General features: G+C 40.0%; 9 protein-coding genes and 1 long non-coding RNA gene across 53 annotated transcripts in view; 5 read left to right on the forward strand and 5 right to left on the reverse strand.

Annotated features, from left to right (window-relative positions):
• LOC148398666 (uncharacterized) overlaps positions 1–12,539 on the reverse strand; it is a 27,046-nt gene extending 14,507 nt beyond the window's left edge. The window contains exons 1-16 of the mRNA XM_088374698.1: positions 12,451–12,539; positions 8,673–9,063; positions 8,536–8,583; positions 8,395–8,448; positions 7,626–7,673; positions 7,140–7,526; positions 6,832–6,948; positions 5,798–5,899; positions 5,636–5,722; positions 5,441–5,491; positions 3,006–3,176; positions 2,804–2,884; positions 2,188–2,268; positions 2,047–2,091; positions 423–551; positions 60–335 (exon numbers count right to left, since the gene is read on the reverse strand). Coding sequence (XP_088230824.1) covers positions 60–335; positions 423–551; positions 2,047–2,091; positions 2,188–2,268; positions 2,804–2,884; positions 3,006–3,176; positions 5,441–5,491; positions 5,636–5,722; positions 5,798–5,899; positions 6,832–6,948; positions 7,140–7,526; positions 7,626–7,673; positions 8,395–8,448; positions 8,536–8,583; positions 8,673–8,922 — 1,927 coding nt within the window. The 5' untranslated portion in view covers positions 8,923–9,063; positions 12,451–12,539. The remainder of the gene's footprint in view (positions 1–59; positions 336–422; positions 552–2,046; positions 2,092–2,187; positions 2,269–2,803; positions 2,885–3,005; positions 3,177–5,440; positions 5,492–5,635; positions 5,723–5,797; positions 5,900–6,831; positions 6,949–7,139; positions 7,527–7,625; positions 7,674–8,394; positions 8,449–8,535; positions 8,584–8,672; positions 9,064–12,450) is intronic.
• Positions 12,540–13,838: 1,299 nt separating this feature from the next.
• LOC148398668 (uncharacterized) lies at positions 13,839–17,765 on the reverse strand. Of its 2 annotated transcripts, none has more exons than XM_088374731.1 (6): positions 17,020–17,765; positions 16,803–16,922; positions 16,532–16,668; positions 16,343–16,436; positions 16,092–16,215; positions 13,839–14,843 (listed from the first exon to the last, which is right to left on the reverse strand). In XM_088374731.1, exons 1-5 carry the CDS (start codon positions 17,020–17,022, stop codon positions 16,093–16,095), a joined length of 477 nt encoding a protein of 158 aa, XP_088230857.1. In that variant the 5' UTR covers positions 17,023–17,765; the 3' UTR covers positions 13,839–14,843; position 16,092. The 2 variants fall into 2 exon arrangements, with proteins under 2 accessions (XP_088230857.1, XP_088230859.1); XM_088374733.1 differs by having other exon boundaries at positions 16,748–16,922.
• Positions 17,766–18,883: 1,118 nt separating this feature from the next.
• On the forward strand, positions 18,884–19,837 carry smim26 (small integral membrane protein 26). Its single transcript, XM_088374730.1, has 2 exons — positions 18,884–19,117; positions 19,322–19,837. The coding sequence occupies exons 1-2, from the start codon at positions 18,994–18,996 to the stop codon at positions 19,498–19,500; spliced, it is 303 nt and encodes a 100-aa protein (XP_088230856.1). The 5' UTR covers positions 18,884–18,993; the 3' UTR covers positions 19,501–19,837.
• Positions 19,838–22,805: 2,968 nt separating this feature from the next.
• Positions 22,806–32,920, forward strand: dtd1 (D-aminoacyl-tRNA deacylase 1). Of its 3 annotated transcripts, XM_088374728.1 has the most exons (6): positions 22,806–22,966; positions 23,307–23,397; positions 23,961–24,196; positions 28,253–28,350; positions 29,589–29,753; positions 31,788–32,920. In XM_088374728.1, exons 1-5 carry the CDS (start codon positions 22,888–22,890, stop codon positions 29,742–29,744), a joined length of 660 nt encoding a protein of 219 aa, XP_088230854.1. In that variant the 5' UTR covers positions 22,806–22,887; the 3' UTR covers positions 29,745–29,753; positions 31,788–32,920. The 3 variants fall into 3 exon arrangements, with proteins under 3 accessions (XP_088230854.1, XP_088230853.1, XP_088230855.1); XM_088374727.1 differs by lacking the exon at positions 31,788–32,920 and having other exon boundaries at positions 29,589–30,604; XM_088374729.1 differs by lacking the exon at positions 31,788–32,920 and having other exon boundaries at positions 29,601–30,604.
• Positions 32,921–40,148: 7,228 nt separating this feature from the next.
• On the forward strand, positions 40,149–71,282 carry LOC148398671 (sodium/potassium/calcium exchanger 3-like). The gene is made up of 17 exons (XM_088374718.1): positions 40,149–40,499; positions 46,630–46,743; positions 54,974–55,050; positions 56,394–56,468; positions 56,969–57,053; positions 58,460–58,563; positions 60,968–61,042; positions 62,294–62,319; positions 62,417–62,470; positions 63,079–63,209; positions 65,400–65,560; positions 67,553–67,802; positions 67,902–68,068; positions 68,201–68,315; positions 68,547–68,659; positions 68,917–68,982; positions 69,188–71,282. The coding sequence occupies exons 1-17, from the start codon at positions 40,304–40,306 to the stop codon at positions 69,338–69,340; spliced, it is 1,962 nt and encodes a 653-aa protein (XP_088230844.1). The 5' UTR covers positions 40,149–40,303; the 3' UTR covers positions 69,341–71,282.
• Positions 71,283–71,584: 302 nt separating this feature from the next.
• On the forward strand, positions 71,585–95,428 carry rin2b (Ras and Rab interactor 2b). Of its 2 annotated transcripts, none has more exons than XM_088374713.1 (13): positions 71,585–71,953; positions 76,529–76,711; positions 79,232–79,326; positions 79,444–79,654; positions 79,735–79,849; positions 81,697–81,769; positions 82,866–82,957; positions 84,504–85,877; positions 87,084–87,166; positions 87,631–87,856; positions 87,991–88,122; positions 88,739–88,902; positions 91,867–95,428. In XM_088374713.1, the coding sequence occupies exons 2-13, from the start codon at positions 76,643–76,645 to the stop codon at positions 92,158–92,160; spliced, it is 2,928 nt and encodes a 975-aa protein (XP_088230839.1). In that variant the 5' UTR covers positions 71,585–71,953; positions 76,529–76,642; the 3' UTR covers positions 92,161–95,428. The 2 variants fall into 2 exon arrangements, with proteins under 2 accessions (XP_088230839.1, XP_088230840.1); XM_088374714.1 differs by having other exon boundaries at positions 88,739–88,929; positions 91,867–92,017.
• LOC148398673 (uncharacterized) lies at positions 78,099–100,372 on the reverse strand. 3 transcript variants are annotated; one of them, XR_015858204.1, is made up of 5 exons: positions 100,155–100,372; positions 95,129–95,191; positions 79,698–79,828; positions 79,484–79,597; positions 78,099–79,310 (listed from the first exon to the last, which is right to left on the reverse strand). It is a non-coding gene; the product is annotated as an uncharacterized LOC148398673 (long non-coding RNA). The 3 variants fall into 3 exon arrangements; XR_015858205.1 differs by having other exon boundaries at positions 79,484–79,600; XR_015858206.1 differs by lacking the exon at positions 79,484–79,597.
• Positions 98,837–115,014, forward strand: LOC148398674 (NACHT, LRR and PYD domains-containing protein 14-like). Of its 2 annotated transcripts, none has more exons than XM_088374715.1 (10): positions 98,837–99,092; positions 101,573–103,208; positions 104,939–105,283; positions 108,668–108,835; positions 108,929–109,099; positions 109,219–109,434; positions 109,537–109,710; positions 111,489–111,662; positions 111,831–111,863; positions 114,779–115,014. In XM_088374715.1, the coding sequence occupies exons 2-9, from the start codon at positions 101,587–101,589 to the stop codon at positions 111,844–111,846; spliced, it is 2,886 nt and encodes a 961-aa protein (XP_088230841.1). In that variant the 5' UTR covers positions 98,837–99,092; positions 101,573–101,586; the 3' UTR covers positions 111,847–111,863; positions 114,779–115,014. The 2 variants fall into 2 exon arrangements, with proteins under 2 accessions (XP_088230841.1, XP_088230842.1); XM_088374716.1 differs by having other exon boundaries at positions 98,837–99,038.
• Positions 115,015–115,745: 731 nt separating this feature from the next.
• LOC148398675 (potassium voltage-gated channel subfamily KQT member 5-like) lies at positions 115,746–206,924 on the reverse strand. 5 transcript variants are annotated; one of them, XM_088374705.1, is made up of 15 exons: positions 206,214–206,922; positions 153,612–153,702; positions 151,786–151,912; positions 145,209–145,384; positions 138,370–138,495; positions 138,024–138,134; positions 137,391–137,486; positions 136,452–136,546; positions 133,173–133,199; positions 125,559–125,782; positions 123,624–123,729; positions 122,195–122,326; positions 121,295–121,402; positions 119,551–119,677; positions 115,746–117,870 (listed from the first exon to the last, which is right to left on the reverse strand). In XM_088374705.1, exons 1-15 carry the CDS (start codon positions 206,555–206,557, stop codon positions 116,629–116,631), a joined length of 3,132 nt encoding a protein of 1,043 aa, XP_088230831.1. In that variant the 5' UTR covers positions 206,558–206,922; the 3' UTR covers positions 115,746–116,628. The 5 variants fall into 5 exon arrangements, with proteins under 5 accessions (XP_088230831.1, XP_088230837.1, XP_088230836.1 ...); XM_088374711.1 differs by lacking the exon at positions 206,214–206,922 and adding an exon at positions 177,230–177,492; XM_088374710.1 differs by lacking the exon at positions 206,214–206,922 and adding an exon at positions 166,781–166,885.
• A 4,120-nt stretch (positions 206,925–211,044) lies between these two features.
• LOC148398676 (regulating synaptic membrane exocytosis protein 1-like) overlaps positions 211,045–288,358 on the reverse strand; it is a 78,207-nt gene continuing 893 nt past the window's right edge. The window contains exons 1-36 of one of the 33 annotated variants that reach the window (XM_088374027.1): positions 288,324–288,358; positions 269,305–269,518; positions 262,905–262,916; positions 262,585–262,605; positions 258,337–258,638; positions 255,419–256,242; positions 253,526–253,566; positions 252,581–252,691; positions 249,151–249,250; positions 245,733–245,856; positions 245,581–245,637; positions 243,879–243,925; positions 243,593–243,708; positions 243,370–243,500; positions 239,114–239,285; positions 238,808–238,961; positions 238,607–238,663; positions 234,721–234,874; positions 230,999–231,115; positions 230,237–230,299; positions 229,745–229,825; positions 227,673–227,792; positions 226,935–227,024; positions 224,514–224,591; positions 223,999–224,064; positions 223,569–223,682; positions 222,533–222,639; positions 220,545–220,648; positions 219,664–219,824; positions 219,243–219,395; positions 217,403–217,620; positions 215,893–216,037; positions 215,014–215,123; positions 214,630–214,731; positions 213,691–213,830; positions 211,045–213,566 (exon numbers count right to left, since the gene is read on the reverse strand). The exon at positions 288,324–288,358 is cut by the window's right edge and continues 892 nt beyond it. In XM_088374027.1, the coding sequence (XP_088230153.1) occupies positions 213,348–213,566; positions 213,691–213,830; positions 214,630–214,731; positions 215,014–215,123; positions 215,893–216,037; positions 217,403–217,620; positions 219,243–219,395; positions 219,664–219,824; positions 220,545–220,648; positions 222,533–222,639; positions 223,569–223,682; positions 223,999–224,064; positions 224,514–224,591; positions 226,935–227,024; positions 227,673–227,792; positions 229,745–229,825; positions 230,237–230,299; positions 230,999–231,115; positions 234,721–234,874; positions 238,607–238,663; positions 238,808–238,961; positions 239,114–239,285; positions 243,370–243,500; positions 243,593–243,708; positions 243,879–243,925; positions 245,581–245,637; positions 245,733–245,856; positions 249,151–249,250; positions 252,581–252,691; positions 253,526–253,566; positions 255,419–256,242; positions 258,337–258,638; positions 262,585–262,605; positions 262,905–262,916; positions 269,305–269,518; positions 288,324–288,358 (4,860 nt within the window). In that variant the 3' untranslated portion in view covers positions 211,045–213,347. Of the gene's footprint in view, positions 213,567–213,690; positions 213,831–214,629; positions 214,732–215,013; positions 215,124–215,892; positions 216,038–217,402; positions 217,621–217,880; positions 218,392–219,242; positions 219,396–219,663; positions 219,825–220,544; positions 220,649–222,532; positions 222,640–223,568; positions 223,683–223,998; positions 224,065–224,513; positions 224,592–226,934; positions 227,025–227,672; positions 227,793–229,744; positions 229,826–230,236; positions 230,300–230,998; positions 231,116–234,720; positions 234,875–238,606; positions 238,664–238,807; positions 238,962–239,113; positions 239,286–243,369; positions 243,501–243,592; positions 243,709–243,878; positions 243,926–245,580; positions 245,638–245,732; positions 245,857–249,150; positions 249,251–252,580; positions 252,692–253,525; positions 253,567–255,418; positions 256,243–258,336; positions 258,639–259,095; positions 260,028–262,584; positions 262,606–262,904; positions 262,917–269,304; positions 269,519–278,144; positions 278,220–288,323 lie in introns of those variants that run through there. The other 32 variants (XM_088373996.1, XM_088373995.1, XM_088373994.1 and 29 more) reach the window with 32 other exon arrangements.

Below are 288,358 nucleotides of genomic sequence, written 5' to 3' on the forward strand. Positions count from 1 at the left end.
CAGTCATTGATGACCATCATCTGAACATATCTACTGCATATATATCAAGTATTTCTAACCTCTTAAACCATCAGAGCGTAATTCGGCTCTGACCAACTGCTGGACAGTTCTTTGCAAATCCTCTCCCGATCCACGTGCTGCAGTCCCTAAACCAATTCCGTTATCAGAGTGAGTCAGCGTGGAACCAGAATAACTCCTGTCGGAGTATTTAGAATCCAGCGGATCAGCAATGTTGATGGCAGAGGAGCCGGAGAGACGACTCGTCCTCGCTGACGTAGTGCCGGTGATGGCTTCTACAGCTTCAACTCGCTTCTTGAGACGTTTCACTTCTTCACCTGAGAGGCCAGAGACATTAATGAGACACACCGGCACTTTCTATGAAATCGATGTGGGTGTATAATTAGATGCAAGTCTTTTGTTACTCAAAGCGATGAGCCCGAAGAGGAGACCAAGAAGAAGGAGCAGGCCGAGCAGGATACCCAGCAGCCACTTCCACCAACTGCAGCGACAGCAGCGGCTCAAGCCAAAACATGAGCCGTCATTGCATATGTCTGATGAGTAAAAATCTGGTTAAAAAATTTAAGCACCGCCTTTTAAATGTTACTTTGAAACTTTGTTCTAAAACCGGAGGTCATACATTCTATCATTTGAATTTTTAAACAAAATGTTATAATTATGGTAAAAAATAAGCATAGAATCCAAAACCCTCATTTGAAACCCCGACTGCTTTAAGTCAGTCCAAAACATGAGCCGTCATTGCATACGTCTGATGAGTAAAAATCAGGTTAAGAGTTTTAAGTACCGCCTTTTAAATCTTACTTTAAAACTTTGTTCTAAAACCAGAGGTCATACATTCTATCATTTGAATTTTTTAAACCAAATGTTATAATCATGGTCAAAAATAAGCACAGAATCCAAAACCCTCATTTGAAACCCCGACTGCTTTAAGTCAGTCCAAAGTTGAATTCAGATGAATTTTTCAAATAAATGTATAGAAAATTGTGACTTTTTGAGATGAAACCTCGGAAACTTTAAATGCTTTTTGTAAACTGCGTGATTAAATAAAGCTGTCTCTGGAGCTCAGTGTGTTGCAACCCCAACTTCGGACATTTGGGTTTAGGATCAAGTCCTGTGCTGGGACATTCTCATACATGATGTTTTTGATTATATTTTATAACTGTTGTTAATGATGGCCAATAGTTCTGCCCGTCTCGATTATTTTTTGTTACGACCTCTCCCCCCCCCCCTCCAATTTTGCCGTGACTATAAAAATGTTCATTTATTTCGAAAATTGTTATCAGTACACTTCTGCATAGCATATCGTCCCTCTTAACATTAAAGAAAACAACATAAACGACGAAGTATTTCAGCTGAAGTACAATTTATGAACATTGAGCTTTACTGCCACCTAGTGGATGAGCTATTACACTAAATGAGCCAGCTGTCTACTGCTTCGCAGCCAGTATGTCCAATTTGGTTTTAACTGAAAAGCACTAAAAACCAAAATGAGAACAATCATAAGTACGTTGAGTCAGTGTAAACATAAATAAACAAATAAACAAACAAATAAATAAATAAGTAATTGGAATCAATTTTCTCCAAACATTTGAGCTAAACTAACTCAGCAGGATTTACAAACATCAGCAGGCTTTACTGCAGGGGTCACCACATGGTGCCTGCGAGGATCAAATGAGTAGGTCTGGGGCTGTTTTAAAAATACCTCAACAGTAATAGAATATTGTGATTTTCTAGGACTGTCGTCAAACTGATCATTTAAAAATGCAAACACTGGCATTGATTTATGAAAAAAATGTAGCATATAAAACCTATTTGTTTATACGACATCATTGACGCCACAACTGTTGGAAAATGAATATCATTAATTAAGACATAGTAACATTATTGGAGGAATTTTTTAGCAGATTGGTTATTTTAGATGAGTATCAAATTGGTAGCCCTTCACATTAATCAGTGCTCAAGAAGTAGCTGTCATTTTCAAAAAGTTCAGTGACCTATGTTTTACAGTGTAACTGTGGAACAACTTACCTGCGCAGCCAGTTTTATCTTTTGAGCCGTATTTCAGAAGTGCAGCTGTGGGAAATTAAACAAAGAGTGACTGTAAATAAAAATAAATAAACAAATGGCCTCATGTCTCATAATGCAAATATTTTATGTACAGTGGTATACCTTTGGCATCCCTTTCATCATTCATTGTGCCCATTGAAAACTTGTATTTCTCCCTCATCAATGAATCATCAGAGTAGGTAGCTGGAAAAGAACGCATAGCAAAAGGAGGCTTAAACACACAATCTTTGCAACGAGAGATGAGCGCATCTAATTCAGATTAATAGAAATAATAATAATAATACATTTTAATAAGAAGAAAAATAATTGTCACAAACTTAAATGATAGATATCAGAGTTATTTATAGTCGAATCACATATTCTTTATTACCTACGTTACCTACGTTGAGTTAGTGTAAACATAAATTAATAATTGCAATCAATTTTGAACATTTGAGTTGAACTAACAGCAGGATTTACAGTAGGGTCAACAACATGGTGCCCGCGAGGATCAAATAAGTACCTTGTGATGCTGCTCATAAGAGCACATAATGGAACATTGTGATTTTCTAGGACAGTCATCAAACAGATCATGATAAAAATTTAAACACTGGCACTGATTTATCTTACGAGCCAAATTTCAGAAGTGCAGCTGTGGGAAATCAAACAATGAGTGACTATTAAAAAAAAAAAAAGATCTCATGTCCCATAATGCAAGGTTTTATGTACTGTGGTATACCTTTAGCATTCCTTTCATCATTCATTGTACTCATTGAAAACTTCTGTTTCTCCCTCATCAATGAATCATCAGAGTAGGCAGCTAGAAGAGAACGCAGAGAAATCATCATCCATGATAACAGAATTGCATTGAAAATTTTCAATATAAATATTTGCTTGTTTCATCTAGCTAAAATAAGCTTGCTGTAAGTGTCATTTGGTACCAGTAGACATTGAAGAAGTTGCAGGAGCAGTAGACACGAATTGTTTGCCAGTGTCTTTGGTCGAGACAAGTCGCTCTGTCTCCTTCTTGATAGGTGTTTTGTCCTTTTCTACCATCGCAAATGTAAAATCTTTGTCCAAAGGCTCATCAATAGAAGGACTGCGGGGACGCACTGCATGATACACGCATGAAAATATACAGTAGGTGTAATAGTTTATGAAGAACAAAATATTGCATTACTGAAAAACTAGACTAATGATCTCCTCATAGCTATGGATTCAAATACGTTGTCTGTATTGTTATTACTCGATCTTAGTGCTGCCTTTGACACTGTAGACTTTGATATTTTATTAGGGCGTCTTAAAAGTTGTGTTGGTATCTCAGGGTCAGCACTCAGCTGGTTCAATTCCTATCTATCAGGCAGGACGCACCGAGTGGTCCATGGTAATACGTCCTCTGAGCTTTATAATGTTACGTGTGGTGTTCCACAGGGATCGGTACTCGGACCGATTTTATTTAATATTTATATGATTCCCCTTGGGGACATAATACGTAAATATAATATTAGCTTTCAATGCTACGCGGATGACACCCAATTATATATGCCGTTATCGATGACAGATCCACGGGACTGTTGTAATCTCGAGGCGTGCCTTGCGGAGATCAAGCAATGGATGTCTCTCAACTTCCTTCGTCTTAACCCAGATAAAACTGAGATGTTGATAATTGGTCCTACTCGTTATCAACACTTATTTAAGGAAACCACTATAACTATAGATAACCGGACTATCACTCAGAGTGATACGGTAACTAATCTCGGGGTAATATTTGACCAAACGCTCTCCTTTCAAAAACACATTAAGAATATAACCAGGATTGCGTTTTTTCACCTTCGTAATATTGCTAAGATTCGTCCTATCCTCTCGACCGGGGATGCGGAAACCATTATACATGCGTTCGTTACGTCGCGCCTGGACTACTGTAATGTATTATTCTCTGGTCTTCCTAAGTCCAGTATCAAAAGTCTACAGTTAGTGCAAAATGCCGCTGCGAGGATGCTCTCACGGTCAAGAAAATTTGATCACATTACCCCAATATTAGCCAAATTACATTGGCTCCCGGTCCATTTAAGATGTGACTTCAAGGTTCTTCTACTAACCTATAAATCACTGCATGGCTTAGCGCCTTCATATCTCGTCGACCTAGTCGTTCCTTATATTCCGTCTCGTAACCTTCGTTCGCAAAACGCTAGTCTTTTAGTTATACCGAGGGCCAAGAAAATGTCTGCAGGGTCTAGAGCATTCTCTATTCGGGCTCCAGAGCTTTGGAATGCCCTACCAATGGATATTAGAACTACTACCTCAGTAGAAACATTTAAGACACGTTTAAAGACACATTTCTATGAGATGGCCTTTAACTAACTTGTGATGGCCGATTTGGCCGGAGTTTGTTTTGTTCTCTCTGCCCACCCCCTCCCCGGCTGGGGAGGGGGTTAGGTGGCTCAAAAGCTGATCGCGGCTAGCTGGATTCTCGGGGATCAATTCAAGATGAAGGAACTGCAGCTCAACCCCCTTGAAGACACGGCCAGGACAATCGAGGGCACCTCCGACATCCATTTTTTCATTGATTTTCATATTATGTATTACTTGTGCACTCTCTGCATCCATTACAACCTGGTTATCCTGAAAGGGGGATCCTTCCATCTATGGTCCCTTCTCAAGGTTTCTCATTTTCCCCTGGCAGGGGTTTTTTGAGTTTTTCCTTGCCCTTTTGGGAGCTTATGATCAGGGGATGCTTTGAGAATAATTGTCAATTTTTTGGCTATGTGAAGCCCTTTGAGACTGTTTGTGATTTAGGGCTATACAAATAAACTTGACTTGACTTGACTTGACTAGCTAACATGAACTCGCACAGGTAAAAAGTCAGCTTTGGCACGATCCACTACATCAGTAACCACTGGTACTGTCCAAGTGTTTGTGGCTACAAATTGTGCAACTGTGTATGGAACTGGACCTCTGAGATTCTGAACCACAAGAGGTTCATATACACTTTTATGAGTCAGTGTACTTGCTCAAACTATGCCCTTTGAGTTTCTGACTGTCTTGGTATGTTTCCACATATGGTGTATGCCCATTCTTGATGAGCATGTTCTTTTGTTGTTGTTGTTGTTGTTGTTTTAGGTTCAGAAATTTACACACACATAGATAAAATTTTCTGTTGCAAGAGAATAATGCAATACAGTCTACTTTAATACATGGTTCTTACCACTTGACATACATGTTTTTTTTGCCCAAAACAGACCAGTGGGACCTCTTTAGAGTGTGGGAAAAATGCATTGTATTTTGTTGAAATTAAATACTTTTGAACGGAAACAAAAGTGCTAATTTTCCTGTAAAGTCAAGATTCTATAAGTAACTGCGATAATACATTTCTTACCTTTGGTTGTACTGATTGCAGGGCTAGAGACATTTTTCTGCACACCATAAACTGAAAAAAAGGAAAAGAAAACATCTAAATGTGGATGGGTAGTTAGTAGTAAAGCTATAACTTAAACAATAAAATTCCTCAGATCCTTAATAGGGTTTTGTCATATAGTATTTAAATACTGAAAATATCTCTAAATTACGTTACCTGTGTCAGTGTTTGTTCCAGCTGGAGAGAAGACAGCAGGGCTGGTATTGGTACTGATCAGGTTATTCTGAACACCATACACTGGCACTGATTGAAAGAAAAAACACTTATAGTTTGTGAACTAGGATGAATCATGGCAAAGTTATGACAAGAAAGGCTCACCGGTGCTGCTGACGGATAGGCCACTGTGCACAGGGGGAGAGCTTAGGACCATATTGTTGCGAACACCCCCTCCGACACCTCCTTTTCCACCTCGACTTCCGCCTATATGTAGCAATATCAAACAACAGATCAAATACTGTTAGAGTAAAATACCAAAACAGACATTTGTTTTGGGTGTGTATCATGTCTTAAGAGGGAAGTGAATCCCAACATTTTCTTTATAGTTATATATGTTGTATGTGCCTCACTAGTCTATAACACAGCATTCTGATCAATATTGAATTACTGGAATATAAATTAAGCAGCAAAACATAATTTTTTTTATCCATGTCAGGGGGTGGTCATTATGTGATGTCTTTGTCAGTCAACAACGAGTGGCAAAATAGGTGGATTTTTCCTGTTTAATTCATATTCTACAAACAAAAGATTAATCGGAACACTGTGTTTTGACTAGTTGGGATGCACAGAACATTCTGAAAAAAATTGGGGGGTTAACTTCCCCTTTAAAAACTACAGCAGTAGTATATACTGTCTATACTTAATGCATATATTGTTGTCTAGATAAACCGAAAAAGTTCCATACACTTCAAAATATTTTAGCCGAAAAATGATAGTGGGTACTAAATATACTCAATAGAAAGGCAGGTAAACAAGTTTCCAGAGCTCATTTACCTGATGACTGAGTAGAAGGCAGGGTTTTTACTTTCTGGACTTGGATTTGTACTCTCTACCAAATGTGTATACCCAAAATTGTATAAAGAAAGTATCAACTCTACAGTGATTCGCAATTATAACAGAGCTCAGTATTTAACAAACTATGACAATTTTGGTCATTGTAAAGCTAAACGTAATCGTAGCAAATACGTATAACCTAATAAAGTAGAATGGACATAATTTACGGCACATTTATCAAAGATATTACCTTGGATGACTGTCAACGTGTTAGAGTTTACTTCAAGAGTGGAACAACGATGCTAAGCAGTTCACCACGGTGATGCCCAGTATGATATCAGACTATACATTACTTGACTGACCTGAGTGGTAAACGGTAGATGTGGTGGTTAGGTTGTTGGGGTTTGGATTGAAGCTGTAGCTGCTGTTAACACTTCCAGGCCAAATACCACCAAAGTGATCTGGGCCTGTCAACAGACCTGGTGTGGACATGACAGTTCACAAACATGAGAACTTTTGACGTTTCTTGTTATCAAGGGCAATGATTTTGGAATTAAATGATATGACAAGCTCAAGGAATGGACAGTCTTATTTACTGTCCTGCTGGAATCAGAGAAAAAAAAACAATTCTGAAACGAATGCAGAATTACTTGACGATAGTAAACTCAACCTGATTTTGAGTTCTCCGTCCCCATCCGGGTCTCCACACTAGTGATCTTGGGGATAGTCAGCAAGCTGTTTGGGGAATGAATAGTGCTGATACTCTCAGACACAATCCTTGTGTCCCCACTGGTATTTTTGGGTATGACCAACGAGTGGTTAGGAGACTGAATGGTGCTCGTGCTCTCAGAAATGGTTCTAGTTTCCACACTGGCCTTCTTGGGAATGGGCAATGAGTTGTTTGAAGACTTAATGGTGCTGGTGGTCTCAGATATGGTTCTTGTTTCCACACTGGCCTTCTTTGGAATGGGCAAAGAGTTGTTTGCGGACTGAACGGTGCTGGTGCTCTCAGACTGACTTCCTTTCAGCAGACGTTTCACGTCATCCAGTTCAGTCCCTGCCAAGTGGATGTTAAAAGCAAACAAATACTGTAAGAGCAAAGTGACCATGAGGTACTTGTGGTCATCATCTTTACATGTGAAACAGTGGTACTCACAACTTGCTGAATCAGAAGCGCTCTGAAGCCTGGCTCGGATCGCACTCTCTGAAAGAGAAAATGCACGTAATTGTTTGAATATTTTCATCATTTTGCCCAAAGTTTTTTTAATTGATACAAGGTACAAAGAAATGTTAGGACTGTCAAGGCATAAAGGAACGAAAAGCCCCAAATTCAGGGCTAAAAATACATATTGACTTAAACACTGTAAAATACGGAAGAGCCCTGAAACATATGCAATCTGGAGAAGGCACCTAGTGATATATATGGCTGTTGGTTCTACTGGAGCGAGTTGTGTACAAATCATGCTACTTTTGGTGTTGACCACAGTTGAATAAAGAAGGGCCAACATGGTGGCTAACTTGAACGTGACCAGATGCACGCCATTATCCTACCCCCTCAAAGCACCGACAAGTTGAGTGTGGATAAAGTTTTCAAACATTTTCAGGATTCTGAAAAAAAAGCCCATTCATTGCCATCTACTAACTTATTCCTGCCAGCACACACAATTTATGCACGATTGCTGAAACTGCCTTAATATGGTTTTGTCCTCTGTCTCTTGCCTGTGTGATTTTATATTTTACTTTGTGACATTGTGTATTAAAAGTATACAGTATGAGAGTACTGTGGTTTTGGCCTACAGTCTACCTCAGTAGTTGATGCTCACATTTTTCAATATAAAATTGAATTTCCATATAAGATCTAATATATTTAATTTAATATTTTTTTCCATGGTACCACTTTGCTGCTTTCATAGCCTCACATGTACCTCGACTCTGAGATCTCCCTCGTGGGGTGGAACCTGACATTGCCTTTGAGGAGCCTAAGACAAAAGAGAAAGATTGGCAGTGTGAATACATTAGCACCGACATTAGTGTTTTAATTAAGTGATTCACTGTGACTCACTCACCAAACTCCTTCCTGGAATACTCTGGAGATGAGTCTGTACTTGTACTCCCTGAAACATGTCAGCACATCAAATGTGTTCATTTTCTCAAAAAAAGCTGAGCTGATGAATCTTGGAAGAAAAAACAAAATATGACTAACCATCAAAAACATCTGAATGACTTGCTGCCATTGTGGTCATGATCTTCCTCTCCTTCAAAATAGGAGACGAGGCAACTGCCGATGTTGAACCTCTCGTTGAATTCCCAAATCCATCGGCACTGTAGGTTTTGGACACCTTTGTAAAGGTGACAGTACCAGGACTCCCTTCTCTCTTATCTTCAACCGTCACAAACCCCGAAGACATGCCGGATGACCCGAACCCAGAGCGTAAACCCGCCCCTGAACTCATTATAGCGTTTGGAGCTATTGGACTCCCTTCGCCTGATGAGACTGCCAACAATGGTCCTTGAGCGTTGATGATTTTTGCCTAAGGTGCCTTCGCTGATCCAAACAGTACGGTTTTTGCTTTAGCAGATGGGGAACGGATTACCTAGAGGGAGAGAAGAACATCAAATGTTCCATCATCTTATTATTGAGTCTTATTGAGTCATTGACAAGACATAGCCTCGGGCTTAGGATGACTGATACTGTAGCTATTTGCCAATTTCAAGTTCAAACCAGCACTGACAACGATAATAGACATGTTTTATAATACTGTCATTATCTTTGTTTTACAATATTTGGCACTTTGGATTGGTGTGCCAAAACATGTTGGCTAAATGAAAAGATTTAAAGTCGCCACAAGTATCGGCTTAACAAAGAAGTATCCGTCATGGTTGCTGCCCAGGCGAAGACTTGCTTTGATTCCCAGCCAAAACTAAAAAGATTTCGATATGATTTTGCTGTTCTCTAACAAAGACCTGAACAGCAAAATTCACAGCAGGTGTTCATGCATGATAACACAACACATCTCTTGAGAAAAAAGACAAACTTCAACTTTAGTAATATCCATTTAGTTTTTTAAGCACGAAATAAAAGCTTCACAAATGATGTTACGTGAAAACTTGAATTATTTTTAGCATTTTTTGGATCCACGTCAGTTTTGATTACATTAACATTCTGTCACTATCTGACACTGTTAGTCATGAAAAGGTAGGCACGGGAAATACAGTCATTCCCTTTTTAAGCTGTGAAGAAAGGACACATTGCTGTTGGTGCTGCTTTTGTTACTCTGTTATCACACAAAATAAAAACTTTATTATAATCCATCCAGCCATTATCCGTACCGCTTTTTCCCACGGGGGTCGCGGGCGTGCCGGAGCCTATTCCAGCAGTCATCGGGCAGTAGGAGGGGGACACCTTGAACGGGCAATGCTCAATCAGCCTACCATGCTTGTTTTTGGGATGTAGAAGGAAACGGGGGCACCCGGAGAAAACCCACACAGGCATGAGGAGAACATGCGAACTCCACACAGGGAGGGCCGGAACCTCGAACCCGCACAGCGCCACCGTGCAGCCCTCCATTATAATAGATAATTATGAATGGGGTGGCATGGTGACGCACTGGTTAACCCCGCCTACTGCCCGATGACTGCTGGAATAGGCTCCAGCACGCCCGTGACCACCATGGAGACAAGCAGTACAGAAAATGGATGGATGGATAATTATGAATGTAAATATAATCATGGCGTAATATTTGTTTCCAAACATATAGTATATAATGTTACATTTAGGTTGTTATAATATGATGTCTCATGATGATACGCTCCAGGAAAAGAAAAACCTCTCCCACATGCATTGTTTTGATCTGGGAATTATTCAGTTGACTCCTGTTGTATTGTGCGGTAACACAAACACTCTGAACACGTTTTTGCCACTTCCAATCAATGACAGGGCACATACAAAGACATCACAGTCATGTTGACACTGTTAATGAGTAGGAAATGTACCCACATTGCCTGGTCAGATGAGTGAACTACTGTACATGACTGTTAGGGTTTTCCAGGTTATCTTTATCATAGGATTATGTTGGAATGCAACAGGTAATAAATACCTTACCTTGTCCTCCTTATCACAAGATCGTAAAACATCCCCTGAGATGTTTAGACTAGAGGACAAGGGCTTTCTATTCAGCCCACTCATACCCCCACTCTGTTTCTCTTAATAAATATCCTCTTGCTTGAAGGAGAGTCCAGAGCTCTATTCGAACATCGCTGCACACACAGCGACGAATGGACTCTCCACCTGCAGGTGTCCAAAAGGACTTACTTGTCTCCCGTGTGGTTCTTGCAAAATAAGTTGGAGTGAACAAATCTCTAACAATGACAAACTAATACTAGCAGTCTGAGGGGGAAATAGTTGATGTACTGTTTATATTAAAAATGTATCAAGGAGGTGGCACGGTGGTTGACTGGTTAGCACGTACACCCCACAGTTCAGAGGTGAAGGGTTTGATGCCCACTCTGGCCTTCCTGTGTGGAGTTTGCATGTTCTGCCCGTGCCTGCGTGGGTTTCCTCATGTTCCAAAACATGTACTAGGTATGGTCGACTCCAAATTTCCTGTAAGTGTGCAAGTGCTAATGTTTATTTGTCTATATGTGCTGGTAACCAGTTCGAGGTGTCCCCTGCCTACTGCCTATTGTCAGCTGTGATAAGCTCTGGTGTGCTTGCAACCCTTGTGAGGAAAAGCAGTTCAAAAATTGGACAGGTGGATAAATGTAAAAAAAAAAAACGTTACGTTTAATACCTGAGACAAAGATCTGACTCAGTCTTTTTTAATAAATTCCCCCATGTTGGTGTCACGATACTTCCTTTTGTATTTGTGACTCCAGGGCAAAGGTTTTTCAGAACCTAACATGCAGCTTATTAAAAGTGCTCACCACAAGCTGGCAAAGGGTGTGGCTTTTGGTTTGCTTCAGAAAAGTCTTTTACTTTAAACATGGTCCTACAGTATTTGGTGATGACTGTTGAAACATGTCTGAGGATGAATGTTTCTGTCTGTCTGTCTGTCTGTCTGTCTGTCTGTCTGCCTGTCTGTCTCAAAACATAGTCCATTACATGCAGTTGCTTCACCCTGTTTATGTTGTTTTAAAAAGTGATTGTTTTGTTTCTTTGTTTGATTTTAAAACCAATTCTACATCCATATGCTACAAGAACCTTTTTTTTTATTTTCATAGGATGTTGGTGTTATACGTTGTAACTTGTAAATTAAGTTATTACAGCAAAACTCAAAACTTGGTATATTGCACACTCGCTACATGAACAAACACACTGATATATGGTTATTGTTGTTGAAAAAAAATCCACTCTTCGACTGTACTTGTCGGCATTATTTTATTTAATGATACGCCTTGTTTCAAGCACCAGACCCTTATTTGCCAGAAATAATGAAACTGCGTATTTGAAAGACGATGCAAAAGCTGCAACACTACAGTTTGTTGTAAAACTTTTAGAAATGAAATGATACTGCTGTATTCTTTATATTGTTTGCTATTTAAAACATGATCTGATCAAAAAAAGATGAAAAACTTGGTCCACGACAAAGTCACACACATCAGAACATATGTAATTATTAGCGACTTTGCTTGCATTTTGAACTTCAGTTTTAATTCTTAAAATACATATTTTCGCCATTTTTACCTTGGGAGTGTGACAGGCAAATATCTGAACAGAGACTTTTCCAACACTTATGTAGGCTACAGTGTGATATGCCTCATATGGACACGTAAATTTAAATACAACTGAACAGCATCATTATTGCAAAATGCATTTTGGCGGCAGTTGTATCATTATTTTGATGTAAATCTCAGTTTTTTTTACTTCAGAAACATTCAGACGAAATTCTACATTAACATGTTTCAGACTTAACTTGAAGCAATTTTCATCTCGTGTAAGGAGAAAAAATATAAATAAAAAATATATAAAAACATATACTTACCTCTCAGATCATTTCTCCAATTCTGTTATTTCCTTCAAGCTCTTAAGTGGAAGCACTGAAAAAATGCCGTGCTCTTCCTTGCAAATGTCTGGTGATTTTATGTATAAGTTGCCTGACTCATACCTGACAAGTTCAAACAAAGTAGGCAAGGGGGGGCGTTTACTTCAACAGCAGAAAAATAGCCCTGAGCCTAAATACTGAGGTTAGAATGCCTGTTTCAAGATAGTGAAAGTGAGTGAATATTGTTTCAATTAATGTTGGTCTGTAATGACATTACTGAGATTTGAAAACAAATACAGATGAACATTCTTTATCGGTCATAACGATTCAACGTATGCTACCTTTAAAAGGTGGGAACAATACTCAAAGTGAAAAAGGTATGTGCAATTAAAAAAAAAGTTCTTTCCTGGTGTCAGTTATGAAGATCATTTGATTACACATTCCACACTCTACAGTGCACGCGTTTAAATTTCTGAGTACTTTTATAGTGTGTATATCATACTAACACATTGAAGAGCAGATTCAGAGATCAGTTTCGAAAAGGGAATTTTGCATCACGTCCAAATATTACACCTTTGTAATATTGGGGATTTTTCATTTGTTTATTTTGAACTCATAATGGTAGTGAGGCGTGACTTGTACACCCAGCAGACCGATGACTGCGCTTCTTATTTATCTTTGGCAAAATCGGGATCAGTGCTTTAAACAAAGCATAATAGACTCGTCACTCATCATTGCCAGAACATGTCGTCCGTAAACCATTGCATTTAATCAGATTCTCCAAGGTAAACAGCACATGAGTCAATATGGAAGCAAAGGCAATCATGCGTAAAATTACACGTACGATACTGAGGAACACGTGATCATTCACTGCTGTTCAGTAATATGCTGCTGTCACATAGTATGAATCCTTGCACTCCAGCCATAGATTTATGACTCCTCAGCGTTGTTTTTCAACAGGGAGCAGATTTGTTTTAAATTCTCGAGGGCAAAATGACTAGTTGTCTTTTAAAATGATTTAACTCTTTAGGCTCATCATTACATCTCTGGCATACTCCTTTGGTGACATGTTATTCTGAAGGGGAAAAATAGACCTAAAGGAGTTTTCTAAGAAAACAGTTCTAAAACCGGCACAAGAGACTTGGCCATTGGGAAACTGAATTTCTATGCCTTGAATTAGTTTTGTCATCATTCATATTTACCATGAGGCATTGCTCATTTCAGTTTTACAGCATTCACCTGAATGTGATCAGCAAATACATCCATTCACTCATCTCCAAAAAGTATTAAAACAGTGAGACCAGTTACTTTGTTCTTTGCTTATGATTTAAACCCTTTTGGATTTACAGCCAAAGTCAATTATGAGGCAAGAGATCAACACTGCACATTTTATTTCTTGGTATCTCCATCTGGATCTAATACATATCTGAGAACAGGGATGGGCAACTGGTGGCCTAAAGTTTTGTCCATTTTATTCAGTCCTAATACAAAGTGGCATGGCCTGAAGCTGGCATGAGGATAATCATCACTGGTCGATTCTCCCCAAGAATTCGCCTCACAATTTCCTTTTGGATGCAGATCAATGAGGTCAATATTTGTTTTGTCTTACCGTATAAGACAGTATGGTCGACTTCTGTTAATTGGTTAATAGTACCTTAGATTCGTGATTGTGAACCCTTTTTTTTTTTTTTTTACACTAAGTGCCACATTATAAAAACTACTTGGTGGAACCAAATCTCCTACAAGTGAGGATACCAAACTGTTAGAAATGCCACTACCCTGCAGTTTGGCCATGATGGATGCACACATTTCTTTGGATAAGTCCCTGGCAAGTCCTGAATCACTGCTCTCTGGAACACTGGAAGAACTAGACACTGGAAGAACACTGGAAGAACTCAGAGGAAGATTTGAGTTAAATTGGTCCTCCAAAGCATGTGAAACTGGATCACTAGAGGAACAAGCAACAGCTGAAGTTTGAGCAATTTGTTCAACATTGCTGTGAACAGTATTGAGGTGCTTTCTAAAGCCAGCATAAGTTTGGAACTGAAGTTTGCAGCTCGGCTGACAACAAAACAATTTAAACTTAGGTCCAGGATAATAACCATGTTCACCTCTTAAATGTGAAATCAACTCCTGACTGCTGGGATAAACTTTCTTACACATAAAACATGTTAGCATGTTGATCGCAATGCCACTTAAGACTGTTTTGGGAAGATGGAGAGGATATCAAGACTTTTCATTGATAAACTTCTGATGGTGCTGAAAGGTCTCTCTCATCTTCTGGAAAATTCAGGAAGTGTCTGTAGTATGTTTGAGCAAAGAGATGGCTTCCTGGCATGCATCCCAATCAGGCTGCTGTTCAACAATAATGGACCTTCGGAAATTTGAGCCCCCTGAAGAAAAGTGAACACAACTCACTTTCAAAAAATCAAAAACAAAGCCTAGCCTGTAGGTAATAGAATCGTACATTAAGTCCAAGTACCGTATTTGCCGGTGTACAGGTCGACTCGGTGTATAAGTCGACCCCCTAAAATTCGACGGAAATTTACGATTTTATGATATATCCTTTGTATAAGTCGAGCTCAATTGTTGCATTATATTAAACTTCAAAATTCAATATGCGAAATTTATTGACGAAATGTGCTCAAATTCCGGGAGGCCGTGCGCATGCGGCTGTTTATAAGCACCGCGGAGGAGATCGCGGCCGGCGAGCTCGCGCACGCCGCCCGGCACCAACGGGAGGCCGGAAATAGCTCCAAGCCGAGCGGATCGGCACTTTATAAGCACCGCGGAGGAGATCGCGGCGCCTCATTGGACTTCCAGCGGCCGGCGAGCTCGCGCACCCGCCCGGCACATCCGGGAGGCCGTGCGCACGAGCCAAGTGGCCGAAAATAGCCCCCGCCGAGCGGATCGGCTGTTTATAAGCACCGCGGAGGTGCTCGCGGCGCCTCATTCGACTTCCAGCGGCCGGCGAGCTCGCGCACCCGCCCGGCACATCCGGGAGGCCGTGCGCACGAGCCAAGTGGCCGAAAATAGCCCCCGCCGAGCGGATCGGCTGTTTATAAGCACCGCGGAGGTGCTCGCGGCGCCTCATTCGACTTCCAGCGGCCGGCGAGCTCGCGCACCCGCCCGGCACATCCGGGAGGCCGTACGCACGAGCCAAGTGGCCGAAAATAGCCCCTGCCGAGCGGATCGGCTGTTTATAAGCACCGCGGAGGTGCTCGCGGCGCCTCATTCGACTTCCAGCGGCCGGCGAGCTCGCGCACCCGCCCGGCACATCCGGGAGGCCGTGCGCACGAGCCAAGTGGCCGAAAATAGCCCCCGCCGAGCGGATCGGCTGTTTATAAGCACCGCGGAGGTGGCCGCGGCGCCTCATTCGACTTCCAGCGGGCCGCGCACTCGCGCACGCCGCCCGGTTCAAATTTTCTAAGTGCAACGCACAATGAGATGCAAGAGAAACGGCCTTGGTTACCATCACATTTGAAGCGATGAATACGAAGTTAAATTTTATGACTCGGTGTATAAGTCGAGGACGATTTTTTTCGGTCGGTTTTGGATCGAAAAAGGTCGACCAATACACCGGCAAATACGGTAAGTGTTAATGAGAACATTATCTAGTTTGCGGACAGTTATTTTCTTACCTCATCCTGGTGGAAAGCCAGTGGGGCTACTTGTAGATGCAGTTCCTCTTCGAATCTTTCTCTGGATCGTCTTCAGACGCCAAGAAATGTATCCGGTGCTGCTTGCAGCATCATAGACGTGTTCCTACAATGGAAATACATTCAAGATTAATCTGTTGTCAAACTCATAAGCTCCTGAGAAATCTCAGAATCTAAATGTTACTGTAATGTACACAGAACCCAACAACCCAAAACAATAATAATGACTATACATAGCCTTTCTTGGAGTATGGGTCTTTGAGGGACGGGAACACTGTCACTATCACAAGAGCGTACTCCTCTCGAACAGCTTTGGAGGGGAGTTGCCTGAGAAGAGAGATTAAATTTGCATTTTATATTGATGTAATGGCAAAGCAGTTACTTGTTAAAAAAAGAAAAGAACAGACAAAAAGAACACATACCCGTGTTTATCAATCATGTGTGCCACTATTATATTGACCAATTTTCTTCTGGTAGCATCTGTTAGAGTTTGTGTTGTGTGATATTCTTGGAGGACTGCTTCACCACCTGATTTGGTTCCAAGTACTGCTTCAAGCAACTTTGAAAAAAAAAAAGCAATAAATGTGATTAACAGCATTTCTAGAGCTTAAGAATGATAAATGTTGATTTTAAGAAACCTGTGAGAACTGAGCTTTTTCACAATCTTTTTAGCAGATGCCGCATCAATTGTACCCTCAACTCTTCGTTTCTTCCTAGGCACCTCATCCAGGAGTATAGTTGATGTACTTGCACTTGAACTGAAGCTTGAGTCAGACCACTCGGGTGGAGAGGACAAGGAGCAACCAGAAAATTCTAAAAAAGGGGGGGGGGGGGGGGGAGTTTACTTACGGTGTAGAAAAAGTCATGGCGGAAGATTTTTGATCTAACCAAGCAACAGCACACCACAGACCATCCATTTTCTGTACCGCTTTGTCTCCACGGGGGTAGCGGGCGTGTTGGAGCCTATCCCAGCGGTAATCGGGCATTAGGCGGGGGACACCCTGAACCGGTTGCCAGCCAATCGTAGGGCACACAGAGACGAACAACCAGCCGCACTCGCACTCACACCAATTTTGAGTGCTCAATCGGCCTACCAAGCATGTTTTTGGGATGTGAGAGGTAACCGGAGTGCCCGGAGAAAACCCACGCGGGCACAGGGAGAACATGCAAACTCCACACGGTGAGAGTCGAAGGTGGAATCGAACCGGCACCCTCCTAACTGTGAGGCAGACATGCTAGCCCAGGTATGGGCAAACTACGGCCCGCGGGCCACATCTGGCCCACGGGACCGTTTAATCCGGCCCGCCAACCCTGAGTGAATTGTATTATTAAACATTTTTTTGGGTCGTTTTGCCTGCAATGACTGCGTTTCCCCAGTAGATGGGGAACCGCTCGCCTGCGCATTTACTACCGGAAGCCGTGTCAGAAAGCTCGGTGCACACTCACAAGTGCGTACTCAGTAGTACGGACACGGCGCACTCGCGCTCTATTTGTATCAGTGCCGAATTTAGAGCGTGGGCTGTGACGACAGCATTCTTGTAATTCGCGCGCTGAGCTTTTAGATACAGTTTTACGCTAAAGCCACCCACAAACCTTCCCCTGGAATCCTTCCATTAAAATGAATCGCTCAAGGAAAAGCAAGGTGGACACCGAGTGCCGAGTGTTTAAAAAAGAATGGACAATTTGGCTTGACGTATGCGACGTGACGTTCAGCCACACGAACATCAACATCAACCCGTCACAGATCTCGGTAAACGGACCAACACCTCGGATATCTCCTAAGAATTGCCACAACAAATTTTACTCCAGACTATGACACACTAGCAAAAAAAGGGAAACCAACAATACTGTTCCCACTGAAAATGAAGGGGAGGCTCTCAAGTTTGTTGTAAAAAAATGCATTTTGAATATGATTTGTACAAATAGCAGGGATTGAAACTAGTGACCATTCTCATTTTCAAACAATGCAGGATGCTCAAGGACATTGATGCACCACCTGTTTGCGACTAATCTTAACCTGTAAAGTTCTTAAGGCTTACTTTGAGGAAGTGTTTCCCCACCTCTGTTACCAGGTGTTTGTGAGTTAAAATTCTGCTCTGATTTTCAGATACCCCTCACCATGTTGCCGTTTTGATTACTTTATTTGGATGTATGCTTTCACCGATTCTTCAAGATGATATATTTGGTCGTAATGTTTGCCGTTTGATGTGATCTTATAAGATAAACATCTTTCATTAATCTGACCTTCAGGCACTGAAGTCATGGATGTTATTCATAATAACAGTGTCGTATTTTATGAGAATCACTGATAGCAGTTTTTTGGTAAATTTTCTTTTTTTTAATGCTGTTAATAAATGCATTTGTTTTCAAAAAACCTTTTTTGAATATCCATGCTTTACTACCTACTAAAGGACAAAACGTTTTATGCAATGACCTTTACAGGTCGTTTATATTACTTCACACAAACACTACATCCATCTACTCCTGGTTCGGCCCTCCGGTCCAAATTTAGAACCCACTTCGGCCCGCAAGTCAAAAAGTTTGCCCACCCCTGTGCTAGCCAGTACTCCACCGAGCGTACTGGTTAGCGATATAACAGCAGTAATAATAGCAATAATAAATCTCATTTTAGCCATGGAAATAGCAATTTGGAAATACGTATAATTGCATGTGCGAAGTGCATTTCAGTGCACATTATTGGGTAGGTAGAGAGTTCTCAATGAAAAATATTTTTATTTGTTTAGTTACTCTCCAAGCGTCATGCGACTGCAGTGCAGATGGCTGTGTTTACTTCCGGTTTACACTATCATGGCGGCACCTCACTCTAGGTCAAGCTAGCAGAGCACATTTTCTCTTTCAAAACTCAACTCTTTCGAGTGCAAAAATGATGTTGAAAGATGTTAAAAAGTGGAACCGAATTGTGTCTACAGTTTACGCCTTCGGTGTGTGGACTATGATCGGCTCCGTTGGATATTTGTATTACACGGGTCGATTAAAAAACAGCGCAGGTAAGTCAATGTGTTCAGGATTCGATGAGGCGAGTCGATCAAAATAGCTTTACGTTTTGTTTATGTATTTTCCCCCACGTGTAGCTTAAAATTACAATTTCTGTGAGTTAAAGTGGGAGCCCTCAAAGGTTGCTGGAGTAATTTTCAGTGAAGGCATTCTGTCTATTTCCCACTTAGTAAATTCCTCTCCTTTTGCCCCATCAGACTCGACTCAAAATGAAAAGGACAAAAAAGAACTGCCGAAGAATCTAAACGAAATTGAATTCCAGACTGCTCACAACAAAACTATCATCATCTACAAAAACGATTTTGTACCATACACGACAAGGATCTACAATTTCTTTCAGTCATTCACTGGTGGTCCTGGAACTGGAAACAATTGAATTTCAAATGAACACTGTGGACTTGTGTGCATGAAATACTTGATTCATGATACAGTGTGAATTACTGCAGAACATTTGTGTGACGATGAAACAAACTATGGTATGTCCTATACAACTACAAGAAAGCTAACATCTGCTTTTGGATTGTCATGTCATCTGCTAAATGTTATATCATATTTTTGTCCACAACGTTGTTCACTAAGAATTTGTGAAATTAATTTGATGTCAAATACAGTGCTGTACATTCATTGATTGTTGTCCTAAAAAAAGGACACTTTTCAACCAGTTATTGGTGTGAAATGATTATTTATACTGACAATAAAAGTAAATAAATCAAGTGGTCAATGTTTGTGTAATATTCCCTGCCATAATTTTCTCACACCAGATAGTCATAATCCCATTTCCTCATAATTCCTCATTTTTGTGCCATGCCTGCCATTGTTCCTGTGCCCTACAATGCGGTGAGTGATGTGTGAAACAAGTGTGTAAATACATTAACGGCCACCTGATCAAGCCGCACGTCAAGTTCATAATCAAACAATGCAGCTCAACTTTTGATGAGCAGAAGTCATGGCTATAAGAATAAGTCTTCATGTTTACACAAGCTGTTTTTTTACTGTGTTTTGTTACACTTACATTGTTTTTACTCTTAAACTGATCATGTGAAACTCAATTTGAGTATTTGATAGTAGAACAACTTGAACTACCTACATTTTAATTTACTAATTTTATTTGGTTGCATGTAATAAAATGATCTTGATCCAGATTTTTATGTAGACTATTTGGATCCTGCTTTTATGTATTTTGTACAAATGCTTGAAGAAATAAAATTTTGTGAATCTAACAAAACCCTATTTCCAGTGCAATTAAAACCCCATTATGCCAAAAGTATCAAATATCTCGTTACATATAGAGCTCCATATTTCATGAGTAAACCCCCCTCAACAATTTGGTCAAATACATGTCATTCAATGCACGGATAATCCTATGGGGCAGTGCTTCTCATTTATTTTCTGTGATGCCCCCCCTCGGGAGAAGAAAACATTTCGCGCCCACCCCCCATGTTATTAACATCAAAGGAAAAACAAAAAATTCATAAAACAGAAATATCAACTTACAATAAAGAATAACTTTATTAATAGCAGTGTTTTGTAGTCTGTAACAGAACAGATTCAAAGTGCATCACTTTGCCTGAAATCAAAAAATAGTTTATAATTATTCAAACTATAAACATTCTTGACCAACCGCCATTTTATGCTGAAAAAAAATACAATGAAATAATAAACATACATGATATTAAATTAAATAACGGCAATAAATAATATTAAATTCAAAGTAATCGGCAACATTAACTCAGGAGAACAATACATAAAACATTTTAACCTAAAAAATGAATAAAACAATTTGTGCAGTTTTTTTAATCAAAATGAGGCAACATGACGGAGACCATATCCACGGCTGGAGGTAGTATCAGCTCTTCTGCAATGGTGTGGTTTTTTTTGCACTGAGCAATTTGGTACGCTGCTTTATATGATGCATACAGTGCTTGCTGATTCACTGAAGTAGCATTCACAAAGTTGGATGATTGTTCACAATATTCTGCCTGTTTTCGCTAAAAAACCCTTTGGCATATTATCCGCGTGATTGGGGTGCAATGACTTTATAAGTGCCGCCTTAATTTATTTGGCTTCATACTGTCCGCTGCCAACACTGTAAGGCACAGTAAACACACCGGTCTTTCCTCGTCTCCCATTGTAGTCACTCTGAAGCCGAGCGCTACGTACGCTTCGTGATATTTCCTTGTCTTAGCTTTCGCGTAACTCTCAATTCTCTTATCTCTGTCTCTCACCGCCGTTCTTTTCAACCCTGTTCAATATTTTTTCCATGGTGTCCCACTGCACTTTTTATTACCTGCTCTGTGCTGTGTGTGCATATGATGCGTGTGCTCTACACTGTAGAGCGAATACTCTTCCAGTGATACTGCCACTCCCACCTACTGCAGTGGATGTGTAATTACCCTTTAATCTAGTACAGCCAAAAGAAAAGCATGTTCCCTGGTGTCACACGCGCCCCCCTTGGTATCGCACTACGTCCCCCCAGGGGGGCGTGCCCCACTATTTGAGAAGCACTGCGATAGGGGCAGTCATCTTCCACTAAATGGCTTTCCATTGACCTTGCAAGATGGCTCTGTAACACCTGAGAAGAGACCGACCAGACTTTGAAAGGTTACTTTGTCAAATTTGATGATCGAGGCTATCGTTGGAAAAAGTGGATTTAATTATATTTTATTGAGAAACCATTATGAACAGTCACTGGATAGATACAATGTAAAAAAAAAAAACTACGAAGTCCTTTATAAGTATTTAAATAAAACTGTTATAAAACCTGAATAACATTTAAAACAGCATCAGGTGTATAAGGCCATTACATTAGTCAAATGTTTTTTAAATATAATTTAATTTGGGCAATTAAATATTTCTCAAGTCTTGATATTCTAACTAATAAAATACTTAAGCAAACTGATGGAAACGCATTGTATACAAATGACAAAGAAATGTGCCAATTCTGGGCATGTTCTTACACATAGTTGAAATACAAATGCCCAACAGATGAGAATTTTAGAAGATTACAGGTCTGCCACCATGCAAAATAAAAAGCTGTTAACCACAAAATTCTTATAATAATGAAATGTCTATTGCATCCGCTTTGAGCGGAGTTCTCATTTCAGTTATACACTGTAAAAACTAAAATCTATAATTTCTTAAATTCAACCTAAATTAGCTTATATTGCTGTTATTTTAAGTATACTATTTGTACTTGAAATTAAATTGCCAGTTAAGATTATTCTGCTTGTTTCAAAATATTACTTGATTATCTTATTTGATCCTATAGTCTTGTCACTAAGTATTAACAACGGAAACAGCTAAATAAATAAATAAATAAATAAATAAATAAATAAATAAAACACGCACACACGCACACACGCACACACGCACACACGCACACACGCACACACGCACACACGCACACACGCACACACGCACACACGCACACACGCACACACGCACACACGCACACACGCACACACTTCAATAGAACTTCAGGGAAACTATGCTTCTCAACAATTCTTGAATTGGCACATCATTTACAACGGAAAGCATTTCACGGCAAATCACTAAGCATAATAATTCACACAAAAAAAGTGAATACACAGGTTGACAATATCTGTGATCCAGGAAAAGGCCATTTTCTTGTTTTTCATGTTACTACTGGGTTACAATCACTGCTGTAATGTAACGTGACGTGAGTGAAAGTGAAATTCCGAAAGAAACTGCTAGAGGGCAACAACGTTTCTTTGACTTTCCCCCGTGTGTGTTTATGTACTAGATGTGTCAAGGTGCTAAAAAAAACATCACCGAAACAATGAAAGCGATCATCCAAAGAGTTACCAGGGCGTCTGTGACAGGTGAACAGTTGCCTTGATTTGAAACACTGCTTTCATTTAGTGTTTTGAATGTGTCGGGGTCAGTTCGTCTTGAATACAGGTTAAGCTAGTAATAGCTTGGTTAGCATTGGAACGACTTCGCAATACTGCACTTAAGTACACCACCGATCGTCTTTACATATTCAAGTTAGTGGCGCATGTGACCTTCGGTGGTGTTGGACACCAAATGATAACACCCCTGCCGAAGTAACGCATCATTTGGAAGCTGAAAGCTGAGCTGAATTTCTGCTATCCTTTCATTCTTGCTCTGAGGAACACTTGACCCACTCATCAACTTTTTTTCCCCTCGTTTTTTCTGCAGTGGGAGACGATCAGATCAGCTCAATAGGACGTGGCTTGTGTGTGTTGCTAGGTATATCTGTGGAGGACACCCACACAGATGCTGAGTACATGTAAGTGGAGGAGGGTTCGTGAGTTACAACTCTTCTCACAGTTTTACATACCTGGCATTGATATGAATGTTGTTTTTAAATAAAAGTAATCTTTTATGAAGTGAGTAATTTTAATAGGTTGTAACGAAGAGGAAAAACTCAGTAATATTACATAATATCAAATTGCATAATCATGTTCTCACGTGTCCCCCATTCGATCCCATTGGGTGCCTGGTCTGGCCAAGGTTATATATAAAAACAGATATCCCTTATTTGACAGTTTTCTGCAAAAGTAACCATTTTCAACTATTAAAGGGAAATATGGCATAAAATGTGAAAAATTAATCAAAACAAAATAATTTGTTGGGAAAAACCAAGAGAAAATAAAAAAATGAATGAAAAATGAATTTATTGAATGTTGAAATCAGGAGGTAGTAATATGATTTCCATGGACGGCTTGAGTGGTCGGTCCAGTGGTGTCCTTTTAAATTAGGTCGATATACTGTACTTGTATTGTTTTCTTGGTTCTGTTGTGGCTGGCACCCATTCCATTCATGTTTCTACATTTATGTTCTTGCCTGCAGTACACGTAAAATCCTGAACCTGCGGCTGTTTGAAGATGAGAATGGTCGGGCATGGAGCAAAAGTGTTATGGACTGGGACTATGAGGTGCTGTGCGTGAGCCAGTTTACACTCCAGTGCATATTGAAGGGTAACAAGCCGGACTTCCACTTGGCTATGCCCGCGGAACTGGCCCAACCTTTCTATGCCAGCATCCTGGAGAACTTGAGGAGTGCCTACAAGCCTGAGCTGGTTAAAGGTGGGTCAAATAATGACACCTCCATTTGGTATGCTTTGGTGCATAAGTTTTGCCTTGATAGTGTTAACCACTTGCCAATTACAAACGAGCTGTTTAAAGGTGTCTCACCTTCATACAGTATGTTATGATGTACAGTACTTTTCCATTACATCCTATATGGTAAAAGGTCATTTATGCCTGAAAAGAAAGAACCGCTGCACTCAGAGCACTCAAACCTCTGGAGGACCGAAAGTGCCAAAATTAAATGAATAAATACATCATGAAATGGTTCATCAAATAAAAATACCATTCATTAATTAAATAAAATATTCATGTTTTAAATATGGTAAATGTCATTAATTGAATATTCATTAATTAATTAATTTTGAATTAAATAGATCAAGCAAATAAATAAATGCACAATGAAATAATTAAATAGATGCCTCATTCATTATACTATATTTCATTTATTAATAAAATATGGAACAAAATCAACCAATGTGTTACGAAATGTCTCACTAATTAATTGTTAGATTATAATCATACATATACATACATACATACATACCGTAATTTCCTGACTATAAGCCGCACCGGACTATAAGCCGCACCAGCTAAAATTCAGGGATATTTTAGTTTTTTTCTTACATAAGCCGCACCGGACTATAAGCCGCACGTGCACATGAGTTTTTTACAAAGAAAGACAGTACACAGAAAGCCGTAAAAATCCATAAATACGCCGCACCGCCATTTAAGCCTCAGGGTTCAAAGTAACCTTCTGAATAAAATGCATTAAAAGTTCACATTCATTACAACTTGTTTTTGGTGAGTAAAATGTCAGAAGAATTGAATTTAAATGCTGATTGATTGGGTTTTAATACAATGCAGATGGTCCAAACAGCGCCACTGCTTTGTGTAATCGCTGAGTCACATGGCAGAGTAAGAGAAAGGGTTTAGAGCCCTTTGACGCAGGTCACCTAGTGTGCATTCCTACTAAAGCTCATAATAGTCACAAGCAACACAGCCAGAATAAGCAGGAGCCATAGTAGTGTTTCAAAATAGTATTTTTGTTGTTGTTGTTTTTTTCAAGATACCGCACAACAGTGGTCCACAGCCTTTTTACGAGTGTATAAAAGTGATCAAGTCATCACAAAAATCACGAAAACAATTTTATATAAGCCGCACCTGACTATAAGCCGCAGGGTTCAAAATTTTGGAAAAAAGACGCGGCTTATAGTCCGGAAATTACGGTACATACATACATACATACATACATACATACATACATACATACACACACAGACACATATTTATAATTTCTGTATTTCATTATCATTTTCGTTGTGTGGAGTTGCATTAATTTATATATAAGATATATAAAACATGTCAAAATGTAGTTTTATAGAATCTAAAATCCTTCAGGTTGTTCAGGTTTGATCATTAAATTTGAAATGTTCTCATTTAGTTGAAGTCTTATGTGCACAGGGGGATTTTACTTCATAATGACTTTTATTTCATGTCTGTAGTAAAAAAAATATAAACGAGTTTAATTTCTACAGCTGTGAGTTTCCAAGTGGGAAAGCGTAATACGTTTGATTACTAACCTACAGCCTACGATCCATTTAAGATTGTACGGTGATATCACCTGGATACTAGTGTAAACAGAATGGGTAAAAACAATGTGAAAATGCCAGAGGGTAGCAGCTCGAAGCAACTTTTTTTTTTGATTGGGGCAAGAAAAGAACTATAAACTTTCCATTTTTGGAACCATAAATTTAGTTCATGAAATTTCACTTGTGAACTATGAACTGAACAAGTTCATTTTATAATTTGGGAACTGAACATTGAACTAGTTTGTGTAGAAAATGAACGTTTAAATACTGTTCCAAACATGTTTAATAAATGCTTTTCCAATTTCAAAAATATAATTGTGAAAATAATCAGAATTTCAATATTGAGCAAAAATAATCATGATTATGATTTTTAGCCATAATCAAGCAGCCCTAACGAAAGATGATTTCATCTCATTGCAAAATAAGCAAACTGTCAGTTGCCAGAAATGGACACTTTGGGTTTCAAGTTTCAAGTGGGATTATCGTAATTTCCGGACTATAAACCGCGACCTTTTTCCAAAATTTTGAACCCTGCAGCTTATAGTCAGGTGCGGCTTATATAAGATTTTTTTTGTGATTTTTGTGATGACACGATCACTTTTATACACTCGTAAAAAGGCTGTGGACCACGGTTGTGCGGTACCTTTAAGAAAAAAACAACAACAAAAATACTATTTTGAAACACTACTATGGCTGCTGCTTATTCTAGCTGTGTTGCTTGTGACTATTATGAGCTTTAGTAGGAATGCACGCTAGGTGACCTGCGTCAAAGGGCTCTAAACCCTTTCTCTTACTCTGCCATGTGACTCAGAGATTACACAAAGCAGTGGCGCTGTTTGGACCAATGCTCAATCAGCATTTAAATTCAATTCGTCTGACATTTTGCTCACCAAAAACAAGTTGTAATGAGTGTGAACTTTTAATGCATTTTATTCAGAAGGTTACTTTGAACACTGAGGATTAAATGGCGGCGCGGCGTATTTATGGATTTGTACGGCTTTCTGTGTACTGTCTTTCTATGTAAAAAAACCCATGTGCACGTGCGGTTTATAGTCCGGTGCGGCTTACGTAAGAAAAAAACTAAAATATCCCTGAATTTTAGCTGGTGCGGCTTTTTGTCCGGTGCGGCTTATAGTCCGTAAATTACGGTACATTAAAATCAAATGTAAAATCAACTGTTACTCAAATCAACTTTACGGCGTCACGGACGATGTCAGTAGTCCGAGCATTCTCTTCCAAACCCACGTGGAGCTTTTTGTGACGTCGAGGTCGGATGCGTGCGGATACTGCAGACGCATAGCATTCATATGTGATTCATTATCTGCATACAAAAGAAGCATAGCTAACATGTGAAAATCTGAATTGTAATGTTCACAGTGCATGAAAGAAAGTCATCTATGGGCAAAAAAAATTCTGACTTGAGCTGCTGTGTGAAACTAGCCATAGTTATAAATGTACCAAATTGTACATCTTTATGACATCCAAAAATACTATCTTCTCTTATATCTTGAAGTATGAACATGCTCAAAGCTGTAAAGTTTGGACCCCACTTCTAAAGTGTCATTGAAAAATATAATGTTATGTTTACACAGACCAGGCTCATCATTTGTGACATCACAAAAATAAGAGTTTAAAATGAAAAACATAAAAAATACTTTCAAAATATTCTGATGTGCACAATAAGTGCTTTGTTAGCCATCCTGCTGCTAACAATAGACTTCATATCATCCCATCATACTGTATGGTTGCCTTTTATTTAGATTTTGTGCGTCCGTGCGTGATTTTGTGCATGTGAGTGTTTCCCACACTATTCTGAAAGGATGAGGGTAAAAATGGAGGTGCCTTTTTAAGCCATTCCTTTTTTGTGAATGTAATATTTTCTTAAAATTAATCAAATGATGATTGATAACTGATGGCTTTTAAGATAAAGCCAGAATTTGTAGGACACATCCTCACTACTTTGGTGCTGTGGTATTATTTTTTAATTTAGCTACAGATTTTGAATTGCCTGCAGTTAGGATGGCTACAGTCACAGTATTGAAGGCTCTGCTGAGTGATGCTACTTCTTTTTCCGTTTTGAATTATACCGGTACTATGGTGGAATATGGACCAAATCTGGAGATGCATGGAGTCTACTTGTGTTCTCACACTGCTGCTGTAACATCTGATGGCAGTGGGCATAAAGGAACATTTTTGTTGTTTAACATTCATTCATTCATTCATTCATTCATTCATTCATTCATTCATTCATTCATTCATTCATTCATTCATCTTCTGAACTGCTTATTCTTATGAGGGCTGGAGCCTATCCCATACAAGATAACCAAAATAAATTCTGACTAATATCAAAATAAGTAACATTAAAAATTTGTCAGGATTTTTCTCTTATGAAAATTCCTGTAAACTAAATATTTTCTTAATGTTGGTGTCACCTACACGCTTACATATTTTCCTTGTGTTTTAGATGGAAAATTTGGGGCCTCCATGAAATTACACATTCAAAATGATGGTCCAGTTACGATTGAGCTGACGTCACCTCCTGTTTCTTCAGACCCCCGTCAGGTACTGAATGTTTAAAAATACACATTTATTGTTTTTATAGGTTCAAAAACCTGACTGAGGAGGTGCACTTGCTTGCTTGAAGACAAGAAAAACAATCAGTTGGCATGCTCACCACTTTTTCATATCCCCGTGTAAACCACTAGGTGGCGATGGATACATGATTTTTTATTTTATTTTATTTTTTTTTCCAGCCTTTCTTAATACTCATGTTAATAAGCAACAATCACCCTGTCCTAAATGCCAAGCATCAATTGTAGCTGTGCTGTGAAATTGCACTTCACCGTATTTTGCCCATTGCATGCATCTTTGAATTGCTCCCTTTTTGCATGACGTCCCAGCAGGAATACACTGGAACGGAAAACATCCTGGAGTGGTAATACTATTGCATTATATTTGCAGGTGTTGGTTTTTATAGACATATATCACTCTTATCATCGTACATCCAAGGTTATGCTGTTCTTCATTTATTTCAGTAACTTTGAAAGAATTCCCCGTGTTTACATAACGGACTTTGGCTACCCTCCTTTTAGTGGGCTTGGCTTGCTGGCCTAAAAGAAGGGATGTTAAACAGTCCACAGAATTTTAATCTTGTCTGTTGGAATGTTTAGGTCTGGGCAATGAGGAACTGAAGCCAAAGCTGAACATTAGGGATAAAGGGCCAGCCAATTGGCTAAGTTTGGCACAGAGGGACAAATGACCAACATAGTTTGCGCCTTTCTCTCCTAGAATCTGGGATTTAGTGCACAGCAGGGTTAAGCAGCCATCTGACCAGGGTGCAGATTTGTTTTTTCTTTTAAGCACACTTAGCCCCGGGTCCATAGGAGAGAAATGTTTCTCTCCACTTGAATGTTGTGTGCATGTGCATGCGTGCTGAATGCTGTGCCAAGTTGTAGTGGTCCTGTCAGTATGGGTACTGGCCCCATATATTCATATGATGTGCTCAGTTTCAATATCATATTTTATAATTGTACAAATTAAAACTTAATGCTTCAAGGAATAAATCAATTACACTGAGACACAACAGTGCTCTCTGTCACAACAATGTGCTTCATTATTGTGATCTTTCCACAACCATGAATAGCGCAGGAAAAAAAGCACCTTGCTTTTGAATATTTATTTATTTATTTCGATTAGATTAGATTTTATTTTGATTGCTCATACGTCTTTTGAAAAGCATAGAGGAAACCTTAAAGGTGAATTAACTAAGAACCTTTATTTTTCTTTCTGTTCCCCCACAGTTGTCCAAGCAGGAGAAGCAGCAGCAGAGGAAAGAAAAGACACGCTCAAAGGGACCTTCTGAATCAAGTAGGGAGAAGAGTGCACTTCGTTCCCGACAGGACAATAATGCAAGTAGTGGGGCAGATGGTGACGTGTCTTCGGAAAGAGACCCCTAGATCTCCTGAGTGAGTGTGGTAGGCAAATACACAAAACCATATCAGCGAATAATTTTTGTAAAGCCCAAAGAAGGATTTTTTTTAAATTATTATTATTTTCGTTTTTATCAATCTTGTTATAAACATGGCAGTATAAAACACATTTTCATTGATAGACTGCAAAATCACAGTAAAATGGAATATAGAGTTTCCATCAATCTCATGTATGGAGCCAATATTGTAGCAAAACTATCTACGAATGCGTATCTCAATGCACATATATGTAAAAAGAATCCTCTTTTCTGTCACAAATGTGTAACATAAATCTATTAACATGCAACTAAAGTTACACGTGTAACATGAATTTGCAAATGTGTACATTGATTTGAATGCATAAGTGAGTGGCCTGTAAACACTGACACCCTTGATTTGCTGTACTCTCAAATGTGACTTTTACTACAGTTTTGCCATACACATACAAATGCGTGAGACTATTTGCAAATGCGTACCTGCAGATTTCTGGCGTGGCTCCGTATGTACACATTCAGACCACAAGGAAACGGTAATATTCACACAATTTGTCTGCAGTCTTATTTATCCGGCCATCGACTATTTTCATATTGTGTGTTTTCGGAGACAAGGAACATGGATGTGTGTGTTTTTGGAGACAAGGAACATGGATGACCCATTGTCAAGTACCAAGAATTGCCACGCCTAGTTGCTGTTTGTTAGTGGATTGTCATCCACCTTTATACATCTCCTTTTTGAGGGTGCTCCACATGCTGTCAATAGGGTTGAAGTCATAGGATTATGCTGGCCGGTTATGTTGAGGAAATATTCTGTCAGGTGAATTTGTTCTATTAAAGTCTTTATGAAGTACATTTAATATGTTTAAGTGCTGAGAATGTGTGCAAAGACTAAAAACAATTTAGTTCCAAGTTGCACTCGTGTACAAGTCGCATTTTTGGTGGGACAAAATCCAACACCAAGAACAGACATAAACAGGCAACAACAGGCTAAACGATATGGTATGCTAACGTTACATAAACACAAACGAGGAACTGAGAACGTGTCTGACATAACATTAACAGTTATTCAAATAACTATAACATAAATAACACGTTTATCAAACCATTCGTGTCACTCCAAATCATTAAATCCATCGAAATCTTCGTCCTTTGTGTAAACAACGCCGCTGCTGACCCCGGAAGTGCATGCGGCGCTGACGTAGGACACGTCGTCGGTTGCGGTTCCAGTTATTCCACAGGCCAATATAACTATATATAAACTATATATCAAATAACTATAACAGAAATAACAATTGTATTGAACCATCCGTGTCACTCCAAATCATTAAATCCATTGAAATCTTCGTCCTCTGTGTCAATCTCTGTCCTCTGTGTTATAATGAACTCCGCTGACTCCGTAAATCAGTGAATGAATTCAGACTCATTGTCAGTTGTGGTTCCAATTATTCCACTGGCCTAGTGTGACCTCATGTGGTTTAAAGTGGAAATAACATGTGAAGTGATCAACTATACTAGTAAGTAAGTAATGTGTTGATGATCAAATAATAATGTGTTAATAATTTCACATATTATTGCTCCTGATTATAAGTCACCCCTCCTGGCCAAACTATGAAAAAAAACCTGCTACTTATAGTCCGGAAAATACGGTAATTTGGAACGCTGTCTTGGTGCCCTCTTTGCATTTGATAAAGCACGCAGCAGGCACATCTGAAATGTTTGTGTAATTCCTATCAGCTGGTAATGATCTCTGTCTCGGGCTGGAACTTCAGTCGACAGCTGTACAATTTCTCAGTTTTAAGTTAGGATGCCAAAAGATAACTAAAAGAAGATTTGGATGTGTGCTGGTGCTCTAGCTTATAACTTTAGATATTCACACGTTATTTTGACATGGTAGATTGATTTTTTTTTTTTTTAAACTGCACTGACATGCATTTCTATACATCCTTGCTGGTAGAGGATGCTTGTGCTAGGAAATAAACTGTTTACTTTTGTATTTTTGTTTTTCAATTTCAATCTTTTGGGTTCACTCCTACAGATGATAAAACAACAACAAATTCAGTTTCCTCAGGAAGGACTTGATTTTCCAGTCCAAAACTTATCAGGAGTGTTTGGAAATCAGCAGTCATCCTATCCGCCAGTGTATGCAAGTGTCCTCCATAATCAAACCAACAAAACCTGAAAGACTTTTTGCAAACAATGACCTTGATCCACTTATGTTGGCACAATTTCTTTGGATTTTCCCACTTTATTTATTTTTCATCTTTCTTTGTTTCTGTTTTATAGCATATTCTGTGTCTACAAAAACATGCACTGATTTGAAACAAATTTAGAATGTGACTCTATTGTGAAATTCGTTCATACTTCATAGCTACAGATTAGTAGCAGTGACAAATTTCCTGATAGCATTTCTGCCAGTGTGTCAGTGCACCATTTTTCTGAAAATGGTGGTCAAAATCATTAGCAGCTTGTGGAAACCAGGTCAGTAACAGTTCATCCCTCGAAGGAAAAAGAGGGCATAATGTGTATTTATGCAATAAGACTTTTAATAAAATATTATTGATAGGTAATGTATGGGCTTCGTCATTATGTCAATATGTTTGAATTGGTTTAGATATCATAGCATTAAATCAGGGAATGATCTTGTAGACAGCCTGTAGTTCAATTTAAAGTGCTTGAAACATTGAACATAAATACCATAGTTAATGTACGAGGATTTCCAAATGTCTTATGTCTCATTGTCATGAATAAATGGAAGTGTTTCTTTGAAGTTTTATTTTGCCTGAATAAAGTTACTAAAATTCCCATTGGGATGCAATATCTCACTGTTATTATAAGGAAAGACAATTTAGAGTTTTGGTAGTTTAACAAGAAAAATTGAGTTGATACATGATTTTGCATTTGCGGGCCACACAAAATAATGGCGGGTTGGATCTTCCATCCATCCATTCATTTTCTATACCGCTTGTCCCCATATGTATACACACACAGACACACACGTGTATGCATTAGATCCAGATGGAGCAGGCACGTGCACTCATATGAGGCAGGTGAGGTAGTGCCTCACCTTGCCACCAGGGGCGGTAAAGGGCTTAACATGCTTTCCTCAGCTGTCACCATAAGTTGTTCAAAAATGAATAATATAATAAAACATAATGTGTGTTTCCTATACATTTGGATCATTTTCATAGTCAAAATAGCTGTATTTCTTGTTCAAATAACAACGGGAGACGAGAATCATGGAGGCTGAGGCAGTGACAGGTAGTGCCTCTCAGGGCATGCGCGTGAGCGTGTGAGCGTGTGCACCACTCACACACACACTGTAGTGAGCGCGTGCAAACAGCGCGTGCTTGCAGGCAGCGGGAAAAGGCGCGTGCCTTGAGGCAGCCAATACTTTTGCCTCAAAAATGGGGCGATAGTGAGCCACGACACGAGTAAATGCGAGAGTAAATTAAGAAGAAAAAAAAAAGAAAAGAAAAACAACCAACAACATTCGGTGCTAACGCGTTGCTATTTGTCTTTATTTTCCCTGAAAATGGAGGATATCATCTCGAAGATAAGACATTTTTCAAAACTTGACTGTCAGTCAAAGCAAGAAATCATAAGTAAGGGAAGACCAACGCCAGATTTGCGAGGCTTAATTCAAACTACGTTCCTCCTGGGATGGACAACAACACATTCGTTTCAGAAGGAGTGGTACTCTAAAAAAGAGTTCATTTACAAGTAAAGGTAAGAATACTGCAGTGGTGTGTTTAAAATGTTATTAAATTTAATCAAGAATGGGATAACAACCATGTATGCTTGTAAATCTGACTTGTGAGTCAGTGCCTTAGCGTCATACAGTACGTTTGTGCCTCACCAACCCCAACCCTCACCGCACGTCACTGAGATGGAGATACCAAGAAATAAAATGTGCAGTGTTGATCTCTTTTCTCATAATTGACTGGCTGTACATCCAAAAGGGTTTAAGTCATACGCAAAGAATAAAGTAGCTGGTCTCACTGTTTTAATACTTTTTGAAGGTGAGTGAATGGACGTATTTCTGCATGCCCAACTATACATATATACCCTTCCCCCCGTTTTCACTTCCAAATGATGCTCAGCAGAGCTTCCCTTGTGCTGTTGTCGAGCAGCAGGAGGACAGGAAACAAAGTTGCTCTTGCCCGGCCGGCCAAGAGGACTGTTGGAGAGAGAAGACATGACCCAAATATGTCTGGTTGTGAACAAGGTTTAGTTGTATCACTTTAAATGTATTTGGAATGTGATAATTTCTACTGTGGTGACTACTCTACGATTCTAATAAATAAATGAGGTAAACAACAACAAAATGACTTTGTGTGGCTTTGGATTTATTAAAGCGATATACTGGAAGCATGTTGAAAAAGGTAAATGTACTCCTGTGCGGTACAGGGTAAGAGTGTACAGTATACAGGACAGTGAGTTAAATTCCAGGCCTTTTCCTGCACATGGAGCTACACTCTGGTTTTCCCTCTCTATTACTTATCTTTCATCTTGTGAGAAATAGAGTCCTTTGCCAAGCCCACTGGCTATGGAAAAACAATTTAACTGGAATTAATTTGTTTCCCCTCCCTCCTCCTCCTTCCATCCCCGACATTGTTGTCTTTCTTTGTGCCTCAGAGTTTTCATGTAAGAGTTTATATTTTGTTTCAGTACTGACATGATCAGTCACAGTTCACAGGGTTCATCCTGAGGTTCATGACAGGTTTAAGGCCTCCAGGTATGTTTAGATTCTCAATGGGGTTTTTGTCTGTGTTTCTTTGTTAGTTACCTTTTTTTTTTTAACTCGGTTGATATTTTTTATATATGGAATGTCACATCTTATATTCCAGATGTATCTTCTTTGTCACATAAGTATTTGTCCTGCTCTGCACCATTGTAGTTTAGGAGGTAAATGACAGAAACCAATTGCTTGAGGGACCCCTGATCACTTTTTCCACTCTAGCCGGAATGTTTCCAGTGCTATTTATATGAAACCTCAACCTTAACAATCAAGAAGCCCACTTGGCGATAGAGTCCTATACATTTCCCAAAGATATTTCAACTCTAAACATGACAGAATAACAGTCATGACAGGGCAGAATACCGTATTTTCCGGACTATAAGTCGCTCCGGAGTACAAGCTGCACCAGCCATAAAATGCCCCAAAGAGTGAAAAAAAACATATATAAATCGCATTTTGGGGGGCAATTTATTCGACAAAATCCCACACCAAAAACAGTCATGAACGAGCAACAGGCTAAACGATAGCAACAACAGGCTAAACGATAGGTATGCTAACGTGACAAACACAAACAAAGAGCTGAGAACGGGCCTGATGTAACATATAGAGTGATTAAGGACAACTATTACATGAATACCGTATTTGCCGGTGTATTGGTCGACCTTTTTCGATCCAAAATCGACCGAAAAAAATCGACCTCGACTTATACACCGAGTCATAAAATTTAACTTCGTATTCATCACTTCAAATGTGATGGTAACCAAGGCCGTTTCTCATGCATCTCATTGTGCGTTGCACTTAGAAAATTTGAACCGGGCGGCGTGCGCGAGTGCGCGGCCCGCTGGAAGTCGAATGAGGCGCCGCGACCACCTCCGCGGTGCTTATAAACAGCCGATCCGCTCGGCGGGGGCTATTTTCGGCCACTTGGCTCGTGCGCACGGCCTCCCGGATGTGCCGGGCGGGTGCGCGAGCTCGCCGGCCGCTGGAAGTCCAATGAGGCGCCGCGATCTCCTCCGCGGTGCTTATAAAGTGCCGATCCGCTCGGCTTGGAGCTATTTCCGGCCTCCCGTTGGTGCCGGGCGGCGTGCGCGAGCTCGCCGGCCGCGATCTCCTCCGCGGTGCTTATAAACAGCCCCATGCGCACGGCCTCCCGGAATTTGAACACATTTCGTCAATAAATTTCGCATATTGAATTTTGAAGTTTAATATAATGCAACAATTGAGCTCGACTTATACAAAGGATATATCATAAAATCGTAAATTTCCGTCGAATTTTAGGGGGTCGACTTATACACCGAGTCGACCTGTACACCGGCAAATACGGTAACATGTGTATAAAACCATCGGTGTCACTCCAATTCATTAAATAGCAACAACAGGCTAAACGATAGGTATGCTAACGTGACAAACACAAACAAAGAGCTGAGAACGGGCTTGACGTAACATATAGAGTGATTAAGGACAACTATTACATGAATAACATGTTTATAAAACCATCAGTGACACTCCAATTCATTAGATAGCAACAACAGGCTAAACGATAGGTATGCTAACGTGACAAACACAAACGAAGAGCTGAGAATGGGCCTGACGTAACATATAGAGTTATTAAAGAAAACGATTACATGAATAACACGTTTATAAAATCATCGGTGTCACTCCAATTCATTAAATCCATCGATCGTTCTTTGTCAACAATGGGTGCGCGCGGCTGACGGCGCTTGCACTTCAAAATATCCCACAGGCTCATATAACGATAGATAAACTATATTTCAAATAACTATAATATAAGCAATGAACCATCCGTGCGCTTTAAATCCATCAAATCCATCAATCAAATTCCTCGTCCTTTGTCAACATCGCCGCGCGTGCGCCCTGACGTCAGCCTCGTCTTCATTCCACAGATCTAGTATATAACTATATTGTAGCGTTAACAAAGTACAAGGATAGACGTGGGTTTGGTAAACGACTCTTTATTAAACAAAACAAACTTCCAAGCGTGTGGCGGCGTGGACTTCCAGACACGAGAGCTCCATGGCATAGGACCGGGCGTGCGTAATGGCCATGTCCGAGCCCCTTGCACCGTTCGCGGACAGCCACTCGGCCGAGCGCCGGCCCCCGACTCAGTAGAGTAGGACCGGGCGTGCGTAAAAGCCATAATCGTTTTTCAAACCTTCTATGTCACCCCAAATCCTTAATTCCTTCTAACTCTTTGTCCTCCGTGTCACTTAGAAATGATCACCGCTAATGATGCCGGTAGTCCTTACGTGCATACAAGCAACACAAAAAAAACCAAGAAGGCACAAACAATGAATAAATAAGAGTGTTGAATAAATGATAAATAAACAAATAATAATAAATAATAATAATAAATATAAGAGGAGCAAAAATGGAGCAAGTGTACATACAGCAGACAGTGGACTTGGATATGGTGCTTTAATGTGTTAATTGCTTTATTTGATGTTTTCTCAATTTTTTATGTTTTGAATATGTTCAAGATAAAGATATAAAAGCATGTGAAGTGATCAACTATACTAAAAATAACATGGGAAGTGGTCAACTATACTTGTAAGTAAGTGATGTCTTAATGATCAAGTAAAAATTTGTGAAAAAAAACATATATAAGTCGCTCCTGAGTATAAGTCGCCCCCCCACCCAAACTATGAAAAAAAACGCGATTTATAGTCTGGAAATTACGGTAATCTATGGGCCATTTCTCTTTCGTGTGCAGACCAAAGCAGGAATGTTCAAACCCCGGCTGGGTCATACCAAAGACTATAAAAATGGGACCCATTGCCTCCCTGCTTGGCACTCAGCATTAAGGGTTGGAATTGGGGGGTTAGATCACCAAATGATTCCCGGGCGCGGCACCGCTGCTGCCCACTGCTCCCTTTGGGGATGGGTTAAATGCAGAGACAAATTTCACCGCACCCAGTTGTGTGTGTGACAATCATTGGGACTTTAACTTTAACTTTAACAAACGAAATCAATCCACAAGTCCCAACTATTATTATTGTGTGGAAAATACTAATTTGCCTGCAGTAGCTTGAGTGATTTGTGGCAGTGAGCATTCTATCCTATGTGTCTTAAGGGGGAATATTGACATTGTGTTGTAATCAGAATAAATTATATTCTCTCATTGGTGAAGGTTTGACATCTCATTTCATATAGTATGAAGAACACATGACCAACATTCCAGAATTATTTTCTGGGCATTTACATATAGGCATGATACACGAATAAGAAAATGTTACATTTTGTTTTAAGCTATATATTTTTTATGTGAGTAAAACATGTAAAACATGAAACACGTCACTGCCATGTTTATGTTGTTACCCAGGTGTGGGCTTTTTCATTGACTATTCAAAAATTAAATAGCGTTGAATGTCTATGCTCAGTTTCAAGATTCAAGAAGTTTATTGGCCATGTTTGGGCATGCCAAACAAGGAATTTGACGCTGGTAGATCTCAGCCTCTGTTCAACATTTAGGTGACAACAACACTGAGGACATGTGCAAAAATTGAATATTATTCTCAAACATCCCCTGATCTTAAACTCCCAGGAGTTCAAATTTTTAAATTAGAGTGGAGACTGAGAGTCCGGCCTTCTATTCCAACATCAATGTGTGACCTCACAAACGTGGTTCTGAAAGGTCACTAATATTCATAAACAGTCACTGCTACATTTAGAAGAGCAAATTGTGAAACACCATCATATTAAACCCTGCTGATCAGTGGAATAGAGTGAGATGATGTTTACATTTCTATGCGAGTTAAGGCAGGTGAGCAAATAAGCCATCTGCACATCTCATCTGCGCATGCGTGAGAATAAAGTGTAAAAAAAAAGGCTACCAAACAACACACGGTTTTATATAAGTGGATATTTTTATGTGTCTGCCTCATGGTATTGTTGGATTTCCTCAATAGGGAGTGCGCCAGTCGCAATAATGCTAATACCAACTGTCTTCGCCCAAATTACTCAATGCATGATAGTTTTTCTTCTGATTAAGGAAGCTATTTATACACAATAAAAAACATACACAGCGCTGGACCGCTTTTTCTACCCTGCTGAAGCTCGTGCCCGCGTACTCTACTCCTGGGGTCTTGACACATATAGTAGCCTGCCAATGTTACAACTCTAAAGATACGTATATCGGTTGAGGTCTCATCAGCATCCTTGGATGTCTGTTACTCAGGCGACTGCCTTTCTATCTGGGCTCCACATACTTGTGTGTCTCAGACACAAAGGCGACCCACCTTCGCTGTCACCATGGGGTTGTTCTCCCCTCCCGTCAAGATTTCCCTGCAAGCATTTAACTTATTTAATCTCCAAAATAGTTATGCTGATTATGAACAAACTGTTTACTGATAATATTAAAAAATGTTCAAAATACTTTCAGACCTCATTGTCTATTTGGTATCTCAGAATGCTTTATCAGGTCTTAGCTCATCGTCTGTCATACTGACTTTCTAAAACGTGCAGGCTGCTAATGTTGTCAGAGTATATGTACACAAAATAATTAGGACATGCGTATAAAGGTAAAATATATTAATACATATAAACACATAGACTTTAAACCAATGGATATGTATATGGTTTTTTTTTACAGGAAATTTGACTAATATCCCTTCAGTACACCTTAAAGCTTGATTAAAAGGATTTAAGCCTTAAGTGACAAATGACAAGTGCACTATGTGCCATGTTTAACTGCTCTATAAAGCAAGAGACTGGTTGACGATAAACACCCCCCTCCTCAGCCCCAAATACATCGTGGGCTGAATCTCCCTATTTTTCACAACCTAAAGTTGGCAAGTATGTAATAGAATTTAGAGGCGTAAACGTTGGTGCACAAAAGGAAAAAAAACCCCATAAAGCATCATAAACTTCAGTTCATCTTTTTTCCATGACAACTAAATCATGAACCAACTAACCAACTAAGTCATCAATATTTGTTTTCATCTTGTCTTATTTTGTTTCATGGTGGGTGATCCTAATATGCCCGTCATCGTATCGCACTGTGCGTGAATGAATGGAAAAATTTACTCACGCTGTCTCATATTTTAGGGGCAAAATGCAACAATTTAGGGGCAATCTGGATTCCTGCATACAGAAGGTCCAGAGTTTGCTGCTGTTGTCAAACGTGTAGTTTGGAGTTAGTATTCTGTCCATTCGCCCGCCCATCCATCCATCCATCCATCCATCCATCCATCCATCCATCCATCCATCCATCCATCCATCCATCCATCCATCCATCCATCCATCCATCCATCCATCCATCATCCATCCATCCATCCATCCATCCATCCATCCATCCATCCATCCATCCATCCATCCATCCATCCATCCATCCATCCATCCATCCATCCATCCATCCATCCATCCATCCATCCATTCTCTAAGCTTTTTTAAATACACACAAACCTTTGCTAATGCTAATGTTAAAAGAGATTCCTGGACAGTTCACTAAATGGTCGGGACTTATGAATAAATTGCACGCGTGCGTGCTTGTGTGCGCATATTCCCGCTGGGAACATCCATGGAGGGTGCGCGCATCTGTGCCATCTGACTGCCTGACTAAAACCACCACAGTGGAACATTACGACAAAAAAAAACGAACGACTGCTTGTGTTACTGTTGTTTTTGGCTTTTGTCGTTGTGCAGCACTCGCAAAACAACGTCGCGGTTGACGCCGCCCCTACCCCCCCATCCAGTTTGCTCTTCTGCAATATTAAATCTGCTCACGACACGAGAAAGTCAGGTCCATCCGGACGGGAAGTGAAGGAGGTCGCTGGTTTTCCCCAACTCGTATACACATGGATGTCGCAACTGAGAAAGCGATGTATCTGTCGGGTATCCGTTTCCGGAATTGTCCAGCGCAAGATATGGCCAAGCCAAAGAAATCGAAAGCGAGGCGGAGAAGGCGGAAAGAGTTGATTCTTATACAGTTATGCTTGTTCGGAGGTTTCCTACTCGTCTTCAAGGGGTTGTCCCTCTTAGTTGACGGTCCAGGTGAGGATGGAATGTTTTTGCTTGTTTTGTAGTGAGCGATGAGCAAATTGAGTGATTGTAAAGCAGTGTAGAAAATGCAAGCATGGGTTAATGGATGGATAACTCTCAAATATATCAATTAAAATGCATTATGCCCGTCTCTGATGCGGCTTTAAGTATAAACAGCAATGTGTTTTACAACATGTTTGCATGAAGCAGATATAAATTAACCTCGAGAGACAACTACTCAACTTGGTTAAAAAATAAAATTAATTTAAAACACACTGGCAAATCCCCGACCAATACAGATCGAGATGATCATGACTTAATATATCGGCTCCTGCGTTGCTTCTGTTGGCAGTGGTACAACACAGGATATCTCATCTGATAATCTCCAATATCAACTAATCGTAAATATATTGCTACAGTGAGGATACACATAAACTACCTCTTTAAGTGGAAGAACTTTAACACAAAGCAAAAAAGAATCAAGGGCACATCAAAGAATCAAGAGCACAGTTTTGTGACAAACATGCATGCATACAGTAGTAGCAACACACTAATTGAACGTTAATAGCAGGGGTGGTGCTACATTGTGGTGGGAGGAGAGGCCATGGTCACTCTCTGGCCACTCTGACCCACCAAATCACGGCAATTTGTTCAAATCTGACACTTAAAATAAAATAATCATTTTAAAAAACACATCATAAAATAACTCCTTTTCTACAGGTAGAACCTGCACCATTTTGATACAGTCCCATTTAATCTTACCCATTTTTTTCACCTATTCAACAATATATTATGATGAATTCTATCAAACACTACACTGAGATCCAATAAGATTAGCACCCACATCATTTGTGTTTAATTAAAATAAGACATCTGCTTTTACTTTGGAAAATAACGACCATCAATCCTTCATGTGTGATATTGCTTATTTGGTTTTTGATCACTAAATAATACCAAACAAACAAAAATAATTGTTTGATAAACAGTAATTGGGGAAAATGTTTTTAACGTACTTTAATGCAAATAAAATTGTATCAGATCAGTCCATTAATCGATGGAATAATTGATAGAATAATTGATTCTAAAATAGTCAAGAGTGACAGCCCGAGTCATCACAAAAGAAAAGTGATAATCAAGGTATTTACCTTGACTGTCATGAACTTGGAGCGTGCAAGTTTTACGGTTGATTTTAAGTTTTAAGTTCTAGCATTGATCATGACCCTGAAAGGGGGAGAGAAATTATGAAAATTCTACAGGTCCATTACTGACAGGGGCCTTAGAAAACAGCAATTTTAGTTGGAGGCATTGAAGTTGTAGGATCCAGAATCCCGGGCAGTGCCCCTTCTGCTTATGTACAATGAGGTGTAGCGGGCGCAACGCTTGGGTGTTAAATGCATTTCTCTTGTCCTTGTTGTGTTCTTGTTAACTCTTAATTAGATAGCTGGAAGATCAATTCAAATGAATTATTTATAACTTGCTTAATGAAGTTCTTCCTAATTGAGCTTGATACTGCGGAACAGGAAGCAGGGCACTCAGCAGCTCCTCACAGGGACCCATTAATCATTTCTACAATCCTTTATCCATGTACACGATTGTAAATCAGGGTGGGAGGCAGGGAAGGGGCAAACATTTGAGCACTGGCACACACGCAAGCCTCTTCCATTGTTGTTGTGTGATGCAGTGAAGGTGAGGCCAGGTAAGAAGTTCATTCATGCCCAGAGTACAATATAATAATTTGGATTTTTAATTCAGTGACCCCTGTCCCATAGGCCTGTCTTGTAATTGGCAATTGTGAGGAAGCCCTCCTACTGAGCTCTCCCAAGTACTGCGTGAAGTAAATTCACTGGTGTTGCGTTGGAAGAATGTGCAGATATACTAATCTCAGTGAAAAAGCTCCAGGGAATACTTATCTTTTTTTTATTGTGATATTTTGTTTTTTCGGAAAATCAATGACTTATCGTCTTACTGTTAGGTTTAAATTGAAAGAATGCATGTTTACAGCATCATAATTAATTATTGTTTATTGACAACAATTATGAATGTTTATATTATTATTATTTCGTATGATATTTCATTAGTCTTTCTGGCTATTTTCTCTTGAACAAAATCAACATTTTGGAGCCAATCACCAATCAGAAATAAAATCAATAACTGATCTGATCAGAAGATGGAATTGGCACCAGGCTAGCACAATATTCACGTATAATTGATGCCCATTGAAATGCATTGAGAATAATAATCATAAAATCCTAAAACTTCCTGAAATAATTTTGAGAGGGTGTTGTTGGGGGAGAGAGCTCACTGGATGGCAAAAGAGCTATCTGATTATCCCACTGTTGTCATTCATACAACAGATGAAATCATGGCTTCCTGCAAATATATCATCTTTGTGTTGAACTAAACAAGCCCTAATTTATCCCCATTTGTGACAAAATTGAGACAAGATCAATATGTCAGTATGATTTTTTATGACATTTTCATTGGGTAGTTAACCGTGAGTTAATGGAAAATAGGTACATTAGCTCAACAAATGTTGGAAAACACTGTTCAAGTTATAAATACGGCTCAAGTTATTTAATTCTTATGGAATGCACTGATGACTGATGTGATGTGTCTCCAAGGATACCGACTCAACACGCTAGTCTCGCTGTTAATTCTGGCACCTGAAAAAGGTACCTGAAGCGCACGTTTACTTGTCTTTTTAAGTTCCTGGCGGGCATAGAAAATATTCGCTCTACCAATGGTTCATACACATGCAAAGAAAAAAGAGCACTGAAGCAGATTGCTGTTGCCAATGCAATCATGCGCAGTTCTTGGCTTGCATTAGTGTTACTGTACACTGCTGTGCCTCATTCGTAAATGAGGAAAAAAAAAGAGTTGCACATAATATGAACTGTCGAAACAGGTGAACCAAATTAAAACAGTCAAACCGAGCCATTTAAAATGTTTTTTTTTTAAAAATGCAGCACGACTGAATGTTGATGATGTTAGAAAGGCAAACACACATGTAAATAACATTGTATTGAGCCTTGGAAAAAAAGATTTCCAATTTATTTATCAAGGAATGATTCAATGTCATGTCATATTATTATTATCATTCATAATATGACCTCTTGACAGCCTAACTGGGTTTCTTCTCATCGTTTATCAATTTTGAAGTGATGTAAAGTCATTAGTATAGTTTTATATTTTTTCCACTTGATGATTCCTTACTATCACTGTATTCCTTTGTTTATTTTTCTTCTGAAGCCATGACACAACGCACTGTGAAAAAAATCTGTGAGGCAGCGAGGCTGTGAAAGATGAGTAGTGATATAGCGAGAGATTACTGTACCATTGTTTTTATGCCGGTTATATCATTTTAGTTTATTGTATTTATCCGCCACAACTTAAAGGCCGGTCCATGAAAATATTGTCTGACATTATTCCGGTCCTTGTTACTTGCATGGCAAGGTGAATAACCTCACCAGCTCGTCTGCAAGTTTGTTTTGTTGTGCTTTAAATGAAATCAAAGGGAACTGAGAATCGTGTCACGTGACAGCGATCTCTCTGGGACTACACTATAAGGCCACTTTGACGTTGCTGAAGTGTTCTTGGATGCAGAGGGAAAAACGGTTAAGGTCAATTCTAACAAATTAATTGCTCATGTCACATGTAGCTTGTGTGCTAATCATAGTTTAATGAGTTAGCTAATCTTCAAAGTTCCCCTTGTGACAAGAAAAGTACAGGTGGACGTCTACCAAATGGGTGTGAACAGTTTGGTTAATATTTGAGACCTTGAACGAACCCTGAAAAATTCGTACATGAATTCAACATTCGCTGCTTTTCGAAAACAATCGCAGTTTCTCGCCGCTCAGTGGGGTAGACTGCTTTAGGAGACAGTGTTAGAAAATCCAATGCCACGTGACAGGATTAAAACCCCAAACATTTCAACAACAAAATCATTGCATTGTTAAAAGATTTGTCAGTGATACAGAAAACAAAGAGGTTAATTTAAGATATATGTGTAATAATTAAAGTTTGTTTCAGGTAAAATGCATGGTATAAAGAGAGGGACTGTTAAAAAGGAATTTTTTTTTAAACCTCTTTTCTGAATCTCCAAGAGGCACAATGCAGTATCCTTACAAGGACAAATGTTTGCAAAGGGTTCAGAAATACAGAGACTAATTTTCAAACAGTTATACTCACTTATGATTAAATGCGTCTGTCATCATTTCCTACTGAGTTGCAACCTCAGCAAGGAGGGGGATGACCTGAACTTTCAGCCAGAATAACGTGTTCTGAGATAATAGGTCCCTTTGGGCCAGGATAATTCCAAATTGAGATTCCTGGCCCCTTAAGGCCTCCTTCACACCAAGCAGCAAAACCGATCACTATTGACACTGGCTTTTGACAATGCTTTTGAAAATAAAGAAAACTGAAATAAACTGAAACCATGTTTTACGTTTCCAAAATTAACTAAAACTTACTATAATTACAATGAAAATGTCTATTATCATCTTTAGCAATTAAATGAATACACCAGCCTTTGGGGTTGATTTTAAATGTATTAAACAGCTCTTGGCAGCACTGGTTAGCACATCTGCCTCACAGTGTGGAGGTTGTGGGTTCGATTCTGGCTCTGGCCTTTCTGCGTGGGGTTTGGATGTTCTCTCCGTTCCTGCGTGGGTTTCTTCCGAGTACTCCGGTTTCCTCGCACATCCCAAAAAACATGCATGGTTGTCGGCCTACCATGCATGTTTTGCACTCTAAATTGCTCGTAGTGTCCCCTGCCATTGGCTAGCAACCCTTTCATGGTGTCCCTTGCCCACTGACCAATGTCAGCAGGGAGAGGCTCCAGCACGCCCGTAACCCTCATGAGGAGAAGCAATTGAGAGGATGGATGGATGGATGGATGGATGGATGGATGGATGGATGGATGGATGGATGGATGGATGGATGGATGGATGGATGGATGGATGGATGGATGGGAAAAATAGGTAAAAAAGTGCTTTCATTTTTTGGTTCATATATGAAAAAAATACATAGGCTACAGTACCTTCAGAAAATTGTACACTACACCAGAGTTTAATATTTCTCAACAAAATGTAAAGCCACTAATCCACTTTGGAAGTTGGCAACTTGACAAACAAGGTATCCTAGCCTTATTTAATTCATTTAATTAGGGTGTATCAAACTTTATCATGCATTGCACTTGTTGTAATTCAAGAGACTGTGGATTGTTAAACTGTACCCTGTGTTATCAACATGTTTTAAAGTAATAATTTATTTGTTGATTTGTATTTGTTTTTTTATCCTCAGTGTGAAGCACAAGTAAATCAGCCACACAAATATTTTTTTATTTTTTCACCGTGTGTGGCTGGATGAAATTTACTTGTGCTGTCTCATATTGTAGAGGCAAAACACAACCAATTAGGGGCATTCCGCACCAATATGAAAATTTCATTTATATAGTTTGCTCCAATCGTGAATAACTGGAGCTGGTGAGGATAATCATTATTCGCATCCACCGCCAGGGCATAAGACACATGAGAATGTATCACTAGACTTTTTGCTGCTTCACAGAGTTTTGTAGTCCAGCAATGGCAGTAGATGTCAGCGAGGCCAAAGTCCTCTTAAAATTGTCTTTGACATTAATGCAGATTAGAAAAATTGATATGTTGAATAGTCTGTTCAAACCCGACTTGGTCCAAATTGAAGGGTGGTGATTGTAGACACATCTGATGTGTGCGTGTGTTTTTGTTGTAGGGAAAACAACTCTTAAAACTACGTTTAGAGAGGCTAAATGTGTTTGCAACCATAATTCAAATAAAAAGTTAGATTTTAACCGTGAAAGTTGTTGCGTCATTACTGGCTGAATAGGAAAACACAATTGCTACACACAAACCTTTCATCACCGCCCTGGCCCTTTCTCAATTAAAAGTGAAAAAGTGTCTGTCCCACAGGTCAGCAACTGATTCATGAAAGCCTAAAACTTGTTAAAACTAAACTAAAACTAATTTCATGTATGTAGTAATATACCATTTTATATTGACAATTTTTCACAAGTTATGAATACATTTAATTCAGTCACAATCATTTTGTATTTATTAATACCCTAAAACACCCCTCTCTATATTTTACTGTGATACATTTTGCGTAGGTTCCAACCACAGTTCCAGTCACCAAGAGAGATGGGAGGGAAGAAAGCTATTGCAGGAAATAGACAACAGCAGCACGGTGGAAATGACCATAGAACATAATTGCACTTCTCCAGGTAAGAGAATAAAAAATAGTTTTGTTCGGCCATTAAAAAACAGATATCATGTGGAATAGCCTGCTATTGCTCTCTTAAACATGGATGTATGAACTTGGCACCACTTGTATGTTGCTATTTTTAAAAGAGGATGAAAAGAACTGCAATTGTGTCATAATTAATATGTCCAAGGCGTGATGGAGTGAGTGGTTAAGATTAAACTGAAAATTGTATCTTCACCTTCAACACAGGACTTTTGGGGCCTCAGAGAAAAATGCTGCTGTCATTAAACAAAATGGCCACCATCAATCTTGTCACACTTCTTAGGTCATCTATAAAAGAATCAGTGGTCAAAGTTCAACTTCATTTCTTTCCTTGCTTATTGAAACTGCTCTTTGATCTCTGCTAAATTTAAAGCATCTCTGGTGGCTTCCTGCACTTAACTGCCCTCTGGAGAACTCTAGGACATTTTTATTCCTACTGCGTTCCTTCTGTTCGTTTCGAGTAAAATAGGGCATTGCAGCAAATTGCTGAGTCATGGTTAATGTGAGCACTGAAAAGGGCTTTTCACACTGGCCTTAGCAGACTGTCGACGAACTCATTTATTGTCTATGTTCAAGAATGTTCAATTCGGTGTGACGGCAGAGGGCACATCCAATAAATGGATTGGCGTGGTGATTTCAGACTCCTAATAAGAGAAGATTTTGGAGGCATGGTGGAAGTAATGATAGACACGGTAGGTTTCCCAGTACCCCGAGCTTTGTGACACAGGAAGAATGATGGCCTACTTCAGCGGACAAAAGCTTCCAGAATACTTCCTGGTAGGCTACGAAGCAACCACTTCCATATATGGGCAAGCTTGCACGAAGCTGCTGTCGTCATGGAATTAATTATAGCAATAATAAGACTCACTCCACTAATATCAGAGATCGGTAAAGAAGGTGAAGAGGTGCCTTTTTTCCGCAACACAATTAATGCAAAAAAATGCACATGCTGAGCTGATTCCAAGAGAAGGGTACACCCAGCCGAGATTGGTCATCAGTCAATCACAACCTTCATTAATTTACTTGCATCTTGTTGTAGTGCGGGAGGAAACGGAGAAATTGTATGCATTATTCAAACACTGGCAAAACGTGTAGTGCAGACAGACAGAAGTTAGGTCCTAGGGATTCAAACCAGCAACGTTAGGGCTCATCGAGTAAAATAGATTTAAGAAATGTCACATGGGATGTTTTGATAAATACATTTGACGATTATTCATCACAATTCATCAAATCACTAGCGCTAAAGTTTATGCGCTAGTCTTTTAGCTTTGTACGGTCCTTATGTATCATCCATTTAAAATTCTAAAAATTTATTTATGACCAAAAAAATGGGGTCCATGACCAAACCGCGTTAGACAGAAAGTTGCATAGGATCGAAGCGAGTAAAATCGAGATTTAGGTGTATATAGCATTTTGAAGTACTAAGTGGAGGGTATCCATGACCACGCCCAACATTGTCCATTGATGTCTTCATGCTGAGAAACAAGCTAATTATAGTTGAAATTTCGTACAGATTTTTTTGAATGCAAACTATTGTGTTGCAACAGCATTGGTGTTTATTATTTATTTTTTTATTAAGGGTTAGTCATTGATGCTCGACAGGCTTGCTCTTTCTTCATACTACTAAACTAATTAAACTGTTGCCCAATCTTGCCAGTCATTTTTACAAGGATGGAATTGTCCCCCAAGCTTTGTGTTGTGGCAGGATTCAGCATGGTGGAGAAACTTACTGATGTATAAAATTCCTACTCTCTGGATGCTCACTCGATCAAAAAATAGAAATCAAAGCTGCAACAACATCAAGGGAGGAAAAAAAAGTCATCCTTTGCATTTCACCTTTCAGCAAAACATCAAAACATGGCATTATGCCAGTTATTTCCTCACTTATTTGACTCTTTCCTGGTTATTTTTTTATTCTGATAGTCCCTCGACAGCGCTGTCATTTATTTTTTCAGGTAAAGAAAAAACGGAACAGTTCTTAATAAGTTGGTTTAATTAGCGCAGTACAGAAATTGAACACATCTACACAAAAAAATAACATAAAATCTACAAACCCGTCATTTTAAATGTTTGGCGTATTGAACATTCTTTGTTTCCTACCTCAGTCTGGGACGTAGAGTCATGTTTTTGTTTCGATTCATTGAAGAAAAAGACAATTCAAGCAATTTTCTCTTGTATTTAAGATTGTAAGTCAACTTACTATCAATTGATAGCACCTTGGATACTAGTGTGATATGCCAGAGGGTCGCAGCAACCTCTATTTTTATTAGGGGAAGAAAACAACTGTGAACTTTTCTTTTTTTTTTTAACAAATTTAGTTAAAAAAGTTTCAATTATGAACTATGAACTGAACAAGTTCATTTTTCAAATTTGTGAACTCAACTTTAGAAAATGAACTTTTCCAACATTGCCATCCACACACATGTACGACGACACTTTAATTTCACCTTTCATTAGGATTTTTAAGAGCTATTTATTATGGTTGCACTTTGGCCGTACTACGTCCTTTCTTTTAGTCTTGAACTTAAACACATTTGAAAACAAAAGGTTTATGTAGCCATCTAATGGAACTCTGGGTACTTCCATACAAGTGCTCTCTCCAGGAGTCTTTCACTGGTCACTGTCCTCCACCTTCTTTAAGTTTGTTCTCCTCAGCCCGTCTCAGTTTTGGGTGAGGAGGCTGGGATGACTTAATCAGGGCTTCTCTGTGAGAAATGTGGTGGCTGTGCACCTGGCGGCAAGTTGAACTGTCTGCACGATCTCCTTGTTAAGAATCTTACTGATTGATGGGAGGGTGGTGGCCCCAATATCTGCATCTGCAGTATGTGTGTGCGTGCGTGTTTGTGCGTGCATGTACAAATGTGTGCGCACTCACGTGTATGTGTGTAGGTTTGCGCAATCTTGCTGTCGGCCCATATGTGATAGTTTCACTCCTTGCAGGAAGACTTATCATTCGTGGGAACATAGTAAGGATTTTGAAATGATGTGCTTGACTTTGTCTCGCCTTGACCTGGATTTGACACTTTTCTCAGTTGCTTTCGCACATTTCTCAGATCAGAATTGAATTTCTCAACACTACTTGTTCAATTTTCACATCACATCATCTAAAAGCAGCTTCTCATTTCTTTGTACAAGTTGCAAATTCTTGGATATATCTATATGTATGACAATGGTTCTTTCTTGAATTGTAGCACACACCACAACATTTTGGTGGTAGTTCATCCTATTGGATTGATTGGATGACTGAACGTCATAACGTCAAGCATTTTAATACTTTTCCATTTGACTTTTTTCTGGTTGAATCTTGATATTTTTTCTAATGAAGGGAAATCTGTGAATCATTAGAACAACTGGTGATCTCCTGTACTACTACTCTGAACTAGCTCATGGCAAGTAAAAATAATTGCTGTGATGTGAATGAGAAATTGCGGCCCGAAGGAAGTATGACGATTGCACTGCAATTTCTACATGTACAATTTTCCCTAAGGAGATTGTTACATGTACACAGTTTGAATTTTTTTCATTTATATTTTTTTCCTTTGTGTTATGCAGTGCTCTTTTGTTTCTGTGTTGCAATGAGATGGAATGTCAACGAAGTGAAATATGAATCTTATCCAGTTTGTTGCAATCAATATTCCAAAATGGCTATCAAAACTTCAGTTTATATGATAACATACCTTCAGATTATGCAAGCAATTTGACTGTCTTGTTCAGTGACACAAACATTCAATTTTTCGAGATGTAGGCTACTAAAACGTAAATGTAAATGACTTTTGTAGGGTGTTTTGCTTTTTGTACAAATTGTTTTGAGAAATGCACTTACGTTTTTACAAATTTCAATTATGAGCTAGCACGTGACTGAGAAAAATTAACGAGAAGATGCGCTGTACTAAATTGAGATTTCTATATCATCTAGGTTTCATTTGTATTCCACCCAAAATCACAAACAAAGAATAAAGTATGCACAGAAATACAGTGTAGGTGATTATACTGTAGAGTTGTGAAGATTGAAGGATTTCTGTCTTCAAACTTCTCAGAATGCATGTCTTCTCAGCTGCAAAACAAGACATCATGAATGTGCATGTGAGCAGTTGAGTATTTTTATATACCGTATTTTCCGCACTATAAGGCGCACCTAAAAACCTCACATTTTCTCAAAAGCCGACAATCCGCCTTATAATTCGGTGCGCCTTATATATGAACCAATATTGAGCCACTACACCAGGCGTGTCCAAATATATGGATGTATATATGGACAAAGTTTTAAAATGGGCCATTCATTAGAGGTGCACCTTATAATCCGGTGCACCTTATCTATGGACAACGTTTTAAAATGAGCCATTCATTGAATGTGCGCTTTATAATCCGGTGCGCCTTATAGTGCGGAAAATACGGTACATGTTTGCTGTTTGTTTGGGCATGGTGTGTGTATGAAACAGACTGTGCAAAGACGTGGGAAAAACAAGAGTCCTTAAATGTCACATTACTCAGTACGGTAACTACTCGCGACATGCGATGTGTCAGCCTTCATCATCATCGCCCACTGAGCATGTTGCAGAACAGGCCCCCAGCCCTCCCTCCACATGCACTCAGATTATGTATGAGATGTACACGGGATGCGCTTGTTCAGATTCCCTTGAGTGAACAATGCAACTTTAATCAACTTTTTTGGTATGCTGAGCGGCAGCATCCCTTGAGTTGTTTCTTTTATTGCTCTTATTCTTTGCTATTGTTGGCCTGAAACTATTAAAGCCTACGCAGCTTCATCCAATAGATAACGGATAACCACTACTTCAGGTTGTAACACTGCCATGTTTCATTACTTCCCACCGGTATCTCATTACTGTGCCTTGAGTTAGAATTTTCATCTATTGTGTGTATGTGTATCAGTTCTAACTGTATAGTTTCCAATTGATGCTACTCAATACAACAGTACAGGAAGATGTGTCGTGTTCCCTCACTGTATTGTGGTTCACGTTTTGTGGCCTTGCTGTTCAATGGATTTTTTTGAGGGTGTCTGTATCATGCTATTTATTTATTTTTTGTTTGATTAACAGTGTAAATGGCAAATCGAGTAAACATATACTGTAGTTCTTTTATCTACACCATAGTGCTCAAAGCGTTTTATCCTAGTCTTATCCAGCAATCTAGACAGCTATTCATGCCCGCAATGTGTTTAGCAACAGCTCGTGTTTGATCTGTTCCTTTCTGGACTGCCTGTTGCACTGACGCATCGATCGATAGATGGATCTCGTTCCAGAAGGAGCATCGAGAAGCGAAGCCATCGAAGCAACAGTACATAAAAGCACAAAAAAACAACAAAAATACAGTAATCTTGAAGCACAGACTTACGCGGTCCGTATGCAACGTTTGAAGACAAATAATGAGCTCAAAATAAATCAAAATGACAAAATAACACTATTTACGTAAAGACAAAACGTACTTTTCCATGGTAGAAGAGACAAAGTCGCTGATGTGCTTCGTGTCCTGAAGTCACATTGTCAGTGATCCCTGGCAAGGTTGCTATTTTTGCAATGCTGTGAGGCAGCAGAAGAGCCTTTGAGGAAGTAAGGATAAAGAAGAAGAGCTAAGATGTGAATGTTAGAATACATCGGCTTGCGTGACAAATTCTGAACATGTTCAGCAGAGCATAAAAGCAAAGCAAAGGTGCCACAGAGCACCGGCACTGGGAAAACAAGCCAAAGTTAAGTCATGCTACATTTCCAGACAGAGTCCCTTGGTGCCAAACAGTGGCTTCTTCAAATTCCCTGGCAAATTAGACCGGCATGAGATGATGCAGTCAGGCAGGCAAGTGGGCAGGAGGCGGCTCTCTTGCCATAATGAAGCAAACTGAGGGAGAATTTAAGACCACTTTGTTGATTACTGCATGAACCGACTGTGATGTAGTGAAGAGACTTTAGGTGATTTAGGTGATGGAGAAGGATATACCGTATTTGCCGGTGTATTGGTCGACCTTTTTCGATCCAAAACCGACCGAAAAAAATCGACCTCGACTTATACACCGAGTCATAAAATTTAACTTCGTATTCATCGCTTCAAATGTGATGGTAACCAAGGCCGTTTCTCTTGCATCTCATTGTGCGTTGCACTTAGAAAATTTGAACCGGGCGGCGTGCGCGAGTGCGCGGCCCGCTGGAAGTCGAATGAGGCGCCGCGAGCACCTCCGCGGTGTTTATAAACAGCCGATCCGCTCGGCGGGGGCTATTTTCGGCCACTTGGCTCGTGCGCACGGCCTCCCGGATGTGCCGGGCGGGTGCGCGAGCTCGCCGGCCGCTGGAAGTCGAATGAGGCGCCGCGAGCACCTCCGCGGTGCTTATAAACAGCCGATCCGCTCGGCGGGGGCTATTTTCGGCCACTTGGCTCGTGCGCACGGCCTCCCGGATGTGCCGGGCGGGTGCGCGAGCTCGCCGGCCGCTGGAAGTCCAATGAGGCGCCGCGATCTCCTCCGCGGTGCTTATAAAGTGCCGATCCGCTCGGCTTGGAGCTATTTCCGGCCTCCCGTTGGTGCCGGGCGGCGTGCGCGAGCTCGCCGGCCGCGATCTCCTCCGCGGTGCTTATAAACAGCCGCATGCGCACGGCCTCCCGGAATTTGAACACATTTCGTCAATAAATTTCGCATATTGAATTTTGAAGTTTAATATAATGCAACAATTGAGCTCGACTTATACAAAGGATATATCATAAAATCGTAAATTTCCGTCGAATTTTAGGGGGTCGACTTATACACCGAGTCGACCTGTACACCGGCAAATACGGTATTTGAAATACCACTTTAGATACAGATATCTACAGCATGGTGCGTGTCTTTAGTCATATAGCGCCACCATCCCTCCATCCATCCGTCTTCTGTACAACTCATCATCACCATATGCAAAGATATGCTAGAACCATTCTCAGATTACACGTGTCACTTTTTCATTAGCTCCATATGGCACCACATCCCAAGACCTCTGTTGCTTTTCTATTACAACTACCAAACAGTGCAAGCCTGCGCTGGGTAATACACACTCTCAGCTTATGATGATCTGCCGTAACATTTCATTCGTGGCATTTTTGCGACAATTCAAAATGTGAATTCCTCTTGCATGAATCAGCCACTTCACAAAGTACAGCCCATTAAAATCTATTTCTGGGTTAGGGTTAGCTAGCAAGACACAGCCGCCCGCCTACCCAAAAGTAAAAAATATATGAAGTATATATAGTGTGCACATATACATCACATTTACTACGTCAACATATCTTTTTATTCACCTTGCAAAGCACCTCTTGGAGTTGCAACCAAATTTTGTTATATTGTTAATCATAATTTTACATACTGTAAACTATGATTAGGGTGATAAGCTCGTCCATCCTTGAGGGACTCGGGGTCGAGCCTCTGCTCCTCCATGTCGAGAGGAGCCAGATGAGGTGGCTAGGGCATCTCATTAGGATGCCTCCTGTATGCCTCCCCGGCGAGGTTTTCCGGGCATGTCGCATGTAGCTTTGGATAAAACAGTGCGGTCGTGATTTTGTGAGAGGCATGTAAAGCTTGCTGATAGCGCTCACTCCTAATGGAGAGCTCAGAGTCATTCATTTGGCCTCTCAAAATCAATGAAAAACTGCAAATGATTTGGTAAATTTAAATTAATTTAAATCAAACCTCTTACCACTAGTAAGGTGTAAATAGCCTTTTTTTGTGATTTGGTCTGTGAAGGAACATTTTATCACTGTAACAGTGTGAGTGGGAAAGTTTGTATGACTTCACATGACATGCTTATTACATTAAATGACTTAACACGACTTGCTTGATTTTCACTACAGTAACTTTGGATTGGTTAAAACTTGAAAGTGACTTTCTTATTATTTGGACATAAATGACTTGCATATACTAATTTCTCCTTTTGCAGGCATGTAATATGTGGTGCTACAGTCTCACTCTGAGTGGCATGCGGGATCTGAACATAAAATATTTAAAACATACATATGAAAGGCCGTTATTTAATAGGGTTGAAGTCCCTTATCATTCAGATTTTTGCCAAACCCAAACTCATACACATCTTAACTAGATTTACATCACGTCACTGTTTCCCCCACCAAAAGCACAGAAACTTTTTGTGATGTATAATACCGTTATGAATGCAAATGAAGACTAAATAGAGACACAACACCTTCTCTTTAACTCTTTGGAATGTTTCTTATTTTTGCAGCTCTACACGAGTTCCCCCGAGACCTGTTCACAAACAAAGAGAGAACAGAAGGAGCAGTGGCCTTGCATGTGTTGTGTGTGAGTTAACCATACCTCTGTATAATTCAAGAGTGCGCTTTTATCAATTTATAAGATCAGTATTTTTACATTTTAAACAATAAACCAGCTAATATGCTAGAATGTTGGTGGCAAGGTGGCTTTGACTATCAAAATTAATTTTAATAATGATAATAATAATAATTATTATTATTATTAATGTAACATTGCAATAATACCACAGATTTAGCTTATATTCTATATTATAGATTTGCAGTGTGACCATATCTAGTCTTGTTGTGTGCTGATGTTTGTGTAGCTGACATTAACAGAGGCTCATGAAGGGAGAGCAGTGTTCAGAACACTAAATATCCAACCACATCACTATCATTTTGTTCCCACACACAATAAAATAAATCTATTCTCAATCATTTTAAAATGATTAAACTTAAAAAAAAAAGACTAATATGTGTCTACAATACTTTTTGGAAAAGAAGAACAGACAGTTGAATATTTTAAAGGTTAAAGCAGCTCTCCGAGTGGATTATTTTTTTATCACTCCACTGGTTCTTTTATATCAAACAAATTATTTTAAGTTCATTAGCTGACATGTTTCGGCGGGTTCTTCCGCCTTCATCAGAGTGACGGCGGAAGAACCCGCCGAAACATGTCAGGTAATGCACCTAAAATAATTTGTTTGATATAAAAGAACCAGTGAAGTGATTAAAAAGGGAAAACAAGATGAACTTAGTACGATTATTTTTTATGTTTGAATTTTTGGGAGCAAGACACAATTTTACTTTTTTACAAATTTACTAAGGAAATTGATAAGCACTATGAGTGCATTTCACCCACAACACTGTAAAACATAGCAAACGGATTTTTAAGTAACTCATATAACATTTTTCCATTAATGCCAGTGCTAATCATGAATTCAATCTAATATATTTATTTAGATCAACTTTTACCTTTACTAATGAATAAGGTATTTATTTTTCGTCCATAGTCTCTTACCCTGCTTTTTGAAACGTAATTATTCAGTTAGATTATTCATGATCATGTTAAGTTAATGATCCCTTTATGCACTGTGCTACGTGTGCATGAGCTCCCTGTCTTTACCAGCATCAATTACCTCATTCCCTGATTTATTTTTCATGGTGCATATGAAATTCATTTAGCTGTAGGAGCAAGGCTGCATTCGTTATTGTTATTCAATGGAGAAAACAATGTATGGAGAAAGTCACAGGGCTGAAGCAAAATATCAATGAATGAAGCAAAATATGTTCACGCCAAAGCCTTTGGACTTGGAATGCTTAACACTAAAATCCCGGTTGGCAAAATAGTTATGTTTACTGATAATTAATTTGACCACTTTGTCTTCCCAGACTATTTACATGTTCTGTGCCCTAGCCATGGTCTGTGATGACTACTTTGTCCCCTCCCTGGAGAAGATATGTGAGGTACACCTCTGTGGATAAACAAATCTGTCTGTTGTGTTGATTATGACTTATCTCAATCTTTTATCATCGGGATTCCCACCAAATTTTAGTAGGTGAGAACCATTGCATTAAAAAAAGTTCAGGTTGGTGAAAAACGGTTGAGGGGGTGGTACACATACAAAGACACATACAAAACACTCAGCAGAAGTACATTTTGTACAAAGGTGTGCGCCCGCCCAGTCATCCATATTCTATACAGCTACTGCTCATTAGGATCACAAGTGAACTGTAGCCTATCCCTGCTGACTTTGAATTTGGTCGTGTTAGTATCCTGAGACTAGTCCATGATGAAGGTCATGATCTTGTTTTGGTCTCGAGTTCCAAACGTCATTGAGACCAGCACTCATCTTTCTCTTCAATAATGTAATAAAAAGCAGAAGTGGTTTTACTAGTTACTAGTGCCTAGTAACAGCAAATACCTCCAATTCATAACCACTCTTCTTTATCCCCGGGTTTTGCAGCATCTTGATCTCAGTGAGGATGTGGCAGGTGCAACCTTCATGGCCGCAGGCAGCTCAGCTCCTGAGCTCTTCACCTCCATTATTGGTATGAAGACATAGAATGAGCTGGAACATGACATGTATGACTGTAGCATGTACACTAAATAATTGTATAATTATGTAATTATAGTGATCCCTCGCTATTTGGCGGTTCCCCTTTTGCGGCCTCAGTGCATCGCGTTTTTTTAAGAACATTAAATATTGTGGATATTTTAGTGCATCGTAACTTATTGCGGCTTTTTGCGGCGTCACTTTTTCGCGGGCTTTGTCTGCCCATATGACTGTAGAACACACTATTGGCCGGTAGGGGAGACAGGACCAATAGGAACATGTTGATCTTATTGGCTTAGAGCTGTAAGAGCAGTTCTAGCTCCAGTCCCACAACGTATCCACTTTGTTTGCGGCACCAGAATCGGAAGCATCTCTGATTTGCGTGTTGTTTTGTCACTAACAAGGCAGGACAAACAAATGCAACGCTGGCTCTTCATTTGGGAAGAGGGAAAAGGAGACAAAGAGGGCTGGAATGCCGGCAGAGCAGGACAACGAGGCAAGCTGATGAACCGGACGATGCAAGCTGGCGAGCCGGTCAGCGAGTGCGCGTCGTGCGTCATCCAAGTAGATGGGCATAGCAAGCTCCTGGTCGGGGACAGGCAGAAGGTCGAGCCAAACAGGGTCCAGAGCAAATCATAAAAACAGGCTTTGGATATGCCATTGTGCTGGACCGTGGGGGCGCGTCAGCCGGCCAGCACGGCGAGAGCAGAGCGGAGCCGTGATACATTTACAGTAGTTTTTTTGTGACTTTGTGAGTTTTAGTCAAGACCTAAAGAATGTTTGTAAAAGTCAGTTTAACTTTAAAATGTTTAAAAAAATGTTTAAAACTACAATAAAGTGTTTAAAACTACAATAAAGTGTTTAAAAATACAATTATAAAAGTCTTGTGCGAAATCGTAAAAATATTGACTCCACATCACTGATTTTCACCTATCGTCTTGGAACCAATTGTCAGCAATAAACGAAGGATCACTGTATACGTGTGTCTCCCCACTGTATGTATGTATGTATGTATGTATGTATGTATGTATGTATGTATGTATGTATGTATGTACGTACGTACGTACGTACTTATGTATGCATGTTTGTATGTATGCATGTATGTACGTACGTACGTATGTATGTATTTATGTATGTACTATATATGTATGCGTACATGTGCGTACATACGTACATATGTATGTGCATACATACGTATGTAAATATGTAAAATGCATGCATGCATGTATGTATGAATGTATATGTATGCAGGCATGCATGTAATTGAGGTCTGTATGTATTTTATCTGTCTGGGTATCTGGGTAACTGTATGTATGAGCATGTGTATGCGTGCATGTTTGTGCGTGCACGCGTGTGTGTGTGTTTTGTGTAAGTCTAACTTGGCTCACTTTCTCACTTCAGGAGTGTTTGTTACCAAAGGTGACGTGGGTGTGGGCACAATTGTTGGCTCAGCAGTCTTTAATATACTCTGCATCATTGGCGTCTGTGGCTTCTTTGCAGGACAGGTATGAACTAATAATGGTGCTGATTTGATAGTCAAAACTGTAACTGACCGGGTGGGTGGCTTTGAATTAGGAGCACATTGCATACAATAATTTATTAGTCTGACTTTTTGTGTGTCTTCTCAGAGGTATTTCTTTAGCAAGTGTAGAAAATTAGAACAGGTTCCCCCTCCCCAAGCAAAGTTAGGTGGTCAAGAATAAAGTGACATTCATTTTTTGTTATAAAAGTTTGAAAAAGCAAAAATAAAATTGATGTTCTGTGTGTTTTACACAGAGCAATAGTGCAAAAAGTGTGACTTTTGGGATAGTCCGGCGCGCATTATTTGCTTTTACATTGATTCCTATGGAAAACATTTCTTCTACTTACAAACCCGATTGTGGAACCAATTAAGTTCGTAAGTAGAGGTATTACTGTATGATTTATACGAGAGTAAATTGATTGCAGATTTGCATCAAGACACACATATCATTGAGAGCACCCCCTTACTGACACCATCTGAAGTGCAAGGCTGAGCCCTTGCTTTAAAATGAACAGAGTACAAGGATAAGCTCTTTGGTCCGGAAAATACAAACACTAGACGGTTATGCAATCCCAGATTGTATATTATGTAATCATCATGAGATAAGGAAGTAGGTAGCAAAACATCTGATATAACGGCTTGGAGTGATGTGCAGTAAATTCAGCATCTGGTCTGTTACATGCACATTATAGCACAGTGTTCTTTGACTTTTCTCGCAATGATGATAATAATAGCCTTCATCTTTATTAACATAATAATAATAGACAAGGCAAGAAGGCAGTCTTATTTATTTGGAACGCTTCATACACAAGACAACTAAGTGCTTAGCATGAGCCAACACACAACACTTTCCAAACAAAACAGCTAACGACATTTAGAAACAGAGCAACGAGAACAAAAGCAGCTTAACAAAATTGCTAAAGGAACATACACTGACAACATTTAAACACATTGACAGCGCTTTAAAAAATATTTAGTATAGGTAGGTTTCTAAAATTGCAACAAAACTGTACTGTGAGATTGACTTAAACAGACACCTTAATCGAAAGTATGTTGGGAGGGGGAGTGCACTTCCCATTTCAAACTATTAATTCACTTCAAATAAGCACATTTTAAGTGGAATTGCATCTGTCAAGTCATTGAATGTTTAAGATAGTATGACTCTTTATTCGGAAATAATTAATAAAGGCTCATGAACAAGGGCCTTTTCTCGCTTCCACAAGTCACAGCTCGGCCTCAGTTCAAAACGAACCGTCCAATTGAAGTCGTTTACTTACTTTGAAGTCCATCCTCATTCAAAATGGTATGCGGGATAGATGATAGTTTGTTAACATCATTCGGTGTTCAATCAGTTTTAAACAACCAGAAACACAATTGTTAAAACCTCATCAGCTGACGGCACTGGAAGCCTTCATTTCAAAAGGAGACAGAGATTTTTTATTTCAGCAGTCTGAATGAGCAGCAGCTCTCTGATGTCCATTTGATGGAGTGCATTCAGAAGACCGTTACAGCAGGAGACAAAAGCATGAATAAGTTTCTCCTGTTCTGCTTAGAGCATGCAACCCTTCTGTTTGGAGATGCTTTTCAAAGGATATTTTAGTGATTGATTTGATAAAATTGCTCAAAGTCAGATCTCAGCACGCCAATTTTTTTAACTTGCTCGTTGTTTTCTAAAGACAGTAAATGTCTTTTCTAACAGCAATCCTCTTTTCCTAATTGGGCAAACAATTACCTAGTATCTTAAATTTTGGTTCGTCAAGTTGTTAATATGCTCTAGCCATGATAACCAACATGAAGCATTTGACCAAAAGATATATACTGACAGAAGAAAAGATGTCCAAAGACTGACCCTTGAAGGACATCTCATGGCCATTTGATCAGATATAAACATTTCAATGGTCACAAAATAAATGGCTTTACCCCAAGTAGGACCTGAATCATTTTAGGACTGGTCCATTTAATCCCACCCAAGTTTCCAACCTGTTTAACGGTATATTATAATCAACTGTGCAGCATCACAGATTTAATATGGAGGGAGTTTCTGCGGGGCTGAGACTTTTAAAGGAATAAGATGAAAGACTTGCAAAGCACAAAGTATGCAATTCTTTGACTCTGGCTCCTAGCAGCACTCACACCATAGGTGGCATACAGAGGTAGGAGTGGCACATTCAAGATGTGACTTCTGACCAATCGCAAGATGACGGTTGCTCAGAACACAAAAAGTTCAAACAGTACTAACACTGACACCTCTTTTGAATCTTATTATTAAAAATACAGCACCGTTTATCCGTTATCTGTTTTCTAGTCATGTATATGTGGTTAAAAAATAATAATAAATAAATACAAAACTGTACTGACTATACAAATGTATTTCTCTCTCCCTACAGGCCGTGAAGCTCTCTCACTGGGCTCTCCTTCGAGATTCTATTTACTATACCTTTTCTATAACAGCCCTTATTGCGGTAAGAGACTCATTTTGGGACCCTCATGCTTCAAATTACATGCATTGGATTTCTAGTACTCTACAATTTGATTTTGGTTTAAAGATTATGTTTGATCTTGTTTCCTTCTGTTGGGGGGATCCTGGGTTAAATGTCTGAAAAACATCATGTAAAACAAGCACTATACTCACAAAAAGTTCACAAAAAAATGTTGAAATGTAGTCTTCTAAATTTTGCTGTTCAGATATGTTGTGCAAAAAGTAAGTACCTAGTACGTATATCAGACAAGGCACAAAATGTTGTTTATTTATTTATTTGTTTGTTTGTTTACTTTTTTTAATTTTTATGTACAAAAACACTCGTCGCCCACAAAATGGTTTACAATAACTACATCCCTGAGTAATAGTTTAGGCAAAGGTTCAATCCTGGTGGATGAATGCACCTTTTAAAATCTTGGGGAAACAGAAACCCAGTTGCCATGACTACGGTTCTCTACTAACATACTTCTGACGGAATTTTGTTCATCTTCGACTACTTTAGAAGAAGAAAAAGAGATCAAAGTCATGGCAACTTGATTTCAGTTTTCACTACCAAGATTGTACCTTTAGTAACAATGCAACACAAGATTATAGTTAAGGTTGGACATTTGATGAATAAAACGTAATTAATAATATAAATATATAATTAATATAAATATTTTATAAATAAAAATGTTAACTTAGTTATTAAGTGGATAATCCGTCTTCCTCTTGTGCTGTAAGAGTCAGAGTGCGGCAGTGCGCTTCACTCACATTAATTTCTGAATGCAGCCTATAATTAGCATCTTCAGGTATTCTTCAGTTTGTATTTTAGAAAGTAAATTCATTAAAAGTTTTTTTTTTTAAGAGTAGGAACCTTGTGGGGAATTTGTAATGGAATAATATAAGTGTAAATCATCTTTCCTAAAAAAAGCAAAAATAGTCAACCTCTACTGCACGGGTCCTGCCTTTTGCGAGTAAATTCTGGAACGTAAATGGCAACTGTAATGTCTAAGAAAATGCTGAACAGGTAGATATGTATTTCAAAATGTTGCGAGAAGGTCAAATTATGTTTACCTTAGGTTTGTCTTTAAATTTCACTCATTGAACTCCACTGATGTATTATTGATTTTGTTCATGACAATGTTGGCTTGAGAAAATAAGGCATTTCTGACAATACCTAAAGGATCAGACTTTGCATAGTGTTGTCAATTGTAATGGAATAAAATGTCCCATTTTCTGTGTGCTTCTCTAGTTCATCCATGATGAAAAGGTGTGCTGGTGAGAAAAAGAATACACATTTTTGTCTGTTTATTATTCAGCAAATTACTCATCTGTGATGAAAACTTGACTGGTTGTCGTATATGCTTGTGTCAAGGTGGGAGTCTCTTGTCCTGGTTCTGATGTATGCTATCTACATCCTCATCATGAAGTGAGTCACCTTCGGATGACTTCAATGTCACAAATAAACAGTGGGCTCTTTGCACTAATCTCCAGCATTGCTGAACGAATACAGCTTAGTTTTTTCCGGCTTGGAAAATGTTTGTATTGTATAATACAATATAGTAATATAGTATGTTATTCAGCACGTTTTTCACGACTTGCCCAAACTATACCATCACAGATATAAGTTCCCCTCCAAAGCACTAATCAGCAAATTAGAGAACGGCTTTATGTCTCATATTACTTCCACTGACATGAAGGTATATATTTCAATATAGCGCTTTGCAGTTACGTAAAAGATTAATTGACGCCAGCTTTCCCCCCATCTTACCATGTATAGAATCAATTGTCATCAGATCCAGCTAATCCTAATGCCAAGTTATTTTTATGTCATCTTTTCATAAATGTTTTAGGATGATGTGCACATTGGGAGACAGCAGAGTTCATGGTATCTGTGTTGCTTTGGGGAGAAAGAAAAAGAGCTATGTTAAGTCTCATCGGCTGTTTACTATTGCCTATGATGAATATATGGCTGTTGGCTATCTATTGCACAAGTGGTTTTTTTTTTTTTTTTCGTAATCCATTTGTCACTATCAGGTTTAACAGCAGGGTCCAGAAATGCCTCAACCGTCCAAACAAGAGCTCAGTAAATCTGGTCAGTGAGTTAACAGGAAGCAGTGATCTGGAAGATGTTACTTATGATGCAACTGCAGCCTTGCTCAACAAAGGTAACAAATTTGTATATTTTTCACTCAGGCTTCAGTTCACCACCTCCAAACTGCAACATATGCCATGTTGTCATTTTTACTGGGTTTGCCAAATCTGTTCCTGGTGTCATGTACAAATGTAATTTCCACATTATTTATTCTATATAATTATTTATACTATGCTATGTTTGATTTCAACATTACCCTCAAATGTTCAAGGGAAGCAAATACATTTTTGGAAGTGGTACAGCTCTCCGTGAGTCGTCACCTTACTGTGGTGGAGGGGTTTGCATGTCCCAGTGATCCTCGGAGCTAAATTGTCTGGGGTTTTATGCCCCTGGCAGGGCAACCCATGGCAAACGAGTCCTAGGTGAGGGACCAGACAAAGCATGACTCAAAAGACCCCTGATGATGATGATTACAATTAATGGCTCAAGTTTCCCTACAATTAATGGCTCAAGTTTCCCTTGTCTGGACGTGGGTCACTGGGGCCCCCCTCTGTAGCCAGGCCTGGAAGTGGTGCACAGTTGTTTGTGCCTTTGCACCAAACAGCAGTTCAGAGCATACCTGGCAATTTTTGGAGTTCTTGGAGGGTGTGCTGGAAGAGCGCTCCTCTCGGGGGCTCAGTCATTCTGCTGGATGACTTCAATGCTCACGTGGGGACACGCACACACACACATACATGCACACACCCACACACCCGTACACGCACACACCCACACACCCACACACACACACACACACACACACGCACACACACACACACACACACACGCACACACACGCACACACACACACGATGGCTTTCATTTTTTTGCCATGCGTTGTGGCGTGAATGATAGGTTAACGACAGAGATTTCATAATACACAATAATGAACATTTAAACCTCATTACCTGGCTAATTTACTATTCACGTCCATTTAATTTACAGAAACCCACTACTGGGTTAATATTCACATTAGGTTTCTTTTCTTTTTATGTCGTAAAAACTTTATTGATAATGCGCTCGTAAGACACTACAGCAGGGTTAAAGAATATTTTTAGAATTGATTATTTTACAGATTATTTCATCAATTAATCAATTAATTGGAGACAATTTTATTTGTGTTTAAATGCATGTATTAAAACATCATTTGACTTTGAATTTGACTTTTAGAGCCTGAAATCAGAAGGTTTGAACAATCTTCAGTTAAAAATTGCTCTTAACGATAACTTGACTGTTAAAATATGAGCCGATTAATGATCGATTTGTGGTTGATTAATCGATTCATTTTGACACCTTAACACTGCAGTGACACAAAAAGACTGCCAGGTGGTAATAAAACATTTGGTTGACAGTAACTCTGAAAAGAGTCAATTGTATTATCTTTCTGTCAATGTTATGTCTCATAAATAGTGTTTCTTAAAAATCACTTTTCACTTTAATCTTCTTTTGACACCTCCTGCATGAAGAAACATTTTTTCTTCATTTACATTCACATTCAGTCTGAACGTACCGACAAAGCAGGAACGGCAACCCATGTCTTTGGGGCAGATATGTTTGTGTGTTGAAACTGTCCGCCGGATGAGAGTTTAGTCTGCACTTGACCCAGATAGGGATTACATGGATGGACGAAAACTCACTTCTATCATTCCTCAGTCCATCCTCTTTTTGAACTTTGGTGTCCCTCATCCTTTGCCTGCAACATGGGCAGGACAAAGGAACCTGGGATGGAATGCCTCTTCTGTAGTTTAGTCACCTCCACCTTGTGTTTGACAGTTTTAAATGGTACACATACAACGGATTTTCAAAGTCCTGTTTTTTTTTTCAAATTGACCTTGCTTCAATGTCATACTTGATGGGTAGATGAGTCATTTTCATTGCCTCCACTATGTTTTGAATGTATAGTGGACCCCCACAATTCTCACGGGATAAGGAATGGGAAGGCCTACAAATAGCAAATATATGCATATAATTGGCGCAAATTATAGTTTCATCAAAAACAATGTTTTTGTTTAAAAAAAAACTGAAAATACAGTATAAATCCACCGGTGCTGAACTGCAGGTTTGTGCGGGTCCACCAAAAAAATTCCTTTACTAAATTACTTTGGATATTAAGTCAAATATTTGATCAAATGTCACATTGTATGTTGAAAAATTCACATGTTTGACTGTACTTGAATTTCTGATGAACACAGATGACAAATGGTTTTGTTTCACCTCTCCCCAGCGAATCTCCAATATAAACCATCTGTACTGATGGTAGATGAGCTTCTGTCTGCATACCCACACCAACTGACTTTTTCTGAAGCTGGCATGAGGATCATGATCACCAGTCATTTCTCCCCAAGGACCCGCCTAATAATGGCTTCCCGGATGATTATCAGTGAGGTGATTTTTGTTTGACTTTATTACTAATAATTATTATATAGCACATTATGCTTTATAGGCGGCAATGGTTAACACGTCCGCCTCACAGTTAGGAGGATGCGGGTTCGATTCCACCTCCGACCCTTGCTGTGTGGAGTTTGCATGTTCTCCCCGTGCCCGCGTGGGTCTTCTCCAGGCACTCCAGTTTCCTCCCACATCCCAAAAACATGCTTGGTAGGCCAATTGAGCACTCCAAATTGCCCCAGGTGTGAGTGCGAGTGCGGATGGTTGTTTGTCTCTGTGTGCCCTGCGATTGGCTGGCAATCGGTTCACGGTGTCCCCCGCCTACTGCCCGATGACTGCTGGGAGAGGCTCCAGCATGCCCGCGATCCCCGTGGGGACAAGCGGAATAGAAAATGGATGGATGGATGGATGGATGGATGGATGGATTACCGTATTTTCCGCACTATTAGGCGCTCTTAAAAACTTAAAATTTACTCCAAAAAAACACAGTGCGCCTTATAATGCAAAGCGCCTTATATATGGAGCAATTGATGAATTTGTTGATCCATACTGGTTGTACACAGCGTTCTGCCAAAATGTTTCAGTACGTTTTAGTACGACTAGTAAATTACAAGGTCGCATCGCTTCCCAGCATTACGGCAACCGTGGTCACGGGGCGTCACTGAATAGCTGTTGTACCCGCGAGGCTATTTCATTTCAAAATAGGCTGTTCCGTTAATGTTTTCGAGTACGTTTACGGATCAATATCCAACGGAATCATAAATAAGCAACGCTAATGTGTTAAATCAGTCTTTAGTCGGTTCCGATCACTTTTATGGGGGAGAGTTTGAGAAACGTGATTGTTTACAGGGGGCAGCCACGACACTTTGCTGAATTCATGGGAGTCTGCGAGCTGAGGCTCATGGGAGTTTGCTGGTGGCTAATGCTATAATGATAGCTGCTATACGCACGAGGCTATTTCATATCAAAATAGGCAGCTCCGTTAATGTTTCGAGTAAATTTACGGATCGATATGGAAGGGAAACATAGGTAAGCAGCACCAATGTGTTAGATCGAACTTTAGTCAGTTCCGATCATTTTATAGGAGCTAGTTTGAGAAACGCAATTGTTTACAGAGGGCTCTTTGGTTATTGGCTAGTGGATGCATACTGCAACCCTAGTCAACCTCAGTTTGTTGCAGTATAGCATCTATTTTATGCGCCTTTTAATCCGGTGCGCCCTATATGTTAGATAATTTCTAAAATAAAAAATTGAATGAGGGTGGGCCTTATAATCCAGTGCGCCTTTTGGTGCGAAAAATACGGTATGCTTTATAAAAATATTTTTTTTCTAAATGTTTGTGCACGGGAAAATGCTTGTACAAGTGCTGTAAAGGAACCTTAATGTATCTATTCTCCACCACCTGAGGTGGGCATCATTCGTCTCTCATAAAGTTTTCCACCCCTGACCCACGTTGGCCCAGCCCGTGCTTCGTGGGCGAGAGCCAATCAGTGATGAGAACATGACTTCCACGTCACACACATGCACACAGAAGCAAACACGCAGCCAAATAAAGAGAAAAAAATAAAAACAACAGACACACGCACACAACATTACGGTCATTACGGTCTGTGTGACCAAAACGGGTACAACTCTGTTATAGTTCTAATTTATTTGGCTGCATGTCAGGTGTGCAGCAACTGCGTGTGACGTCGTACCGTTAAAGTCAGTTATCAACGGTGTTTGGCTGACTTGTACCGACTGGGCGAGGCTGATATATGGACGGAAACTCAGGTACGGAGGACGATGCCCACTTGTCCACCACTAAGCAAGCCACGTAATATTGGTTGACCGTGACTATGGTTTTAATTTTTCTTAAGACAAGTGTACGAGTATTTGATAAATTCATGTTTGTACTCGGGCTGCTACCTTTAACATAGCATGTCCAAATATTGCACAAGTCACGGGCTCAGTTCAAGGAGGTTGATTGTAATGTTTTATCACTGCCAGAGACAAAGAGTGATCAACACCACTGAGACTCGGGTCAACTGCTTCACAAAGAACACTGATTCGGCAGCCAGTGCCCAGGGAAGGCGGAGCTTACAGAACAATGGAGCCGAGCAGAGTCTGAATGGGAGATACATGCCTCAGCAACCGGACTACGTGATGGAGAATGAAAATGAGGATAACGAGAATAATGAGAATGATGGAGAGAGAGACGAAGGCAATGAAGGCCCGTTGGTTCCTTTTAAAGCTCCAGGTAATGTTCTGAAACAAAGTTGTAATCATTTAGTTTGACCGGTTATGCGAATATTACTACTGACAGTATATGCTATCTTCTTATCTTCTGCCCTGCCAGTGGGTGTGTGTAACAAGGTGAAGTGGTTAACCATGTGGCCGTTGTCTTTGCTCCTCTTCTTAACCGTGCCCAACTGTGGCAAGCAGCGTTGGGAGAAATGGTTCATGGTCACCTTTTTCACTGCGACCATCTGGATTGCTGGCCTCTCCTACGTGATGGTGTGGATGGTCAGTCCAATGTCACGTACCAACATCAGTAACCTCCAAAAACAGGATGCTTCTTGCCGTTGTATTGGCTGTAATGTGTTCCAGCATTTTCACAGAAGAACGGTGTTCAGTGACTACCGCTAATGTTTTCAGGTAACTGTGATTGGCTTCACGTTCGGCATCCCTGACGTCATTATGGGAATCACCTTTCTGGCAGCAGGAACCAGTGTCCCAGACTGCATGGCCAGTGTTATAGTTGCAAGACAGGGTACGAGTCCAACCGAGATACGGTCTACATGCGGGCTTCCCCATTGCGGACCATTAAAAATGTTTTGTGGAAAGAATACTTTTCTGAGGTCAATTAAAACTGAAAATGAAGGTTATATAGTGTACACAGGCAAAATACGTATGCATTAAATATGAAGAAAGCAATGGAAAGAAGAGATAAAGATAGCGGACTGGCTCACAGACCGTGACAGTGTTCTTCTCCTTGCTGCAGGGCTGGGGGACATGGCCATCTCCAACTCTATAGGCAGTAATGTGTTTGACATCCTGGTGGGCTTGGGCCTGCCGTGGGCACTGCAAACTCTCTGCATAGACTACGGCTCCATTGTGAGTGCTTGTCAGACCACACAGAGAAGATGCTGCCGGACTTTGACCAGAATAGAACACAGCTAAGTCCATAAAGGACGTGACCAATTGTCAGCGGTGACCTCATGCTTTAAAAGAATATTATCAGAGGTTAAATGACTGAAAGGATCGTAAAATCTTAATAAGATTGCTATGACGTGAAGAAACTGCATCTTGTAGTTATTTGAGGAACACAGTAACTGCAGTTTGCTTTGAATTTCTCTCTTTTGTCTCTTCAGGTGCATCTTAACAGCAGGGGACTCATATTCTCGGTTGGACTCTTACTGGCCTCAGTCTTCTTCACTGTGAGTGCGGTATATATTTTTTTACATTAAGCGGCACCGGAAATAGATGTATGGCTGAAACTGCCCGTGACCCTCGTGAGGATATGGAGGTCGAAAAATGAGACGAAGAGACGAATGAATGAACACTGATATTAGCTATGTTTCTTTCAGATTTGATTTCCAAATCAGCTGATTTATTCATTTGCCTTGTCTTTTTCACATGCAGGTCTTGGGGGTCCATTTGAACAAGTGGACTTTGGACTGGAAATTGGGCTTGGTCTGCCTCATAATGTACGCCATCTTCCTCTGTTTCTCTGTCCTCATCGAGTTCAACGTCTTCATCTTCGTCAACCTTCCCATGTGCAGAGACATCCGCTGACATTGCCGTCCTCTGCTACTTTTTTTTTCCTCTGGCAAAGGAAGAGGGGGCCTCACTTTTCTCTTGTCGCAAACAATTGTGCCACCAATGATTTATCTTTGGTGGAGTGCACACCGTAGAGTACAGTGGTTGGTGCATAAAAGTCTCAGCAACAGAGATGGTTGCCATTACTTTTGAATGCATCAAAACTTTGGATGATATGAAAACTATATCACCACCAACAGTTGGCAAAGAGCTGCTATTGCCTGACTGACTGAGATTTCGCGCTTGAAGTTTTAGCTGAATTGTTTGTAAGTAGTCTTGCATAAAACCACATAAACAAGGTTGTCCTTTGTAAAAACAAAACAAAAACATCTTTCTGTATGTATTCAAACTGGCAGTAGCTGGAATTCTCTTTTGCACAAGTGATCCCACGGCAGGGATCATTTTTAACTTTAGCACAGTACACTGCTTACGTATCCCTCTACTGTAATTCACTCCAATGTTTCAACTTTCCTCCCATGTTTTTCTGATGATGGGGCATGGTTTCATCTCCCACTTTGCACTTACACGGGGACTGTAGTTACTTAAAAATCTTGACAAATTTTCAAATTCTAATTCTGTCCAACTTAATGCCCAGTTTAAGTGGCATCTCACACTGACACTATTTACTAGCTATGTGATTCTGTCACTGGCAGGCACTGGACTGAAAAAGGCTCTCTCTGTGGGGAAGCTTTTGGACAATATTATGTAAAAACGTTGCCTGTTAAAAGTCCAATTTTTTATTGTAAGTGTTAGCTTTGTATTTTGGACTGCGTGTGTAAGTGTACGTATATGCGTGTGTGTGTGTGTTTGTATGCACAAAGAGAAGCCAGCGGCATAATTTACTCTTACTGGGGGTACATAATCCTAATTTATTTTCAAACTAATTTATTCAAAGATTGTGTCCACCACTAGTTTCAGCCCTTGGGTCGTATGGTGAAATTGGTTATGATGATTATAGACCTGATGCACTGTACCTAATATAGAATATGGAGAATCACTTGATGTTTATATTCAAGAATAGAGCTTTGTACTGTTCTTGTTTTGTATAACTTGGAAATATTTTCCACATTCTCATGTACTAAGAGAGAACAAAAATGCATTTTTTCTTATTTTTATTTGTTTTTTTAATTAATTCATTTGGAGAGAAATATTGTATGGCAACAGATAGTGAAGCACATTATGTAATATAAGTTTAACCAAAAGTACTGACATTTTATCTTTCCCATATTGTTTCCTCAATTCTGTGTCAGTGATCCAAATTTTTTTCATCCCTTATGATTTAAGATGTCAATAGAGCAATGCTTGTAGCCATTTTCATTTTCCTGCTTGTGTTTGGGCCTAATGACACATATTTTTGTAAACAGTATTTGCCACATTAAGCATGTCTTCAAACAAAATGTGACAGGTGCCATTGATTCTTAGCCCTAAGGATTTTTAGAAAACAATCTTGCTGAAAAGTTTAGGGCATTTGTTAAGTTAGAAGAGCAACCAGGAATGTTAACCCTCCACACGTTAATTTCTCTGGCATACCAGAAATGTTCAGAAGAGTTAGAACCCATGTAAACGCTGCTCAGTTTGCCTGCCTCTTTTTCAATATAGAAAATTGCTGGAGTCATTTTAAAGTATTTTTAGCACTGTTGTTACTGTTCTGTACATTTCAAAGGGATTCTGTACATTTCAAAAGGATGAGCAACTATAAGCAGATGTTGGAATAACGTTTAACAAGCAATTACATTCGCATTATTTAGATGTAAGTTAATTTATAGCTAATGATGTCCTAATTTATAGCTAATGATGTCTCATCAATTCTCATTGTGTACCTTCTTTTTTGGTTGTTGCAGGTCTCAGGGCAGGAACTCTTAGCTAGTAAGAGACTGTGCAAAAAGTCTTGCAATAAACAGATTTACATGCACTTGAACCACTTAAAAATGGGTTTTGGATACAAGTCATTTCTGTCGTTAGGAAGAAACATATTCGCTGAAAACCAGTCGTGGCAATTTTGACATCACAATTATTTGGTAACCACAGTCACAACTTTAAATTGTGTTCATAATACCCTTGCCATAGTTTGTGACACTAACTTGTAATTTCTTTGGTGGAATTGGAGGTCTCTTTATTGTGTCATATTCGTCTATAGATGTATAAAACCCAAATGTATAAATCAAACCGGTGATTAAAATATCTTGGGTTTGTTTATACCGATTTTACACCACTAGAGGGTAGAATAGTACAAAACGTGGTTGGGGGCTAAAAATGTATTCGATGATGAAAAGTGAAAGGTGATGCGCGACAAAAACATCAAATTTTCTTTGTGTGCGAGTAACGCGTGAAACGTCACGGCCGTGAATCATTGCCGCACAGAGACAACTTATTGTTTGCTTTAATCGACAGACAAAAATGAGGACGCCTGCAGGATAATATTCAGGAATGTGACAGCGAACGCGTGTGTAAACAACTCTGGTGAAGTTTGCAGACGTCTGGCGTCTGCTCCGTGAGAAGAGGAGCCACGAAAACATTCTGCACTGGTGGACGGATGAATGTGGGGGGGAAATGGATTTTTGAGGACCCTTTGAAGAGGCCTTTGGAAAGGTGAGCATAACATTTTTGTCACACATCAGAAGACCCGTGGTATCGGTCACATAACAGTCGGATGAAGCTCAAAAAATGTTTATTTTCCGATGGTGGTGTCAAACGGAGACATTGCATCCACTAGATGTTGGCATATTGACAATTTTGCCATTTAATACGGATGCAACGTCGATATGTCATTTTGCATAAATTGACCGCGTTATCAATTATTATCATCACACAATGGTGAACGATTTTAGTGTCTTTTGAGAAGGAATGCATGACTGCTCTCATCGTTCTTCGTTCCACGTTCTTCGTTCCACGATATCGTTATTTTGCATAAATTATAATAAATGAATGTTAATTTATTTTCATCACACTACGATGAACGGTTTTAGCGTCTTTGAGAATGAATGCATTGGCCACGACTGCTCCCGTAATTCCACTCCATGATCTTGTTAAAAAAGTATTTAAGACCTGTCTGAACATGCCTGAACCTTCTGCGAATGCCCCGTCTTTGGAAATCAGTAAGTTGCTTATTCATTTAAGCCTCAATCGAAGGAATTGATCAGGGTTTTTTTTTTTTGTATTAAACTACCTACTTACTACAAAATGACTTGTCCACAATAAGGTACATATATACAGCTCTCCCCCCATTTCACATTAAAGAAGAACTGAACCCCACAATCTTCTTTATACTAATACGTTGTATGTGCCCCCACTTGCCTAAACATGACATTCTGATTAATATTGTGGAATAGGAATCAAGCAGGTAAATTCACTGTTTTTAATCCATCTCAGGGGGCGGCCACTTGATGTCAGATGAAAAGGTCATCATAGTTGCCAGATCTCAGGTCACAAGCAGTCACAGCTCTGCTTCAGAAAACTCGTGACTGGTGCCCTGAGATGGATAAAAACAGCCTGTTTAATCATGAAGATCGCACCATTCACGTGGAGGCAAAGTCAAGTGTGTGTGTGTGTGTGTGTGTGTGTGTGTGTGTGTGTGTGTGTGTGTGTGTGTGTGTGTGATGTGCGCGTGTGTGCGTGCATGTGTGTGTGTGTTTGCGCACATGCGTGCGTGGGCGGGTGGTTTGGGGGGTTTTCTGTGACGATTTGGATAATCGATGCAGTAAGCAAGTCCCTAAAGGTGTCAATGAAGGCATAAATGGCTGCAAATTGATTTTGAAGGCACCAGAAACATTTTATCCCAGTAGTGTTGACATTATTGTGCTACTTGTTGAACGAAAAAAAACTCTTAAATCCCTCTGCATTCCCCCAAAAAGAAAAAGAGAAAATTCCAGTCTAACTAAAACAACATGGGCCAGTCGGCTCAGCTGAAGTCAGGCAGAACCACTGACCCAGATTCTGCTCAGTGGTCTCAGACAGTGACGCTGATGTCAGGATTACTTTACAGAGTGTGCAGATGTGCTTTGGCAAACTTTATGTATGTTACTTTAAAGGCTGTTTTTTTGTTTCTCTCACGTTAGTGTACTAACACAAAAAATACTACAAAAAACATATATTCTTATTTGTTTTGAAATAAAGTTTGTCTTTATGCTACTACTCTGAATGAAAATTATTCAGCGTGGACTTACAATTAACAAACATTAGGTCCTGCTGGCTGTATTTTATGGCAAAGCACAATAAAGTTTGAGTAAAAGGGGAGTGCGGTGTCTCATTTCGCTTTATGCATTCAAGCAAGAATTAACGAGACTTTGCTTTTAAACTACTACACTCTACTGTGGCTATAAGAAGTCTACACACCCTTGTTCAAACTCCATCTTTTTGTGTTACAAGAGAATGAAACCAAAGTAAATCAATACCTTTTCCTCCCTTAATATGACCTACCAATATGTCTGTGTTTCAATACATGTAGCTGTGTTCACCAATTGATCACATCATTTTGCAAATGTAAACAAGTCCCATGCCAAATTGAAGAACAGTCTGTTGAATTCAAAATCCCATTAAGAATTTGGTAGATTGTGTTGAATAGATTGTGGATTAAATATGTCATGAAGCCATTTCTTTCAAGTGGACCATACTACTCAACCGGTTGGATGCTGTTTATTCAGGTTAAGTTAATTTGCTGTCTAAAAAGGTCAACATAATATCAGATGAGCCAGCTGTTACAACACACACACATGCATGCACGCATACACACACGAACACACTCAGAAAATGCATACTATTAGGACATCACTTAAATGTGTGGTTTCTCATGTCTAGTGCAACACCTCAAATATCTGCTTGTTTTTATTGGAACACAGAAAGTGAGACAGTAGGACAGTAAGACAAAAAAGGCTCCACGGGACATTCCTTTGTGGGATTGAATGTTCCCCACTTCCTAGTTGTTGTTTTTATAGCTCAAAACCAAAGGTTTCCAAAGATGAGAATGAGCAAAACAACTGAAAAAACAGTCAGTCCTCATATTTGAGAAGCTGCAGCTTGGTAACAAAATCATTCTTGTTTTGTGATTGCGCCAAGTTGTATGAAAAAACGTGTTGCTGCATCGTCGAGTCTTATGGTCACTTTTGCTGTTTGTCTTGTTAATTATTATAACATTGACATTGTCACAGCACACATTCCTTCCTTCCCTTCAGCCTGGAATGGGTGGGGTGTGCTTTTCCTGTGTGAGTCACGTGCATATCTGGTTCACAGGAGATGTATCTGCCAGGAAGGGAATAACTGACCTAATGATTTCAGCCTGGATAGCGAGAAAGAGGTGGGCCGAGTCAAAGAGGTGAAGGTTTGGCAAAACAGATGGAGGTGGGGGAAGGTAGAAAAGAGGTCAAGGAGGGTAAAACATGCACAGATGAAGAAATAAATGTACCGTTTTTATTAGTTTGACTATTTTACGGCATCCTTTAGGCCAGGGGTGTCAAACTCATTTGTTTTCGCGGGCCGTCTTGTAGTCATAGCTTCTTTCGGAGGGCCATTATGACTGTCAACCCAAATAAATGTATGAGAACCTCATATTATATACAGTAAAAGCTACAAAACAAACTGGCAAATAACTCATTTTCAAATCAGACGAGTAAAAACTGGTCAAATATTTAAAAAAAAATATATTATTAAAATTGAAGACAATTTGCAATTCTAGTAATGACACATGAATTTGATGCACAATTGGTCTTTGCGGGCCACATAAAATGATGTGGCGGGCCGTATCTGGCTCCCGGGCCTTGAGTTTGACACCTGTGCTTTAGGCATTTTCTCAAGACTTAAATCCATGTTGCGCAAAATGTATACATCGAAGCTGGTGTATGGGAATTATGTAGGTAGACCAGGGGTGTCAAACTCATTTGTGTTGGGGGCCACATTGTAGTCATTGTTTCCCTCGGAGGGCTATTCTGACTGTCAACGTGGTCTATATACATACAGTACAGGCTACACAACAAACTGATGAATAACTAGTTTTGAAATCAGACACTAGTAAAATTGTCCAAATAGTTTAAAAAGATGAATGGTAATAAAAATTGCTAGCAATGTCTATTTGTAAAAAGTGAAGACGATTTGTCATTTTAGTAATTACACAAAGTTGATGCAAAATCTGTCTTCGCGGGCCACATAAAATGATGTGGCGGGCCGTATCTGGTCGCCAGGCCTTGAGTTTGACACCTATGAGGTGGACTGTACGACTTCTTTGTAGTTGTCTCCCAAGGGGATATTTAGAGCAGCACACATCACATTTGGAGTGAATTGCATATTTCTACTGCTTCAATGACTATAACCAGATTTTAGATAAAAAATAACTTCAGATTTCATCCAAAGTTCAATAATTCATATTCTATGGTTCTGGGTTTGAATATCAGCCTGACCTTTATGTTTGTATGTTATTCAAATGGATTCTGTCTTCATCATACATTTTCCTCCCACAGTTCAAAAACATCCATGCTAAATTAATTGAAGACGCTTTAATGCCCTATGGTATGAAAAAGAGTTTTGATATGAGCCCTGTTACTGACTGGTGACCATTATTCTAATCGAGAGTGTTCCCTGGAAAGATTTCAGTTATCTAGTGAATGTGTCCAAGAAAATTTAATTCAAATTTGATTCTTCCCATTTGGTAAAATGATCATATTGTTAACCTTATCTGTATTTCAAGTATTTTGAGTCATGAGCAATGTCATAAAAGTGTTAGTTGGAAATGTCTTGTCTAAGCTTGTATTCTGAACACATTAAGGTAGGAAGACTGGCTCAAGAAGCAGCTGTGCAGCAAGTGGTGCTTGCTAAAATGGAAAGTCAATTACCGTATAAATGTGAGGCAATAAAAACAGACTGAAATTTTGAAGAAATATCGGTGAGAAAATAAGTCACCATGACAGTGAACATAATAAAACTTGAAACTGAAGTGACTTCAGAGTGGTAGAAAGGGTGGAGGCGCTAAAGTGAAAGAATGAGTAGAATAATTACAGGGAGTTTAGGAAAAAGGCACACTCAGACTTACTATTCATAACTGGATAGAGTGGAAACCTCTTCCCTTTGTATCACCGTTGAAAAATGTGGACTGATGCGTTTGTGTGCGTGTGTGTTTGTGCGTGTGTGTGTGCGTGCGTGTGTGTGTGTGTGCGTGCATGTGTGTGTGTTGACCCACAGAGCTCTGGCCCACTCTGTGACGCAGATGTAAACAAGAGCTCTGGCCCACTCTGTGATGCAGATGTAAACACACAGCCATAAAGCAGACTTTGTCCACATTAAAAGGAAGACAAAATGGACTCTCACATTTCAAGTAACAATCCACAAGATGCCCCCATGATTCGAAGCGGCAGCTTCTTTAAGGTAAGGACACAGTGGTTGAGAAGGATTTTATTGAGGTGGTTTTCCAAGATCATTTATAACGTTGGAACATGCTACATTCGGAATCAACACTGAAGACTGACCCTACATTTAGTCTCATGAAACTTTGTCGAAATGTGTTTCCTGAATGAATTTTGTGCTGAACTCAATTTTCTGTGTGGGATCACTTTGACAAAACCCAGTTAGCTACATCTTTGCTGACTTTGTGGATTAATCATGCCGTTTATTCCAAGGTGACGCTTTATTAAAATGTATGGGAGAGAGGTGCTAATAGCAATTATTAACCATCACTGCATCGACAACTTCTCTCAGCAGTCAAATGTGTTTGTATCCAACAATACTCACCTCTGTTTACCATTTGGCTTCAAACAATTTGTTTTAGACATTTCACCCAGATGCCAAGTAATGGGCAGAAAAATGTAATGGGAGGTTAATCTTTAACAATCGGCCAAAATTCAGGACAGCACACATTTTCTGGAATAAGCTGCTAAAAAAATATTTACTTGTTAATTTACTATCTAATTTCACTCTTGATGGGTTGGCAGGCATTTGTAGTTTAAAGCTAATTGTTCTAAAAGTTAAATTTCCATTATTCGGAACGTAACAATGATCATTTAGTCATGGAACGATCATACTTTGTGCCCATACCTTACAAACCTGTTTTATGATCTGGCCTTCCTTAATTTGATCAGCAATTTTCTGGCTATGAGCAAGCAACACTGTCACATGCCACAGGTGTATTCCAAGAAAAACATTTCTTGATAGATGCTGCTAAAACAACATAGAACCTGATTCATTATTTTGTTTGTAAGAATTTTCTGTAATTAGTTTGAAGAAAGGTTTGCAAGGGTGTAAATGGGAATTAATATTATAGACATAATTGAGAAGCTTTGAGATATGCTGAAGTCCACTTGATGATGCGATTCTCTGAAAATACAAAAGGTGAAAAGCACGAAATGCTATGATTTTTTTACGGCCTACTATTTTCTGATTGTTAGTGCAAGTTAGTGGTAAGTTAAGTTAAAGTCCCATTGGTCGTCACACACACATCTGGGTGTGGTGAAATTTGTCCTCTGCATTTAACCCATCCCTGTGTGATTTTGATCCATCCCCTGGGGGAGAGGGGAGCAGTGAGCAGCAGCGGTGCCGCGCTCGGGAATCATTTGGTGATCTAACCCCCCAATTCCAACCCTTAATGCTGAGTGCCAAGCAGGGAGGCAATGGGTCCCATATTTATAGTCTTTGGTATGAGCCGGCCGGGGTTTGAACCCACAACCTTCCAGTCTCAGGGCGGACACTCTACCACGAGGCCACTGAGTGAGACTATGATACATTACAATTTCCATACAACAGTCGTGTTCCGGCACCACAGTAAAAATGGTTGTGAACCGAGCAACCACCTCTTGTGCATTGAGTGCTTACTATGCCGTTTAACAAACAATAACATAATTCCCTTTTTACTTGAGTAAGTGCACATCATATTGTGTTTGCATTGCATCACGTTCACTGCACTCCACAGAGACTTATTTGTCTTATTTTAGTTTTTGACATTTGTGACAAATGTTCAGTGAGGGTTGTGAGGCCTGAACAGGAAGGAGTCTCCAAGGTCCAGTGAGGGAGGGTGGGGGAGCCTTTGCTGAGGGACATGGTGCCCACATGGTGGAGAAAGCTATTAGAAAATACAGCACTCTGTTGGTCAACCCAAAAACTTGCGCTAAATAGACAGCAATAAATAATTATTCATACAGCATTTTAAAGTCATAGATGTAAGAGAACATTCTAAATAAAACAATGAAAACATGAGATGCTTTCTGTATGTCATTTGATATTTATGCTGTACTTATTAGTGCTGTAAACTACACACTTTTGAAATATATTCATGATAGTGCTTCGTACTGAGCAACAATATGTTCAAACCATATAATGATTATATGCTTATATTATAATCACACCGCATTACTTCCTATCATTGCCAAAGAGGCTGGTAGACCCCCCAAAATGGTCACCAGAGACATGCTGGATAGTGAAGAATTTAATTTTCAAGGCTATGCAAACATGTTGAAATCGGAAAACATAAAACGACTGATGGAAGTCTGATGCAAACTGAACAAGACAAGACAAGCTAACTGGAAAATATACAAACCACGTGGAACTGATCTGCACTAATATTCCACAAAACAAGAACAAGAATGAACGCTGAACGTGATATAGTGTCAAACACAAAGCCTATATTGGGGGGTTTCGATAATCATGCGAGTGTTCCCAAAACTGACCGCAAAACAAGATATGTTCTCACATTTTGAATATACTAAGTGCGTACAATGCTTTGTGCGTAGCTTCCTGCCTGTCAGAAATTAGACACACACGCGGGAAGGCTGAGCAACCTTTTCCTTTGTTCTAAGCCTGATCTTCATCTTCAGCTATTCTCTAGGATTGGTTGACTGCTATTGACACTCGTCCTCACACTTATCTACCAGAGCCTCTCATTCTTTATTCTTGCAGCTGATTGATGCATTTGCGCTGGAGATTGGGGAGTTAAAGAAGGAGATGGTTCACACCTCTCCCACAGTGGACCAGGAGCCTGCGGACACACAAGGGTATCAATCTTACGATTTTGTTAAAATACTTATTGCTTTCGACTTGGACAATGTGTCACTTTTTTTTATAGTACCAGGTGGATCAAAACTCTGTTTTTTCTCTCGCGTCTTTGTCAGGCTAGAGAGCGAGGTGAGTGGCGAGGTTAATGGCATTTACCTGGAACCCCCTCAATGCAGCAGCGTGAGGTGCGAGAGGGATTATGGATATGACTCATTACGGAGGAGGATGAGCGTCTTGGACAGATTGACTCAAACACACACCGCATGGCTGCTGCTGTCAGTCAGTGAAGAGGAAGCCAAACACATCCTCCTTAAACAGCCGCCAGGGGTGAGAACCATGATCTGGAATATTAACCAGCTATATTTTTTACCTAAGAATCTATAATCTTTGGTTGGTTTGTGATGCAGGTTTTCTTGGTAAGGAAGTCAGTCACTCTCCAGAGGAAGGTCCTCTCTGTGCGTCTGAAAGAGGATGGGGCAGGAAGCACCATCAGCCACTTTCCTGTCAGAGAAAGCCACTATAGTAAGTTTCCTGCTCTTTTTGCTTCAGTAACATACTGTGGTGCCTTTGAGGCACGAGTTTAAATAACTCCTTGACCTGTAACTCAAAAACATTTGTATCACAAATTATCTTTCCTGATTGGAATGAATAAAAAAAAACATCAACCCCCTCCCAAAAATCCCAAATTTTGGAATGTGTTTTTAATGACAGACAAAAAATAGCACTCTATAATATTTTTACTTGCCACACTTTCTCCTTTAATTGTGCTGCAATTCTGGTGTGTGCGTCTTGGCCCCCTGTGGGCAGTCTAAGAAATGAACATACTTGGCTTCACAGTTCAGCATTAATATTTGTTGTTCTTTGCAGAGGACAAATAAATGCATGTTAGTATGTATTCTTATATGGTCTGTTTACATGTGTTAAATTTTAAATATTCATTGCAGTGGCTCTCAACCATTGTCCCTAGGGGACCAACATTTTTTTTTTGTGTGTGTGTGGGGAGGGTGGTAAAAAATAATCTTGAAGATACATGTATTGTATATTATATTTTAAAGCCCTGTCTCAAATGAATCCGACTATACACACTGCTTATCTCAAGTTTGCGCTTGCAAATCAAAACAAAAAATTGGCCATTGGTCTTTTCTTGAAAAAAGTTGGGTCACTTGTACCTCAAGGGACCACTGTATATGACATCAAATGCTGCCCATTATTGACATGAATACACAATGACCTTTAGATTTGCAGAGTATTTGCTTTGAAGGGTAAATTACGTCAATGACATTTACAATCTGCCCTGAGATTGGAAGGTTGTGGGTTCAAACCCCGGCCGGGTCATACCAAAGACTATAAAAATGGGACCCTTTGCCTCCCTGCTTGGCACTCAGCATTAAGGGTTGGAATTGGGGGGTTAGATCACCAAATGATTCCCGAGCGCGGCACCGCTGCTGCTCACTGCTCCCCTCTCCCCCAGGGGATGGATCAAAATCACATGGGATGGGTTAAATGCAGAGGACAAATTTCACCACACCCAGATGTGTGTGTGACGATGATCATTGGGACTTTAACTTTAACTTACAAGGGATAATTTAACAGCGTTTCACCTTGACTATAGTGGTGCCTGCAGTTGTCCTACACTGCCTCCAAATGGCCAAGGCAGGAAAAGCAGCACTTATCTTTTTTATTAATCGTCTCAGTGTTTTGTTGAATCAGAATTTGCAATATGGACCTGAAAGCTGCAAGAATAAAGAAACTAGGAATCTAGTCAGTCCTGGTAGTGGCTCAATTCTTAACTGATTTGACCTTTGGGATTCATTTTTTTTTGTTTTTCAAAATTTATCTCATCAGTGAGACTATACACAAAAGCTTTTGTTTTTCTTCTGGAAAATATGTACTGTTTAGAAGGTCCTATACATATGCTATGTCAAATATTCCTAAGCATTGTTGCTTGCAATGTCATTGAAGTAAAGGAAGTAGCTCCGCGCCAATGGATGCTCTCATAGCAGCTGTCACATTTCCTTGATATGACTGCACATGTTCAACAAGGGGAAGTGACGGTGTGCATGTGTGGGTCATCTGCTCACCATTGCATTGCCCAATCCGGACGAATTTGAAATAGAAACATATTTACTGAACACTTAACATCCTTATGTTTTCTGTACGGCTTAACCTATTGAGGGTTGCACAATGCCAAGATCACTTAAAGCAAAAGGCAGACAAGACCCTCAGCTGTCTGCCTATCAATCACAGCCTACATAACAGAGAAACCATTTATACTCACACTGACATCATTACATACGAAATGGGACTTTCTATTGATTTTATAGTTGTATTGAAAACAATTTATATTTCCATGTTTGATTGCTTTATAGCGTTTTCTCTCGATGGATCTGGAATCAGCTTTGCAGATCTTTTTCGTCTCGTGGCTTTCTACTGTATAAGCAGGTACTTAACAATTTCTCTCCTTTTTTTGATACTATGCTCCTGAGGGATGACGAAATTACCATTTGAACTGTTTATTACACTACATGCAGATTGCAGCCACTTAGATCAAATGAACGATTGTAACAGAAGAACCATGGAATTGCAAAGGCAGTTGCAACATGTCATTTTGCATTCATATTATATACTGTATGCCATATACCTTGATTAAAATGGTAATTCAAAAGTCATGTAACAGGATAATCAGTATCATAATGGGAATAAAGAGCTCAGTGGCCTAGTAGTAGAGTGTCCTCCCTGAGACTGGAAGGTTGTGGATTCAAACCCCAGCCGGGTCATACCAAAGACTATAAAAATGGGACCCATTGCCTCCCTGCTTGGCAGTCAGCGTTAAGGGTTGGAATTGGGGGGTTAGATCACCAAATGATTCCCGAGCGCGGCCCCGCTGCTGCTCACTGCTCCCCTCTCCCCCAGGGGATGGATCAAAATCACATGGGGATGGGTTAAATGCAGAGGACAAATTTCACCACACCCAGATGTGTGTGTGACGATGATCATTGAGACTTTAACTTTGACTTCATTGAGGAAAATGTTGAACAAACTGCGTAGTCATTAATATAAATTAGTTTTTGATACAGTATGTTGGTAATATCTCAATAATTCACAAAAATAATACTATTTTTCATATGTTTTGGACGTGATAATGGGTTTTGCTCAGAGGAGCTCCCATTTGAGTAAGTAAATCCAGAATATTGTGCAGGTCAAACAAGAGAATTTGAGCATTTGAATTTTGATGGCAATTAATCACCATTTCGGACATTAGGTGACAACAGAACATGACAAACTATACCGTGGAAACAATACGCATTACAATGCTTGCCTCTTTCTCGTGACGTACATAGGTAGGTTCAAATGGATAAAAAACAGGTAGCAAGTAGGTGGGCCAGTTTGTTGTGAATCTCATCCCAAAAAAGCCCTTACCTACAGATTATTTTAGTGGCATCAATATCAGTGCTGACATCATAGAAGTGCCAACGTTCAGCTCACTCAACTGTCCCTTTAATGTTTTTTCTTAATTTTATATATCTGATTACTTTAGGGATGTCTTGCCCATCCCTCTCAAACTCCCAGAAGCCATTGCATCTGCCAAGACACAAAAAGATCTGGAAGAGGTGGCTCAGCTTGGACCAGGTAGTCTAATCCATTGTTTTGTAAAGGTGGCAGCTCTAAATAAATGAAAATATAATCCCAATATTTTGAGATGAGTTGATGAATGAATGAAACTACTCAGCTGTAAATAGTGAAGATGTGACACGCTTGGTTTTGGTCAAGATGTTGAAAATGTTGAGGTAATGGTGACGTAGGGCTTGAGAAAATTTGATGGTGTGAAGTTGTGCTGATACCCCCGTGAATTGGCTCAGCGTCTCCACTGCATGCAATGCCGTTATTGTACTTTGTTTGCTTGCATTCCACGATATGGAGGTGGTTAGTGGCTTGAAATCAATGCCTCCTCTATCGCTTAAAACTTAACAATTTTTACATGAATATATTGTGAAAAGGGTATTTATGAAAGTGCACACTTATTGTAGACAAGGCAGTTTTCGTTTGTGAGCAGCATTTTCATTGCATCTCGTCTCGTCTTCCTCACATGATAAAGTCTCATTGAGGACAATATTTTGTCCCAACAACATTAGCACAATCTCGCGTTAATACTCAACTTTATTTAAAAAGAACAATCTCCATACAAAGTGCTGTCCATGGAGTCAAAATCAGACATATAAAAACATTGACATTTAAAACAAGATATGAATAAAATTAAAACCATAAACAGTCAAACACTTTTACAGTCTTTATAACATCAAGAATGAGATCAAGTTGAAATGTCAACTACTACATCATGGAAACAAAATGTGACAATTTGGGGTGTACATGTTATTCATATAATGACAAATTCTATTCCTTTAATACTTGTAGCTTTAGATTTAGTTGCTTGCATGAACACATATGCTTCAATCTGAAGACATGGGCAGACATATGACAGCAGCTGTCCAGTAATGTAACAGCTAGCGTTTCCTTTTTTAGCCTGCCAGTGGGGCTAATATTTTAACTGGTGCGCGTGAACTTCTGCTCGTCCTTTTCACTTTGGTCAAAATGTCACTTTTGAAGGGCTGATTCTAAGTTACTGTAGAATGTCTTTCTTCTGAGACCAATAAAGAAAGGCAGGATCAAAGAAGGCCATTACAAATTAGTGAAATAGAATACTTGAAATGACATACTGACACTTTTTAAGCGCTATATATTAATATATATATGTAAGGTTTATGGTAGCATTAACAATGAATAATCCAGGAACTACATGACATTGTACTCTAGCTCAGTTTAAACATGAGACAGTACAAAGCTGACAATGGAATGGAGCAACTGGAAATGTGTCCGCTATGTTGTTTGTTGAGTGCCCGCCCACTCTGTGAATAACATTGGCGACTCCCTCTTTGTGGGTTTGACACACCAACGAGTTAGACGAAAGAGACACAGGACTGAGTCAGTGAGTTTCGGCCAGCGGCAAGAAGAAGGAAATACCCATTTAACACTTCAACTTCAAAACTTGAAAGACAACCTTTGAACTGGTGGTGCAAGACTCAAGAGAATGAGGTTGTGAAGATCAGTGTGCAGAATGAATGTTTCGCTCTGTATGCCAGTCAGAATTTGCCTGAGTGTTAAACTGTCTCTCTTACAGGCTTTTGGGACTCTGCCCTGTGCAGCCAGCGTCCGACCTCCCACCTTCCCAGTCGACCCTCTAGCCGAACTCTCAGCCCCCAACGGACAAGCAGGACCACTGAAGAAGAAGGGTCGGAGCGTCATCATACTGGGCCCCACTGTGACAGCGCACCACCGACATTACGTCACCGGGCTTCTTCCCCTCGAAGTGAAAAAAGGCATTCCAGTGCTACTCTCTGCTTTGTCAACCCACTGTTTTTCCAAACTCGGCAGCACCATCACTGTGAGGTCAATCTATCTTTGCACGACACTATAAATGTGTCTATGAAATCCACAAGCGGCGGCGGCCAAGAGAGTGAGCGGCACCAAGAAGAGATAAAAGTGGATCGCAAATCGCACCCCCCTCCACGACCACCCCCACCTCGCTTGATGCTTCGCAGGCGACCGGCCCCACCTCCACCTGGACCTGCAGCACTTACCACCAGACCCAAAAGCATGCCAGTGGCCATTCCTGTGGCCCCAAAGCAGCAGCGGGCCCCCACCAGGCGCCCCGCTCCACCTCCACCGACAATGGGTGCTAAACACAGCAGCCCACTCAAAGGTTCAGGGAGATCACCAATCCATGTGCCTTCAAACCCACCACCTCCAAGACCCAATAAGCCACTTATGCCCCAACACTGCCACATTGCCCTTGATGATGAAACCATTGCCCAAGCTATATCTCGAGTCAAGCCACCTGTTTGCGTTCCGGATGATATTCCGGTCGAGAACAGCAGTGTGAGTCCATCGATCCAAAACGAGAGAGGACTTCAACGACTCAGTGACATGAGCATGTCGACTTCTTCTACTGAGTCATTGGAATATTCACAATCTCCCGGGTTCTCCCTGGGCATGGGTTCCACCCAGTCATGCCACCTTAACCATCAAGACACAGTAGAGGACACAAGTGAGGACGATGACGACGATGATGACGATGAGGAAGTAGAGGAGGACTATGGGGTGGGCCTCGAGGCTGACTTGGAAATGCGTCTCCGTCAGTCCTTCAAAGCGAGGAGGCGCAGGGTGGGTGTGAGCCTAAGCGGGGGATCATTTATTCTTCCCCAGGCCTTGAAGGGACGCTTACGCAAGGTCAGCGGTATGCTCACCTCCTTGATGACGCCAGAGAGACGGGCAGTGAAAAAGATTGCTGAGCTGTCCAGGAACAAAAGTTCATATTTTGGCTCCCTGGTCCAGGACTATATTAGCTTTGTTCAGGAGAATCGGGGTTGCCACACTTCAGGGGAGGATTTTCTGCAGACACTCAGGCAGTTCATGACGCAGATGAAAGCTTACTTGTGCCAAAGTTCGGAGCTGGACCCTCCAATAGAGTCGCTCATTCCTGAAGATGTGATTGGTAAGGCATTTATTCCATCTATTAGACGTCTTTGAAAGCATTATAACGTCAAAAGAACCTTTTTAAAGTTGATATGATTGTGCGTCATGTTTTGTCGACGCAAGCGTGTGAGAAGTACGTCACTCAGTATCGCTTCTCTATAATGTGAGATGATCCAGTGGCAGCTCCGCTGTAGTGGCCACTTAGTTGAGTCAGTTGAATCACATTGAAAGGGATCAAAAAATCTATTCAGCCTATCCTGGAGGCCCGCTATCCTGCCTGTTTTAGATGTGTTTTGCGGCCCTCCAGGACCGAGTTCGGATACCCATGGTGTTTACTTTTGGCTTAAACAAAAAAGAACTAAATGAACTCATGACTAGTTTGAATATGCTTTAGAGCTAGTGTTGAGTTACAGTGAGGGCAGTGGGATTTGTCCTGATGACTTCTATTCTTAGCCTCCAAATGTTGGTAATTTTTTTCTCTGCCCATTGCTGACATCTGAGGGTCATTTAAAAGGCAGTGTGGATTTAATCTAAGTTCTTAGTAAATATTATTTGGACATTATGTTGTAAACATATGTGAGCATCATGATGTGACCAAAGCAATGCATGAATGTGTGAATGACTTTTCACTTCACTCTTGTTCATTGTGGACAATAACAGCAAAGCTTTGTTCGGAAGAAAAGTGATTCATTCTGTTTGTGCAAACTGACATTTATCCCTCTGATGTCATAAGACAGCCCCTACAGACTGTTGATGACTCAAGCCTGGTTTTATATTGAACACTTTTTGAATAGATGATTTCATTACTAATGACTCAGCAACAATAAAATGTTGCTGATGTCAGGTCTAACCAATGGTTACCTCTGTTATTAATATTGGGCTCAATTATTTCACTGCTTATCAAATATTCAGAGCTACTCTGTCTTACTGTGTCCACACAGACTCAAAGAATATCAACATCCTTCAGGCAACATTAGGGCCACACCAACAAAAGTACATATAGAACATGCGCACACAATAATAACATTTTTGTGGTAGCTTTTTCCTTTTTTGGGGGGGAGATTTAGCAAAATGCTCTGTGTCGTGTTATACCTTTTTCTCTCCAACACGATGGCTTAGCGGTCATAATCAATTGCTTAACTGCTCAAGCAAATCAATTAGTATACTGTTAAATGACTGTGCTTTTAAAACCTAAAAATGTTATGTGATGCTTCATATTCAACAGAACAGGTGTTGGAAAAGGCCATGCACAAGTGTGTGCTGAAGCCTCTGAAGACTTTCATCGACGTGGCCTTACATGACTTTCAGGTGAGAGATCATCTTACATTTGTTTTCACAGTGTCACATTATGTATGATGACAAGGACAAAAGGAAAGTCAACCAGCTTACATACTGTAAAATCAAATCAGATAACCTTTATTTGTCTCACAGCGGGGAAATTTCCAGGTCACGTAAGTACAGTGAAAATGCAAATTAGATTTGCGGCAGTGTCTATTGATGTTATTTTCTCAAAACATAAATTATGTCTTTTAATGCAAGATCTTTCATTAATATATTTTATTTTGTATGCAGAGTATTGTGATGTTGGATCTGAATGATGACATTGAATTACATTTAGCTATTAACATATCAAGCGGTAACTTTTAGTCAACCTGATGACACAGGTGACAAATGTCAAAGCATTGACACTCACTGAGTAGTCATTGTAATGGTTCTAAACGTAACTCTGGAGCAAGAAGAACCAGGTTCAACTTAGGTTTTGTTTTTAATAGGTGAACAGTGGAGATTGGCAGCAGATGAAAGACAATTTAGCCTTGGCTAAGTCCAAGAGGCCTCAGGAGCTGGGAGTGGACGGTGCGGTACCACCTGATGCTATGGCCATTGAGAAGATTCGACACAAGTTCCTCAGCATGAGGAAGATGTACTCACCTGAGAAAAAGGTGTCACTGCTGTTACGTGTATGCAAGCTCATCTACACCATCATGCAGGACAACTCAGGTATGGAGTAAGGATTTGATTTGAAAATGATTTGAGCTTGCAAACAAAGACTATGCGTTAATGTAGCTGTATTGCCTCAAAGTCTGCTGCCCCTCCCTTGACCCTTTTTCACCCACACGTCTGCTTCCTTCCAGGGAGGATGTACGGCGCTGATGACTTCCTGCCCATGTTGACGTATGTGGTTGCACAATGTGACTTGCCTCAGCTGGACATGGACATCCAGTACATGATGGAGCTGCTGGATCCATCTCTTCTTCAAGGAGAAGGTACTGCTTTATATTAATACAGGTTAATAAACATAGTTTACAGGCTTGTATTTTAAGGTGTGTGATGGGAAATGTCTCCCGGCTTTTCCTACATGTAAAAAAAAAAAAAAACATGCATGGTAGAAACTTCCACAGTTTAAAAAAAGATGCAGGGTAGATTAGATTATATTCTTGAATATAATATATATTTAATAAGTCTTAATAAAAAAAACTATTTTAAGGTCTTCTACCTGAAAAGAAATCCGCTTATCTTTACCGAGCAGCTGAACTTGAGAGCTCAGAAAGGAGGAAATTCCAATCTGTGAGACTTGAATGGGTTGGACGAGGTTCAGAGGAAAAATAGGGCTAATGCTTCCAGTATGTCTGCCAAACCTGTCTGGCTTTCTTCAGTAAATTAGCTGGAAAATAGCATAGTTGTGGTATGATTATCCCTTGTTAACTGCAGTAAATTCAAAGCATATTTCAGTATTCAACATACAAATGCTACCCGGCTGGAATGCAGCATTTTATGTTTTCCTGATTTCAATTACAGTGGGTTATTTATAATATTGTAGTACAATGATCAGGAAATGTCAAACAAAACCATACCATCAATTTATTACCTCTTCTATCCTAGGAGGTTACTACCTGACAAGTGCCTATGGGGCTATGGCCCTCATCAAGAATTTTCAAGAGGAGCAAGCAGCACGGGTGCTGAGCTCTGAGGCCAGAAACACTTTACATCAGTGGCACCGCCGTCGCACTGCTCAGCGTTCAGCACCCACCGTGGATGACTTTCAGGTAGCACACCTGACCTGAACCCAGGCTGTGAGTTGTGGCAATTTCAAATAGATCCTAATCTCTTCTGTTTTTAAATGATGTGATTGGTTTAAACAACAACTACAACGCTTTACGGACAAAAGTATTGGAACACCTAGCCATTTTATATGCAAGACTGAAAGTGGAAGAAATATTAATTCTCTGTCTACAAAATTGTGCACTCAATTAGGAAGACTTTCAACAGCTCCAGATTTTAGCGAGTATCGGAACACCTAGCCATTTCATATGCAAGACTGAAAGTGGAAGAAATACTAATTCTCTTTGTCTACAAAATTGTGCACTCAATTAGGAAGACTTTTAAGAGCTCTAGATTTTAGCAATATACAGTAATCCCTTGTTTTTCCGCTAGGGTTATGTTCCGAAAAGAACCTGTGATAGGCGAAATCTGGGAAGTAGAAACCTTTATTTTTTTTTTACAATCATTAGTCAAGTCAAGTTTATTCATATGTATAGCCCTAAATCACAGACAAGTCTCAAAGGGCTTCACATCTGCAAAAATTGACAATTATTCTCAGCAAACCCTGATCTTAACTCCCAGGAGGGCAAGGAAAAACTAAAAACATCCACTGGGGAAAAATGAGAAACTTAGACAAGAGACCACAGACGGGATGATCCCCCTTCCAGGATGACCAGGCTACAATGGATGCAGAGAGTGCACATAGAAAACATCATGTAAAACAATTCAAAGAAAAAGCGGATGTCCATATTCAAAGTGAAGATTGAAACCAAAGGACAAAACTTGTTTTCAGGCCTAAGCATTTGTTTAACAAAGAGAAGTAAACACTTTCTTCCAGATAACTACAGTAAAATAATAATTTTAATCGTCAATACAAAGTACTGTATTTTCCGCACTATTAGGCGCACTTAAAAACTTTAATTTTACTCAAAAAAACCACAGTGCGCCTTATAATGCAGAGCGCTTTATATATGGATCAATTGATGAATTTGTTGATCCATACTGGTTGTATACAGCGCTCTGCCAAATATTTCAGTACGTTTTAGTACGACTAGTAAATTACAAGGTCGCATCGCTTCCCAGCATTACGGCAACCGTGGTCAGGGGGCATCACTGAATAGCTGTTGCACCCGCGAGGCTATTTCATTTCAAAATAGGCTGTTCCGTTAATATTTTCGAGTACGTTTACGGATCAATATCCAACGGAATCATAAATAAGCAACACCAATGTGTTAAATCAGTCTTTAGTCGGTTCCGATCACTTTTATGGGAGCGAGTTTGAGAAACGTGATTGTTTACAGGGGGCTGCCACGACACTTTGCTGAGGTTCATGGGAGTCTGCGAGCTGAGGCTCATTGGAGTTTGTGGGTGGCTAATGCTATAATGATAGCTGCTATACGCACGAGGTTATTTCATCTCAAAATAGGCTGCTCCATTAATGTTTCGAGTAAATTTACGGATCGATATGGAAGGGAAACTTAGGTAAGTAGTACCAATGTGTTATATCGAACTTTAGTCAGTTCCAATCATTTTATAGGAGATAGTTTGAGAAATGCGATTGTTTACAGAGGGCTCATTGGTTATTGGCTAGTGGATGCATACCACAACCCTAGTCAACCTCAGTTTGTTGCAGTATAGCTTCTATTTTATGCGTCTTTTAATCCGGTTCGCCCTATATATTAAATAATTTCTAAAATAAAAAATTCAATGAGGGTGTGCCTTATAATCCAGTGCGGCTTTTGGTGTGAACAATACAGTACATATTATATAGTGTGCCTCTGCAGCCTGACTCCACTCTGTAGTGACTTTTTCTTCTGAAGCCATAACACAATGCATGCGTGAAGCAGCGTGAAAGGTAAACTCAAGTTAAACTGTAATATAGCGAGGGATAACTGTATTCACATTTCTCATTGCAATACTTTGGAAATCATGCATATTCTACAATGTTTCAAATTCACAAATTAATATAGAATTATTGACTCAATGAATGTAGCGGAAAAGTTATTCATCTTAAATTATAAGAATGTAAAATACTGGAACGTTTCGGCTGCTGTTATTACATAATTCCCTCGTTTATTGCAGCGGATACGTTACCAAAAAACAGCCACAAGTAAAATCCACGAAGCAGAAGTTAATCTTTTCTTCTAGATTTTTTAAAAATAATTTATGATATTTTTGTGGGGGTATATTTATGCCTCTATTACGCCGTTAACTTTATTGTATGTGAAACCTGTAGACTCACTTGAGACTGGCCTCTTTACACACATTACCAAATTATAGTGCTAATTGTCAGATGTGTAGCTTATTCACCGCCATGATTACTGACCCCGTATTGTTAAGACAGACAAGTAGCTAGCCAAAGTTTGCTGCTAGCTAAGCTGGTTGTGGCATTAATAGCATTGAGCTTGCCTCGACTGCCTACAATAAGTGACATAAGCATGGTGCGCATGTTAATGTGAGCGTGTTCAGTCCAGCGCAGCAAAACGTTTTGGGACATTCTCTGCAGCTCAGCTATCAGAAAATGTCATATTTCTTACCCTCAGTTGCGCTATTCATTGTGTTTTACTGAAGTGCAAAATGCACATTTTGACTTGAAAACTGCAGTGTGAAACTGCTTATTTCAAGGCTCGTATTCAATTAAGAATTTGTATGCTTTCTCCAAATTGTTCCCACGTAGGTGAAAGTCAAGAGTTGTCCAAATTTAAAAGTCTGGCGCAAAAGTTAGACTAAAGGCTTTATTTCTTGCTTTATAAAGGTGTTATCCAAAACTCATGTCCATTTAGTGAGGCCTATTTAGAATATTTGTATTTCTCACTAATCTTACAGCACATGAGACTTCAGATCAGAATCTAGTCCCGTTTACATTATATGCAAGCGATTAAAATGTACGTGCCAGAATGTATGTGCTTTTCTGTCTGCTTGTTTGTATTTCCTGTCATAATACAATATTTTTGTTCTTCACCCTCAAGAACTATCTACGTTTAGCCCTGCAAGATGTGGATACGGGCTGCACAGCTAAAACCTTAATCGTCCAGTCATACACCACGACAGAAGAGGTCTGCTCACTTTGTGCTGACAAATTTAAGGTTTCCAAGCCTGACAACTACGCTCTCTTTCTGCTCACTGAGGACACCTGTCAGCAACTGGCCCCTGACACACACCCTCAACAAATCAAAGCTGAGCTTCACAGCCGACCCCGAGCAAAGACCTTTAATTTTGTCTACAGACGGTTGCCGAATCTAAACCTTAATATACCAACTTAGTGCCTTCTTTATTAATGTTCAAGCTGAGCAGTGAGGGAACATTCCCCAAGTGGCAGCACTTGAATTGAAACAGTTACTGATATTCAAGTAGTGTTCTGGTGCTTAAACAATCTTGACTGATGAAGAATTTTAATGGAAAAGTGGGAAGTTGGTCTCTGGGAAAGTGTTATGTGAGTCGTAGTGCGCCCTTGTTCGTGGCATCGGCAGAGTCAAAGAGGAAATGATAGGTCATGCAAAGTGTTGATTTATTGATTTGGAAATGACAGTAGTACCTCTACTTATGAACTTAAATGATTCCGCGGTCCGGTTTGTAAATAGAAATGTTTGTTAGTAGAAGCAACTTTTCCCATAGGAATTAATGTACAGTCTAGATCAGGGGTCACCAACCTTTCTTAAACCGAGAGCTACTTCCTGGGTACTGATTAAGGCAAAGGGCTACCAGTTTGACACAGACTTCTGAAATAGCCAATTTGCTCAATTTGGCTTTCACTGTGTTATTATTGTCATTTCCAGTTCACATGTAAGTGTGATTTTAACAAGAATAGCAAAAATACAGTCAAACCTTGTTTTTTGACCACAATCCGTTCCAGAAGGCGGTCCGAGAAGCGAATCGGTCGAATTCCGAATCTATTTTTATTATTACAAATAATGGAAACATTTTTAATCCGTTTCAAGACAAAAAAAACCCCACCTTTTATAAGCATTTTTTTCATTTGCGCATATTTGTCCGATCGCGCAACAGCAGCGCACCGCCGAACGCGCAACCGTAACGTGTCGCCCACCGCGCAACTGCACCGCGCTGGTTGCATTATTGTGACAGAGCCGTCGCTGAAATTTAGAAAATATTTTTAGAGTCCTGATGTACTTTCCAAAATTTAAGTCGACCTAAGTGCGCAGAGAGCTTAATTTGGTCCGATCACGCAACCGCAGCGCGCCGGGCGCTCACTGTCGCATTGCTGTAAGAGCGAGCGTCTTTGTGTTTTAGGATGACTTTACTGCTTTCTATGGAGGCATGATTAGGGGTTAATACAATACTCAAAGTAACGAAAATACAATAACAACGGAGTCAGTCGGCATCCGGGCCGCGCGGTCGGGTTTTCTCGGGTCCTCCCGGCTCATCTCGCAAGGTTCGACCTCCGAATTTTGTTCGACAACCAAAGCAAAAAATCTCGAATTTTTTGTTAGAATTCCGATTTGTTCGAGAACTAGGACGTTCGAAAACCGAGGTTTGACTGTAAAATAAATAGATGCAGCTCACTGACAAGTGCCGCTATATGAGCTAATTTTAGAAAAGTCCTGCGGGTGACTCATGCGGTCCTCACGAGCGACCTGGTGCCCGCGGGCACGTGTTGGTGACCCCTGGTCTAGATGATCTCTTTGAGGGCTTCCTTCTGCTTAATGATCGTCGAAATTGTTGACACGTTATTATGGCCATATTGTTTCGCAAAGATCACACACGCTCATGTTTTCTTATGGTATCTTGTTTTAATTGTAAGGAAATCATCACCTTTTTAATAATGCGTACCGGACTATACCAAAAGTCAAACTTATTTGCCCTATTTTTCTATGTAAAACATACACAAAACCAAAACAACAGTTTTATTTTTGCTTTTTCAAACTTTTCTAACAAAAAATAAATGTCATTTTTTGACCTCCAAGCTTTGCTTAGGGAGGTTCTGCTTTTCTACACTTGCTAAAAATACACCCGAGAAGACACAGAAAAAGTCAGGCTACTAAATTATTGTGTGCTTCCACTTACTCCTTGCAATGTGCTCACGTACTCGTCATTGCCTTTTGGTGCGTCGGTTCACAAGTCAAAAATTAGTTCATAAGTCTATGCAAAAAAAATTGTGAGCTCCGGTACGTATCTCGAAACGTTCGTAAGTATAGGCGTTCGTAAGTAGCGGTATCACTGTGGTTTTAGCATGTGGACGGAAGTTCTTTTTTGTTTTATTTTTTAAATATGTGGACATGCACACTGCCTCAAAAGCAGCAATGGCATATTATTAAACATTTTTTGTAATAAACCTTTCCATTAACTGCTGTATACCCATTCTGCCTTCAAAAGGACATTTAAGTTAGTGTATGCTACTACAAGCATTTAGATCACCAAGTGATGAGCTGTCTTAAATGAACAACATCACATAGAACAAAGTATTGTAACTACTAAGGTTTCACTTGTGTTACTTAGCAATTGCTGGTCAATTGCGACTTGTATTACTATTATGATTGTTATGAACACATGTTTTGTATTCAAATGATTCTTTTATATCTCACTATCTTTAAGGTGACAAAGATTTGTGTTGTCAGTTATCAGTTCTGCAATGGACATGATGCAGAGTGATGATGAGTCGCCAATTGTTCTCAAAATGGATTCTAAAAGCATAAAAATTGAGTATTGAGTAAATGTAAATTCTACAAATATTTGAAATCTGATATTTTGAGGTTTATTCCACTGAGCGCACTCATGATACAGGCGAGTAGTAGAAATTGGATGTGTAGGTTGAGGAAGTCACCCCCAATTTTTTTTTTTTAATTATGTTGTATGTGCTCCCACTAGTGTAACACGGCATTCTGATTAATAGTATGTTTGTGGGATATACAGTTGTCAGGTCTCACTTCACAACAGATCATGGCTCAGCTTCAGAAAACTGGTCAGCCGTAATTGGTTGTGACGTGAGACCTAGCAACTGTGATTTGTTTCAGTCAACAGCAAGTGACAAAATGGCCACCCTCTGAGATGGATTATAAACAGGTAGATTTTGCCTGTTTAATTCATATCCCTCGAAAGAACATTAATCAAAACACTGTTCCGACCAGTTGAGCTGTACAGAACATCTACTAAAGAAATTTGGGGGGGCGACTTACTGTTTAAGGGTCTTTGTGTCTATAAAATGTTGTCTTTCTGAGTATGTTTTGGTCCAAGTTTTACAATTAAGCAACTTTGTCATGTCTGTATGCAATCTACCATCTGTTCAGGGATGTCCAACCTTGGTCCTGGAGGGCCACTGTCCTGCCTGTTTCCATGTCTCTGGAAAATAAATGTACGCCACTCAAAATTACTACGATGCACTTGGAAAAGTAGTGACCATCAATGGTAACTCAAAAGTTGAATATAGACCACAATGCATTCTGAGCACGGAAATGTGGCGCAAGCACAAATCAGTTGTGTAACAGTTACTTTATATCACAGAAATAATTATTTGTTTTGATTCAATTAAAAACATGAAAGACAAAGGAAAGAAAATAAATATTTTTCATTCACAAATAGAGCTTAATGTGCTGGTTTGTCATATGCATACGGTGATCACCTGTTACACAACAAGGAGAAAAGTATGTACCGATTGAACACACGTCAACCGTGATCTCTCTTGCCGTTTTCAAGAGAAGTCATGCCACTGCTAATCACTCTGCACATTCTAAACCACCAGACTTCGGCCAAAATCACAGTATCGAATAATAACGCTCAAAACTAAAGCGTGGCATGAGAAAGATTTAACATTAGAAAAGAAAGCTTGTCAAAACAGGTCAATACCAATGATCCAGTCACGTACATAGTTCCTCTCACTCGTTGTGCTCCCTTCATTTTTGGTCAGAATTTCCTGTTAATGTTTAAGTTTTTTTTTTTGAAGTGCTTGGCTTTAACTGTTCCAAAGTACACCATCCGAAGTTGTGACATACCGACCATGTGTAAGAGAAATTTGTGCTCAATCACCAAGAGGCGTGGCACATTGACTTGATCGTGGGGTTTTCATGAGACGGGCATTTTATTGAGATCTAAATATAAAAGAGGAAACGTCATGCTTTGATTGAGAAATTCACTTGCGTGGTGGTTCTAGAAGTTACTCATCTCCATGCAGTGACGCGTGTGCGGCTGAACTAACAGGCTCGTTTGAAACGGCATGTCTTTTGACATGAAGTAATTTATTCTGAACGTTGTGCACATGACAGAATGCATGTTAAATTGAGATTAATTGGAAATAATTGTTAAATTGGTCAACACCAACATTTTATTTGGAATATGTTCCGTGTGTCCCAACTTGTTGAAACACAGCTGATAAGTTTAATATTTCTTATGAATTATATGAATTAAACAGATAAAATCTGTATGCTTTTTATCCATCTCAGGGGTTGGCTCGATTGAAAATGACATCACGGTTGCCAGGTCTCTGGTCACAACCAATCACGGCTCACCAGTTTTCTGAACTAATTAGTTGTGACCTGAGACCTGGCAACTTTGATGTCATTTTCAGTTGAGAGCAAGTGGAAGAATCCATCCCTAAAATAGATGAAAACAGGTGAATTTTGCTGCTAAATTCCTATTCCAAAAACGCAGTATTAATCAGATTGCTGTAGTGGCGTGCATACGACATATAAATAACATTTTGGGGTTGACTTCCCTTTTAAGAGCCAATACAAAATGAGTGCAAACTACCATGCTTCCGCACATCATGATAAACGCAAGTAGGCAAACAATACACCATTGGGCAGCATATTTGATACAGGTTTGCCTGCCTGCCGTAGCTTGCAATATGTTTCACCCATACGGCGCTGGACTTTCAGTGTTGCCGCCCAGAGTGATTTGATGAGAATGCATATGCACTGGCATCCAGCTGTGCACCTTTTTTCTGGCTTAAGCACACAGAAGATTATGCACCTTTGTGGCTGACCATCCACTTTCTTTGTGCATTTTAATTAGTTATTACCTTCTTTGCTGAGTGAGAGTTGCCTGCTGGTCAGTGTATGTTGAATGTCATTCAAATAAACCTTGTCTTTTTTTATGGGTCCACCTATTTCTGTTGCCATTTGGGTATGTACAGGCTCCAAGTAATCATGGTTGAATATAAGACTTTAAAGGTGCCCATTGATTGTTGTATGGGGTGGAATAGTGGAGCACTGGTTAGTACAACTGCCTCACATTTGGGAAGTGCAGGGTTTGATTCCAGTTCTAGCTATACCTGTGTGGGTTTCCTACGGGGACTCCAGTTCTTTCCCGCATTCCAAAAGCATGCATTGTAGACCGATTGACTACTTCAAATTTTCTGTTTTGAATGGTTGTTTGTCTACGTGTGCCCTGCGATTGGCTGGTGACAAATTCGGGGTGTACCCCGCCTACTGCTCGAAGTCAGCTTGGATAGGCTCTAGCACGCCCGTGACCCCCATGAGGATAAGCGGTTCAGAAGATGAATGAAAGAATGAATGAATGTATGTTTTACAAAATACAATTGTTCAATCTTCAATCTGCTATCTTCTACATCAAACCTGGGCAAATTACGGTCCGCGAGCCACATCCGGCCCTTTGTGCGTCCCTGTCCGGCCCGCATGAGGCCAATCGTAATTTAAAAAAATAAAATAAATTAGTGTCGTGCGCACAATACAACTGTTTCGCTTTTATTTTGAAAGGTGTCGCACTTCCATGTAGCATACGTGTATATGAGCTGTGCATGAAGGTGAACAGTGCGAAGTAATGCTGCCCGAGAAACGTGTGCTGACCCTCAGAAAAGAAAAGTTGACAAGGAGCGCCGTGTTTTCAACAAGACATGGACTGCCAAGTATTTCTTTACAGAAATGATAAACAGGGCGCATCAGAAGCTGATGCATTGCTAGCAAAACTGCAAGCCCAACAAGGACTTTTTATCAAACTTCACACCCAAAGATGGAGCGGCTTTGTCATTTGAGGAAAAGTTAAAAAAGTTAAGAATAAATTGTACTGATTAATAATTGTTTTTTATTTGACCTTTACACCACAATTTCACATAGCTTAATATAAATATAAACAGAATAATTGTATTCTTCTAATTACCAGTACCAGCGATTTAAAATAAATAATTTAGTGCATTTTACAATGGAAGAAAATTGAGCAGGTTTAAGTTATCGTAGGTGTGGCCCTCTGACACAACTCAGGTTTTTCATGTGGCCCCTTGTAAAAATTAATTGCCCACCCCTGTTCTACATAGTCATAAAGTCAACAAATCATACACCTACCACCCTGCAATCCTTGTCTTTCATTTTAGCTGGAGCTTCTCAGTCAGATTTTGTGTAAATCCTGTCACTATATATATCGCTCGGTGATGTAGTTACCGTGCCTTCCTGCTTTCATATTTGTCTTCCCGCCTCTACACCACCCAAAAATTCCACTGTAGCACCTCAATAGACGGGGAGGTGTCAACAACATGACCCCACTCCCATTTTCCCTCGTTTTTCTTTCGTTTCTCTGAGGAGGGGAATCATTTCATTTTACTAAGTTGGACTATGAAATCAAGGAAAACAGCCTTAACAATATAATGTTTCTGAATAGACATGTTTGCCTTGTATGGTGTTTGGGTCTGTGGTACACATCTTCAGTTTTTATCAAAAAATAAAACCTTGTATTTGTTTGCAACCTGAAATTCTGTGGTTTGGGCTAATTTTTTTTTTGTGATGAACATAAATTAAAACACATTTTCAGACCACATGATGTACACCACCCTACAAGTTTATATTGCATATTCGCCCTTAAAACTGCTGTGTTGAAAATTGGAGCAACCCAGGAAGTTGGGTCAACATTGGGTTGGTTTGTAAAAGATGTCAAATTGAAAATGGCACATGAATTAATTTTAATACCTTCCTTATCCCCCAAATATAGTACGATAATTGTATGTGTGTGCGTGCGTGTGCGCGCTTTCAGGCATCTTTGACTCATCCAATATGGCAGCCGCGCTGAACCAGTCCAACTGCCAAATGCGGATACTATTTCATAAAAAAAAGTCTGTGTCTGGCAGAAACAAGACGAGGCGGTCGGTGCACGTTTCTTGGTTTCGTTTCTGGACTTCAGGACAGAGACGGCAAAGCTTACTAATGAACTGCGTGATTTTCTGCTTCATACTACAAGCTTTGAGGTAAACGTAACGCAGCTGTTTGTGTGACAATCTGTGGAAGGCGTGTGCAGTTGTGTAAGTAGTCTGTTTTGGACTTTGATTTATCCGGCTGATGAACAAACAAACGAAATTTTTAGCATAACATGAATCAGTTGGAATTAGTTAAGCCAATGTAATGTCCATTTTAACGGTCTGTGTGAATGTCATTCTCAAAATTCCAATCCGATACCGCACTCAAAAATACGATGCCAAGCCAGCCCCAACTAATACTCTGCGTTACTTGCTGCCAAACGCAGTGACGTATTGCTCGTAATAATTTCAAAATTAATATTTACGTGCTGATATTTTATCCTAGTGAAATGCCCTAAATTTCTGAAAAGAAAAATTACGCCAATTATCAACTGTATATTGATTTTTGAACATTATAAAAATAAGACAGTGATAATGTATTTTGAGAAGATGAACAACGTGGGAACCGGATAATTTTAAAATTTTAGTGCGGTTAACTGCACTGAACTTTTAAAATCATTAATTAGTTAAAAAGTTTAACTAATTAATGCGACTTTTCTGTTACAACTCACGATACCTTCACATTTTCGACTTCTACTCTTCTATTACCTTCTATTCCACAGGTGTCAAACTCAAGGCGCGGGGGCCAGATACGGCCCGCCACATCATTTTATGTGGCTCACTATGACAAATTGTGCATCAAATCCGTGTGTCATTACTAGAATTGCAAATATCTTTTTCTAAACATTTGACCAGTTTTTACTTAGTTTTTTTACTCGTCTGATTTGAAAACGAGTTATTTGTCAGTCTGTTTTGTAGCTTATACTATATATAATATGAGGTGCTCATACATTTATTTGGGTTGACAGTCATAATGGCCCTCCGAAAGAAACTATGACTACAATGCGGCCCACGAAAAAAATGAATAGAATCTATTCCATGAGGGGAGCTGGTGCATTTGGTGCTTCCAATTGCATGAGAAGTACTGGCCTTCACGTTCGGTGCCGCAACATGTTTTTTAGTGAAAACAACTTTGATAACCCTCATAAAATAGACCATATAGAAATGTGCTTTGATCTGTAAAGTGGTGCTAAATAACTAATCTAGGTAACGCTCTCAGCTGCTTACCGTTTATTGTTCACGATCGGCGGCTACACTTGAGGGTGTTTTCACACCTGGACCCTTTTAAAAGAACCAAAGTCAGGCCTCTTTAAGGGTGTTTTCACACCTGGACCCATTAAAAGAACCAAAGTCAGGCCTCTTTAAGTGGACCAAAAAGTGGACCAAGAGGAAACAAACTCAGTTCTTTTTGTGTTCACATTGTGAGTGTATTTCAAAGAGGACAGAGTTCTCTTTCTGGTTTTGTGCCTGCAGTCACGTGACCATTCTACGGCAAGCCAAGGAGGTTACAATACAGTGCAAAAAGGCGAAGTGAACCCAGTGCGCTTTGTGTTAGCGAACCATACTGAGACCACCTCAGTACGGTTCGTTTTAAAGGGGTCTGAGTACGGTTGGCGCGTTCACATATGCGCTAAAAATGCTGAGTCATCGATCTGAGTTCGCTTTGAGGGCTGAAAGGGACCAAGTGTGAAAACACCCTAAGAAGTGGCCCGCAGGAGAGTCATGAGATAATAAAAATATATGAAATATAATATATTTTGGGGGATTAAGGGAGTACAACATTTATTTGAGGGGGCCAGGCCCCCTCTTTCCCCTGTTGAGACCCGGCTCTGCACAGCACCCTTGTACTCACAAAGGGACCAAGTGTGAAAACACCCTAAGAAGTGGCCCGCAGGAGAGTCATGAGATAATAAAAATATATGAAATATAATATATTTTGGGGGATTAAGGGAGTACAACATTTATTTGAGGGGGCCAGGCCCCCTCTTTCCCCTGTTGAGACCCGGCTCTGCACAGCACCCTTGTACTCACAAAGACTTATAACGTGCGTAAAGAAGCCAAGGAAAGATGGAAAAATCTCAGAAAGGGATCAAATTCTGAATGAGAAGTCTTTTATGTTTCAAAAAGGTATATTGTATTCCTATTATTTACACTTTTCACAATAACAGAAAGCAGAATATTCATGTCTACAGTTTTAAGCACCTTGCAGTTTATTTATTTAGAAAATTGAGACCTGACAGTGTCATGGATTGTTCATAATCCATCATCTGGAAATTCCAGGTTATCTACCAATCAGGTGAATACCAATCTCAAAGGTCTTAAATGCCCCGATTCTTCTGACCTTGCCCCCAACGATCAGAACCAGGGTTTTTTCTTAACAGTTACAATGGTTCTGTTTTCAGTGATTTAATGATGTAGCCCTGTGAATTATTCTTTCACCCGAGTAGCCCCTAACGATCACAAAAAATTGGGAATTTTGAAGGAAAAAAAAAAGACGCTGTGCCATCAGTCTCAGGTTTATTAAATATTCTACATAGCTTCATTTAGTGTGATACCTCTGACTTCATCTTGGGTCTCTCTTAGACAGGGTGATATTGCACTGCTAATGTGAAAAGACAATAATATCTGTTTTTTTTCTCCTCCAGCAATAATTTCCAACATGGAGGAAACAGATGTTCAACGTGTCCAAAGGTCCCTAAAAACCACACTGAAGAAAAAATATCACAGACATAGGGAAGCACTTCCTGTATACACCATACTACCATCAAGACTTCACCACAAGACTAACCTAAAGCCTAATTATATCCAAGGACATGAAGTTAGCTCTGTGGATAAATCTGACCTGCGTACTTGGCTAGTTGGTACGCCAGTTCTACTTGAAGACATTGTTAATTGTGACTGCAAACATGGTACTAGCCAAAGAACATTCATCACGTTTGGGGTATGTGGAGTTGGGAAAACCACAGCTGTGCAAACTTTTGCTCTGGACTGGGCTAATGGCAACCGGCACCAGGGCATCCACCTCCTCCTTCCATTTTCTTTCTGGGAGCTGAATTTAATCAAACGCAAAGTAAGCTTTATTGAGCTTATCCACATGTTTTACCCAAATTTGCAGAGGCTTACCACGTTCAGCCTGAATGAAAGTAATATTTTATTTGTCTTTGATGGACTGGATGAGTACCATTTCTCGCTAAACTTTCGCTGCACTACAGTGAGTGACATTTTTGAAGCTGCCCCAGTGGATACTCTACTGACAAATCTGATCAAGGGCAATTTGTTTCCAAAAGCCCATCTGTGGATAACAGCCCGGTATACTGCAGCAACAAAAATCCCAGAATGCTATTTGCTTGAAAGAACGGAAGTGAGAGGATTTGATGATGAACAGAAGGAGTTACACATTAGGTCTGTCATTGGTAGTGATCATCTCACCAAAAAAGCCTTTGACCACGTGAAAATATCAAGGAGTCTCAATTTCCTTTGCCAGATACCACCCATCTGCACAATCATGGCAACTGCCCTGAAGAATCTTCTAAAAGCAGATGATGATTTCAAAATAACCCATTTCACTTTGACTCAAATGTATATAGAGATAGTGAAAATGGCAAACTCTGAATTCATTTCCAAGCTGAAACGGCTGGCACTGGATCGACTAGAAGAAGAGTTTGATTACAGTGTGTTGTATCGAGATGACCTTTTACGGAGTAAGATAAGTGTAGAGGAAGCCTCACTTTTCTCCAAAGAAAGTCCACTTGTGTTGAGAGAAGAGAAAGGACTGCATGATACCACTGTGTTCCGTTTTGGTCACTTGAGTGTACAAGAGTTCCTAGCAGCTGACTGTACTTTACATGAAATGGGTCCTTTTCAATACCGGTATCTGTCGTTGGTGGACCAGACACTTGAGAGCCAAAATGGAAAATATGACATCTTTCTCCGCTTTATCTTTGGACTCATTAAGGAGCAAGGATCAATGAATGACTCTCATCCACTTTTTGTATGCACAAGAAGTATGATCCTGACGAACATAATGTCTCCTATAGCCGTGGTCTTGTTCCACTGTCTGAGGGAGTTTGACCTTAAAGCTTTCCTTTGGGAGGTTGATTTTTTCTTGACAACAGGCATCTGCCCAGACGCGAATTTCTCTCCAGCACACTGGGCATTAATGGCAAAAAGAGTCATAAATTTTGAAGGTTGCCGAGAAACCGTCAACATGCCAGTGTCTAAACGATGTGATGAGCAGGTTCTCGGGAATCTACCAGACATTTTGAAATCCACGAAAGCCATGTAAGTCAACTTTTGATTTTTTTTTTTTTTATTATAAATGTGTGATGCATTATTGAGATATTGCTGTGCTTGCTTTCTGTTCCAGCAACTCAGGCGTTGAACGACGTAATGAAACCAGCCTTTTTAAAAGAAACATTGAAAAATCAAAAGATTCTAGACACTATTCCTTTAAATATGGGATTTCTATCAAATCTATAAAAGTGACATATAATAATAAGAATGATGGGGGTGAAATCACTTTCCTATTAATTATGATCAATCTGGTTTTAAATATTAACATATGCTTACAAATGTGTTTTTTAAAATGGCTTAAATAATAAACAACAAATCATTTGGTGCCCTAAGACTTTTGTCTAGTTCTGGATATAAATAATAGTTTTCTATTAGACATTTTTAAATTACACCTGATAATTTTAAGCACATTGAGGCAACCTCATCCAATTATAAAATAGTTAAGCATTATAGTTTACGTTAATCCAATAAAACATAATTTTATCTGTTCCATTTTAGTCAAGCAAAACTCAACATTTTAGTTTCATTGTAGTCTGGACAATTATTTTGTCCTTTTATATTTTTTATCAGCAGATAATATTGAACATTTTTATGCTCATATCCATGTATGAAAATGTAGGTTAACTTTTAGTTTTAGTTTTTGATCAAAATGAATTACTTTTAAGTTTGCATCACTCTGTCACTGTCTTGATCTGTGTTAACTTTCGTTCACTAGCTTATACAGTCAAACTTAGGTTTTCGACCACAATCCGTTCCAGAAGGCGGTTCGAGAAGCGAATCGGTCGAATTCCGAATATCTTTTCCCCAATACAAATAATGGAAAAATCTTTAATCCGTTCCAAGACAAAAAAAAAACAAAAACGTTTTTTTTTTAAAGTATTTTCTCATTTGCGCATTTTTGTCCGATCGCACAACTGCAGCGCACCGATGAACGCGCAATCGTAGCGCGTCGCCGACCGCTGGTCGCATTATTGTGATAGAGCCGTCGCTGAAGTTTAGAAAATATTTGTAAAGTCCTAATGTACTTTCCAAAATTTAAATGGACCTAAGTGCGCAGGGACCTTAATTTTGTCTGATCGCGCAACTGCAGCGCACCGCCGAACGCGCAACCGTAGCGCGTCGCTGACCGTGCAACTGCACTGCGCTGGTTGCATTATTGTGACACAGCCGTCGCTGATATTTAGAAAAATATTTTTAAAGTCCTGATGTACTTTCCAAAATTTAAGTGGACCTCAGTGCGCAGGAAGCTTAATTTGGTCCGATCACGCAACCGCAGCGCGCCGGGCGCTCACTGTCGCATTGCTGTAAGAGCGAGCGTCTTTGTGTTTTAAGATGACTTTACTGCTTTCTATGGAGGCATGATTAGGGGTTAAAACAATACTCAAAGTAACGAAAATACAAGAACAACGGAGTCAGTCGGCATCCGGGCCGCGCGGTCGGGTTTTTCTCGGGTCCTCCCGGCTCATCTCGCGAGGTTTGACCTCCGAATTTTGTTCGACAACCCAAGCAAAAAAATCTCGAATTTTTTGTTCGAATTCCGATTTGTTTGAGAACCGGGACCATCGAAAACTGAGGTTTGACTGTACTTCTGTCTGCTTTAACAAAATATAATTAATTAAATGAATGTAAACTTTGTTGATCAATATCTTTAAATAAAAAAGGGGGCAACTTTATGTTTCAGCCAGTGCTAATATATGACATTTCCCATCTACCCGCAGACTGAGATTTTCTAACCTGACAAACAAGTGTTGTCCAGCCTTTGCATCTGTATTGCGCACAAGCGAATCATATCTGAGAGAGCTTGACTTGGGATACAATAGCATCACTGACGCTGGAGTCAAGATGCTTGTGAAGGGCTTGACCAGTCAAAACTGTAGCCTGAAAAAACTCAGGCTAATTTGCTGTGAAGTGACAGCAGAAGGCTGTCGCTACCTTGCAATTGCCTTGAAAAAATGTGGGAAGCTGCAAGAACTGGATCTCAGCGGCAATAATTTAGGAGACGAAGGACTGAAACATCTAGCTGATGGTTTGAAATGTCTTGAATGCCACCTACAAGTACTGAAGTAAGTGTTGTGTAATAGTTCATACAATTTCATTCATGCAAAAGTTACATTTTGGTGCTAGTGAAAGTTCATTAGAAATGCATTACGTATAACCTTTATGGGTGTACTGTACTTAATTTGACCTTCTCTAAGCTTATTGAAAGCACATGTCCAACTGTTTTGGTACTTTTTGCATGCCTTGCTCTTGCTGTTCTCTAATGAGGAGTTGAATGGAAACATTTAGAACACTTTTTTTGATCTATGAATCGACAAATGTCTTGATCCCATTCGAATGTACCTTTAACTCTGAATCCAATTTTAACTTCTAAATCTCAGTTCACTATTCATGTTGATAGAAGAGATGATATTCTGATGTAGCAGTGTCAAACTTTTTGTTGCGGGCCACATCGTAGTTACGGTTTCCCTCGTGGGGCCATTAATAACTATTTTATATTGTTGCATACACACAACGGAATCCAGCATACATTTTAAAAAAAAAAAAAATTATAATACATTTTCAAAGTGGGCTTTAAAAAATATTGCAATATTTCAATGTTATTAAAAGAAAAGACATTTTACAATTTTGGTAGATTAACAAGAAACATTTAGTTGCCTTTGCAGGCCACATAAAATAATGTGGGCCGGATCTGGCCCCCGGGCCTTGAGTTTGATACCGGTGTTCTAATGGAATTGAATGGCTCGTCTTTGTACTTTTCAGAAATAGACGTCATAGTTCCACAAATGAAAAGAAAATGTAAAAAAAAGTGTACGGTGAATGGAATGCAGTTATGTTAAACTAGAGGGTACAAAGGCAAGTTTAGCTGCTTACTTTCTACGTCTGAAAGAAAGTTCTTTTTTTTAATTTACTTAATTTATTTATTTAATTTTATTATTATTTTAAAAGGGCTAACTGTAACCAGGATCCCTTGCCAGAGTGTGACCAGAAGCAAAACACAGCTGGTCTTTTGTGCCTTAAAAACTTGCTAGTTGCAACAATCTGCCTACTTTATAGCTATTTGTTAGCCAGTTAGCGTCATGGATGCTTCGTAAAGGTGGTGTCCTTTCAAGGAAGCTTTAGGCAATGCATCTTTATAATAGCACATTTCACACCCAAGGCAACTCATTATGCTTTCCACCAATAGCCACAACATCCATAAGCATTTAGAAACAGAATAATTGAGACATTTAAAGGGAAAGTCAACATCAAAATTTTCTATCTAATACTATGTTCTGTGCAGCCCAGTAGTTAAAACAGTGTTCTGATTGATGTTTCCTTTAGAATTTGAATCAAACAGGATAAATCTGAGGGCGGCCATTTTGTCACTTGCAGTCGATTGTCACTCGTTTTCTGAAACTAAACTGGATTGGTTGTAACCTGAGCCCCGAGCAACTGTGATGTCGTTTTATTTTTGGTCTGGATTGGTTGTGACCTGAGCCCTGAGTAACTGTGATGTCATTTCATTTTCAGTTAACAGTAAGTAGCAAAGTGGCCGCTCCCCTAGATGGATAAAAACTGCTGTATTTAGCTTTTTTAACACATATTCCACAAACACAATATTAATAAGAATGCTGCATAGGAAACAAAAGTTTCTTACCAAAATTACAAAGAAGAATGTACAATGACAACATTGAAACACATTTTTAGGTAAAGATAAAAAAGATATCTCAGATTAGAAAAAAAGAGAGGTATTTCTCCATTGAATGACAGCCATTTCACAGGATGGTAAAGAGAAGATGAAAATGGGTACTCTTGAAAAAAAATCAGATGAATCACTTGGGTTGGGAAGAGTATCGATTAGATTTCAGTGATACTACTACTCTAAAAATTACTGCTTATCAGTACTTTTCTGCTTAGAAAAACAGAAAAACCTTTTTTAAATAAATGCAAATACAATACTACAGTGATCCCTTGCTACTTCGCGGTTCGTCTTTCGCGGCCTCAGTGCATTGTGGGTTTTTAAGAGTATTAAATATTGCGGATAATTTGATGCATCGTGGCTTTTTGCGGCGTCGCTTGGCACGCGGGGCTTTGTCTGCCTACATAAGTTTACAGCACACTATTGGCTGGTAGAGGAGACGAGACCAATGGGAACATGTTCTGTATTCTTGCCACTGATTGGCTTAGAGCTGTAAGAGCGGTTCTAACCACACTTTATCTCAGCCTCCTCCAGTCCCGCAATGTATCCACTCTTCCACTTTGTTTGCGTCAGCAGAATCAGGAGCATCTCTGATTTTCACTTCGTTTTGTAACGAATGAGGCAGGACAATCAAATGCAACACGGGCACTTTATTTGGGGAAAGGCAAAAGGAGACAAGGAGATTGGAATGCCGGCAGAGCAGGACAACGATGCAAGCTGACGCGTGTCATCAAACCATACGGGCATAGCAAGCTCGTGGTCGGAGACAGGCAGAAGGTTGAGCCAAACAGAGTCCAGAGCAAATCATACAAACAGGCTTTTGCTAAACTGCGACTCAGGAAACAGGCATTGCGCTACACAGTGGATCGGGCAAATGTGAATCAGGTGGCATCGCAGAACCAGGTGGCATAGCAGAACCAGGTAGGAGGCATATCATCGCAGATTGACGGCCTTGCGGGTTTTAAATCATGCCCTAAACAGCCGGGACCAAGGGCACAGTTGTCAGAGATCAGGACTGATTAACGCGTGCAGCTCTGCGTTGGATATGCGAGCCCCCGCCGGCCAGCACGGCGAGAACAGAGCGGGGCCGTGTCGTGTTTATGGTAGTCTTTTTGTGACTTTGTGAGTTGTAGCAAAGCCCTAAAGAGTAGTTAGTCAGTTTAGCTTTAAAATGTTTAAAAATGCAATAAAGTGTTTCAAAATACAGTTATGAAAGTCTTGTGTGGATATTGTAAAAATATTGACTCCACATCGCAGAGTTTCACCTATCGCGAACCAATCATCAACAATGAACGAGGGATCACTGTACTACATTATTTGAACAAATAACTATTCTACTGTTAAACATCACATGACCAATGATTTAGTATTAAAGAAAACTCATGTAGAGCAGTAAGGCTGGAACATGTTGTGAGCCACACATTTTTATTGCTTGTGTTTCCCCCTGACATTTTAATAATTGATTGCACTTGACTTCTCCAGTCTCACAACCACTCGGACCAAGAATAACCAAAATTTGATGTAAATGTAATGGTTGCATTGTGTGTAAATCAATTAATCACTCCCTGAAGTGAAACGCTCAGCTGTTGAGTTCGTGGCAAGTCAGTTATGTGTGATACCCAGCGCCAAATTCCTCCCACACACGAGGCGTGAATAGCGAAGGCAATGAGCGTCAATGGTGCATATGATTTCAGGCCCTCCACTTTAACTTTTTCTACGTTGGATGTACTCTTTATAGTTTGTTTCTGTGTAAATCTTGTCATTGCAGAATATGTCAGTGTAACTTTGGTCAAAGGGGATGTTCTTCTTTAGCGTCGGCTTTGCAGGAAAATCCCACAAACATGGGAGAGTTGAATCTCGCCATCAATAATATTGGAGACAAAGGGGCCAATGAGCTCTTCACCAGATATGATATATCAATGTTAACCAAACTGCAGTGAGTCCTCTACTACTGATTTTAATGCGTCCATTATGTTTGTGAGTACAAACAAAAGCCGAGGAAATGTTGTACTGTTTCACCTCTCTGCAGGATGAATTGCTGTGGCATCACCACATTGAGCTGCAAAAATATTGGGGAAGCGCTCAAGTCGGAAAGCAGCAACTTGGTGGAACTAAATTTGAGCAACAATCAAATAACAGATGCTGGCTTTGAGCTCATTTGCACAGGAATGTATGCATGGTCTCGTCTGGAAATACTCAAGTAAGGGTTTGTTTCTGTGTTTTTACTGCTTTGATCCCACCAGAGACATGATAAAAATACAGTGAGTGTTGTTTTGTAAGCTACATTCTTCAAAATGCTTAATTCTCTCCCCCCCTCAGTGTGTCAAGGTGTGGAATTACTACTTCAGGCTGCTGTTATATTTCAAAGGTCCTGGGTTGTGTCTCTCAGCTCTACTCTCGTGGGGAAAGACAAACAGAGTGGCAGGCAGCAGAGTTGAGAGAGCTCAACCTCACCATGAACAGTTTTGGAGACGCTGGAGTCAAAAAAATTACAGCTGGACTGATGAATCCGTACAGCCACTTCAAATCTCTCAAGTGGATAATTTCTCATCTCTCTTTCATTTGAATCGGAGCACAATATTCCATTCAATATTAGTAGAACATGTTTTGATTTTCTTTTTCTTTTCTGCATTTCAGTCTGAGCCACTGCAATCTGACTGATAACTGCTGCTCACAGCTTGCATCAGTTCTTTCATCAATGGACAGCCCGATCAGGGAGCTTGATCTCTCTGACAACGACATCCAGGATAAGGGAACAAAGAAACTCTGCACTGGACTTAGAAGTACTCAATGCATGCTTGAAAAATTAGCGTAAGTTGACGTTCACCCCTTAAAAAGAAAAGAACTACTGTAACTAGTGGCATGCATATTTGTGATCCAGCATTGCCATGAGTCACCATGATCCATATTTCAGAAATTAGTTTTTGTCAAATTTGATATTACCCATTACATGGGGGCGGTAAGCCAATCAGAGGACTTCACGTAACATGTAGAGTACGCATCTCCGACGTCACTGATAAATAGTTAATACGTCGTTTGTGCAACGAAAACAGTATTAGGACCCTCTAAAATAGCATCGGAAAGCCAGGATCATTGCAGAAGAGCAACATGACAATGACGAGAAAAAACTTGGTATGTTTAATGGCAAACTTGCCCAACTGTAAACTTTGGATACAGAAGATGAGGACTTGGATGGATTTGCGTATGAATATCGATTAACAATAATGTGAATACAGTAGAATCAAGTACAATCGAACTCACTGGCTTGCTCCCGTGAATTTTTTTTTACCGTAAATCATGGCATGCATGTGCCCTAAATACAAAATAGACCCCGCAATTGAGTCTGCGCCTTTTACCTCAAAGCGCCTTATGGTGTGGAAAATACGGTAATACCCTCTTGCAGTGCAGGCATTATCATTGACCAACCACGTTAGGACAACTTTATCTTTGCAGTGGACTTATATTCAGAATTCTGACTTAAAGTCAGAATTATCCCACTCGGACTTTCCCAGTTCTGTCCTCAAAGCGTTCGAGGCGAATGTGATTCCAAAAAATTGTTTGTTTGTTCTTGTTTCTTACAACTCATTTTGACCTCCAGCAAACCTTCATAAATTCCTTAATTTATATAAATACATATTGTACATTCTACATGTTTTCCTTGATAATAATGTTTGGGTTTAACAGTATAAAAATTACTTGTTCGAAACATTTCTTTTTCTGTAATTTTTTATTTGTTTTACATTTATGTTGTAGTTAAAAGACAAATCAATTGACATATATATTTAAAAAGTAGTTCTAATTCTAATAGTTTTGTTTTGGTGTTTCTGTGAACAGAACAAAAAAATACAGATAAGAATACTGTTGGAGTGGTGCTCACTAACTTATTTGCAAGAACCACACGGGAGACAGTTTGCCCTTTTAGCACTTGGAAGTGGAGAAAACGTTCGTTACTGTAGCATACAGAGATGTTCAAACGCAGTCTTCCTTTGGTCTCTTGCAAGAGCATATTTATTGAGAGAAAGCAGGGTGGGAGTGACAGGTTTGGTGAACCCCCGGCATCTGGTCAGATCAGAGCAGGGGGTGTTTTACAATCGAATGTAAACAGAACAACTTTGATTGCTTCCTCTGCAGCTGGTCAACCAGTGCAGGGGACTGAGCACTTTATTTTACTGCGTTGTGAGAACAGGACAAGCTTGGTGAATCATTATAGTCTACATTCCAACACAATCATACGATCAAAATAATTTATCAACCCTAACAAATACCGCTAAGGCACCGGGTCGAAAAGCATTATCGTCAAGAGTAGAGATGTCCAACCATCTCATTTGGTTATATTTGCTTCCCCTCTCAAAAATTTGATTTTGAATAAAGTTGTGCAAGTTATAGGTGACATAAATGGTGAAATAAGTTTTGAAATGATTTGTGTTGTTCTCGTTCAACCTGACGTTTGAGCAGGGGTGTGTAGAATTTCAATAGCCACAATATCTTATAACGTTCTCTTATAATGTGACCAACTTTAGCCTTTTTAAAATGCAATGACAAAGTTATGTGTTTTCTAAATCATTCATGGTACTTTTCTTTTTGACCAGACTAGCAAACTGTAACATTCACTCAAGAGGTGTTTCATACCTGACTGCAGCCCTGATGTCAAACCCACGGTATCTTACTGAGCTGCTTCTGATAGGCAACAAGCTGACCAGTTTGGACGTCACCAACCTCATTGAGTTAACCAAGAGAAAGGAATACGCATTGCATACTTTAGAGTAAGTGTTGTGAAATGCCGATTTGTCCAATCATTTCAGAAATAGTTCATCTATAGATTGTCCTGTAATTACTGTGTGTTGCATTTGACATGTGTGCATTATATTCATCATTTCAGGTACTAATGTTCTCAAACTCAATCCATCTTTCTCCATATTCTTCTTTTTCAGCGTCTCGGAATACTGAGGTGTTAAAAGGCAAAGGTGAATCACACACGGATCATATTTCATCTCATTTAATCATCCACCTCATCACATCATTAAAAGTCATTTGCTTTTTTTTTTTGTTTGTTCATGAATAAAAATTAGAGCTGTGATCAGGAATCAGGTCCGATCCTGTGATTCTTTTGGTAGAAAGATCAATTTTCTTAATTTCTGAAATTTTATTGGTCACAAAGGCTAATTTTTTTTGTGTGTGTGTGCAAGTGTTCACATTCCATATTAAATGCGACCTCAATCTATCTGGTGTGAACATATTGTATGGATCTTCAAAGTGACCCGCATGGCCGCAAGAGACATTGGCACATTTAAACGTACAGTGGAGCCTCGGTTTTCGACCACAATCTGTTCCAGAAGGCTGTTCGAGAAGTGAAAAACTTTTAATCCGTTCCAAGCAAAAAAAAAAAAAAAAAACTGCCTTTTTTAAGCATATTTTCATTTGCGCATTTTTGTCCGATCGCGCACCGCCGAACGCGCAACTGTAGCGCGTCGCCGACCGCGCAACTGCACCGCGCTGGTCACATTATTGTGACAGAGCCGCCGCTGGAATTTAGAAAATAGTCCTGATGTACTTTCCAAAATTTAAGTTAACCTCAGTGCGCAGGGAGCTTAATTTGGTCCGATCGCGCAACCGCAGTTGCCCGGGCGCTCACCGTCGCATTGTTTTAGGGGCGTCTTTGTGTTTTAGGATGGCTTTACTGCTCCCACTTGATTCCTTTGGAGGCATGATTAGAGTTGATGCAATCCTCAGAGTAACGAGAATGTAATAACGAACGGAGTCAGTTGGCATGCGGGTCCCCTCGGCTCATCTCGCGAGGTTCGACAACCGAATTTCGTCCGACATCCGAAGCAAAAAATCTCGAATTTTTTGTTCGAATACCGATTTGTTAGAGAACCGGGACGTTCGAAAACTGAGGCTCCACTGTACTGTTTAAATTAGCGGGTAGCTCATCTTTTTATCTCGTACCTACAGATGAGTGATTCAGGAGGAGGTAGCCATACAGTATTTTGGGTAAATAAGACTAGACTTTCACTAAAGATGACATCACATCATTTACGTGCGTAACAAATGAACCTGCATTTTATGTATCACGTTTCAAGTGAGCTTAAATTCAAATATAATGTTAATACTGTTAGTTAAAACAACTTTAATTCACAAAGTAATGCTCCGTCCAAAGCAGTCTGTCTCCCTGCCTGCTCAGAACGCATGATGTGATATATTTGCAATCTGGCTGTTCAGACTGTGGTGGCATTGGAAAACATTCGATACACATCCAATCTTGGACCACATATAAAAGCGACCCAGGTTACATTTGAGAAAGATCAAAATTGAGCCTTTTAGGCGGTCATACATTGCATGCAGGTTACATAGGGGCAACAATTCCAATCTGGGTTGCATTTGCCTAGCCTAAATGACAAAATAATCCAAAACTATCAGCATGTTCGCAAACAGAGCAAAAATAGCTTAATTTATTATGAGTAGCAGTCAGAGTGGCATTAAGAGCCACGTGTGTGGCATAAGCATGTCATGCAGATTACTCTCCTTCCATGTTACAGTGGAATGTTAATTGTTTGGCGCAACAAAGAGCAAGACACAGGTTCACAGTTGTAACAGGTCCAAATTACTTAACTTGAAATAGAAGAGTGTAAATTATTTGTTGACAAACAAGATTATTCCTCACTGGTTATGTTAGAGTGGTGCTCACTCTAACTTATTTGCAAGAACCACACGGGAGACAGTATGCCCTTTTAGCACTTGCAAGTGGAGAAAACGTTAGTCACTGTGCATACAGCCATGTTCGAACGAAGTCTGACTTTCGTCTGTTGCAAGAGAGTATTTATTGAGAGAAAGCAGGGTGAGGTGAGTTGTGGACAGGTTTGGTGAACCCCCAAACCGTTGGGGGAAACAGAACTACTTTGATTGCTTCCTCTGCAGCTGGTCAATTAAGCAGAGGATGCAACCACTTTATTATACTGCGTTGTGAGAGCAGGACAAGTTTGGTTATTATAGTCTACATTCCAGCATAATCATACGATCAAAATAATCTATCAACCCTAACAGGTTACATTTAATGAGGTCATACATCAGTTGTTTTGTACATAGCTAGATGCGGGACTCGTCTACCTTTGACTGCACATGCCATTAAATAATTATGTTAATGTATTGTTTATCATTAAATAAATCAATAATGACCCTGATCGTTTCAATCAGGTGTGTTAAGGAGGGAAACTTCTAAAACAGGTGGGACAGTGGATCTCTTGGACCAAAATTGCCTACCGGTGGGATTGGCCGTGGCACCAAATCGGTGGCATTTGCGTCCCCAGGAAATCAAATGTCTAAAATGCATCACATATACATAAAATATTTTGCATGAAGCGTCATTCCCATTTGTATATAATTTATCTATTCATATAAATAGCATGGATATAGTTCATGCATTACCTGTATGCTCTCAGTCACTTAAATGTTGTATAGAGGCTGAGATCAACCGGAGTCAAATTCCCTGTTTGGCATGCACAAACTTTGGCAATAAAGCTGATTCTGATTTGCTAATTTTATGCTATAAAATAGTTTTAATACAAAATAATGACCTTAAAAACATGTCTGAGATGGCCCAAAATAATTGAGTTGTTCAATATGTTCATCACACATAGAGCTAAAAAAAGAGAGAAAAAAGACAATTTAAGTTTATTTTGAGTGTTAAAAAGCAGTCGTCGTTGGTGTATTGGCCCATGTAATTACAAATGTAAATAGATTTAACAAAATATAAATAGATTTAACAATACATAACATCTAAACACATTTATGTGCCGTACTAATAGAATGTCTGTTTGTACATTTCTATGTTAATTTGAGACAATATTCATGCACATTCTTATTTTTTCTCCTTGTCCCCCAGTTTGTTGCTCGAGGTATCAGGACTCGGTCTTGCAGATGTTTGAAGCCAAAGACTCGATTTGGACTGAGGTGCCAAAACTGAGGTGTGATCAGGACATTCCTAATAACAATGATTTACATTTTTTTGTGTTTATTCCTGTTGAATGTAGCTCCAAACTATATATCATTCCATATTAAATTTGTTTTAGAACTGTTAATATTTGATACAAAAAATAAAGACAAATGCATTCAATTAAACAGCACATAAAGCCATTGATTTTTGTCATACTTATTGTCAAGGTCATGTAACAAGGCTTATTAAAATGTTCATTCCTAAAGAGTGCTCAGTGAGCTAGTGTTCTGATAAGGCATTGGAGCAGGAAGGACAAATGCCAGACTTACGTTATCCCTAGGAGTGGATTTTTTTTTTCCAGGGGAGGGAGTGGAGATGAATAAATACTTATTCTCTCAGGGAAACACAAGTTCACTTTTTGTGCTCAGAAAAAATCAGTAAACATAGTAGTGCTATGGCACCGTCTTGTGGCATCTAGTAGACATAAAAAGTAAGTGTGCAAGAATTTTGTGATGGAAAATGACCCTAAATTAGATCATTTCAAAATGTCGTCCACCCTGAATGTGGTCTACATCCTGTACAAATAGTTTGCGTGTGTATGTTTTTGGGGGGGGGGTAGAATGTTATTTATGTGAAAGAGTGTGTATATGCTTAGGATGTTGAAGTCAATATTGAACATCATTTCTTGGGTGAGAATGTGCGTGCAAAATTTGAATAAATTAAAGAGACATCTGTGATGACGGCCCAGTCGACTGTTAAATATTCAGTGGGCATCGTCCTCAGTTCCGCAGGCACGCACGCACGCACTCACTCACTCGTCTTCGGTAAGGTAGTATTTCATGTAATGTCCTACAGTTTAGAAAAATTAATCTCTTGGGGTTCAAAATGCACTCAACTCCGTAGCACACAACAGGGAGAGATTTACAAGTAATTTTAATGCCATTTTGAGGCAGCGACTTGCATTTTAATAACATGAGCATTGCAGCATTAATTGAATTGTACATTCCACAATCGTGTAATTTAAAATTACCATAACTCAAGCCTACATTTACTTAACAAGCACACAATTTTTGTCTTCTAAAGTAAACCAAGAAACTTGTAAAATTGTTGCAAACTAAAAGCCAACTCTGTACAACAGAATGTTGGATTTAGACTTCTTTGTACACATTTTGAGAACACTGACTAACAGCCTTTCAACATTTTGCCAGTTTGGTCATGGTTGCCGAAACGTTAACAACCCAGGGGCAAACTTATTTGCAGATTCAATATTAAAACATCTTTATGGCATACATTACCATTGTACATGATGCCTTTAAAATACAGCTGAAAGCATCGCACAATGGTCTTGTCGTGACATCTTAATTACACAGGAGGCATTCTGTATTGCAATAGGGGCATGATCATTAAAAAGTATACTGTATATTTTTGAATGATATGATAGAAATGACCAGAATGATAACTCAAAGTAATTTATGATTTAATTTAAGAGTCCATTTAAGAGTCCACACTTAAAATTTTTGGAATGTACTGTAAACTGTCTTGCTCTTTGACATTCAATAGGTACTGGTATATTAACTAAATGCCTAAAGTTTTTAATGAAACATGTCTACTTCATGCATTGAACAGTAAAATATTATCTCAGTCTCATGATCAGTGTGAAAATACTGTGATTATCAACTCATAGCAACAAAATAAAAAAAGGACCCTATTTCATTCCACCTTCACACTCTTTCAAAAATGATAAAAAGCTGTCCTTTTATGAGGTGAAATTTCCATGCCCTCTGAACATGCACCCCAGTCTATTTTAATCGTACACGCTGCATTTTCAGTAATTCAGTGCTGCCAACAGAAGGGGGGGATGAATGAGCAGTGGCCAGGCCATGGTTGGACCCCCGTGGTACCCCACTTGCCATCGCCTCTGTTCTCAACAGTTCTGAGGAATATGAGGGAGTCTTAACTGTCCCATGTGACAGGAAATCAAATCCCTGCATCTCTACTTCCGCATCATTGATAAAAAGGTCTTCTTCCCCCCAACCACCTTTGTCAGTTACTCCTGCACCTAGGTCTTGGCAACTTCTTTGGAAGCCAGTGGAAGTGTTCCTACTGCGGGTTGGGGGTGAAATTATGGAGTGGCTGCCTTGCATTTTTCCATGGGCTGCCTGCATCAAGTCCTGCACTGACATCGATTTTCCCAGACTGCGATCTACCTGACTGGGACTTGAGCAGCAGCTTATGGTTGTAGGCACCAGGGGTTCCAGCTCAAGACTCATATGTCTCCTCCAGGAGCCCTCCTCCTTGGCGTTTAGTCTGCCCTTGTTGTTGGCGCTACCCCGTTGGTGCTTTCTCAGTGTGCCGAGCCCCAAATCTGGGCCAACTTCCTCCCCAATGTAGCCGTCCTGTATTTGCAATCCTACACTTCCACACAAGTTTTCAATTTCAGGGGAATTTTCATTGGAGGATGCTCGCATCAAATTGCTAAGACCTACATTCCTGTTTGGAGGAGGTGGAGGCGAGAGCGTTGCCAGAAGACAAAATCCACCATCCGCTGTTCCTCCACCCAAACCAGTGCAGATACTGTTTGGTGTGAGAATGGGAGGAGAACTCCCCACTGTTTCATCATTGCCACTTTCTGGTGTGGTGGACTGATACTGGGTGTGATGTTGGGCATGACAATGGTGGTGATGGTGGTGGTAATGCGGCAATGGTGATGGGCTGAAAGATGAGGACGCAGGGCCAGAGGGTGGAGTAGTGCTGGAGGTATTAAGGTCAAGATCATTTTGGGTTGCCAGGATGAGATGAAGTCCTCCCTGGGACAAGTGGGGATTAGTCGAGGAGCCTGTGACACAACCGCCAGGAGCGTTACTGTTGACCTGGCCGGGGAAGGACAGATCCTTGCTGAAGACAGAGGACTGGTAGTCAGCAGTTTGTTCCAGCTCAAACAGTGGCAAAGATGAGAGCGTGAGAGCTGTGGATGAGCCCTTCCGCAGGACCTGCCGATAGATGTCGAGCAATGAGTCGAGCTTTGACTCAATTGACTGGACCTGTGATGCGAGAAAACAGTAAAACGGCAAGCAGTTTAAATTCTCTGATATTGTCTGGTGATTCTATACAGCTTAATTAAGTTGGACTGAAATACATCTGTATTTACAACTTTTAATGATTCCTGTTAAATATGTATCATGTTTGTAATGCACAAGCATATGAAGTGATATGTATTCATGTAATGAGGGATGGCAGGGCCTAAGGAGAGCAACACCCTATATCACAGTGTGCATAATTATTAGGCAGCTTGTTTTCTTCAGGCAAAATGAGGCAAAAAAGACATTTAGGTGACTCTGAAGTCACAAAATTGTAAAAAGACTTTTAGAGGAATGCAGCACTCTTAAAATTGCTAAGATATCAAGGTGTGATCACAGAACCATCAAATGTTTCATTGCAAATAGTCAACAATGTTGCAAAAATGTGTTAAGGAAAAAAAGATGCAAATTAACTGCCAAAAATTTAAGAAGACTCAAGCATAAAGCTCCCAGGAACCCATTATCCTTCAAATGCTCCCATATTCCGAACTTCAATCTACCCGGAGTGCCCAGAAATACCAGTTACTTAAGGCTCAGAGATGTGGCCAGGGTACGGAAGGTTGAAACCTGACCACCACTGAACAAGGAATACATGTTGAATACATGTCAAGACTGGGTCAGGAAATATCAGTAGAAGGATTTTACAAAAATCTTATGGGCTGATGAGCTGATAGTGACTCTTGACGGACCAGCTGGACTCTTGGCTGGATCAGTAATGGCCAGAGAGCTCCACTTCAAATCAGACACCAGCAAGGTGGAGGCGGGGTACTGGTATGGGCTGGTCTAAAGTAAGAAGAGCTGGTTGAACCTTTTTGAGTTAAAGGCAGACTTAAAATTAACTCTAGAATTAAAACAAAAATGAATTCAAATTAACCAACTCCCAGTTTTTTCTTCAAGCAGTGGTACAGGAAAAAGTCTGCATCTTTCAAGAAGACCATGATTTTTATGCAGGAAAATATTCCTTCGCATGCATCACAGTATTCACTTACACTTGGTAGCTCACTGGTAAAGGACTTAAAATTGAAAGAATAATGACTTCACCTGACCTCAAATGTATTGAGAAGTTATGGGCGCTTGCTAAATGGGACATTTACACTGAAGGAAAACAGTACACCTCTGTGAACAATGTCTGGGAGGCTGTGGTGGTCATTGCACAAAAAGTACACAGATCAAGAAGCTGACAGACTCCATGGATGGAACTGTTATTAAAATTAAGGGTGGTTATATTGGTCACTAATTTTCTTGTAAATGTTAATCTGTGAATTTTTAACAAATGAAAATAAACAAGTAAGACCAGAATTTTTCCATTTTACTTTCTGAAATATTCACGTTTGGGGTTTATTAACATTTTGGTTGACTGAGAGCACTGTATTAATCCTCAATAATACAATTTGCCAAATAATTGTGCGCACAGTGGCCTTATAAACCCAATAAGCACAGTATTTGGAACTCTCGATTTGTATACCTATTCTCAGGCCAAAACTTGGCCTATCATAGGAACCACTGTTGTTTTTCAATTTGTGCATTTGTGATACATCTGAATAGTTGTAAATTCATTTTGACGCAGGGATAAATCCCTCTGATTCACCTGACAGTATTTTTCAGTTACCCGATTAAGGTGTATTATAAAGAAGAATAGAGCACCTGGCGCTCCACTTTACAAACACGTCCCAGCATGCTCATGTCCTCCAGCAGATCTCCATCAGACAATAACTTCTCACGAATCTTCTTGTCCAAGGGGATCTGTCCCTTCCCAAGGATTTGGTCCACCCTAAATATCACAAATGCACATCATAAAACATACATTATTTCAATACAAGGTACAGTATATATACTGAAGTAATGATGATGGTCTGGACTCAATTGACTCTCAAATTTACTGACTGAGTGTGAAATAGCTTGAATGCAAAGCTATTTTCTGCATGAATGGATTAAAGTGGACACACAGGTTAACTTCTGCCATCTAGTGGAAGAGGATTTAACTATGCAGCCTGTCCATTGATGTGTCCAAATTCATAGGCGTGTCCTTCAAAGCCAACATTAGAAGGCTACACGACTTAACTTTGACTGTGGGCCTTCAAATGTAGCCTTCATCTCCATGGATATGGGCCCTGAGCGAAGGCTGCTTATGGGTACATTTTTATTACCTACATTGCTTTGTTTTTCTTCTACACAGCCCAATTTCTACATTTCAATGTGTCTTCATTTCCCTGGCGCTCTTTTTGCTCGCTGGTGCCCCTAGCAACTCTCTCCTCCGCCTAATGCAGGTGTTGTCAACCAGTGGTCCGAGGCCACCTAGCGGTCCGTGCCGGTATTGCAGATGGTCAGCGAAATTGGAAATGGAAATTAATTGTAACATTTTTAAAAATAAAATGTATTTATTATATAGACTTGATATATTTTCCAGCTAATTTCCGGAATTATTTACCCATCCAAATCATGTCAAATGTAGCTGAGATTTCCAAAATTGACATACAGATGCAAATAAATAGCCTGTATAGGTCTACCGTCCTTTGGTCCTAAATAAAATAATATTCCACCACAGCAGTGGTCCCCGAGTGGCTTCTTGGTTGTAATGGTGGTCCCTTGGACAAAACCAGTTGACAACCCCTGGCCCAATGGAAGGAAGGGCTCTGCTTCAACCAGCCAAGTGCATTGTCTCCATCCTGGGACGGTACAGAGGACAGACAAAGGGAGAATCTCGAGGCCTGACCAAACTGGTCATGGTCTATGCTGTCTCCGGAGGATACATGAGTAGGAGCCTTGGTAGGGCCCAGCTTGGGAAGAGCTCTTCGTAGGACAAAACCTATGAATTTGGACACTGCGAGGGCCTTATTTTTGCACCGATTGAAAGTATAGAGCCATGCTTTGTCTAACGAAACAGACTCGCTGGGGTCCATTCAAGACATTGGCAGGAAAACTGCAAGATCACTCCTTGCAAATTGATGGTGTAGTCAGCCGTGCATGTGACTTGGGCAAATATGGGAGACCAACCGCCTTGCCTTCTTGATTGTGTGTCTGAGTGTTTACGTTTAAAATATGCAAAAAAAAGACAAAGGGAAACACGACAAATGCTCTATAACGCTCTTCAGCTGAAGCACTAAAAGCAAACTCATAGAGATGGGGTAATTTAAAATTACTGGATGGGAATTTCATCCACTGAACAGCAGACAGAAGCAAAGAGCAATGTACGTATTATACAATGCGTGAGCAAAGGCTGCAGTCAATTAATTTTTAAATTAATCAATTTTCACCTTTAACAATTCAGTGAATTCAGATTATGTAGTAAAGTAGATATTGTGCATTAATATGTCTAAGCATGTACTGCATCTTGAATAAACAGTATCAAAGTGAAATGAACTCATTTGATGTGTATGGGCACCCTGACCCTTGGGTGGAGTTCTTTCGGCCCTGGCTGTAATAGAGAGGCAAGGAGGGGGAGGAAAAAGTCTTGGCACGGCTGCTCAGGGGCTGTGGGCCTACAATCATGTCCAGTCTGTGAGGAAGCAAAGTGAACACATACACAAACAAACATGCATGAAGTACAAATGCAGATGCAAGCATGCATACACGCACAAGTGCTCACATAGTACAGACATATATAAACGCTGTTATGTTCGTATGATACATACCCCAGCAGAATTTGTAAATTTCTGGTATTTTATTTTCTATTTTGCCATATTTTGTTTAGTTCCTGTGAAATTTGGAAATACCCTAATAGTTTAATTTGATCACCTCTCAAAAGCATAAATAAAAAACAATGTAAGACAACTGTATACTTGCCAGGCACAACATTTGACCTCTTACACAAACAATATCCAATAAAATAATATAAAATATTCTGCCTTTTCCAACATAGTAATGCTTGATTTTATGAGCACATAGAGATGTATTAATTGAACAATGTTCTACGTTGTTTATTACTATTACTAATTTGCAGTGGTGTAGAACTGCTCTGCCTCATACTGAGAGCTGTTCTCATTATTTTGGACACTTTCATGTTATTACCTGAGGCAACCAAATTATCAGTCGCAGCTGTCACACACTACTGCAAACTAACACTGAAATAATGAACATTTCAAATGACTGCTTTCTGACAGTGTTGATAAAAACCAACTGCATAAGCCTAGGTATATGCATAATTTTTGCATTGGATATTTTATGTTGTATTATGCATGTTGTCATAATGTCGTGGCTGTTTAGTGTAATAACATATTCTTTATAAACGAAATAAACATTTAACCAATCATGCAGATGAACTGAACATGAAATGAATTGAACATCCCACCTGGTTTGTAGACTCTTTATGCGGCACAACATGTCCAAATGACCTGCAGAGTACTGCTCAATTACATCTTTCACATCATATGGACGCAGGGTCTCCTTGAATTTCTTCTTTGCAACATGAAACTTCATTATTCTGCAGGAAGAGAGTACAGTGTATGTGTTTTGCTGTCAGCCACAAGGAGGAGTTCTGTTTTGGTCAAAATACTGTAAACAGGATGCTCTATAATGCAAATTAGTCAAAGTTCCATTCTTTATGAGCTGTATTCTTAGTACAGTTCTACTGCTCACAGCTAACAATTTTCTCACTCAAATAAAAAAAAATCCTCACACTTACAAAAATCACTTCACTGCGCCTAATGAAGTGGTGCCTTATTATTTTATATTTCTGCACATAAAATATCCATTTTCACATCAATTTTCTTTCGAGGTTGGATTACGGGGGCAGTAGCTTGGGTAGGGAAGCCCAGACGTCCCTCTCTTTAGCCACTTCCTCTAGCTCTACTCTAATTTCAGAGTCTCCAACCCCTCTCAAGAGAAATGGTACCAGAGACCAAGCTAGTATGTGTCAAGGCCAGCTCAACTAGTATGTCCAGTCGGAAATTGTCAACCTCACACACCAACTGCCAGAGGTAACTTTCCACTTCCAGAGCCAGTGGACAGTAGAAGCAGTTTTGTAGACCGCCAAGGTCCTTGTCTTTGGCCGCCGCCCAGCCCACATTGCTCTTGACCTATATCGCTCTGCTCACAGGTTGTGAGCCAATGGAAAGGGGGATCAACGTTCTGCTTTTGGGCTGTGCCCGACTGGGCACACATAAAATATTCTTGTGAAAAATAATTTTGTCTATTTTTGCACCTGCAAAACCTCAAGGCCAATCATATTGGTATTTGGCAAGTGCCTTTAAGTGAAAAAAAAGAAAAGAAAATATTTGGCATGGACAGACAGCCGTAAAACTTAAATGATTATAATGAAGCCAGTCTAGAATTAAAATGTATGAGGCAATAGCACATTTTTCACAGGATACTAAAGCCGTGGGCTTGTTTTTTACCAGTTAGCACAAAACTAGACTTGGTTCTGAGATGCCATAAAGTGCAACCAAACACTTTTCAAAAATATATTCAGGGAACTTTATTTTATTTTATTCCAAACGACAACTCAGCTTCACTGCAAATGCAACTGTAATGGTCTTTGTTGGACACCAGCTCAAACAATGGTCACAAGAAGTGTATAAAGAAAGTAATGAACAGCAACAGGATTATGGATGAGTTGGAACTTCTCTTGAAATATTGAAGGATATGGAGAGTGTCATTAAGTAAACATTTAAATTAACTGCAGCAGTTGGTTGCAACCAAGATTCATTTCCATGGGCAAAGCTACAAAGAAACACACACAAAAAAGGAAAAAAAACAGTTTCTCTGTGACTTTTACTCACCTTATCGCTCTGATGGCACACTTAACAGAAGGCAGTAAGTCCTCCACTGAGATCTCACAATGACAGCCCTTCTCATCAAAACCATCCTCTCCTGCCATGTTAGAATCTGCCGTTTGGGGGGGCACAAAGATAATCAAACAAGTTGTTAATTTGGTTCATCAACACAAAATGCAAATCTAAAACTATATGGGGCTTACTGACTGTTTTTATTCTTATTTCCCAATTCAATAAGTTTGTTTTTACAGAATGTTTTATTAGTTTTATTGGAGTTTTTTTATTTTTAATGGCTTCATATTTGTTGAGCTTTTATTGGTTTTATGATTAGGTTCAATTTAGTTTTTACATCTGGACTAATGGTCAATAAGAATTTTGTATGAAAGTAAACTAAAGAAATACAGAAATGATTTAAAGTCAACTCTGAATGTTTATGTACAATATTAATTTACCAAAGACAAAAACGAATTGCTTTGGTCTGATCTGTCTCTAGAAGGGACTGTGTTGTGCCCTTTAGAAAGACCGCAACAGGAGAAATTACATAAACTGTAAAGGGATGCACGCTCTGGAATAATCTAACAACAGCTATTTGAGAATGTCAAAACTTGCTTACTTTTAAAAAGAGCTTAAAAGATAGCTCAAACCAAGTTAACTATATCAACACAGACAATAAGACACATTGAAGTTAAATGATGTTACTTTTATTTTTATACTTGATACTTATTGTAAATTCTAATTGTATGTTGTCTCCCGAACAAGGACTACGAATGGAAAGTAGCTCATAGCTAAATCTGCTATATTTATACTGTGTAATTTAATTGTACAAGTGTTCATCAATTTGCATTGTCAAATAAACAAATAAAGTTAACAGCAAATTTAATCAGAGATGGCTTTTTGTGTCCCTAAAAAAATTGTGATGCTTTTTTAAAAGTGTTGAATTTGTTTTGCTGTACATCATGTTTTAGAGATATTTTACTTATTTTTGTTTTTAAGTTTGACCTATCAAAGCTTGGACAGTACACATTTTGCCATGCATTTAAATGTATAACTAGGAGAAAAAACTGTTGCTGAACCTAAATCTTAATTCATAACTATTAGTAAATATGCCAGTGTTAGGCAAGTTATTTCCTGAATGTTATTAGATTACTGTTATACCACAAAGCCCCATGTTTGCCGAAATACAAGCCCCAGCAGCACAGAACAATACATGCAGACTGTTGATATATTGTCATATAAATAGACATGCAAGTAGAAAGGACTTCCAATCATAGCTACCATCATACACTTTAATACTTGCCAGGATGGAATTGATTGCTATTACTGTACTGGCATTTTATTAAACAGTGTCTACTAAAGTGATAACCAATCGCCAAAATGGGTCTTTCCAGAAAGCTCAACACAAGCTACAGCTGACTTGCTTTCTTCTATCAAGCCAATTCTGTGCAAAATTATGCTGCATTCGAGGAAAGTGGGACTTTTCTATCTAGAAAATTTGAACTGGAAGGTCCAAGTTGCGAAGAATATCTGAGTCAAGTTGTTGCGCTAGCTTGTATGAAAATACAAATTGTATCACGATGGTGATATGAAGGGAAACCATATAAAATTATACGAAACTTCCTGGAACCTATTAAATTAAGACAAGGGGAAAAAAGTGATCCAGGCAGAGATGTGTCTTTCCTTTTAAATAGCGACAATTAGTACTATGAACTTATTTCAACCATCGTTTGACATCTTTTTGTTTTGAAAACACCCAGAGACAGGAGACAGAACTGCTTAATTGGGCCCTTGAAGAAAAAGCTGACGTTACTGCTAAGATTTTTCCGAAAAAAAAAAATCATTATTTTTACCTCTACCTAAAAATATGTTAAGATTGTGATTTCTATGAGAACAGTGGCAACAATAGTCCCTCTTACAAGTAATCAAAACCTAAAAGCCACTCACCATCAGTGGTGGACCGCGACTGGCTTTTAAGGCGCAGTGAGGGTCGAAAACGGGTGCGGTCATTGAAACTCCAGCTCTTTTGTACCTTGGCAGGGCTGGTAGCCTCTGTACCAGCCTCTGCTACTGGAGAACGACGGTCATTTACTGAGGATGTTTGCCTGTTCTTTATGCTCTGACCTCTTGGGCTAGCCATCCTCACACGCTCCTTGAAGCTGAGTTTCTGGCTATACAATGAAAAGAGAATGGATGGTTAAACAAGAGAAGAGCAAATGTGAGAAAAACAATACAACACTGACATGAAGTTGTATTACCTGTGAATGTTTTGGGAAAATGATTCACCAAAGTGCAGTCAGTGCTTGTTTGAGCGATTATTGTAAATAGCGTCATTCATTATTAGTAACTACAAAGTAATGACATTGAGGTAGAGAGCTGCAGTGGGAAAAAACAGCATGCATTGCTGAAACATGCAGGCTCAGATTGTATATGTCTCTGTGTATGGATATTTAATATTCAAATTGATGAATGTTATTGTAATTTTGTGTGCAAATATTCATTTTGAATTTTGATGCATACAACAAGTTCCAAAAAAACTGGGACAAGGACAACAAATGAAAAAAAAAAAATCTGTTTGGAACTTTGGGACATTCAACAGGTGAACAGTTTGTTTTTCGAAAGAGGTAACTATCTTGGTTGGTTCTAAAACGAGCATCCCTGAAAGGCCCAGTTGTTGGATGATTGCATCATGTGCTGTGCTCTGACGAGTCCATTCTCATGTCCTCCGAATCAAAGAGGAAAAGACCAACCAAAAGACCAAACCATCTGAATGCCATCAGCACAATGTTGTACATCAAGCAAGAATAGCAAAAAAATCCACGTATTAAGCTTCAACAATGTTGAACTGTGTTTTTGAAAGGAAATTTGATGTAGCACAGTAAACCTGCCCCTTTCCCAATTTGTTTGAAATGTGTTGCTGGTAATAAATTCAAAATTAGTAAATACTTGCAAACTTTGCAGTCTATTTTATTGAATGTATCGAAGGATAAAGCGGTTCAGATAATGGATGAAATGCCATACGATTTTCAACTTGTTCAGCCTCTTCTTTTACAACAATGTACCTTTACAACACAATGGACATTTAAAGCAACACGCCAATGCCAATTGAATGTTTTTTACAAGTTCATGTAATCCCTGTGACAAATTACATGCTGCACTCATGACTGTATGTACTCTACTCATAATTTTAACTTGTTTCCTGGTGTATTTTGCTATAAAACAGCAGTATGCCGACATCAAGCATTGCCATAATTTAGATAGCATTCGTAAATGTCAGGTTTCATGTTCTTCCTTTGAGAAAAAAAAAAAAAAAAAAAAGCCATTATCCATTTATAGTGTCAACGGCGGGCAATGCAATCAGCCTGCAAACTGAATATATGAGAAGATCCATGTACAAAATCTTGTCTTGCTTCAAATAAAAGATAACAGGACTCTCTGATTCTCAGGAAATGTAATTGTAATAGAACTGGCCATAGTCCTTCCTGCACATTAGAGGACTCTACAAGAACTGACTTAAAAAAAGCCCTGCGATTGCTTGGCTAGCAGTTCAGGATGTCCCCCGCCTACTGCCCAAAGACAGCTGTCATAGGCTCCAGCACGAGTATGAGCCTCGTGAGGATAAAGTGGTTCAGAAAATGGATGGGGAAAAAAAATTAAGTTGATTATGATCAGTAAGAATAATTGTTACAATATTAAGATCATGGTATGGAAAGTAGACCAAGATTATTCTAACGTGAAAAAAAAACCCAGTATCATTATTATTATTATTGTCTTTTATATAAAACACTATTCCATTTTTAAAAACATTTTTTTCATGTTTACTTCAAATAATGAAACCTGACAAGTAGATAGAGATATAAATATATATCAAAGAGACAAAGTCAAGCCAAAGTAGTTAGTACATTTATCAAGCAATCAGGTCAGACAAGGTGCATATAATCTCTAAACTATAACATGGAGCTAGACATGATGATGCCCAAATGGTGACACTACATCCCCTGCAGATAAACCCATGCGACAATGTTTACACTGTGTTCCAAATCATTATGTACATACAGTGGAGCCTCGGTTTTTGAACAAAATCCGTTCCAGAAGGCTGTTCGAGAAGTGAATCGTTCGAATTCCAAATCATATTTTCCCATCACAAATAATGGAAAAAAAAAAATCCGTTCCAAGCAAAAAAAAAAAAAAAAAAAAAAAAAAAGGCCTTATTTAAGCATTTTTTTCATTTGCGCATTTTTGTCCAATCGCTCAACTGCAGGGCACCGCCAAACGCACAACTGCACCGCGCTGGTCACATTATTGTGACAGAGTCGTCGCTGAAATTTAGAAAATATTTTTAAAGTCCTGCTGTACTTTCCAAAATTTAAGTGGACATCAGTGCTCAGGGAGCTTGATTTTGTCCGATCGCGCAACTGCAGCGCACCACCGAAGGCGCAACCGTTGCGCGCCGCCGACCGCGCAACTGCACCGCGCTGGTCGCATTATTGTGACAGAGCAGTCGCTAAAATTTACAAAATATTTTTAAAGTCCTAATGTACTTTCCAAAATTTAAATGGACCTCAGTGCGCAGGGAGCTTAATTTGGTCCGATCGTGCAACCGCAGCGCGCCAGGCGCTCAGTGTCGCATTGCTTTTGGAGCGTCTTTGTGTTTTAGGATGGCTTTACTGCTCCCACTTGCTTCCTTTAGAGGCATGATTAGAGTTGATGCAATCCTCAGAGTAACGAGAACGTAATAACGGATGGAGTCAGTTGGCATACGGGTCCTCTCGGCTCATCTCGCGAGGTTCGACAACCGAATTTCGTCTGACATCCGAAGCAAAAAAATCTAGAATTTTTTGTTCGAATACCAATTTTTACGAGAACCGGGACGTTCGAAAACCGAGGCTCCACTGTGTATCGAATTTAAGTTCAACATTTGAGTTTTTGGTTACTTGCAAAGTTTTTGCATAGATCACTTGTATCAATTGGTGATTTTAAACAGATGAACATAATTAAAGACTTTGTTCCACATTATCAGCAAAGCAACATTTTTCATTGTGGGTAAACTGAAGAATTTTCCTCGAGCTGAATTGTCTGCTTCTTTGCAAGAAGAACACAATCACTGGTGGTTTAGAAAAGAAAAGGCCAATGTGAATATTTGATACCTGCAGATTATTATTTTTTCAAAATCACATTTGTTTAGTTTTTTAAATATTTCTTCATAATAATTTGTTCTCTTCTTCAATCTATTTTATTTTCAAAAGCTGTGTATTGACAATAATAGCAATGAGAGTGATAAATAATCCATCCATCTTCTATACCGCTTGTCCCCACGGGGGTCGCGGGCATGCAGTAGTCATCGGGCAGTAGGCGGGTGACACCCTGAACTGGTCGCCAGACAATCGCAGGGCACACAGAGATGAACAACCATTTGCACCCACACGAGAATCCTCACCGCCATCATCATCATCATCATCATCATCATCATCATCATCATCATCATCATCAACATTATCAACATCATCCCCATCATCATAATTTGGATACACTGGAACTGGAGTAATATTCCCATTGTTATATCTTGGTTGTTCTGCGAAATCCCCATTATTATAAGGCTAATATATTAATTCATAATTTAAGAAAAATATACTCTAAATTGTATTGCCTATTTAGTATCATTAACAAAAACTGCAAATGCTAACTAATTTGGAACACAGTGTAGTCAGCATTCCCAAAAACATGTCAGGGACTGAGCAGCGGTATACCTATGTTTCCAAGGGGTACATCTCCTCAGAAGCTCCTGTTTACTACAATGCATTTTACTAAAAAAAAAAGAAAAAAAACAAATAAATAGAACGAGGGCAGACAGACATACAATGTGTGTGTGTTATTAGATGCAGGGATGGGGAAAGAGAGAGCGAGAGAGAGAGAGAGCTTTTTTTTTGTTTTTAACTTCAATATTTTATTGGCTCCGCTTAAAATAAAAATCCTTAAGTTTTTTTCGGAGTATAAGTCGCACCTTTTTTCATAGTTTGGGTGGGGGTGCGACTTATACTCAGGAGCAACTTATATGGGAAATTTTTAACATAATTTTTTTTGGGTCACACACATTCACACCGTCATTACAGTCATTGTGAAGTAGATTCACTTCACGTTATTTTGAGACTAAACCAAATGAGGGCGCTCTAGGCCTGCTTTGATAAATTTACTATTGGCTGTAACTCATATCAACTGAGAAGGGCTTAACAATTATTTTTTTGTCACTCACACACATTCCCGTCATTGTGAAGTAGATCCACTTCACATGTTATTTTCAGACTAAACCAGATGAGGGCGCTCTAGGCTTGCTTTGATAATTTCACCATTGGCTGTAACTCATATCAACTGAGAAAGGTTTAACAAAAATGGCACCGAAAAGAAAATCATATTTTGCAGATTACAAACTGCATAGAGTAAAATATGCAGCCGAAAATGGTAATCGGGCAGCAGAAACAAAGTTTGGAGTTAGTGAGAAATTTGTAAAGGACTGGCGAAAAGCGGAGGTTAGTCTTAGCGAAATGAAAAAAACAAAGTGGACGAAGAGTTTGAAGGATTTGATGATTTGGAGTGACACAGGTTTGACAAACTTGTTATTTATGTTAGTTATTCGTAGTTTCACATTGTCTAGAGAGGCCATGAAGGTGTGTGGGGGGGGGGGGGGGGCGGTTGTCGTTGTGGGCTCATTGAGCTCGTTTTGTTAAATAAAGAGCCGGTTACCAAACCCATGTCTTGTCTGGTACTTTGGTAACGCTACTATATAGTTATACACGTAGATCTGTGGAATAATTGGAGCCGCCAACTGACAACGAGGTTGACGTCAGCGGCGCATGGAGTTCCTGAGTCAACAGCTGGGTTTTTTTTTTGTTTGTTTTTTAAGTGACACAGAGGACGAAGATTTCGATGGATTTAATGATTTGGAGTGACACGGATAGTTCGATAAAATTGTTGTTTATATTATAGTTTGATATATAGTTTAGATATAGTTATATGAACCTGTGGAAAAAGTAGGACTGCAACTGACGTCAGCGGCGCACCACACACACTTCGGGGGTTAGAAGCGCCGGTGTTTACACAAAGGACGAAGATTCCAATTGGTTTAATGATTTGGAGTGACACGGATGGTTCGATAAAATTGTTGTTTATATATTGTTATTTGATATATAGTTTATATATTGTTATATGGGCCTGTGGAATGATTTGACCTGCAACTGACGACGAGTCCGACGTCAGCGGCGCGCTGCACACGCGGCGTTGTTTACACAAAGGACGAAGAACTCGATGGATTTAATGATTTGGAGTGACACAGATGGTTGGATAAATGTGTTCTTTATGTTATAGTTATTTGAATCACTGTTAATGTTACGTCAGGCCTGTTCTCAGCTCCTCGACTATGTTTATGTCATGTTAGCATACCGTATCGTTTAGCCTGTTGTTGCTGGTTCATGTCTGTTCTTGGTGTTGGATTTTGTCAAATACATTTCTCCCAAAAGTACAACTTATACTCCGGTGCTACTTATATATGTTTTTTCCCCTTTATTGTGCATTTTATGATTGGTGCGACTTAAACTCCGGTGCGACTTATAGTCTAAAGAATACAGTACTACCTTTAAGGATGTTATGTCAAGCGATTATCAAGTTTAAAACAACACTGTTGGTGGACCTGTAATTTTGAAGAAGCAAGGCAATTGTACTTGGACGAGACAGCAACATTAGAAAAATGATACAGTTTGGTGACTCACCGACTGACTCACCAGTTTGCATGCGGTAAATGTGAGCGTCACTTAGAAACATTAGTCAATAATGTCACCATCCACACTCTCATCTGAACTTTGTTGTATTGTCTGATCTACAACAGCTTAGAAAAACTGTGAAAAAATAATAAAACATGGAAGCTGAACTGATGTTTTAGACTCGAGGGTATCAACATGGTAGTCCCCAAGGATCAGATGAGGACAGTTCTTAAAATAGTTCACCAGTGAGCTGCTCATTATTTTTGTGTGGCGCTGTTGTTGCTGAGCACATTTGTTGTTTCAGAAGTGTCTATCAAACTTTGGATGACTGCAGTAGCCAAGAAGTAGTAGGTCTCAGTTACAATCAGGTTTATGACGTCCGTTTAGAATTTATTTTTCAAACCGTGAGAACGTAATCTGCATCAATCAATCTTTTTGAGTCAGCCACTTTATTGCCATTTGAAATGCTTTGACGTCTTCATCACGGGCTGTAACTCAACTGTACTTATTACACAATGCTGATTAATTCAAATTGCAGTGGCTTGTAACAGAACAAACATGTGACTGCAAATATAGTATAACAAACAATTGTTACATGTCTCAACCCCCTGGGTCGGTCATTCATTCATTCGTTCGTTCGTTCGTTCGTTCGTTCGTTCGTTCGTTCGTTCGTTCGTTCGTTCGTTCGTTTGTTTGTTTGTTTGTTTGTTTGTTTGTTTGTTTGTTTGTTTGTTCGTTCGTTCGTTCATTCACTTGAATGAATGAATGAATAAATGAATGAACTCATGCTGACTTGAGTGTCCTGTATACATCGCATATTACTCACTTGTTAACTCTTTCAGTTTCACTGCTGCAGTTTTACGACTTTGTTTAACCACATGCCGTATCAACACAACTCAATATATTTAAATTTAAAACGGATGCTTTAAATCTGCACACACATTCTACACTGTGAATCCTTGTAAGGCTTTTGGATAGGTAAAAGTAGAGTTCCTGTTACACTGACAGCCAAAATATTGTGACAATTATCACGATTATCAGTTTAAGTTCATTTGTAATTATTTGCTTGGCACAGGTGTTAAAGACAAAACACATCCAGCAAAAATTTCTATTGTTGCCCTTTATATCAAAATGTGAATGGAAATAAAATAAATTACTGTCAGGTCCAAAATTACTGTATTAACATTAAAATAATGATGCCAGGAAAAAGAAAGAAAAGAAAAGAACAAGGACACACAGACCCAGATTGACCTGCCAGGAAAAAGAAAGAAAAGAAAAGAACAAGGACACACAGACCCAGATTGACCTAACTGTTAATTGGCCTGAGCATTATGTTTATGTGACATCACAAAGCAATGTAGAATTTGACCAACGAGCTACAATGACAGAATTGTTTAAATTGCAGCTCAGTGTTATTAATTACTTCCTGTGTTGAGATTGAGGTTCATACCAGTGAAGATACTAGATAAAATCAGACAAGATTGGAGCTCAGTTTTACTAAATGTTTCCTGTGTTGAGATTCAGGTTCATACCAGCAAAGATACAAGATAAAATCAGACAAGATTGGGAGACTTACCAAAATAACTAATAAAATCGTTTGTACTTGTTCACCAATGTAAACAATATTTATAGATAGCACATTTGTGCCAGGGCTTATGTGATGACTTAGCATCTTGAAATCTCTTGATTTGAAAGCCATTTGCTTTGGAAACAGAAGGCTACAGTAATGGCACATCCAAGTCATGTTTTTCTTTTTTTTCCTGAGTGTTGTTATTCTAAGATGAAAAAGTGTTGTGTTTTCGTTACAAACCTTGTTGTTGGTTCTCCTTGTTCTTTTCTGGAGTTGACAGTAGAGAAAAAGACAGACATTTTGTTAGATATGACATGATGACCATTATTTAAAAAAATATATTCACATCAGTTTCAGTTATTGTACTCACATGACAGAATTGTGCATTTCATGCATTTTGGGTTTAATTATATTTAGTATAAAACTTATTTGTTCATTAATTTCTTGTAACAGGAACATCATTTAAAAAATCCAAAGCAAGGGTTGACACGGTACAATTAACATACATACATACAATACATGAGCAGTTTTGTCAGAGTAAATGTAAAAATGTAACTATGTATATATGTACGTATGTACACGCATATGTACACGGCACGCACACGCACACACACGCACACGATATGTATGATGTGCTTGCGTGTGTGCGTGCATGCATGTATGTATGTTTAAAAAGTTTTACAGTGATCCCTCGCTATTTGGCGGTTCATCTATCAGTACATCGCAGGTTTTTAAGAACATTAAATATTGAGGATATTTCGGTGCATCGCGGCTTTTTGAGGCATCACTTGGAGCGCGGGGCTTTGTCTGCCCACATAACTTTACAGCACACAATTGGCTGGTAGAGGAGACAAGACCAATGGAAAGATCTGTATCCTTGCCGCTGTTTGGCTTAGAGCAGTTCTAACCACGCTTTATCTCAGCCTCCTACAGTCGCGCTACATATCCACTCTTCCACTTAATTCACGTCAGGAGAATCAACAGCATTTGCGCTTCATTTTGTCACTAACGAGGATGCAACATGGGCGCTTTCTTTGGAAAAAGGGAACAGGATGACGATGCAAGCTGGCGAGCCGATCAGCGAGCGCGCGTAATCGAAGCAGACAGTTATAGCAAGCTTGTGGTCAGAAGGTCGAGCCAAACAGAGTCCAGAGCAAATCATAAAAACAGGCTTTCGCTAAACAGCAAATCAGGAAACAGGTATCGTGCTACACAGCGGATCAGGCAAACGGGAGTCAAGTGGCATAGAAGATCCAGGTGGCAGGCATAAGTGTTATCGAAGCAGACGAACAAGATCGGATTGACGGACTTGCGAGGTTTAAATACACGCCCTAATCAGCCAGTACTAAGGGCACAGTTGTCAGCGACTGGCACTGATTAGCGCGCGCAGCTCTGCATTGGATATACGCGGACCAGCGCGAAGGCGGGTCAGCCGGCCAGCACGGCGAGAACAGAGCAGAGCCATGACACGTTTTTGGTAGTCTTTTTGTGACTTTTGAGAGTTTTAGGGTGTATTCAGACCGGAAAAGTCCTTTAGTCCACTTGTTTGATCCGGACCAAAAGCGAACTTAATTTTGGTGCAGTTCCTATTCAGACTGTACATTTTGCAAGTGAAGTATACACATCCACGATCTGTGCTCCCATTGGACAGCAATGACTAGGGCGGAACACAGAGTTGCTCTGCATATTTGTGCTGTTGGTTCGGATCTACGTGGTTTGTATTCAGTCCGCACCAGAGTTCATATGGAAGAGAACCACTTGAAAAAGCGGGTCTCGGTCCGTTTCTTTAATCCGCACCAGGATTCGTTTGCGTGTATTCAAACCTGCACAAAAGATCCAGACCTGCGTTACAATCGAACCCTAGTCCGTTTAAAGCGGACCAAACAGTCAGGTCTGAATACACACTTAGCGAAGCCCTAAAGAATGTTGTCAGTTTAACTTTCAAATGTAAAAACAGTGTTTAAAAATATAGTAAAGTGTGTAAAAATACAATAAAGGGTTTAAAAATATAATTATTAAAGTTACACTAAAGTGTTTAAAAATACAATTATAAAAGTCTTCTACGGATATCGTAAACATATTAAGTCCACATCGCGGATTTTCACCTTGTAACCAATTATCAGCTATAAACGAGGGATCACTGTAGCGTTGTGAGGATCAAGCAGTTCAGAAAATGGATGGATGAATGGGTAACTTCATATCTATATTGGTGAGTACTCAAGGGTTGACTACTTGTACTGGTATCGATCTGAAAAAATGGGTGTCAAACATTCCCACATTCTTAAAATTGCTGGATCAAAAACAACCTAATTTGGGTCAAATTCGGACTGACCTGCTAAATTGGGTCATTTTGACCTAACTTCCAGGGATGTTTTGCACAAAATAACCCATTTTTGTACACCCCCTCAAATTTGATTTTTATTTTTTTGCAAAGCAACCCAAAGTTGGATCAAATTGACCCAAGTTAGGGGCTTGGTCCCATTTTTAAGTTTTAAGGGTGTACTGTACATATTATATGTAGAGTATGTTCTAGTATTAAAAATATTTCAATTAAAGAGTTTTCGCATACTGGTGAATTAACCATTGCAGAAACAAAACACGTAATGGGTAGTTGTTTATCTCTCTCTCTCTCTCTCTCTCTCTCTCTCTCTCTCTCTCTCTCTCTCTCTCTCTCTCTCTCTCTCTCTCTCTCTCTCTCTCTCTCTCTCTTGTGTTAACCTTTGAAACAACTCCTTCTCAAACATTACCAAAACATACACCACAACACACCATGGGTACCTAATCCTAATCAAAATGAATTCAACGGTCAATTATCAAGCATGCTACACACAATGAGTCATAACCGTTATATCCAGACAAACTATAAGAATACTGTTAAGAGTTGTGCTGACAAATACTTTGAAAAAAAGTCATCTAATCACTTATGCCTTTGTAAAGTGCCTATGTATTATGCTTGCAAGTATTCTGAGGATGGGTTTCCGCTATCAAGTGGAATCATTAAGACATTGTACTGCCATGGAAACCAGGGGAATAACAAGTATTGAGTTGCTTGAATTTGTATTTTATTTTTTAATAATGCTACAATAGCCAACTGAATAAAATGTGGATGCCATTTGTTGTTTTAAGTCAGTTGATTACCTATATAATGTAAAATACATGGTTGGAGCTATGAAAAATCTACAGCGATAGTGCAGTTGTGAGGTAAACTGGCTAACTGCACTAAATTTAGTACACTGATGAACGTCAAGCCATTATAGTGATTGATCTTTGCATCCCAGCTCATGGCCTCCCTACAAAGGTTTGAAGTTGGCTTTGTAATTGCATAAATCATGGAAAGTATTGCTCCAATTGCTGTATTGATTCCATAAACTGATGACTGCTATTGATCTCGTAAGTGACTGGATTTACATTGAAGCTGTAAATTGTGTGGAATAAATAGCTCAACTTTCCGAGTATTTAAAAGAAACAGTACATGTACAGAAAAGGATAAGTGACCATAGTTGCCATAGTTGTACCTACTTTGTAGGGCTGCAGGTATGCAACGCCTTCAAGTGAGGCTTCCAGGTAGCAATGGAAACCGAGTGTTCATCAGCTGCGTAACTACGCCAAACACACTGCATGCAGAATACACAAAACCAAGAAGAAGTAGTAGGAGAAAAAAGAGAAGAAAGTACAGGAAGAAGACCCATAAATATAATGAAAAGAATTTAAAAATAGTGGAGAGACAAAGATGAGGAAGAAAATGAGGGAGATGGAAAAGATAAAAAAAAAAAATACAAAGCTGATTAGTGAAAACACTAACACAGGGGTGTCACACGTCTTGGCTTGGAGCAGAGGTCAGGCATGAATACATGCCTGTAGGAGGGCTGGAGGCTCTCATAGTGCCGCCATGTGGCATCTAGGTATGGCCTGGTGCTGTCTGTGGAGTAATAACGCCACGCAGCCTGGTACAACATGTGAATGGACATCATGACACAAATGACGGTAGGAAAAGGAGGAAAACAACATGGCAGGAAAAGGAAATGAGAGATAAGGAAAGTGCCACAATGGAAGAAGATGAAGAACCACATGGGGAAAATACGTGAGCTTTCAGATGGAAAAAAAAAAAAAGGGAGGGGGGGGAACTCCACAGTCAATGCAGAAGACAATGTCAAACTGTCAAAGAATACAGGAGGTAAGATTAAATGCACTATTAAAGAGGCTGGGAAAGGAGGAAATATATGAAGCGGACAAGACAGGAATGACAACAACATATTCTTACCAAAGTAGGAAGAATACAACAACCTTCCGAATTAATTCAGTAAAATTACATGCTTGGAGAAGTTTAACAAATAGTATGAGGGTTGACAGGAGGCCAAAGAGGTTAAGGGAGGATGGGAAATGGTGGTATAATGGTTTGAATAACAGCAACGTTCGTGATGGCCACATAGAGGTGTGATTTATGCACATTCAATTTACCTGGATGAGGTAGGCTGCAGGGTTTCTCCTCTTTTCAAAGTGCTTCTGTCTGTGCTGCTCTTGGACCTTCAAAGCAAAACCTGAGCCCAGAATACCCTACAGTGAAAGAAAGGCATTATGTGAGCCAGTGCTTAAGCTAAAGAGTCGCTATAAATGATAGCTCATGATTTGAACTAAACATAGAATATGTTAAAGGTGCCCTGTTGAGTTTTTACAATCTCTTTAAGTGAGCTTGTCATCTGTGTCCTGTACCCATCGAGTTACCTTGTAGGTGATAGATAACAAATCATAGCTCACTTTAAAATGGGACATTCCGTGGCATGTAGATTAGTCTACTTCTTAAAGGTTTTAGGCCTCATCAGCGTGTTACATGCCAAAGATGTATATGTGTATTTTCCCCCTCAGGTCAATTATGTGGCTGTGCTGTCTTGGGTCAAGATGAATGCTATAGTGTTTTATGAGCCGTAAATATGCATCCATACCAACGAAACGGATCACCAGATGCTCCTGCTACAAGTTATCTCCTGAGTACAGTGCATTTCATTAGCTGAAGTAATTAAAAATTATACACAAACAGATGGGCTCTATAGGAGCAGTCATTCAAAAAAAATGCCTTGAAAGGTTGCCACTTACTGCAGGTAAGGCAAAGAAAGAAATCCCCAACAGTGCAAAACCTGCAGACAACATCCTTCCTGTCCACGTCTTTGGTGTCTTATCCCCGTAGCCAATGGTTGTCAGGGTGATCTGTGAAAAGATGTTGCTGCTTTACATAAGAAATATGTTTCATTAATCCATTTTATACTCTGTAGTCATTTTTCCAATTGAATAGTATGCAAAATGAGGACCGTTTAGTAAAGCATCATGTTGTCATGTCGATGTGAAGACTTACTATAGATCATCTGATAAGGTAAAATGTTGTATAACTACATTCAATCATGTTGGGAGAAAAAAAATCAAATACATTCATAGATGAACTCACCGTGCCCCACCATAAGGCATCAGCATATGTGGCAAAATCCTTGTTGAATTTATTCTCCACAAGGTATACAAGGAATGAAGAGAAAATGAGAACCAAGAAACCAATGTACCAAGCAGTAACCAGTTCCTGTGGGCAAAGATCAGCAGGCATTTAGAACACAAGGTTACAACATAAAGGTCCAGTCATTTCTTATCTGTAGTGGGGAAAGAACAAGCCAATTGTCAAACTCGTGTAAAGTAAAAACACAGTCAGTAAAGCATAGGAGCCAGACAATTCTGTCTAATAAGGGCTGAGCTTCGCATGTCATGCATGAACGCTTTGACATAGCGTCCAAAACTTTGTCAACCACAGATGAAAAGCATGAAACATGAAAAACAGCTGCTCCCCTGGGCATCTAGTGACCTTTGTACAAATATCTGACAGTAAACCCCTCCACCCCTCATCAATATTTTTCAGGGGCATTTAAAAATACCCTTTGTGGCCCACAAATGAGTTTTTGCTTGACCTTTAACAGTTAAATCCATCAATACAATCCAAGCTGCATATTTTCATGGATGGTGTATTTTGAGCTTCTCAAAGTGCTATTGCTACTCATGTATTGGTTTGATTTAACATTAATCTGTATTCATGGTCTTTCTGATGGATATGTTCAATGTATCTGTTTTGCTAAAGTTAAACAGCAAGAAAATAATGCAAGAGGATGAGTAGTATATTGGAATATATATATATATTGGTATAAGTTCAGGAAACCCAACACATAATAATCAACGTACCATAGAAGAATCAAATCTTGCCTCGGCAGCTACATCTGTGGTGAGTGCATATATATTACATGACTGACCGCAGCTAGCATGTTCAATTATTTAAGAACTTTCACTTTGACGCTAGAGTTTGATACCAGTGAATAAATATTCCATATATAAAAAAACTGTGACCAGCGTCAACTTGTGCATGAGGAATGCAAAGTCTGTGTGTGTTTGTCAAAGTGGAGTGCAGGAACTAAGAGGAACTGCAAACTAATGGATTGAAACACAAATAAAACAGTAAAGCAGCTTTTATGTACATACTAGCTACAAGCTACATTCAATGTTAAATTGTTATCTCACCATTTTGAATGAATTTGTTTTGAGATCTTTAGTGTAAAAAGTGTGGTAAAACTGTCAATTTAAAATCAGTGCAAATTTGTCATAATACCGTAATTTCCGGACTATAAGTCGCGTTTTTTTTCATAGTTTGGGTGGGGGGGCGACTTATACTCAGGAGCGACTTTTATATGTTTTTTTTCACAAATTTTTACTTGATCATAAAGACATCACTTACAAGTATAGTTAACCACTTCCCATGTTATTTTTAGTATAGTTGATCACTTCACATGCTTTTATATCTTTATCTTGAACATATTCAAAACATAAAAGAGTTTTCGAAGCTGCAGATTCAGACTTGCATGAACTCACTGACACTGTCACATCATACATCGGTTTTTGTGAGGATCAACGACAAATCTTGGTTTACACCAAACCTTAGGAGGCTGCGCAAAGTCAAGGAGGAGGCCTACAGGAGCGGCGACCGGGACCTGTTCAAGCAGACCAGAAACACACTGAACCGAGAGGTCAGGAAAGCCAGGAGGTGTTACGGGGAGAGCCTGGAGAGACACCTCTCTGCCAATCCTGATCCCTCAACAGTGTGGAAAGGCCTGCAGAGCATCACGGGCTTCAAGAAACGAACCCCCCGTCCTGTGGAGAGCCCAAGGCTCGCTAACCAGCTAAACAGGTTCGACTGCAGGTTTGATCGGTCCTCCCACACAACGGGACTTCCTGCAGCACAATCCACATACTCACCTCCCCCCACAACTGCTCTGTCCACACCTCCATCACCGTGGTCACCGACTCTCTCTCTTGCAGAGGCCGCGCCCGCACTCCAGATTCGCGAGGAGGAAGTGCGCCAGATGTTCCGGAGACAAAAGATTAGGAAGGCACCGGGCCCAGACGGCGTGTCACCTTCCTGCTTGAAAGTCTGCGCTGAGCAGCTGGCGCCCACCTTTGCACGGATCTTCAATCGTTCCCTGGAGCTGTGTGAGGTGCCCGCGTGCTTCAAGAGCTCCACCATCGTTCCAGTGGCCAAGAAGCCCGCCATCACGGGTCTGAATGACTATAGACCTGTTGCACTGACATCTGTGGTCATGAAATCTTTCGAGAGGTTAGTGCTGAACCACCTGAAGGATGTCACGGGCCCCCTGCTGGACCCCCTCCAGTTTGCCTACCGGGCAAACAGGTCGGTGGATGATGCGGTCAACATGGGACTGCACTACATCCTGCAACACCTGGACACCCCAGGAAAGTACGCCAGGATCCTGTTTGTGGACTTCAGCTCGGCGTTCAACACCATCGCTCCTGACATCCTCCAACAGAACCTCATCCAGCTTGCGGTGCCTGCCTCCACCTGTCAGTGGATCACCAGCTTCCTGACCAACAGGAGACAGCGTGTGAGGCTGGGGAGCATCACATCTGAGACCCTGACCACCAACACTGGAGCCCCTCAGGGGTGCGTCCTCTCCCCACTGCTCTTCTCCCTCTACACCAACGATTTCTCCGCAAGTGACTCTTCTGTGAAGCTCCTGAAGTATGGAGACGACACCACTCTCATCGGACTAATCCAGAACGGTGATGAGACTGCGTACAGACAGGAGGTGGAGCGGCTGGTCCACTGGTGCAGCCAAAACCACCTGGACCTGAACCCGCTCAAGACCGTGGAGATGACAGTGGACTTCAGGCGAGGCCCTTCACCACTTTCACCCCTCACTATCCGCAGTAATACTATTCTCTCATCAGACACCTTCAAGTTCCTGGGAACCACAATCTCTCGGGACCTGAAATGGACCGGCCACATAGACTCTGTCCGGAAGAAGGCCCAGCAGAGGCTGTACTTCCTGAGACAGCTCAAGAAGTTCAACCTGCCACGGGAGCTGCTGAAGACCTTCTACACTGCCATCATCCAGTCTGTCCTCTGCACCTCCATCACTGTCTGGTTTGGATCGGCCTCCAAACAAGACAAGCACAGACTGCAACGGACAATAAGGACTGCAGAAAAGATAATGGGAATCAACCTCCCATCTATCCAAGACTTGTACCTGTCCAGGACCAGGAAACGTGCAAGTAACATCTCAACAGACCCTTCGCACCCAGGTTGCAGCCTGTTTGAACTACTCCCCTCCGGACGCCGTTATAGAGCTCTGTACACTAAAACCAGCAGACACAGAGACAGCTTCTTCCCCCAGGCTGTCGCTCTGATGAACTCACACCACTCTTAGAGTCTCAGAGTCATTACTGTGCAATAACATCCTGCTTTCCACACCTTTTTTGTCTACACTGTTTGTACTATGTGTCCTCTCTGCATCCATTGCAGCCTGGTCATCCTCGAAGAGGGACCCTCCCATCTGTGGTCTTTTCTCAAGGTTTCTCATTTCCCCTAGCTGGAGTTTTGAGTTTTTCCTTGCCCTCTTGGGAGTTTAAGATCAGGGGATGTTTGAGAATATCTTTCGTTCTTCACATGTCCTGAGTGTTGTTGTTAGTCACCTAAATGTTGAACAGAGGCTGTGATTTACCGAAGTCAAATTCCTTGTTTGGCACGCTCAAACATGGCAAATAAAAAACTCTTGACTCTTGAATCTTGAATAAAAAATAGAGAAAACATCAAATAAAGCAATTAACACTTTAAAGCACCATATCCAAGTCCACTATCTGGTGTATGTACACTTGCTCCATTTTTGCTCCTCTTATATTTATTATTATTATTTGTTTATTTATCATTTATTCAACACTCTTATTTATTCATTGTTTGTGCCTTCTTGGGGTTGGTTTGTGTTGCTTGTATGCATATGTGTACTAGCTCACCGAGGGATAGTGGAAACGTAATTTCAATCTCTTTGTGTGTCTTAGTATATAAAAAAAAAAATCGACGATAAAGCAGACTTTGACTTTGATAAAACAACCCAAAAAAATTATATTTTCAGACGAAACTGGATGAGGGCGCTCTAAATTTCACCGTTGGCCGTGACTCATCAACTGGGTGGGCTTAAGAAAAATGGCACCAAAAAGAAACTCATATTTTGCAGGTTACAAACTTCAAGTTGTAAAATATGCAGCTGAAAACAGTAATCGAGCAGCAGAAAGAAAGTTTGGAGAACCGTGATGTACCAATGGATTACTATTTCAAGTGACGTCAGTAGCGCGGCGCGGCGGTTGTTTACATAAAAACGTGCCCACATAAGTACTATCGGCATCATTAGCGGTGATCATTTCTAAGTGACACGGAGGACAAAGAGTTTGAAGGAATTAAGGATTTGGAGTGACATAGAAGGTTTGAAAAACTATTATGGGTTTTACGCACGCCCGGTCCTACTCTACTGAGTCGGCGGCCGGCGCTCGGCCGAGTGGCTGTCCGCGAACGGTGCGCGGGGCTCGGACATGGCCATTACGCACGCCCGGTCTGTCTGGAAGTCCACGCCGCCACACGCTTGGAAGTTTGTTTTGTTTAATAAAGAGCCGTTTACCAAACCCACGTCTATCCTTGTACTTTGTTAACGCTACAATATAGTTATATAGTAGATCTGTGGAATAAAGACGAGGCTGACGTCAGGGCACACGCGCGGCGATGTTGACAAAGGGCGAGGAATTTGATCGATGGATTTAATGGAATTAAAGTGCATGGATGGTTTGATAATATTATTGGCTTGTATTATAGTTATTTAAAATATAGTTTATCTATCGTTATATGAGCCTGTGGAATATTTTGAAGTGCAAGCACCCTCAGCCGTGCGCACCCATTGTTGACAAAGAACGATCGATGGATTTAATGAATTGGAGTGACACCGATGGTTTTATAAACATGTTATTCATGTAATAGTTGTCCTTAATCACTCTATATGTTACGTCAGGCCCGTTCTCAGCTCTTTGTTTGTGTTTGTCACGTTAGCATACCTATCGTTTAGCCTGTTGTTGCTATTTAATGAATTGGAGTGACACCAATGGTTTTATAAACATGTTATTCATGTAATAGTTGTCCTTAATCACTCTATATGTTACGTCAGGCCCGTTCTCAGCTCTTTGTTTGAGTTTGTCACGTTAGCATACCTATCGTTTAGCCTGTTGTTGCTATTTAATGAATTGGAGTGACACCGATGGTTTTATAAACATGTTATTCATGTAATAGTTGTCCTTAATCACTCTATATGTTACGTCAGGCCCGTTCTCAGCTCTTTGTTTGAGTTTGTCACGTTAGCATACCTATCGTTCAGCCTGTTGTTGCTATTTAATGAATTGGAGTGACACTGATGGTTTTATAAACATGTTATTCATGTAATAGTTGTCCTTAATCACTCTATATGTTACGTCAGGCCCGTTCTCAGCTCTTTGTTTGTGTTTGTCACGTTAGCATACCTATCGTTTAGCCTGTTGTTGCTATCGTTTAGCCCACATATGTCAGAGTCAAGGCCCGCGGGCCACATCCGGCCCGCGAGAAGGTTTTTTACGGCCCCTGGGATGATCTTGATTTATTATAAGAACCGGCCCGCAGACCGCAGCAAGCCGGCAACCCGCAGATCTTTTACAAGCACCAATACTACATTTCCCACAATGCAACGGTGACGCACCGAGCAGTACGCTGCTTCATTTCAGTGTTTATTATTAGCACAGCAGTCGTCAGCATAACTGTAAAATTAACTTTCAGATACCATCAAAAATGGCAAAAAGGAAGGTGGACACTGAGAACCGGGGGTTTCAAACAAGGTGGGAGTCGGAGTATATGTTCACGGAGGTAGCAGGAAAACCTGTGTCTTCTGTGTGGAGAAAGTGTGGCGGTACTGAAAGAGTATAATCTGAGACGACATTATGAAACGAAAGACGCGGATTATTATTTTCTTTGAAGTAAATTTAGCCCACTTTTGCTAAAATAGAAAGTTTAAAAGTTAGTTTAATATTTGTTTTCACTGCATGTTACTTTTGATTAATAGATTTTTGCACTTTATTTTATTGTATTTCAATCCAATTACATTTTAAAAATATTTCAGTTGCGTGGATGATAGACAATTGCTATTATTTTTTTCTTTGAAGTAAATTTGGCCCACTTTTGCTAAAATATAAAATATAGGTTACTGATGGTGCCTTAAACAATAAAGGTTTCTTTCATTTAATGTTCATGTTATGGGGATTTTTATATAAAGGAAATTTGTCGTTTGTGTTTGTTGAAAATTAAAGATTATTGACAGAGCCATAAGAAAATATTGCTTTATTTATCTGATCATATTGGAATATATTTGTTAAGTTTTCAGTAAGTTCAATTAGGTTCACTAGACTATATGCGTCATTTAAAAAAATTTCAATGAACATTCGATCAGTCCGGCCCTCGGCTTGTAGCTAATTTTTTTATTTGGCCCTCCGTCCATTTGACTTTGACACCCCTGGTTTAGCCTGTTGTTGCTCGTTCATGACTGTTTTTGGTGTGGGATTTTGTCGAATAAATTGCCCCCAAAATGCGATTTATACTCCGGAGCGACTTATATATGTTTTTTTTTTTCACTTTTTGGGCATTTTATGGCTGGTGCGACTTATACTCCGGAGCGACTTATAGTCCGGAAAATACGGTAATTACATTTTTGGGGTGTACACCCCCCCTGTCAGCGAAACACATAAACCTATTATACAAAAGAGGTTGGGGACCACTGGCCTACAGGATATAATACTGAATTGCAGTAGAACTGTGACTGCACTCAAATACCATTATGTTGTTCTATTATATATACTGTTTCATAGTCGTAGCCCGTGTCACTTTGTCCTCATGCCTACCTTGCTGTGTGCGTAGACCACAGAACCTAGCAGCTTCCATGTGCCCCCTCTTCGGTCCATCCGCACCATGCGTAGGATCTGTAGGAAACGAAGGCTACGCAGGACTGAAGTGGCAAAGATGTTGCCCTGGCTACCTGCCGACACCACAGCAACTGATGCAATCAGCACTATGATATCTGGAAGGTACACACGCATACAAAAAAAAAAAAAAAAAAGAGTTTAGGTCTTGTAAAACAAGAACACAGTATTTGTAATCTACTGCTTTGTGTAGAAAAAAACTATCCAAGAAGATTATACACTCCCAATTAATTTTGTGTTTGATAGAACAAAAGACGCCGACAAAAGACATGAACGCACAAATTCATGGTATGCTGTGACTCTTTGTCATTCTTATCTGAATTCATGCTAACATCCAGCATAAAAATTTCTAAGTGGTTCACTACTCTATTTTTTTCGATAAAGGCACGCATGACTCCTTCCATCTTGATAACAATGTTGAATGCCTCATTACCATTGGTGGCAGGCTGCAGCTATGATTCTCTTATTCTTCAAGTCACAGTGGTTATTGAGATTATGTATCATACATTTTGCCAAGCTCTACTCATGCTTCAACCATTCCCTTTCATCAGAAATAAAACGGAACCACACTGATAATGTCTCGTCACGAAACATTCGGTTACAGAACACTGCACTTTTAGCGACTCAAGAGATCCAAAATGAAGGTTGGAGAGCATTTTCTATTTAGGCTGCAGAGCTCCGGAACGGATATCAGAGCTGCTACCTCTGTAGAAATATTCAAAACGATTAAAGTCTTATTTTTATACACTTGCCTTTATTTTGCCCGATTTGCTCACTTCTACTATTTCTCCTGCCCCCTCCTTCCTGGCCAGGGGATGGGGCGAGGTGATGACCTAACTGAAAGTTGCTGTCTAGATTTCATCAAGATTGTTCCACAAACTGACACCTTAGATTGAAACAAAACTTTCTTTTTATTTTGTTCTAGGTTCTGGTTTATAAAAAACACAAAACAAAACAAAAATGGTTTCTCCATTACTCTTAACTCGTTCTCTTTTTTTGAATTTGTTTTACACACTATTATTTGGTAAAAGTTGGAGATGACCGATATACATAATATTAAGAAAGTTATATTCCACTAATTTATCATTTTTTAATGATTTGGACTCTATAAATATATAAATATTATATGCTCCCTATATCCACTTCTATTAATTACATCAACTCCACACTTCTGAAGGAAAAAGAGCAGTTCAGTGTAGGTCTTGGAAGCACTTCAATGCAAAAAGTCAGATATGGAAGGAAGACAATACAAACAATGAATTATATTATATTATACAACAAAAGCAAAGCATTCTTGTGTCTATGATTCTTTGAACTTGTGCAATAGTATGAGATACCTGTGATTTAACATGTTCCATGTTAAATATTTTGTCAATCATAATACCTAGAAACTTGATTTCAGTTGTTCGTTTAATCTAAAAGCGGAGCCTTAGATCCAGCCTTTTCTGTTGACCTTCCCTTGAATGTTAGGCAAGACCTTTCATTGTCTATTTTTAAAATGCTTTTAAAAGGCTTTTGACTGACGTACTGTTCTGCTTCTATATGTTTCAGTTTCATGTTTTCACTGAATTCTGATTGCCCCATTGATATAGTTACTATAACCTACCTAAGCTTTTAGGGGTTTAACGCTTTGTTACAGCTGCAGCTGTTGTAAAATGAGCTATGTAAATAATTCAAGATTCAAGAGTTTTTTATTCGCCATGTTTGAGCGTGCCAAACAAGGAATTTGACTTCGGTAAATCACAGCCTCTATTCAACATTTAGGTGACTAACAACAACACTCAGGACATGTGAAAAACGAAAGATATTCTCACTCAGGACATGTGAAAAACGAAAGATATTCTCAAACATCCCCTGATCTTAAACTGATCTTAAACTCCCAAGAGGGCAAGGAAAAACTCAAAACTCCAGCTAGGGGAAATGAGAAACCTTGAGAAGAGACCACAGATGGGAGGATCCCTCTTCTAGTACACACAGTGTAGACAAAAAAGGTGTGGAGAGCGGGATGTTATTGCACAGTAATGACTCTGAGACTCTTAAGAGTGGTGTGAGTTCATCAGAGCGACAGCCTGGGGGAAGAAGCTGTCTCTGTGTTTGCTGGTTTTAGTGTACAGAGCTCTTTAACGGCGTCCGGAGGGGAGTAGTTCAAACAGGCTGCAACCTGGGTGCGAAGGGTCTGTTGAGATGTTACTTGCATGTTTCCTGGTCCTGGACAGGTACAAGTCTTGGATAGATGGGAGGTTGATTCCAATTATCTTTTCTGCAGTCCTTATTGTCCATTGCAGTCTGTGCTTGTCTTGTTTGGAGGCTGATCCAAACCAGACAGTGATGGAGGTGCAGAGGACAGACTGGATGATGGCAGTGTTGAAGGTCTTCAGCAGCTCCCGCGGCAGGTTGAACTTCTTGAGCTGTCTCAGGAAGTACAGCCTCTGCTGGGCCTTCTTCCGGACAGAGTCTATGTGGCCGGTCCATTTCAGGTCCCGAGAGATTGTGGTTCCCAGGAACTTGAAGGTGTCTGATGAGAGAATGGTATTACTGCGGATAGTGAGGGGTGAAAGTGGTGAAGGGCCTCGCCTGAAGTCCACTGTCATCTCCACAGTCTTGAGCGGCTTCAGGTCCAGGTGGTTTTGGCTGCACCAGTGGACCAGCCGCTCCACCTCCTGTCTGTACGCAGTCTCATCACCGTTCTGGATCAGTCCGATGAGAGTGGTGTCGTCTCCATACTTCAGGAGCTTCACAGAAGAGTCACTTGCGGAGAAATCGTTGGTGTAGAGGGAGAAGAGCAGTGGGGAGAGGACGCATCCCTGAGGGACTCCAGTATTTGTGGTCAGGGTGTCAGATGTGATGCTCCCCAGCCTCACACGCTGTCTCCTGTTGGTCAGGAAGCTGGTGATCCACTGACAGGTGGAGGCAGGCACCGCGAGCTGGATGAGCTTCTGTTGGAGGATGTCAGGAGCGATGGTGTTGAACGCCGAGCTGAAGTCACAAACAGGATCCTGGCATACTTTCCTGGGGTGTCCAGGTGTTGCAGCACTAACCTCTCGAAAGTCGAAAATGTTGTATTGTATTGGTCCCTGCACACTGCCCCCATGTCTATCTTCATACAACTAAAACCCATAAATACGGTATTGCTAATCCATCCATCCATCCATCTTCTTCCGCTTATCCGGGGTCAGGTTGCGGGGGCAGCAGCTTTAGGAGGAACTCCCAGACTTCCCTCTCCCCAGCCACTTCATCCAGCTCTTGCTAATATTCAAGAATAATCTTTTAGCATTGAAACACTTCAAAATCTTCATAAACTCACAATTCATAGTATGTTATTTATATTGAAGCGGTATCATTTGGACATAAGATGCATATAAACAAACTGGACCATCAATCTGTCTGTCCGTCTGTCCATCCATCCATCCAGCTAACTATCTATCCATTATGACTTATCCGGTGGCGGGTCATGGGCGTAGCAGCTTCAGCAGGGAAGACCAGACATCCAATATTCAAATTTACCCAGCCACGTCTTCCAGCTCCTCCTGGGGATACCAAGGCATTCCCAGGGAAGACTTGAAGACATAGTCTCTCCAGCTTGCCCTGAGTTGTCTCCGGTGGGACAGACACTTCACCAAGGAGGCGTCCAGGTGGCATCCTAATCAGAGGCCCAAGCCACTTCATCTGACTCCTCTCAATGCGGAGGAGCAGCAGCTCAACTCTGAGTCAATGCAATATAGTCAACTGAAAACAATATGCCTAACACAACATGTGTGCATATTACTGTTCATTTTAATGGAAGCAACTAAACAAAGAAAAATCAAAAATTGAGACAGGGATCCATCTTGGAGGGCAACCGCTTCAAGTCTTTAAAATAAGCTTTTAGGGGTTGCCATTTTCTGAAAACCGCAGCAATGGACCCCGCTCAAAGTGTATCTAATCTTCTCAAGCTTCAGAAAGAACATGGTGTCCTGAAGCCACAAAGTGATGGAAGGATATTTATTGGACTTTGAGTGCAATACTTCTAAACTAAACATCATCTTGCCAGTAAAAATGTGAAAGCTATCATGTTTGGAACAGCAGTCAATGTAAGAGAAATGTCTGGTATGCCAAATCCAGCAACCAACAGAGAAGGTTTCAGATTCACCCGGAGTACAACAGACATAAGGAGTGATGTGAGGCTTCACTATCATGACTGGAGCTTTAAGAAAATTTGTCAACTGATCATTTTTGGAGCGTTTTATCTGATCTCAAGTGTGTACCGTACAAAGCCTTTGTCTTAGTTCACGGTCGGTCGCTTTGCTGTGGTGTTTTTGTGTAAATGTCAAGTACTTTGTCGCTAATGGCACTTCTCCTTCTCTTATGGAATTCATCCATAAAAAACACTGCGTACGCCAGAGGTGGGCAATTAATTTTTACAAGGGGCCACATGAAAACCTGAGTTGTGTCAAAGGGCCATACCTACGATAACTTAAACCTGCTCAATTTTCTTCCATTGTAAACTGCACTAAATTATTTATTTTAAATAGCTGGTACTGGTAATAAGAAGAATACAATTATTCTGTTTATATTTATATTAAGCTATGTGAAATTGTGGTGTATAGGTCAAATAAAAAAACAATCATTAATCAGTACAATCTATTTTTAACTTCTTTAACTTCTCCTCAAATGACAAAGCCGCTGCATCTCTGGGTGTGAAGTTTGATAAAAAGTCCTTATTGGGCTTGCAGTTTTGCTAGCAATGCATCAGCCTCTGTTGCGCGCTGTTTATCAGACAGATGTATTTTTTCTCATACTTGGTTGTGTAGTGGTGACTCAAATTATATTCTTTAAACACAGTGACCTGTGTACCACAAATCAGGCACATGGCTTTACTTTTCATTTCTGTAAAGAAATACTTGGCAGTTTATGTCTTGTTGAAAACACGGCACTCCTTGTCAACTTTTCTTTTCTGAGGGTCAGCACACATTTCGAGGGCAGCATTACTTCGCACTGTTCACCTTCACGCATAGCTCATATACACGTACTCTACATCGAAGTGCGGCGCCTTTCAAAATAAAAGTAAAACAGTTGTATTGCACGCACGACACTGATTTTTTCTTTTTAAATTAAGTTGTAATCAAATATAATTTACGATTGGCCTCATGCGGGCCGGATGTGGCCCGCGGGCCGTATTTTGCTCAGTCCTGGCGTACGCAGTACCAGGTCAACATCCAGGGGTGATTGTGAAATTGAATATAGAAGAACTACTTTTGCTAAGAGCGTACTCTCCATATATGGCTGTCAATACTGGAATCTACTCCCTGCCTCAATTAGAGAGATCCCCTCTTTTGATGCTTTTAAAAGGCGACTGAAACAGTGGCCAAAATGCTCACAAACTTGTAATCACTTTTAGTAAATAGTCTGCTGGGACGGTTAGAATAGTTTTTTCCACAGTGTGGATATATATAACCTGTTATACTATGTTTTTATTTTTTTATCTCCCTATAATTTACTCGTCTATCTATCTGTATGTCTGCTCTGTCAGGCTGAGTTAATGTAATGTCTAATGTCTATTTGTTTGTCTATGTTCTATGTCACGAGGACAACGGATGAAATTTAGCTCTGGCTAATTCCGACTGGTTTTACACTGGGATGTTTGTATATATGTCTATATCCTTAGTGTTCATCAAACTAGTACTGTCCTGTCTAAATAAATAAATAAATAAATAAATAAATAAGTATCCAAAGTATCCAGACCAGAAATGAACAAGGTTGTAACGAGATTTTTTTTTTTTTTTATGTAAAGTTCCAGGGAGAGCCATGACATTTATCATATTCCTCCATTACATCTGGATTTCCTTAAATTGGATAAGGCTAAGGGCACAGGGAGGTGGTGGTAGATGGTATCCTATGTATGGCGCACTCCCACGGGTGATGAACCCAAGGGCATAAGCTGTATGAAGAGTTAAAGGGAAGAAAAGAAATAAATAAATGATAAAATTCAAAGAGAGATCATTTGTTTAACAGCAGCAGCAGTGTTGAAGTTCAAACTTCACCACTCTGTCGTTTAATGGTGCACACTGCACATTGCTGCTTGTCTGTTTCCACAATCCTCCTGAGATCAGCAGCATCATAAACAAACACATCAACGTTAGCATGAACATAGCGGGGTCACATGTGACCCATGAGTCTTATTCCCCTTCCATCAGTCTTTCCAACTGTTCTTTCCAAGAAACAGCATAGGGATTCGTGTCTAAATATTGGAAAAATAAAAGGCCATTGATGCAAACTCATTACGTAAATGCATTCTTCTCTTATGAGCTTCGACCACAGCACTCAATGCCATGTGCAAACGCTGGTCAGTCACATGCAATGGAATATTTTCTAAGACTTAACTTTAAGTTGTATATTTTGTCTTGCAGAGAGAGAATAAGACGATGCAACAGGCATTGGAAAAAATAAAGAGGAAAAAGTAAGACTGACTGCGAAATTACATTATTGTGGGAAGTGGGGGTGAGATGCTGTAATAACTCACCAATGACGCAGAAAGGCTTTCTGGCAAAGCGGAGTCGTCCCTGCCATCCTCTATAGCGACAGCAGCATCCTGCTGACCAGATGCGGATGATGTACTCCAAGCCAAACACCACAATCATGACAAACTCCTGCAGGATGTTCAACAAATGATGTATTAATAGTCTTAGCAGAATGCACTGATGTGGTGTTTATATATTCAGAATGAGTCATGAGTACTGTCTAAATCTGAGATGGGCAATTTAAGTGAGGAAGGGGGCCACAGTGTATCATCAGTAATATTGGGGTCCACGCAGTTCCTAACCAAACATAGCAATAAATAAAATAGATGAAATCTGTGCATATGTCTGTTATATTGATTGAATCAATGGGAATTGTAGTATATTAATAGATTTCATTTTTCAGAATACATCTCTGAATGCACATGTAAAAAAATTAAGCCTTTAGCAGCAAAGAGTTTGAACAATCAAAAAACAACCACATAATGGGCTGTGATTATTTTTTTCCAGTGCAATGGGCTCTCAAACATAAAAATTAGCATTCAAGCATGGCATAAAACTGCTGAACAGCAAACCAACATAAGTGCCCATTTTGTGCATTTTTTTTCACATGCACTTTTCCACCTGTTGAGGCCCTCAAAGTGCTTAACACTGACTTCCACATTTCCCAACTAATGACGCAGCGTCAGGAGTAACTGTGGGTTCAGTATCTGGCTCATAGATATTTCGACATGGTCACAATGGCTGAAGATCAAACCCCCAATCTCTGGGTTGGAAGACAACCACTCTACCACTGAGCTATACCTCTGTAAAAGGAATTCACTCAAAATTTTAATATCATTGTATGTAGGGCTGAGTAAAAAAATCATTTTGGAATCAATACCATTAAAATTTGACAGTAAATCATAAGACATTAAATCGATAATCGTAATATACCCATGGTGCGCACAGGAGAGTTATTTTATTGCCGCAGGCCCGCAGCAATCTCGTGCATGATGACGTCATGCTTGAAGACGTTCAAGCGCGAATTTACAAAATGGCAGAGGCAGGTAAAACATCGCTCAGCAAGTCGTCCCAGCTGAAGTCTGACATTTGGATAAATTTTGCATTTAAATAACAAAGGACAACGAGATCCCATGTTGATAGATCCAAGGTGGTGTGCAAGATATGCGGAGCGGACCTCAGTTATTGTAGAAATACTAGAAACCTTTGAAGCCCTTGACAAGGTACCACACTAATAGCTGCCCGGGGCAAAACAAAAGAAACTGAGGGATGTACTAACATTACCATCCGAGTCTCCACTGGCCAGTCAGTGTGAACTGTCAAATTTACAAAAGTAACAGGATTTGCCTTGAGAGGTAAATTTCACTTTTAGATTTGTTATTATTTTGCACTGAAACAATGCCTTTATACGATTTGTTGTTAATGTACGGTCACTTGCACTTTTCAGACTGAGAATTTTTTTTTACATTTAATGTGAAGTTTAATTCAAGTTTGCACCTGAAACCTGCCGACAAAAAATAAAAGCATGTATGTTTCAACAGAGGTGAGCTATTTTTTTTATTTAAGAGCAGTTTGAATTGATTCGAACTAAATCGAATTGCAATTAATCGATTTACAACCTTCAGAATCTAAATCGAATCGATTTAGGAAATTGGCCATGATACACAGCTCTAATTGTATGTCATTTCAAATCTGCAAAACAATTGTAGGCCTACTCACATTGTAATATAGTGCAGGATAATACCTGGTGCAAATACAGGTGGCTACATGTGTCATCGAGTGGTGAATAGTAATGTTGCAACTTAAAAATCCCGCTTTTGTATCGTACCAAAATAAGCAGACAATAAGAGGAGAAATCCTGGTGACTTGGAATAGTAGAGAAGACTGAGAGGACCAGGCAGCTGAAGACCAAGATGAACCTGGACAGAAAGAAGAGAAAATGACCATCATAAACAGTACTCTAAACATTCCTCCATCCATTTATTTAAAACCTCTTATTTTCATGGGGGTCACAGGGCCTATCCAAGCTGTCCTTGGGCAGCCAAAACTGGTCGCCACACAACATTTAAATCAACATTTCGATAGCGTGACATTTTGTCAAGAGGATTTGTGCCATTCATATTCAGAGCTACAACACAGACCGCTAAGCAATATAAGTTATTTTCTGCAGCGAATAAGGAACCTATTATTCAATTTCCTCCTATATTAAATTAATCCTCTTTGATTGAGCAACATGTGACGAACAAAACTCTACGCAAGACGTTATTTTCCTTCACTGCATCATATATTAAATTAATCCTCTTTGTTTGTGCAACATGTGAGGAACAAAACTCTCAGCAAGACATTATTTTCCTTCACTGCATCATTCATCAGGAGTCTCTAAGTCTGTATTGCAGCGAGATCATGTTGTGGATCCAGTTGTAAAACTTGTCAAATTCATAGGAGCAATCATTGTCAGTTTGTTACGTTCTTGGAGGAAACCAATGTGGTTTACCAGGACCTAACTATACTTTACCAATCTTTTGTCTGCTGGTTTAGTTTGAGAAAAGTGTTCCAAGTGTGGGAGCTCAAAGATGAGATCAGCTTGTTTTTGGATTTAATGCGGAAATTTAAGCAATTCCCTGAGCTGAGTGACCTGAACTGGCTTTATATGTACACAAATGTGAAGGCCTTCAAATCCAAGATGCCTTATTGCATTATGAAAAGTTTGATCTTTTGAAGAAGTTCATATACGTAAAGCAGCGGAACAGAAAATGTGCAGAAATTTTTGAGATTGTGTATTTTGTAACAATGTTTTGAATACTGAAAGTAATATCAATCTTTTTTCAATCAATGTTCATTTCTTTATCTATGCACCTTCAGTAGAAACATATTCAAAACAGATGCAATCTCCAGGTTTGATAGCTCACCGCCAGTGAGATCTTTTCATCTACTGTATTTTCTGCACTATAAGGCGCACCTAAAAACCTCAAATTTCCTCAAAAGCCGACAGTGTGCCTTATAATCCGGTGTGCCTTATATATGGACCAATATGGATTCGTGGATGAGGACTAATTTATTAAAGTAAGCTTTACGTACGTGTTTATTTTGTGTTTTGTGTGATATTAACTTTTGAGCAACGTTGAGTTATTGATATATTGTTGTTTTCACTATTTCGAGTGTTACTATATTGTGATTGCATTAACATTTGAGCAACGTCGAGTTATTTATTCTATGCGCCTTATAATCCGGTGCGCCTTATATATGGACAAAGTTTTAAAATGGGCCATTCATTGAAGGTGCGCTTTATAATCCGGTGCGCCTTATAGTGCGGAAAATACAGCATTTACATTTTCAGTATTGTGCCAAACACCACATTCGTTGACACAAACGTATTACACGGCATAGCTGAACACACACGGTCTGCACGCAAGTCATGTGAAGTGACCGTTACATCCTCAGTCACCCACACTACTGTTATACTGTCATCGCCTGTGTTTAAAATTCGGCGTTCTTCTTTTTCTTGTGGTTTGTTTCATGTCTGGTTTTTGTGTCCACCTGTTCTCCCTGTGTTGATCGTTGTGTCATCAGTTTGTATTTAGTTCCCTGTTTGCTTTCAGTTTTTGCAGTGTTATTGGTGATGTGGGTGTCTGTCATGTCTGAGTCTAATCCTTTGGTTTGCTACTTTGTGTCTTTGTTTTTTTGGGGGCCTCTGGATTTAGCATTTTTCCTTCCACATGCCTTGTTTGTTTGCTTTTTTGGTTTTAGATTAAAGACCTGTCTCTTCTTGCCTCCCTGCAGCACTGCTTTTTGGTCCTCAACCATGCACATCTCGACCATACTGCAATTTCTCACCATGCTTTATCTTTAGAATAATAATGTTATGAATGCAAGCACATAATTGAACAACAAGATCTTCTATCAGTAGAGTAGTATTCATGATTCATATCATTGATCTGTTCTCTGCTAAGCAGTGATCACTTTGTGGGTGTCGCTCTCCACACTGTTGTCTGCAATAGTTTAGTGCTGAAACAGTAGCAGCAAAAGGTCGAGATTTTACATACACTGTCACTAAACTCGTGTGTTTTGTCCAAAGGGATGCCATACCGCACACAGTAGTGCTGAAATATTTGCAGTTTTGCAGCCAAGCACAATCTATTACTTCCTGCATTCAAGTCATTACTGGTTATATAATTTCCCCCCAAGTCTCTACAGCTGTATTGAAGTGGGGCCTGGGGACGCATTACTGTCAGCCCCTCGGTGCAAAACATGTTGTCACACATTTGAAGTCTTTCACTCTTGAAAATCTTCGCAAATCGGGATTATATAGAGCATTTGAATTGTAGCTGTGTGAAAATGGTGGGCGTACAGAGTGGGTCACTGTCCCACAGACTACGATGTGGATACAGAACAGGACAGTGGTGTTCTGACCCTTGAAAGACCCTGGCCGACATCCAAAATAAGGTCACTATTTTTCCACAAACCACAAGCGGTATTACGGCATTTTTGACACGTTATCTATCGCTTTTCACTGTAATGTAGCTCGATAAGCTATAAGTTCCAAGTGAATTAAAAGTAAAAAAGGGAGTATCAAAAGTTTCACTGGATCTCTACTGACATTTTCAGACATTTGAATCATGTAAATTTGACTGGAGGACATTATTTTGTGACAAGTATTGTAGAGCCGTCAGCTGAACAGCAAGCTCGTTATGAACACAGCTACGCCTCTTGCACTTGCACAAGGTTGTCAGAGTGAAAAATAATAGTGACAATCAACTCCCTTTAACCACAACACCACTCATGTTCTTATGCAGAATACATTTCCTTTCAAAGAGGGGGGCTGAAAAGCACAGTGAAGGTATTTAAGCACTCACTGAAGTTCATCAATTAATTCTATCAAGTGGCGTTCTCTGTCATCCTTGGTGTTGTGATGCTCACTTCATTTGTCTCGCTCCTCACTCCCAGCGCTACTGATTGCTCTGAATTTTCAAATGAGCAATTATGTGTGATCGCAACTAACAGGCAACAATATGGAGACACACACGAGAAGTACACAACCATCGCACGGTGTCCTTACACCTAATTGTACATACGAAGCCTCTTTTTAAATTTTTCTTTTCAAATGCAACTCCTCCACACATGCATCACATCAGCCATCAAATGCCACCTCAAATGTCACATGACAGAGTAATAAAACTACCCTTGTGTGATCCACTTTGAGGTGAATGTAATGTGTGATCTACAGAGCCCAAGAAGTTAGAAAGTCAGTGTAACCTCGAGTTTTACAGAGGTAATGAAACAGGCAAGGAAATGCCTTTGACGCACGAGTGCTCACTGAAAGACTGATGAGACATTGCGATGACAACATATAAGTTTAGTTCTCCTATTTAATCCAAAACTGCAACTCACAGGCTATGGAGATGCTGTCCATGGTCCTGAATTCCATCTGCACCATTCTGGATTTCTGCTCCAATGTAAATTGAGCATTGATTGAAACTATTAATATTTATCTCAGTCAAGAGTGGATTCATAATGATGACCAAAATAATTCTGATCACAAAGTTCTCTTTGCGATGTGAGTCACAATGGACCCACGGCTGTCTCTCCCAGAAAGCAAATTAGCCCCTTCTGTCAAATGTGACATCATTCTCCCAAAAACTTAAAAACACAAAGACAGTACAAAATTTCAAAAATGTGATTGTCTCCAACTCTTTCATCATCCTCTTTATACCACCGCTAAAACATTTTATTCATGTATGTATGTTGTGTTTTATGTGTTTTAGGTTGCAGCAGAATAACTGGCAGGACACAGATCCCTGTCTTTTATGTTTAATAATCCATTTATAATGACCATTAAATGAATCTAATGTCTTATTCTTGAAAGGGGACATGTGTGGTTATAGTATTCGTCTCATGACTTTTGATCATGCCTCAACTTAATTCCATGTCTTAATCAGTAAATTGTTTGTGTTCAAATCTTTCAATTATGTTAAAACAATAAAACTAGCAGCTCTACGGTGAATAATAGTCACATATTACACGTATATAGTGATGAGGAGCCTTGCGACAGACTGGTAAACAAAACATTCCGTGGTGTATCCAGCCTCAAAATTTAAAAAAGAGGATAAAGAGAGCAATTGGGGGGGAATATTTGCTTTTGTCTCTATTATTTCCAGTACGATTTAAGAACGGCAACCGAACAAATATCCACACACACACACACACACACACACACACACACACACACACACACACACACACACACACACACACACACACACACACACACACACGAGACATATTGGGGAGAGACGCGTCATCACAAAAGATATACTATTTAAAATCCAAACAATAATTTTTCCGCTTTGAGGTAAGTAAGCCCTTTGGACTGCACTTTCCCAGCAAACTCTTCAAGAGCTGTATGTACACGTTCTGATTGATCAGCTAACCAATATTTGTTTGTCCACCAGTCTTTTGGTCTGGTTGTATACCTACCTACCTACCTACCTACCTACCTACCTACCTACCTACCTACCTACCTACCTACCTACCTACCTCACACGTGTACCTACCTACGATCTTGATAATGTGAATCAGGTGTGTTGGGAGAGGAAAACATCTAAAACATGCAAGATATCAGCTTTCAAGGACTCAAGTGTGACACTGTGTTGTATGTCTTGAGTGTCAGTGCTTTTTTTGGTCTTCTTGTTAGGGTTTCTTTGCACCTGTTGTCATCCTAGTCCCTTGTGTTTACCAATCAGCTCCCTCTAACCCGTTGTTTCTTGTCCAGATGTTTGTTTATTGTTTTGTCAGTTTGCTTATATTAACTTACTATACCTCTACAAGACTCTTGCTCCACCCCTCACTAATATTGGGCCAGATCGGGGTAAACTACGACCTCAATAATAGCTTCTCTATGACAAGTTACATTAAATAAATAAATGCTATGCTAAAAAAAAATCACAAACCGGAAAATCGATATACGGTGGTTCGCAAGCACTACGATTACAACTGCAACTTGCTGCGGAGTTGTGTACGTGACTGATCCACTTGTATACCCCACAGCGGCAGAGCAACGACATCAAATTTCCGGAAGTGACATCAGGATTCGCTGCCCGTCCAATCACAGGACAGAAAGCCAAATTCACATGAAAGTGCAGTATTTAACCTGAAGATGGCGCCACAGATACAGTTTTTGCCCCAAATTCAGGCTTTTAACAAACATGCACTAAAATGCCAAAATAATGACCAGAACATGTTAGCAGAGACCTGTTTATACAGTTTATCAGCAAAAAAAGTTGATTTGGGACTGTGTACCCCTTTAAAATTCCATCTGTCTTCTTTCAATCTTTGCTTTTGTTTGTGGTACTTGTTTTCATGTCTTGCTCATGTGTTCACTTCTGCTGCTGCATTTGACTGGTAGTATCTCTGAACAGACATTATTCATTTAATGAGATTCATCAATTTTACTTATATTTGATGTTCACAAAAACAAAAAGCTTGACCAAGGTGATTTGCCACATCAGCACAAATAAAACAGTCTTTGGAGGATCATCAGCAGGACACTGGGATTTTAGTGCTTGTGATGATGATCCTTGCAGTTGAGCTGTTTTTCAGCCAAGAATTTTATGCCCCATTTATGTTAACAAGAAAATATCCCTCGATATACAGTCGACAGTTTCTTGGCTCTGTATTATTCCAATAATCTTCATGTAGCAGACTCCTGGTTCTTGCCGACAATAACAGGAATCAGATGGTTACGTGAACAGAAAACTTGATGATGCAACTTGCAGCATAGTTAGTGATCAGTCGACTGAACCACAGATGATTTAACAAATTATTTCGGTTGCAAGAACTCAGTGTGATGGCATTTGCGTCACAGTCTTGTTGATGTTATTAGTGCGATATTCTAATCATCTTAAGAGGGCCCTAAATAGTAATTATGTGTGAAGGAAACATCAAAATGTTGAAACAAAGGTTGAGAACTATGAGACAGTATTATTGCACTGTCAAATTGTACTGTCAAATCTTCACAAGAGACAAATGTCATGTGCTGGGAGAAGCGTTACAAAAAATATCCTTCCTCTCTGCACAGAGAGAATCTTTTATTCTAACACATCAGAAGTATAGAAGTTTTTAACCTAATCATTCAGCAGAGAGTCTGTCAGATACTTGTGTTTTAATGTCTTGAGCTCTCCCATTCTCTCAGTGTGTAAAAAGCTGATGCAAAATAAAAATTCACAGCACAGCACAGCTGGGGTACAATGGAAACGTATGAAAATTAAAGGAACTGAACGATTTCAGTCCGACTCTAAACTGCAAAACCTCTCCTTAGTTAAAAAAGTGTGACTCGACATTTTAGGTTTTTTTTCTATATTGATGGTGTTGACAAACAGGGACTGTTTTTACTGTGCATTATCATTTGAAAGAATAAAGTATACGTGTGGTCACAAACATGTTTTACAAAAATACTACATTTCAACTTAATGTACGTTATTGAATACTTTTTTGTTGTCTATTGTTACACAGCTTCAAATGAATTCCAGTTAGAGAAGAAAAAGCCTCTTTTTTGTCATGTACACCAGTGGTCCCCAACCCCCGGTCCGCGGACCATTACCGGTCCGTGGGTCACTTGGTACCGGTCCGCTAAGCCGCACAGAAAAAAAAAAAAAAACAATTTAATTTAATTTAATCGACGATCAATTAATTCAGGTCAAGACGCTTGCCCCGGTCATGTGACATGTTTCTCCAGTCTAGCCCGCAAAGCTAGCAAAAATGAGTAAAAATTTATTTTGAAAAATATAAAAAAATTGGCGATTCTCTCCCAATTACATCCGCCGGTTCAGGTCAAGACGCTCGTCTCAGTCACGTGACACGTCACCTCAGTCGAGCCCGCGAAGCAAGCAAATATGAGCAAGAAACAGAAATGTTTGCAAAGCTTCTTCGGAAAGGGAAAAAAGCCCAATGAAGAGTTTGGGGGTGTTTTGGTGTCTTGCTCAATGACACTGCAGCTACGTGTCTGGGGAAGATCTTGAACCAGGGTCCCCACAGGGACAGGTGATCTGAGATCACCACTCGACCAGGGTTGCCCGTACATAGTAGTAATGTTTCAACGCTGTGAGCTGGGTTTCTGCCAAAAGAGACATAAGTCATCATTGTTAATATGGCCCTCAGATGAGACCCGCCATTCATTACCACTTCTTTAATTTGACTGTTCCTCACACGTAATTCCCATGATCTGTGTTACGGGAGTAGTCAGTGTCCAGAGCAGTCACTGGTGAGATTGATCTGTGTCATTTGCTAGGCTATTGATCCTTTTCCCCATTTGAAAGCGCCCACAGTGACATTCTCATCCAATCTCATTTCCTTGGTTATGATGTGCTCAGTTCAGTGGTGACCCACTTTTAGAGAGTCTTTCTATTGATTCACACCATTTATTAGCTTTCTGTGGTCAGTGGTGGCTCATTTTTTAACTGTGCTATGCCTTAAGGCAAACACAGAAGAGGGTGTCTTGTGAAGAAATAATCCAACATCAAACAGTGGCACAGCCACAGCCGTATTGAACATAAGGGATAGACTTGGAGGGGAGTCAAGATTAGAAATATATTTTTTCAGAATAGACTTGACTAGATAAATGATGTTCTCGACACAACTCAATGGGGGAACGACACCCACATCACCACTTTATAATTGGTGAATGAATCAGAATGAATATCAGAAAACACACACACAGTAGCCTATACAAAACTGGTAACGAGAGAAAGTCAGTGTGTTTGGTTGTACTTTATTCTATATATACGTATATGTAACAATGTATAGTAATCTTTATCCACAAATCCATTAAAGTCCTTATCTTCTGTATCCAAATTAACAGCTGAACAAATTCACCATTAGACAAGTTGCCTCTCGTCATTGTGGGAGTCACTCGTTGTCATGTTGCTCTTCAGCAATGATCCCGGCTTTCCAAAAAGCTCAGACAACGTTAAAGCAGATGCCTTTGCCATGGCATCCACAATCCATTCACATAACTCGCAATGTGCATTTTCAAGGAAGCTACGGAGCGCATTCATGAAAACACAGACACTGTAAGCAGCGACAATAGGTGGTGCACCTCCATCTGCATCCCCTCCTGGACTATTTGTGTTTTCTCCAATCAGAAGCCCTGGTTCAATGCCGATGTACGCTGCAAAAGTCACTGTGTGCAGCATTCATCACATTATAAGTCCCAATGATCATCGTCACACACACATCTGGGTGTGGTGAAATTTGTCCTCTGCATTTAACCCATCCCCATGTGATTTTGATCCATCCCCTGGGGGAGAGGGGAGCAGCAGCGGTGCCGCGCTCGGGAATCATTTGGTGATCTAACCCCCCAATTCCAACCCTTAATGCTGAGTGCCAAGCAGGGAGGCAATGGGTCCCATTTTTATAGTCTTTGGTATGACCCGGCCGGGTCATACTACTACTACTAGGCCTACTACTAGGCCACTGAGCTGGTTGCAGCTGAAACAAACATCCTCAGCCTCATCAGAGTAGGGGACAAATTTACATCCAGAGGGACCTGGTTCATAAAGTCACCATCCATGGCAGGAGTGTTAAACTCTGGCCCGCGGGCCATATTTGGCCCAAAATGTAATTATATTCAGCCCACGGAGACAAATTGTGCATCGACTTGTATCAATACAAAAATTTCGTTCATACATTTACGTATTTGGGTTGACAGTCATAATGCCCCTCAGAAGGAAACGGTGACTACGATGCGGCCTACGACAAAAAATTTTTTGACACCCCTGATCTATAAAGAGGGAGAGGACAATTTTGTTCTCAACTTAGACAAAATCAAAGAACTAATTATAGATTACAGCAGCGGTCCCCAATCTTTTTAGCACCAAGGACCAAATTATTGACAGACAATATTATCATGGACCAACTTTTAAGGTGTGGCGGATGAATACAGCAAAATAAAATGATACGACCGGCATAAACACAACGGTATTGACCCAAAGAGGGCACTTCACCCTCGTCTGACTGAGGACCATGGTCTCAGTTTTGGATGTGCTGATTTTCATCCTAACCATTTCACACTTGGCTGCGAACCGCTCCAGTGAGAGCTAGAGATCACGACTTGAAGAAGCCAACAGCACCTCATCGTCTGCAAAAAAGCAGAGATGCAATGTTGAGATCACCAAACCGAACATACTCAATCTCTTGGCTGCTCTTAGAAATTCTGCCCATAAAGTTTAGAAACAGAATCGGTGACAATGGGCAAATTTGGCGGAATCCAACCCTGAAAGGAAACAAATTTGACTTACTGCCTCCAAAGTGGCCAGCCCATACTAGATATTTTCGATATTTTATATATTTTCAAAGTCAAATTAAAAATATTGTGAAACCAGAGATGGGCAAACTCAGATACAGAAAATAAAAACCCTGCCACAGTTTGTCTTTAGTCACAGGTGCTTCTATTCAAATAGCAGGTAAATGAGCTCCTTTCGGGAAGGCAAATGCAAATCTTTTGCATGCTCTTTTAAGTTAAGGTCTGGTGAATGACTTGGCCAGTCAAAGTCTTCCACTCCCAATTGCTTTTTTTTGTTTTGTTGGGAGTGTATTTTGCGTAATTATGTTGTTGCATAAAAAAGCTTCTCCTGATTAGTTTGGATGCATTTTTATATGAATTGGCAGACACCATTGGTTTGGAGACTTCAGAATTCATTCTGTTGCGATTCTGTTTTACAGTATATCACCATTGAAGACATTAAAAGAGGAAATATACATGCCATAGTGCAAGATTCAAACCACTCATCAGCAAAAAGAATCAGAAGTCCAGATTGGATTTTGCAAAGTACAGAGATGAGAAATCTACAAAATTTTAGACGAAAGTTTTTTAACTGATGTGACCAAGATTAACCTCGAACAAAGTGTATTGTATTGAAAAAGAAATTATGCTCCCCTGGGACTCTAATGCAGACAAATTGCATAGAAAATAAATCGTTTTTTACAAAAACTAAATAAATAAAAAATAAAAAACACTAACATGGTTTAATTTGATTGTAACATGGTTTAACATGGTGTTTGGTTAATTTGGTTGCCTAAATTACAACGACCTTGAATATAACAAGTGTGTTCAGAATGTATACACCCACCCTATGCTTCAATGAAATAAAAGACACTGCTGAAGACCTTATTGCCTTTTTTTCCTCTGTATTGTGGTCAGTGCAAATTTAGTGCAGTGTTTGCCTTTCTCGGGGTCACTAAGTTCCAGTTGGAATTGATTTTGCCTTTCACTGTTTCAAATCCGTTTGTTTGCAAAGCTGCACACCTAGCAGAGGTTAACAAGGAAAACGGACAGTGCTATCTAGGATTCCTTCCCAAACAAGAAAGTTGAAAGACAATGACCATCTTTTTGCTGCAGTTTACTTACAGCTCCACACACAAAGGTTTGAATGAAACGGTACTTTATGTATGTATTGAATATATTGGCTATATTCTTGCGCCAGATTTCACGAACTGTAAATAATTGTCATTATTAAGGTTGTATAACATTTATGATTAGGATACAACTGAAACTAAAAATCGAGGTACTTTTATTCAAACACACGCTTGCTCGCTTGCTCACACATACACGCACACACGCACACACACACACACACACACACGCACACACACACACACACACACAAACACACGCACACACAAACACACACTCACACACACACGCACACACACACATACACAGACACACATACACACGAAACGTAACTATTAAATAATAAATGGGCTTTGAAAATGCTGGCTGCGGTAAAAGACTGCTTGTTTTATTATGTTGACAGCCAAGCAAGCCATTCCTAAAATATGATAGGGGGCATTAAACATTTAAAGAACATCGGTTTTAATGTTCGAATATGGAATAGATAAGCTGCTTCCAAACAGCATACTAGTGTATAAAAGAAATACCATCACTTTTTGCTGAAGTTGTTGCCATGATATCTAAACAGGTACAGTATTTTCAAGACAAGTTCTGTGTTATACAGACAAATGCCAATTGCAACTATGTGCCAGCGTTTTAGCAAAAGTAAAACTTTTCCACGGGGACTGGACGCGCATATGACAATGTGGAGGCACAGCAGAGGCAGTCCTCCACTTGGTCTGCTTGGTGATCCAGATTGGATGAATTAACCACGTGTGGTAAAATCATGAAATGAAGGTCATACCATTGTTACATTTTCCATTCATAAAATTTCTCAAATCTAGATGCAGGAGTAAATCAGGCTGTCTTTTTTTGTTGGCAGGATTTTTTTTTTTTTTTTTTAATTTGAGTGTAAGGATGAGGGCGCCACTGCCACTGTCTTTTGACTCTCTTCCAAACACACACTCTCCAGTCTGTGACTCGTGTGGATTTGTGGTATGTGACATTCCCCGCTGCACACCACTGCTAATTGGGATTAGCATATTGCACACCAAAACAATACTGCGGTGTTAAGAGTCCGCCAGGTCCGGTGGCCTTTATACACCAAAGGCCCAGTAATCCCTCTGTCTCTGAGAGCAAAGCTGATTAAATGTGACGGAATGAAGCCCATTATGAATCATCCACAAACTCCACAAATCTGACCATGGTACACATACTGGAGCTGAGCATCTGAGCCAGGGCAGGCAGGCAGGTTGTTTGGACTAGTCAATTAACACTACTTGCTGATTCGTTTCCCATCGAGTTCCTTGCAAGGGAACATCAGATCCAGACAGTGGAACAACAGAATGGAAACACGTGTCCACACTATAAAAGAGTGTTATTCAATCAACGACTTGCGTGCCGCATGCAGTCCAGAACCAAGCCCCTTAGTGGGCCAGCCTGTGGTCCAGTTTGCCTTAACTGAAACGCATTCAAGAGATATAGAGGGTACTTTGGTTTGCAAGATTTACAAAAACACCAACCCGTAACCCTACAGTCTAAACAACAACAAAACAGTAAACAACAAAACAGTAAACAACCAAATGCACATTAATTGAGTCTGACTGACGTGCAACACTCGCCCACTCAAGTGCTCTGCTCCTGTTTTTGTGCCTCAGTCAGGTCTATTAATCAAAATGCGACAATGAGGAAATAAGCAGGGCAGAATTAGTTGAGACTTGAACTGTACACAAGTGGAAATACAGATTTGAGACTTCCTGTTGAGCTTGTTGCCAGAGCACTCTTGCAGAAACATCCACATTATCAACCAGGCACCACACATTTTAAAAAGATCCAAGGTTATGCTGACACAAACAACATCCAGGCATTTCACAGTGCCATCAAATCACTCCATGGCCCCGGCAAAAACATGCCCGAGCATGGGCCGACCCAATTTGTATTGATGACAGGAGCGCACTGATAAAGTGCCACAAAGGAATCCTAAATCGATGAGACAAGCATTTCAGCACCTAGCTCAACAGGAATAAAAGGTCAGATGCCTCATTTTTGGGAGCCTTGCTGCCATTACTGTTCCTCAGTGCTCTCGCGCCCACATTTTTCAGGATGCAAACTCCTTATACTAAAATATGACCAGGTGAAAAAAAAATGCAAAACCTATATGGATTTAAACATATATTCAGAATTCTTTATATTTCCAACAACTGCTGGTGTACTTTGTGCAATTGCATGAATCTGAACATATCATACCACTACAATTATCACCACTCACATTGTATGCACATCTTGAGTCAAGAGGGTATATTAATAAATAACCTACATCCTACGTACTCAGCGATAACATATATATATGTGTAGGAAAATTCACAAGGGTGTTAGCTGTAGTTCCAAAAGAAAAGAAAATGTAATATTACACTGTCACGTCCATGATGAGCACAGTTCTTAGAGCAACTCGAAAAGTGGAAGTTGTCTTTCGCAATAGTTACCCTGCGTTACTTGATTAGATTTTGAACTTCACATGACAATATAATTGTGTGTCAATTATTATCCTGCCAAAGGGCACACTCCACTAACCTGACAGCCATTGAATACAGCAGGCAGTAAAGTGCTGTTACCTCATGTCAGTTCCTGTAAGACTGGCTTTCCACTTTATCAGCATTGAGGATCATATGCTTTCCGCGAATTGCCTTTTAAACCAGTGAATAAGATGAACATCTACGGTAGGCATTCAGCTCTGACAACAGAAAAGAGAACCAAAGAAAGGGGGAAGATTTGGTCATGCATGCAATCAAAGCATGATAAAGAACACTACGGATGATGGTGTCATTGTTACTGCAGGTAGAAACATCAACACCAAGCCTAAGGGATTTGAAAAAAAATATTTTTGGGAGAGACCAAATTGAACCTGGAGCATTTGACAGTATTTGTCATTCTTACATTGCTATTGCAACATTGACATACAATTCATACATTTTCATTCCAATATTCCGAGTGCAAGTCTAGCGCAGTGTAGTCTCACTGCGCATGGTGGGGTTTTCTTTCTTTTGGTATTTTGAAATGTGTTGAGCTAGTAGAATTGGGCGTAAAGGGGGCATTTGCGCATTTGGGCTCTTTTGTGTAATGGAAGTAAACATTTACCAGCCAATCCATGCCATATTGCTAATTTGCATCAAAATCAAGGCGGTTAAAGTGCAAATCTGAGTATGCCGTACCTGACATTGAGGAAACAAAATAATCACCCAGCTTGTGCATCGTACCCGCTTGGAAGAGCAGAGCACAAAGTGCTGAACTAACCATAGCCCTAACCCTAACCCACCGGCTTGCCTCATTGCCTTACAACCTCAATGTAAAGTATAACTGAGACTGGCATCTTTTTGAAACCACATTTGAAGATGCGCTGATAGACGAGACAGAAACGCACATTGAGGCGTAGCACGTCTACCAAATTCACAAACACGCCGAAGTAAACCATTGCCCTTGCACGAAAATGACGATGCGCCTGCTTTTATGCCTACTTTCTGTCACCAAATTAGCAGGTATGTTGGGGGCGAGATTGCGTTGTTCCCCGGCATGCTCAGTTGAGCACAACATTGCCCCAAACACACTAGACTTGCATTGGAACAGAAATGAAGTTCCGCCCATTTTTGCGCCAAAGGCACAAAATAGGGCCCAGAGAGTTTGATTAACGCAGTGAACAGTAGTTAGTTGAAAGCAACAACCATTGGAATAAATTGCCAGGATTAGGTGGCCATTTTAACAATGGCCTATTCAAAGTCAGATATTCTGCAGTAGCTATTACGGCAAAGAAGGTCTGTACCTGTGGGCATGGACTTTGGTGACCCATTACAACGCCATCAGCTCTGCCTAACTGACGGGGTGACCTCAGTAACAAATAGTCTGTACAATGCAACTAAAACCATAAGAACTGCAATGGAAAGCAATTGACCTTAGGCCTAATCTAAAATAGAATAGCTTTTTCACCATGCTTATGGTCATTTTTGCATAATTTCATAGAATTATATACATTCAACTTGTTCCATCTGTAACCATTTTTTTCCAGTCTAATTTTTGTTTCTGTATATTTTGTTGCAAACCACACAGACAGGCTAATGACACACATAGTGGCATGGAAGGGAAGATGTCAGAGTTCATGACACACACTGATGCTGCGCCACCTAGAGCTAGGAAGCAGACTAGTGTCTCACCATTTTTTTGTGTGTGCAAGACATGAATCAATCTTCTAGTACCAAAGCCCAAGTCCTTGAAGTTGCCTCATTTGCTATTTCTAATTTGAAAACAACTGGCAGCACAGTAATATCCCAAGATTCTGATAAGTGTATTTTAATTCCTTATCATGTCTTTGCTGTTTGCAGATTACTTGGGCTAAACTAGATTCCAAATGACATAACAAAGCATAGACTCACTCACTAGAGTCTGAATTGAAGAGGAAGTAGCCAAGGAAATGAGGCCAATTTCCCTGCAGGGCCTCAGTAACCAGGAGAGTCTAAACAAGTTCTACACAGAGGAGATATCAAACTGCTGCCTAATAGCTTGACCCTCCTACATCCTGCTAGGTGTCCCCATGGGAGTGCTACGAGACCTCTGACTTTCTGTTTTAGGTGTCCTCCTCTCATTTGGCTTTGCCTTCGACATTTTTAGTTTGTGTCTCGCTCGATCCTGCCCCTATTTTCAGACAAACGAGCTACTCAAAACATATGCTCAAGATGGCTATAAGTCTAATTTAAAACCAAGATATTCAACTTGGGGAATAAGTGTTGTTGCTGTAGAACAGCAGCAAGAAGAAATGATGCTTTGGCCAGACGACTGGGGCCTCTAAGGGAAGCTTACTGTGCGTCTAGTGGCAATAAAAAAGTAAAAATACAACAGACATCAGTTGCATGCACAAAGTGTGTAGTGCAGACGAGTACAAGTTCAAGACTTTCCATCCAAACACGATAGAAGGAGTAGGCAAGCGTCTGCCAGCAAGAGCAGCACACTCTTTTTCCACATGGGAGAAGTTATGGAGTGATTTAGATGTCATCCAAAACCAACTCATTGGGCAGGAAATGAGCGGCGTGTATGGACGTGTGTGCGTCTGTCCAGTTCGTCAGGTCTACTCTGCTTACAGACTACACGCACAGCACAGATTCTCCTTCGTCAGCAAGTGTGATATGCTGGTGAAGGTCAGACTGGGTGAAGCGTGGCAGTTTTCAGAGTTGTACTTGACACAGCCAGCTGCTACAGAGGTTAGGCACATACCATTGCGAGCTGAACTCTCACAATAACTGCGCCTTGGCTCAAAATTAGATCCGGAATGGACTCTTCAGTGAGTCAGCTCCAATGTCGTATTTCATATCTTCACAGTTGGCGACTGTGGATATTTTGATTCACCATGAAAACCTTTCATTCATATCTCAATTGTTCTTGGCATCCAGGCACAGTGATCAGGGAACAGTGACATATGCAGTCAATGTTGATCAGAAAACAGCAACGTAAATAACATATTCACAAGATAGCATAGTGTGGCACTTCATTGAAGCACTAAAAGCTTTTGGCTGTGAGAATATCTGTGTCAGAGCCAGTTCAGTGCTCTCTTGCTGGCTCTAATAATCACTCACTCAAAGTTGACTCACTCTAAAAGTGCCTCTGACTTTGTGGGTACAGACAGGTGGGTGGGGAAAGCGGATAAGAAGACAAGTTATGCAAAAGAGATGAGTAAAATACGTGACACAAAAAGTTCAAGAATCTCTTTTAAGGTGAGAGAGAGAGGGAAACAGTGACAGAGTGAGAATTAAGAGGTGCAAGAGTTTGTGCATGGCCATAGTGCTGTTTCTCTTTCACCTCCCCCTCCTTATTTTCCGTCTGAGTAACACGGTCCTCTGGCGGTAAGCCTGAGACCATCGACGTGTTTCCATTTGGCTGTCTGGTTGTCTGCCATGCTGTTTATCAGACTGCCTGACTACAGATTGACACTATCTTCCTCATCTTCCATCCGAGCTTTCCATCATCAAGTCTCATCCAGTCATACTGTTTGGCTCTCTGACAGCATCTCAGTATAATCCAAGTAAGGAGAAAAGGCACCATCCCTACATAGGCTAGACTCGGAAAAAAACACTATACCAGGTATAACAGCGGCAGTATAGGAGATACAGTTCTTTATTTCACTGTTTAGTCGTTATTAAAACTTATGAATCCTGTTGAAACTTGCCACGTGGAGCCAACACACAAAACGCAGATGCGCAGACGCGCACACGCACACACACACACGCACACACACACACACACACACACACATACACATGCGTATACACACATACACACACACACACGCACACAAGCACACACTACTGACTTGGTGGAAAAAGTAAGGAATTGGAAAAGTTGCCATCCGTCTGGATTATGCTTTGGTTGATGGGTGAATGGGCAACTTGAAAAGCAACTCAAGGAAACACTTTGTACATACTATTGATATGTGGTTTTCGTCTCTACAAATAAATTTGTGATTTTCACGTGTGATTTCCGACTCCACAAATATATTTGTGACTTTGACGTGCTTTTCCAATGCATAAATAGTATACCGTAATTTCCGAACTATAAGCCGCTACTTTTTGCTCAAGTTTTGAACGCTGCGGGTTGTCGTCCGCTGCGGCTTGTCGTCCGCTGCGGCGTATCTATGGATTTTTCCTGATTTTTGTGACGACTTGATCACTTATACACTCGTAAGGAGGCTGTGGTTGTGCGGCATCGCTTTGCTGGGCGGAGGGATATGTGACACGGTCACTGGGGAGAACAGTGGTGTGTTGATCGCATGTCCATCCGTCAGGCAAATAGTGCCGTATAATTCACACAAAGAAGAGACAGAACGAGATTAAGACAGACATTACTGAAGAAAGAAAGCTTTTATACACAAACCCTCATTATGGAGGACAAAAGAAATGCATATGATGCCGCTTTTAAGTTAAAGGCAATCGATTTGGCTCTTAATGTAGGAACTATAGCTGCTCATACATGCACTGTAGCAGTTTCTTCCGGTCACTAGGGGGCACTGGGCTATTGTTGATGACATCTTGCTGCGTCTCCCTTTTCTTTCCTTATTTCCCAGTCATGTCTACTCTGGAGCTATACGTGTAGCTCGCTAGTTGAATGTAAAATTAGCATGAACAGACCCTCATCATGGAAAATGCTAGAAGAAATGCATAAAAGCAACAACGAAAGAGAGACTGAGAAAGTGTGCGGCGAAGTATATCTGAAGTATGTTTTTTTTAACCAGCCCTGTTAGTGTTGTGCTACCGTGTTGCTGCTTTTTTACCGTCACATCTCAGTGACTTTTACCGGTATGTTTTTTTTATCCAGCCCTATTGATGCTGTGTTACTTTCGTCTTGCTGTGGTATTACTGCCGCATCACAGGCAGTGTTTGGAAAGAAATGTTAAGGTATGTGATTAAAACTTTAAAAAGGCTTTTGGTGTACTGTCTTTCTTTGTGAAAAACCCGCGTGCACATGCAGCTTTTAGTACGGTGCGGCTTATTTTTGAAAAAAAAACAAAATTTTCCCCTAATTTTTGCTCGTGAGGCTTATAATCAGGTGAGGCTTATAGTCCAGAAATTACGGTATTCATGATATTCACATGTATGCTTTAAATCCAGAAATACATTCATGATTTTCATGAGTGTTTTTCGGATCCAAAAATATGTTTGTGAAAATCATACATATAGTACAAATATTACATTTATAATTTTGACACAAATTTTAGCCCATAATCTTCCTTTTTCACTAAACTTGTCCTCTAGAACAACCCCAAAACATTTTCATATACAGTTTCTCAGTGTGTCTTTCATTCTTGCTGGAGTCAGTTATTCATTCATTCATTCATTCATTCATTCATTCATTCATTCATTCATTCATTCATTCATTCATTCATTCATTCACTCTCATTCTTGCTGGAGTCAGTTATTCATTCATTCATTCATTCATTCATTCATTCATTCATTCATTCACTCTTTGCATGTGGTGAGTTTTGGCAAAAGATTAAATCATCCACTTTTCCCACTGAACTACACAAATAACTTTGTCTGAGGGTGGACTTGGACAGTTTTCAATGGTCCAATTTCTTTGGTCAGATACACCTATCGGTTGGTCTATTGGTTACGTGAAGCCTTGTCAGTAAAAATCCATTAAACCAATCAATAAACAAGGCTACATTAAAATGCTGTAGGGTTCTATGCATGCAAAAAAAAATTTCATGGCTTGTAGTCAGGAAAGTACAGACATACATATTTTACAGACATGTCGTGCCACATTACTCAACGCCCCACAAAGAAACTTGGATTCACTTAGAAAGTATGCATTATATGTATACTACTATTACTACGACTAGTAGTAGTACTACTACTACTTAGATCACTGTTGCACACTAACATTGGCGTATTCGTTGCCTATAGGCCTGTGCACCTAAATTATATTCAGTAAGGCTGTGATGGGCTTTTGCAGATAAGACTGGCCATAAATGAAATGAATGTTTTTGTGTCTGAGTGATAAACAATTTAATAATAATGAATGTAAATAGATATTTAATATTATTTCATTTAATTAATATTTTTTTATAGCTACAGTGATAAAATACAAACACATAGAGGCTATTATTTTTATTATATTTTGTGTCTGAGTGATAAACAATTTAATAATAACGAATGTAATTTAATATTTAATATTATTTAATTTAATTAATATTTCTTAATAGCTACAGTGATAAAATAAAATACAAACACATATAGGCTATCTTTAGATTTGTGCCACAAGAGAAAGCACAAGCGTCTTGATGTGCAAGCAGGGCAGCCCATGGCCCACCCATGGGGACTGGTGTGCATATCACATGCAATGCCAATCTCCAGCTATTCATTTCATCTCTGTGTAGGTTTGGGGCACTTAATGCTAATTCAAAACACAACTTCAGTAGCAGTGAACAGCGTGTTATAATTGTTTCTGACGGGGAACAGCTGTCTGCTCTTATTTGACTTCAGAGCACAGACGAGAGGGGGCCAAATGAAAGACAAAACAGTAAAAAAAAAGATCTCCCTGGTCAGGGTTGTTGAGGGTTTGACATGAACCATACTTTCACTCACAAACATGACAAAGGCGTATTTGCAAAATCCACAGGCCTGTCACGTTGAAAATGAAAAGTCAGCAACACATACTGTACTGTAAATACATACAGAAAAGAAGATGCAATAATGATCTCCACTTGAGGCTGATGTAGAGTTGGCATTTTTAAATTACTTCTGACTTCCAGGAGCACTAGCGAGTCGGTCGCACGCCGTGCTCACGAGTCATTTTGTTCACCTTGGAAATATTTGGGAGTTAAAAAAATGTTTAAAATCTTGATTTACAGTTCCCCAAATTTCTACACAATAGCCAAAATCCATATAATAGAGTGTAGAGGTCGAATTTTTTTTTTTTATTTGCTATTAAGCCATGCCATTACTAACCCCACACATGCTTCCCACCCTATTTCACTTTTAATATGCAATAATAATATTGAGCTGCTGAATATAAATATGCATACATAAATTGATGAACAGTATACGCTCTGCACCCCAGCAGCACACATGGACCAGGATGACAAAATGCCGGCTTAATAACTACGTTTTTCTTTTTATCTTTAAATGGCTTACCTGAACCAGATCCTGCATGTCATTGTCACCAGATGTGCCATCCTGGTCCAATACTGCTTGTAAATTGTTGTGCAAACTCAAAGGTAGTTGCCGACTATTATTTCTGCTTCTCACTGGCAGTTCCAAACAATTTTACCTGGGATGTCGAGGAGCTGGCAGGGTGTTCAATTGCTAGGATGGAGGTTATATAGATTAGGCAAGGGGGGATTTGGAGGGTGACGAGCGTTACTAGGAGCACGTTCTGAAATAAACTCCAAGCGTACACCACTTCACTCCACCTGGCCCCACTGGGGGGGGGTCAGCTTTACGCAGGTCTTCACTCCAATTGTTCGGAAACTCAGAGCATTGTTGAAATGTGCTGTTCAATTATTCAGAGTGCACCAAAAACAGAGTGTCGTGTGCGTTCGGTGATCATAATGGGTTCACGGTGTGCCAGTGCATCAAGCAGCCCAGATGGAAACAGTTCAAGCACCAGCTGCTGATGATTGGTTTAGAACATAGGCTGCGTTCAGAAATTAATGGAAAAGAAGTGCGCCCTGGCTCTCTGAACACACACACTCAAAGTAATGCACGGGCTTTGGTGAATTTCCACTTTTTTCAATGACCCCACTCCCAACACAAAAAATAATTCATTTAAAAAATTAACATTTTAACTTAAGAGGAATAAAAATAAAAATAAATACCACAAAATAGTGAGGTAAAACTGTAATAGATGAAGTTATGGTCATGAAAGCCCGCAATAGACCAACTCATAAGGGAACACTGTGTGTGTGTGTGTGTATGTGTGTGTGTGTGTGTGTGTGTGTGTGTGTGTGTGTGTGTGTGTGTGCGTGCGTGCGTGCGTGCGTGCGTGCGTGCGTGCGTGCGTGCGTGTGTGTGTGTGTGTGTGTGTGTGTGTGTGTTACTGGACACCTTTATCCAGATGTCAAGCAAATTGTCATAGGTTCTTCTTTGGCACATGTGCCTTCACACACAATTTCATAGAACACGTAACAAACCAACCAGCAATCTTGCTAATTAACCAGCAACACTGAACTTGTTGGGTAAATAAGAATAAAATAAAATAAAAAATAATAATTATTTATAAATTAATAAAGTTAATTATGTGCCTTATTGGCATAACATGAAATTATGTGAAAATGTGAAAAAATGATTTTGTGTTTGGTCGATCTTATGTTCAAAAATAAATTTCACTTCACTTCACTAATAATAATAATAATTCAAATGGGAAATGTGTTATAAATTCCAAAGTCAACCTGGCAAATATTTTTCTGGGTAGTGATAACTAACCATTTGGGGCAGCGTGGATAAGTGGCAGAGTGGTCATCTCCCAACCCAGATTTTTGAGACTGAATCCACTGTAAAACTGGGAAGTCAGTGTAAAATGCTTTGACGCCTTAACAGGTAGAAAAGCATGATACAATTGAAGGACCATTTACCTTTAGGGGAAAAGTCACTAGCTTTTAAAGCTGCTAAGTTCATAAGCTTTCTACTTTTCAAAACATCTTTGTCGAACTCACGGTCAGGTATTTCCAGTAAACGTTTTTATTTAATTTGCTCTCTGCTAAATCTGAAATACACCCGTCTGTTTGTGATGGCTTTGAACACAAGCATAAACAACCTATTAAATATCAACAGGAAAACAAATTACATCTGTTCAATGAGGCACTTCTACTTGAGTATTTAACCTGATATTGTGCAGCAAGACAAAACAAAATTGCTCTCTATTACCCAACCATGAATATTCAAATTAGACGCTGAAATTGTGTTGGAGAGATAGTTGAAAATGCCAGGAGCATGATGGTTCCTCCCTGAAAAAAAAGGCCAACTGATATATTAAATAGGAATTTCATGCATATTAGGAAACACGCATTCTAATTTTGATTTGTTGTAATCAATGATGATCTACAATCTAAATGCCGCTGAGGGCTTCATTAGCCTCAAGGATAAGATGTACCGTATTGGCCCGAATATAAGACGACCCTTATTATAATACGACCCTCTTTTTTAAGACAAGTTTGAAAAAACTTTTTGAACACCAAATTTAATTTTTATACAGAAAATAATTACAGTACATCTGAAACAAATTATTATAACAATATATTTGAGAGAAAAAGCATGTTATTTTGCCTCCTTCAAACCATGCAAAAACTGTCTATCACATCTTAATATCTGAACATTTAAATATGTAAACCAAAGTGCAATTACATTTGTAAATGAATGGCTTCTGGTTTTTGAAATGTAAATAAACCAATCTACTGTGATAGAACAACAAAATTGCAATAACTGCATTAACCATCAAAGTGAAGTCTAACTGTAATCTTGAAACAAATCTGATTAAGGAGAAACATTGCAATAAAATAATGCAAACTGCTACCGCTATTGTTGGGGAGCCTGAGGACTGTATAGGGCAGGGGTTGGGAACCTTTTTGGCGGACATAGCCATACATGCCCATTTTTTAAAAATAATTTCCCGTGAGAGCCATACCATTTAAAAAATAAAACGATAGGTTAGATACAATTAAATGCATGTATTTCAATTAAGACCAAAATTTTTTTGAGTGTACTAATGTATTATTTTTAATAACGTCGCCAAAAGGGCCATATTGGCTCGCGAGCCATAGGTTCCCGATACCTGGTATAGGGGGGTTGTGTGTATGTGTGTGTGTGTGTGTGTGTGTGTGCGTGTGCGTGTGCGTGTGTGTGTGCGTGTGTGTGTGCGTGTGTGTGTGTGTGTGTGGTGTGTGTGTGTGGTTCTGCAACAGACAGAAATACAGCCCGTAGGTCAACGCTCAACTTCTGACGTCAAACAACACTAGTAGACGGAACACATTACATTACTAACTGCGCATAACGGTTCTGCTATATTAAATGACCATAAATGAAATATTCTCGGCAACACACCAAACATTCTGCGTAGCGTCCTGTACTTTTGCGCTATATTCTGACTGTCTGCTGTATGCACACTTGCTCCATTTTTGCTCCTCTTATTTATTATGTTATTTATTTATTATTTATTCATCACTCTTATCTATTCATTGTTTGTGCCTTCTTGTTTTTATTTTTTGTTATTTACTTGTTTGTATATTGTGTACTATGTCTTGTTACCATGGGATAGTGGGAACGTAATTTTGATCTCTTTGTGTGTCTTGGCATGTGAAGAAATTGACAATAAAGCAGACTTTGACTTTGATAAGTCATCGAGACAACAACATACATTTGCTGGCAACCGTTAGTCGCCGTGCCGCTGCGTAACGGCTACTCGTACGATGCAAGGCAAACTTAAAGGAGCGCGCCGAAGCTAGCAATCAAACGGCACACGCACGAAAAAAAACGCGATCAGACAAATGGTACAGCAGTAGACAGTCGTAACAATGAAATGTATACACTCACTTTGTGTCAAAGACGCACACGATCACAGCAACATACTCAGTCGATATCAGCAACCTTTAATTTACCGCTGCGCACAAGCTCCAACAATCACGATCAGCTGAGGTAACTCATGCGAGACTTAAGGCGTGGTGACGTAACTTTCCAACATTTTAATATCAACATGGGAACCTTTCTAACAGCTATTTTTATTTTTCTTCTTTGTGACAGGGGTTCGCTTTGACCTGGGGAGTTAAGTTCAGCATTCGCTTTAAAGATATCTGGCGCCATCTAGCGTTGTGAATGGGTATAATGTCTACACCCCGAATGTAAGACGACCCAACTTTTTCAGTCTTAACTCAATGCAAAAAACACCATCTTATATTCAGGCCAACACGGTACTTATTTCATTTCGGAACTGATTGTACATAATAGATCACTCAGACCATAGACAATGTGTAGACATCAGGTGTCGTGTTAAGTGATACTGGTTTATTTCGTGTTCATGAGTCTGATAGCCAAGGGTTGGAAACTGTTCATGTGGTAGGAGGTTCTAGTTCAAATGGACCGTAGCTTACTGCCTGAAGCTTCGAACAGGCTGTGTCCAGGGTAAGTAAGGTAGGCTGTAAACCGACCGTCACAACTGAGGTTACTGGAGATGTACAAAAAGGAAGCTTCCAACTAATCACCTTTTCAGCAGCATGCAGAGAGCCCTGCAGTATTGCATTTAGCAACTTTGACAGATTTATTTTGTGACTTTTTTTTTTCCCCCAAAACTTAAAGCTTTAAGTGCTCCTTATGTTCCTATTTCCTGTGCGTTGTAGGCAAGAATGTGAGTTTGTGGTTGGTGCTTGTAAGGTCAGCAGACTTTAGAAATATAGAAAAAAAAGACGTACACTGTTGCCGAGTTTGGGGGCAATATTGATTTAATAGCGACATAACTTTATATATTTAATTTTAATGACTGGCTACAATTATGTTTGCTTTTTTAATGACAAGAACATTTATACAAGCAGAATTTCAATAAACTACTTGAAATGTTGGAGTGGCTCTCGACCAATTTTCCATTTTCTAACATGGAAAAGGAATTGTCCAGGCCTTATGTACAATATAGGGGACAAATAATCCCATGACATAAAAAATGGACATACAATTGTTGCATTCACACATGACACCAACAATGAATTCTCTGATCTGATCTGTGACTCGCCATCCCACAGAAATGCTGGATTAGGTGTTCATTAAAATTTCTTGCCTGTTGGAAGTATGATGTATCCGTTAAAATGATCTCTTATGTGTGTTTGTGTATGTATTTATGCATGTCTAACAGGTTGAGTGTACACTTGCATTACAGCCACACATGGGTCCGTTAACTCCAGTGAGCACTGCTGCATCGCTACATATGGCTTGATTTTGACTCACTTCACTCCATCCAAAGAAATTGGCTTCTGCTTTTATTACCGCTTGTACACTACACCTACATCCTTGACTGAGCTGCAGGGAGAACAAACAAAAACATAAGAAATACATTGCATAGTAAATGCGTACCCAAAAAGTATTATTAAGGTTTATTTTTCTTTCAACGGCCAAAGATGAAGCAGACAATTGCCTTCAGCTGCATAAGCAGCAAGGCCAACATCATTTGTAAGCATTGGAAAGAGCAATAAATAAACAACTCGTGAAGAAGTTGAGTGCACAGGCAGTAGGGATCACTGGTAAATTAAATCTTTCAAATGAAATTCCCCCTCAGGGAGACAACAGTACACACAGAACAATACCAGAATATGTCCAGCAGCGGTCCACAGCTCCATTTCAAGGTGCTTAGACACTCACCTATGCATTTATATAGACACAAAAGGAAGGGAAAAGTATGCCTGTTCACATTAGCGCAAATAAGATGCTCGTACGTTTAACAGATGCAGATGTTTCCTCCTAAATGTTCCAACTGAATGGTCTGGTATTATTTGTGCCTCTGCACATTTGAAGGAAATAACAATTGAGCTGTAATTCTGAAAACTGAAAAAGTGATTCTGGCACTTTATTGTATGCATTTGTGTATAAATGTGTAGTTCGCTTCAATACTTGGTCCAAGGATCATCCCACTCCATCAATGACAACATCACCTCAAGGACCGTTAGGCATCAAGGTTCGTCCTTGTTTTGAAAATCAATTTTTAATCCTCATACTACACACCAGATATTTTCTAGAGTGTTTTTTTTTTCAAAAGCGAATATCCTTTATTGTAAATCAGTTAGATCTGTGTGAATTTGCAAACTAATAAAAAACAGTTATGATCAACTAAATATTGTATTATAAAGAACAGCAGCACTATGGAGACCCTGCGATGCCAACATTAATGAAACACTGAAATGTAAAGAATTGTGCCCTCTGCAAGAAGTCACTAAGTACATATTGTACGATTTGACGGACTTTCCATTTCATTGCTTTAAAGAAAGACGACTGAGTTTGACAAATTAATGAAATTACATGTAATAGGAAGAAAACAAATCTTATTTCATCAGTTATTTGAAACATTGTATTTTCTGGACTATAAATCGCATTTTTTTTTATAGTTTGGCCGGGGGACTTATAATCAGGAGCGACTTATATGTGAAATTATTAACACATTATTACTTGATCATTAACACACTACTTACTTACTAGTATAGTTGATCACTTCACATGTTGTTTTCCCTTTATACTGCATGAGGGAGCACGAGGACTGTGGAATAATTGGAACCGCAACTGACAATGAGTCTGATGTACTTCCGGAGTCAGCAGTGGTGTTGTTTATAAGTGACACGGAGGACAAAGATTTCGATGGATTTAATCATTTGGAGTGACACGGACGGTTCGATAAACTTTTTATTTATGTTAGTTATTTAATTTATAGTTTACGTATACATAGTCATATAGGCCTGTGAAATAATTGGAAGTGCAACTGAGGATGAGTCCGACATCAGCGCTGCATGTACTTCCGGAGTCAGCAGCAGCGTTTTATTTTAGTGATACAGAGGACGAAAATTTTGAAGGATTTAATGATTTGGAGTGACACGGATGTTTTGATAAACGTGTTGTTCATGTTATAGTTATTTGAATAACCGTTAATGTTAAGCCAGCCACGTTCTCAGTTCCTCGTTTGTGTTTATGTAATGTTAGCATACCATATTGTTAAGCCTGTTATTGCCTATTCATGTCTATTCTTGGTGTTGGATTTTGTCAAGTAAACGTTCCCCCAACAATGCGACTTGTACTCCTGTGTGACTTATACATGTTTTTTTTCTTCTTTATTATGCATTTTATGGCTGGTGTGACTTATACTCCTGAGCGACTTAGAGTCGGGAAAATACGGTAATTTTTGCAGGAATTGACTGCAATGACTAGTGTATGTCTAGAGTATGCTCTTCAATACATGATTTGTAAGAAATTATCTCAGCATCCATTTTATCTCTCATGGTCTTCTTCTACTACTACTACTACTACTACTACTACTACTACTACTACTACTACTACTACTACTACTACTACTACTACTTCAGGGTCGCAGGGGGTGCTGGAGTCTATCTCAGCTGACTTAGGGTGAAAGGCAGACTACACCTTGAACTGGTCGCCAGCCAGCCACAGAGCACATATAGAGACGAACCAGTCACACATGCACACGCACACCATCAATGTCAGGCGAGCGTACCACTAACCCATCAGTGACTGACAACTAATAATAGTAATAATAATAACAATATTAAGAAGAACAAGAAGAATCAATTATGTCACAATAATAATCTTAATTAATGCAGAGTTCTTTTTTTCAGAAGAGTTAATTTTTCTTAAATTAGTATTCTTTCTTTCCAATGAAAATTCTCGAGCTGCACTTGATACTATTGACTTTTTAATTACATCCATCCAATTACATCCTTGGTGTTCTCCTCAATGTAATGTTTCAACAAGTAGTCAAACAATCAGTGAAAACAAGGTAGGACAAAGAGTAATAGCACATATTGTTTGTAATCATAGGTAGCATAATTATGCAGATTTGGAAATATTTGACCGCTTGTGAATCAGTGCTTCTCGTTTATTTTCTGTAACACAAAAGAGTTAAAGTGCCTCAATGTGCCTGAAATTCAAATGAATAATTAAAATTTTTAGATTACATTTAAACTGTCAAAGAATTTCATGCAGATTTTTTGTCTCATTATATATGTATCTCTGGCCACCTTTCTTCAGTTAAATATATTTTCCCATGATGTCTCGAGTTTTGAAATTCACTTGTTTGATGCCGCAACATTAGTCATGTGGGATACTGACTACTTCGGTATCGATCCGAACAGGACCAATATTGTCGATGCCGATACTTAACAATAATTAAGTTAGATGCATCTATTTACCAATTAATGTTTTTGTGGCATTTGCCTTTTTCTTAATAAACTGTTCAAAGCTAGGACATAATTACAACAAAGATTACTGGTTAATAAAAAAAAATCTACCTTTTCCCCACACCTTATCAATGTCTGGATTTTGCACAAAGTGAGGGATAAGCAGAGAACACATTATTTTTTTACAGGTATTGTACTGAGAGGCTGAGTGCGCTCCCCATCAATGAGTTACTGAATTCGCCAGTGTTGTTGTTGTTGTGACTAACAAGACTACTGTAAACTGTATCTAGTTTGTCTTTCAGCAACCATAATAAACAACCACAAACTTTGGAAAAAAATCATCCTTAAAAAATTTGAGTTGTATTCTTGCTTTTACAGTTCCCAATTGTCCTGCCAGGCTCTCTGGTGCACCGTGTCCCCAGTCAGAGCGAACAGACCGTGCTCCATCACTCCTATTTTGTAACATTATGTAGTCACAAAGAATAAACTTCAGCCAATGATATAAGTTTCAATTGCACTTCATTTATAGCAGTGGCATTTACTTTATCTTTATGTCCAATTCTCAATAGTGCGCTAATAACATACCAGCACAAACATGCCCACCAAGATTGGCAGCAGAGAGCAGTTTGCCCCTGATTGCCCCCGCTTGCAAAAAGCCACAAATGGCATGGTATATGAATGTTGGCTGAGTACTTTTTACAGGGTCGTTACTTTTGTTTAAAATGCATAAAAATGATTAAAATAATAAACGTGGAAAGAAAAGCAGCTGTCAAGGTTTCTGTCTCCGCCAATCTTTTGAAGCATTACACCCACTTGCAATTAGCACTATGTCAACCTAGTACGACATGACGTGCCATTGGGTAGATTAGAACAGCCCGGAGACCTGAATGCAATGCTTGCCAGCCAAAAGCGAGAAAGGAATGCTGCAGGCTGCCATTTAACAATATGAAAGAAGGTTCCATTCATGTCAGCAACATGAGTGACAATGAGGAGAGTGAAACTCAACAGTAATATTGTGGACTCGACACCGGACAAGCCAGAGTGTCAACTAGCGATGACCACTCGTGCCAAAAATGGCAACTGTTGCTCCTAGCTAATGTGTTTTTATTATAATAGATATTCTTGTATTTGAAGGATTCATAATTCAACATATTACACCATCCAGAACATTTTTTTTTTCAATTGCGTGTAAATAAACGTTCACTTGTGAATTATAATATTTTACCTATAGTCCTGTACAGTCGTGTGTATATACATATAAAAAGAAACATTCAAAACCTTAACCTATAAGATCTAATTCCATGATCTATTTCTTTTGGTTAGGTAATACAATAGATGTGTTCATGGGGAAAATGCTGACATCTTTTGTTTTTATATTTTAATATCCCTTGACTGACTGAATATCCTAAAACTCCACTTAAAGTATCAACCTTGGGTGCAAAAAGGTGAGTCTTTATGCAAGGAGCATTTCGTTATCTGTATCAAGCAAGGTAACATGCATGAAAAGATCAACCAGTGGGAGTCCTACCTGAACTGCCCAGGTGAAACCATGAACGGCCTCAATTTTTTAATTTATTTTTTTGCTTTTACTCAAGTAATTATTTGAATGACTACTTTTGTTATTTTTATACAGAATGTCAGAATGTCAATACTTTTCTTATCTCTGCAGAGGAGGCAGAAGATCCTTGTGCCCTGGACGCAGCCTGTTTGACCCTCTCCCCGCAAGCTACGGTCCATTTAGACCACAACTTCCTGCCACCTAAACAGCTTCTTCTCCACGGCTATCAGACCCATGAGCACTAAAGAAATCACTTTTATATTAAAATCTCACAACTACACCTGATGTTGATAGCACATATATTTTAATTTGATTTATTTCATTTTTACTCATTTCATTTTTACTAAGACTGTGCATGCTTTATGTTGCACCAGCCGACCAAAAAAAAGAATCCTCGGTGTGAATGTACCTTTGACTGACAGCGGCAATAAAATGGATTCTGTTTCTAAGAAATGCTCATTAGAAGTGTTCATTTGCATTATATGACTTCATATGAGAGCCCTTACCTAATGAAATAATGGCAACAAATTGAAACATGATATTTAAAAAGGTCTCTGGTCCTGAAAATACTTGAATAAAATCGAATGTGGTGTACATTGTTTCTACTTTCAAAACTCATGACAATCAAATGATTCACAAAAATGGATTTTTTTTGGAGGGGAGGCACACTGAACAGTGAATACTTACTAGAGTCTAAAGTTTAAATAATAGAAACTAATGCCTCAACAAATGCATCATGATGACGTATGAAGGTGATATGTTCTTGCCTGTCCAAAGGTTCTGGATAGGACCTTAACTATCAAGTGCAGCCACTATTGTTACCATTGGAAGAGTTTTATGTACAAAAAAAAAACACTGCACAAATAATTATAGTCATTGTACCTTTGCAATAAAAAAGGGAGGAGGGCTGTCTAAAAGTGACACCCTTATTGTTTACCTTAGTAAATATTTACAGATCTTTACAATTTGCACAATTTACAATGGCATGAGTCTTCTGTTTCCATGCTGAGTGACAAATTGTGTGACTATATTTTTTCTTATCAAAAGATGTTGCCTTCTTAGAGGCAATATTTTGTATTCCTCTATACAAGGGGTTTTCAACTGGTTTTATCCAAGGGACCACCATTATAACCAAGAAGCAACTCGGGGACCACTGCTTTGGTGTAATATGATTTTATTTTGCACCGAAGGAGGATAGACCTATACAGGCTTATTCATTTGCATCTATATGTTATATATATCTTAGGAGTCCCAGCTACATTTAACATAATTCGGATGGGTAAATAATTTTCAAAATAAGATGGAAAATAAATCAAGTCTCAATAAAAAAAATAAATTTTATTTTTTAAAATGTTATAATTATTTTCTATTTCCAATTTCGCGTACCACCTGCAATACCGCCACAGACCACTAGGTAACCTAACTCAAAATGAGCTAGAAAATAAATAAAGTCTAAATAATAAATACATTTTATTTTATAAAATGCTACAATTATTTTCCATTTCCAATTTCGCGTACTACCGTATACCGTCACAGACCACTAGAACGCTGCGGACCACCGGTTGACAATCCCTGCTCTATACTCAAGTGAGATGCAATTTTTGCAAAACTTAATAGCTGATTGAAACACCAACATACCAAAATAACCCAAATATTAATGCCGGGATCCCTTTGAGGGTTTATGCTATTTAGTTGGCACATCTACCCATTATTTGTTGTAACGTAATTATGCAAAATATAAACACAAACTACACCAACTCAAATGGAGCAATAATGTCTCATCATTGGGTAATTTGTTCTTCCTCACAGAGCAAGCTTATGAGGGCGGAGTGACGGTCTGTAACGAGAGCAACTGGATGAAAAAAAACAAGCTTCCTTCGCTTTCACTTTGCATCATGGACCCCGTCCACCACATTGCTTAAAACAATAAGAAAATAAATAAATAAATAAATAAATAAATAAATAAATAAATAAATAAATAAATAAAGCTTTTGGTACACAAATGCTCTTGGACATAATCGAATTTGGTGCATAATTTCACATTTTCAGTACACCATGTGCATACACCCCTGCTTAAAGATACGTATCTGAACAGGGTTGAGGTCAGGGGACAATAGAGGTCACACAAAGTTTTTTCCCTGTACAATCCGTTCGCCCGCCCGCTAGCCCATCTATCCATCCATCCATCCATCCATCCATCCATCCATCCATCCATCCATCCATCCATCCATCCATCCATCCATCCATCCATCCATCCATCCATCCATTTTCTTAACAGCTTTTCCTCACAAGTGTCGCGGGCATGCGAGAGCAGTGGTTCTTAACCTGGGTTCGATTGAACCCCAGGGGTTCGGTGAGTCGGCTTCAGGGGTTCGGCAGAGCTGTTATGTCATTGCCCCGCCCCGCCGTCCTCGGATGGCCGAACACATCGGTAGCACCTCCCCATTCCTTCCGCGGATGGCCGAACACACCGGTAGCACCCACCCCCCCTCGTCCGCGGATGGCCGAACACACCGGTAGCACCACCCCCCCGTCAGCGGATGGCCGAACACATCTTCACTGGTCACACTGGATGAAATCTCAGTACAGTGATGCAATTTTTGCAACTTTGTTGCAACACTGACTTTTCCCAACCGTTTTTGTTATAGTTAACAATGTTGATTCCTGGAGACTCCTGTGAAAGCAGATATAGGCTGCCATACTCCAAATGAATCAAAATTGTGCTGAGACACCTCTACTTATTTCAACTATAATGTATTTTAGGTAAAGCAGTACTTACAGCATGTGTCAAAACATGAGCTGGAATAAAACGTATCATGGAAAATCCACTTTTTTTGCATTTATATTAATATTATTGTGTACTTGGAGTCTCCAAGATTGTAGAGAAGTGTAATCTATCCCTCCAGGTGCTGCAGAGATATTTTTATGATCTGTTTGGGGGCTATTTTTTACTTTGTTCAGTTTTCTCCGTTTTCTATTACGTATGTTTATTTAATACATCACATCCGTTGGAGCAGGACTACCAAACAAGGTAATGGGTGTGGCCAAACGGTTTCGCAAATCCGCCATCTTTATTACTCGGAGAAACTTTTGTAGTCCAAACAACTCAAGGAGGCCGAAGTGGAGAGATCAAAATGTTCCGTCAAGCCACACAACTCACTGCACCGACCGCAACATCAGAACCTCAAAGAAGTGCCTGGTCAAATGTCATTTGTTCTCACATCTGTGGGCAAAGTCCTGCTTGTTCAAGGACGAGTGTTTCAGAAATCTTTTGTCAGTACAGAGAAGAATTCGCCGAAAGACTTTATTTTGTTGATGGTTAAGTTCTATGGAAACGACAGACACAGTAAAGCGGTAAACTTGACATGACACAAAACTAATAAACTGTATTTCACTTTCATTTTATTACGTGTCTATGATGGACTCGTTTTCATGGCATTGGTGTCAGTCTTTCTGCTGATTTTAGAGCCGTGTGCTCTGTTTTCATTTCTTGTGGGTCTATTTTGAGTAGTTGTATCAGAAGAATAGCATCAAAGATGCTGTATTATTCTTGTGGAACACAATGTGTTAAATGCATTTGTCAGCTTCTCACTAATGCTAGCATTAGCTTACCGGTTAACTTGACTGCAGTGCTTGTTTACAAGACGTGTTCATAAATATTGTGAGGAGATTTATTTTGTTATGTGTTATGTATGTATGTAAGTCTTCTGCCATTGACATCTTTATATCAATCAAAAGGTTTGCGGCGCAAGTAAACGCTACCTCTGTAAAAAACTACAAGTATGTCCAACCGGAAAGAGAGGCGCACATCTTGCTGCCTGGAAGGAGCGGGGTGTGAAGTATATCTTTTGCATTTAAAGAGACCACACTAAAAAGGCTTTCTCTGCGCCGCACCTCAGATCAAGTAGAAAAGAGGGACCTGTGATGTAATCAAAACGAGGAATTCAGACAAAAGCATCGCTGTGCCACTTTATGTGGACCACAACTTAATGAGTAAAACGAAAACGGAAGAATTTATAAACGTGATACGTAATGATTAAAGGTGTACTGTACAACAATTTTGCTCTTATGTTCTTCTACAGTGGCTGTTTTGGTCTTCTGCTGGTACATGGTGCACATACAAAGATGTCTGTGTGTCTATTTTAAGGACATCCATCCTAAAGCATGAAGCACTATGTCTTTATTCCTCCCTCTCCCCCTCCACATCAAATTACACTGTTACACAGTGTAATTATGCTTCCGATTAAGGCTTTGAAAGATGAGGATACAATATACATGCTTAGCCTGCTTCAATCGCTTAAATTCTCTCTGTGATTGTGACAATATTACTTTGTCAAAAAAGACCTACAGGTGAAAATGTATGCCTACCGTACAGTATAAATTTGCAACATTGGATAATACACTATGTATTGCTATCTATCATCAAAGGACTACATACTACATGAGACAAAATGAGAAATCGGCTTTGTTTTTGTGACCAGTGCTTGTCTGTTGCAAGTCACATTTAAAATATCCGCAAAGATGGACTGGTCTAGGATTTAGTATTTTCACAGATGCACATACCTTAGCATGCGGCCATGACTTGACATTATCTTTCGAAGATGAAGCTATTTTGGCAAGGGAGGTTACTTGCTATCATTTGGGTGGTCATATCACCAAAGCAACATGGAGTAAATGGAGAAAGATGTGCAAGGAAGGCATTTGCTCAAAAATGTGCAAATCAATAATCTTGTTGAATCATTTTAACAAGTGCTACTCAAGGATAACGCCATGTAGGATCATGACTTCAAAATTTTGTTTGCATTTAAAGTGGTTTAATTATTGGTGAGAGGGTGATTTGTAGTAGTTTTCTGTTATTCTTTTTACTGTTTTACATTTGTTGTACAGTTAAATAAAACAATCATTATTTTCTATGTGCATCTTTTTCGTTTTGTTTTAATCATGTACTTCACATGTTAATCAAATGGTGACGTACTCTCTAGTTACCTTAGTTTTCAATACAAATGCTTTAAAACTGTCAATTAAAACAGAGAAAATCTTGTGATAAAAGAAAAAAAAACATTTGGAGTGGGCAGCATAGTTCATACAAGCTTTTCAAGCAGGCTGTGTGAAGCAGAGGCACAACTGGTGCAGGAGATCCCTAAATTTTGAATTGCTGTATTGAGTTAGCTTTATATTTAAGTTGACTGTTTGTGTACTGCATTTTTTAAACATTGCCTAATTGGTTTGCTGATGTGCTTGACTTTTTTTCTTTTGAATTTCTTTTATCAAGCACACCACCAATAAAAATATGGATTTCAAATATTCTCTTCTTGTTTTATTCAACTAATTAGGCATGCACTACTATTTAAGTAATGTCCTGGAACTGTAATTATTTCTTTGGGCATTTTTATCAGATATTAGATTAAAATATTGTATTCATTGATGCATTCATCTTCCAAATTGCTTTTTCTCAAGAGGGTGGCAAGCACGCTGGAGCCTATTCCAGCAGTCTTTGGGTGGTAGGTAGATGTCGACCGATATAGCAATTGGCCGATATATTTTAGTTTTAAAATATACTTTCTAATACTAGATTGGAAATGTGTATAGAATATTGGAATTACAGGCATAATTGAAGATAGTGAAATGTTTCTATATTTCCTCTGTTTAGTAATTGCTTCCTGGATGCAAAACAACAAAAATCAAATCTAGAATGGCAGCATTTCACTGAGCTAACACCAGGGAAAGCCAATTGCAGCATCTGCAATGGACTGGTGAACTTGAGAGCGGAAAAAGGTAAAATGAAAATCACGACCAATGTGTGGAGTCACTCACCTGAGGTGCCATTACCTTCAAACTTACAAGAATGCACAGAAAGAAAAGGAAGGACCAGCCAAACTTTGCAGCACTGCTATTATTTAATATGTACAAATATGTTGGATTTTTTTATATTTATTTTTTTCTAGTTTAATATTTATTCATAACGTATTTCTTTCACTTAAATCTATAGTTTACACCTATATTCTAACAAACTTAAAAAAATATGGCATGGAAATAATTGACTTTTTTATATTTCATGTTTTATATAGTTCATATTGAATACACAATTTATTGATTTGTGTGTTCAATAAATGATAAGTTCAGAAATGTTGTGTATGCACTTGTTATTATTAGAGTGACATTTTAGCATGCAAATAAAGCACAAAACTTCAAGATCTCGGCCAGCCAATCTCAGAACACACATGAGGGGTGTCCCAATTCACAGGCTGTGTCCTCAGAAGGCTGTTTTTCGGCTGGTTTTCAGGCTACATGAAGTCATTTCCGGAGCAACCCGACGGCACGTCACGTGACACACGAATGCAGATTTGAAACTGGCCTTCGTTTCTCTGGCGATGGGTTTATCTTTTTCTTTGGTTTCTCACTTTTCTCTTCATGGTATATGGTGGTATAGTATAGGTTGTACTGTAGTTATTTAGATTGTGTGTCTGGCAGTGAAACCTTGGTTGTAATCGGGACGGGACTAGATAAGCAGAATTGATTCCTCCCGCTTCCCTTTTCACTAAATCATGCCAGACAAATGAGAAATGAATCTGTAATAAGTGTGTTGTTTTATGTACTTGCCAAAATAAATATATCAAATCAAAAATCGAACGTTAAGAAGAGAGTAGGAGAGCGTAGAAGACTAGAGAGGCAAAATGAAGGCTGCGAAGGTCACAATTTCATAGTCTTTACTCACGGCCCATCGCCATAGAAACCAGGCCAGATTCGAGGGCTGGTTATTTGAAGGCTGCGTGAATTTGGACTCCAGCAGTGCTGTCTTTTCGCGCCAGAAATGACGTCACGTTATCACCATATCGTGCACTGACGGATGCTGCCTAATTAATTTGTACAGAGATAGTCCGCCTGTTAAAATTCGCCACAGCTTATGCGATCCACGGAGATAGCGCTTCCACGGCTGCGAAGGACCCAGCCTTCGAACCGGCCTTGGAGGACATAGTCTGCAAATTTGGACACAGCTGCGGACAAGCAACCATTCACACTTGCGGACAATTTAGTCAATCAGCCTACCGTGCTTGTTTTTGGAATGTGGAAGGGAACCGAGGAGAATATGCAAAGTCCACACACAAAGGCCCGAGCCAGAATCAAAGCCTGCATCTCGAAATTATGACGCTGACGGGGATGGCTGATGGTGTGGTTGTACACTCACTTGTCTTGTGTGCAGACACCATGAGTTTGATTCCCGCATATGATGGTGTGCGTGCATGCGCGTGCATGTGCGTGTTATTAAAAAAAACTAATGCCGCCTGCGATTATATAGATTAATTAATTACAAATCCTGCAATTGATTTTTTTTTTGCTTGCCTGACAGCACTAATATTAATATCAGATGGATATGACACCTGTGCCAACGATGACGTTGAAGCTCGTACAGGCAACAAGTGCTGTCGCGTTTGGGCGTCACAGAAAACCAAATACTCAGAAATGCATTTTCTGTCTTGATAGCACACACCTCGGTTGAGAAATGAGCAAGGTATGACTAATTTTCAAAGCATTGAAACTGTTTATTTATTTACATTTTAGTCTGTGTTCTATACAAATATCTATTTTACGAACACACAAATTGACAATAATTTCATACAATTTTAAGAAAAAATGCTACACCAGCCATTGTTCTTTTTGTGGAAATTTCGTATCCAAAGTACTAGTGGTTTTGGTACTTGGTATCGGTATTGGTGACTAAAGAGTTATCATTTATTATTATTTATTTTTAAGGCAAGATATTATTGTTTCATATGTTCATTTCAAGGAATAAAGAAGAGATTCGAGATTTAAATATTCAAATTGAGGACACAAAATGAGATTATTTTCATGTATTTTTTCAAGAGAACTTAATTTTTGTTTTTGACACATTAGATATGGAGTTGGTTTGGTCAATGCCATTTTCATTTTCATAATCCCTGAAATGCTTCAAAATCTAGCATTCAGCATCTGGTCCCATTCCTCAGGTGTTATAATGTGGCATGCGCAACTTTGCGATTTTGAACATTTATGAATCATTATCAAATTGCCACTTGTCACATTTCCATTTCTATAATTCAATGCATCGGCACACCACTAATGTATGCCTCCCGCTGCCTCAGCAGGGCAAATGGCATCATCACGGAATGCTCTTTTCCTGCTGTTCCTTTGTTCTGTTTGTTGCCCTCTGGCAGGTGCTACAGTTGCATAAAAGCCCACACAAATCGCCACAAAAACAGTTTATTTGCCAGAGCTGCTTTTAAAGTCACACATGCAATGATTTTGCACCCCATCATTGTGCACTAACACAATATGTTGCAAACATTGGTGCCAAGTGATGCATGAGGTCCTAATATTGTTGCAATGTGCTGCTAGTTTCTTCATCGTATTGCCACAATATTGTATTGTTGGAGTTGATCAGTTGTTATTCAATTTGTGTCTTTCTATGCACTGCACTATGAAACGAATAGCTTTTCTAATATTGACATATACAGTATAAGGACAATAAAGGCATTCTAGATTTAATTATATATATAATATAACCAACTCTATGGAATTTTACTGTGCACTCTGATGTACGTACACTAAACTTCAATTTATTGATTTATGGTCAGCACCGGACAGATGAGAACGACTGAGTTACGCTGGTGCCATCCCGGCAGCCAGGGCCAGGCACAGGAAAATCTGCCCGTACCGAGCCGATCCTCACACGCTGAGGTGCTGTGGAAGGCACCGGTGTGGCTGGGACAGCCCACAGCCCAGACCGTGGCCACACATAAAAAAAAAAAAAATCCTCATTCCGCTTTGACCCCCTGGCATTCACTTTTTTTTACGTCAATGAACATTTCTGTACATGCACCAGAATTAGCCAAAGGGCTACTTTTCATCTGTAGTCCTTGAGGCAAGGCGTGTGAAATGTCTTGCCCAAGGATACAACAGCAAGTGGCTCAGACAGAGCTGGGTTCGAACCGCCGGTTTCTGAACGACAGCTGGCACAAATAAAGAAATAATAATTACCTTTGTCATTCCTTGACAATACGCACAAGAAATGTGCAGGCAGAGGGGATGGATGGATGGATGGATGGATGGATGGATGGATGGATGGATGGATGGATGGATGGATGGATGGATGGATGGATGGATGGATGGATGGATGGATGGATGGATGGACGGACGGACGGACGGACGGACGGACGGACGGACGGACATACGGACGGATGGACGGACGGACGGTCGGACGGACGGATGAGCACTGGTGGATGTATGAAGTGTGGACATATGGATGGATAGATGGATCTAACTATGAGTCGACTGTTGAGTGGGCTTTAAGTGTGTCTGAGTGTTTATACATGTGCCTGTGCCCGGGGGGAGCGTGGGCTTGTGCGCTGCTAAGAGTGTGACAATTTATGAGTGGAGAAATGGTCAAGGTTGTTTGCCCTTCCAGTTCTTTCCATTCACTTTAAAAGTGTACATACTTTGCAATTAGCAGCCCAACAAATGCTTCTCTCCTGTACGACTGCTGCACACATTTTTCCAACAATGATTAAAAAACACTTGTGGCCAATCATTTAGAAGCCATTTTTCAACAATGATTCATAAACACTTGTGCCCAATCATTTAGAAATCTAGGACAAGATTTCCTATACCCATTTTTTTAAGTTTAGGTTGTATATATATAGGTATATTTATCATTTATATGCATGCATTGAAATGCTGGCATAGGTTTGAAACCTCTGATGTCAAAATTTGCTCAATTGGATATTTTTTCCGCAAACTGTGGTTTTGGCCACTGCCCACGTGTGTATGTTATTTTCACAAAATGACCAAATTAAAAAGGTAAAAATTGCTGGCTGTCTTTGACAGTGCAATGTTAAAGGTTCAATAATGATGACATTTTCTGAAGAGTGATGCTTTAGCCAGTAAAGTTTCTCTCAATGCCTGCGATATGTATCATACATGATCTATTTGATTCATATGTGATTGGCTTGCAACCGATCCATGGTGTACCTCACCTTTGGCCCATAGTTACTTAAGATATGCTCCTGATTCATAATCGGGGAAAGTACGTATAATTTTCAAATTCTAACATTTGTCCACATCTTTGTTTGTCATCCTGCTCATCCTTGTCACAGAAACTTGTCTTCCCCAGGTGATGTAAGATGAGAGGTGGGCTCCATTGGCTGGTCTGATTAATTTGTTAAAGTATGCTCAAAGCCTTGTAGCACCCCATTTGTACCGCAGCATATTCTTACCACCCAGCATAGCTTCAATTCAAAGTTGTTTTGGAACCATATGATAGCAAACTATCCACATTACTTTTGTCTCTCCTAATAATGATGAACAGCTTCCGAGCACTTAGCACAATTACCTAAGTACTGTTCATTTTGACATGGACACATAACCAGCTACTCACAGAAAAGATATAGCTGCACCTATAATTCATACTCCTGTTTCTATTGCTAGTACATTTCCAGTGAATAATGAGATTTATAACACTCTCTGTTGGACAGACTATTAGATTTGCTGTTGCATTGAATTTTGTGCAGACTGCAATATTCGAAAGTGAGCGAATAAAGTCAGCGAGCTCACACACTTTAAAAGCCTCTAGGCTTAATGCAATCCAATATATTGACAACTGTTAAATGGTACATTACACAGTTCCAAGGGAAATGATTGCAAGTGTGGGGTTGTTCCATAAGGACGCCAAACAAAAAGGCTTAAATAGCAGATAGACATGCCATGGTTCTGTAACTGGAGAACAGTAATGATGACCAATGACAATTTGCCTTTTTTATCAAATGCATCAAGCGCAATAAGTGTCTAACCAAGTACAGTATGAAGACAACATTTTGTGCAAGATATCCCTTGTTAACAAAGACATCAGCACATCAGCAACCTCTGTAGAAACCTGAATCAATTCTCATCATTTGAATTAGGTGTGTTACAGCAAGGACAGGTGGAAAACAGGCAGCAACCATGGGATAAAGAGTTTTTATTGTAGATTATTGTTCTACATTTAATTGTTCTTCCTTTCATGTATGTCACTGGCAAAGATAGGTGAGCATAAAAATATTTGTATTTACTAAATAATAATCATCAATGTGGAGAAAATACATAGTTTAAAGCTGCATCACTAGGTTCCAAGTCATACTGGTTGGGAATCACTTCCTTAGACGACCAACAGTTCAAGGCACCTCATTCACTACTTGCCGTGTGGGCTTTGTTGTTATAGGGCACAGGTGTCAAACTCAAGGCTCGGGGGCCAGATACGGCCCGCCACATCACAAAATGTGCATCAAATTCTTGTGTCATTACTAGAATTGCAAATTGTCTTCACTTTAGATTATATATATATATATATATATATATATATATGTTAGTTTGTTTTGTAGCTTTTACTGTATATAATATGAGGTGCTCATACATTTATTTGGGTTGACAGTCATAATGGCCCTCCGAAAGAAGCTATGACTACAATGCGGCCCCTCGAAAAAAATGGGTTTGATGGCCCTGTTATAGGGGCAACAGTGACTATGTGTGACAGCATGTAGCATTCATTGAATTACAGTGGGTAGGGGCATATTATGATGTAATTTCATTCGTGAATGGCTGATAGATGTTCAGCTGGTTGAGATTAGGAGGAGTAAACAGCAGCTGTTCACTGGAGTGAAAGTTGTTCTGTCATGGAAGGTCATAAGTCTGTCGTCACGGGGGAAAATAGAGACTCCAGCTCAGGACCGGATGCAGCTGATTCATTGAGAGAAATAGGATTCCCTGACCTGAATAGATTAATTAGTAGTGTCATTACAAAAAGGGCTTTATTTTTGTGCACAGTGCAAAGTGTCAACTAAATATGTGGCTGTTGTTTTTGGGACGCTATGGGCGGGAAAGCAGCCAACTTGATACACCGCATGTCAAAGCGGAGAGTTTCATTCTCTTCAAATGACGTGTGCAAGGCACACTGATAGTCCTCGACATTATGGAAGAAGAAACTGATTTGCTCGCCTCCACGGGCTTTGTGAGGATAAGCAGCTCAGATAATGGATGGATATATATATGTGTATATATATGTATATATATATATATATACATATATATATATATGTATACATATATATACATATATATATATGTATACATATATATGTACATACATGTATATATATATATATATATATATATATATATATATATATATATATATATATATATATATATATATATATATATATATATATATATATAAAAGTGTTTTTAAAATTCGTTTGAAGGCCCATTTTTATTCGACTGTTACTATTCTGCCACTCTATTTCCTGTAATTTGTGTTTCAATTTACTGTTTTCATGTTTTTTGTGGTTTCATGGTTGTTCATCATTAGCTACACATTTGTTATTCTATGATGAATAAAGTTGTGGTTAGCAAACAATTGTTGTCAGCGCGTCAATGGACATAATAGTTTGCCAATGAACCTTCACTTCACTTGGTCGCAGTTAATATCAAGCTATTAAAATGAGCAGCAACCAAGGATACTCGAGTCATTAGCATTGAACTAATTTTGGACTCGTTTGATAGCATCCGAAGCGACGCATTGCGTCAATGGTGCCTTTCGCGGGTATCACAATTTTATACCAAGTATTTTTGTTCATTTTCCACCTCTGTTAAAACTAGCAGTAATCAGGATCTAGTCAAATTTTTAGCTTTCAGCTGACTGGACTTGTCTTGATAACTTTGATAACAATGTCTAAGTCATCACAGCCACAGGCGGATTTTTTTTTTTTTTTTAATTTCTGGAACACCACATGTTCCAGTTTTAACAAAGTCACGATCAGAGGGCTACGTAATAAATTACAAGCAATCCGAAACACTTCCCACCCCTCGTCACCCTCTGTATCTTTGCCTCAGATGATGGGATGACTTTTAAAATATATAATGACGATATTAATAGTAATGTATTCAATTAATTGATTTTTGTAATGGTTCATGTGTATTGTCTACAAATACATAACGTGGCTCTCATCACCTGCTGACCTTTTGTCATACCTGTAAGAATGTTTGTGGTCTCATGTGAGACTTCAACTGGGTAATGAGGAAACATATTTGCCCGGGGTTCCTGAAATGAGTCAAACAGGTCAGCGGCTCGAGCAAACTAAGAACCCTTTCAGAGGTGTTGCAGAGGCAGATGGTTAGTGGGAAATGTGCTTCGAATACAATAATGTTTATCCAGGTGTTTCGAGAGAGCACCAAACGGAGCAGGCAGGCGGTGCTTTAAGCGTTCTTTCTACTGGGGTGCTTAATGTATGCATAGCCTGTGTAGTCTGCTCAAAAAGTCATTATATAGTCTTATTAATGAGTTGGTAGACAGAAGACACGGCTGAGGCTGTCAAGCTCAAAGAAAGTTCAATTGTGATGGTTTTCTGTTTCTAAGTTACTTTTTTGTGGTAATGAAAGTGTACATTCATTTCTTTTTAAACTACAAATTTGTTTCAGTAGTTTCGAGAAAAATCGAAAAACTAAATCTGCAAACAAAAAATTTTATTCAGCTACTGGCCTTTGTTTGTGCAAAGTGTTTTATTGAATAGATGAAAAAAAAAAAACATTTGCTACATTCACATAGATTGATTTCTTCTATAAACACCACAAAGATAGTCGGTTTCTATTTCCCTGCAAAGTGCTCATAGTAATAATTATGCACTAGTCAAGTCAAGTTTATTTATAAAGCCCTAAATCAAACTTCTACAGAGAAACTAAATGACCCTTGGGAAACATTTTGCAGTTTAACTGGATGCAATGTTAAATATTTGACATTCATTTACCTTCAGGCTTTTTTGTAGAATACACAAGAAGATATATAGTTCCATCAACATATAATTTTAAAAGCTTTCATCTACATATATGTTATCAAGCTGCTATGCCCCAAAACTAATCTTTTTTCACTGCAGTCAAGCTAGCCTATTAAAAACCCAAGTGGGTAGGTAATATGAGACATGTGGTACTGTCATTTCAGTCTGTTATTTCAACAAGCAGCTGTTGAGTGTTCCTTCTCATCTTGTGTTACAAAATCAAAAGTCCCTTCCTCTCTCACCTGCCACACAACCTTACATATTCTCAGGTCCAGCTCATTTTGTGATTTGCAAAGTGCAAACGACTTACACAAATGCACTGCACAGTAGGGCAGAGCCCATTTAAGTGACTTGAAAAGCTATCAAACCTGCTTCAACTCTTATTGATTTATTGTAAATCAGGGCTGAAAAAAATAGAAGTTATATTGGAATAAAAAAAACTTCAGAATTTTGCACGGTAGCGTGGCAAGAAACCATGACGCTAAATGGAGAAGAAAAAATTATTGATATTGTAATAATAAATGTATATATTGTCAGGGTTTGAGGGTTCTAAATTCACCTTTTTGGAAACCAGTTTATGTGGCTGTCCAATGTTTTTATACATCTCGACTGTACTGTAGTGTGAAATCGAAGCATTCACGCTGGCAAAAGTCATTATCTAGCATTACAGCACATTATTCATTGGAAATGTAAAAGTCACTGCCAGGGTACAAATGACAGAGAACAAAACATAGCATAGAGTACGATTGGTCCTTGTTTGAATTTCAATTACCGTATTTTCTGCACTATTAGGCGCACTTAAGAGCATTTACTAAAAAAATCAAAGTGCGTCTTATAATGCAGAGCGCCTTATTTATGGATCAATTGGTGAATTTGTTGATCCATACTGGTTGTACACAGCGCTCTACCAAAATGTTTCAGTACGACTAGTAAATTACAAGGTCGCATCGCTTTCAGCATTACAGCAACCGTGGTCAGGGGCGTCACCAAAGTAAAAGTAGTAAACACGCATACTGTGCACACTCCTAGTCCAACACCATTTGTGTGTATAAAGACGCCAAAATGATACGCATGCCACTATCTGCCAATGGATTGTGGACGCCGAGGCTGATATATCAGTCTCAACTCTGGTCTGAGCTTTCGCGAAGGCAGGAATAATAACTGAACTGCCAAGGAAGAGCAACGACACTGACACGGATAATGACGAGAGGGAGCCGGGGCATAATGAATGCCGTACTCGCCTAACTGTTCAATTCGGAGACGGAAGGGAAAGAATTTGACGGATTTGTGGACGGGGATATGTAAATATGCACATTAACATTTGAACAACGTCGTGTTATTGTGCAATGTTTGCATTGTAAATCGTTCAACTGTCCAAAAAAACATCAATTCGGACACAGAAGAATTCGACAGATTCACGGACGGGGATATGTAAATATGCACATTAACGTTTGAACAACGTCATGTTATTTTGCAATGTTTGTATTGTATTTTGTATTGTATATGAAGTTTGTCATATGTAAAGTTTGAGGGATCAGTGGACGGGGCTATGTAAATATGCATATTATAGTTTGAATCTATTATCTAAGACACCCTGAATTGATTGCCTGACAATTGCCGGGCACATAGACAAACAACCATTCACAATCTAACAACTATTTAGAGTGCACAATTAACCTACCAAGCATGTCTTTGGAATGTAGGAGGAAACTGGAGTACCCGGAAAAACCCACACAGGCCTGATTCACAGTGGGGGGGGGTCTCATGTTATCTGTTGAAGCCAGATGCAATTGGTGGCAACGCAAATGGTTAGTGTTCCATAAGCTCATCTCCTTCATAGCTATTTCAATACGTTCTCAAGCCACATTGTTGACAAGTTTCTACAAAAAGCTGACAAGAAACTAAAATAGCCTCAAAAAAATTGGATACATCAGAAAAAACTTTTATGTCACCATTGTGAACAATCAAGTCTTTCTTCCATCTCTTGACCCCTTTCTCTTTGGTAATGCTCTATTTGTATGAAAGGGGACTTTGCCTGCTGTGACCTCCAGAGCTAACCTACCACTAATATGTTCTGACAAGTCAGCTATATCAAAGTGCTAACAAAGCGGAACAATGGTAAAGCCATTTATCTCAGCATTTCAGCATTATACTAGAGTTCCCTTGACGATATTCTGCCACATATTATACAGTTGCATAGGAGGGTTTACAGGCTGCCAAGGGGGTGACACCCCACCTATAGTTTTGCCACCCCACCTGCCACCCTAATAAATATATCAATACTGAATTGAATATTTATGTTTTTCTTATACTGTCTCCATGATGTGTATATTTGTTTTAATAACCAGTTTAGAATTTACTCCCACACCCTGAAGCCCCTCCTCTAAAGAAGAAAATGATTTCATCCTACAGCATGCTGATGCACCAATTAAGGATAGCCTTAACTTCAATGCTGTTGTGAGTCTGTCAGTCTTTGCGGTACGTGACACAATCGATCACCAAGAAATGAGCTCTTATGAAACCATATATCGAAAACTTTGCAAACAATACTGAGAGGGGCATGAACAAAAGGGAAACCCCAGCAAAAACGGAAGTTCTCTGAGAAAATGGACCATCCAGAAAAAGGAGGTGGTAGAGAAGTGGTCACATCAGCCTTGCCACTCTATCATGACAAAATGGAGATTCAAGGTATATGTTCATGGTCCAACAGATACCTCCTATGCCTTGCTATGATTTCCATTCAGGTGGCCCAGTGGTTGAGTTCATCTGGTAGAGCTCAACCCTCCCAAGCTGCTGATGGTGTGTGTGTGTGTGTGTGTGTGTGTGTGTGTGTGTGTGTGTGTGTGTGTGTGTGTGTGTGTGTGTGTGTGTGCGCGTGCGTGTGTGCGTGCGTGCGTGCGTGCCTGCGTGCGTGCGTGCGTGCACCTGGAGGTGTGGGGTAACCTCTGCCCCCACCATCTGAGCCTCCTGCCACCCCAGCAAAACCTTCCTAAAACCGCCACTGTACAGTTGCCTCCCGGATTTAACCAAGCAAAGCAATAAGAGCCTTTCATTAGATAATTACAACAGCAATTGAAAAGTTTTGGAAGAATTCAGACCACTGAACCACAACAAAGCTGTGAATATTTTGTCATGCATTAAACAACCACGTGGACATCATTACCACAAGGTTGTAAGAAAACAATTATTGGTCTTTAAATCTTCACAAAACTTGAACCGTCATACACAGCATATCTCGAAAGATGTGTTCGATGTTGGGCATTTCAAAAATTAACTGGCCACGTGTGTTTTACTTTTTCTACGGTGAAAGTACTCCAAAAAGAAAACAACAGGGAATCTTCACTGCAAAGTCAGCAGTCATCTAATTTGTGCCCATCTCAAGTCAAGCTTGAAGTGCAGTCTAACTGTGTTAATGGGTGGGTGGACTTTTCGTTCTTTTTATGTTTTCGTAGACGGGCACAGTTATAAATAGGTGTGCTCAACACACCCGACTTGATTCATGGCCAATTGAAGCGACTCCCCTCATTCCCTTTATATTCAGGAGAGGCATGCAGTATAGTATAGGGCAGAAGAATGGGCTCACTGGAGTTAGCCGTTGCAGATCAGCGCGCGCAAAGTACAGTACTTTGTAAGGAACAGCAATAACATCTCCACTTACGGATGATCTAAAGTATGATGTGTCGTAAGTATTCACTTTTGTGTTTTGTTGGTTGGGGTAATTGAAAATAATTTTATTTAAGATCATTATCCTGTCAAATCCAATGTTTCCTATTCTCTCTGTCTCTCTTATCAGAGTGGAGGAACACTGCACACCAATAGCAGTACCATAGGCACGCTGACCATCCAGCTGCAGCCCTGGCCCTGTGGGTAAGACAGGCAGGTCAGAATGCCGCTGGCTGTCCACCCACTACACAGCAGTATTAACAAGCTTGTAGCAAATGCATGGACCAGTAGCATGGCCTGGTGCTGTCCCCCTGCTACACAGCCAGTCGACCCCAACCCTCCAGGACAGATCTCCAGGAAGTATGCTTGGCTTGGCTGTGAATGTGGATGGTGCATGTCCTTGTACAGAGTGCCACTCACATGATAAAAACTGAGTGTAGCCTACGTCACACAAGAATGAGGGATGGTGAAGCTATTTCTGAACCAGGATTGTCTGTCCTGGGGTAATACTACACTGCCAATGTTTTGACTTCAACATAGTATAAGCCGTTTGAAGATACACTGACTTAATCAACATTCTGCAATGTCAGTGTTTTTCTTCCTTTTTTACCAGCTATGACCATCATGTCAATAAAACTAACACCATGTGAGTCCATATGCAAGCTAGAAAAAATGAGTAGGAAAAGAATTATGCTAGATTTGAAGGGGGAGCCAACCCCAAAATTTTCTCTGTAATAATATGGTCTGTGCTGCCCAACTAGTCAAAATACAGTACCAATCAAGGCTCACCAGTTTTATTAAGCTGAGCTGTGGTTGGTTGTGAGTCGTGTGACCTAGGACCTGCTAACTGTGATGTCATTCTCAGTCAGCAGCAAGTGGCAAAATGGCTGCCCTCTTCATCTTCTTTTGAACCTCACGAGGGTCACGGGTGTGCTGGAGCCTAGCTCAGCTGACTTCGGGCAGACGACACCCTGAACCAGTTGCCAGCCAATCGCAGGGCACACAGTGCCAAACAACCACACTCACACATACGGGCAATTTCGAGTGGTCGAGATGGATAAAGTGGGTGAATTTTGTTGCAATATCCACAAACGCAATATTAATCAGAATGCCATCTTTAGACTAGTGGGGACAGATATAACATATTTATGTAATTTGTACCTGGTGAAAAAGCTGAAATCCCTTTGTTTGTTTGTTTGTTTGTTTGTTTGTTTGTTTGTTTGTTTGTTTGTTTGTTTGTTTGTTTGTTTGTTTGTTTGTTTGTTACTAGAACTAAGAACTGCTGTACCTTAGACATTATATGGGAGCAATGAGGTTCAGGGTGTTCTGCCTTAAACGTGTTATTCCTTCAGGGGAAGAACAGCCTAATAGGCAACATACCTGGATTCTGAATGCCTAAATATAGCATGCATTTTTGGGGTCCAGCATGGCCTTGATGACCCCTGACTAACTTCTGGCCATAGTGGCACAGCAGTAAAACCCATCTATTTGGCTGGGAGAAGGACGTGTCGACATTGTTATGCATGGACATTTGTTTTTTTGTTTGATACAAACAATACAGATGCAGATTCCTGTTTTGAGTAAGCTTAGGAAGGCAGCATCAGTTACCATGGCAACTCTGCACCCTCATTTTGTGCACCGTAGGAGACTCACCTGAAGAGCAATGAATTGAGTCGTTTTTGTACACCCAATGAGGTTAAGGCTTTTTCTATAGGAGCGTGTATGAAGCGGAAACAGCTTTAAGATGTTCATAAAATCAAACGTGAAGAGTCTTTTGAATGACACCCACAGGGAATGCATTCATTGAAGAGTTGCTCCACCCGGAGTGCATACGTACATTACACTTAAGTTGATGGAAGGTTCTATTTAGCCAAGAAAGTGTGCAACTGAGAGAATTGTCTAGCTTGAGCGTGCAGGAGAATCTCTAAGCACAGTAAGAACATAACATTCCTCCATTATCTGAACTGCCTTTTCTTCCCGAGGGTTGCGCTCTAGCGCTGGAGCCCATCCCAGCAGTCTTGGGCAGTTGGCGGGGTACACTCTGAGCTGGTCGCCAGCCAATCACAGGGCACACATAAACTGACATTCACACTCACACCTTCGGACAATTTGGAGTCGTCAATCAGCCTACATGCAAGTTTTTGGGAATGTAGGAGGAAACAGAAGCACACGGAGGAAACCCACGCAGGCACGGGGAGAGCATGCAAACTCCACACAGGATGGCCAGAGCCAGTATTGAACCCACAACCTCTACACTCTGAGGCGGACGTGATTGAGAGTACAGTGAAAGCAAAGCATGAGTGGTACAAATAAAAGCTATTTCTCACTCTAAATGTGACACATTTTGAATCTTGTACCACATACTGAGACGACAAAAGTTTCAATTCAGCCATACAAGCTCAAGGAGATTTCTGACAATTTGGGCAGGTGCAATTGTCTAGTTTGATGTTGTTTGCCTTGAAGAACAATACCCATCTCTTTTAAACATAAGGGCATGTCAGAAACAGGTTGTGGATGGGAACTCACTGAGTAAATATAGAAATATAATGTAATGCCACACGAGCTCCTAATTGGAATTTTCCAAATGGGTAAAATAAATTAAATGCAATTAGAAGTTGTATGTGTATGTGTTGAATGTGTTAATCGTTATGACTATACTACTCATGTACAATACATCACAATTTTAAAGCAAGTCAGGTATTTTTTGTTTTCACCATGGACTGGCTAAGGGCTTTCTACATCATCTTGGGCACAATTGACCCTAGCATAGGGTATTCTTTAGCCTTATCAGTACATATCCATGTTGAATTTCCATTTAGGGATAAAACTAATATAATAAGTTATACTAAATTCAAGTTTGAGAGCAGCAAGGTTATATAAGCCCCCCCCCCCCCCCCAATTGTTCAGCCTGCCAATCCTGTAAGGTGAAGGAACACTGCTTTTGTTTTCCCCTGATACTTTTCTGACCCTGAACATACTTGCAAGGATAAAAGTTTGTTAATCCAGAGGTGAGATGAATGGCACTACTGTGCATGTGTATAAGTGTGTCTGTATGAGTGGGATTGTGGGCAGGCTGGGTCTCAAGTCACAAGTCAACTCAGCACAAAGAGCGGCTCAGTTCTGCTGCTGTCACACATAAGGAATTCATATATTCATGGCTGAGGTAAATACAAGTCCGGAAAAATGGAACAGTAAATAAGTGAAGGTACTCTTTTCTTGAAGTTTCTGACAAAGCTAAATGTGCACACTGACTCCCACTGCATCGTTAACACATGCCCAGTGTGTGACAAAAAGGGCAATGGGAGGTGAAATATCTCAGGACAACTTAAAGGCTGCTTTTTAAAAGTACATAATGATGTGTCTGTAAATGGGCAGGCATTCAATTTGCATACAAACAATTAAAATTTTTTTTTTAGGTACGTGTTCCACTCACTAGTAGATGTCGTGCTTTCATTTGCTTTTACAGGCGCTTACTTGTGTTCACACTCTGGACTGAGCTTCTGCAAGTAGAATTAAAGACCATCTATCACTGGGCGGCAAGCAATTACGGTTTCGCCAACAGTTTTCTTTTCCCTCAGAAAATTACAGGTGAATGTTTTGTGAACGTTTGCAACCTTGAACAAACCCTGACAAACTCTGACGTGAACACAACATTAGCTGCCTTCAAAAACACTCAATTGTTCACTGCTCAGTGGGGGCTTAATCAGCCGGCTGCAGTGCACACTCGCCAGCGAGAATGACAAGAGCCAGCCTGTTGAGCAAAGCCTTTCTTACAGCAAAACTCAGGCTCGGCGCCTGGTCATCATGGTGACAAATGTCGGCCGGACTCACTATTGGCCGGCCCAGCAGGAAGTGAGGCAGGTTGAAGGGCCTCTCATTAGCATGAAATTGTAAACTTTGATATAATGCAATTGTTGATCCTCTGTGTTTTTCAACCTAAGCATGTCACAGATGTTATAACAAAACCTGGAAACTTTTTAAATTAAATTCCATCTGAATCTGCAAAATTACCAAGACCCGGTCTAACATGTCTCCATGCAGATATACGTCTGTGCAAGTCTCCGTCTTGTATACAAACTTGGAACCGGAGCGGATGATATTACGTATGTGCAAATTAAAGATCATATGCATATTGATTGACTGTTGAAATCACTATGATGACCAGATGGAATGTGTTCCAACAACCAGAGATGCTACCAGGGATGTGTAGGCAGAAGTTGTGTAGTACAGTATTTGATTTTTACATATATGTATGTATACCTGTTTTGATGACTTGGCACAACGAAAAACTTCCCACAAAGTAGTTTCCTTCATTTAAATTACATTAGTACATTACTACTACATACTAAATACATTACTAGCAACCCAGTGCTAGTTTGACATTTGTGCTGTCAAAACTTGTGTAATGGCTTTATACGTTTAAGAAAAGTGCTAAGATGGCCAATGATAACGAATTAAAATATATGTAAGTACAGTATTTTTGAACGCTAGAAACTGGTCATATAGAGTGGCATATCATATGAGATAGTGGATTCACCACCAATTATTATTGAAGCAAACACCATCCAAAGAAACGAAGCATGGCTTCACCAGCAATTATTATTGAAGCAAAAGATCACCCCCCCCCCAAAAAAAATGAATGATGGATGGGGGATATCTCGCTTTTCCAAATCTCTTGCCGTAGCATCATTTTCAATAATACTCTCTGCCGTGTCCATGTTTCTTCCTCCTTGTCTGACCCATGACCTCAACCACGGATGATTATGCAGCTCTGTCTTTTTTGTGTGCCATCATCGGTGGGGTTTAAAAAAGTAACAAGCATATATTGATAAAGTAGGATAAGGAATAAAAGTGTTGATATTTCTAGGCATAAATGCCAAAAAAAAAAACAGCCAAAAAAATACTCATAAATATATTTGATATTTGGATAATTGAAAGTCAGTAAGGTGGTTTTTTTCTGACTACTGCACTTCCATACTGCCATAAATACTCAAGTCATTTCCATATAATTTGATTTAAAAACTTAATTTCTTGCGACACAGCAACACAATAACAAGCTGAGAATGTATCATAGCCAACGAAATTTGGTTGCCTTTGTCTGCACGTAATCAAGCATCCAGGCATTTCCGCCTAACACGTGTTGTGCACAGACCCAAGACCCAGGACCTCAATCTCTCCACGCACGCACGCACGCACGCACACACTTGGTGCGCAATGCCGCTTTAGCTGCCGCGTGTCAACTTCCTTCCTTTTCTAACAGTCACGTTGCTCCAGCCATCATTTTCGTTCATTCAGATTAAATGCGAAGTCAACAGAAGGTACTTCAACAGCGATGGTTCTTATAAAACATGCACGAATCCCCATGGCCACTTACGGTTCAAAAGCACTTGCCATTTTCCCTAAACGATTTGTTTATCGAGTGTTTGCCCCTACAACGAACGCAGCGTGTGAAATAGAACGTCACTTAGTAGAGAAAGAGGGGAAAAGAGATCGTCCGCTCAGTGTCGATGCGATGGTTCCAATTCATGCAAGCAGTAGAAGCAGCATCAACAGGTGCGCACAAAAGAAGAGAAACTTACACAAAGGCATGGTAGATGAAGGCCCAGGCTCTCGGTCTCTCTAAAACGTTGTACAGGTAATTTTGGAGCCGCCGGTAGCGCACATTCCTGCGACCGCTTTGCGCGCTGTATATGAGCGGCTTGCCGAGCAAGCTGAGTCGGGCCCCTTGCTTCCCTCGCAGGCTTTCGGGTCCAACAGCGCCGACGGCGTTGGAGGTTGACAGTAAGCCGTCTCCCGCACTGTTCATCATCTTTCGTCCGGATTCAACATCTTTCATGCCGTAGCCTTCGGCGCGGTGGTGCCCCGCCGAAGTCCTCATCCAGAGCCCAGTGGCGCCTTCATCTCCGCTGTGTTTCCGTGGCATTGCATCACCCAACGGTCTTCAGAATGCAAGAAGGATTTGGCCGGAAACTGGAGCGCAATGCAGACTTTTGCGCCCGAAGCACTGCAAGGGAGTGAGCCGACAGGGCGAGAAGCCCACTTTTGCCGTCACGCTTTGACCGCCCTCCTCTCTTTCCTCGAGCTAGTGGAACTCCAACCCCTCTGCAGCACTACATGTGCGCCGCCACTGACGCGCGCATTGCCGTGCGCATTGCCGACACTGGCCAAAGTGATCAAATAAAAACCCAATCTAAAGAAGGGACCTACGTACTATGGTATGGATTATTCGCTCACTTCTTGTGCGCCCGTTGACCTTGCGTCTACTCACGAATCAAAGCGCATTAGTTTAAACTTTTATCTTATATCAGCGGAAAAAAATGTTTAAATTTCAATGAATATATGAGCTCCTCCGTGTATGTGACAGGGAGTTCAAACGTGCTTCTCGTGTAATGTGATTTTCCCTTCAAAAGATGAGATTACACGACTTCCCCCCCCCCCCCCCTTTTTTTTCCCACACAAAGCCTATCAGGTATCATAGCTCCCGATGAATTTTCCACTTGCCTGCCTGAGCGAGGAGGACTGACTCAACATCTGCACAAACCATTATGGCGAATGGAACGAATTTAGCTTGAACTGCGTTTTAAGTGAAAATGTAAAAACTTCATTCTTCCACCCCAGATCTTCTTAGTTAAATCTGGTTAATTGTAATTCATAAATTTGTTAATTCAAGCAGGAGTTTTGCTGTTGTGAAAATCGCCTTCCCGCATTCCACTACAAAGAAATTAGTTAACGGAACTATTCCCTATAGCAAAAAAAAAAAAAAAAAAAGAAGACATTTACATGAGCTGTTCCTTTTTGTTTGATTCATAACGACCCCAACTGAACTTCCTCTTTTGGGCGCGCAGTCATGAACGGTGTTACACTTCACATTTCTAAATAGGCAAGAAAATGTATATAAAGGAAAGTGCAATATGGCCACATTGAATTCAAACCTATTTGAGTGTTCTTGTTTTCATTTTTAACCTGTGTAGGCTTGAGAGCATGTTCTGTACAGTCGACAACGGCATGTGCGTCTTACATATAATGAAACTGCGCCATCTCTTGGTGGCAGTGTCACTCAACAAATGGATCAGACTTTGATGGCACTTGTTACGGAAGGACCATATAATGGGAATGCCCGTATGTATATATTTGAAGACTGGCACAGCATTCCAGCGCTGATAAACGTCAACGGCTTTCTAAATCCCCTTTTTAACGCTCAAATGACTGGATCTTGTATGCGCACACCTTTCCTTTCATTCAAGCTACAGTCAACCATTGTACAGCCTTGCCACTTTTAATTTCCAGCACTTAGAGCAGGGGTCACCAACCTTTCTTAAACCGAGAGCTACTGCCTGGGTACTGATTAAGGCAAAGGGCTACCAGTTTGATACACACTTCTGAAATAGCCAATTTGCTCAATTTGGCTTTCACTATGTTTTATTATTGTCATTCCAGTTCACATGTAAGTGTGATTTTAACAAGAATAGCAAAAATACAGTCAAACCTTGTTTTTTTACCACAATCCGTTCCAGAAGGCGGTTCGAGAATTGAATCGGTCAAATTCCGAATCTATTTTTCCCATTACAAATGATAGATTTTTTATACGTTTCAAGACACAAAAAACCCCGCCTTTTTTAAGTTTTTTTTCATCTGCACATATTTGACCGATCGCGCAACTGCAGCGCACCGCCGAACGCACAACCGTCGCTGAAATTTAGAAAATATTTTTAAAGTCATGATGTACTTTCCAAAATTTAAGTGGACCTAAGTGCGCAGGGAGCTTTATTTTGTCCGATCGCGCAACCGCAGCGCAGCGCCCAACGCGCAACAGTAGCGCGTCGCCGACCGCGCAACTGCACCGCGCTTTATTGTGACAGAGCCGTTACTAAAATTTATAAAATATTTTTAAAGTCCTGATGTACTTTCCAAAATTTAAGTGGACCTCAGTGCGCAGGGAGCTTAATTTGGTCCGATCGCGCAACCGCAGAGCGCCGGGCGCTCACTGTCGCATTGCTTTAAGAGCGAGCATCTTTGTGTTTTAGGATGGCTTTACTGCTCCCACTTGCTTTCTTTGGAGGCATGATTGGGGGTTAATACAATCCTTAAAGTAACGAAAATACAATAACAACGGAGTCAGTCGGCATCCGGGCCGTGCGGTCGGGTTTTTTCGGGTCCTCCCGGCTTATCTCGCGAGGTTCGACCTCCAAATTTTGTTCGACAACCGAAGCAAAAAATCTCGAATTTTTTGTTCGAATTCAAATTTGTTCGAGAACCGGGACGTTTGAAAACCGAGGTTTGACTGTAAAATAGATAGATGCAGCTCACTGACAAGTGCCGCTATCTGAGCTAATTTTAGAACAGCCCTGTGGGCGACTCATGCGGTCCTCATGGGCGATCTAGTGCCCGCGGGCAGCGTGTTGGTGACCCCTGACTTAGAGTATTAATCTATAGCTGTGTACCGTATTGGCCCGAATGTAAGATGGTATTTTTTGCATTGAAATAAGACTGGAAAAGTGGGGGTCGTCTTACATTTGGGCTCTAGACATTATACCCATTCACAACGCTAGATGGCGCCAGATATCTTTAAAGCAAATGCTGAACTTAACTCCCCAGGCCTGCCACGAAGAATAAAAATAAAAATAGCGGTTGCATGAAGAAGAGAAATAAAAAATAGCGGTGAGAAAGAAAAGAGAAGAAGATAAGAGATAACAGAAAATGGAGAAACCTAGCGACAATCTGGAGAAAAGTGGGCCAGGTTAACCGTCAGCTGAGGAGAAGTTATGATGCAAACTTCAAGATGATGATGATAAATGAGGCAGAGTCGTATTGCATTTCTAACTTTACCCCTGTCAGTAGTCCCATTTTATTTATTATTAGTTGTGTGTTGCTGGTGTTCCCTGGACATTAAGTTTGTTATGGTCATCGCTGAAATTGAAAACATTTTGTATGTTTGCAGAGCTCCTCCATCAATACCAATAAACGTTATGTTAATAAAAGGTATGCGTCCCCAAATAACCATCTCCTGACAATCTTCTATGTGTATATTCTCTTACAAATGGTAATTGAATATTAAACCACCCGCGGCTTATAATCAGATGCGGTTTATAGTCCGGAAAATACGGTACATGTGGTTTCTGTATCAGCTATATTATTGTTTTCATTATGGTTATTTTATTTATTCATTACTGTTTGATAATTATTTTTCTTACATTTGGTAAGATTAAAAGTTTTTATACAAGCCTAAAAAAAAACAATACGGCACAGCCTCACCTCTGACTCTATCTCCAGTGGTCCCCAGGTAAATTGAGTTTGAGACCCCTAAACTCTTGGGCAGGGTTGCCCAATACGTCAATCGCAATCTACTGGTCGATCGCAATCTACTGGTCGATCGCAATCTACTGGTCGATTGCGAAGGAAGTGTGGGTAGATCACATGACATTAAAAAGTAGGGTATCCATTGCCATGATGACATTTGTCTTTTGAATGACATACAGGGTAGCCAATCTGACGTCAGAACTTTTGACACCTTGCACAAGCGTGTTTAACTTGTTCATTTACCTTGCTGCGTAGCTCCCCTCCAATTTATTCAAAATAAATAAAACAAAGGATATAAAAAATCCAGGGTTCATCGACACATCTGGAACATACTAAAAGAGGGGAAATACCCAAATGCGCCATCTCCCTGACTGAATTATTTGGTTCCACCTATTTGTGCGAATCAGCCTTTTCCCACATGAAAATTATTAAGTCTAAATACTAGTGATGGGAAAATGAAGTTTCATGAACCAGTTGTTGTATTCTTTGGCTCCTCTAGATGGCAATGTTGATTTAAAGTGAAGGTTTTAAAAAATGAGAAGTTGGTGGGCTTTCAGCTCTTTGGTGAACAGAGAGTGCCATCTAGAGGTTCAAGTAAACACAACAACGGGTCCATGAATCATCTTGAAGCTTCATTTGCCCATCATTACTAAATACCATTCTACCATGACCGATGATCATCTGGAAGCATGCTTGAAACTGGCTATCAGCAGCTCCTCTCTGGATTATGCTGCCTTAGAGATACCATTCAGTGCAAGTCATCAGAGTAAGGTAAGGGCAAACGATGTGAGTTGTATTGTGCCATGTGGGTTCATCCAATTATGCAAGACACACCAATCTGTATTGTAGATCAATTTCAAATTCAATTTCAATAAGATTGACATATCCTAAAAGGGAAAAAAGGAAAGAAATAATACACAATATTAAATAGTAATAATAATAACTTAAATAATGATGTTTTGCATTTTTATTGTAGGCAGATCATTTTGACTTGGTCATCTGATAAGTAGCTTGCAAGCTGAAAAAGTGTGGGCACCCCTGCTCTAGGGTGAACTTGCTCGAAAAACTTTAGCCTCAAACAATGGATAAAAGTTTAAATGAATAGATGTGCAATTTCTTCCACACATTCTTTTTATTTGTAAATCATAAAAATTAACATTTTGAAATATAAAACATACACATCATTTGAGCCACATCTGTTATACAAACAAGAAATGTTGCAATCAATTTTCTTTCAGTGGAACACATACGCTGTAAACAATCAATATTTTCCTGTTAATACTGACAATGAAAAAAAAACATTTTCAAAATGGGAAAGGGTTTGAACTTTAAATGATCATTGAGACATCTTTTACAGACTTGTTCGTTTTAATGGCTGAGCACTGCAAACCCAAGCCTATTACCTTGAGTTGTCCCACTGTGTGGTCCCCAACAGTGGATTAATAAATCCTCATTAAATGAATTGGCCCCTGGTTGAATGGCTGTTGAATATTTACAGTGTATCACTGGCTCTGTATTTGCTTTTCTACTTCATAATGCACAATATCCTATCTGACAACATGATGTTGAACCAAAAGATATAGTTCCATATAAGTGGATTCGATTTGCATTTGCACTTTACATGTTTATTGATGCACCAGCTCCTCGGAGGTATACAATGATGTGGAATAACAGCAGGAGTGGTTGTGAGGTCTGCTCACGACTACAGTACATCTGTCAGAGGGTATGAGGAACAACGTCAACGTAATCTTCCGATTCTGTTTGAGAGACGTTCAGCACCTGACTGAGGGACATGGTATAGACCGCAGTTGGATTCCATTGCATTTGTGTGATGGGAATGGCTTCCATTTATTGGTTTTACCTCCAATATTCAATTACGAGCAAACTGTACAACTGCATGCAACATACAAGCGGCTCTACAGTTAAGTGGAAAAAAAAAACACGTATCCAGTTCTGTATCTTTTTTTTTATGTAACTGATTCCTAAAGAAAATTACATGCAGCTCGGAGCAGGTCATACCAGCCCCCTTCTTACAAGGTGAGAGGGGGTCCGTAGGGCAAATGGAGAATGAGCTTTTATGTTGTCCTGACACATCAGTCTGATTGGTAACTTGCACATGAACAGTGTTATACAATAAAAAGTGTGAGCAGTTTCTCTTTTTCTGTTTCCTAATAACTACACCAAAATGAACAGGGCCAGTGGGCATCTCAGTTTTTTCTCTTTTCAAAACTACGTTTTTTTTTTTTTTTTTTAAAAAGTTAAACTTTTAGTTGTAAAAAATCAAGCTCTTGTGCTTGTGTTTAATTCCCAAGAGAACATAAAATAAAGGTCCAATAAAACCATTTAAACATGCTTGGGTGAGGGTATTTTGAGTGATAACAAAGTCTTCCTTTGGTAAATAAAGATTTTCTTCTTTTCAGGTTTTTGAGGGATGTATTTCTGTGACGTTTAATTGTAACACACAAGTTGATTTGTTGGTCATCCTCCTGGGAGGCCTAATACACATCTGTACACAGACAACTTCATTTAGTCGCATGTTTAAAAATCTAAGATGTGTCTTAATCACCAGTCCCCTTACCTGCACAAAACCTGCAGACAATAAATAGTTTCATTTCTCTTTTTTTTTTTTTTTTTTTTTAAATCGCTTGATTTTTCTCTCCATGCACACACCAGACTGACAACATATCATGAGCATTTAACACACTATAAAATCATTTTGTGCAATAGTAACAGAGGAGAAATAAATAGACAACAAAACAAACACACAAGACAGTATGGCTTTGGAGAAGCCATGGTAAACATTTTGAAAAGAGGATCTTTCGACAGAGAGAGGGACCGATGATGCGGCTTCAGGGTGTAGGCACCAGAAGAAGGCCCTGTGCTTCCAGAGTTAATACCCATGTGAAAGCCCCCTGCTCCTGGGCAGAGGTGCTGGCAGTCTGATGGGGTTCTCGAGGAGGCCCCTGCAGATAGGATTCCAGTGCCCTCACTACCTGCAGATGTGGCGGGAGGTTACCTCTGTCTCAAGTTCATACATTCCAACGCTTAAGTACAATTCATTGCTTTGCTGTTTTCAGCTAAAAGCCACCCTGCTTCATTTGTCACATGGCATTCATCTTGTATCTACTTCATCAGCTCAACTTGAAAGCTACCGCCTGTTGTCTTTAGTCAGCCCCCAATCTTCAGCGTACACACACAAAGCAAAACAGAGACATTTTTCTAAATTTTTATGGAACACTGAAAGGTGGCGCTCCCCAGAACAGACGAAATGAACCACGACAGAAGTGATTGTCAGATCTCAAGAAATGTGTTTTCTGATTGTTGTTGCTCTACATTTCTGCTTCAGCGTTCTATCCCTTCTTACAGTGCATATCAGGAGTTAATCACTCGCAGAGCGGTGTTGAGCTGTCGGCCCACTAGGATCGGATCCCGGGCGGTCCAGAGGAGCTGTCCAGCGACGACTGAGAAGCTCGCCGTGTGAGGGACGCCAGAGTTGGATCCACCAAAGAGGAAGGTGGAAACAACTTGTACCAGCCAATTACTGTGCTTGATAAGTCCAGTTCCTCCAGGAGAATTTGCGCAACTCCCATGAAGCTTTTATGGTCCATACGGCCGTAGTCCCCCCATACAATCACCTGAAGAAGGCCATGCAATTATTTGCTATGCTGGTCTAGTTCTTCCCTTCTAAAATATATTTCTAACATGGGAATATAGACATGAAAGTAAGAATTAAAAAAATCTATCGTATTTTCCACTCACCTGTAGGACTTTACCCTGTGGACTTTCCTCAAACAGCAGTGCTTGCTGGTACAGTGGGTCAAGTGTTTTCCGTGCAATCTTGGTTTTCTTTTTGGCTACGTATGCTCCATTTTTCAGCAGGTAGACCTTGACATAAGGTGCTGAAGGCAGGGACGAAACAACAGAAAAAAACAATGATGGTAAAAGACATTGAAGAATGTTGAAATGGCATTTTCGCGCTTAAACAAAGGATAAGAAAAGAAAAACAGTTTTAAATTCCACGGGACCCAAAGACCCATTGTTTTCTAAACTGCCAGGCCTATCCCAGGTGACTTAGTTATACCCAGAGAAAATCCCGTGCAAGGGGGCCTGAGCTGAGCTTCCAAACCCAAACGCCAGACCTCAGAAATATCAAGCAGATGTGCTAACCACAAGACTAGGGATGTCCAAATCCGGTCCTCGAGGGCCGCTCTCTTGTATGTCTTGTTTCTTCTTTGAAGTTTCCCTCCTCCACCATACCTATTTCAAATGATCAGCACATTAGCAATCTCTATAAGAAACCTAATGACGATTCTGATCATTTGAATTAGGTGCGTAAGAGAAGGGAAACAAAAACATGCGGGATAGCTGCCCTCCAGGTCCGGGTTTGGACACCCCTGCAATAGGCCAACGTGAAGCCGATATATCTTGAGAATTGTACATGTTACCAAGAATTGAGAATAAAAAAAGATCATGGAGAAATGCAAAGAAAGAACTACAGCATTTCTCTGACCACTGTGAATTCTGAGCTTCAAACGCTAAAGTTCAAAGTGAAGGCTTTCGAGACGGGCATTTTTGCTCCCAACAGAGAGCAAAGTCAGGCACCAAGCTTTGCCTAATGTCTCCAAACCAATTTTGTATTAGCGATATGGTAAAAAAAGAGTGATTGTTGTATTATTTCAATTAAGCTACAGTCTTTACCTGGGAGGGATTTTGAGCCTGGCTTTTGTACAAGACCTCGCGCTCTGATAACCTCCACCTCCAGCTGACCCTTTTTCTCCATCATACCAATCTGGATGTCACCTGTATGACAAAGGAAGATGGTGGCAAAATAATTAGTATAGATCTATACAAGTTTGTTTTGTATTGCAGTAAGACTATGAAATATGCTTGAAATATAACTCAACAGACTGCTCTTTTGCGGGAAGCTGAACATTTCAACAATGCCTCATTGTCAAAGTTTGAATGTTGCAATAAAACCAAATGTATGCTCGATCATGGTATGGAAAATCAGAGCAACACAAACAATCCACAAATAATCGTTCATGCAGTCCAAACTGAACTAAAATGTGAGCACAATCACACCTATTGCGGGTGTAGCAAGTGTTTGCCTTCCCACTAACTGAGCTGGACCAAGACCATCTAGAAAGTCGCTGAACTGGCTGCTTGCTCCCAGATTGACTCCAGAGAAGATACTAAAAGAAGAACAAAAACAAACACAGAATTTGGTAAAGACACAGGTAAATCTTTTTCCATTTGTTTTTCTTTAACAGAATCAATTTGCTGTTAGTCACTGATAAGTGAAAAAAATACTTCCAAAAAATACCATAAACATATACCGTATTTTTCTGACTATAAGCCGCTATTTTTTGCACAAGCTTCGAACCCTGCGGCTTGTAGTCTGGTGCGGCGTGTCTATGGATTTTTCGTGATTTTTGTGATGTCTAAATACGTACACTTATACTCATTAGTAAAAAGGTTGTAGACTGCTGTTATGCAGCACCGATTTGCTGAGCGAAGGGATACGTGACCAAACACACGGTCAGTGGGAAGAAAAGTGGTGTTTTGATTGCATGTCTGTCCGTCAGGCAAATAGTGCCGCACGAACAAGACCAAGACGGACATTACTGGAGAAAGGAAGCTTTTATTCACAAACCCTCATTATTTGGCATTACCAGAGGTAATGGTCTTTCTAAACATATTAATTTCTCTTTGCTAATCATTTATAAGCAGCTTCAATGTGTTAGCCCAATATTCAATAAGTTCATGGACACATATTAGTTACTGTAGCTATTTTGCTATCTAGTCAGATGTAGCAAAGTAACTTTTGGAAAAAGATGTGATTTTGCTGGTTTTTCCCAATTGTTAGTGACTAGTTGAATTGTTGAAGACAGTTTTAACAAACAATGTATAAAATGTAGCCTTATTGTAAAAAGTAATATAAAAAGTGAAAAAGTTACTAACTTCCCCTCAGAGTTGTAGCTGTTCATGCTGCCATTGTTGGACTCTTTGCTGGGCTGCCGACTCATGTTCCTCGTCAGTTCCACTGCCATGCCGGTCTCTGTGCTCCTCTGGATCGGTGCTCCTTTCTCCTTTTTAGTCTTTGCCTCTGCAAAAAAAAAAAAAAAAGGAAAAAAGAAGAACGAGAAAGCAAGAGAGTGCGAGAGAGCGTGCTAGAGAGAGAGAGCACGAGAGAGGGACAGAATGTACTGTATGACTTTTCGTACAAACCGTTCCAGCAGCCTCCATAATGATATTGTAATTTAGACTATTATTTTCAAACACTTGCACTTCGTATATAATATTGTGCAAGGTAAACCAGAGAGTAGGAGAAAAACTAGCATGATCTATTTTCCCATTTTGCGGATACAATAGAAGGCCAGTCACCATATTCCAGACAGTATAAATGTATCAATAAAAGCAGTTTAGTATTCTGTGATGTGTCTGTGTGGCGCATGGTCAAAGGACCTACGCATGTACTTTTACTCTCTCCCTCCTGTAGCCAGAAACAGGAAACGCTTTGCTAGAAAAACAAGCTGACTGACCCAATGCAGACTCTTGACTCACTCCTTATAATGAAACAGGTGGTGCAAGGAGAAAAGATGTAAAAAAATATTAAAATATCTTGTACCCAAACTGCACAAAGGAAAAGTACAGATTTAATTGGAGATATTCCTTACTTGCCTCAGTTCTCATCCAACACATAGACAAAGGATTTTTTTTTTCAGTGAGCTAGCTACATCTCCTTATATCTCGACTTCCTATCTCTCTTCTCCACTTCAGTGACAGAAGGCTAGACATCCCTCCAGGCCTAGTGTGGCCAAATAGCTTTTAATGTCTGACCCAAAGAAAGGGAATAACGGAGCTCGACTTTCATAGTAAGTCTGTCTGAATGGGAGTTGGATTCAGACAAGTCTCGTGTAACCGGGAGCTAAGCTCTTGGTGGCTCTCATCTATCTACAATGTTCCCTTAAGTTTGAAAAATACATCATTATTGTTTCTTCTTTGATAACGCGCAGTGGGACAGCGGGGGATGAAACTTTTACAGAATAAAAAGACATTTGGAATTATTGGTACTTCAGTGCCGTCTGCTCCCCAGGACAAATCTTTTTTGTTGTGAAACATAGTTTTTTTGTGTGGCTCCGGATACATGCGCTGAACACAGATGCTTGAGTGTCTGAATGTTGATGTAGTCCACTCAGTAAAATGTGCATGATATATAATTCAAATTTGGCTCATGAAAATACCAAAATTGATCAATTTGGACAACTGGCTCATAAGCAATTGAATCATGGAACTTTAGCAAATTACACGTCCCTTTTCTTTTCCAATCTTCACGTGAGGCCAACTGTTTTTTTTTCATCTCACCACCAAGTAGTAGTGCATGACATTTTTGGGGGATGTAAAGTCATCTTGGATTTCCATTCTAAAAAGAAGAATTTTTGTGTTGTTAGCATTTGCTGTGACAACTCACCAGGGCCACTTATCTGGGAGGTACTCCGGCTGCGGCGGTTTCCAACAATGGCCACCACCCTTGCACTGAGGCTGGAGCGTCTCTTCTTGCTGCCTCCCCCCACTGTGCCGAGTGCTGTGTCTGACTGGCTGCCATCAGTGCGCTCCTGCGTGTAGATCTCCCCACTAACACTGGAGCTCTTGAGCATGCTGCGTCCCGCTGATACTCTCATCTGCCGACTTCAGAAAGAAGACAGTGCGTGTCTCTCATTTAAATGGTCCAAAGGTTTGACATAGTATCTGTATTTTACTGTACCTTCACCGCATAAGTCAGCTGACTGACATGTCGTGATGACAAATGCAAACATTTTAAATCGCCAGACATGATGTGATATGATATGATATGATGGGATGGACTTCAATTTCCCTTTTGGCCCTGAACTCAAAGACGTACTACAGCAAAAAAACTTACACTGACATATGCTACATGACGAATAAAATATGTCACCTGTTTTTTTTATTATGCTGTAACAGTAGTAGCACAGCCAGTTTAGATGTTAGTGGTCAAATACAAAAATAGTTTACCACCATTGCAACAAAGTTTACATAATCAATTCCATAGATAATTTGTATTACTATGCATTTAAATTCATTCTTCTCATACAAGCAACTACACAAGAGCAGAAGCAATTGAATGCTTGGTGCCTTCGATGGGTTTGGATGAGACACTGCAAGTCGATGGCCTCAATTGGACTGAATGTGCTACAAGAGAGCCTGGACATGCTGCACCCATCACCATCTGGTCTGTGTGGACCTCCGACTAACGTGATATGATGGTTTACAGGAAGTACTGGAACATTAGCTTGAGGACTTTCTGCTACACTATGCATGGAAGTTAAGGGAAGCTGGGCAGCAGAAGGGGCAGATGGAAGGGGATTCTGCTCGGGAGGATGACCGGGCTCCGAGTTGTCACAGCACAGGATGCATGCAATGAGGGATCTGAGATGTGCACTGAACAAACACAAATATAAAAAACTAAGTACACATATACTGTAGTGTAACACACAACATAAACTGCATTGAAGAAAATGCTGATTGTGTGGCTGTCACAGATGCCAAACTGTGTCATGGAAGGCAAGGAAGCCTGTTGACCATGTTCAGTTTATTTAATAAATAAACTAGGCATTATAATGCACTTGCACTTAAAACTAGGCATGGTAATAAGCATTATAAAATCTCAGGACTTATTTGAAAATAGTGAGAAAATACACACATCACTGAAATGATTAAGAATGCATTGATTTCTGATTGCTGTTTTTTTTATTGCCTTGACCCTTAAAACGACTGCACTTGTCTTGTCTAGTTTTGGTCCACATGGTAATTTGAGGGAGCTGTGCTGCAAATTATTATTAGCAGGTGATAAATTGATGGCATGATTTGTCTGTCGGTTGTAACAAAAAAATAGATCAGTAATAAGTGAGCTGTACTATATCACTCTCTGCTTAGGACCATTGGGATAAGGTTGTTTGTCCATGTCGAGAGAGAGAGAGAGAGAGAGAGAGAGAGAGAGAGAGAGAGAGAGAGAGAGAGAGAGAGAGAGAGAGAGAGAGAGAGAGAGAGAGAGAGAGAGAGAGAGAGAGAGAGAGGAAAGGAGAGGACAGGAGGGACAGCGACGGGGAGGGGGCGGTAGGTGGGTATGTAGGTCGGTCGGTAGGTAGGTAGGTAGGTAGTTAGGTAGGTAGGTCGGTCGGTCGGTAGGTAGGTAGCTAGGTAGGCAGCTAGGTAGGTAGGTAGCTAGGTAGGTAGCTAGGTAGTAGGTAAAAAGAGTCAGGAAATTATTTCTAAGATCTATATATTTTTACCTGGACTCCTCTGTTTCTCCAGCGACAGTGTGTCTCCTGCGCTTCAACTCCTCTGAGAAACGTCTTTTTCCTGCTGCCCTCTTCCTCTCCTCTTCCCTAGTCACCCCCCATGAGATGCGCCTGTCTTTTTTTTCCTCCTCTAATGACTTAGACCTGAGTGATGTTTGTTTTCATCCCGCCATTGTTTTATGTGTTTGTAAGTGATAGAGAGGAGCAGTGCACAAAGTTGGACGGAAACATGCAGCAGTTGCCATGCAAAACAGAAAAGATACACAGCCATTAGCATGCATTTTAATAGCAACAGATTCAAACACATGCTGATTCCCCCAAAACATGTTGATACCAATTTCCAAACTTAGTTGAACCTAAGAAAATAAAATTTAAAAATGTAATCAATGTATGACTTAACAAAAGAACTGACCTAAGACGTCCCCCTGGGCGTTCTGACTGGATAGACATGTAGCTGGTGCTACTGAGGCGAGAGGCACTGCTGGCACGGGAGAGAGCTGACATGTCGCTCATATCACTGTCTGACGACCTCGCAGACATGTTGTCGCTGCTACGTCGCTGTTCTGCAAACATCTAAGAACAACAAGCATGGATTTATAATTTCAAAGTGAATATCTCAAGTCCAACACAGACAGGCTGTTGACTTCCATCCATCCATCCATCCGTCCGTCCGTCCATCCATCCATCCATCCATCCATCCATCCATCCATCCATCCATCCATCCATCCATCCATCCATCCATCCATCCATCCATCCATCCATCCATCCATCCATCCATCCATCCATCCATCCATCCATCCATCCATCCATCCATCCATCCATTTTTTTCATTCGGTGCGGTTCCTATTCAGACTGTACATTTTGCAAGTGAAGTATAAACATCCACGCTTGTGACGATGTATGCTCCCATCGGACAGCAATGACCAGGGCGGCACACAGAGCACAAACCCAGAAATAGAGGAAAACATACACGCCGTGTTCCTGCTCTGCATATTTGTGCTGTTGGTTCGGATCTACGCTGTTTGTATTCACACGTGAAGCGAACCTCATCAGAGTCCGTTTGAAAGCAAACCGAGACCACTTTAAAAAGTGGGTCTTGGTCCGATTCTTTAATCCGCACCAGGATTTGTTTGCGTGTATTTACACCTGCATAAAAGGTCCGGACCAGCGTTAGAATCGAACCCTGGTCCTTTCAAAATGGACCAAACAGTCAGGTCTGAATACACACATACACTGCTTTAAAGATTCCACCTGATTATTTTTCTAAAGATGATGAGCAATAAGAAGTCTTACCTCCCGTTTATACTTGAGGTCCGACTCAGGGTCATGGGAAGCTGAAGGCCGATAGGAATGTACTTTCATATGCAGCTGTCGGGCTCGCTCTTCAACTGCTAGGGCTAAAATAAAACCAACAATGACAATTTAATTCAGCCATGTAAACAAGCAAGGTCTGATTTTTGTCTAAATGATAATGTACTGTATAATCTGTCAAGAAGACATACTGACAATTTCTCAAGATATGGATAACATTGAACTCACATCCTCACAATACAATATGTCATAGTTTTGTCTTATACTACACACAACACTGTCTTGTTTCACTGCTTGTATTAGCATGATCTAATTTCTGCAGTTTGTGAAAATATGGTGGGTCACCATCCACCTGAAAAGCTGGAGTCAATTCCAGCCAATGCTGGCAAAGACACCCTAGACTGGTCACTAGCCAATCTCAAGGCACATATAGACAATCACTGTTGCTCGTATTCAAACCAACTGTGAAGCAGATGCGGCAACCATATAAATTATTATTATTATTATTATAATTATTATTGTTATTTGCATCCATCCATACCGAGTCCCGATCTGATACCTCAGCAACGTATTAAGGAGAAATAAAAGGGCATCCTGAATGTCTTTCCAGCCATCCTGGCCCCATTCATCCATTGTTCCATCCGTCTGTCAAGTCAAGTCAAATTTATTTATACGGCCCTTATCACAAGAATGTCTCTGAGGGCTTCACATGGCCACAGTTGACAATTATTTTCCTCATTCCCTGCTCTTTACCCAGGAAAGCAAGGAGAAACACTCAAAACCCCGACTGTGGAACTATTATGAGAAACCTTGAGACCGTCCGTCCATCCGTCCGTCCGTCCGTCCGTCCGTCCGTCCGTCCGTCCGTCCATCCATCCATCCATCCATCCATCCATCCATCCATCCATCCATCCATCCATCCATTCATATTCTACTGCTTATCCATGGTTGGGTCATGAGGGCAGCTTGATTAGGGAATGTCCCTCTCCCCAGCCACTTTGTCAGCTGTTCCAGGGTAATCCCAAGGTGTTCACAAGCCAGTCAGAAGACAATTTCTCCTCACTAGTGCTACGTGCTTGGAACACCTTACCAGGCAGGCGTCTGGGAGTTATCCTCACCAGGTAGCTCAGGTATCTGGTTAGGATGAACAATGCGCTTCCTGCCAATATGAAAAGCAGCAGCTCATCCCGAAATCACTCATCCGATGATCGAGCTTCTCACCCTGTCTCGAAAGGAGAGCCCGGACACTCTGCTAAGAAAACGCATTTCGTCCGCTGTTATCTGGGATCATGTTCTTTCTGTCCCTCAGAAGTGACATTCCTCTTACTGAGAGTAAGCTTCTGTAGCCAAAGATCGGACTGCCAAGGTCCTGCCTTCCACTGAAGCTCACCCGACCTTCTATGGCCCTTCTCACACTCGGTGATCCGATGAGAAGGGTGATTGTCCTTTAGGCCTGAGCCCCATGCGTGTTGGCCCGACCACCAATTGCTCACCTTCGAGCCCCACCTTCAGGCCTGGCTCCAATGGTGGGGCGTCTGTGTCCCCCATAGGGATTTTTTGACCCGTGCTTTGTCTGATCCCTCGCCTACAAACTGTTTATTCCCTGATCCTTAAAGGGGCATAAAGTCCCAGACAACTTAGCTCCTAGAATCAGTGGAACACAGAAACACCTCTACCATAAGGTGATGGCTCATGGAGGGGTACTGCTGTTATGATGACGATGATTATTGATATTATTATTATTATTAGTTGTAGTAGTATTAGTAGTATTAGTATTTATAGTAGTAGTAGTCGTAATAGTAGTAGTAGTAGTCATTGTATTATTATTATTATTATTATTATTATTATTGGTAGGAGTAGTAGTAGTGGTAGTAGTAGTGGTCGTGGTAGTAGTAGTGGTGCAACAATGTTTGACTTTTGTCCCTCGAACAAAGCAAACAGAGTACTTGCATCCACACGTCATACCTTACCTTGTTCTATGCTGCTGCTCTTAGCCGGGAGTTGTGGAAGCTGCCGGCCCCTGCGGCCTGATGAGGGAGTCCCCATTGGGGAGGAAGGGCTACCATGAGGGTGTGTTCTGGCAGACAGAGACATTAAGACAGAAAGAGATTAAGAAGTGGAAGAAAACACCAAAAATGTTATTCGGAGGCGAAACAAGATTAGACAGACAAAATCAAAAGAGATGATCTGGTAAAAATGGGAGGGAACAGGACAAATTAGCAAACAGGCAGGGGAGAGGCAAGAGGGAGACAGAGCCCAATTTTTGTGCCCAGCGCAAGTTTAGCACAATGTGCAGTCTAAATGTGCGCATGGCTGGGTGATGTTTTCTACCTTTTGGCATTTTGTAAACAGCCGCAGGTAGAAATAGGAAAATAAGCATTTGTGCTGTTGAGGGGGTGAAGAACAGAACCGATATTGATATCTTGATTCTTGGCCAATCAAGGGAGCTGTCCTCATTCCCTTAAAAATTCAGCCCAGGTGAAGTGCACGGTACACATGGCTGAGATATGATACGCATAAATTACATTTATAAGAAATTTCAACAAGATCGCCATTTGAGAATGATGCAAAGTTGGCCGCTGTGAAGCCTTCCGTGCCGGGTCCTGCGTCGGTGCGTCTATGCCCGACCACATAAACAAAGATGCAACAGTTTTTACGCCAAGTGCATGTGTGCCGGTCTATGAAAATAGGGCCCCGAGTTGGTATGTACAGTAAACACAATATGCCAACATTTCTACACACCCCAACTGAGAATTTATATGGAGAGTAATTCTATGGACAGCATATACATTATGCAAGCAATATTTAGGAAAGCTTTGAATAGTTGTGGTGGGTTCAGGTAGAGTTTTAGAATTTAAGAGAATTGACCCACCCAGCTCACTCAAAGGTTGTACAGCATGTTACAAATTTTGAGGTGTGATGATTTAATGGGGTTCTTGTGGATACAAAATGAGCAACAATAGGACCACACAGTAGGAGAGACCTCCTGCTGACAATAGCATGCACCTGTCTGTCTGCAGAGAGTTTGGAGAGGACCCAGCCAAAGCTGTCTGACCAAAGGGTCTCAGTGGCCAACCTTTGCCCCTACTGCCCCTGAGGATAGAGGTGGGCTGGATGCGACTGCCGTTTACAAAATAATGAAAATTAAAAAGAGAAATCTTTGCAAAATATATTCCAAAAAATGCTGTTGGTGTTATACCATTATCTGTACGTTGCTAAAGTCTGCGGTATGTAAATTTTATTCAGACTATGTACGTATATATTCATAACCACGAGATAGTGATGGTTTGTTGGAAGCTGGAAGAGCTTTAGTTTATGCTTTATGGCAACCATTAAAGGCTACAATTAATACATAACAATATAAAATATTGCTAAATTGATCAAGTGAGGCAAGAAGAATATGGAATATGGCATATGGGAGGATGAATGGTCTCACCTGTCACCCTCCAAGGTTTTTTTGCTGCCTTTTAGACAGTCTGGACTTGATGCATTGCTACACTCCCTGTTAGGGTAAACAGTAACAGCCCAGAAAGAGAAGAGGAGAAACAAACATGATATGGCAATGACAATGACAAAACTAAAAAATGAATACTTGTCGATATGTACGTACATATCAGGCTGACAATTTGGTTCAATCAGAAAGGAATATAGGCAATCATTGCACAGCCAACCAACATTTTACAAGAAAGAGCTTATGACAAAATTGCACCAATTCAGATTGAGTACACAGTCGTAAACACTGGTGAAAACAAACGGGAGATTACAACAGCCTCAGCCCACAAATGTTTACAAGAAAGGGTCCAAACAGTGCAGATGACTACAACAACAATATCCTATAATGGAAGATAGTCTGCAGGGCAAGTGTCAGCAGAAAGATATAAGCAGGCAAGCAGCAAGTGGCAGCATATACGTATGTTGGAGCGGGGACAGCAGAAAGGTCAGGCCTGATACCTGTCTTCCGCAGAGGCCACGTGTTCTACTAAGATCCGGGGATTTGAGGGGCTCTTGCAGGGCAATGAATTGAAGCACCTGGAAATATGTGGAGTAGCGGGAGGTGAAGAACCAGATGCATGGAAGAGACTGAATACACCGCATGACTAGTGTGGCTCAGTCTGGAGGCAGCAAACCTCCACAAATTCATTCAAATGATCCAGTGCACGGCAGACCACTAGTTGGTTACCTGATTAAAACACCAAAGTATGAACAATTTGAGACTCAAAGTGCAAACTAGCTTATTTGGTGAGGTTTGTAAGTTTTGTATCTGAGTCTCAAAGTGTTACGCAGGCTCCCTCAAGTTTAAACTGCATCATGTCATTGTTTTTGGAATGACAGTTCAATAAATGTTACATATATGTACAATTCAAATGTATTTACCTTCTAGGTACAATTAACGTGCACTTTTCTGTATATATGCGTGTAACTTGAAATTGACTTCCTTAATAAATATTCATGAGGATTACTCCCCCCCCCCCTCTATTTTAGTGTGGTGGAGGCACTACTGGCTCAACTCAGTGGCCTAGTGGTAGAGTGTCTGCCCTGAGATTGGTAGGTTGTGGGTTCAAACCCCGGCCGGGTCATACCAAAGACTATAAAAATGGGACCCATTGCCTCCCTGCTAGGCATTCAGCATTAAGGGTTGGAATTGGGGGGTTAGATCACCAAATGATTCCCGGGCGCGGCACCGCTGCTGCTCACTGCACTCTTCGGGGATAGGTTAAACGCAGAGACAAATTTCACCACACCCAGATGTGTGTGTGACAATCATTGGGTCTTTACCTTTTTTTATTTTTATTTTTTTAATGGCGCTCATATTGAGAGCATTTTTTAGATCTAAAATGTTTGACAACCACTGGACTACATACTGCAGGGGTGTCCAAACTTTTTGCAAGGAGGGCCAGATTTGATAAAGTGAAGGGGCCCGGGGACCAATAGTATTTCCGGACATTTTTTAACTACAAATTTTTTATGCAAATACACATTGTTAGAAAACAAATTTCATTGTCCCAATTGTCTTTATTTTTGAATGACAAAATAACCAAATATAAGCCAGTCAGGCAGATGTGAATAACTCTAAAAACACATATTCTGCCTTTCATTCATATCTGAAGAGTCGGATAACATTTAAAAAACTGTATGAAATACCTTAAATTTACAGGAGTTTAAAATTATTTTTGCCTCATGGACATTTTAAACAGGAGTTATAAGTAATGCAAAGTTGGCTGTTATTATTAAAACTTAAAACAAGTGAATTTTGCTTTTGTCATTCACAATATCTTTCAGAAAGTAATAGTTTGTGTCACGTCTACAGGTTCATAACATCAACAGTATTAGCATGGCCACTTCGTAATATTTAATATTAAGTAATAATTACTTTTACTTTTGACTCACAGCTCCGCATGAAGAATCAGTTGTGATGCCAGTTCAGCTTGGAACTGCTTCACTTTATCAGCGCGGTCACTCCCTGTTAGCTTGTTGTATGTGTTCGCATGTTTAGTTTGATAGTGTCTCTTTAGGTTGAAATCCTTAAACAAGGCAACCGTCTCTTTAGAAATTAGACAAACACAATTGCCTTGATTTTTAGTGAAGAAGTATTGTAATTCCCATTTTTCTTGAAAGCGACGGCCCTCAATGTCAACTTTCCTCGTTTTCTTTGCAGTCACCATGGCAGAAATGAGCGGAGAGGGGTGGTGCTGCCACCTTTTGGTAATAGGATGAATTACAGTTTCAAGTTTCCTGATTTTTTTTTGTCAGTTTGACAGTGCAGGCGGGCCATAAATAATATATATTAATGTATAAGACTGAAGCTGCGGGCCGTATGAAATCTGACCAGGGGCCGGATTTGGCCCGCGGGCCGGACTTTGGACATAGCTGACATACAGGATTGTCATGGGCAATTAATTATCTTGCCAGTACTTCTACCCGGGGGAGTTTGCTATAGCAGCGGTCTGTGTGGATGTAGTTCGACTTTCCTTCACATGAGTTGTTACTCATTCAACAGCTGTTTTTCCTCACTTGGTTCAAGAAGTGATTAACAATTCCAAACATTCATTAGAGTTTTTCACTATCAAATAATTCCCCCGTTGTTTCGTGTAAAGGTAGCCAGGCATTAGCCTGAATTAATCAATGATAGAGTTTGTCAGCGACAACCACTTTAACTACAATATAGTATATTGCTGCTTTGAAAATAAAAAAATTCTGAAGATTACACATTCCATTTGAAGGGTTAGTTATTGTGATGTCAATGAGAAATAAACTGTGTATGGATTGTAGCATGACACAAACTAGAGTGGGGACATAAAATGAATGACATGAATATTTGTACGAATGATGTTAGGTTGGTGTGTGCACATGAGAACTATTTATTCTTAATACCTGTCTTTGTCAGAAGAGTGAAAGTTGCTGTCTGGTCTCAAACATGTGGTGCTGGCACTCCTCACTCTATCCAACGATGGCTGCAGGTCACTGCACCACCACAGCATAGCAGCAGAGAGAAGTAAGGTAGAAATCAACGAGGAGCGATGAAGGAGGACAGGAGACAAGGTGGAAGTAATGTAGAAAATTAGGGGGGGGGGGGGGGGTATGTGAATGGAAAAATTGAATAATTATGAGAAGTACAACAGAGAAACAAACATGAGATGACGACAGAATAAGGACGGCAATCAGACAGTGGGGTAACATGGAATGACTCGAAGGCCATTTATCAAAGCCATTCATCCTTGCATATACTGTGAGAGCACTCAAATAGAAGGTTGGTGAGTTGCCATGTGAACAGGGTCTAAGTGGAAAAGTATCTGCACGTGAGCGAGGGAAGAGAAGCTAGCTTTTATCTTATTATCAGATGCATATGACTGCTACTGCTTTTGGTTGTCATGTCATGCTACACAAAGACAACACAGATGGCTGGCTCAGTACCATCGCATGACATTGCACATCATAGTTTCAGGCTGAGGGCCTTACATGGAGGTATAAAAAGGCTTAAGATTTTAGTGCTCATTTAATGCCGTCATTTGCAATGTCAAGTGCAAGCTTAAGCCTCTGTGCGTTGAAGGAAGGGCACGTTGGGGGTAGTCAGAAGACGAGCAGAGAATATGTGAAGAGGCATTTTCTTACCTAACTGTGACCTCATCAGTGAACCTGAGGACACGGTGTGCAAAGATACTACGATGCACGTTGTTGCCTCCCTCTTGCCTTTGGGGCAGCTTGCTTTTTAGGCATGCGGGGAGGGTGGAGCTGTACACCATCCATGCCCATGAAAAGTGAAATATACAAAGAAAGGCAAAAAAAAAAAAAAAAGACCAAATGATGCATGCATCTAAAAGATGTGAACAGAAAGAAAGTATGTGAAGGGAACACCAGTGTGGAAACGACAAAGCTTTGAGCACCACTCGCATCAATTGGTGACACCAAAACATGATTTCCAATTGACTTCTGCGTTCATTGTTACAGCTCAGCTCGGTAAAACAGGAATGGTTCAAAAATGAAAAGCCGAACTGGATGACAAACAACATAGTGTAAAGTTATTATGTAAGAATAGCCCAGACGTTCTCGCTCAATGTTTGTTTTATGTTTGTTTGTTTGTTTGTTTGTTTGTTTATTTATTTGTTTTATCTTACGCTGTGTCAATTGTGCAGTTAGCATCAGTCTGTTAAGTGGTGCACCTGAAGTAGTGCGAATTGGTTTCAAATGTGGGTGCAAACAGAAAGTACCATGATAGCTGCCTAAATGTTTCTGATTTAACAGCATTTGATAAGTTTGCCTTGATATGTGTGACATTTCTGAACATGTCACACTTATCAATCAATACTTATATGACGTCTGTGCTTGCCTATTTTGTGTCTTTTTGTTTTTTTCAATGTTCCTATACTACATATAAACACTGATTGTGATCTTGCAAGCAAATCAAGTTGTCATTTAATTTTGGGGGTAAAATATAACCCAAATTCAATATAAATATCAATGTTAGAGGGAATGCTTAACACTTGACAATGTTGAGAATGCGAAAATTGAGTCAAATTGTTGAAATGCATCTCTATTGGTTGACAGCTCTGTTATCAGCTTTTTGCATCCTTTTACCTCTTTTGCTTGCAGTTGATGTATTATCAGTCAGTTTTGTGTGGAGAGTAAAAGAGACATAACTTGCCTTCGTCTCGTTCGTCTTGTAATTGACCGCAACTCCACAGACAACAATTTCAATAATCAAGTAAGGCTTTTTTTAAATGCTCCGATTTCAACCTCTTAACAGGATTATTTGATTTATGTAGACCATGAAAGCTGACTATCTTTTGTGTTTAATCAAAATAAGACAACTATCTGCTTTTACCTTGGAAAATAATGACTGAACCAGTAAGAGAATAATTTTCCAAAAGGTCAGAGAGTACAGAAACAATTCTTTTTTGTGATCATGCTTAATTGTTGTTGTTTTTAGCCACTGAATAATACCAAATAAACAATAATAATTGGTTAATGGTTGGTTAATTGGCTGATAAACAGTAATCAGAAAAAAACAATTGTTTTGTAATACACATTCACGCAATATAAAACGTTATGTGACTAGTCAATGGAATAATTGATCAAATAATCCATAAAAATATTTGATCCTGACAGCTCTGGCGTGAACCCAAAAAGATTGTATATTCTGTAACATACTTATATATACTGAAACTTAATTAATATCTACTTGCTAAAAAAGGTGAACTGTAGCTGGATGCAGGGAGAATGAAAATTGTAAATACATTGGACCTGAAGTTTGTCTGTCTTGAATTATGCTGGCTGTGAGGTAAGTTTGAACATCCTTAATTCACAACACCACAACCTAACACCAAAATTTTAAGAGTCTTAAAGTTTAAGACAATGGAAATCCTTGACCTGATCGACAAAGGTCCGTAACAAAGCAACCCAACCCCAGTACAGTGGTGTTTTCAATGACATTGACCTCAGCATTTTTTGCTTAAAACACTGGGTCAAAGGGTGAGGAGATACATAGGGAAGGTCCACAGTACCATCATTGTTGACAAAAGCAACAATATGGTAAAACCAGTTGGCACCAACACAAGCAGCCAGAGGGACATTTCATGTGTTGAGAAAAAAAGCTGTAGCAACAAAATGGCTCACAAACTGCACAAATGAACAAAAACTAGACAAAGCAAACAAAGAGGGAACAAGGACAGCCCTTTTGTGCTTACCTGTACATGTCTTTATGGATGCCATTTACTAACAGGGGCATTTTGGGAGGGAGTGTGTTGCTAGGTTTACATGCACCCCTGCTTGTATGAACGAAGGCCATGCACAAAGACAAAAAAGTTGAACACGTATACAACTGTCGTGAGTGACAACATAAAACACATAAAACATGTTCATCAAAAGAAATTTGCTTTCTTTGAGGACAACTTGTGCAGTAATCTTTTCACACAGTGACTTTCTTGATTATACTATTATATTAGTTGTAAAGTGTGCATTTAAACCTATTGGAATCTATTGATAATCTACCAGTAGACACTCACAAAACATTAATGATAAAAGACACCGACACTCACAAACAGGCACACACATAGTTTGCAACAATACCAACATAGTGTGTTAAATGTTGCAAGGATAGACTGAGGATGAATGGTTAGAAAATAGGGTATAGTGTAAAATAAAACTGGACAAACTGATTATCTCTTTTTTTTTTTTACCTGTTTGTGTGTAGGCACTCTGCACTCCCACCTCGGATTGACCTGTTCACCTCCAGGGCCTCACTATCATTGCCATCACAATGGGTGAACAAATGAAAAATCGCCCGAAAAAACACAACAGAAGAAGATGGCAACTTAGACAGGCATGTGATTTTATGAATGAGAAAAAACATGACATATATCATCACTCTGAGCCATTATTAAATATACTGTGCAGTACACTGACATTGAAATAGAACTATGTGGCAATCACTAGTTGCCCACTGTCGATACTATGCAGATAGAAGATAATTTGCAAATGAAATTAGACTCTATTTTGAAAACAATTGCTTTCGACTGAATTGTGCTTTTTACACAAGGAATAAGAATCTTTAAACCTCGCTCTTTGTTAATTCTTTTAATCAACACATTAATACAGTAATTTCTGGACTATTAGCAGCACCAGCTAAAATTAGGGGAAAATCTTGTTTTGTTCATATACTATAAGACACACTGGACTATAAAATGCAGGTATTTTAATGTTTAATTTTCATATATAAGAGAATATGCAAAAGAATAATCATACAATATCATAAAAATCATGAAAACTTCATACTAGATGAGCAGTACTGGACTATGCCGCAGGGTTCAAAGCTTGTGCAAAATGTAGCCGCTTATAGTACAGAAAATACAATAATAATGATAATAATAATACATTCGATGTTAGCAAATAAATGTTAAGCACAGTGTCATCCACAAAATCTAAATACCTAAAAAGTTTACCTGTCTTCAGAGTACTCGTAGTCTGAGTCACCGGAGCGCTGATGCTCTAAATGGGAGTCGTGGTAATGGGAAGGCGACTGGGAGTGGTGGCGGTTTTGATGGATCTCATCCAGGCTCCTGATATCAAAAGTTCAGAATTACTAATACAAAACACAAGCAAATACAGTTACAGTACAATGAACACAAATTAATTCCTAACCCTAACCTTTTTGAACAAAATGTTGAAATGTGGTACAGTTCATTAAAAATATTTGTACATTTCATGATGACATAAACACATTAAAGTATCCAATGGGATGCTTGTCCGTGAAACAAATGAAATATCCAAACAAATGTAAATGGTGGTTGTCAGACAATTTGATGAATTATAGGTTAATTCTATTAAGTTACAATTAGACATGCAGCAGAAAGAAAAAGGAGACCAACAACACAACCAGAGTCAATGTTTTGTCTTGCACAAGAAGGGAAAGTAAAGCTTTCTGTGCAGTGCTCCAGGGTCTTCCAAAGTTGCACTTCCCCTGTGCTTTCATTGGATTCGACCTGGTAACAAGTCTCCCAATAACTTATATGGAGATGTTCGTGTGTCCGAGTCTTGACTATGTGTTTGTGTGGGGGGTACGTGTGTGCGCGTGCGTGTGGCAATACTGATGGGCAAGAATGCTGTCTTGCTTTAATAAGTTACAAAAACCCTGTGTTTTTATATGAAAGCCTTTGTCCAATAATTCCAAGTGTGGTTAGTAAATCGACACAGTTCTAAGTTTGACATTAAATCGGACTAAAATTCCACCACTGCTTAAGAAATGATGTAGAGTATGTTGCTATATCTAATATAAGTGATGACATTCAACTACAGATGCCTGCAGAAGTAAGAAACCATGCACTTGCTGTAATGTGGACGTGTATCTTCTTGAGATTAGACAATGTAATTCAGTGTTTCCCAACCTTTTTTCATTCACGGCACACCTTTTCATTGGAAAAAATCTCGCGGCACACCGCCAACAAAAATCTGTTAAGCTCCTACATTAAAATAAGTTATATTACAACGAAAGACGTGAAGTCCTATTCCTATATATGTATGGAGAGTCGAATAACTTAATAGAAATGAATACTAAGTATTCTTTAAATTGTATTCCTTTTTTAAGATAAAAGTGACAGTTTTTTTTAAAAAGGTTTTAGACGGTGTAAGAAATAAACTATTTAAAGTGATTGTGATTAAAATAAAAGAATCAACGTGATTTTGTTTACCGTTTTATACTAGGTCTATAAATATTGCAACAATAAGAAAAAAGTCACTTGCTGTTCTGACAGCAGCTGAGTGGCTATCACAGTCGAGGTGTCTCGACTTGACTGTTTATTTAATGTATGTGAAAAATAACCAATCCAGGTTCTCCGGATAAACTGTATGCTCTGATTTTCATTGGACCGCAAACGCACCACAACCGTCATAGTTGTCTGTCACTGTTAGCAAAAGCACACAGCATAAACTGAATATGTGCCGATGCAATACAATCAGACCGACACAATATGAAATCTCAAGATTCTCCGATTCTCGATTAGCAAGTGGCTGACCAGGCCTTGCGCGAACTGCCGAGTGGTTTGGCGATCCTGTTTACAATGCGCTCCGTAATTACTATTGGACAATCCCACGGCACAGCTGAACGTCTCTCACGGCACACTGGTGGCACAGTGGTTGTGAAACACCGCTGTAATTATTTGCTTTTTAACCCCGAGAGAACTGAGTTGATTATTGATCCTGCCATATACAACACAAGGGTCAGTTTTGACAAAATTAGACTCCCCGGGGTGACTCAGCAAAAATCAAATTATATTTGACACAACACTGTTGAGTATTAAAAGTCAGCAGTGAGTACAAAATGCTGCAGCAAGTCTCATGACCAAAACTAAACTTGGATCATGTTCCATTCTCGTTATCAACTTGCACTGGCTCCCACTCTGCATGAAATGTGATTTGTAGTTTTACTAATTACTCATGAAATAATAGATGGCTTTGCAACTTCCTATCTTGCTGACTTAGTGGTACCACCATATGTTCCTTCCTGAGCTTTGCACTTACAACATGCTGGTCTTTTGGGGACTTCGGAAGATATAAATAAGTGAGCAGGCTCTAGAGCAGGGATCACCAACCTGGTCCTCACGGGTGCAAGGGAGCCCCCAAGGACTACATAGGTCAACACTGGCCTGTTCTAATAATAGCTCACTAGCGATGGGACATTGTGATTTCCTTGTAATGTTGAAGAGGTGATCATTTGAAAGTGTGAACATTGGCCTTTTTAAGAAGGGGGACTGGAAGATGTGTTCTACTACAGAGGAATCACACTCCTCAGCCACCCTGGTAAGATCTATTCAGGGGTGCAAGAGAGGAGGGTCCGTTGGGAGGTCGAATCTCGGATTCAGGAGGAGCACTGTGGTTTTTACCTTGGCCGTGGAACAGTGGACTAGCTCTATACCCTCGGCAGGATCTTTGAGGGTGTATGGGAGTTTGCTCAACCAGTCCACATTTGTTTTGTGGACCTGGAGAAGAGCGTGCCCCCTGGGGAGTTACTGATAAGGGCGGTTCGGTCCGTGTATCACTGATGCCAGAGTTTGGTCTGCATTTCCGGCAGTCAAGTCAAGTCAAGTCAAGTTTATTTGTATAGCCCTAAATCACAAACAGTCTCAAAGGGCTTCACATAGCCAAAAATTGACAATTATTCTCAAAGCATCCCCTGATCATAAGCTCCCAAAAGGGCAAGGAAAAACTCAAAAAAACCCTGCCAGGGGAAAATGAGAAACCTTGAGAAGGGACCACAGATGGAAGGATCCCCCCTTCAGGATCACCAGTAAGTCGGATTCATTTCCAGTGAAGGTTGGACTCCGCGAAGGCTGCCCTTTGTCACCGATTCTGTTCATAACTTTTATGGACAGAATTTCTATGCGCAGCTGAGGTGTTGAGGATGTCCGGTTTGGTGATCTCAGCATTGCATCTCTGCTTTTGGAGACAATGAGGTGCTCTTCAGCTCTCCCTGGAGCAGTTTGCAGCAGAGTGTGAAGCGTTTGGGATGAAAGTCAGCAACCCCAAAGCTGAGACCATGGTCCTCAGTCGGAAAAGGGTGGAATACCCTCTCAGGGTCTTGACCAGAATGCTGGCTTTACGAAAATATTTTGTAACTCAGTAGTATGTTTGCCTATTCCACTGACACATCCAGCTCCATCACTTCAGACTTCCTTTTGCGCTCATAGTGCTCCCTAAAATGCTCCTTGGTGGAAACCATCAGAACAAACTCATGGGGAAAAAATCCCTTTTTTCAAATACAGCAGTTGCCACAAATTTTACACCAGTTGCCAATCGCATGTCCAATCTGTTTGAGTGAACATGCAATTTCGAGCTTGTTATTTGTGATCTTAGTAAAAGATTTCCATCTTAGTAGATCATGTGCAACACGTCCACAGACAACATGCACAGCCTGTGGGGGTGAAAATGCATTTTAGCATCTCCCGTTTGTGATCTTAGTAAGTCAAGGCCCCATGTGTTTACAACTTTTATACACTCGCTACGTAGACCAGTTCCACGCAATTTAGTAAAGTGCTCATCAGGGAAGATGTAATGGCATACTGGTCAAGAGTTTTGACAAGTTTGATGTATAACATAATAAAACATGGTATTATGTTCATATATTTTTAACACAGACATTGACCGATTTGCGGTGGCATGTTATACTGACCTTTGCATGGGCACATGTGCAGGCCGCGACCTCGCCCTGCAGGAATCCTCTCTGTGAGGAGATACAGAGCGAGAGCGATGCTGGAGGGTGCGCTGCTGTTCAGGCACAGCCAACGTACTGCCTCGCTCTCTTTCCCTTGAATTACGCTCTCCTCCTGCAAAACCATTGAAACACGCACGCGCACACACACACACACACACACACACACACACACACACACACACACACACACACACACACACACACACGCACACACGCCAAGAGTTCAGATGTGTAACCTTTGATACGGACACATTAGTTTTGAGTGTTACACTGCTCACTACCCTAAGAGGTTATACTTTTGCAAAATATCTAGACGTTTCACAGGCAAATGGCCAATTCGCAAGCAAGAAAATAGCTTTTACTGCAATTTTCTGTGAGATAAGTGGTAAATTACTTGCTTTAACTTGAAATGATGTGACATGCAGCAGGGGTTGTAAGAGTCTGGAGCCTTTCCTAAGGTAGCAACAATGGTTAAAGCCTTCCCTACTCAACCATGTTTTTTCCAGGATATTTTGTGGAGGATTATGTTCATCTCAGACACTCATATTGCTCTCAATTTAGGGACTAAATATTGACCATTTTTCCATTACAGCTAAGCCTCGATTTTACGCGGACTTTGGGGTCCAAAATTTGGGAATCTCGTTAACCCAGAAAGTGCGTTATTTAGAAAGTCTTAGCAGGGGAAAAAAATTCTGAGCCATGCATACAAGTGTTTTGGGAAATTGCAGTCAGGAAATGTGTACTAAGATACACGTGTTTGTATTTGGGGAATAACATCATTGTTCTGAGTGTGTATTAATACAATATAATTATTAAAAATGATTAGAAGTTGACAAAAGTGTATTTGGACTCAAACATCAAAACCCAAAACTCATAGACATTGTATTATTACAACAAAACCATGCTCATCAAACGGTAAAAAAAGAGAGTAATAAAAAATAACTATATTGCATACACAGTATCTCACAAAAATGACTACACCCCTCTCATTTCTGCAATGTTTTAATTATATCTTGTCATGGGACAACGCTGAAGAAATGACACTTTGAGACAATGTTAAGTAGTCACGGTAGAGCTTGGATAGCAAAGTAAATGTATTGTTACTTCAAAGTAACTCAAAATACAACAATGAATGTGTAAAATGCTGGCAACAAAGGTGAGTACACCCCAAGTGAAAATGTCAAAATTGAACCCAGATGTCAATATTTTGTGTGGCCACCATTATTTTAAAGCTCCGCCGTAACCCTTTTAGGCATGGAGTTCACCAGAGCTTCACAGGTCGCCGCTGGAATCCTCCTCCATTCTTCCATGATGACATCACTGGTGGATGTTGGAGACCTTGCGCTCCTCCACTTTCCGTTTGAGGATGCCCCACAGATGTTCAATAGGGTTTAGGTCTGGGGACATGATTGGCCAGTCCATCACCTTCACCCTCAGCTTCTTTAGGAAGGCAGTGGTCGTCTTGGAGGTGTGTTTAAGGTCGTTATCGTGTTGGAATACTGCTCCACGGCCCAGTTTACTTGTTATTTATGCTATATATATTTGAATAACTCTTAATATGTTACATCAGGCACGTTCTCAGTTCCTTGTTTATGTGCTTATGCTGGGGTGGGCAATTAATTTTTACAAGGGGCCACATGAAAAACCTGAGTTGTGTCAGAGGGCCACACCTACAATAACTTAAACCTGCTCAATTTTCTTCCATTGTAAAATGCACTAAATTATTTAAATAGCTGGTACTGTTAATTAGAAGAATACAATTATTCTGTTTATATTCATATTAAGCTATGTGAAATTGTGGCGTATAGGTCAAATAAAAAACAATCATTAATCAGTACAATTTATTCTTAACTTCTTTAACGTTTCCTCAAATGACAAAGCCGCTGCATCTCTGGGTGTGAAGTTTGATAAAAAGTCCTTGTTGGGCTTGCAGTTTTCCTAGCAATGCATTAGCCTCTGTTACACGCTGTTTATCAGAAAGATGTATTTTTTCTCATGCCTGGTCGTGTAGTGGCGACTCAAATTATATTCTTTAAACACAGCGACCTGTGTGCCACAAACCAGGCACACGGCTTTACCTTTCAGTTCTGTAAAGAAATACTTGGCAGTCCATGTCTTGTTGAAAACACGGCACTCCTTGTCAACTTTTCTTTTCTTTGTGTCAGCACACATTTTGAGAGAAGCATTACTTCGCGCTGTTCACCTACACGCACAGCTCATATGCACGCACGCTTCACGGAAGTGCGACGCCTTTCAAAATAAAAGTAGCACAGTTGTATTGCATGAACGACACAGATTTTTTAAATTTATTCAGTTGTAATCAAATCTAATTTATGATTGCGGGCCGGACAGAGACGCACAAAGGGCCCGCGGGCCGTATTTTGCCCGGGTTTGTGCTTATGTAACGTTAGCATACCGTACCGTTCAGCCTGTTGTTGCCGATTCCATTTTTTTTTTTAAAATAGCCTTTCAAGATGGCATGTCTGTTCTTGGTGTTGGATTTTATTAAATAAATTTCCCCCAGAAATGCGAGTTATACTCCAGTGCGACGTATATCTTTTTCTTCTTTATTTTGCATTGTATGGCTGGTGCGACTTATACTCTGGAGCGATTTATAGTCCAGAAAATACGGTAGTCCATTATGCCTTTTTGCTTTACAGCTTTAGTCCGTTGCTGCCTTGCAAAATCTAGGATGTCTCAAAGATGCATAACTTTGATGGAGTCCATGTCCTATTTACGGGTAGTGATCATGTCGGGACGTCCTATCCTATTAGCATAAACAGCATTAGCATAACAGTCCTTATCGATCGCCGTCTCTGTGGTGGTTGCGTGTTGTTTTCCAAATGTTTTAAGGTTAGTAGTAAAATTGATTTCTCATGAAATAAATTGTGGTCCATGACCAAACCTCGTAAGAAAATCATGTAGAATTGAAGTGCTTAAAATCGAGGCTTAGCTGTATCTGAAGTTATCATAGCAGGTGAAATGTTATTTTTTTTATTACTTTTCTCAAGCTGCTATGCCACCCGAGGCTTCTTAACCCTTCCTATCTGTGTAAGTATATGGGAGTGCACTTATATATAAAGCACTCAAAGCCTCAAACTCACCCATTCACACACTAATGGGCAGCTGCTGCAAGGTGCTGGCAGGCCCACTGGAAGTAAATTAGTGTTCAGTGTATTCAACACTCTCATAGTCGAAGCTGGGAGTCAAACCGGTGACCCTGTGATCACTGGATAACTGGATGACCCACTCTACCAACTCAGAGTGACACACACACACACACATATATATATATATATATATATATATATATATATATATATATATATATATATATATATATATATATATATATATATATATATATATATATATATATATATATATATACATACACATATATATGTATATATGTATATATATATATATATATATATATATATATATATATATATATATATATATACACATATATATATATATATATATATATATATGTGTGTCAGATATTTGAGGCATGCGGATCAATGACAGTAGACTTAGTGGAATGCAGTGAACTAAAGCTACAGTGCTACATGCACTTATTGTGATAGGTGATTCTACAGTCAGCAGAGGAGGAGAACTTTTTACTGTTGCCCCTGAAATACAGTACATACACTACTAATCTACAGCCAAAATACCATACACTATCAGTCCAATAGAAATACAATGATTTGTAAATAAAGATTTAGCAGCAAGTTGTGGATTTCAGAGTTTAAGGGGGCAATAATATGTTCTCTCACCCAGTGCTGGGTGCCCATAGGCTGCTAGAAGGACACATGTAGTAACCATGCCCCCAACCCACCTTTAGTCATTATCATCAAACCATCATCAAACTCTGTATCAATGATGCGATGTGACCCTGTACTCACGCACACACATACAAAAGATGATCAGATCGGAGGGTCTGCATCTTGTGCACCAAGAGACAAATCAACACTGTTATGGAATAAAAGCTAAGACCCCACACATTCTCAAGCCGACATAAGACTGTTAAAAGACATACTTTGTAGTTTCTTGCTTGGGCTGTCTCCATGGACGTGTCTGCGCGGAAGGTATGGGGATGGCTGAGGCAAAGGTATTGAGGACACATCATGTGTCTGGAGTTTATACCAGTGAGGAATGTCGTCCAACAAGGCGGTCTCCAACTCTATCAGGATCTGAGAAAAGGAACATAGAAAAAATTAAAGACACTAATATTCCTCAAGGAGTACATGTAATAGAGCATAGATTAGTTAGCTGTGACCATGAAACAGTTCAGGGAGTGGTAAACCAATTAAAAAAATACTTGGTTGGTGAACCTCAAACCTACCTCACCCATGAATTCACTTTCCTCTTCCTGGACCCTTGGTTGGTCCCAGACGGTGATCTCCAGCATGTGCTCACGAAAGTCTCGCCGATGAACATGTGAATATATGAATGTCTGATTCCACTTGGGCTCTGCGCTCTTTTTCACGGTTTTAGTCCGACGTTTACTTTTGTCACTGGAACAGAAAGATTAAAATTGCTATGGTCATATATACAGCGAATGCTCGACTTTGGGGTAAAAAATTTGGAATTCGTGTTAACCCGAAAGCGCGTTACATTGAAGGTAGTGGCACTTGTTTTTTTAGAAAGTCATGTTTTTAGGCAGCCGAAGGGGTCCTTTGTCACATTAATTTACATCAGGCATGTTGTTGGGCAGCTAAGGGGTCTGTTTGCCCTTAGTCACCGTGAAGGCTCCCCCCTACATCTAAGTTAGGGGTGTCCAAACTTTTTGCAAGGAGGGCCAGATTTGATAAAGTGAAGGGGCCCGGGGGCCAATACTTTTTTCAGACATTTTTTAACTACAGAAATTTCATGCAAATGCATACTGTTATGAAACAAATTTCATTGTCCCGATTGTCTTTATTTTTTAAATGACAAAATAACCAAATATAAGCCACTCAGGCAGATGTGAACAACTTTAAAAACACAAATTCTGCCTTTCATTCATATCTGAAGCGTCAGATAACATTGAACAAACTGTATGAAATAATTTAATTTACAAGAGTTTAAAATTATTTTTGCCTCATGAACATTTTAAACAGGTAATGCAAAGTTGTCTGTTATTATTAAAACTTAAAATAAGTGAATTTTGCTCTTGTCATTTACAATATTTTTCAGAAAGTAATAGTTTGTGTCACGTCTACAGGTTCATAACTTCAACAGTATTAACATGACCACTTCGTAATATTTAATATTAAGTAATTTTTACTTTTGACACTGTCACACGTGATGAATCGCTGTTGTGATGCCAGTTCAGCTTGGAGCTGCTTCACTTTATCAGCGCAGTCACTCCCTGTTAGCTTGTCGTATGTGTTAGCATGTTTAGTCTGATGGTGTCTCTTTAGGTTAAAATCCTTAAACAAGGCAACAGTCTCTTTACGAATTAGACAAACACAATTGCCTTGATTTTCAATGAAGAAGTATTGTAATTCCCATTTCTCTTGAAAGCGACGGCCCTCAATGTCAACTTTCCTCGTTTTCTTTGCAGTCGCCAGGGCAGAAATGAGCGGAGAGGGCTGGTGCTGCCACCTTTTCGTAATAGGAGGAATTACAGTTTCAAGTTTCATGATTTTTTTTTTTATTCAGTTTGACAGTGCAGGCGGGCCATGAATAATACATTATAAGACCGAAGCTGTGGGCCGTATGAAATATGACCGGGGGCCGGATTTGGGCCGCGGGCTGGACTTTGGACATGCCTGATCTAAGTCATTGACATTTATATTAAAAGACAACCAATACGCAGATGACAACATCAGGCGGACTGATTAAGTTATTTCGATGCTATGCAAATTGGATGGAAGAGAGAATAAAGCTGCCACTTATTCTGCTAGTGTCTGGCCACGTTCTTCGATTTGTAGGTGACTGTGTGGATGAGGTGCTTCCGCTAACTTCCACCTTTCCGAATCAAAAACAGTCTTAGCTATCTGTAACACTGTAATAAACAGTGATAAAAAGCAAACAGCCTGACTACTTTTTATCAAACACCTTTAAATTAGTCACAGAAATTAAATCACTACCGCTAAGGTTTACGTGCTAGTCATTTACCTTTGTATGGTCTTTATATCGCCCATTTATAATACTACTTGAAAATGCGTTTACGACAAAAATAATTGGTCCATGACCAAACCGCATTAGACAAAAAGTCACGTAGAATCAAAGCGCGTAAAATTGATCTTCAGCTGTAGTTTAACTGCAAAACACAACAGATAAAAGACGGCAAACAAACAAAAAGGCCAGAAATACAACCAAACCTCAATCCCTTCATTTTGGATACTGCTTGTCCTCATTATGGTCGTGGGTCAGATGGGGCGCAGTAATAATAACAGTAGCGCATGGGATTTATATTGTGCTTTTCTGGACATGAGATGTTTCACAATGGATATGTTATTCATGCACTCACGAATTGACACTGCTGATGGACTACTTCATAGCTTAGCTGCTCTGAGGCAGGCTGACAGAAGCATTGGTGCTGTTATGTGGTTGCCCTACAGCCCATCATACTATCACCAAACATTCACAACCTGACGTACACCAGTTTTAGTGACACAGAAGGCATGGTGGGTGAAGTGTCTTGGCCAAATACACAATGACGTGAACACAATGCAATTCGGACAGCCTTTAGTTACTAGATGACCCGTCTACCTCCTGAAGTGGTACAATTAATTTGGGGTAACGCTCCTCAATGTCTTAATTTGATGGAGACATCTGCTAAAGATGACAAAATGTCATTGACGTGTATCAAATGCACTGAATTATGACGATCACCATGAATGTCCACTTGAAAGCTTTAATCTCACTGAGGGGCAAACTGTTGTGACTGCTGGTAAAGGTAGCAAAATGGGCGTTTTTGTTTATGCACCAAACGGCAGCTCAGAGTACCCACCCTTTTTGGAGTCCTTCGAAGAAGTGCTGGAGAGCGCTCCTTCTGGGGACTCCATCGTTCTGCTGGGTGACTTCAATGCTCATGTGGGCAATGACAGTGAGGCCTGGAAGGGCGTGATTGGGAGGAACGGCCCGGCTCCCCCGATCTGAACCCGAGTGGTGTTCTATTATTGGACTTCTGTGCTCGACACGGATTGTCCATAATGAACACCATGTTCAAGCATAAGGGTGTCCATATGTGCACTTGGCATCAGGACACCCTAGGCTGCAGTTCGATGATCGACTTTGTAGTCGTGTCATCGGATTTGTGGCTGGATGTTTTGGACACTCGGATGAAGAGAGGGGCGGAGCTGTCAACTGATCACCACCTGGTGGTGGGTTGGCTCCGATGGTGGGGGAAGATGCTGGTCCGACCTGGCAGACCCAAACGCACTGTGAGGGTCTGCTGGGCACGTCTGGCAGAATCCCTGTAAGGAAGAGCTTCAACTCCCACCTCCGGCAGAGTTTTTCCCACATCCCGGAGGAGGCTGGGGACATTGAGTCCGAGTGGACCATGTTCCGTGCCTCCATTGTTGAGGCAGCTGACCGGAGCTGTGGCCGTAAGATGCTCATTGCCTGTCGTGGCGGCACCTCCCGAACCGCTGGTGGACACCGCCGGTAAGGGATGCCGTCAAAATGAAAGAGTCCTATTGGGCCGTTTTGGCTTGTGGGACTCCGGAGGCAGCCGACCGGTACCGAATGGCCAAGCGGAACGTGGCTTCAGCAGTTGGCGGGGGAAAAACCCGGGCGTGGGAGGAGTTTGGTGAGGCCATGGAGAATGACTTCCGGACAGTTTCGAGGAAATTATGGTCCACCATCCGGCGTCTCAGGAGGGGGAAGCAGTCAACACTGTTTACAGTGGAGATGGCGTGCTGCTGACCTCAACTCAGGACGTCGTGAGTCGGTGGGGAGAATACTTTGAAGATCTCCTCAATTCCACCGACACGCGTTCCATTGTGGATGCAGGGCCTGGAGACTCTCCAATCTCTGGGGTCGAAGTCACTGAGGTAGTTAAAAAGGCAAGGCCCCGGGGGTGGATGAGATCCGTCCGGAGTTCTTAAAGGCTCTGGATGTTGTGGGGCTGTCCTGGCTGACACGCCTCTACATCATTGTGTGGATATAAAGGACAGTGCCTCTGGATTGGCAGACTGGGGTGGTGGTTCCCCTCTTTAAGAAGGGGGACCGGAGGGTGTGTTCCAACTACAGAGGAATCACACTCTTCAGCCTCCCTGGTAAGGTCTATTCAGGGGTGCTGGAGAGGAGGGTCCGTCAGGAGGTCGAACCTCGGATTCAGGAGGAGCAGTGTGGTTTTCGTCCAGGCCGTGGAACAGTGGACCAGCTCTATACCCTCGGCAGGATCCTCGAGGGTGCATGGGAGTTCACTCAACCAGTCCACATATGTTTTGTGTCCCTCGGGAAGTTCTGTGGAGGGTGCTTCAGGAGTACAGGAATATTAAAGCAAGCCATAGTGCTCTTAGAGAACACGGAGGGAACGTTTATAGACACGAATTTCTCAATTGAATCACTACTCTAACAGACTAAAGCTTTGCTTGATCGGTTGTTCAATGACCCACGCTTTCCTTATATGAAATTGTGTCATGGTGTCTTTGCAGTCCTTACCTCCTGTCAGGCAGGAAGTACATTTTAACATATGGGTTCCGAGGTCGTCCATCCGGTCGGGATGGCAGGTCTATGGCTTGAAGGACGTTGACGATGAGCTGATGGCCTACTTTGTCATACCACAGTTTTACCTATAAGGTTATTTGGAGGCATTTAATCTCTGTCAGTATACATAATTAAGATGATGTATTGGTTTATTTATGTCCCTGGTGTAAGTATTTACCGACAGTTGTCCAGGTAGCACCAGAGGAAGATCTCTGAGGGTACCTGGGCTTGTTGGGGACATCACTGATATAGATGGCCGATCCATTTTCTGTGACTCAAAGGAACTAGAACCTGCTAAATGTTGGTAAGTACAATACCATATGATGTAAAACAGGCACTCCAAGATTAGAAAGTAAACATTTAAAAAAAGTTGACATTTTGCTTGGAGGCTTCTTTAAACAGACAAATGTTTAAACATCCTAGTTCATGATTTTAAAAAAGAAATACAAATATAGGATACTTACTAGATTCAAGAGGAGGATGCGATGACTCTGGGATTCTAGGAATGTCCCTGTGAAAAGTAGAAATTCCCCAAGGTCTGTCATCTTTCAACGAGCAAGTACCAATTGAAAGACAAGCAACAGTTGCACACACACAAAAAAGATCATATTTAAATAATGTACAATATGTATGCATGTATGTATGAGGATCGTTTTTTCATTGTTTGTTCTTTGTGGAGCAGTTTTGTGAAGCAATGACTTCATTTGAGGTGCCACCTTCTAATTTTGTAGATCATATTTTTTTCTGGTTAATCTCAGAGATCTGACACGTTTTATTAAACAATAAAAATATGTCAATATAATCAATGAACAACAGGTTTTCTTTTTTTATATAATCGAAGGTTATAATTTTTTCAATTCACAGTGCTTAAAGCAAAATTGATTAAAAAAATGTAATTTTGAGAACATTTATTGTGCTGGCATCAAAAAGTAACACTCAGAATTCTTTTGTGAAAATAATGGAATACCACTATCGATGCTATATCTATTTATTATGCACTAATTTAGCCTTATAAGCCACTCCTCCTAGTTGACCAAAGGCGTATTTTAAAGTAACCTAATTACGTTTTCTGGTTGAGTATAACAAATAGATTTTCTCTCAAAAGCCCAGACTTTGTTTTAATTTGTCTGCTATTTTGCTGTGCTAAGTCGAATACATTCCGTGAAAAGTGCACTCAATGACCGATGTTGTAAGCCCCAACCCCACTGAGGGACGAACAATTGTGACTGTTGGAAAAGGTACAAAAATATTTGTTCATATCAGAGTTCATTTTGGTGTGTTCAAGTTCACAAACTTTCGCCAACTGTTTTAGAGGGTTTTTTGTCGAAGCAAAAGTCGAGCGAACATTTGCGACCTTGAATGAACCCTGGCAAACCCTGACGAGAATGCAACATTCGTTGCCTTCAAAAACACTCTCAATTGTTCACCACTCAGTGGGATAGAGGCTTTAAAAAAATGTTTGACCATCGCTAGTCAATTGGTTAATCGGTGAATGAGTAATTACTTCGGCTATTAAAGGCTATCTTTGTTGATAGTTAAAAAGCTGCAAACTGGTTAATATACGCCCAACTTCCTTGCTCCACACTCTGATCTTTTTGGCCCGGCAATATTGTCCTACATTGTTTTGATCTCACCACGCTGTTTATCTGTCTGTGCTTGTACTGTTGCATATGGGACGGTAAGAGGAGCAACTCCACAACATAGCTGCGTGAGTAGCCAGCCAAAGCTCGTTACTCGCCAGCTAGGTGAGATGTTATTCGAGCCTCGACCTCCGACTACCTGCAGTCAATGTCGTGAAAGATGCACGTGTGATACTTTTTGGGACCGTGCTTGATTCTCAATTTTGCTATTCAGTGAGTTTTGATGACTTATTTTGAGCCTATGTATGTATGTATGTATGTATGTATGTATGTATGTATGTATGTATGTATGTATGTGTGCATGCGTGCATACGTGCATGCATGCATGCGTGTGTGCGCGTATGTATGTACATACGTACGTATGTACGTATGTACATACGTATGTGCGTATGTATGTATGTGGGTATGTATGTTAAACATGGTGGGAAAAAGCAGGAAAACAATGATAGGGGAAAATCAATCATTTAAAGTATTTAAGGTAAGTTGAAGGGGACAGGCTCTACCAATTAAATTTGACACTACTTACTGATATGCTTTATAAACTTTTCTCAAGAGGTTTTTGGACATAATTCGGTGAATAGAGCTTTCAGATAAAGGAAGGAGAAATGAAAAAATATCAGATGTCAGATTTGTTTTCCAAATAGAATGATTCTTACACATTAATGAAGCCAGTCTTACCCTATGGGTCTTGAAACAACTAATTCCACTTGAGGCTCAGCTTTTGATTCAAGAATTATGTTGTACACCTCTTTCTTGGTTGCTCCTGGCAATGACTTGCCATTCCACTGCAACACCTCATCACCTTGAACAAAGATTGCATGAACAGGAACGTGAATAATGATTTTTTTTTACTTAATGTTTATTTTCATGTGTGTGTGTGCGTGTGTGTGTGTGTGTGTGTGTGTGGTTGTGTGCGTGTGTGTGTGGTTGTGTGTGTGTGTGTGTGGTTGTGTGTGTATGTATTTATGTACGTATATATATATATATATATATATATATATATATAAATACACACACACACACACACACACACAAATATATATATACATACACATATACGTATATATATATGTATACGTACTTATATAGATACACACACACACACACACACACACACACACACACATATATATCGCCCATTTGAGATGGGCCAACTCGATGAAACAGTGGAAAACCACACTTGAAGCCAATGGCAAGCCACTTGCACACGTGACCATCAAATGTGGTATATACCAAGGAGACGCTCTGTCCCCAATGCTGTTCTGTATAGGACTGAACCCCCTCAGCCAAATAATCAACAAGACGGGCTATGGATACCAACTCAGGAATGGGGCCACCATCAGCCACCTCCTCTACATGGATGACATAAAGCTGTACGCTAAGAACGAGCGGGACATTGACTCCCTGATCCACACTACCAGGATCTACAGCTCTGACATCGAAATGTCATTCGGACTTGAGAAATGTGGCCACATGGTGACTAAAAGAGGAAAGGTAATCCACACAGAGGGGGTCTCACTCCCAGAAGGAACATTAGCAGACATTGAGGACAGCTACAAATACCTTGGAATTCCACAGGCAAATGGCAACCTTGACGAGGAAACAAGGAAAGCAGCCACAGCCAAATACCTCCATCGAGTAAGGCAAGTCCTAAGAAGTCAGCTCAACGGCAAGAACAAGTCCCTAGCCATTAACAGCTACGCCCTACCAGTAATCAGAGACCCTGCAGGAATCATACGGTGGCCAAAGGAGGATATACAGACCACAGATATCAAGACACGGAAGCTCCTAACCATGCATGGAGGGTTCCATCCCAAGTCCAGCACCCTGAGACTGTACACTAGCCGTAAAGAAGGAGGCCGAGGACGAGCGAGCGTGAGAGCCACTATCCAAGATGAAACATCCAAGATCCATAAGTACATCAGGGATAAGGCCCCAACGGATCACGTGCTCAGTGAATGTCTCAGACAATGGGCATCAAAGGAAGATGAAGTGCTGGAGGGACCATTATGGAAGGACAAGCCCCTACATGGGATGTACCACCGAAACATAGCTGAAGTGGCTGATATCCAGAAATCCTACCAATGGCTAGAAAGAGCTGGTCTGAAGGACAGCACAGAGGCACTGATCCTGGCTGCACAAGAACAGGCCTTGAGCACCAGAGCAATAGAGGCCCAAATCTACCACACCAGACAAGACCCCAGGTGCAGATTGTGCAAAGAAGGGCCTGAGACAATCCAGCACATAACTGCAGGGTGTAAGATGCTGGCAGGTAAAGCATACATGGAGCGCCATAACCAAGGAGCTGGAATAGTGTACAGGAACATCTGTGCAGAGTATGGACTGGAAGTCCCAAGATCCAAGTGGGAAACACCTCCAAAGGTGGTAGAGAATGACCAAGCCAAGATCCTCTGGGACTTCCAGATCCAGACAGACAGAATGGTAATGGCGAACCAACCGGACATTGTGGTGGTGGACAAAGAGCAGAGGAAAGCCGTTGTGGTTGACATAGCCATCCCAAATGATGGTAACATTAGGAAAAAGGAACATGAGAAACTTGAGAAATATCAAGGGCTCAGAGAAGAGCTGGAGAAGGCCTGGAGAGTGAAGACTTCAGTGGTACCTGTGGTCATTGGAGCACGAGGGGCAGTAACCCCCAAACTGGAGGAGTGGCTGAAACAGATCCCAGGAAAAACATCTGACATCTCAGTCCAGAAAAGTGCAGTACTAGGAACAGCAAAGATACTGCGTAGAACCCTCAAGCTCCCAGGCCTCTGGTAGAGGACCCGAGCTTGAAGGGAAAAAGAGACCACCCACGGGGGGGTGAGGATTTTTATTTATTTTATTATTATTATTATTTTTAATATATATATATATATATATATATATAATCCAATTGAAAATCTTTGGAGGGAGCTTAAAATTCGAGTTGCCAGGCGACAACCTCGGAACTTGAATGATTTGGAGGCTGTCTGCAGGGAGGAGTGGGCCAACATCCCTGCCGAAATGTGCACAAAGCTTGTCACCAACTATAAAAACCGTTTGACATCTGTGCTGGCCAGTAATGGCTTTTCTACAAAATATTAACATGCTGTTTGTCCAGGGGTTCAAATACTTGTTTTCCCTCATCAGACGGTTATCAATTTTTATAAATTCATATGATGTGAATTTCTGGAATTTTCTTTGGGATTCTGTCTCTCACTGTTAGAATGTACATATGATTAAAATAGTAGGTCGTTGCATTCTTTGTAAGTGGGCAAACCTGCAAAATCAGCAAGGGGTCAAATACTTATTTCCCCCACTGTACATATATACACACACACACACACACACACACACACACACACACACACACACATATATATATATATATATATATATATATATATATATATATATATATATATATATATATAACTTTTTTCCTCACCCCCCGTGGGTGGTCTCTTTTTCCCCTCAAGCTCGGGTCCTCTACCAGAGGCCTGGGAGCTTGAGGGTTCTACGTAGTATCTTTGCTGTTCCTAGTACTGCACTTTTCTGGACTGAGATGTCAGATGTTTTTCCTGGGATCTGTTTCAGCCACTCCTCCAGTTTGGGGGTTACTGCCCCTAGTGCTCCAATGACCACAGGTACCACTGAAGTCTTAACTCTCCAGGTCTTCTCCAGCTCTTCGCTGAGCCCTTGATATTTCTCAAGTTTCTCATGTTCCTTTTTCCTAATGTTACCATCATTTGGGATGGCTATGTCAACCACAACGGCTTTCCTCTGCTCTTTGTCCACCACCACAGAGGAAAGCCGTTGTGGTTGACATAGCCATCCCCCAAATGGGCGAGATGCGAGAATATATATATACATATATATATATATATATATATATATATATATATATATATATATATATATATATATATATATATATATATATATATATATATATATATATATATATATATATATATATATATACATATATATATATATATATGTAAATGTGTAAAAAAAAAGTCTCATACGCCACTGAAATAAAACCGATTCATTGATTATTATTTGCACATGAATAAATAAATTTGCCAGGGATTGCAGTAAACCTGCTCACCTGCTCTTAGATGTCCCACAACATCTGCCAGGCTTCCTTTTTTTACTTTGGTGATGAAGGCTCCAAATTTTCCAGTCTCTGTCATCTTCCCACCTACAACCTACACAAATAAAAGGACTGTCACTAAAGACACAATTAACATTATAAATGCTTTTACCTTATGGGTGAGTTCAAGGACGAGTTTACGATCAGAAGGTTAGAGGTACTGACAGTTTTAGTGCCAGAGCACATCTGCTAATTGGGCATTCCCTTGGCTGGCGGGTGCTGGGCGCTTCACATTTAAACCACGCATCTAATCAGTTAACATGTCAGTTGCACTGTGTCTTTGTTTTTTTCCAAATGTGTACATCTCTCATTGTAGTTTATAAACAACCCTGGTACTCTCTGGCCTGTAACGTTTTTTTTGTATTCGAGTCAGTGATTTTACTGATACCAAGTCCTAATCCCATGCCTTGGCAAAGTGTTACAAAAAAATGCATCATCATCACCTCAAATTAATGGTTATACATACTGTACATTCATACAGGTCTACATACACTACCGTTCAAAAGTTTGGGGTCACCCAAACAATTTTGTGTTTTCCATGACAACTCACACTTATTCACCACCAAACGTTGTGAAATGAATAGAAAATAGAGTCAAGACATTGACAAGGTTAGAAATAATGATTTGTATTTGAAATAAGATTTTTTTTACATCAAATTTTGCTTTCGTCAAAGAATCCTCCATTTGCAGCAATTACGGCATTGCAGACCTTTGGCATTCTAGCTGTTAATTTGTTGAGGTAATCTGGAGAAATTGCACCCCACGCTTCCAGAAGCAGCTCCCACAAATTGGATTGGTTGGATGGGCACTTCTTGCGTACCATACGGTCAAGCTGCTCCCACAACAGCTCAATGGGGTTCAGATCTGGTGACTGCGCTGGCCACTCTATTACCGATAGAATACCAGCTGCCTGCTTCTGCTCTAAATAGTTCTCGCACAATTTGGAGGTGTGTTTGGGTCATTGTCCTGTTGTAGGATGAAATTGGCTCCAATCAAGCGCTGTCCACTGGTTATGGCATGGCGTTGCAAAATGGAGTGATAGCCTTCCTTATTCAGAATCCCTTTTACCCTGTACAAATCTCCCACCTTACCAGCACCAAAGCAACCCCAGACCATCACATTACATCCTCCATGCTTAACAGATGGCGTCAGGCATTCTTCCAGCATCTTTTCATTTGTTCTGCGTCTCACAAACGTTCTTCTTTGTGATCCAAACACCTCAAACTTGGATTCATCCATCCACAACACTTTTTTCCAGTCTTCCTCTGTCCAACGTCTGTGTTCTTTTGCCCATCTTAATCTTTTTCTTTTGTTGGCCAGTCTCAGATATGGCTTTTTCTTTGCCACTCTGCCCTGAAGCCCAGAATCCCGCAGCCGCCTCTTCACTGTAGATGTTGACACTGGTGTTTTGCGGGTACTATTTAATGAAGATGCCAGTTGGGGACCTGTGAGGCGTCTGTTTCTCAGACTAGAGACTCTAATGTACTTACCTTCATGCTCAGTTGTGCAACGCGGCCTCTCACTTCTTTTTCGACTCTGGTTAGAGCCTGTTTGTGCTGTCCTCTGAAGGGAGTAGTACACACCGTTGTAGGAAATCTTCAATTTCTTAGCAATTTTTCGCATGGAATAGCCTTCATTTCTAAGAACAAGAATAGACTGTCGAGTTTCAGATGAAAGTTCTCTTTTTCTGGCCATTTTGAGCATTTAATTGACCCCACAAATGTAATGTTCCAGAAACTCAATCTGCTCACAGGAAGGTCAGTTTTGTAGCTTCTGTAACGAAACTGTACATCTGAAACTGAACATGATTGCACAAGGGTTTTCTAATCATCAATTAGCCTTCTGAGCCAATGAGCAAACACATTGTACCATTAGAACACTGGAGTGATAGTTGCTGGAAATGGGCCTCTATACACCTATGTAGATATTGCACCAAAAACCAGACATTTGCAGCTAGAATAGTCATTTACCACATTAGCAATGTATAGAGAGTATTTCTTTAAAGTTAAGACTAGTTTAAAATTATCTTCATTGAAAAGTACAGTGCTTTTCCTTCAAAAATAAGAAAATTTTAATGTGACCCCAAACTTTTGAACGGTAGTGTTCATGCTTATGATTATGTATGTATAAATATTCTGTACATCACAATACACACATATAATGAATGGGCCAGTCCAACAAATTGGTGCCAACGGAATCCCATAACCCCCCCTAAAAAAACACGTTTTGGGTCTAAAGTTGATTATACTATGTAAACATATTGAAATACTCAAAATGTGTATTGTCCCAGCTAAAGCAACTTTTTATTGTTATTTAGATTAATATGCAGTGTGCTTTTAATTGTATGGTCATGTAGGTCATATTGATGATGGTCATGCAGGTCATATTGATGATTCCACACAGCTATTTAGTAAGTGGGTGACTTCTCTCGGCAATCGGGAAATAAGCTTGCTTGTCATCAAATTTACACTCTTTAAACAAAGTGATACGAAATGAAACAAAGTCGTTTGGACGAGTAATAAATCACTAACTTGTCTGTCACGCTCTCAACTCTTTAACAATGCCGTTTTGCATGTAGGTTCTTAAAATCAGGTAAGACAGAAGTTTTTAGGAACATCTTTTGGCTTTGCTAAGAATATGGCGACTTCATATCTTCAAGGCAGAGATTCTGTGTGGAATTATGTGTTTTTGTGGCCTATATTTTCCACCCTTACAGACTAAGTAACAATGTACCAGCAAATTAGAGAAGCGCAGTATTTGTGAGTACATGCATTTGCATGTTAGTACACAAGAAAGAATGTTCATTGCCATCTATACCTACAGTAATGGTGTCACGCCCGTGCCACTTCGCTCGGCCACACCCCTTTCGTTACTGTAATGTCTGTCACCTGCTTCCTCTTGTTACCCTGTGTATTTAAGCCCTGCCCGTGTGTTTCTCCCTGTCGGTGTCTACTGTTGTGTCCATTCCTGTTCGTGCCCAGTGTTCCTGTTTGTGTCATCTGGTTTTCCCTCGGTCTGTCTGAAGGCTCACGGTCAGAATTTTAACCTTGTCCAAGGGGACTTCATGTCGGTCAGTCTGTCTGTTTTGCTGGCCGTGAGTCTTCCTCCCGTCTGTGTCGTCGGTTCCCCACCTGCCTCCCTTCCAACTCCTTTTCCCTGCAATAAATCCTGGTTCAAGCTGCATTTGGTCGCCCTGGCTCAACTCCTTCCTGACAAATGGTGATTGCAGAAACAGCCGCTCACCACTTTGAGGTTTAACAATAGTGTTCAACAATTTATGTATACTTTTGTTTACATTTAGTCTTGGCCTACTATTCAATCAATCAATCGTCCGATTGAACCATTTAGTACATTGTACTGCATGCGACAAATTATCTCTGCTTACTTTTAGGCCCAGGAGTGACCCAGCTTCTCGTGGCATGGCTGATCTCTTGCTTAGCGTGATGCGTCCAACCAGATGATCGCCCTCTTTCGATGGCTGCCATGTTACAGGATGCTAAAGGGATCAGGTACAGTGATTACCAGAAAAAAACATTTAAGAGAGTATGTCATATTAAGACAACATGTTAACACAAAGACAAAAACGTTGAAGCAGAAAGGCTTTCTAATGGGAGACTGTTCTCGTCCCTATTCCCAGCAAACAGTGGAGATCCACTATTTTGCAAATTCACGTATGAGCTTTTTCAGTCTGTTTTCTATGATGCTAATTATGGTGTTGTGTTACATCAAATGGATGCGGTAGTGACAGATATGATATGATAGTATAACTAAATGTTTCATGTGTATTTTGTTGTGTGTTTCAATCAATCAATCAATCAATCAATCAAGAGCTAGCAAGTTAAAGAGACGTGCATGTGTTCTTAATGACGTCTCGATACTTTTTGTTCTGGGTCAGCTACAGGCACACAGTAACTGTGTTTTGTTTTGTCATTAAACGTAATTCATTGACTAACCCAACCGTGATCCTTGGAAGATGCCACATTACAATAACAGAGGGATATGATGGCACCCCCACTATCTTTTCAGTCATAGTAAGCGATAATAATTATCTTACAAATTTCAGAAAGATTTAACAATACATAAATATCATATTGGAATTAAAGTGTGCATTCTTTCACAACTCTTAACAGTAAACATCTACACAATGTGACAACATTTGTTATTGTCTTTAAACCTACTTATAATACCCCCCAAATAATGTTATTATCGAGAAAGTAGGGTCGTTCGGTTCTCTACGGATAGTGAAGTCATTATTTAATCAACAAATTAGTAAATTACAAATTGTATCACCCAAAAATGGGACTAAAATGAATGTTCTGCTGAAACTCACATGCCAAACTGTAGGATCAAGCGGATGACAGTCCCAGTCACCTGCACACACACAAAAAAAAAATACTTATACACATTTGGCCATTTCAAGAATGAAAAGCAAAATAGACAAAATATGTTTAAGAACTATGCTTTGCAAATAATGGAGTGGTCTGGTGATTATTCCCATAAGCATTTAGTATACCTGACTAAATGCATTGTAACCAACATACTTTTAGGGGTACTAGACAGGTACTGTAACCTGAACCTCTTAAAACTCTTGTCCACGGAACGTATTGTTCCTCTGGCTCTTTGACTGGGTGGTTGTCAGCTAAGTGAACTGCTCATACTTGCTCGTCTGAATAAGTTAACTTTAGAAGGTGTAAAACACCTTCATGACTGTCAAAACATTGGACAAATGCAATTCCACAACAGTAACCTCTTTAAAAAATAATACATCACAAGAAGATTCCAAGAACTTGATTTTTTTTTTTTTTTTTAATTAATGAAATTTGTTTGGATGGAAATGTGGAGAGGCAGAGAAGGAAACACAATACAGCGCATGGTTTCCTTTTTGTGTGTTTACAGCAGTGTAAACTAAATTTCCCCTTGAAAATCACAACCAGAGCAAAATGGAAATACGTATTTGTTGAAGAAATAATGTATGCATATTTTTCAAGTTAACAAAATTGTGTGTTTTGATTACATACTGTGCCTTACGAAATTTTCATAGCAGAAGTAATCAAGTCACAGTTGTGAGATACAGAGGAAGCTGAACGTTTGAAACACAAGAGTGTTTAAAAACAGGTAATAATCAAAGTCCGTACCATGTACCCATTCCTATTCCCTGAGTTATAGTAATCTGGATTAAAACATCTGGAACCCAACTTTATCGTTACCAGTCACAGAAATTAAAACATCTGGAACCCAACTTTATCGTTACCAGTCACAGAAATAATCTCCGGAGCACAATTATTTTTATCTACAGCTTCCATAAAACGGATGATCCCCTATATGATGCTTTCTCGCACAGTCAAATATCACTGACACAGGTGACACTGGTGAATACTATAAAAAGGTAGCCAAATATTTTACAGCATGCAACATGCCTTCAGTTTAGCTTTTGCATCTGGCAGTTTGTCAAGCATTACATAGCAATAGAAACACTGACCTAATTCCATAAATCTGCTGGCCTAAATCACAGGGTCTCACCAAATAAAGGAGCGCGCTCCTTAGAGCATCAGAAAGCATCCCACAGTAGTGTCAGTGACACCGCACTGCAATGTGCTGTGTGTAGGATCTATGCATGCGGTTATCCCCCCACCCCTATTGTCCAAATGTACTGTGTACGCTATACATGTACATGCCAAGAGAAGATACAAAAAATGTTCTGCTGCAAAAAGTTTTCACAATACTTTTTTTAGCCCCCCCAAGATGGGCAGGTTGCATCAAGAAGGGCATCCAGCATTAAAATTGTGCCCAAGAAGTGCAACTCAGTGTGGCGACACCTGATGGGAAAATAGGTCACGAGAATAAAACTTTACTCTGTGTAAAATCATCGCTTTTTAAATAATAATGAACCTTCAAATTCCTTGTCGTGCCACTGGCATACACAATATTTGGGATATAGGCATAACCTGCTTATGAATATGAAGATTAAGAGAATTCAACAAATGAGACATTTTTTTTGTAAAGCGAGATTGCAAGATTACGGATAAGCGTGTGAGCTTGGAAACAGCTGCTTCAACACAACACAGTTCAAAGGACTCCGACTATAAAATGGGTCTAGAAATTGAGGGTTGTTATTATTATTGTAAATAATAAAATTATGGAAGGACAAGGATGAAAGTAAATGTCAAATGAATCCTGATCAAATTTTATAAACTAGTACGGAGAGCACATTTGTGTGACTGACCTTTCTCGCTGACGCTTTCCATGTCCACGTCCTCACAGCTGGTGTACTCAGGCGTGGAGCCGCCCTCCTCCTCTGAGCTGCTGATGGACATCTGCCTCTTGTTTACTCCGCGCTTGCTCTTGTATGACCGTGAAGGGGGCGGCCGCAAAGACTCCGACTGTTCTGAACTTTGTGAGTCCTTCCTCAACAAGTTGTCTGCCCCTTTGTCTCTTCCTGTGTGTGTTACACCTGGCTCAAAGAAGCCTTTCTTATCTGGAGGCACCGTTCCCCCTGGTTCCCCCACGGTCCTTTCAACAGAGTACGCTCGATAGTTTTCTGATTGAGCATTGCGGCTTCCTCTCCTGGTCAGACGGTTATCAGACACTTGCGCTTCACAGCCTCCTCCTTCACCAGGCCCTAGTCCGACCTCGTTGATTGCAAGATCACTGTGTCTACGTTCGTGGCGGACCTTGGACACCTTGGCATGCATGCGCATCTCCTGTTCCTCTTTTTGTGGCTTCACAGGGTATCGAGCAAGGTTGGGGTCACTACGATAACGGTTCTGGAACTCCTCCTCACGTCGCTGCCGTTCCCTTTGTTCATCATCCTCTGGCCGTCTTCGATTTCTTTCTAATTGACCCAAGTTGTCCTCTCCATCATCATAGTCCTGAGAATGGATCTTTTGCAGCCTGTGACCATCTTGTGGCTGTCTCTCTCGTCGGTCACTGGGGCCAAGCTTCTCATCCAAAGATGACTGAGATGATAACTTTCCAGCAGACCTTCGGCCAGTACCACGCCCGAGGCCTCCTTTACCATTCTGTTCGTGGTACGAAACTGGCCTTTTTCTAGATGAAAAATAGATAATTAGATAATAGGGTAAGTATGGTGCATTGACATACAAGCATAACATATGCCTTCCAAGAAACTCATGAGGTTCATGCGGTCATTGTGTCTTTAAACAGGATTGAACATTTCAAAGGATTGAACACTGGAAAGCAAAATTCCATTTATCTTGATACTAGAAATGGATGAACAGAGAATTGAAAAATAATGGTGAAGCATCACAATTGGAGTAGAGATACTGGTGATCCAAATCCAAATCTGAGGTCGTAAAAGGGTGGAGTGCGTTATGTAGGGAAGAGATTCTTCTCCAAGTGGAGGAGTTCAAGTACCTTGGGGTATTCATGAGCGAGAAAAGATAGGACAAGGAAATTGACAGGCAGATTGGTGCAGGATCTGCAGTGATGCAGACTTTTGTGTCATGCTGAAGGAGCTGAGCCAATAAGGGAATCTCTCGATTTACCAGTGGATCTACATTCCCCAGCCTCACTACATTCCCCAACCTCACAAGTTGTGGGTTGTGACCACAATTGAACAAGATCCCGGATACAAGCAAACAAACTAATTTCCTTGCAAGATGTCCGGGGTCTCCCTTAGAGATAGGGTGAGAAGCTTGATCATCGAAATGGGCTAAGAGTTGACAACAGGAATCAGATGAGTTAGCTTGAGAATCAGGTTAGGATGCCTCATAGACACATCCTTGATGAGGTTTTCTGGGCATGTCACACTGGGAAAAGGCCGGGTACGACCCAGGACGCTCTGGAGAGACAATGTCTTTTGACTGGGCGGGGAATCCCTCAGGATCATCTCTGGGAGGACTGGATGAAACCACCCCAAAACTTGCAACCAGGAGGAGAGGGCAGGACCCACAACAATCCACTCACACACTGTTTCTGCTTGCCCCTTCCCCAAGCCAACAGAGCACATCACAGTGGCCAGCCTCTGTCTCAGCCAGAGGATGAGCCAGCAACATAGTCCAGGAAGACATGCAGAGATGTCCAACAGGGAGTGCACCAGAGGGCACCCGCAGGGGCATGAGAAGTTGCCCTCATTCCTCCTAGCCAGAGGCTTGACCCCAGGAGCTTTGCCATGGGATGAGTGCAGGCTCACCCCTCGCCCTGTTACTATAACCGGCATTAGCCAAGGTCCGATTAGCGGATGTCTGTAAAGATTATCCTGTGGTGTGGAGTGTATTAAAAGTGAGGAGTTTTTTTCCCTCAAAAAAAGGTATGTAATCCCTAGACCGTGCACCAGGCTCCCTCACACAGATATGGCCAGGTATCAGCGACAAGGCTCACGATTGTCAGTGCAGATCATTTGTATGGTGTGCCCCTGGTCATAAAACAATAAGATTTATTGTTAGATTTATATTTGCAAGTCTCCCTCTTAATATTTGGTTTGTCTGAAAATCAGTGTTTGTACAACACTTTGGGTGGAAATATAACAAATTAGTATTAAGTGCGGCTCGGTGGCGCGCTGGGTAGCACGTCCGCCTCACAGTTAGGAGGGTGCGGGTTCGATTCCACCTCCGGCCCTCCCTGTGTGGAGTTTGCATGTTCTCCCCGGGCCCGCGTGGGTTTTCTCCGGGCACTCCGGTTTCCTCCCGCATTCCAAAAAAAACATGCTTGGTAGGCCAATTGAAGACTCCAAATTGTCCATAGGTGTGAGTGTGAGTGCGATTGGTTGTCTGTCTCTGTGTGCCCTGCGATTGGCTGGCAACCAGTTCAGGGTGTCCCCCGCCTACTGCCCGATGACGGCTGGGATAGGCTCCAGCACGCCCGCGACCCCTGTGGGGACTAAGCGGTTCAGAAAATGGATGGATGGATAGTATTAAGTGATGAGGGAATCTCTCTTTGAATGTTCTGATGTCCCGTTTGAATTCCAGTATTCTATGATGGAGGCCTTCATCAATGGCGCTTGATTTCCCAAACGGATTTCATGTCATTTTTACTTGGACCACAAACAAATTTAGACTAAATCGAGAGTGCCCTTGTTTTTTGTAGCCAAGTCGAGTACCTGTTTTGCTACATTTTACTGTAATTGTTTAGCTTCAAACATAATTTATATATAACACATATAGAAATAAGAATGCATCTTACTTTTCCCGAGGTGGTACGCTTTGGGAGCGAGTACCAGACATGGTGTCTGGAGCCTTAGAGGAAGTACCACCGGCAGGTCCTTGTGTCCTGTGTGGCAGCTCAATATTGCTGTTAGTTGTGGAGGATGGAACTTGAGACTTGGAGCGGAGTAGCTTCCTATCCCGTTGGGCCTCACCCACCCTGGATGAGTCATTTAAGGTGAAGCCCAGGTTCCCAGGCCGCACCCCTGACTCTGAAAACCATTCTCCTGATTTGGTGAGAATCTCTTGCTGCTTACGGCACAGGTTGCATACCCACATTACCTGTAGGGGTTCAAAGGACAAATGTGTTTGGCAGCCTTGTTTTAGAGTAAACAATGAACACAATTATTTTCAAACAGTATTGACTTTTGTTTCGTTTTTTAAAGCTAAATTAAATTAAAGCTACTAAATAAAGAGTGAGCTTGGGAAAGAAGACCTCCGTTTTGCTAAGGTCGCTGATATACAACATTGTTTTTGAGCTGTAACTCATTTACATAAAGCATTTGATTATGATAATGTCAATACTGGTGATGTAACAAAATGTATCTGTCAAGGGCATCTGTTGGTTTCATTTCACTTTCATTTCACAGATGATTAAAATTGTATGATCTATGCATTTTTACAGTTATTCAGCCCCGCTGCTGCATCACGTGATGATTGATTGTCATGGACAATGAAAATGATTAAATTTAATTCCTCATCCTCTACGTCAGACCCAGAGACAGCATCACATACTCACATGGAAGCATTGTTACAGGATATCGCCTCACTTCGGAAGCACAAAAGCAGGATTTATCTCCCTCCGTATTTATAATCCAAACGTTCTCAGAAAAGAAAAAAATCCAGAGCATCAAAGAAACAACGTGATCGCTTGTATTCCACAGCAGAATCCATAATTTTAAAACAGGGTGCATCTATTAGATAAATGTGCAACCGGTTTGATGAGCGACAGTAGAATGGACTTGGAGCAGTCATCCTAGCAGTTAGCATCAAGCTTGCCGAAGCACATTCATCCTGAATCCTGGGTGGCGCATTTCCAGACAAATCTAAAATAAATCAGCTGGCCACAAGGCCCACGTGAACAAGCCGCCGCCGAGCCACACACACCACAGTCCCCTCTTCATGTCTTTCTCCACCTCTTTATGTCAGAAGAGAGGCTGAGGATTAACAGTGGCCAGTAATCCTTTCAGATCCTCACTATTTTCAAACTCATCATCAGATGACAATAAAAGCTTCCAGTTCGCACTTTTACCTACAGCCCCCGTTTTCACTATGATTCCTTAAGCACAATGACAAAGAATAGAGATTAAACTGAGAGGCACTACATTGTTTTTAAGATAAAAATAAAATATTGTTATAATAAATAACACCACCATATAATGTTAAAAAAAAAAAAGCTTTTTTGGTAGGACAGAGTCACAACATTTTGCTTTCTATTTGTTGAAATTGTAGATTTCCATTCCAAGAATAGCCGAAAAATCAAAAAATGCATTCGAAACACAGTGTTCTAATTAATGTTTCATTTGTGGAATATGAACTAAACAGGCAAAATCCACCTGTTTTTAATCCATCTCAGGGAACGGCCATTTTGCCACTTTGTGTCGACTTTTGGTCCGGACCAAACAAGCGGCCTAAAGGACTTTTCTGGTCTGAATACAAAACATGCAGGACAACGGCCCTCGAGGACCTAGTTGCCTAGGCACTCGGTCCAATGTTAGGCAAACCTCTGTTCATTTTTCAAACTTGTTTGAAGACGCATTTTTAATCTTTAGCTTTTGACCCAACATAAGACTGAATTTGTTGTTATTGTTGTAATGGTGTCAACTTTATATATTCATTATTATTATGTAAGGTATATTAATTTGTGTTTCAATTGACTGTTTTCACTGTCTTTGTAGTTGTATCATTATCTTATTTGTAAAGTGTATATGTAAAGAGCTTTGTTACAGCAGCTGCTGTGAAATGCCCTATAAAATAAAGTTGTATTGTATTGTATTGTATTGTATTGCATTGCATTGCATTGCATTGCATTGCATTGCATTGCATTGCATTTGGTCAAAATGCATCTGTCTGAATGATTAATGGAATTTGCATTACTAATATCACAGTAAGATACATTACAATTTACTAATCGAAATGTATGCGATTAAAAGGGAGTCATGTGATAAGTATTCAAAATAAAACTTCTCAATTGAGGAATTATGGCACGAAAGTTGCCCACACGCCAGCAGAAGGCAGGGAGTGCCCACACAATTGCAGTACGTACACTTGTTGTTATAATAATAAGAGTTCTAAAAACATATTTACAGTATTGTATTTTGTTATAAAAGAAATTGTTATAATCATAAGTGTTTAAAAAATATATTTACAGTATGTACACTTGTACCTTGTTACAATAATAAGAGTTCTAAAAACATATTTACAGTATGTATACTTAAGCTACATCTACATGTTACACATACTATGTAACACCACACACACACACACACACACACACACACACACACACACACACACACACGTCATATTTATATTTATATTATTTATACATGATTTTCTGTATGTCATTTATACTACGTATTAATAGAGTATTTACATGTTTGAAACTATTATTGAATGTTCTAATGATAACATATGCATTTATATGGTTTAATATACACTTATTGATTCCCAGAAAATGTATGTAAGTTAAAAATGAGAGGGTGACACTACTTCGTGGATTTTCACATATTGCGGGTGGTCTTGGAACCAGTCATACGCAACAAACGAGGGATTAATGTATTACAAATTGGCATGATGTGGATAATATTCTAAAATGTACATGTTGAAAGGAAACAATGTTTAAGCAAAGTTGGACTTGATTATTAGTTGCCTCATGTGGTAGAGAGAGTCATTTTACGCTCATAATAGAAAGTGGATCAGACTCATTTAGATCAATAACTCAAATAGAGCTATTTGCTATGAAACACTGATAACACTTCCCAAAATGTTTTGGGGTACGCATGGTTGTGTGTATTTGCAGTCATGGCTGTTTTAAGAACGGGTGGCTGACTGTTCTCCACTGGGAGGCAGTGCTTCTCTAAAAAGAAGACAGACTGACAGCATTTATTCATTTCCTGGATGCCATCTGGAGCTAACGTAGAGATGAACAAACACTCACTATAAACAAGCACCAGCAACGGTAGAAAAGTTTGTCGGGAAAACATTTCAAGCACACGTTATGCTTCAATGTAAAAATGTATAAATGTATACATTTAAAAATGAAATTGGGAGGGATCAGTCTAGAATCTAGACTTTATAGATTATCTAGACTCTAGATAGAGCTTATATAAATAAATATTAAATGTTCCTCAACATTCAATTTGCACAGGTTCACAGTGAAGACCAGATACTAAATACAAACTAGATAGCAAGGAGACAAGACAAAATACAACTGGTGAAGGACATTGGGCTGCTGGAACATTCAACTTTAGGCTACAGTGGTCCAACTTAAGCATTGACACTGAGCCAGCCAAGATATACTCAGTATGGTCCTTGTCACTCCCACTGCTGGTTCTACAGTTGTGAAAAGATAGCGTGCATCGAACACACATTACAAAAGAACCAAAAATGAGAAAGAGTGCAAAGAAATTGAAGAATCTTATTTGAATGTGAAGAATCAGAAAATTTGGGTGCACCTAACTTTGTGCTGGTGCACCAAAGTGAAATGCTTGGGTGCGCCAGGGCAACCAGTGCAAAATGAGTTATGGTTGTTCTAAAATAGTAACATATACAGTATCTTTTATACATACTGTCCGGTTCAAAGGAGAACTGGTTTCAAAAACAAGCAGGGGAAGCATGCACAGGCATTCATGTATCATAGTCATTTATAACAAAGTTAAGTTACATGCCAACATTTGCCACATTTTATAAGAGTGTATTTATCAAAATCCCCCTCAAACTTGGCACTGTCATGCCTGCGGCCATCGGAAAGGTCAGGATTTGTCAGAAGAGTCATTGCCCCTGCAGATATCCTATGTCATTGTTCATGCTCACTTTGTCAGGTGACTGCATTCATTCTCAGAATTAGATCAATGAAGTGGTCCACGACCCGGGGACACCTTGACCATACTTTATTCTACAAGACATTTGGACTGGACTCTTATCCTTACATCTGCGAATGAATACAGAGCCAAATGTGGAAAGGGGGAGGATTCATGCAGCAAATCCATTACCCAGAAAGGCTTACCCTGTCCTTTACTATGATACACTTTGCGGGAGGAGGAGACAGACAATAAACGTAGTATTAGTCATAGGTCAACAATGACAAAGCTATGGGGAAACGGTAAAAAACGTACACATTGCAACTCTCCGACACACACATCTCTTCTCCGACACACACATCTCTACTGTTTTTTAACAAGCATTCAACATTGTAGAATAAAAATTCAATTGTGTCCAAGTTTGAATGTATATCCCTTGTCTAGATTTAATGTAGCCAATGGCTTCAGGTTTCACTGGCAAAACATTACAGTCACATTACACAGAGAACACAAAAAAGATGCTAACCACTTTGTCCTCCTTTGTGGCATGCAGTCCAGGTTGCAGTGAGAATTGGCAGAAGTGAGTGGGGAAGTGGAGCAAGAGAAACAGAGGAATCCAATAAACATGAAAAGGACAGAGGTTGAATTTGTGATGAAATAGTGGACAGATATGGGGAGACGAAAGAAAAGTAAGATAGAAAAAGGGGGAGGAAAGGTGTTGCAAAGATTTGTTAATTACATTTTGCAGATTAGAGATCCCTTTACATTTAGTGAAAGGCAGATGTCAGTGGGTGGGATGTTTATGAGCACTGACAGGAATGGCTGCAGTGATTTGAGCTTGTCATTGGCCTGGGCAAATAATCACATTAATAAACCTGAGTTCATTTGTTAGGAGAAATAGTTTTTAGCTATTTTATGATATGACTTCTGTAGTTCTAAGTGTGTCTTGGTGTTGTGTACCACGTCCACTAACAAAATAGCTGTGAATTGAGTGGAGCTCGTTCACAGAAGCAATGCAAGTGTTGTCAAATTAGTGACTAGAGCAACTATTTTTCAAAAATACCACTAGCAAGTTTGTTTTGAGCTAAAAAACACACATCATAAGCTGAGTCGTTTTCATGTCGTTTTCCGTATGTCAATAAAGGGAGCCCGGGGGAATGCATTCATGGAGTCAGTGGTACTGAACATTGCCAAAGACATGCATTCATACATTGCAAAAAAACAGTTATCAAAACTTTTGACCCCGACATACCTATATGCTTCCAACCGGCAACTATTTCAATACATAAACCTTAACAAATACCAAAACATCATAAGCAAAAAAGAATGGCATTAAACTCAACAGTTACAACATAACGAGTAATAATAATAAAATCAATAAAGTATTACAAAAGGAAAGCGTCCATTTATTGCGTGCATCATAGAGGGCAATGGCGTGCTAGGTAATCTAGAGAGCCGGGATTTTTCCCGGAGGGCCGCTCCAAAGTGTGGGGGTGGGGCCGGACCATCATTTATAGGCTACAACTTAATTAAGTTGTATAAATGTTTTTCATTTAAAAAAAAAAAAAAAAAAAAGCCAACATATTATGTCTTAGCATTGCAGTTCTCTTTGCCGAGAAGGGACCGCAGATGGGAGGATCCCCCTTCCAGGATGACCAGGCTGCAATGGATGCAGAGTGGGCAACATTGAACACACAATATAAAATAATCCAAAGAAAAGGAAAAACCACCTCGGACATAATGCAAAGATAAAACCTACTTTAAATACTACAGTAGCCCACTAACCATCTGAATTATGTGTTTTTGTATGATAAACTGTGTGTAATTAAATTAAATTAACAATGTACCAATGAATGGTTTAAAAACTAAAGTTGCCAACCTACTAACTCATTCATTGCATTCTTTTGTAGTATCTGAGCAGCAGCAAAGTTGTAGATACTCGTGCACTACTTAGGCATACATTGATGCTGTCGTTAAATGTTTGTTCAACTACACTTTGGTCGGCTATCTCTGATTGTTTGGTTCATTTGGGGTATTATTCAAAGTAAGTTTTCGTTGTGTTCTGTATATAATGTGTAAGGTTTGCAATTTTCTTTCCAGCAAAGGTCAAATACATTTGTTTATTTTCAGTATTTTAATTAAAATGTTATTTATACTTCTCTTGATCTTCTTGTGATTTTTCCAGCATCAACATGCTTTTATTTCCCAATGTTTATAGTGTGGGGGCCAAAATGCTTGTTACAACCACTAGATGTCACTGTTGTCATTCAGAGGGGCCAAAGATTGCGTCCAGGTACACAGTGACGACATCAAGGCGCTACCTGGTATCTGTTGTATTGCTGTCACGTTACTACCCTCATCTGATAAGTATTAATGGTGTTTCAGTGTACATTTATGGACTCGGTTGAATAAAACTACTACAGTGTTTACGGTTGTGTTCATCTTGTGGACATTTTAATCAAAAGCTGGAGCTACGAGCATGAATTGAAGGTCAGCTACAAGCCTGTTGACAGCACTTAAGTCAGATCAACAAAGATCATAGTAACCCATCGCTTGGCTTCTTTTGGGGGCCTTCAAAATGACGTTAATGTAGTGGTGAGAAATGTTTCTTATTTTAACTAACTTTTCATTTTCTGTGATGGACACCCACAGTCAGCACATAAATAGTGGAGTTAAGTACCGTATTTGCCGGTGTATAGGTCGACTCGGTGTATAAGTCGACCCCCTAAAATTCGACGGAAATTTACGATTTTATGATATATCCTTTGTATAAGTCGAGCTCAATTGTTGCATTATATTAAACTTCAAAATTCAATCAGAAATATGCGAAATTTATTGACGAAATGTGTTCAAATTCCGGGAGGCCGTGCGCATGCGCAGTGGCCGGAAATAACTCCAGCCGAGCGGATCGGCTGTTTATATGCACCGCGGAGGAGATCGCGGAGCCTCATTCGACTTCCAGCGGCCGGCGAGCTCGCGCACGCCGCCCGGCACCAACGGGAGGCCGGAAATAGCTCCAAGCCGAGCGGATCGGCACTTTATAAGCACCGCGGAGGAGATCGCGGAGCCTCATTCGACTTCCAGCGGGCCGCGCACTCGCGCACGCCGCCCGGTTCAAATTTTCTAAGTGCAACGCACAATGAGATGCATGAGAAACGGCCTTGGTTACCATCACATTTGAAGCAATGAATACGAAGTTAAATTTTATGACTGGGTGTATAAGTCGAGGTCGATTTTTTTCGGTCGATTTTGGATCGAAAAAGGTCGACCAATACACCGGCAAATACGGTATATAGCGGTACTCTATTATCCCTGTGCGCCTCCCATTTGCCTGGTTGGATTTGAAACTCCCAGGCTGAAAAATGGTCCCAGCACACCACTGATAGAGGGTCTTAAAATCCATTACTTTTACATCAATTACTACGCCAGTCTCTTACCAATTGGAGGTGCCAACATCACCGCAATGCCACCCTTGAATCGATTTTTTTTTTTGCTGGGAACTCCCGCCTGCCCTGACACCAAATTCCATGATCTGGACCCATCACCACATACACAATGAAAGGGTTCATCAACAGCGTACTACGCATTGTGAAAATGCCTTAAAGTTTTCTGAAGGCACCAGGAAACGCTTGATATTTATTTCTTTACTGTTTAATCTTGCTTATTCCCAGCACAAAAGACATTGTTTTAAGTGTACTGTAATACCAAAAAAAAAAAAATTATAATGAATGGACGTGTAGTAGAGAGAATTACAATTCCTGAGTACTGAACCATCAGTTTTACTGCAGCTTTTCATGACTACATCACAAAACACAAAGGAGGTTATGAATGTTGGGTGCTATATTTGAAGACTTAGATCACGTTTACCATTCACGTACATTTTCAGAAATAGTCATCAGATAGTCATCGGTTATCGATCGATCACAGTATCTCTACTAATTATGCATGTCATACACATGTGACATTTCTAACCGGGTTATCCGGTCACATGTTTAATAAATATGGCAGTGCACAGAGCATTTTTTAAAACTGTTTGTTTAAAATGCACCACATTACTGAAATATTAACTTGTCACTGATGTATGGGAAAAAAATGTAGAGTATCCTTTTAGTTAAGTGGTATTATGCAGAGCTGAAAGGGGTTTTGTCACAAATGGCTTGACTCCATGTGACCGGGTTCAAATGAACCCTTAGATCGTTCAGAAGCTACAAAACTATATTGCTGAAAAGATATGTAGCGATAATTTTTGTTTCTGGTATTTCATATAGTGAGTTACACAAGCATAAATAGATCGGTTCTCTCCGTCGCCTCACATTTTGACTGTCTTCTCCTCACCACAATAACTGCAGTCATCTTTATGCACAGCAGCTGCCAATTTGCACCCACCTTGTAGATGTGTTTTTTAAAGTTAAATTAGCCGCCACAATTCATACCAGGCGTGATAAATCACGCTGTTTATGCAAATTCATTTTATTTATTCCGCCCAGAATGCGCAAAAGAAACTGCACATCGATTTTGCCTGTTCAAAAAGCGTAATTTTGGGTTGTGCCTGGTTGATTGGATTCCACATCTTGGTGTGAGCAACCAAGTTGCATGTTCAAACCTTTAGTTAATCTGGAATCCTATGTACATATATACAAATTGTTAAATCTGTTTTTTGTTTTATTCAGGGACTGCATGTGAAACATACTTGTCTCATCAATTCACTGGCATGTAACGGATTGTCTGTTATGATAGTAATGTCGAAAACAAATTACCAAGCAAGCCTGCCTACTAAATGTATCTCGTAATCTGACCCACCTTCCAGTTCAGTCTACATTTGGCCACAGTGTGAGTCAAGGCTAGCTGGGTTGGTTGGTTCCTGAGCAGATTGGGCACCAGCAGGCACAGGGTAACAGTCTCGTGGCCAACTACACCCAGGAGGAATCCTCCCTCTTGGATTGGAGGAAAGCCCAGAGATTGAATGGAAGGAGTTGGTCTTAAAATAGCACTAACATGTATGCCGTAAGAAATTATGTCCGACTGATTCATCAAGAGTGAAAAGATGCCTTGAATTTGTCTGGAATACTTTATTTGATTGCATACGTGACATAAAGAAAGCTATAGAAACACAAATAACTCTGCGATTTAATTCTGCTGAGCCATTTCATGATCCCATAATGGCCGTTAACAGCGATGAGGCTATTAAGGGCCAGACTTCTGTAATTATTTTCCTTCCTATGTTTAGATTCTGTGTAGAAAAGACGAAAAAAAATGTGCACTTAATTTGTTCAGACAATAATTATATATTCAGTAGGTGACAATTTAATACCTATCTCAGTCTATAACATACTATATTATACAAGAACGGAACATTTTCGAGCAGGATGATTCCGTTCTGTTTTATTGAATGGGATTATGATTCAATTGGATATGGTACGGCTGTAGTTTTCGTCACGTAAAGCAACGGCAAACCGACTTATACAAATGGTATATACTTAGTGTGTAGCTCCTGTTAAAGGTCAGATTGCAAAGATTTTTTAGGGTCTGTTAAATTCACATTCTCATTGCTAATATTTTTTGTAATACTCACCAATTCTGATCCTCGGTGTACAGTGTCCTGTATATTATGTATGTCTCATTGCTGCCACGCAGCTAATTCAAATTCAAAATCGTTATCCATTATCTTTGAATCAGGTCTGTTGCAGCAGTATAAGACATGCAGGGCACTGGACCCTGGGGACCAGGATTGATGACCGGTGACGTTTTAGTCGAGCACAGGCATGATACATGCTCAATAAAGTATATTTAATGGCGAGCAACATTTTGGAGTTCGAGGAGCAGGACTACTTTGACACTCAATAGTCCACAGAAGTGGGTGTTGTGAGGCCATAGATGTTTGAGCCGGTCAGTGGAAGAGAAAGTGGAAGTAGTAACTGTGACAGCTCTACGAATGAGCCTCGAGAAGCAGATTGGAAATACAGACTAGTATGTTTGTGCATTGATAAATATTTTCTCTAGCAACTGAGACATGAGCCATGTTGTGCGTGTGAGATTCATTATTATGCGCCAGCTGTACATGAAATGTTAAAATGCGGTGAGAATCTTGAGCTGCATTTTCTATGCATGAAAGTTTTGCACGTCACTTGCACAGAAAAAAACAATGCTAGAGCAGCCACAATGCTTTTATGTATGTGAACGCACAGCTCCGGAAATACCCAAAGACGGGAGGGCGCTAGACTTAAACCACAGACGATTCTGAATTGTATTAAGTGAAAGGTCTGCAATATCTATCTTATGGGGTATGATACAATTCAAGGATGGTGCATTTTAAAATGATTTGATTTGCTTGAATAAAGGACAACTTTCTGATTCAAATCGGTTTTCGCTACACCCCTAAGTTCAGGTACAGTATTGCTAAAGTTGCAAAGACTGGTCAAAATAAACGTTTGCCTTTTTAATTACATTGAATATATTTGAAAAAGCATCATCAAATCTAATCGAAGATGGCTTGATATCCAAAAATTGGATAAATATATTTTTGGGGGAATGTGCAGCCATCACTCTCAAACAGTCCTGTGTTTGGATTAGACACATAGCTTGTGGGATCAGCCTTATATGCTCACATGATGGGAAAATGCAAGACACAAATAAAAATACAAATGTGATACAATAACAGGTGAACTTTTGCATTCAAGTGACGTTCAGTGTTCAGTCTTTTTTTTAACCATTTCACAACACTCCACCCTTAGTAAAAAGCAATCAGTCTAAGGGCCGACAGTTGTAGTGGTCCTGAGACATTCTTCCATCGCCCTTTGGTCTCCCAAAGTGTGACCAGGAAACAAAGAAGCAGATGATGAACTCACAGTTGTATAGCAGCAAAAGCAGAAATGATGAATATGTAAGTGGGAGTATGAAAGTGGAAAAAGAGATGTTGGTATCCTTACATTGTTGGAGCGCAGGGAGACTCGGCCCCCACATCGGGCACAGAATTTGGTTTGGCAGTAGGAGCACAAGTGACCACAGCCATCTGCAAACTTGGTCTTACGGCAAATGCCGCAGGTGGGTGCATCATCCTTCTGCTGTGTCTGCTGACGCCGGGTCTCCGCCCCGATGCGACGCACCTCTTGTTTATAGCTCTCAAACTGCTGGTGCAGTGTTCTGTGAGAAAAGGAGAGGAACTTTTTGTAAACTTGACAAAGTTCTGAAATATCGTGTCCAAGCATCCACATAAACAAAAGTGATACATGTGTTAGGAATATCTGAATGATTTACAGAAAAACTGACATAGTTTAGAACTTCTGAGAGCTCACTCACCCAGGCCTGAGAATATTCAGAAACTCAGATATTGCATTGTTGATCATTTTTGTTTCTGACAATTCAAAAATATTTACGTGAGAAGAAACGATCGTCTCTCATTTTTCCTAAACCTCTTTAATAGGAATGGAATAACCAGTGCAGTGATGCAAAGAGCCGATTTGCTGCCAGAGACTGCTTTCACACAATCAGAGTCGTGAAAAAGCCTCTACGTTCATGATATGAATTCAAGAAATAAAAGCTATTGATTCTATTAAAAAAATTACCGTACATTTTTTTAAATGTTATTGTTCAATAAATCCCTGGCCTTGATTCACTTGCCTAGAATTAACCTCCACGTCCGCCTCAGTTAGGAGGGTCCGGGTTCGATTCCACCTCCGGCCCTCCCTGTATGGAGTTTGCATGTTCTCCCCGTGCCCGCATGAGTTTTCTCCGGGCACTCCAGTTTCCTCACACATCCCAAAAACATGCTTGGTCGGCCGAATGAGCACTCCAAATTGCCCCTAGGTGTGAGTGTGAGTGCGGATGGTTGTTTATCTCTGTGTGCCCTGCGATTGGCTGGCAACAGGTTCAGGGTGTCCCCCGATGACGGCCGGGATAGGCTCCAACACGCCTGTGACACCCGTGGGGACAAAGCGGTACAGAAAATGGATGGATGGAATTTAGAATGTTGCTCACCAATTGAAGTCATTGATTTGCAGAACTGCTCTGCGAAGAAAGAACAAAATAAAAATTCAAGCCTTGTTAACTAAAGTGTCATGCTTAACAGTTGAACATGCTTCATTTTGCACTTCAACTTATTTTTAACAATTACTAAAGCTCAGGGTCAAATTGGTTTAGCAAATCTGTTTTTGTTTGTGTTCTGTTTTTGACTTAACTCTCAGTAAATTGATTTTTCTGCCCTTTGTCGGACCTAACCGAAAGCTCTTTCTTTAAAATGATTTCTCACTGGTATTATTGAAAATGTATATGTATCAAAAGTTTTGTGGTATAGTTACTTGGTATCAGTATCGGTGAGTATTGTATTGGTTGTATTGGTCTTGTATTGGTACTTGTATTGGTCTGGATAAAAAAAGTGGTATTGAACATCCCTATTCTTGAGTAAATAAGCGCTTCTGTTTGCTGCCATGTCATTAAAACTGTGCAGCAGCTATTCAAATCAGGATTGTTGTCCGACTTCAGTTGAGCTTGCTGATAAGCTGATCATTTAAACCAGGTGTATTGAGGGACACATATGAAACATCCAGGTTTCCGGCCCTTGAGGACCAGGAGTTCCCCACCCCTACACGAAAGGGAAGAAATAAATTTTTGTGACACCAACCAAACCCCCCGCACCAATTTTTTTATTTTTTATTTTTTTGATGATAAAATTGATTTTCCCAGCTTTGCTCAAAAATGGTGCATTTTCACTCACGGCAGCAACCATGTCATTGACTGAGAAACTCAAGAGTGGGGGCCAGTATTTTATTTTTTGTATAGCCAAAGTATTCAGATCAGCTTTTTGCATGCATTTTTGGAGATAGGCAGCATTTGAAAGTATTTCCTTGTTTGTGTATGTTCAGCACATGGGTGGGCAGACACACCTGACATCTAACTATTTGCATACAAGCAATTAAAAGAAAACTGTGTACAATATGTCCTCTTAAAGGAAACTTATAGCCATCCTTTAGTGGTACACGTTAACAGTACACTGTTCTGTTTGGAGGATCTGGTTCAGATTTAGATAAGAATAATTTTATTTGACATTGGAATTTGGGCAACTATAATATTCATACGTAATTCTAATGGAAAAACAACATGGTAGCTACGTCACTAACATGACCTTTGACCGCACACAGCTATCAATCCTACCAATGGGAACCAAGGGCTCAGCCAAGGCCAAGCACCATGGGAACAGCTGTCAGAAACAGAGGGTTCACAGTCGGTTGTCATGGTAACACTGTGGCGTCAACTGCTCAGTGTCAGTGGGTGTCAGTTCACCAGCTGTTCCTGTTCTTAGAGCTACATTTTCCTCATTTTTAGACTGCTTACAGCAGATGAAGCTGCACTCAGCAGCTCTTTTATTACATTAATAAACCAACACATACTACATTTGTAAAAACATATGAGCTCCACAGCAAGCTTCTGAAAATGTTTGATTTTAGATTTTAACGTTGAAAAAAAATGGCTCTGAAAACTGACAGTGAGTCCCATTCAATGTTATATAAAACGTGTATGCATGTGTGTGTGTGTGCGTGTGTGTGTGTGTGCGACACAAGTTTTGTAAAGCATCCAGCATGAAAATACTATAGTCACTGCAGTCTGACTAATTAGTAGTGTAGTTACTCACAGAAGCGCTTCCACATTGATTGATACATCTGTAGATGATTTGGATTTTTAATTCAAAGCCAAGCATTTTACAAAGCAGAGTTTTTCTTTCTCGCTTACAAAAACTGCCTTTCAGGCAAGATGAGGGGAACAAGTGACATATGAAAGCATAAACAAAAATCAAGATGTAAATTGTGGGACATAGACCAGTGGAAGAAAAAACACAATGCATTTGGCGTCTCTATAAATAACACTTGAGAAAAGGGGGAGATGATGGTAAGAGGGAAAAAAGAATGAGAGGAAGAAGAGAACGCAACAGAATAGATCATACTCCCGTAATCCTGTTTTATTACTTGAAGCATCTCTACATCATGTGCAAAGGCAACAGACAAAGTGAAGAAGGGAAAGTTTGCTTAACCAAATGCAAACCGAATTTTTGATTGCTTTCTGCCACGATGCTATGGTGAGTGGTGACTTTGAAATATTTGCCTCTCTCTTCTGTTTGAAGGATTTAAAATGTCAACTTCAAAATACAAGCAGAATTAAAGCATGCAGATGGTCCGTCTTTTTCTATCTGGCAGTCAAGAGTTCTCAAACAATCTGTTCTATCTTCCATGTCTTGATGAGGCTTGATTCTCAAAGAACCCAACTACAAGTAATTATCAACTCATAAGAGAGATAAATTGTGTGTGCCGCGAGTGGAGCACTTAATGAGTGTCCCAAAACCAGCCGCTATTGTATCGTGGGTGCGGATTCACGTTGGGAGAGTTGTCTGACACAACAACGACTCCATGTTTTGGCCGGAATAGTTCCAAATCGGCTCCCTTTATGACATCTGCTATATTTAATGTGGATCTCATTAAGCGGGCGAGTCTGCAAACAAAAAGAAGATGGCCAAAGATAACAGATCTCATGATATGCAACGACAGTAAAGCTGGTGGTGTTCAAATCCCACGCGATTTTGTGGGATTTGAACGTGGAGATCTCGTGCCATCCTTAACATGAACCATCGCTACAATAGGTGTTGATTAATGATTTCTAGCTCATGTTTGCTCACTGCTGTATTCTAGTGGATGATGTCAGCCAGAGTAAATTAAGATGATAGCCCTTTGTTAAAACTTGTGTTTTTTTAATTGGAGGTCAAACCATTGCAGGACAAAACAAATCTAAAATGAAACTGTAAGTCATTTTGAATGAATGCAATAGCACTCCTCTAGTAAAATAAGTGTAGTCAGATTACTAAATTTGAAATACTAACGCATTATATTACAAGTAGCGATATTTTGATCAGAATTTTGTGTTACCGATAGTCCATGAGTTTGATCATCCGATATTGATTAGATTCTGATCACATGTGGCTCTGGTGTAAAATTTTAAATTTTAGAGCTACGACAACCAATTTTTTTTTTATAATAATTGATTAATCCATGAGAGATTTTTTTCAGTTAATTAATCAGATTTTAAAGCATTTTTTTTATATTTCTATCTCTATATTTTATACAAAGAGAATAGAATGCAGAAAATGCACGTACAAATTATGATTCAATTACTGTGTTGGTTAAATGTTAAAAAATTGAGGGAAATGTGGCTTGTTATTTCCCCCCAGTAAAAGCACCTGTTTGTAAACGTCTAATATGGATTAAACACGAAGATAATCACCAGTCAGGTTTACATAAAGCCTTGAATTCCAGTTAAAATGAAACCGAATTACCAAATCTTAATACCGATCACAAGGAAAATCAGAATGGAATTTCAATTGGGCTCAAAGGGGGAGCATGTTCCTGTTCCTCCAAATTGTTTTGTTAAACTAGCATAGTGTTTTTTAACCTGGTTCGATCAAACCCTAGGGGTTCGGTGAGTCGGTCTCAGGGGTTCCTCAGAGCCTCCACTGCGGAGGTCCGAACACACCTGATTTATCGTGTAAATTTGTGATAACGCATATCTGTACTGGTCTCGCAAAGGCACACTGATTTGCAAGTATGTAATTTGTTGTGAGTTCATGCATTGTGTTGGTTTTGTTCTTTGAAAAAGGTGATGATCATGCACGGCTCATTTTGTGCATCAGTAAAAAACATCTGTGTCTTGAATTTGAATTTCCTTTATTCTTTTTTCGCAAAAGAGGGGTTCGGTGAATGCGCATATGAAACTGGTGGGGTTCAGTACCTGCAACAAGGTTAAGAACCACTGAACGAGCACCACGCTGAAATAGGTGTGTTGACTGATGACTGATTACTGCCCTCTAGTGGAAGATCCCTAATGATGACCACCACAAGGAGGATCATATAATTATAATTACAGTAGCGCTTGTGTGTGCTTGAGATCAGTCCATTGCCAAAGACTGGCTCGAGTAGAGGTTTACTTGCGGTAAGTGGTGGAAACATGAATTTGAGTGAATCATGGAGATTTTGAATAAAGCATTTCCTCATGATTAGCAGCAAAGGAAGGAAGTGGCCTACCACAACAGCGTATGGGTCACCCAATGGGCCAAATTTGAAATGCTTGCACGATTAATTGCGGTAAATTTTACAGCGTGTTAATTTGCAGCGTAATTGATTAATGTAATTAATATGTTAAAATGACAGTCCTGATGTTGTTCCTGTATTTGTATGTATTGTGCTCAATGACAATAAAATTGAATCTAATCTAATCTAATGTAAAATACAAAAGTGCTGATCTCACAGCCATCTGGAGTAATCACGAGCACAGTATAATCCCCTCTCTCTATTTCAGAAACCTCAGCTCGCTCTGTTGAAAGAACACACACAAAGGCAAACATGTACACATGCGTACGCACACACGCACATACACGCACACGCACACACACACACACACACACACACACACACACGCACACACACAAACACACACACACACCACTTCTCACTTCCACTTGATTTTCTTCCTCTCTTCACTTCATAACCTGCTGCTATAGCAATAACTTCACACAGGTAAAAAAAAAAAGAATTGAACTACAGCGTAAACAAAATAGATAAATAGATATGACTCTTTTCCATTTGGTACTCAGTTCAAATAGACATACAATTTGGAAATGGCCTAAATTATACACATTAAGTAAAAGTACCGTATCGGCCCAAATATAAGATGAAGTTTTTTGCATTGAAATAAGACTGAAAAAGTGGGGGTTGTCTTACATTCGGGCTCTAGACATTATACCCATTCACAACGCTAGATGGCGCCAGATATCTTTAAAGCGAATGCTGAACTTAACTCCCCAGGCCAAAGCGAACTGAATAAAAATAGCGGTAGCACGAAGAAGAAAAATAAAAAATAGCGGTAAGAAAGAAAAGAGAATTTAATAAGAGAAGAGATAACAGAAAATGGAGAAACGTAGCGACAATCTGGAGAAAAGTGGCTCGAAGATTGGCCAGGTTAACCGGCAGCTGAGAAATTATGACACAAACTTCAAGATGATGGTGATAAATGAGACAGAGTCTTCACACAATTGCAAAGCGGCTGTGAAATATGGTGTCACAGAGTGTAATGTACGGAGATGGAGAGCTCAAAAAGATCACCTAAAAAATGCTCAGAATCAGAGAAAAGCTTTCCGTGGTCCTCAGAGCATCCGCTTTCAAGAGCTCGACAGGAGGGTGTGCGCGTACGTGGACGAGAAACGAAAGGACGGGATGACCATCAGCAGAGTTGTCATTCAGCTCATGGCCATGGAAATAGCCAAAGAGCTGAACATACCCACCGCTGACTTCAAAGCAAGCCTCGGCTGGTTTAAAAGAATGATGCGGCGTAACGGACTAACGCTGCGACGTAGAACAAGTCTAGCCTGGCACCTGCCCTCTGACTTTGGATAGAATCTGTTGTTTATTTACATTTCAAAAACCAGAAGCCATTCATTTACAAATGTGATTGCACTTTAGTTTACATATTTAAATGTTCAGATATTAAGATGTGATAGACAGTTTTTGCATGAGTTGAATGAGGCTAAATAACATGCTTTTTGTCTCGAAGATATTGTTATAATCATTTGTTTCCGTTGTACTGTAATTATTTTCTGTATAAAAATTCAATTTGGTGTTCAAAAATTATTTTTTCAAGCTTGAGTCTTGAAAAAGAGGGGGTCGTCTTATAATCAGGGTCGTCTTTTATTCGGGCCAATTCGGTAAATACCATGTCACTTTAGGTGAAGGTCCTGTTTTCATTGTTGGAGTCATTGGTAGACTTTTGGGTAAAAGTATTCTGGTTCAATATAGTTGCGCAATACAGTATAATAATAATATTTTTCCTTTTCAAATGAAATAATAAAAAACTAATGAATCGTTTTTTCAGTATATTTTCTAAAGCTATGGAAAAAATCTTGTGCATATAATAGGAATACTTTGAAAATATTAAATGTCTAAAACAGAAAAATGATTTGACCGGGTTGTGGTAATTCACTATCAATATGTATCGCAATTGACAGTTACACACGTGATGGATATCTACCCAAAAGGACTTCGATAAATTGTTCTATAGAAGAAAAAAAACATTACAAGGCTAATCCGATATGGCTAATAAGATTTCTGCCACAATTAAAAGTACGTAAGCTATTTTGTGCACAAAAGCACATTTTAAACGTAGGCAGATTGCCATGTGTTAGTGTGACGACTGCAGACATGAAGAAGCAGAAGCTGAACCAACAAAGAAGTGTGTGCCCTACCCTACGCAAGTCAAACTAAAGTGTTCCGTCAAATATATGATCAGTTGACTCAGTACAACTCTTGCAATAAAATTATATTGCGCATACAAATCCAATCAAAACTCCTCCAGATGGACACGTTCATGGTATAGAAGTAAAGGAGTTCCCTGTCTTAAACGTGCTAACGAGGACCCTCTGCCTCACACTCAAGTCACAACCAGGCAAGTAAAACTTGAATGGACTATGGCAATAATGAGCTTGCTAATATTGCGTGTTGTGCGGGATGTCCGATGTTGAGCCAGGAACAACAAAAATGCGGAATATAGAGTTGGTTCTTTATTGGCAAGATCTTGGGTTGTTTAATAGCAGCCAATGCACGAGGCACGGCAGCAGATGGAACAACAGCTTCCTTCTCCAGGTCAGCTTCTTTTATACTGCCCGGAAAGGCGGAAACTTGTCACATGACCATTTGGTACCTGAGTGTGGGGGGCGTCACCCCCCTGTGTGTATGTGTGTGTGCGTGCCTATGCGTGTGTGTTCATACGGTTGTGTGTTGTATTCGTGTTCTGATTGAGCAGTTATGTTTATATAAACTAATACAGAGAATTGTACAGATATGAGCATCTAAACGTACATGAGATTGTCTAACCCAGTGTTTCCCAACCTTTTTTCATTCACGGCACACCTTTTCATTGGAAAAAATCTCGGGGCACACCGCCAACAAAAATCTGTTAAGCTCCAACATTAAAATCAGTTATATTACAACGAAAGACGTGAAGTCCTATTCCTATATATGTATGGAGAGTCGAATAACTTAATAGAAATAAATACTATGTATTCCTTTTTTAAGATAAAAGTGACAGTTTTTTTAAAAAGGTTTTAGACGGTGTAAGAAATAAACTATTTAAAGTGATTGTGATTAAAATAAAGAATCAACGTGATTTTGTTTACCGTTTTATACTAGGTCTATAAATATTGCAACAATAAGAAAAAAGTCACTTGCTGTTCTGACAGCAGCTGAGTGGCTATCACAGTCGAGGTGTCTCGACTTGACTGTTTATTTATGTATGTGGAAAATAACCAATCCAGGTTCTCCGGATAAACTGTATGCTCTGATTTTCATTGGACCGCAAACGCACCACAACCGTCATAGTTGTCTGTCACTGTTAGCAAAAGCACACAGCATAAACTGAATATGTGCCGATGCAATACAATCAGACCGACACAATATGAAATCTCAAGATTCTCCGATTCTCGATTAGCAAGTGGCTGACCAGGCCTTGCGCGAACTGACGAGTGGTTTGGCGATCCTGTTTACAATGCGCTCCGTAATTACTATTGGACAATCCCACGGCACAGCTGAACGTCTCTCACGGCACACCAGTGTGCCGCGGCACAGTGGTTGGGAAACACCGCAGGACAGTGTCAGCATTTTTTCTCTTCAAAAACTTCTCCATCACCGTCACTATCGACTCGTCTCGCTATCCACAATGACAACGTCGCTGTCAATGCTACCTGCATAGGCATCCCATGTACCTGCCGCTGCATTCCTGCGTCACCAATTTTCTCGTCTGCAAGCACAAGGCAAATCGCTACCTGCTGCTGCAACCTTCTGATATGGAAGAGTACTACATGATTACTCTGCCGGGCGCTACACCGCACAGGCACACAAATTGGAAAATTTCCCACGTCACCCCTTACAATATTTTGTGGTGCCGAGGCACCCCGATTGAAATACACTGGTCTAACCTAGAAGAACATGTTCACATGGCTGTTGCTCTCTCTTCACTAAAAAGATAAAATACTCCTAAACAGATTTCTCAACTGTAATACATGCACTCCTACAGGGTACTTGTTTGCTAGTTTACATTGTATGAACATTTAATGAAGGTTCAGGTTATCAACAATTCTGCTTAGGGGTAGAAGTCTTCTGCAAATAAGCATTTATTTATTTATTTATTTATTTATTTATTTATTTATTTATTTATTTATTTATTTATTTATTTATTTATTAACTAATTACTTATTTACTTATTAAAATTGACACAAAAATTGGCTACATTTGTTGAAAATGAATTTCACAAGATTTTTTTCATTATATTTTTCATAATTGTGCTTTATTCAATTTGATATCAAGTGTTTTATTTGCTGTTTAATCAGTTCATTTGCTTTTTATTTTAAATTGGTCAAAAAATCAATAATTACTGAAATGGAATATTTATACTGTAAAACATTTTTCCGCCATATCACTCAGCCCTACTAAACACATTATGTTTAAAAAGGTTTCTTTAACCTATATGCTGACCAGTGGATTCCACTTTTTTATAGTTGTGTTGACCTCTTATTGAAGGGAAAATATTCCATGTTAAAATAAAATTAACATACATTTTTTTTCTCAGAGTCCTTATTTTTCATAGTAGAAAAAAAATTAATGTCGATAACAATAAGAAATGCAGTACTTGTATTCTGATACACTTTTCACTTGTATCGCCGAGGCTTAAGTGATATCAAATTGATGTCACTATAAAATGTTTGTGTCTTTCTTTGTCAATGCACTGTTTTTCCAACCTGACAAATAGAACTTGTAATAATTGAAAAGTTAAAGTACTGCATTATGTGCTTTCCATTCCATTTGTTTTTAAAAGTTTCAGATAGGTCAATGAATTAGGAATAATCATTGAATTCAAAATCAGTTCTTCTATGATGGCCTATTAGTGCTATAAATTAGCAACAACACTAGCATCTTGATTTATTTTTTGATTGATTGATTGACAATTTTATTTATTCGAATATTCAAATATACAAATAATACCGAGCTTCCTGTTTGTTCTCAGATAAAGTCCTTGCATAAAACTAAAATGAAATTGAGGAAGCAAAATAAACACACGGAGAGAAAAAGCAAAAAAAACATTTGGAAAGGAGTGAGAAGAAGCATAGCATATTTGGCTACTTATAGTGTGACCCATCGCTACCCCGGACCATGCACAGAATGAGCTGGGAGGAGTGAGAGAAAGATAGTCTACTCAATCCACCCATAAAAATTTAATGCCAGTGACATCTGGGGGCATTAAAATGCTCTGCTCACTCTGTCTCTCTCGCTAAAAAATGATTATTAATGTGATCAGATCATCTAAATCACAACATTCAGTCGACATACACAGTTGTCTTAAAGTAATTATATGTTTTCATATTTATTGTGCATTGATAGTAAATATTCCCACTAAGTGTGAAAAAAGTATGTATTCCAAGGCCCGTGGGCCACAATTGGCCCTCCAACAATTATATCGGGCCTACCAAATGCAGTTGATGGAAAAAAAAATTATAATTAGTAATATCACGTTCTGCTTAAAATGAATTTTGTTAATTATTCGTATGATGCGGCCTGTATTCACTATATAGGCACTCGATTGGCTGCGTAACCTCATGTGATGTGATCACATCAGAAGAAATAGACTGATGAAGCAGAGACTGGCTCACAACTCATTACTCCTGCAAGCTCTGGAAAAACAAAAGCTAGCCATCCATGCTCAGTAACATAAGGACATAAGAACATACTACATTCATCTTCCAATTAAGAAAACACAAAAAGCTAATGTGAAGTGTAGGACACATTAATTAAAGTGTACCCGTGGAGGTCCCACATTGAAGTCTTGCTGGGGAAAGCGAGCATTAATGTAAAGTTTAGTCAATATCTGGTGTCCCCATTTTTATGTCTGGTCTTGTATTTGCCAAAAAAATCCCCCTCTCTGCCTTTAATAAACTGCACCATGTTGGAACGGGTGACCACCGACCATTGAGTGAATAGCCAAATTGCTTGTCTATGGGTGAAAATCTTTTTTTGTTTTTTCATTAGGTTACTTTAATATTTTCTCTAGTTGACTTTAATATTTTCACTAGGTGACTTTAATAAACCGCCATATGTGAGAAAAAAGTCCATTGTACGCCAGGCAGGCCGCAGAGCAAGCTAAATTCACACGGCCCAGGGAGTAAACAACACCACTCACTATAGTCATTCTCCCAATCTTGCAGCGTCAATACTGAAGAAAGGTTCGTCAATCTGTCATTGAAAAAAAAAGAGCACTGCCTACATGCTTGGCGGCTCGGTGGAACACTGGGTAGCACGTCCGCCTCACAGTTAGGAGGGTGCTTGTTGGATTCCACCTCGGGCCCTCCCTGTGTGGAGTTTGCATGTTCTCCCCGGGACCGCGTGCGTTTTCTCCGGGCACTCCAGTTTCCTCCCACATCCCAAAAACATGCTTGGTAGGCCGATTGAGCACCCCGAATTGTCCCTAGGTGTGAGTGCGAGAGCAAATGGTTATTTGTCTGTGTGCCCTGCGACTGGCTGGCAACCAGTTCAGGGTGTCCCCTGCCTACTGCCCTTTGACAGCTGGGATAGGCTCCAGCACACCTGCAACCCCCGTGGGGACTAAGCGGTTCAGAAAATGGATGGATGGATGCCTACAAGCTCAAAGCTCATAGGCGCAGAAGGCAGCCAAAATCGTTTTTTGTCCATATGTATCGGATCTTTTAAGACAGTCTCAATGACTCGATTCCTATTTTTTTTAATCTGACCTTGGCCACTTTCGTACGTGGTTCTAGATTAGGTACATATCAGATTTATTGCAATGTAACCACCGTCTGAACATCCAGGTCGGAGCAATCGTGGGTAGCCAGACAGACTGCTTAGGAGGGAGAGTGACTGCTGCAAAGTTGTTTTGAGTTACAGTAATGATTTTTAATATTGACTTTAATTAATATCTGACTTGGACCTCATCATGTGCTCTTGGGTGGCAATGACGTGACGTCCTCTTTAGTGACGTAACCATGAAATGCGATCGAAAAGCCTCACCTCATTTCCCCTAAATACTGTATTTCCTCCTCTTCCAGAATCGCTCCTCTGTGGATATGAGATAATAAAAAGATAAACCCAAGGAGCCTGCTCGTTAGTCCATATTTGCTTTCACAAGTGTACTACGATGCAAGTGACACAGCAAAAAAATAATGTGAATGCTTACACAAAAAAATAAGATGATTGCTCCCCAAAAAATCCAAATTGAGTATTATGACCTCCGGAGAGGGACTGATTGGCCATTAAAGGATTTGATCAGCAATCACTGGTGGTCAACGAATCGGAGCAGCCCTGCAATGGAGTATTAGGTATCACCAAGATATTGTATGCTATTATTTGTCTTATTTCACTTACACGCTGCATTTACAGGTACACTGTACAAAATAGGTTAACATGGAAAAAAAAGATCGAGTGCAACATGCATACAGTGAACTCAATATTTAAATATTTCACGAGACATTTCCAAGCGTGCTATTTTTACAACTTGATTCATAATTTAGTATTCACACTGCTTGAGAAATTGTTTTGCTTGATTTTAAAAGTTTGTGACATAAATGGGTGATCGGGGTTGTCACAATTTTTACACTTTTACATATTTCTAGAAATCAATTTATCCATCCATCCATTATCTGAACTCACGAGAGTCGCGGGTGAGCTGGAGCCTATCCAAGCAATCTTAGGGCAGTAGGCGGAGGACACCCTGAACTGGTTGCCAGCCAATCACAGGGCACACATATGGATAACCATTCGCATTCATACACACACTTCCATAAGTGTGCGTACAATTGGGAGTGCTCAATCAGCCTACCAGGCATGTTTTTAGAATGTGGGAGTAAACTGGAGCACCCAGAAGAAACCCACGCATGCACGGGGAGACTCCGCACAGGAAGGCTGGAGCCAGAATCTAACCCCGCAACCTCTGAACTGTGAGGCGGACGTGCTAAGCAGTGCCTCCACCGTGCCCCCATCGTACTGCCTGGAATCAATATATATTTTTAGTCAACAAAGAAAATGTTACCAGTGAGCTTAAAAAAAATCAGTGAACATGGCAAAAAACAAACGTTAAGATAAAATATTATTAATAACCCCTCAAGAATTGCTGACACGTAGGCCATGGCTCTCTGCCTTAAACGCTTGTTTTACCTTCCATGGACTGAAAATTAAAGATTTAATTCAATTACTAAAAATAAAGCATTGGTTATGGGGATGTATGATAGATGTTGGGCAAGTTACTTCTAAAATGTGATCAATTACGTATGCATGTTCAACCCAGTCTGAAATGGAGAATTATTTTCCACATTAATCCTACATTAGATTTACACTGAAAACTTTCAGGTGGATGTGAATGGACGCTTGCAATGTTAGGTTGCTGAAAAAGTAACTTTATACAAAAAAATTGTTTGATTTCAAATGGTCACTGCTACACTCGTAGTCCTTCCATTAAGTGACAGCACATTTTCGAGAAAACTGCCTGAATTAGAATGTCAGTATGGTTTTAGTTAATCTAATGGGAAATATCTCACGTACTGAGTATAATATTATATATAGGCAAAAAAGTGTCCGGTATGCCTGAGAACTATTGGGAAAATTCCAGATCCACAGTTTTCAAGGCCATACCACAGCAACCTTCTATCCCTAAAATAACTTGCCATGTCAGGAGTTTAAGTCAATACAGATAAAGTCTTGTACCAGTATACATTTATCACCACCAGCTGTTCAAGTCTCAGGTAATGCTGATGGGACATTACTGACTGGATGGAAGGGAGCTACAAATTATACTGCAAACAGCATTGCAGGGGATCATGTGTATAATCAATATATATAATAAATGAAAATAAACAAAATTATTTTCTATCGCACCTAGGGTCATCAAGGTTGTGGGTGAGTGTCGCCTAACCCAACTGACTTGTCGAACTTTGGTTGTTAGCCAATTACAGCGTTGTTATTTTTTTTAGCTGCACTTACTTATTCACAAGAATAAATGACAATGTTTTATATGGCTGAAATCTTGCATATAGCCCAACAACCTAAATTGTTAGCAAGGTAGACAGGTCTGAGACCAAATTTAAAATCAGAACTTTTGACTGTGAGGCAATTGTGCTGATTACGTGCTGCCTATTTTACTAATAAAACACCTTAAAATGATTTGCCAAAGATTATGCTAAAAATGTAATCATAATACCGTAATTTCCGGACTATAAGCCGCACCGGACTATAAACCGCACCAGCTCAAATTCAGGGATATTTTAGTTTTTTTCTTACATAAGCCGCACCGGACTATAAGCCGCACATGCACATGAGTTTTTTGCAAAGAAAGCCGTAAAAATCCATAAATACGCCGCGCCGCCATTTAAGCCTCAGGGTTCAAAGTAACCTTCTGAATAAAATGCATTAAAAGTTCAGATTCATTACAACTTGTTTTTGGTGAGCAAAATGTCATTAGAATTGAATTTAAATGCTGATTGATTGGGTTTTAATACAATGTAGATGGTCCAAACAGCGCCACTGCTTTGTGTAATCTCTGAGTCACATGGCAGACTAAGAGAAAGGGTTTAGAGCCCTTTGACGCAGGTAACCTAGCGTGCATTCCTACTAAAGCTCATAATAGTCACAAACAACACAGCCAGAATAAGCAGCAGCCATAGTAGTGTTTTAAAATAGTATTTTTGTTGTTGTTTTTTTCTTCAAGATACCGCACAACAGTGGTCCACAGTCTTTTTACGAGTGTATAAAAGCGATCAAGTCATCACAAAAATCACGAAAAAAATCTTATATAAACCGCACCTGACTATAAGCCGCAGGGTTCAAATTTTTGGAAAAAAGTCGCGGCTTATCGTCCGGAAATTACGGTAGATGTATAATAATAATCACACTGTAATCTTTTAAACATTGAAATGGGTTGGTCATTTTTGTATGTCCAGCTGCAACAATCTTGTTTACGACTCTACGTTACCTTTTTTTTCCTTTTTGTCACCATAAATCATTGATGAGCAACTTGTTCAGAAAAGAGCTTGCTTTAGAAAACTCAAAGCTCAAATTACCAGTATTGAGCAAAACATCACGCATGAGTCACCAACAACATTGGAGTCATTCAACTTAGACAAATCATGACAAAGTGATTGAAGATCTTCTTACAAACTTATACCGAATGTTAAGAGCAAAGTTTTAAGTCTCATGTCTATGGATGCTTTTAACTGTGAAGGAAAATAGTGGCAAGCAGGACTTCAAGTACCAGCTCAGTGGCCTAGTGGTAGAGTGTCCGCCCCTGAGACTGGAAGGTTGTGGGTTCAAACCCCGGCCGGGTCATACCAAAGACTATAAAAATGGGACCCATTGCCTCCCTGCTTGGCACTCAGCATTAAGGGTTGGAATTGGGGGGTTAGATCACCAAATGATTCCCAGGCGTGGCACTGCTGCTCCTCACTGCTCCCCTCTCCCCCAGGGGATGGATCAAAATCACACGGGGATGGGTTAACTGCAGAGGACAAATTTCACCACACCCAGATGTGTGTGTGATGATCATTGGGACTTTAACTTTACTATAAACTACAATTGTTGCAAATAGTATACAATTTGGAATATGACCAAAATTTTGATGAGATCTGTGAACACGTGACGTGCATAAATAATGTTAAGTTGATTGTTTTCAATGTAATCATATATGACATATGGTCCAATGATATTTAGATTAGCAACGTGACATTTCCTCAAAATGAAATTCGGTCAAAATGCAAAGTCTGGTTGGAAAAGCCACTTTAACCTGAGTACAACGCAGCTAGAATTTTGAATGTGAGGTAAAGTGTTCCAAGAATTTTGTTGTGAAAATTGCCTTTTTGGTGAACCCTTATTATTGCCAATTGAAAATCTGGTGATAAGGAAAAAGAAAAAAAAGACCTTAAAACAGCATCACTTCAATATTTTCCAACATATCTCTAAAAAAACCTTACACATTCAATTATTTGGACATGCTGAAATCGATTTTGAACTTGTCATGAAAATGCTCATTTAAAGTGGGTAGCATCACATTACTTCACTTGAGTCTCCTTTTGCCACCTCTTGCATGAAGAACATTCACATTCACTCAGAACGTATGGATTACACACTCAAGACAGCACGGAAAAGGAAGCCCCCATCTTTGGCAGACCCACTTCCGCCACTCCTCAGTCGACACAGTGTTCCATCTCTGAGACAGAATGCCCACTTCTGCTAGTAACGCTATTTCTCAGGAACTACTTGATAGCTTTTGCTCAAATTTCTAATACAGTACATCTACTTTTAAAGATATTGAGTACAACTATGAAGTTTGGTGCTCCACAGATAATTCTACTTGATGCTATACGCTTGTCTATGTGTGCATTTGTGTAGCCGGAAGAAAGCAGCCAGGGGAAGCTGGGATAGGCTATAGCACACCACATGATTGAATGAGAAGTGATGTTTTCAAAAACAAACTAAAGTTTGTAAAGCATCACGGAACAAACTCTAAGTCCATTTTTTTTAAAGTATATTAGCATATGTATTTTAGTTATCAAATACAGAAAATAATATCTTTGCAATATGAATTAAAAGACAACATGTATTTGGCATGTATTGATAAAAAAAAACTCTCAAAGGTCTTACAACATAATCATATACACCAAAGCATGATATTGTCTCTTATTCATTGGTTCTCACAGTGTGTTACCATATTCTGAAATGTATTTTCCATTCTCGCCATACTGTATCTTAAGAGTGATCAACTTTAAGTACAGTATTTTCTGTTGGCAATCTCTGCCACAACGTCGTCAAACTTTTTGACATATTTTGTGGACACAACACATCTTCCACATTTACAGCCATGAACATGAGCGTAAAATACGTATCATCAGGTATGCTATGGACAATTATCCATTTCCACTTAATTTTATTTAAATAGTGTTCTACAAATTTGAAATATTTATTTGTCTACCAATGCCTATAATGTATGGAGATCATAATTGTTTACTTTTTCTTCCATTTTTGTTTGGTGCTGTGAGTTTATTCAAATGTAAATTATGTTGCCTTGGCTCAATAATATGTTGGGAAAAGAGCATGTCTGGGAAAGAATGATCAAGTGGTTCTTTCCCAGAAATTCCCACATTCCAGCTAAAGCCCCATCAAACACTTTGCTGTGGCACAGAAAAGCTGTACAACTTAGCTACTCAGTACAATGAGCCTAAATGAGTTAAAAGGCAACATTTATAAAAGAATGCAATGTACACACCACACATGCACAAGCATTTTCCTTAAGTTGGGCATCTGCAACGTGACTCACATTGCGTGTCATTCAACTTTTAAGTTTGATATGCTAAAACTGCAAATAACAGACTTATTTTGGGGTAAATCATCAATCTTTCTATGGCTGATCTCATCAATGATTTCCCTGATGACGAAGCCATTACTGGCTGAACCTGAGCTTTGCTTCATGGAACATTAAATGCATAACTTCCTCTCAAGGGGCTTAAAGCAGCTTTCTGCCCTTAAGGCTGCAGCCAGGAAATGAAAACAGCCATTCGAATTGAAGCAACCCAGAGTGCCGGGATGATGTACGCCTACAATGGCATCACTCTTGATTAGGTCCTTCAGGTGTTACGCCTGTACAGATGGAGACTAGTGTTAGCGAGTTCTGCTATTAAATACAGTGCAGTAAATGTTTGTCGAGCAGGGAAGTAAGACGACGAGCCTGATGAAAAATAATTTTAACATCAAACACTTGAACAGATAGTCCGCGACATGGTGAATTATAGTATCTTCTGTGATCCGTATAATTTCCCATCATACTCCTTCTCTGGTTTATAGTTTATAGCCTAGTATCAATCTGAACTATAGGCCACCTGACAATCCTTCTTCAGGTGACAGGTTGATGACAAATGTCCATTTCATCAATGCCGGCAGCATTTCCAAAGCTCTCACATCTCATCTCTAATCTGTGCCGTGTCCAGGCAACTTAGGCCTGCTAATATCCCCAACCACACCCCATCTCCTCTGCGCTGCGAGCAGCACTAATGGTCATGCACACAGCCTCTCTGGCGGGTTTGTAAAACGTTTTTGGGTTTTTTTTTGGTAGTGTTCACATGGAATGAATTATGTCATTGTTATTGCCATGATTGTAAAACCAATAACTTCCACATCTTACAACTAGAAATCTACATAACAAGTGCTCATTGGAGGCAAAACTGGAATTGTAACATGAAGCATGGGGTGCAGTCCCCATTGATAATGAAAAAAAATGAGTGGGACGTATGATGCTATGATTCATCAGCACCACCGCTGCTGTCACACCCTATTCTTCTACATAATGCCACCATAGAAATGAAATAGTGGTTGACCCCATTTCAGATCATGTCAAATTGACACTGAGATTGTGTTTTTTTAAGGTATTGATCCAGGCAGTGATGCTATCACATTATAGTATATGTAAGCACGTGACTGTTCTGAGCTGTTGCTACAATGCCTCAACACAGATGCTCTTTATATTTAGCGCATGCAGCACACACCGACTATCTACTACGCACACAATATATGTGTGTGTGTGTGTGTGTGTGTGTGTGTGTGTGTGTGTGTGTGTGTGTGTGTGTGTGTGTGTGTGTGTGTGTGTGTGTGCGTGCGTGCGTGCGTGTGTGTGTGTGTGTGTGTGTGTGTGTGTGTGTGTGTGCGCGTGTGTGTGTGCGCGTGTGTGTGTGTGTGTGTGTGTGTACACTGAGGCTGGTTTAAAAGGGTGGGGGGGGGGGGGGGGGGTATTCACAAACATTAACTGGTAACTGGTAAACTGGAGTGGATGTGGCCATCCTTTGCATAGCATTAACTTGCAATGAAATGGATGCTCTTACTTTAACATGGCTTGTTCTTTGTCCTCTTCCTCCTT

The sequence above is a fragment of the Syngnathus floridae genome, chromosome 4 (genome assembly GCF_059516105.1).
Source record: "Syngnathus floridae isolate MCC-2025c chromosome 4, RoL_Sflo_1.0, whole genome shotgun sequence".
Lineage (NCBI taxonomy): Eukaryota > Metazoa > Chordata > Actinopteri > Syngnathiformes > Syngnathidae > Syngnathus > Syngnathus floridae.

What these genes read in the sequence shown, in the direction of transcription:
- LOC148398668 (XM_088374731.1), bottom strand. An exon ending in GAAGAAACGAAGAGTTGAGG is followed by an intron (nt 16,669 to 16,802) that starts GTACAATTGATG and finishes TTTTTTTCAAAG; the next exon opens with TTGCTTGAAGCAGTACTTGG. An exon ending in CACATGATTGATAAACACGG is followed by an intron (nt 16,437 to 16,531) that starts GTATGTGTTCTT and finishes CTCTCTTCTCAG; the next exon opens with GCAACTCCCCTCCAAAGCTG.
- smim26 (XM_088374730.1), top strand. Translation starts at nt 18,994, where the DNA reads ATGATGTTGAAAGATGTTAAAAAGTGGAACCGAATTGTGTCTACAGTT. An exon ending in TCGATTAAAAAACAGCGCAG is followed by an intron (nt 19,118 to 19,321) that starts GTAAGTCAATGT and finishes TTGCCCCATCAG; the next exon opens with ACTCGACTCAAAATGAAAAG.
- dtd1 (XM_088374728.1), top strand. Translation starts at nt 22,888, where the DNA reads ATGTGTCAAGGTGCTAAAAAAAACATCACCGAAACAATGAAAGCGATC. An exon ending in CACACAGATGCTGAGTACAT is followed by an intron (nt 23,398 to 23,960) that starts GTAAGTGGAGGA and finishes TCTTGCCTGCAG; the next exon opens with TACACGTAAAATCCTGAACC. An exon ending in TTTCTTCAGACCCCCGTCAG is followed by an intron (nt 28,351 to 29,588) that starts GTACTGAATGTT and finishes GTTCCCCCACAG; the next exon opens with TTGTCCAAGCAGGAGAAGCA.
- LOC148398671 (XM_088374718.1), top strand. Translation starts at nt 40,304, where the DNA reads ATGGATGTCGCAACTGAGAAAGCGATGTATCTGTCGGGTATCCGTTTC. An exon ending in CATGATGAAAAGGTGTGCTG is followed by an intron (nt 62,320 to 62,416) that starts GTGAGAAAAAGA and finishes GCTTGTGTCAAG; the next exon opens with GTGGGAGTCTCTTGTCCTGG. An exon ending in CCCGGATGATTATCAGTGAG is followed by an intron (nt 65,561 to 67,552) that starts GTGATTTTTGTT and finishes TATCACTGCCAG; the next exon opens with AGACAAAGAGTGATCAACAC.
- rin2b (XM_088374713.1), top strand. Translation starts at nt 76,643, where the DNA reads ATGGACTCTCACATTTCAAGTAACAATCCACAAGATGCCCCCATGATT. An exon ending in GCTTTCTACTGTATAAGCAG is followed by an intron (nt 81,770 to 82,865) that starts GTACTTAACAAT and finishes TGATTACTTTAG; the next exon opens with GGATGTCTTGCCCATCCCTC. An exon ending in TGGCCTTACATGACTTTCAG is followed by an intron (nt 87,167 to 87,630) that starts GTGAGAGATCAT and finishes TGTTTTTAATAG; the next exon opens with GTGAACAGTGGAGATTGGCA.
- LOC148398674 (XM_088374715.1), top strand. Translation starts at nt 101,587, where the DNA reads ATGGAGGAAACAGATGTTCAACGTGTCCAAAGGTCCCTAAAAACCACA. An exon ending in TTGAAATCCACGAAAGCCAT is followed by an intron (nt 103,209 to 104,938) that starts GTAAGTCAACTT and finishes ATCTACCCGCAG; the next exon opens with ACTGAGATTTTCTAACCTGA. An exon ending in TGCATGCTTGAAAAATTAGC is followed by an intron (nt 109,711 to 111,488) that starts GTAAGTTGACGT and finishes CTTTTTGACCAG; the next exon opens with ACTAGCAAACTGTAACATTC.
- LOC148398675 (XM_088374705.1), bottom strand. Translation starts at nt 206,557, where the DNA reads ATGCCACGGAAACACAGCGGAGATGAAGGCGCCACTGGGCTCTGGATG. An exon ending in GTCGCGGTCCACCACTGATG is followed by an intron (nt 123,730 to 125,558) that starts GTGAGTGGCTTT and finishes CCCAAACGGCAG; the next exon opens with ATTCTAACATGGCAGGAGAG. An exon ending in ATAAAGAGTCTACAAACCAG is followed by an intron (nt 121,403 to 122,194) that starts GTGGGATGTTCA and finishes GCTTCCTCACAG; the next exon opens with ACTGGACATGATTGTAGGCC.